The following is a 288,358-nucleotide window of genomic DNA, read 5'->3' as shown; positions in this document are numbered from 1 at the left end:
GCGATTACATCTGTGCCCTTTGGTGAGACTAACTAGGAGAGCTTCCGGGACAGAAGCTTAAATTAGAGGCTAGATTAAAAAAGGCCATTGTGCTCTCCGAGGGCACTCTGAGATCAAAGGGAGGTTTTGCTGAAATGGGCACAACTGCCAGGCCCCTCAGTAAACTCCTGGATGCAGCAGTGGAACAACGAAGGATTGAGGTTTCCTGGTGGAGCAGCATGAGCAAATTTACATAGCAGCTGGTGCCATTAGCCTTTCACATTAAAGGGTATAAAAACCAGCCATGATTATAGAGAGGGAAAATAAATCTGTGTCCAGGCTCACTCTGGTTAATGTTATGTATCACACTGTCATTGGCTTAGTGTAGTTCACATCTATAATTATGTAGTGCAGTAACATTGTAAATGGACTCTAGATCTGCACATGTAAACAAGGAGAGCTTTAATTATTATTCTCTCCCCCCACATATCACTACAGTTTAGGTTTAAATTTCCACATAGTGATGTTAAGGTTGCAGCCACACAACAGTACATTCTTTTTCCTGTGCTTCTTGAATATTCAGCTTTTTAAATCTCCAGATTTGCATGTCAATACTTCGGGAAGTATCAAGTTAGAATTTGGGCATAAAGAAAACTAATTTAGCAAGTAGCTCCCCTACCCTCTGCCCTGAAGTGGAAAACCAAAGCACATAGAGTGAAGGTGACCCCTTCCCATAATATCTTTGGATAACCTTAACTCTGCCCCTGTAGGGATGCCAATAACAGACTTGGTAAGTCTGTATCTAATAAAACATGAAAAATTGCTTACCGAAGTGAATCAGTGGGTTTGATCCTCCAGAATGGTTAGCCAGCAGTGACAGTTTCCTTCACCTGGCAGTTACACTTTGTGGGATATTTTTCTTCAGTATGATGTAGTTAATCATATAGAAATGGTGGCTAAGAAATGCAAGCACAGTCCCGTTTCTCATATAGTGGCTGTGTCTACACTAGCACCCCCACTTTTGAAAGGGGGATGCTAATGAGACTTCAGGATATGCTAATGAGGCACTGCAATGAATATGCAGCACCTTATTAGCATAATGACAGCCACAGCACTTCGGAAGTGCTGCTTTTGATTGTGCACAGCTCATCTACACAGGATCCTTTTTGAAAGGACCCCACACACTTCAAAATCCCCTCCAAATGCTTTGTCCATTGCTCCTTGTAAATAGTTCTCAATATCTTTTTTTTTGTAGGTTTGTAGTTAGTCAGGCTATCAGAGTTTGTTCCCTGTTACGGAGGTCTCAGGTCCTTGGGATTATGCCCTGCCATAATGGCTTCATGAACCATGCATTGTACCTGCACTTTTTTGTGAGCTGTAAGTTTCAGAAGGGTAGCTGAGTTAGTCTGTTTCAGCAAAAACAAGGAGTCCTGTGGCACCTTAAAGACTAACAAATTTATTTGGGCAGAAGCTTGTGTGGCCTGGAGCCCACTTCATCAGATGTACAAAGTGAAAACTACCAAAATGAAGTTTCCACTTCATGCAGCTGACTAAATGGGCTCCATCCTCCTGCCTTAGTCCCATGGCTTCAATCCGTGTACCTCCTGTTTAAAACCTATGCCCATAGGAGATCCACACAACTCCTGTCTAAAGGGCCTTGAAGAGTCACATCAAACTGAAAGATGTAGTATGTGAAAGGGCTTTAAACCAAGTACAAAGAGAGAAAGAGATCATTGGCTTTGGCTTCACCTCATTGAGGTTACATTGCAACCACATGTGGCACCAGAGTCATCACTGACGTGTGTGGTGTGCAACACACCGGCATCAATATGGGCGGTCTCGGCACCGAAGAACAAACCTTCTCAGTGCTGCCATTCTTCAAGACCCTTGTCTTTCCCCAAGGTGCTAGTCCCATTCATCTGCCCAGAAGAAAAGCAAAAGTGATTAAGGCTGCTTCCCAGTAAAGTCGGACGAGACACCATGAAGGCATCCTGACCACACTAAGACAGTCGACCCTAAGCCTATCACATCAGTACAGGGTCTCTCAGCACTGGAACATGGCTGCAGGGTTGAATTGAGTGTGCCTTGCACATCTTCCATAGCAGGGCCATCCTCCACACCGCCCCCAGCACCGACATCAGAAACTCTGGTGGTACTGTTTGGCGTTCTGGTGGAAGAGCCATTGAACCCTATCTCCCTTGGCTTCCCATCCAGAGGTAACCAGGTAGGAGACCTGTATTCTCATTCAACCTCGGAGACCTGCTGAGCAGCTCAAAACCTTATTGATCTTATGCCCACAGGAGATCCTTGCCGGCCTCCCAGACATCTGAACTGGCACCGCATCTGGTAGCATCCAGGCGAAACCAGCCATGCTCACCTCGGCACCAAGCATCCTGGCACTGATCCTTGTGGGATCAACACTCAAGAAACAGCTCCATCAGACATCCCTCTCCTCGACAGTGAGCCTTGGCACTGCCTGGGTCATCTCCATCCAGCTCCTCAACTGATTTTCATTGTTCCCCACACAGGTCATATAGTAGCCAAAACCATTCCCGGCAGCGATTCCACTGCAGTACACAATACTGTGTTGGGCATCAAACCAGTTGTACCTGCCACTTCCATTGTCACCATCACAACTCACCGGGTACCAACTCCTGTACTGCAGGGACACACACACACACACACACACACACCTCCTCAGCTGGTCTGATGGATGCTGCTGTGAATCATTCCAGTGCATGGTAGGCCTGCCCAGGTCCGGAATACAAATAGGAACCACATATCTTGAAGAACTCCCATTCCAGGTAAATAACCTCTTTTCAGATTGTGGATCCCCAGGGAGTCTGCAGTGATGCTTAAGATTTCTGAAGGGGTCCACCCCACCACTGGACAATTTTTAGGGGTCTAAATGAAAGAGGTTGAAAACCACTGAACTGGACTCCTCCCAGCCCATGTTTTTGTTTTGAACAACCACTGTAGAGCCTTAAACCTCCTGTAAGCCTGGCCTGGCCCAGACATGCCGACTGTAGGACCATCATCTTCATAAAACAACCAGAGGTGGAACAAGGGACAGGGAAGAGAATCCATTCACACACCTCTCCTTCCACCTGGCAGAGACCTACTGCCTACTCCTTGCAATCTGTAAGTGGGTGCCCAGCTGCAGCAACAGCTAGCAGGGAGCTATTGAAAGAGTTGGCAGGGACTCTGGTAAGACACCAGCTGAATGAAATTTTGTTATTTTCACCCCACCCCCACCTACACAGACACACACAAACAAGTGCCAACCCCCACACAAAACTCTGTCCAGTGCAACTCAGGAACACTATGCCAGGTCCCCCCCAACTATCAGCACACGGTGAGCCTGGGAGGGCCGAAGGGAGGCAGGCAGGAGTGGCCTGTCCCCGCTCTGCTGAATGGCTGGACTACGGTGCACTCTGCTCTTGACTTTGCGTGGGCGGGACCTGCAGTCCAGGAAGCAAACCCAGGCCCTGCTGCTGCACGTTGTGTACCCGGCAGGGCTGGCAGAGCCGAGGGGACGCCGCTGCCCGTTTGCGGAGCGCTCCGGGCGGTTTGCAGCGCTTGCGAGGTCGCCCCTGACTCGGCAGTGCTCTCGAGCACAAGATGCTGACCGGGGGGTGGGGAGGGGGTGAGCACTTCCCCAGGGTCACTGCACTGGGACCGCCAAGCCCCAGCCGGGGAAACCAGCGGCAGGATCCGGAGCCGGCCTGCCCGAGGCGCAAAGGCCCCGGCATAGGCGCGCAAGGCACAACACGCCCCCTCCCCCGGGAGCGGAGCGGCGCCCCACCTAGAGTACCCGCGGGACCCTCCCGCCACCCGGGGCGGGGCACCTGTCGGCCAGGCGCTGCTTCCGCCTCCTCTATTCCGCGCGCCCTGATCCTCTTATAGGCGGCCGGGTTGCGTGACGCACGGGTCGGGGCGCCCAATGGGAGCGGCGCGGGCCCCGCGACGGGAGCCGGACGCGGTATAAAGAGCAGGACAGCGCCGGGCCGGGCTCGTGGAGAGTTCGAGCTGTAGAGCGTTGGCCGGCGCCGGACGTGGGGGACCCCGGCTGGGCGCACGGACTCCCGCCCTCTGCCCGGGCACGCGCACCCTCCCCCCGGGGCGCGGGGCATCCCCACTCCTCTGGGACTCCCCCGGTCCCGGGCCCCCCTTCCCCTCTGGGGCGCAGGGTCTCCGCACGGGCTGCCCCGGTGCACCCTCCCCCGCGGCGCACAGGGGCCCCCCGCAGTCCCGCCACCCCACCGGCCCCCTCCCGCGGGGGGTCGCGCGATTCCCCCCCCCCACCCCCAAGTCCCGGCAGATGGAGAAGGGGAAGCTGGGGCCGCTGAGCTGCAATGGCTACGCGCCCGAGGAGAAACCGCAGCCGTCCGCGCCCGCTCCCAGCCGGCCCCCGGAGAAGCCCCGCTACGCGCCGGGCCCCAGCGCGCCCTCGCAGGAGAGCTGGAAGGAGGAGCGGACCCGCAGCGAGGAGGATAACGAGATGAACCTGCCCAGCCTGGCCGCCGCCTACACCTCCATCCTGCGCTCGCTGGGGGAGGACCCCGAGCGGCAGGGGCTGCTCAGGACCCCCTGGAGGGCAGCCACTGCCATGCAGTTCTTCACCAAGGGCTACCAGGAGACCATCTCAGGTAGGCGGGCACAGGGAGCCCACCCCCTCCCAGGTGTGGGGAGTACCGGGGTGCCTCTCATCAGCTTGCCGGGAGGATTCGGGTATCCCCCAAACCAGGACACCGGGTGGGTGCTGACGGTGGCTGGAGCCCGCGGAGGTGCAGGGCTCTGGTCCAGCAGCAGGAGGGCTTGAGAAGATGGGTGGGGCTGATCCACCCTACAGGACTGTTCTCGGAGGTTAGGGCAACAGAGTGCCCCTGGAAAGGCAGCATAAAACTTGTGTTGAATCCAGAAACTTTCCTTCACTTAAGCATTGATCGTCCATTGCTGCCTAAAGCAATCCAGCCTCTAGAGTCACCACTCCTCAGCCTGTCTAGAGGTGAGGACATTCAGCAGAGTTGCCTTCAGTGTTTGACCCATGATGGAATCAAATAGGATGTTCTCTGTCTGCACCTGCCCCACCCCCCACCAGCCATCCACTCCAGAGTTCACTGGGTATTACTAAAGAGAGTGAAATAACAGCCCTTTGCATCACTGAAGGAAACTCCACTCTTGAAACATATTCCCTGCAATAAACCTTCAAACAAAATCTCTGCTACTTCCTGCTGACTCAAACAGCTGGCAGAGCTCTGAACTACAGAGTGGGGAAACTCCTGGGGTTGGTCTGGGGAAGGATTGTCATTTTGGGCCTCTGATTTCCTGCATGCTCTTAGTCTGTGGGATGCTTTAAAAATGTCTCCTTCCTCTTATCCGATATACCTCAACTAGAAGAAAAAATTGTACAGCTCGCATGATGCCAGGAGGTGTTGGCGTAGGTAGTGAAAGCAGTGCCTACCCTGACTTGAATGAAATAGGGTATATTCTAGGGTTACCATATTTGACCTTTCAAAAGATAGGACATTCCTGAGAGAGTGTGTATCTGTATCAGTATCTACCCAGTTATCTTGTATTAATGTACAAGATATACTACAACACATTAATAAAATTTGATTTGGTGGATACTCATACAGATTTCCTCCCTCTCAGGGGTGTCCTCTTTTTTTAAAAAAAAATATATATAATATATGGTAAGCCTAGAATATTAACCAGGGTGGCAAGCAAGCCTTGAACACTTTCTGACACTTTCAGTTTCCAAGCCTTAGGTAGTGTGGGGGTTTTGTTTTGTGAACCCTTGTGCGCTTTGTAAAGCCTTTTTTGCTCAGTTGTTTGATCCTTGTGTGGATTTTCAGGCTTGCTTATCAAACTTGAGGGGTCAAACAAGTTGGAGTAAGCAACTTTGGTATAAAGCTTCCTTGATCTTATTTTCCTTAGAAACAGTTTACAAACTGAAATCTCTGATGTAATTTTAATTATGGTCTTATTACTGCTCCAATTTAGTGCTACTTTACATTGAATTCTCAAGGGTGTAGGCAAGAAACAGTGTTTACCCTTTAAGTCCCTAATTTTGTAAGCTATTTGTAGCTAAATTTTGCAGCTATCAACTTTAAACTCAAACAATGCTGGCTGAGCAATGCAAGGATGACTTCCCCCCCCCCCCCCAACTCACCCTCTAAACTCTGTTTCTAGAGGGAGTTTTACAGTGCTGATATCATGTCTAGATGTAGGGCCCTAACCTGACTGGGGACCCTGAATGCCACTTTAGCACAAACAATACAAGGGTTTTAAAACTCCCTTCTGCTCACCACTCCCAAGTGAGTACAGGGTAGACTAGCAATTTCTGTAGGATTCAAGCTTCGACTTTTAAAAACGCCTTGTGATTGTGTAGGACCAAATATAAGCAAATGCAGCTTTGTCTTCCTGAATCTCCGGTTCCACTGTATGCTTTTGTTCATAACACAATCAAGCAGCAGCACTGTGAAACTAACAAGTTTGTGGTCGGCTTCACGACTGCCATCCACAGTCCAATGGCATCAGTGACACAGCCGAGATTTGTGCCGGCGGCATGCTGTTGCTGAATGGAAATGCTGCGCTGCGGAGGCAGCAGGTACCGGTATTTTTTGCAAGGAAGGAGAAACCGCAAAAGAAGCTGGAGGAGAAAAAGGAAGTTTCCACCGCTCCTTTCTTCTCCCAGCCCCATTGCTGCTTTCGTGGCAGGGAGGGGACAAAAGCCATCTCCTCCCTTCCAGTAGACAGAGGCGCAGGGAGCCTTACAGTTTTCAGAGCAGAGAGAGGTAATTAGTGGTGCATTGAGGCATGTGTGGATGTGCAGCACCAATAGAAACATGCTGCCTGCGATGTGTGGCTGTGGGAGCTCTGCAAATCAGCGAGGTGGCATCTGAACCTCTTGTGGGCAGCTGCCCGAGGAAGACCAGGACTTTAACAGGGTTCGAAAAAAGAACTAGGTACGCTCATGGAAGATGGGCCCATCAATGGCTGTTGGCCCGGGTGGGTAGGGTGTCCCTAGCCTCTGTCAGAGGTTGGAAATGGGTGATAGGGGATGGATCACTTGATGATTACCTGTTCAGTCCCCCTGGGATACCTGGCATTGGTCCCTGATGGAAGACAGGACACTGAGTTAGATGGACCTTTGGTTTGACCCAGGATGGCTGTTCTTATGGACAGTAATTGCACTCAGTTAACTAGGTGAAAAGGAAGCCACACTAAAGGGTCAATACCTCCACACCCTCCTCTTGCCCACAGCCATGTGCTGCATTAGGCTACTGCCCTTGTTTTCACTAACAAAATATTTCACACTTGCCTTTCACCACTGCACTTAGACTTTCAACTTATTGTTGTCTGTTACACTTTTCAAACTTGCGTGTTGAAGGGTGACAGAGGTAGCCCAGTTAGCCTACATTCTAACAAAACCAAAATAGCAGTCATGGAGCACCTTAAAGACTAACAAAATACTTTAGTAGGTGATGAGTTTTTTGTGGGGCAGACTCACTTCTTCAGATCTGGAGATATGCCATTTCCAGTACAGCACTGATGGTTTTAAATGACCTATCGCAAAGTCTGAAACAGTGAGTCTGCCCCACAAAAGCTCATCACTTTAAAGATTAACAAAATAATTTTTGAGGTGCTACATGACTGCTTGTTTGTTTTTTTTCAGACTTAACTTTCTATCCATAAATTTACACAATGCCTCTGCACCTCTCCCTGGATGAGGGTTCAAAGAGTTAGCTAAGAAAATGTATAGATTTTAATTATACATGTATAATTTTCCTGACAGTCTTTCTTATTCTGTAAGAATACTGCTTAAGCAGAAAACAGAGGTTTTATTAATAGAAAGTGTGAAAGCCTCATATCTACAGCTATCTATAATTTCTTCTGTTAAAAAAAAAAAGGGGTGGGGTGGGGGTAGTAAAACTCTGTCACAAATAAACATTTATTGGTGTGCTAGTCCTGAATGTTGAGTCCCCAAGCAATATTCCCTCTAATCTTTTCCAGCCATGTGTGGAATAAATTTTTATTTGCACTGAGACTTGTGTAAATATAGTATGAAACACCAACAGAAACAAACCTAGCCGATCAACTGGACAGCATTTAATCTCTCCTGAGCTGCCACAGAAGCCCTCAGCTTATAGGGAACTCTGTTCCTGAAAGAGGTGTACAGATGTGGGTACTCGCTTACTGCAACTCAAAAGCAGCTCAAAAAGAGCTGGTTGTTAGGAGCAGCAAGGTGGAGAAAGAAAAGTCTGGTCTGCAGCTCACTTCAGCACTCCCCATCAACTCCTAATTTTCCTCTTCTCACCTTGCCTTGTCCTGGTTGAACCTCTCTAATCTGGAACATTCTCATCCAGCCACATCTCTAATGTGGCATGATTTTAGTTAACCAGATGACCACTTATCACAGGGGTGGCCAAGCTTCCTGCAGTCCCATGAAGTTTGTTTACAGCCACCAGTCCTGGCTCTTAGTGTTCTTTGCTGGTATTTAGCTCTATTTTACCCCTAAATGTGCTCTAAGAGCCTGATAAGCAGTGGAAGTCTTGGTAATGCTGGCAGATGGCATTGACCTCCCATGGTCCAGCAGATTCTCTCATCTGACACTGGTTAGGTCACGGGGTGACAGACTAGAGGGGTTCAACCTGTAGATGGTTCTCATTTGTCTGGTGATAGAGCCCCAGTCCCTGGCCACCATGTGCACTCAACTGAGATGTCCCATGGTAGCCATCTGCCTGCTTCTTCTCTGTGCCAATGTCTAACCCCCTTCCCGTGGGAGACATCCATGGGAAATGACCTGATCTGTAGCTCATTCCATAGTGTTTCAACCCTGCTGTGCCCCCTGCACCCTTGTGGCTGCTGTTAGGCCTCTTAGTGGGCTGTCCCCTACCTCCATCTAGCTAGCACCTTACAAGGCCGTAAAGTCCCAGCACTCTGCTCCTGAGCATGCTCTCCTGGGGAAGGTGGCGTGGCCAAAAGGAGTATAAAATATTAGTTCCCTGCTGCTGACTCTTGAGATCCAGGAACTTTCTCTATTACAAGACCCAACCACTTGCCTTTGGGCATCAGTAATAACAGGTAATGTTCCCTCTAAGCTTTTCCATCTGTGACTGCAATATGTTTTGTTATGTGCACTAACACGCGTGGATGTGCACACTGCATACAACTGTCCTTTTACAAAGCTCACATGTAAGTGTATTTGGATTGTTTAATGTCACCTACCATTAGTATTTTCAAAGCTTGACTCTTGCAAAGCAGAAAAAGGTTCTGTGATTTTTTTGGCCTCTTCTGTTTCTTTAGGGTGTGTAAGAAAGACCTGAAAGGCCTTAAGTATTTTTCTGCTTGGAAACTTTTTTTCTTTTTTGAAAGAGCAGACATATTTAATCAGAGATACACATCTCTTAGAGCTGGAAGGGACCTTGGGATGTCATCTTGCCCAGTCCTCTGCTCTCTTGGGAGGGCCAAGGCCCATCCCTAACATCTGTTTGCCCCAATCCCTGAGTAGCCTCCTCAAGGATTGAGCTTACAACCTTGGGCTTAGTAGGCCAATGCTCAAACCACCATGCTATTCCTCCTGCTGCTTTTGTTTGTTGTAACACAAATGTTGATAATTCTGGAGTGGCTTGGGAGCCATTTACCCTTAACAGAAAGCTTTGTGTGAAGAGCTTTCTCTCCCTCTCACTACTTGCTTTAGCAAACTGTTTAAAAAAATATTGGCACCCCCAGGATAAACCTATCCCACTCTCTAGAGTGGTTCATGACCGGGAGTGCCAGCCTCAGGGCAGACTTCCAAAAACCCGAACAGGTGCTCTGAACGGGTTGCATATTCTAGAACTAGATTTTGCAAATCCAGTCACAGATGTGAACTCCTGACTCCCTTTCCCAGTCTGACCATGGAAACATGGGCAGCCCTTTGGGCCATGCTGGTCTATCTTGCCTCCCAGGCCAGTGGGATTTAGTGATAGTTGTCTGCCATAAGTCAGGAAAGATTCAAGTTGCTTCCTGTCCCATGAGACCAGTCTGTTACTCCAAGCAGAGCCGTCCTGCTCGTAGGATGCGGTGGGCAGCTGCCCTCAGGCCCTGTGCTTTTGGGGGCCCAGCAGTGGCTGTTGCAACTGTCCTATGGCCAGGAGGGATTGGGGTTTACTTGGGAATGAAGGCTGGGCGCAGTGGAGGCAGGAGGGGTCACTGCCCCCCTAGTCATGTGGCCGGTGGGAGATCAGCAGCAAACTCCACTCCAGGCCACCCACCCTGCCTGCTGTATCCCACTTCTCTGCAGCGGTGGGAAACAGAGCGCTCGGCTTCCTGTTTCTGTGGAAAAGTGGGAGTCAGGAGCTGGCTGAAGAGGCAGCGGGGGTGCATTTCCCTGCTGCTGCAGCGCTAGACCCTGTAATCCCTCAGCACCATTGCTTGAGGGAGGGAGCCAGTGGCTCCAGGGTGGGGCAAGGGAAGGGGTGCGGCCCCTGGTGTGGCAGGGTGGTTGCCCAGATGCTCCACTTGGGGCAGTGAGAGGGTGAGCGGTTACCCCAAGTCCCACCTCCCCAGACAGCCCTGACTCCAGGTCAACCGGAACCTCCAATCTCATTTCAAATATGACGCCTGTAGCCAACCTGACAGTAAAATAACAAAGGATCTATTAGCCAAGAGAGAGAAATTAGTGGCATTCACAGGTTAAAGCAGGCAAACATCTATACGCCAATGAGCTACTGCCTATATTTTTAAAAGGTGACAACTGTAGTGGCCTTTCTGCACTGAATGTCTTCTGGGGCTAACCCACGCTTGTCCTGGAGCTCTCTGCTTCCATTTCCTAGCTCCAGCCCCGTTAGAGTCCAAACAGCAAAGAGAAAATGTACTCCTGTCCCTGTTTTATCTGCTTCGTCCAGCAGTCACAATGAGGGGATGGGCTTATTTGCAGGTGCCAACTGAACCTCTCTAGTCTGGCACTCTCAGGACCTGACTGGTGCTGAACAAGAAAATTTTCCAGACCATGGGAGGTCAATATTGTCTAGCGGCACGACCAACACTTCCACCGCTTACAGGACTCTTAGAAGACATTTAGGGGTAAATTACAGCTAAATAACAGCACAGAACACTGAATGGCAGGACTGCTAGCTGTAAACAAACTTTCTGGGACCACAGAAAACTTGGCCATCAAGCTAAGTGGTCATCAAGCTAATTAAAGTCATGACAGATTATGGATGATGCTGGAATTTGGAAAAGGGAATTTGGAAATGGCAGAGATGTTTAATGATTTCTTTGTTTCAGTCTTCACTGAGAAATCTGAAGGAATGCCTGACATAGAGAATGCTAGTGAAAAGGGGGTAGGTTTAGAAGTTGAAATAAGAGAAGAACAAATTAAAATTTACTGAGGAAAATTAGATGTCTGCAAATCACCAGGGCCTGATGAAATGCATCCTAGAATCCTCAAGGAGCTGATAGAAGAGGTATCTGAGCCTTTAGCAATCATTTTTGGAAAATCATGGGAGATGAGAGAGATTCCAGAAGACTGGAAAAGGGCAAATATAGTACCCATTTATAAGGGGAACAAGAATAACCTGGGAAACTACAGGCCAGTCAGCTTAACTTCTGTGCCAGGAAAGATATTGGAGCAGGTAATTAAAGAAATCATCTGCAAGCACTTGGAAGGTGGTAAGGTGATAGGGAACAGCCAGCATGGTTTTGTTAAAAACAGATCATGTCAAACCAATCTAATAGCTTTCTTTGATAGCATAACGAGCCTTGTGGATAAGGGAGAAGCGGTGGATGTGGTATACCTAGACTTCAGTAAAGCATTTGACACGGTCTCACATAATATACTTATCAATAAACTATGCAAATACAACTTAGATGGGGCTACTATAAGGTGGGTGAACAACTGGCTGGATAACCGTACCCAGAGAGTAGTTATTAATGGTTTTCAATCCTGCTGGAAAAGTATAACTAGTGGGGTTCTGCAGGGGTCTGTTTTAGGACCGGTTCTGTTCAATATCTTCATTAACGATTTAGATATTGACATAGAAAGTACACTTATTAAGTTTGCAGATGATACCAAGCTGGGAGGGGTTGCAACTTCTTTGGAGGATAGGGTCATAATTCAAAAGGATCTGGATAAACTGGAGAAATGGGCTGAGGTAAACAGGATGAAGTTTAATAAGGACAAATGCAAAGTGCTCCACTTAGGAAGGAACAATCAGTGTCACACATACAGAATGGGAAAGGACTGCCTCGGAATGAGTACAGCAGAAAGGGATCTAGGGGTTATAGTGGACCACAAGCGAAATATGAGTCAACAGTGTGATGCTGTTGCAAAAAAAGCAAACATGATTCTAGGCTGCATTAACAGGTGTGTTGTGAACAAGACACGAGAAGTCATTCTCCTGCTCTACTCTGCACTGGTTAGACCTCAGCTGGAGTATTGTGTCCAGTTCTGGGCACCGCAGTTCAGGAAGGATGTGGAGAAATTGGAGAGGGTCCAGAGGAGAGCAACGAGAATGATCAAAGGTCTAGAGAACATGACCTATGAAAAAAGGCTGAAAGAATTGGGCTTGTTTAGTTTGGAAAAGAGAAGATTGAGGGGGGACATGATAGCAGTTTTCAGGTATCTAAAAGGGTGTCATAAGGCAGAGGGAGGGAACTTGTTCTTCCTTGCCTCTGAGGATAGAACAAGAGGCAATGGACTGAAATTGCAGCAGGGGAGGTTCAGGTTGGACATTAGGAAAAAGTTCCTAACTGTCAGGGTGATCAAACACTGGAACAAATTGCCAAGGGAGGTGGTAGAATCTCCATCACTGGAGATATTTAAGAGGTTAGATAGGTGGCTTTCAGGGATGGTCTAGAAAGTGCTTGGCCCTGCCATGAGGGCAGGGGGCTGGACTCAATGGCCTCTCAAGGTCCCTTCCAGTCCTGCTCTTCTAAGATTCTATGGACGAGAGAGTGGCAGACGAGGAGGTTCAACCTGTACCACCCTCATGGGTGTGAGAGGGCCATTAATTCTGTACTGTGTTGTTCCCCAAGGCCTGTTTAGTTTTGACAGCACTCACTGGGTGGCAGACCATCCTTCCTCACTGGGGCCAGCTTTACACTACAGACCCATATCAGTGTAACTACGTTGTTTCGGATGTGGAAAAATCCCCAGACTCAGACTGACTATGCTGACGGCAGAAGCTCTCCTGTCGGCACAGGTGCATGTCCATTACAGAGTTATAGTCGGCCAGCTACAGCCTATTAAGCGTAGGGCTGCTCTGAGCCGACGGGTTCAGAACAGCCATTTTTACAATTATAAAGCAAAACTTACACGCTGCCTTAGAGCTGGGCTTCAGGCATCACACGTGAGATTGAGCATTCTGGAGAATCTAAACATTCTTGTAAATCTAACAGCTGTCGTGGATAATACTAACACACAGATGATGGTCTGGGTTTGGGTGATGCCAGCAGTCCTGGCAGGAGCTGGTCTGTCAGTGTCATGATTATTTCCCCTCAAGAAATCAGGTTTCACTTCCTTGGTACCAGTCATGCGTTAAACCTACTATTTGTCTTCATACATGACCTGTTCCAGGGAGATGAGGCGTGGCTTTGCAACAATGTAAGGAGGAGAAGAGAGCGCAAGAGCACAGTTGGCTGAATTCAAGCCTGTGTAAATCATAAGAGAAGAATAGAGCACAGGTCAATGTTTTTTGCCACATTATAGGTCACCTTAGGGCTGGTTTGCACTCCATGGTGGGATTGATCTAAGTCCGGGACTCCCAACCTATGTGTCGCAATTCGATTTGATAAAGGTTTCCAGCTGGGTGGCTCCGAGCTGCATGTGGCTCTTAAAGGAGCCATTTACAGCTCCTGACACTGCCACCTGACTCCTCCTCTGGCTCCCAGTCCCTGCCCTGCTGTGCTGAAATAGAACTCAATTTAATTGGTTTAACAGCCAGAAAGAGGGATCCCACCTAGAAGCCAATTAAATTGAGTCCCTTTTCAGGGTGGTAGGTGGGGGAAGGGAATAGGAGGGCAGGGGGGAGCTGGGCAGACAAGGAGGTGGTGGCAGCCAAGTGAAGGAGCAGCAGGGGGCAGCAGTAGCCGCATGGAACTCCTGTGTGAGGTAGGTGGGGGGCTGAGAGAGGTTTAAGCCTGGAGATGGAGGGCGGTGGAGAAGGGACTCAAAGCCAACCAGGGCTCTGTGCCCCAGCTGGCTCCCAGCTGTGGGGCTGCAGGGGTCCACCCTGCCCTGTCATCTGGCTGGAGAACCCATGGCTGGTGCTGCTGGCCAGGGCACCACACCCCAGCTGGCTCCAAGCTGCGTGTTGCAGGGGTTACCCTGTCCCCTGGCCAGGGATCCTGCAGCTGGCACTGCTGACCAGGCCTCCGTGCCCCAGCTGGTTCCCAGCCATGGGGCTGTCAGGATCCCTGCCCCAGTTTTTGGAGATCTTGTGGGACAGGCAGCCCTGGCTGGCTATCCCACGGATGGGGCTGCCTCTCCTGCATAAGTTTTCCAAAGATCTGGCAATCCTTGCTGAGAAGGATTTGATCCCAGGGGTGGGTGGTGGTAAGGGGACCGAGAGGGTTTTAAGCTGGGGGGCAGGAGGGGGTAGTTGTTTTGGAGTTGAGTGGGGTTTAAGTTGCGGGGGAGGGTGCATTTTTCCCAGAGGAGACCCTCCCCCGCCACATTTGAAATTGTCTTGAGTCGCAAAGTGTTCTTGGATTGTCAGAATGGGTCCCTGTCTCAAAAAGGTTGGGAACTGCTGCGTTAAGCAACTTTAGCTGCATGAATAGCATAGTTGAAATCAGCGTATTTAGATCCACTTACAGAGGGGTCTTGGCTGTGGTGTGTCAACAGGAGATGCCCCCCCATCAACTCCCCTTCTGCTTCTCATTGAGGTGAAGTACTGGAGTCAATGGGAGAGAAATCATCAGTCAATTTGCACATCTATAGAAGACTCAGTAAATCAGCTCCCTGGTGCATTGATCTCCTCTGCCCCATTGATCTAGCCACTAGTGAAGACAAGCTCTTAGAGCGGTGGTGTCCAAACGCCAGACACCTAATGGCCACATGCCCCTGCAGCCAGGTGTCCTATACCCCTCTTGCACCTGCAGCCAGGCACCCTACTCCCCTGCCCCCGTGACTCACCAGAGTTGCTGCCAGAGCTGCACAGCCCCGAGAGCCGTGCAGAGCCTGAGCCCCCAAGCCCATTGTTTGGTGCCAAGGAGCCGCCGCACCACCCCGCTGAGCCATATTCGCCACAATACGCTTCCCCGTTTGCCACAACTGTCTACATCCCATGGGCACTTTGGGAGTGATCGTAGATGTGTGTCCTGGCCTATTATATTACACTTGTGTTAGGTGTTTCTGTTCTGCCATCATATTATTAGACTTCGGTTGGCAAAAGAAGAATTATAACAAGGACCTAATTTTGATTCTGGTTTCTACATCTGCTCTTGGTTAAGAGTAAACGATTCTATACAACTCACCTGTCTTAACATGGTCTAGAAATGGGCTCATGTCTTATCTCTGACTTTTTTCCAATGGTGTGAAGTGAAATCCATGAAGAGCAAATACAGAGATATGAACACTCTGATCCACAGCTAGGGAAATTGCTGTCTGTAGAGAAATGTTTTCTTCAAACAGATGTCCTGTAGCAATCAGGATCAGATAGAAACTGAATTTTTTTAATGGTATCTTAAAGTTAATTCATTAAATAACGTTTCCCACAAGACTTAGTCCACTAAATGCTTCTTGGAATACATTTTATCTGGAAAATCGTACATTTAATTAGGTTTTCCATTGGGAAAAAAAAAAGTAAAGTTGGGTAATTTGTCAGTAGCTGATTGTCTTTAATTCAGTGGTTCATATACCTGTCAAAAATTCTTGTGTTTGTGGGAGAAGATGGAGTCTTTTTATTACTTAAACTTTCTAGGAGGCTAGTAACAGAGATGTAGCCATGTTACTCTGTATTCTAACAAAACAAACCAACAGTCTTGTAGCACTTTGAAGACTAATAAAATAATTTATTAAGTGATGAGCTTTCCTGGGACGGACCCACTTCTTCAGATCAAACTCAGGCAGGGCACTTAACGTCCCTCACCCTCCGTTCCCCCTTCAGTTACATGCATTTGATTTGTTAGTTTTTATTGCATTTTTTTTTTTACTTCTGTGCTATGTATCTGAGTCTGGATTGGAATTGCTATGCATCTGAAGAAGTGGGTCTATCCCAGGGAAGCTTATCACCTAATAAATTATTTTGTACTTTAAAGTGCTACATAATTGCTGGCTCGTTTTTCCGAGGAGGCTGTCTGTCAGGCTGTTAAATTATCAAACCTTACCAAACTATACAACAGTGCAAATGTATGAAAAAGCACACTATAAATGAACGAGAATAAATTAAAATTGTATATGGCTACCAGTAAATTCTAATTAGAATTTGGCAAATCTGAAGATTTAGAAATCAGTTTTGCTAATCTCTCTGAAACAGTGAGCGTTCTGAAATGGTGAACTTTAACCAAGCTAATTTTAAAAAATGAGCTGTGTGTGACTGGTTGGTTCTTGTCTGGCAATCCCACAGCAAGAGGGAAACCAGGCATTTGTAGAAGGGAAAACATTTGAGTGTTGTAGTGCTCTGAATAAAACACAGCAAAAAGCCTTGCACGCCAAAAGGTGGTGTATTCAGTTTGTGCCTCTGCTAATGGCAGTGTTTACATACTCTGCTGCCTCAAAGGTGGTCAATGAAGAATCTTTATTTGTAGTTAAAAATACTTTGACATACAGTTGCAAATGATTTTTAGGTTAAATTGTTCAATAGTCCTGCTTTCCTGCGCATCTGTTGATAGTTCAAATTGCAACACTTGTGTGTGTTTTTTTTTAATTTAATCCTAATTACTCACTGATTCTATGCTGTAGAATTCTCATTTTGAAGCAAAATCAATACCATCTGGGGTTATGTCCAGTACCAACAGACTAATGTCCGTCAAAGTGTGTACAGCTTGGATTTCTTGGACTTTTGGAGGAGAGTACTAAACAAATATCACCTGGCTGCTGTTTTCCTCAACCTTTGTCTGGGGATTTGGTATTGTAACTGGTGGCTGCCGAGGGGCCAAACAGAAATTCCTGGAGCTCAGCCGGTTTGCTGAGAAGCATGCCCCCTAAATGTCACCACGTAAAAATAGAGGCTCTGCAGCTTAAACAGACAGTTTGAGCAGCCAACCCCCGTTTTTTCTAAAAGATGGTGGGTTACTCATTCTTCTTCTGTTCCTGGAGACAAAAGATGTATTTCTAGGACTAGGCCCACAAACAATCCAGAATTAAACATCATTTGTAATGTACTAGGCAGATCGAATAATGCAGGTTTTCAAATGCTGGTTTTCACCCAGACTTACATTGTTTACAAAATCTGTAAATTTGCCAGGGTGCTATGATTTTATTTTGGAAGCCATTAATCTCCATTAACTTCTCTTGGGGGGACTCATTCCTCGTTGGGCATGGTTATATAGTAGAATCAAATTTCCTCCCCCAGGGACTATTGTGTTAAGATTCTAGGCTTTTTAAATTCTTTTTCCTCACTATTAATGATGCCTCAAACTAAACTTGCTTGGCAAAACTTCTTGGGATGTTAGAGATTTCTGTGTATGAGGATCCTTTCCTCTCATGCTGCCTTTAGTCCATTGTTTTAAACTAATCTCCCATCTCGAGCTCAACTTTTAATTGGTCCCATGATATTATGGTAACATTATGAAAACCTTAATGGAAATCTTGATACAGTTTAATGAGTGTCTATATAGTCCTGCTTTCCCTCCTGTTAATAAACGTATCAGTAAAAGATCAATTTAAGAATTTTGAAATCTTAGTTACACCTGAGAATCGGTAATAGCTGAGGTCTTCACGTGAAAAGACTCCATTCTCATACCACATGCAGAATACATTTCTAGGAAACCAAATATGTACAAATGCCATCCTATGTTCCCTTTTAATACATCAAATAGCTATACTATTATTCTGCAGGCTTTGCTTTTGTTAACTGGGGCAGGGTGCAGCCCTTATTCCTGAAACAATTCTATCTGGCATTGAGCAGACAACTTTCTAGTCCTTGCCAGAGGTGATGACAGAGAAACTTTGTGCACCTTGCACATATTTCTTCTGATAAGAATGCTACAGAGGTCTTTCAATCTGGGTTTGATGCCTGTTTTAATTCTTGTATTGCTTCCTTTTTAATTTTTTCTGTTTAGCTAGGAATGCTTTGTCAATGCTTCCTTTAAGTTGGAACCGCTTTCCTTAAAGGTTTCATGAAACTCTGCATCCTCTGGAATCCCTTCTTTCTGAAAATGTAGGCCATTAAAATGCCATAACAAAATTAATTGTATATGGCTGAGAATTATTACTGTTTAATCTGTTTCAGTAAATATAGATGTAGGACTCCTGACCTCTTACCTTTTTAAGTATTGAAAGCCACTAACGTTTGTGCCTTGCTTGTCAGTAATGTTTTCCTTAACTGCAGTCACTTCCTAACACTAATATGTGGTTGAAGTGAAGATTTCAATCTTGGAGGGGCTTTGTTTGCTACTTTCCCAACAGCAATTAATGTAATTTCAGGCTGCTTCCGAAACCCTAGTTTCAAATCAATATGGCTGGTATTTCTACCCACGCTCAGGACAGCTGCATCTTGTGCATATTTTTTTTTTTTTTAAAGTTTAACATTCCACATCATTGAACACCATCAAACCTTAACCCCTACAGTTTGGCCAGCATGCCTCAATGGCGACCTGTACAGACCACACCTCTTGGGATGAAGGTCTTTCACACTCCCCCCTTAGCCTCAAAGGGGGTGTCTGCACAGCAAAGATATTTTGAACTGGCAGCTGTTGTTTGGAAATAATTTCAAAATAGCAGTTGGCTTATTTTGGAATAGGTTAGAGAAATGTGCAGATACACATCTCATAGAGCTGGCAGGGACCTTGGGAGGTCAAGTCCAGTCCCCTCCCCTCTTGACAGGACGAAACACCACTCTTCTTATTTTTTAAAAATCTATTTGCCCCAGATCCCTAAGTGGCCCTCTTGAGGGTTGAGCTCACAATCCTGGGTTGAGGAGGCCAATGCCCAACCCACTGAGTTATCCTTCCCACCTAGTGATTGCACCCAGAAAAGCACTTATTTTGATATAGCTATTTCAAAATAGGGGCTGTTTCAAATAGGCTCTATTCCCTGTCTAAATAAGCCATAGTGTACCCACTGGTTCTATATCAAAGTAGGCTCTATTGTGTGTAGATGCTGTATTTCGAAATAGCTCAGTGCTATTTCGAAATGCATTTTCTGGTTAGTAGCATGAGTCCAAAATCAGCTATTCCAGAATCTCTCTTCCGGAATGTCTTATTTCGGAATAATGCTGCTGTGTAGACCTACCCTAAGATTGTTTAAACAGTGTCTATTGGATGTGGGCACCATCCTCAGTCCAGTTCCCGTGACCTGAAGGTGGCACCTTGCCAGGCTTTAATCCAGCCACCTGAAGAGGAGAGTGATTTGTCCATCTTATCTTATTTCCCCTGGAATATATTAAACTGACTCGATTAAAGATTCTTGTCTGAATCTCAGAATGCCTCCTAAACTCAAGTGGACTCTTCTGTGTGTGCTTCTTGCTTTCTCTTTTAGCTTCACTTTCGACCAAATGTGTGACTCACTTTGCCCGGGTCCCTTGTGAAAGAAAAATAGCACAGCCTTGCACCAAGTAAAAAATCATGCCTCTTTCTGAGCAGCCAGTTGAATGTGCTGCAGCCAGAGGCTGTCTGTTGCTTATTGTCATTTGGTAATCTGTCCCCTCCAAATACACTTCTTCTAATAGCCACAGCTTAGCAAATATTTCCCCTAGTACTGAAAACGCTTGTGAAAATGAAAGGGCCTTTTTGAAAGCGGCTTAGGTCAGAGGGAAAGCAGCCAATGAGCTTTTTCTATTTACACCATGCTAACAAACAGTCGAAGGAAACAAATCAAAGTGTCAAGTGTGTGTAAATGGGGCTGAATGCATGGCGTCGCTGTTCGCTACGCTGCTGTCATCTCTCATTCTCTCGACCTATCCAGCCAGCTGTCAGGAGATGCAGTCTGCCCCTGAGTTGCCAGAGGTGATTTTTTTGCTTTCCTGTGTCACATGAAAGCCCTGCAAATAGTTTCTATAGCAACAGGTCCTCTCTTTCCTCTGACGCAAAATCCCGAAAAGGTCTCTTGTTCCTTGTTTTCATCTGATTTTCATTTTGCTTTCATCCGCTGTTACACTGTAGATAAAGGTTTGCTTTCCCTTCTGCTCCGAGCTGCTTGTCAATGGACGCCCGTCATTAGTTTTATTACATGGCAAAGCCTCCGCAGCAGCACCTTCATTCTGGGTCAGAGGAGAAATTGCTGGGATACTTAAAAGATTACACCAAACTCTACTTCTTATGTTTGCTTAGCCCCTCCTCACCCCAGAAAGCATCTGTGTTTGAGCTGAACTGGAGCTGCTGTATTAATACAGAATGTTTGGGAAGGGTGTAAGTGTTCAATTCACTTAGCTCTTCTCTGAGTGATCCTAAGGAGCATGCTGTTTTCCTTCCCTTTGTGGCTCAGTCTGCCTTGTAGGACAGGCTGTTGAAGTAGTATGCAGCAAGCAGGTGTAGTTTGCAGCTGAGGCCCTGTAAAAAGATAGAGGACAAGTAGCTCTTTTCATCTCTCCACAGATCATGAGATGTATCTCTGTTCTCCTATCCACTACTAGAATAGATACAAAACAGAGAGGGGGGTCATACGAAAGGCTAGTGGCGTGGGTCACCAAAAGTCCTGGCGTGCAGAATTCCAGCGGAGGGGCAGAAGAGTTTTTTCCTTTGCATTTAAGAAAAGGAAGAACATGCTGCAGAAGGCAAGGAGTTGTAATCTGTATCCCTGCTGGACAGCACGTCTGCGCAATGCACTAGGGCAGCATTTCTAAAACTGTCCTGTGGAACACTGGTGTTCCACAAACAACTCGCGGTGTGCCGTGAGCATTTGGAAAAATACCCAATGGTCTGTATTTTCTGTTATTGAAACCAAATACATTGTTGCTGCTTCGCTGCTATCATATCTGATTAAATTGCCTCCTTTTGGATTTGCTGTATATGTTGCTGGTTTGTAGCGGTTTTTTTATTTTATTTATTTATTTTAAGAAAATTTTCACAGGTGTTCCTCATAAAATACTATTGTTTGGTCTTCCCTGACTTCAAAAAATTTAAGAAATGCTGCTCTAAAGAAACTGAAATTAACCCCATATTCTGGCCTTTGACAACTCTAGTGCTGTGAGCGCTTCAAGTTCATCCCATGTCCATACCTGAAACGTGTGTGAATTTTTGACCATTAATTCCATTTATGCTCCATGTTTTTGAGTAGCTGGGACTAATTTTTCTGTCTCCACGTGCTTAGTTTCAGAATAGACCTTTGATCAGTCTTACCTTTCTCCGTCCTTCCCTTCACCCTCTTTGGAACAGACAGGATAGAACTACATTAGATCTTCTAGTGCAGAATAGTGGAACGGAATAGAATGGTTACAGTTCTCTTCCAAGAGCAAGTCTGAGACCTGGCTGAATCCCTTAAGCTAGGAGGTGGGGGAGTCTACTTTTGGGTCAGGGCCAGTGCCCCCAAGAAAAATCAGTCAGGGGCCATGTGCAAGTGAGGAGAAGAAACCCCCAAAACCTCACTGACGTGGCCCCCAATTGAGAGGCGGGAAAAACGACACTCGGCATCAGGGTTCCATTCATACTCCAGCCCTTCAATGTGGGGAGGGGCGCCGAGGCTCAGGCCTTTACCCCCCTGCATGGGGTTATCTCTGAGGGGTTCAGTGTACAGAAGGGACTGCAGGAGAATGGGCTAAGGGTGCAGGGTGTGGGTGGGGTGCAGGGAGCAGGAGCGGGTTGTGAGGGAAGGGAGGGGATTGGGGGTCTGATTTGGTGTAGCTCCTTGGGGGAGCACACAGGCCTCTGTGCAGCCTTGTGCTTGCAAGCATCACCCCAACTGCTCCCATTGGCCCCTTTTCCTGACCAATGGAAGCAGTGGTGGTGGGGAAAGCTTGCAGCACTCTCCCCTGTGCTGCTGTTCCCCTAGACTGGCTGGTTGTACGTGTTGTGGTGTCAGCAGTGGGGCTCTCTCCCAAGCACTGCTGGCATCACAGTCACTGGGTGCTCATCTAGTAGGCTGGTCTCAGGAATATGCCAGGTAGCAAACTTGGCCCTCAGGCAGGTAGAGTGGCCTGCTGGTGCTGGGCTAAGCAGCATCCTAACCAGGGGTGGTGGGTATTAGAGGCAAAGCAATGCCTCCCCTGGGTCTTGGTGCTCAATCTCTCTCCTCTTCTTATCCTTATTCTGACCATTCATGCAGGCCCCCTGCAGCAGCTGCTGTGGCTTGGAGATATGTGACTCTTTCGCATGAAGCAGATCTGTTAACTTAAGTGAAAACCCTTCCAGCATGCCAGAGCTATTCGCCTAACATTGAACCTGTGAAAGTTTCATTACCACTTAATGGCTCTATTTAACAGGCATGTGCCAGCCCTATTTACTGACACAACCAGTTGTGCATTGCTGTGGCTACAGAACCTTATGTTAAAATTTGCTTTAAATACTTGATTTATGAAATCACATCTCTTAAAAAAAAAAAAAAAAAAAAAAAAAAAAAAATTCCTTGCTTGGATCTTTAGCGTATTCAGCTTTAGCCTTAAATACTTGGATCTTCAGATGTAGCTTTTTAAATAAATTCTTCAAAAGACGACCCTTACCTAAAATACACATATCTGGAAACATTTTATCAAACAACTAGTGAAATTTCTTAAACATGTCTTGTTATGAAAACCACACACAAATTAGTGTTCCCTTTTTTATAAGGCAATGAACTTTGTGGCGAGCATGCTAAACTGCTTGGTCTGATTAATTTAAAATAATGTCTTTTTTTGTTTCAATGAGTTTTATTTTGTACTAATCTGCAGCAATGGCTTCATGAAGGCTTAAGAGTATGTTTAAAACATAAAATCAACTTACAAATACCAATGAACCAAAAATAACACACAGAAGGGCTGCACCATGTATTCCATAACATTTAATGTTGTATTCAGCAGGACAACTGACTTGACCGTATGGCACAACTTTTGCAAATAAATCTCTGACAAACGTCAGGGTATATCGAAAAACAAACCCTAACTGACACTTTCTATTCCCCAATTTAGTGTTTTTAATTAAATACCTTCTGCATGTTCAGTCTTCACAACCTGGCACGCAGTGGAAAATGTGCTCCATTTGAAGTAAATTTTAGAAGAGTGTTTGTTTTATTTTCACAGTGCTTTTGCTACCGTTGGGTCTAGGAATGTAGTGGGTGAGAAGAGGGAGACTGTGTGGGGAGAGGGTGGGGCAGCAGGCAGGGGGTGGAGTCTGGGTGGAACGGATGGAGTATGGGCGCAGGCTGGGGAGCTTACCTCTCAAGCAGCAGCTTTACCTGCCACCCAGAGTCCTAAGTTACGTTCCCTGGCACCTGTTGCAGTCACTGCTCTTGGCCCAGGAGTGCTGCTCCCCCGAGCAGCATGCACCCCAACCAATCCTGCAGCTGGACTCTGAGCACTGTCCCCTCCCATCTTTGACCTCCGTCCCCTGCTCCTAATGGGGAATCCCTTATGCTGAGTCAGTGCTCCTTGCTTCACTGCTGTTGGGAGTATGGGAGGGGGGCATAGCTTAGAGGCAGAAACATCGCTGGCAAGAGCCTGCCCAGCTTTTCTGTGCCCCCGCTTTTGGCCCTGCCTGAGCATCCATGCCTCTCCCCAGTTCCAGCTCACTGCTTTGCAGGTCACGAGCCATTCTTGGGTGCAAACACAGATAAAGAGCGGAATGGCGCAAAGGCTGGTTTCCAGGGTTACCTGGGTACCACTGATAGCAGGCAGGAAATTAAAACAATCTGCGATGCAATATGTTCTCGGCACCAGCTGCTGGGGAGACGCGTGTCCGAGGAAGGCGTAAAGGCTAATGCGGCAGGCACAGCTGTTGAATTTGTACATTAACCACTGAGTCGCTTGGAGACAACAGCAAAGCTTTTAACAAAGGCCAGCAGGCGTTGGCCACCTTTAGTTCTCTCATTAGACCTGTTCTTTTCAGGGCGTGGTCTATAAGTGACATGGGCCTCACTCAGTGCTTAGTGTTAACCTGAACAGGACGGGCGTGTGAGTAGCAATTGATTGAGTTATTGCCATTAAAGGGGCCATGTGTCCTGCTTAATGACTAGCATTAGCCCCCTCCTTAGAAGCTGGACCTAGCTGCCCGAGTCTGCAGCGAAGTTCTCCCTGGCACAAGTGGAACAGATTAACTTCACCTCACTGATTTAGACAGCAGGGCACTGCTTCTCTCTGTTTGACAGGCATCACCTGGCTCTTGCTTTGGGGTCTTTTCCAATCAACATGGCTTTCCAGAGCTCTCCTAGATGCAGCGGTGCTCTGAAGCAGAGTGCGCTCCTGGCAACAGCTGGGGGAGCTGGTGTGAGATTACTTACACCAGGAACAGACTTGCCCTCCACTGCAAACAGCAGGGACATGGGCATAAAATTCTAAAGGCACCCCTTGGAATGCAAAGAGCCCAGGTATTTGACCTCTTGCTATGTGCTTTGATTTCCCCTTTCTTTTTAAAAAAAAGAAAAGCAACCATCCTCACCTTTGGGGGCAAACTTTGCAGCCCCATTGGGGTCACCATCTCTCTCCCCATTGGCTCTGCCCCATGCGATACACCAGATCATAAGAAACCAGATAGGCAAGACGGTCGGTTTCTCTTAGACCTCTAAAACCACTAGTGATCTTGCTCAGGCAGTGGCCTAACTGTGTTGCAGGGCACATAATGGGAGAATGGATGAACCTTGTCAGACTGTGAAAATTGATCTAGAAGAGGCAATTAAATACACCAAAGCATTTCTCTCCCAGCCCCCTCATCCTTTTGCTGCTGGCTTTCAAGTGTCTGGAGACCCTTTGCCTCTCCTGAACCCTAGACCCTTTAGGCCTTGCAAAGTGTGGCATGCAGGAACCTATACAATATGAGAGGATGCTTATAATTATGCCTTCTTCAGGCTGGGTTGCAATCGGCGTACAACAGGTTTCCATGACAGACAGAGGTGTGAATGTAACACACGATGTGGTTACTGATCTAGCTTTGATCAGGGTTGAAAGGCTCTATCAGCACAGGCTAGCAACTTGATTACCTCCCTGCCTTCTGGGGTGGACCACAGCTTCCCTGCTAGCCTTGGCACTTGCTGGATCAAAGCTAACTTAGGACATCTGCACTTGCTTCAGTCACTCACAGCTCTGGTTGCTGAGGAGAGATGCCCTGTTCTTTTCTTCCTAGGCTACTCCTCCCATTCCCACCAACCAGTGGATGTGTTTTGACCTCTGAACAAATTAATTGAACATTAATGACTCGTATTAAAAACAAATGGCCTCTGGTGGGTGTGATGTCTGATATTGCCCTGTTGCAGTCATAGGTCAAGGAAGCCTGTACCAATCAATCTGCCTTATGAGCCTGTGGTGTATGTGTAACTCACACACCTAGGTGTGGGTCACTGTCCCATGTAGTGGCATCTAGACCAATATACTGAGAGAATGAGCCTCTTGTACAACCTTAGCGGAGAGCCAGCTGTCTTTTAGCCCAAACTGTAGAGGCTCCTGCATTAAGCTCTAGAGATCCCAGGTTGGAGCCCACTTGTTGGTAGTTACATATAGGTTCAACTCTGGGCCTAGTTTCTGTAGTTGTCCTCATTTCCAAGAGCTTGGTTTGGCTAAGGTGTGCCTGGAGAAAGGGGTCAGAAACCAGAATTCCCCATGTGTTGTATGTAACTTATATATAATCTTCTGCAAACATTTAATTTCAGATATTCTGAACGATGCCATATTTGATGAAGACCATGATGAGATGGTAATTGTGAAGGACATAGACATGTTCTCACTGTGCGAACATCACCTGGTTCCGTTCGTTGGAAAGGTAACTACCTAACAGAACGGATACTGTAGTATAAACTAAAATTTCAATCTCTTGTTCATGTGTTTTTCTTTTTTAAAGATGTAACTAGTTGCAGCCTCTTACTCTCTAGAATCATAAAAATCTTCCAGATCCAAATTATGAAGACCGCCTTCCTGCAAATTTTACATGGATTTAAGATCCTAACATGCAGTGCTCAACCTTTATCAGTCTAATACTTGCTGGCATTTTATATCAAAGCTCTTCATGAAGCAGCAGCAAGCCTTCAGGGCAGGCATCTTGGTATTAAAACCAGCGCACCCCAGACTTCGGCTGTGATCCATTAGAGATTATGCTAACGATTTGAAAAGCCAGCCAGTGGAGATTTGTCACGGTAATCGCTGCAGAATGTGCACACCTCCATGTTAATGTGTTCTTTTAAAAGAATAGCAGGGCCTGGATTTCCAGGAGTGACTAGTGATTTTTCTTTTGGTGTCCAAGTGATAACAGCCTAAAACAGTGGTTCCCAATCTGGGGTCGGTTGACCCTTTGGAGTCCATAGGGGTATGACAGATGGACCATGGAAAAAAATAGAAGATAAATAAAAATGATCATCGCAAATAAGTTTTTTAAATTGCAAAGTTACAATCAATTATTATTTTTAAATTACTCTCTTCCAATCCCATTATTAATTGTGATCTGAAAATCTATGATGTGTTTTCCTCTCTCATTTAACAGCTAGACTTGGCTTTGATGGGAGTCCGTGAATGGATGGGGCAGTGATCAGGGTTCTGTACTAGTGCCAAGGTTGGAAATGACTGGCTTAAAAGGGTCTCGATTCCAGACACTGCTGAGGACCTGCTCTTTGAAAATCAGGCCTCTTTTAAAATGTTTCAAGTTGGATGCTAGAAAACAGCTGCTTTCCTGGATTAAGACCTTGGTCTCAACGCTGCTTTATTTTAAGTCTGGGCCAGCTCCAAAAGTACCAGACGATGGAGCATTTGCATGGCAATGCATCCCTGCAAAACACGCTTGCACTATGGTGACATGTTCCCAGTGCCTGTAAAATTCTATCAATGTCATTTGAGTTCCAAAATATAATCTCGTTAAAAATAAAATGTCTGAGAAACACAGTTAGGTATATCTCTGAGATAGCTTCATTTCGTTCTTGTGTTCGTTCCTCACTCTGCTGTATTGCTAATGTTTAAGGGCTTATCTACACTACGGGCTGGTTTGACAGGCAGTGATTGATCCAGCAGGGGGCAGTTATCACATCTAGTATAGACATGATAAATCAACTGCTAAGTGCTCTGCCGTTGACTCCAGTACCCTAGCAAAATGAGACAAGTAAGTAGAGTCGACAGGGGCTGGAGGGAGGGGATGTCAGCTGCCAATTTACCACTGTGAAGATACTGCCATAAACAGACATAAGTATGTCAACTTCAGATATGTTAGTCACATAACGGAAGTTGCTTAATTTAGATTGAGGTCCTGCAGTAGTGTAGACAAGGCCTAACTCTGGAAAACAAAGTCTCCTTTCCACTCTTGGCTTTCTATTTGCCTATTCTTGGTTTACTGTGCAGGATGTATGTACTTCTTTTTCACTGCTTTGTGGCAGTCAGTAAATTCTTGTTACATCTGGAAGTTTAACCTGTGTGGTTTGGAGAAATCCCAAGCACCGAGATGGTCCTTCTGTATGGTTTCTCCTCTTGTGCTCTCTGGACCTTGATTGTCGCAGGTGGTTAGCTGGATGACGTGGCGTCCTTCTCCGCATTGTTAGACTGGCCATGCTCCTGTTGGGTACATCAAACAGGCTCTTCAACAAATGATGGGTTTGTAGCTCAATCTAAAACTTAATGGTTAAGCTGTTTCCTTCAGGCAGCAAAGCCATTGCTTATTTCCAAATAACTGCTACAAACCCGTGCTTTGATCTGAAATGTTTCATGTCTTTCAGGTGTCAATTGGTTGACTTACCCAACAGAAAAGTGATAGAAGTGAGGAAATTAGCCAGGTAACTAGGCATATTATGATACCTATAGCCACAGGTACAGCAAAATAGGATTCTGAAAGACCAGTCTTCCAGAAAAAATGATATGAAATAACCCTGTACCAATCCTTTCCTGCTGCCATAGGTTGGCAAACATGTTCTTTGGGTTTGCCACCCACACCAATGGGTCACCTGTAATCTGCTCTAAGGATAAATCCACTTTGCTGCAGTAGCTTTTTTCACAACCCTGAACATGATTTTTTCTCATCACATATTTGAAAATTTATCACTGCTTTTAGGATCATCTTTAATAGTGAGAAGTCTATTGTTTCACTATTGTCTATTTAGTTATCAAATACGAATGCTCATACAGTAATAGCATATTTGAATGAGATGGAGGGTGGCTTTAATTTCAGTGTCCCAAGACTTTACCCTTAATTCTTTAATTCTCTGTTAAAGTGTATTTCCGTTTGCCCACTCAACACTTCTTGCCGTGTGAGCTTTCCAGTTACAGTAAAAAAGACAGTCTTTCTCCACAAATTTTTTAAGGCCTTGAAAGAATGCTCCACTTATTTTTAGCTTAATTTTGCTGTGCTGAGTAAGACTAAGCCAGTCTCTCTTGCATCTGATGTAAATTCTGCATGTACTTTGTAGCCATCTGGAGACTAGGTATATAAGCATAATCTTGAGTTTTTAAGGGCAGATCTACACTACCCTGGAAGATTGATCTGCTCGGTCAATCTTCTGGGGTTCGATTTTGCATGTCTAGAACGGACAAGCAAAATCAACCTTTCAGAGGTCGCAGTCAACCCCTGTACTTCTCACAAGACACAAGGAGTAAGGGAACCCAACTAGAGAACTCTCCCGTCGACCTGCTCCAGTATAAACAGCCAAGTTAGCTGAGCTCATGTATGTCAATTTTAGATACGCAATTGCCGTAGCTAGAATTGCATGTCTGCGACTGACTTTTTTATCCTAGTGTTGACATAGCCTAAGAGTTGTTGGGATCTGTTCCAAAACACTTGCCTACTTTAAACAAAGATGCTGAACTCACTGGGCATTCTCAGTCTCTGCTTGCTCTTTAATCTGTCAGACATGCATGGTGTCCTGTCCTTTCCACACGCCAAAACTTCTGGATTTGACCTGGGAGTGGGTCTAAAAGTACAAAATATGCATTTGCTTCACGTCTAAAAATATGCATGAGCATTAAAGATGTCTCAGAAAGTATTTTGATCCAGTGAATGTTTGTCACCCTTTCTCTAGGTACATATAGGTTATCTTCCTAACAAACAAGTCCTTGGTCTCAGCAAGCTCGCTAGGTAAGTGCTAATTTAATGTAAGCGATCCTAAATTGTAAGATGGATTCCAGGCTATGTTAAGTGTGCTAACTTGAAATCTGGTCCCCTTCTAAGCCCAGCAGTAGTAGCTCACATTCTGGACTGGGGTTTACAGCAATCCTTCTCAGTAAGTTACTGAAAAACTAAAGCTAAATTGCAGTTCCTTATTGCTTTAAGCTGATGGAGGGCAACCTGCAGCCCATTGGGATTCTGTGTTCAGACCACAAGGCGTTTCGTTTATTGGTGCCCGTGTGCAAGGTCACCAGATTCCACTGGTTTTCTTCTGTAACTTTTTCCTGCCAGTGTTACCAAAGTGACACGTATGTAAAGCAAGGGCCCGTGAAGGAGGTGCATGCTGATTGCACACAACGTTGATTGTGAGAGCCATCTGCATTCAACCAAAGTGCTGCAGTGGATTGGTCCACGTGCCTCACAAATTAAGTACATAGGTGCAGTTAGCAAAACTAACCTGTCCCCGTAGACCATCTTGGTTACAATCATCTTCTAGCCCACAGAGATGGAGAACCACACCTGTGGCCTGCTCACCAGGTTATGCATCACTGCTTTAAACCAAAACAGCTCAGGAAGGTACTGATCGGGGCAGATTCATAACTGTGCTGAAGGCTACTCAAAAACACTGGTGGACAGGATATACAGTAGCACCTCAGAGTTATGGACTGACTGATCAACCTCCCGTCTCATTTAGAACCATACTTATGCAATTAGGTAGCAGCAGAGGCACAAAATATGAAAACAGTACAGTGCTGTGTTAGACACAAACTACTACACAATAAGTGGAAAGCAGCATTTTTCTTTTGCATAGTAAAGTTTCAAAGATGTACTAAGTCAATGCTCAGCTGTAAACTTTAGAAAGAACAACCATAATGTTTCGTTCAGCGTTATGAACCTTTCAGTGTTACTAAAAGCCTCCATCCAGGAGGTTTCATAACTCGGAGACTCTAGAAACAACGAGAAGTCCTGTGGCACCTTATAGACTAACAGATATTTTGGAGCATTAGCTTTCGTGAGCAAAAAGCCATGTCAGATGCATGAGATGAAGCAGGCCTTAGCCCACGAAAGCTTATGCTCCAAAATATCTGTTAGTGTATGATGTGCCACAGGACTTCTTGTTGTTTTTGAAGATTCAGACTAACTTGGCTACCTCTCTGATATCTGAGACTCTACTGTCCCAAAGTGACTGCAAGGAGTTATTTTAAGGCACTCCAGTTTTTGGAAGGCAGGCAAACAAGCCCAGTAAAGAACCTCTGTTTGCTTGGACACTGCATTAGGAACTAAAGCTTAAACTTGTAAATGGTAAACAGTTTTAAAACTAACACTTTCTGGATTATGTTCATGATTTGACTCTAAGATTTTCTTATCTATGTTAGTTGACACTTCAATTAAATCTGATATTTTGGATTCCCAATAACCTGCAGTGAACAAGGCTAGAGATGGATTTTATGGATGAACTTCAGATTAGGAACCAAAGTCGTCGTGATGCACTTCAGAAACCTATTTATTGTCATGGGAAAAGCTTTTCCACAGCATACAACCTTATGTCAAGTGCTGTGCTGAATCTGTTGTAGCAAAAATGGCATTTGTGGAGTGATGATGCTGTGTAGTGGCGACAAGGATGGGAGGTTCTCTTCTGGGTGGAAAAAATCCTCTGAATAAATGAGCTTTCGGAAAGACTATGTAAGAGTTAATTTATTCTCTGTGTGCCAATCCTCTGTGGCTCCCAGTCCGACTAATGAGAGTTAAACTTGTAAATCCACAGACATGCTGGGTTTTCTTAGCAGGGAGGGAGGGAGTCAAATACGCCACTAAGACAGTTAAAGGCAGCTTCTCCCGTTCTGCACTCCGTGTAAGAACGATTGTGAAGGGCGAGAATCTTAGACCATGAACAAACAGTTGTTGTAAGACTAACCTCAGATTCCTTGGGTTCGTCAGTCCCCCCCCGTTCTATTGCACACGGCCTGGCAGCTGGAAAAGCTGAACTGTGGTTCCGAGTAATGGGCACAGGCAGACTATGTTCAAAAGGCTCTAGAAGCTGTGTTGTGTTTAATGGGCACGATGTGGTGCGTGGCTGTATGTACAGGCCTGCTGACAGGAATTCTGGGCCCTGTGGCAGCACAGTCAATGGGCCCCCGTCTCCTTCCTTGGACAGAGCCACAAGCCATCCGCCCAGGGAAACACCAAGCACCTCTCAGAGGATCTCCTGGACAGTGATAACCCTATGCCTCACCTGCCTGGAGGGCCCTTTTCACTCTGTGCCACAGTTCTTCCCCCCAGCAGTCCTGTGCCAAGCTTGGGTCCTTCCCCCTCAGCCCTTCTGTGTCCAGCTCAGCCCCTTCCCCTCTCTGCCCCCCAGGCCTAGTTTGCCTCCCTCCACTCAACTCTTTTCTCCCAGCTGTCCCTGCCTACCTCTGCCCCCACCTCTCTGATCTTTTTCCTTCCCAACTAGGTTCCTCCTCCCCTCTCAGCCATCACTCCCCACAGTCCTGTGCCCGACTCTGTCCCAGAGCCCAGTCCCCCCTCCTCGTCCCAGCCTGCTCCCCTCAGTTCCCAGCCTGACTCCCCCTCCCTGCTCACTCACACAGTGACAATCTCCAGGCCACCTCCTGCCCTGCAGCTCCTTGAACTTAAAAAGGGCCTACAGCAGCAGCAGCACTGGGCTCCCTTCAGTCCACAGGGCCCCGAAGCAATTACCTGTTTGCCCCACCCGGTCGGCAGGCCTGTGTACGTAGCATGTGTTGCAGTAACACAGGGTGAGAATCTGCTGAGCTATTTTCAGCACCTCAACTCTGTGTCGTTACACAGACCTGGCGAGAAGCTTGTGGCATCCTCTTTTGCTTTTCTTTCATTGTCAGTTAGCACTAGAAACCTTTCGATGGGTGGCATTTCAGGAGTCATCCCTTGTGACGATCTGCGCTCTCGTGGCTGGAACGTCAAGAACAACCTGTTCATTGCTATTTTGAAGTAGAATTGCTGAAGATGACTTTCCCTGTTCACTAACATTTTACTTGACCATATTTATCGACGGGCTTTATTTCTTGATGTTTTCAGACACTGCTGAGGATCGCACATGAAATATAAATCAATTGGTTTGGGTTTACAATTGTTGGTAGTTGTCTCTGAATTGCGGCAGTACAAAGGATCTCTCGATTTAAGAATCACTTGTCTAGGATGATTCTTTACAGAGGTTGCAATACAGTCTAAAAGTGTGTAATTTTCTTTACCTAGGGCCACACAATGGGGTCTGAAATATTGACCTGTTGTGGATTTCAGGATCTGATCCTGTCCTTAAGACGTTGGTGTGGAAGCCTCATAATTTTCAATAGCAAAAGATCAGGCTTTCAGATTACAAACTATTATTCACAGTCATAATTTGTTTTCAAAGGCTGATGTAAAAAGCAGACTGAATGACTATTTCCCTTCCTTGCCCTATTTAATACAACCTACAGCACAAATGAAGATTTGTGAGGCTGCTGGTGCCTTGGGTATAATCTATCCTAATAAGATTATTCTAATTAGTTTGTATAGTCGAGAATGACCTGTGTTCGGTGCACAAACACCTTTCTCTAGATTCTAAAAACATGGCTTGCAAATCTATTGCAAACAATCCTATTACCACTGTACTTTGAGCCTCTTCTGGAGGATCTGAGAGTATTGGTCAACATCCTTTTTTTTTTCCTTTGGTACATTTGTTTATCGTGACTTCTAATCTGTGTTGGTGTCATAGCCCTTGCTTGTCAGGGGAAAGACGTGCTTTGTGCAATCCTTCCTCTGTAAATGATGCTCTCCTGCTTTTTCACAAGTGGCTAATTATGGGCAATGCAGGTCTGGTTTCTGTCTCGACTGACAAAGCCCCAATGCAAAAGCTTTGTACAGAGGCTGCTTTACACAACCAACAGCCTGTCTTATTAAGCATGCAGGATTTGCATACATAACCACACCTATAGTTCACCAGGCTGAAATTGTTTGTTGTTAAACATATTGCTCACCGAACTATATTGAGGCACTACTCCACAGCCTGCATAATGCCGCTGTACCAGAAGTGATTTAAACCTGCAGTCCAATTAAAAATCGGTATTTTCTTAATTGAAAATTGGTGGTTTTCAGACTGTGCCCTTGGAGCATCTCCCTTGGATTAAAGCACCAAAACCAAATAGCTCCTGTGCTATTCCAGTCTCAGAAATCGGCTTCTTTGAAAAAACGAGGAGTCCTGTGGCACCTTAAAGCGCAACAGCTTTATTTAGGCATGAGCTTTTGTGGGTCAGAACCACTCATTAGATGCATGGAGTTGCCAACGAAAGCTTATGCCCAAATAAACACTAGGCTATAAGGTGTCACAGGACTCCTCGTTGTTTTTACAGGTACAGGCTAACACGGCTCCCCCGTGAGGCTTGGTTCTTTGATGTTGAGACCACTGTCTAGGCTTTAAGGTACTGTGTGTCTAGGCCCACCAACCGCAAGGGGGAGCAGGGAGTTGCCTCGGAGCCTGGCATTTCAAAGGGGCCCAGAGGGCCAGCTGCTGCGGTGGCTGCTGCTGCTACTTTGGCAGCAATGGCGGCTGGATCTCGGGCCCCTTTGAATTGCTGCCATGGCTCTGAGGAAGAGGAGAGGAAGGGCTAATTGCCCCTTTTGCTCTTAGCCTGCCCCTTTCAGAGGCACAGAGCTTGGCCCCCTTTCCCCATGGCCCGTGGTGGCTGTCAGCCCTGCTGAATGTGCCGTAGCTTTGAGAAGCAGCCTTCAGCAGCCTGACTCCATTGCAGAATCCCAAACTAAAGCTGTTGTAAGGGGTGCAACAGAACGAACGGGCCACAGAACAGGACCTGCACAAGCCAAACAGCCCCGACCAAAGCCCCCAGGGTACTGGGGGCTACAAGAGTTTGCGACACCAGTAAGGCTGGCGCAGCAGTTGCCCTGCCCTGTTGCAGGCGTGGAGAGTTGTGAACCCCCCTGTCGTTTAAGGAATGCAGCCCTGATGCAAGGCTGTGGTGAGGATTTTCTCTCTCAGCAGACCCGGGAGTAGCTCATTCTCCTGGCTTTCCTCAGGATTAAACGTTCACCAGGTGACCATTGTTGAATCCTTGCCTCTGAGTTGCAATAACCAACATTTTGTTTCCATCTAGGATTGTGGAGATATACAGTAGAAGACTACAAGGTAAATCGATTTTTCATTTTTATAGAGAACTGCCACCTACACCAACACTTGTCGGAAACAGAACAGGGTGTGTCCCATTAGCAGATCACTACAGCAGGCCTGTATCTGGGCAGACTTTTGTGGAAGTCATGAGGCAGGGCATTTCTAGTCAGGCCCTGTTTTCTTGCCTATTGCCGCTGTCCTGAAAAGCAGCATGTCCCCATGAAAACAGCCCGACTTTGGCCATGAGACTGACTCAAGTGAAAGATGGTACTTCAGGTAGAGCCACCAAGACCAAAGGAGGTCAATGCCAGTTGGGGTGAGGAAGGTCTTATGCTGGCCAGAGTGTCTCCAGGAGGTGGAATTCTCGGGCTGTGGTGGGCCTGAAGATGCTGTGTGTTGAATCTTAAAAGCAAAAGCCAAGCCAGGGTGAGAAGTGGGCACAGGACAATGACCATCCTCGGAAGCAGTGTTCCGTGTAAGATGAGTGCTTCAGTAACCACCAAGGACAGATTCAGCTGCCACCCCGCTGATTAGCAGAGCACCCACAGCCGGCAGTGTGTGTTTCTATTGGCAGTGCACGTCTGCACTTGCTTTGGTGCACATAACAAAATTCATTCTGTCCATAGAGGGAGCATTGCTCAGCAGTGAGCCATGTGGCAGTCAGAGGAAAAGAGGCACGAGGCACCACTAAGAACCACACAGCTAAACTCAAGGCTGCCCATAAGGCCTGTATTTTCAGCCTCTGTAACCCCCATTAGATGTTCCCTCCTTATCTCAGGTTGGTCCTTTTATCCCAATTGCACCACTGTGTTTGGTCCTAAAACCATTACAGGAGGAGATCCAGTCTGGATCCAGATTGGCTTGGGCTCAGCCTGACCTCCCCTGACACTCTGTTCCGTAGCAAGACGTGACATATTCTTGGCAACAGAATTCTCAAGATGGCTTTGTCGGCAGCAGAGACCAGCTTGTGTGTGGCAGCCTGAGAGCTGGGGTGAGCACAGGGCACAAGAGCTCTAGACTGCAGGAGATGGTGGGACTTCCGTATTTTGCAAAGCTTCAGCTTGCATGGTTCAAAAAAAAAAAAACATTCCTTAACGTGCACAAGGAAAACCAGGGATCTGTAGGCCTGTGTCAAAGAAACTAATGTGAAAACCATGATGCAAGGCAACCAAATGTGATGGAGCATGCAGATGTTGCATAAATTGTACACTGCATTCCATGTCCTGCATACACAGATGTAAGTAAAAAGTAAGGCTTCCAGTTACCCAGCTAGGTGTGAGAAGCCTGCATGTACCACTCCCGCAACATGATGTATCCAGGAATTACAGGATTCGGGGGCAGCTCCTCTTGGAGACCGTAATGGGCTATTTTAACCCACTTACCTACTGGGTGAGGTTCATTGCCCCATGTAGTTGCACCTAGACCCTTTAGACAGAGAAAGGAGTCTCCTCTGCAGCTTTAGCTGGGAGCCAGCTGGGTTTTTGCTCAAACTGTAGAGCCTCCTGCACTAAGCTCTAGAGGTCCCAGGTTCGAGTCTGCCTGGTGGTAGTTACACTGTTGAGTAGCATTCCCTGTCCTCTGAGACAAAGACAACGGCCGCACGTGGCTCTTTCTGCCTCTGACCTCCTTGTTGTTTCCACAGTTCAAGAGCGCCTTACTAAACAAATTGCAGTAGCCATCACAGAAGCCTTGCAGCCTACTGGAGTTGGAGTGGTTATTGAGGCAACGTAAGTGACCAGATATGCTGCTGTTCTCCATAGTGAGGTACTGGTGCTGTGTATATAACCTTGGCAAGGAGAACTGGCAACCTGCCAAAATGTGTTCCTTGTGTGTTGCCTATCTCACCCCTGTGGCCGGCATCTCCTGCATCACACATAAGTGGTGTAGACAATGGAGCCACGTGGGTAACATGAGAGAAGGAGAGAATACCTCCACCAGCACTTTGGAGTGTTGGGCTGTAGCTTGACTAGGCCATGTGCTGCGCCCATGGATTGGAGCTGCTTCAGTGTGAGGTCGGTCTTATCTACCTCATGGTGGCAGCTAATCACTTAACCAGCAATTCACACTAGAGCCTTAAACACAAGTCCATTGCAATGGCCCATTGTCTGTCATCGTGACTTCCAGTAGCAGTCTGCTCGTCACCAATCAATAAGCAAATATTTTGATGTGATCGACATAACACTTTTGGTGGGGATTCCAAAGGCGCCTAAGAATTAGGCCAGGTCTGCACCATGTCTTAGAGTAGATTGTAGATATGGTCGAGCCTCCGACTTGTGCGTACATTGCATTCCTGGGAAAATTGGCATAAGTTGAATTTCACGCATCTTGAGGAGGGGGTTGCTGCTCTTAGACCCAGTGCTTCTTTCGTGCCATACAGGCAATGTGCCACACCGGCATCTTGGCAGCCCCAGCTGGGTGGCAGCAGGGACTGCCAGTCGTGCCCCTGGGAGCCAAATGGGGCATGGAGGTCTGCTGGCAGTTCCAGCCTGGGGGATCCGGATGGGGACGGGGGAACCCTGGTAGCCACGGGACTGGGAGCCAGCTGGGATGTGGAACTCCGCCAGCAGCTCCAGCCCCGGGGTCCCAGCTGGGGCTGAGGAACACCAGCAGCCGTGGGGCTAGGAGTCAGCTGGCTCCACACCCTGGCCGGCTTCCAGCCCCGGAGACCCCGCTGGGGGGAGCTCATGTCCCTGGCAGCCTTGGCAGGGGGTGGGCAGGGAGCCAGCTGGGTCCCTAGGGCTGGAGCTGCTGGGGGTGGGGGGGTTCCCATCCCAGCTGACTCCCACCTGCGGGGCTGGTGTGCTCCCCCACCACCCAGCCAGGATGGCACAGAGACTAAGCAAGCCTCCAGAATTCTACTTGTCAACCCCAGGAGTACTTAACTCCACTTGGCAGGTGTTCGCGTACGTACGGGAGTGACACGCATCTCAGGGTGCACTGTTGAATTTGAGTGTTATTCACATTAATGCAAGATACGTGCAAGTTGAATACGCGTAAGTCAAGGGTCCACTGTATGCAATTCCAGCTACAGCAGGTGCATAGCTGGAATCGACTTACCTACAATCGTCTCGTCTTACCTGAACTCTCCCATCGACCTCCGTCTCCTTGCGAGCTTGAGCAGTACAGGGGTTGATTGTCGCCCCCTGTCATGGCTCCTTCCCCACTCTAGCAAGACACATGCAGAAGTAGGGGCCAGCAAAAGTACCTCCAAAACCTTATCTACCAGGTTTTGGTATAAACTTCCCCCCAAAAATCCTAAAAACCTTAGATTTTGGGGATAAAATTCGCTGCCACCACCCAAGTAATAATAAGGAAACCAGGGAGAGATTACTTGGGAAATCTCAGCCCCAAAAGTAAAAAAACCAGGGCACAAACATTAACCAATACCAGGTTAACAAAAAGAAAAAGAGAGAACTTTTATTATTACAACAATATTCATGTTGCAAGCCTCATGACTAGATGGAAGAGTCACAAAGTAAAACACATGGGGCGTCTCCACCATGGGCCTAGAACTTAGTTACAAGGAAAGTAAAAACATTTCTAAAAAGTGCACAGACATCAGATCCCACTTCCCAAGCCATAAAACAATAAAGCCTAATGGACTTACCTAAACTTCACCCTACTTACAGAAGATTGGAGGGCCTGTCCTTGGAAGGAGATATTCTGTGTCTGTCTCCTTCATGGCTGGAAAGAAAAAAAAGCAACCGAGAACAGAGAAAAGGAGGAGCCAAAAAATTCAATTCTTACCTACATTCCCATAGGCCAACCCCACCTGGCTGAGGAGGTTAACCCTTTTACTCCCAGGCTGCTAGCTAACCCTCATGATCGTGACACCCCCGATAGTTCGATTTCATGTATTCCCACTAGACGCGTGAAACCAGAACCTGGAAGTTCGACTGACTGGGTCCATCTTCCAGATAGTGAAGGCAAACCCTTAGGGACTTACGTCCCACTGACAGTGAACAGGAACTGGAAACCTGGCTCCTTTGAAAACTGCAGCCTTGGGGCTTTTCCCAGGCTCAGCTGCTTATGAGGGATATTGGAGGTGCTTGTGGTTTAGACCTAGCACTGCAGAATAATTGTCCCCTGCTTCTCACAGCCGTGCTCGATACTTTGTGAACCTGCCTCCTCTTTTCTTTCTTCTAGACACATGTGCATGGTAATGCGTGGGGTGCAGAAAATGAACAGTAAAACGGTCACTAGCACAATGTTGGGTGTGTTCCGGGAGGATCCAAAGACTCGTGAAGAATTCTTAACCCTCATCCGCAGCTGAAAATGTGCCATTCGCTGAACGCACTCTGCTGATCGCATCATCGTCCCGTGTCGCTATCTGTCCTTACTGTTTGTACATCTCATTTTTAACTAAGTTGTGAGTTTTATGTGCGGTGAAAGAATTTTGATGGTAAGTCAAAAATGTAACCGTGAGGTAGCCCTGTGGATATCTGTGCTGTCTCCTGTGTCGCAGGATAACCCAGCTACCGGTAGTTTTTTACATATACTTGTTCCATCTACAGCAGATAGGTGGAAGCAGAACGAGGTTCTTCATCAAAAATAGAACTTTATTTGGCAGGTTACATACAGCACAACACAGGAAATACTGAAAGGTTACAGATCTTTGCTAGGTAGTATACGTGTCACATGTCATAGAATAGTAGAACTGTAAGAGACCTCAAGAGGTCATCAAGTCCAGTTCCCAGTACTTTCGGCAGGACCAGGAACCATCTAGATCATCCCTGGTAGATGTTTATCTAACCTGATCTTAAATACAGATTGAACCTCACTAGTCTGGCATTTTCTGGTCCAACAACATCCATTGTTGGGCATGATTTGAGTTAGCTTGATGTCCACTTATCATGGGTGTGGCCAAGTTTTCCGAAGTCCCATAAAGCTTTTTTACAGCCACCAGTCCTGGCTCTCAGTGTTCTGTGCTTTTATCTCTAATTTACCCCTAAATATCTTCTAAGAACCCAATAAGCAGTGGAAATGGTGGTAATGCTACTAGACAATATTGACCTCCCATTGTTCAGCAAATTCTCTGGTTTGACGCTGGTCAGGTCCCAAGGGTGCCAGACTAGAGAAATTCATCCTGTCTCTCCAATGGTGGAGATTCCATAACTGCCCTAGGCAATTTTTATTAGTGTTTACTGCCTCACATACCTAACAGGAAGTCCTGAATGATAGCCACTGAAGTGTCAGGATTCATACTGTAGCTTTTGATTGCAAATCTGCTATGTCTGTTTCAGTTTTTGAACATGCAGGTCATGCCTTTTTATGTGACAATCAGGTGACGCTTGTATTTTGTTAGTATTCCCCTTTGCTCTTTTGTGGCATTAGCAGTGTTACAAAGGCACGTTGTTATCTGTCTGGTCTCAGCATACAGGAAATTTAATTTCAACATTTCAGGGGCACAAATGCCTCAAAAGGAGCTTATTATATTATTTTAACTGTAGCACTCACTGTTTTAAAAGGAATCTTTATATAAATTGCTGTTTGAATTTTCAAAGAGTTAATGAAACCAAACAAATTTTTTAACCATTTTAATCTCATTATGAGTTTGCTTTCCTGGATTTTTTCCAGGCATTAACTGGGCTAAGTAATTAAATTACAACTCGTACATTCTGAGTAGCGCTTTTCTGTGCTGCTGCTTGTTGGTACTGAGTACCAGCACCTCGGCAGTCCCAGCCACAGGATTGGTGGGCAGCCGGCTTTACAAAAAAAGGCACTGATTCTGAGTAAAGATTTCTCTTAGGAAAATTGCACATGGAAAATTGATCTGGAATAAAATAGGGTGTGAATTTAAAGTGAGTTAACTGTTCCTCATTAATTCCAGGTGTGGGTGCTTTTACTCAAGAATAAAGAGTGCCTTTTTCCAAATTATTTTAGTTCACATCTATGGCACTTCTTATTCTAGAATAAGAACATCTGCACATGGAGTCAGTGTAAGGACTTGTCTAGCCCTGTTTATTTCAAGCTCACAATCTTTTTCCAACTCAGTGGCTCAATGCCAGGGAACTGAAGTGAGTGCTGATCTTTGACCATGGGCCATGTGCTTTCTGACAGCATAATTCCATATCAAGGTAGCCTTGTGAATACCTCAATATGAATTCTTCAACAGTTGCTCTTCTTTTATGAGGGCAACTGACCGAGGCATTTCCAAGGAGACCCAAATGAGTTAAAAAATATTTTCTTAATCCTCTGCATGTGAAGAAGGCAGTTAGCAAGACTTGATGTAATGTATTCAGTTACAGGGAAAATGTAATGAGTGTTTTGTAACTCCTAATTGGGACAATATGGTGCATAAATCAAAATCCTTGCTTGCTTTGAAAACCTAGGACGCGCACAAGCCCGTGCAGCCATTCATGGGGCCAGAGTCCATATCCATGTAGAGCTGCATCTCTCTGGGTGTGAATGTACTGTTCTCCATGTGCTAAGCTAAAAGGTGAACGGTGATCATGACTCTGCAAATCACCTCTTGTGGATGCAGAGGTTGGTAGTGCTCCTTCTTGTCCCACATGGAAAGGAAAGTAAAAGGACGCCAGTTCGTGTTCCCATCAGGCTCGTAGCTCTACAACAGGGTCGACATGATTATCAAACGCAGCCGTTCCTTAACTGCTGCACTTTGATTGCCAGCTGCCAGCAAGCCCCAGAAGTGTGTGGATGGTGTGAGTAAAGACTCTAATTTAAAGCTCTTCATGGTACAGGTTGAAGGTATCTACCCCAGCACTCTCTTGTCGGGCAACATCCAGAATCCAGTGTTGGTAACGTGCTAGACAGTATCGATCTCCCGTGCTCTGGCACCGGTCAGGTCCCACAGCTGCCGGATGAGAGAGGTTCAACCTGTATTGATTGATTTTAAAAAAAGCCTGTACAATGTTCTTAACACACTAACCCTATTCTGACCGCATGGGGCACTTGAAAGGCCTTTCTCTAAAGGCAGGTGAACTTTTCTGAATCAATCAGTGTTGAACAGGATAAATCCAGAGTAACTCAGCAGATTTCCCTGTCTACCCTGCAGTGCTGCTGCCTCCAAGCTCCAGCAGTGCTTTTGAGAGCTGCTGTGTGCTGTTAGGGTCAGTGTGTTTTGAAGCATATACTCATGCAGAAGCCTTAAGTCACTTTCGTGTGGAATGCTGAGTCGGGTTTGTTCGCTCTCCTTACATAGCAGCCCTTGAGGCAGCGTGAGGACCAAAGGGTTTTACACACACACACATTTGCCTGTGAGTCTGCAACTGTCATGTCACTAAACACGATCTTAGACCAGGTCTCCGTTACAAAGTGATGAATACGCTTACATTAGCCCGAGGGGTGAAAAATCTGCACTCCCAGCCAGGGTTCTCTCTTCCTACTGTCCCTGGCCCCAATAAATTTTGTTATGCACACTAAGGTGTGTGTGGATGTGCACCACCAATAGAAACACAGGCTGCCCCCTGTGCGCGCTCTGCTGATCAGCTAGGCAACACCTGAATCTCTCCTGGGCAGCCACCCAACTGCTGAGCTTACAGGGAACGCTGCTCCCACCTAATGCAGGGGTGCTGGAACTAAGGGTGTGGGGAGAGGGCTGTTTCTGCAGCAACCCCAGACTTAAAGTGGTTTTCGTTATATCCCGGGTTTTCAGTATGGTTCAACACCCCCACTACTGACAACACCCTCAGCTCCACTGACAAATGTGTGGCCTTCAAATGATGGGAAAGCCACAATCAAGTAGTTCTATCAACAGAGCTAATGCCCTGGGGGAGGGGGTATTGCTAAACTGCTGGGAAAACTGTCTGCATGTACTGTGTTGCTGCTCAGGGGATAAACCAGTGTATCTGTAGCGGCAAAGCCTGTGCAGAATAGACTAGCCGAACTCTTCTGGAGGTAACAGAAAGGGCTGAGCTTTTAACAACTTATCTCTGTCCAGGATAAAGTCCATGTTACACCACCACACTTCCATATTCACGTCATCACCAGCTGTGAAACATACCTCTCTGTCCGTGGGGCCTTGGTTTTTGTTCAGGTTTTGTAGGATTTGGTGCGTTTTGGAACCCTTTGTATTTGAGTCCAATGAGCTTTAATGACATCCTGTGTATATATGTACACTACTCCGTGTGCTATTGTACCCATAAAAAGTCTATTGAGTTTGAAACATTGCGGTATTCTCTGTGGGCGTGTACCAGCATGACTTGCAATGGTGTGTGTTTACCCCAGGCTGGACTCAGAGCAGCGGCATGAACAGGAGCAAGGAACAGGGGCTGGAGAGTACTCTTGGGGCCTGCTAGCACTCACGTGCTCTGTGGAGGGAGAGCGGTGGTGGGGGAGGGAGACATTGAGCATGGGACCAGTGGGGAGGGAGAAAGGGCGAGAAAATGAGAGGCAAACGCTAAAAGCACGAAGGGAAGAAAGCAATGGAACCTGGGACGGACACAGACCTGCTTTGTAATTGTGGAACCTTCACTTCTCCGCCTGCGTTTTTATTGCACTTCCAGGTCTGATAGCAGGGCGGGGACCCTGCATGCTGTTCCTGTCTGGTTCAGGCCTTGTTTTCTTTTCCCACCACTGCCTCTATTACTACTACCCCTGCAAGCTACTTGGGATTCGTATCTCTAGTTGGGCTAGAGATCCCATCTCTGGCCTTCCACCCCCTTACGACACAGGCCAAGCTCTCTTCATGGTCCTATTTCTCCATGCCGCCAAGGAAATGCTGGAAGGCCCCAACAGGGTGTCTCTGCTGCTGCATTTTCCCTTCCTTGCAACCCAGACACCTGATCTCCAGGTGGTCTGAGCTTTCTTCAGCTGAATGCGAAGAGCCTGACAAAACCCCAGTCATGTCTGTCATGCTGGCTAGCCATGGGAACTACTTTCTCTGAGGTGGAGGAGGGATACGGAGGTAAAAAAGCAGCCCTGTCCCCATTTAGTGTGTCAATAACTGACGGCCCTACGAGCACAAAGGCAGCAGATGCACCAAATGGCCTTAGTCGCAGCTTCCCCTTTTTCAGGTGAGTTTGGACAAGTTCCACAGCAAGACTGAAATTCTGACCAGCTGTTGAACAGCCTGTTGTCAGCTGCTCGCTCTGAGTGCCTGCAGGTGGCTGGTGGATGGGCTTCCCTGCTGTGGCCACAGCCCCTCTCCTCCTCCCAGGTTCACGTCGACTTTCCTGGCATCGATTCTAGCACAAAAGCAGAGGTGGGCGGCCTTAGGAGAACCGTGGCAAAGGAGGCCAGGGGCTGGTAGCGCCTACCTGTCAGGGTTCCTTTTCCCAACAGAGAACCACTGCCACCGCATGGCCAGTGTGGGGATGGCCACAGCTGAGGATCAAGGGCAGCTATTCTGGCCCATTAAATCCTCCCCTGGATTGAAGGTGGACACCAGCACATCCCCAGAGCATAGGATACCCCTGCTTGCGTCATTCTGCACCCAGGCACCAGCCCCACTGCATCCACCTGCGTCCAGTCGTCTCCTCTCACTGGCACAGGACAAAGCCACTGGACAGGGATGGGCACCCTCCACAAAACTAGCTTTGAGCTGGCCAAATGGCTTCTGTACCATGATCAGCGAACATCCTTTGGACGCCAAGCCCAGCCCAGCCCATAGACTAGGATGGCTGTCAGACTAGAGGAGGACGCAGCTAATAACTCAGGGATGACTGGGAGCATACGCTCAGCAGACGGTGTTTGATGCCTGACTCTAGACTAGGAAGGAAGCCAGACGAGTGAGGTTACAAGGGACAGTCCAATTCCTCCTGGCCTGGTTCTCCTTTATTCACACAGAGATCCCTGTGCTGTGTTCTACCCCTGCCTTGAGGCTGAGGAGTGAGGCCAGAGTGTGCAAAGGAACCTGACTCTAAAAGACAGCCTGGCTGTGCCACATGCTCTGTGGAGGGAGAGCGGTGGTGGGGGAGGGAGACATTGAGAAAGGGACCACTGGGGAGAAAGGGCGAGAAAATGAGAGGCAAACACTAAAAGCATGAAGGGAAGAAAGCAATGGAACATGGGATGGACACAGACCTGCTTTGCAATTATGGAACCTTCACTTCTCCGCCTGCGTTTTTATTGCACTTCCAGGTGCGATAGCAGCTAGGTGCAGCAGAAGAGTGCCAATCCTGCAAGTAGGGGAGGAGAGACAGGTAGGAGCAAAAACACCCATCTGAGTGCAACTCTGGGGAACTGTCTTGTGCGTCGCATTTGCTGATTTGAGCCCAGGTCTGAGACTGAAGGAAAACAACTGGCGTCCTCCTGGCGTCAGTTAGAAGTTTTGTCCCGAGACAGAGTGAAGTGGAGGAGACTTGTGGATGACTTATGCTCCACACAGAGTACAAGGGTTTAAGTCAAGTAAGTCTGGTGCCTGGGGAAAAGGGGGGAGATTGGGAAAAATGTATTCACCAGTCCAGGCCACTGACCTTTTCAAATGGCCTGGCCCATCTGGAAATGATTGTAGCGGCAACCTTCAAAAGCATTTTTCCAAACACTGTGCTTGGTCATAATGATGCTGTCTTTAATACACAACCCTATTAAAGACATTTGTGGCTTGAGAAGAGACACTCTTTCAAAATACTTTAAATGGCAGAACAGAACATTCCATGGGAAAAAATGCCTGTTTTGAACAACTCGAGTGAGTGTCTGTGAAGCCCCCTCCTCCTGGACTTATGTACAAGCCGTCAGTGCTTTCATTGACAAGGTTTGTGCACTCCTGGGTGAAGTACAGCTTCACATGCTGCTTCCAGCAGGCTCAGAAGGCAAATAAAAACAAGCCTAGAACCTTTTTTTTTTTAATTTTTAAATCTCGGGATTTTGAAGCCAATCTTGTGATTTGTTTTGGTGTGGGGGTGCAGACAGATTTTGAATGGGCCAAGCTGGCAATGCTGTGATATTTCCTCCTCCAGCCTGATGACGCTAAGGGAAGAAAGAGCCCTGTTTAATAAACTAAGCTCCTACCGCACTTGCTGAGTCTGTGTCTACATTATGCTTTTCAATTTCTTAGTCGAGCACTTCCCACATAGGTGTGTGGCTTTTTTTTTTGGCCAAAGGTTCCTGCCAATGCTCAACATATGACATTTACTTAGAAAGCATTCAGCCGATCTGTCCCAGGAGCCCACCACCGACTTAGTGGCTCAATAAAATTTCAATGGCGTATTCTTTCTAGCAGGTGTTTTTTAATGACTCCTGTGCCAACCGCAGCCTCTTCTTGTGTGCCCCCCACTTTTTTTTTTTTGGCGGTTTTGACTGAGGTTTATGCAGTTGTTTACTGCTCTAGTGAGTGCTTGAAAGTGCAGTTAACCCAGGAGTAATCCTACTGCAAAAAGATCTGCTCTCCACCACTGGAGTTCAATTCTCATATGCAAACTGGATTTACAGGCAAGGTGGCGGCCTTGCAGAGAGCAGGGCCTGACTGTGCTAGGTCTTGCACAAACACAGTACGAGACTGTCCTTTGCCCTGAAGAATTTACAGGCTAAAAAAGATATGACTGAAGTGGTCACAAAACTGCCATTGCTAGTACAGTTTGTCCATGCACAGAAATAGCAACATGTACACCTGTAGGTGCAATCACCTGACCGTGTGAATGTAAGTCTGGAGCCCCCAGCCTTCAAAGGAGCTGCCTGTGTGCCAGCACTGGTGGCAGGAGATTGCTGGAGGTGAGAATGAGCTGCAGGCCCACAGATGGACGCCGTGCGACCAACACTAACCCTGGCCGGCCTGCAATTGAACGTTCCATTTGCCTTATGCATGCAAAGCAGCTGGAGCTCTTTTGTTCCCTGCTCCAAACCAAGTGCTTCAATTGGCCTTCCTCAGTGTTCCCTCACACAAGCAGCCCTGTGTGAACAAGCCCACGCTGCTGAGGAACTCAGTCCAACATACGTGATAGTTGCACACTTAGCCCCATGCTGCACAGATGGAAGTCAATGGGACAACATCCAGCCTAACATATCGAGGGGACGAGGGCCTTAGAAATACCGACATCAGAGTGGGACCCTGATAAATAAGATTTCACCTTCATAGATTCAAGGAGTTATTAAACCTTGACTGACAAATACCTTTTGAACAATTTTTGCGTTGCCTTATTTTGCTTTTTATACCTCCGAATCCAGTCATTTCATGTAGACCCATGTACAACTCTGGCAGGCAGAGCCGAACCTGGGGCCTCAGTGCCAGAGCCTCTGCTGCTTGAGCTAAGCACCAGTTGCCTCTTAGCTGAGGCTATAAAGGACACTCCTTCTCTTTCTGTGGCAGTGGCTGGTGTATCACTGCCTGGGACAAGTATCAGAGGGGGTGGGCATGTTACTCTGTAGCCGCAAAAACAATGAGAAGTCCTGAGACACTTTGTAGACTAACAGGTTTATTGGAGCATAACCTTTTGTGGGCAAAGACCCACTTCGTTTAATGCGTCGGGGTCTTTTCCCACCAAAGTTTATGCTCCAATAAATCTGTTAGTTTATAAGGTGTCACAGGACTTCCTGTGTTTACCTGGGACAGTGACCCACAGCCAGTATACTTGCTTAAACATCTGGCATTGCTTAACATGGCAGGTGACTCTTCCTCAGTGGCCCACTGGATTCTGAGCCTGCCCACCCCAAAAATGTGCCCTTAACAGGACCTTAAAAGATGGGGAGCTCTGGCATTCAATGGGTTGAGAACAAATGTTTCATCCAGGTGCTACATACACTGAATGGTGGGGAGGGAATCTTTCTGTCACAGTTTTGCCGTCTGTGTTTTAAGTTACTGGACCCCCCGCCCCAAGTCCAAGGTGCCCATGCTTCTGAAGCTGCTAAAACTCCCAAAGGGTTGTTAAGGCATCACACTTTTAGCTGGTCATGGTTTTGTAATTAGCTGGCACTGATGAGTAGCCAGCTCAAAGTCTACCAAATCCAGTGCCTTTTATCAAGTGTGCAGCATTAGGAAAGACTCTAATCAGCTGTGCCCTTTGAGCCTTGACTAAGGAAGAGGTAACCTTTGCAAAAGCATTGTTTGTGCTTGCTTTTTTCCACAGTGCGGGCCTGGTTTTGTAGTCAGGTATATGCAAAACGTTAGTCGCGCTGCAATGTTTTAGGTTGGGCTAGTTACCAAGCACTGAAATAATATTCATGGTGAATTGTACAAACAGTTTGTAGCCAGACTACAAGAAACCTTAGCACGTTACAGTGAAGAATTTCCCCAATAACCCTGTTATTGTTTGTTTGACAAAGTGCAATGTGGCGTAGTTGTTTGGTGCTGCATTAGCTCGATCACAAATGTGAAGTGCCTCTGCTATATGCAGCCTAAGGTAGCTGCTAACGTAGAACCTGACAAACACGCTGGTGCAGCTTTAAAAGCACTTAGACATCTCTCTGAAGAGTTCAGTTGTGTAAGCTGTACAAATGACACAAACCGGTGCTTGTTGACAGTGGTGGTTTACCACATAGACAGAGCCCAAGTTCCTGGGCAACATGGGGACCCTGGAAAACATTAATGGATAATATGGCCACTTCCTGCCTGGACAGTGTGCGCTCAGGGGGCCAAGCCAAAAACATTCAAGCATCTCTCTACATGAAAAATGAAATGTAGCGTTAGCCTTACTGGCTAAACAAGCTTATCAGCCTCCCGCAGTAGCAGTGTTGTTACAGGGCCGATTAGATGGGTAAGTGCCAGGAGGATTTTTAGCTTCAAGGGCACCGACTTGATTGCGTCATACATTCATCAACATGAGCACCAGAAAAACCCTGCTGGTTTTAGCTCAGTGAGGTCCTCGCAGGGACATTTTCTAGCCTAGCTGTAAATATCCCAATTATATGTCCCATGGGTACCTTAGTAATTTTTGAGACAAATTCTGCTTGCTTCACTCATCTGCCTAGTCCCCACTGATAAAACTGAAGGGCCAGCGAGCAAAATATAACAACAGCCATACTGGGTCAGCCCAAAGGTCCAGCTAGCTTAGTACCCTGTCTTCCGACAACGGCCAATGCCAGGTGCTCCAGAGGGAGTGACGAGATCAGGTACTCATCAAGTGATCCATCCCGGCTCCCCCTTCCCACTTACAGAGACTAGGGACGTCCTCCCCATACGGGCCTGTGTGAGGTGACCACATCTGCACGCAGGATTCACGATGTGGCCATATCATTGATTTAAATGAGCCAAGTGGTCCAGGGAGCGAATCTGGCTTGCATAACATAGCTGTGTGCCCTGCAGGGTACGTTCGGCGCGCCGCCGCCCCCCCCCCCCCCCCCCCCCGGCTCATGTTTAAAATACACAGGTGAGGTTCCACTTCCATGATCGTGAAAAAAATCATCCAGCTGAGACCCCAGGCTACACAGATGGTGCACTCTCTGCAGCGAGCCTGAAACACGGGCTCGCAGGAGTGTAAAAATGCCCTAACCTCCCACTAAGCCCCATTAACTCCAAAACCCGGTGACAGCAGTCTCCCATTGCTTTTCATTTTAGCCCTGGTGTAGGACTAGAGGTAGGAGTGACCAGCCAGAGCTTGGGAACTGGGACTTCCTGTGTAACCCATTACGGGAAAGCACCGCACTAATATTAACAGGGAAATAGCCGTGTTAGTCAGTAGGCTAACAAACCAACCCAGCAGTCACGGAGCAGTTTAAAGACTAACAAAATCATTTATTGGGGAGAAGTTTGCTTGGCTCGTCTTTAAAGTGCTCCGTGACTGCTGTTTAGTTTTGCTATGCTAGTATTAGGTATAGGTGTGTCGCAGACCCTACACCTTTTGTTACAGCTCTAATGCTCACCAGAGCAGCCCTCAGGGCTTTCCAGACTGTTGTTATACTGATATGTTATACCAAGAAAAACCTGTGAAAGAAAGACAACGGTGTGATCACTGCGGGAAAAAATAGTTACATGCCCACCATGTTCTTTATAACGCGGGAATCAACGCTGACTGACCCACCACCTTTTTAAAGCTTTCCTTTGTGTGTGTGTGTGTGTGTGTGTGTGTGTGTAAGCTTCACGTTATACAACGTTCCTTTTGCCAATGGGGATATAATCTCTCACACACACACACACACACACACACACTGCCTTGCAAGGCTGTTTTCTAGACGAACGTACTGGTGTCCAAAACTCTTTAGGCCATGCTACTGCTTTACAGCTCTTGTCCTGACCCTGCCAGTGGCCTGCTGGGCGATCACAGGCATTGGCAGCTATGTGCCTCAGTTTTCCCAGCTGTAAAATGGGGCTAATGCTAGTGCTGTCCTCTGAAAAAACACTGAGGTCGCCCAGCTAAAAAGAAATAGTCATTATTATAGTCCTTGTATTTATTTGTGTGTCTAGTGCTTTTTGTGGGCTCACTCGCGCCCCCCCCCCCCAACCCCCCGCCGAGCGAATTTTTAGCTGTGAGCTATGTAGGACTATTGGCCCTATATGCAAGTCGGTATACTCCTAAAGAAGCTGGCTCCAGATTATTGCACATGTTTAAGCTGCTCTGGTACCTTCTTGCTCTTGGCCTGCTTGGAAAAAAGCAGCTGCTGCATGTACTCAATCCTCCCCAAGGGCCCTAGTACTGCTTGGCGACACGTCACGTGGCACCTAAACCCAAACTGCTTGCGCGAGACCCTGCATTGTCACCCCTCCCCCTCCACCCAGCATATACCCCAGAAGGGTTGGGTGTGGAACCACCAAAACGCTGTCCTGGGCACTTTTTGGCAATGTCGCCGCATTCTGATAAGTCATTGACACTGTATGGGAGCATCACAGTGCCCAGGGCTATATGGCCTGGGGCAGGCTCTGCCGCAAGGGCATTGCCTTTGCTTGCTTAGTGGGGCACCAACTGCATTAAGGGGACTCCAAAAAAGTGACAGTGTTGCCTGGCTCTGTGGTATGTCTGGCAGTGTTTCCATTGAGTCACTGCAGCTTTTTTTGCTGGTACGTAGGCAGGGGCGAGCCAGGCAAGCAAGTGCTCTCTGCAGACAGGCTGGAGCACCCAAGCTCCACGCTGGGGTTGGCAGGAGCTGTAGAGGACACGGCTTGTGAGAGTGAGGAGCAACCAGGCCCAGGTTAGCGGCATGAAAGGAGCAGGGCTGCCAATGAGGGGGCTTTTGACCCTGAGCACCAGCAGGCAGGCGAGGGCCCAGTACCTGCGGTGGACACATGGGACAAGCTGGTGTGTACAGGCTCTTATGACCCCCCCCCCCCCGCCCCACCTGGAACGAGAGCAGTACTAGAGCATGCCAGTGGCATCCTGGCAGGAGGTGGCCAGGCAGGCTGTAGGGTGCAGTGAGCCCATGGTGGAGGCTTGAGCAGCCATGCAAGTGAGGCAGCGGGTTGCCGCTCGGTCGGAGGTGTGAGGGGCAGACAGTTGCACAGGGAATCACAATGGGGGCGAGAAGGTTCAGGGAAGCCAGACTGCAAAGCGGAGCAACTCCCACTCCTCAGCCGAAGCCAGAGGCTGCTCCAGCTGCCCTCTAGCCCCATGGGCCTCAGGCCAGGCCCAAGGCAAGGCACGGTGAGAGGGAGGTAAAGCACCTGGCCTGTCCCACTGGGCTCGGCTGTGGGTGCTCCGGAGCAAGGGATTCCCAGCAGGGCAGGCACAGCAGTGCCAGGTCCCCTCCACTCGAGGGGGGCACTCCAGCCCGCTACACCCCACCCACTCAGCAGAGAGGGCGGAGTCCCACATGACCAGGTCCCTGCCCCTGGCCTTACAGTTGCTTCCCTAGAAGGGCCCTGGCCCAGCCCTAGCCAGAGGTCTAGCTGGGAGCAGGCTGAGCCAACCCGGGCGCCCCGGCGGTTGGGCTCCTCCCTCAGCGAGCTGTGGCAGGGGCTGACCGATGTCTTTTCTTTCCAAGGCAGCCAGGGTGCAGCGCCTCCCTGGCGGCTGGGGGAAGGGGAGCAGCACAAGGGCGAGGTGGGGTGTCCAGGAAAGGCAGCCAGTGCCGCCCAGCCAGCTCCTGTGCACAGCGACGCCCACCCAGTGTGCTCGCCAGCAGGCCTGGCTTCTGCCCAGTCTGGCAGGGGTGGGCCTCTGCTGGGCCCAGCAGGCCTGAATCTGCAGCTAGGCAGGGCGCCAGTGAAGCTTTTATTTGACGCAGTTAATTGCGAGTCACTCACAGTATGTGTGTAACCCACGCACCTGGGTGTGGTTAACTGTCCCATGCAGCGGTACCTAGCCCATGTTACTAAGAAAGACGGTGTCAGCTCCAGCCCAAGCTGAGTGCCAGCTGGCCTTTAGCGGAAGCTGCACTGAGCGCAAGAGGGCCCAGGTTCAAGTCTGCCTGGGAGCAGCTAGATAAGTGCTTCCCTAACGACCATTACCAGCTGCGTCCAGGAGGTGCACGCCGGCCGGCCGGCCAGTGCCAGCATGCCAGGGCCAGGCAAGGAGCTGTTGGCCTGGCTGGCCTCTTGTGGGGTTAACACAGCCAAACAGATTTAGTGCTGTGGCAGGATTTGCTGTTCAGCGGTGGAAAGGGACAGCAAACAGACCATTCCTCCTGCCACCACGGCTTGAGTAATTTTTTGTTTGTTGTTCTCCTCCCCAAACCCACCCTCCCCACCCTGAATGAACTCTAGTCAGCTGGAACGGGCAAAACAGACACAATTTTGGGGGTTGGGGCGAGTCGGGGTGTCTCAGTTCGCCAACGAAGCAGCCTGGTTCTGGGCGGAATGCACCTGTTTTCTGCAAAGAAAGTGGTGGAAATGCAACCTCCACCGTCCCTCACAAACCCCTCCATAAGTGATGGAACATTTTTGGCCAGGTCCATCCAGCAGGTTATTGCTTAGTCAAGGGTCAAACTGAGGGTGGGGAAAAGGGAATCACAGGTCTCCATGTGCCCCTGTTGATTCCCCAGCCTCCCCGCCCCGCAGCCTCGACATGAGCTGTGCCCTGGTGACTTGCCAGAGCTGCCCCGGTATGTAGTGCGACTTAGTGACCGCCTCACTGGGTTTGAATGTGCACCTGTGGGTCTGCTGTTCACCTGAGGCTGACACCATCCCGAAAGGGTGGACCCCAACATGAGAACGGCTCCAAAATGCTCGCGTGGCAGTGGTGGTGTGTGCCTGGCTCTGGTGGGGTGAGTGGCTGGCTGCGGTGCGGGGGTGGGACGTTGAGGGCGGTACCTGGCTGCGCGGAGCCCCCTGTGGTGATTTTTGGATACCACTGAGCTACAACATAGCCAGAGCTCAGGTTGGCACATTCAAAGCATTAACGAAGCCATAGTTGTACCTCTGGGAACCCTCTGTGCTGGGCTCTCAACAACAACTGTTGCCCCTCTACAGGGGGGAAGTGTACCCAAAATGTTACTTGAGTAAACGTGTGGCTGCTTTCACTTCTGGCGAGCAGAGTACAATCAAGATGTGATGCGTATGCACACAGAGGCCATGTTTGTACTTTTACTCAAGTGGTTTACTGGCAGTAATTATGTACACCCCCCACAGCAGCAGTTCTACTTTCATTTAAGTAGCACAGAGATAGCTGTGTTAGTCTGTATCTTCGAGAACAGCATGAAGTCCTGTGGCACCTTATAGACTAACATATTCTGGAGCATAAGCTTTGGTGGGCTCAGATGAAGCAGGTCTTTGCCAACGAAAGCTTATGCTCCCAAATAGCTGTTAGTTTCTAAGGTGCCACAGGACCACTTTTACTGAAGTAACTGTTGGGGTACTTTTTCCATCTCTGTCTGTAGCTTCAAGGGGCTTGAAGTCTGCCTCTTGAGTCCTGATTCCACGCTGGCCTTCCCCGTCAGGGCAGTCAGTCAACAGCGCTCGGAGGCTCACACACTTTTGCTGCTCTTCAACTAGTGCTGCTGGAAACTGCTGCTCTGTCAATCAACCCGGAATATACGCTGGTTACAATTACTCTGTGTACCTTTCAACACCTTGCCGAGAAAGCCAATTTCCTACCTAGACAGATTGCAGCTTTCGGCTTCAGCAAATTGGGCACGTTTGGTCTCCCTCGTTAAGTCATTAGAAGTCTCTTGTGACAGGGCCAGTAACTAGAAATTGGTCTCTCTCAGGGAGGCTTTCAAAATGCAGTCTGAGAGAAAGCAGGGAGAAAAGGTCTCAGACACATTAACTGCCTGGCTGGGAAGTAAAGGGAGTCAGCTGGTGTTATCTGGGTTGTTTTAAGAAAGTTACGAACAATAAATCTCCCTTTGCTACACCACCTATTCCACAGTTACACATTTCATTGTGAATTTAGCTCTCTAGACCCGGGTGAGCAAACTTTTTAAGTCGGGCTCACTTTTTGTCCCTGCAAGTAGCTTCTCCCCCCTCCCACCTTCCTGAAGCTGTCTAATACAATCCAAACTGATGGAAATTTTGGTTATGTTCCTATGGGAAAAAAAAACAACTTTCAGCACATGTAAGAAAATAAGTTTGTAGAATGTAAAAACTTTAATTGGTGTAGAAACGTGAATGCGCACATGTAAAAAAAGGAACCGATGTCAACATCCATAATGAGATGGTTGAGCTGGCAGCCAATCATGTGGCGCCCCCACTTGTGAAATTTCACACACATGCACCCCGAGGGGGCCTGCCCCCTCTTTGAGCACCCCCTGCTCTAGACAGGTCGCAGCTTCCATCCCTGGACAGGGAGGTCTCCCGTTTCTGCACAGATCAGTTTCTACACAGGCAGGGGCGGGGAAGGTAGAGCAGAGGTGGGGATTGGTGGGACCTGAGATGGAGGGGGAGGATTCCCAGCCTTTTCCTGGGCTGGGGGTGGTCATGTGGCCGCCAAGGCCTCCTTCACTGATCACCCCTGCATAATCCTATGCAGGGCCCCATGCATCACCTCTAACTCTGCCTCGTGGGGAAGGATGATCCTGGGGTTTCAGACCCATGGTAGTGGGGTTGGGGGCGGGTGTTAGCAAGTGGGATCTTGGCACCTCCTGTGGGGCTGAAGCCCTGAGGCCCAGCAGACATGCCCGATGCTCAGGGGGTCACTAAGTTTGGCTGCCCCCCGCCTGGACTACACAGGTGTGAGAAAAACCTCAGCCTGAGAGCCGGGGTCACCGCTGCAGACCTGTGTGTGAGCCCTGCACAGAGCTGGGGGACAGGTGCTCAGAGCAGCAGGCCCAGCCCCTTTCAGCTGGGGGATGACTGCCAGGGTGCCAGGTGATCAGCAGGTTTTGATTCATGCTGGCAGGAAGGAGAGGGAATGGCCCAGAACTGTGCACTCTCCTGTCAGTGATGGCTCTGTTGGGGGCTGCTTTTGGAGCCATTCCCATTTTGGTGGGTTCCCTTTCGGAAAGGAGCCAACCTCAGGGCACACGGCAGAAGCCAGGAGCACATTCACCAAGCCCCAGGAGCCCAACAGAGCTCAGAGCAGCTTGGGCCTATTTTGACCAGCTGCCCCACTCACCTCAGCCTGGAGAGTCACTGGGGCTGGAGTGGGGAAGGGGTGGGGCAGCCCTGGGGGGATGCATTCAAACCCCTTGCACTCCTCCTGTGTACAGGCCTGGTGTGGTTGCCATGGTTAGCAATGCTTCCTGTGGCATGGTAATCCACTATGCCAGTGGGAGAAGATGGATTCAGAGTCCAAGGGCAGAAGGGACCTCTGTGACCATGTAGGCTGACCTCCTGTGAACTTGCTCGGAATAATCCCAAGAAAAGATCTGCCGGGAAAACAGCCCATCTTGATTCAACTTGTGAGGGCAAAAATACAGAAAAAACAACAGCGGGAGAGCCGTCTTGTGAGGTAGAACTGCTGACAGTGATGCAGAAGAGAGTTCACAGAAGTGCCGGATAGCTGGAGAATTCAGCTTCATAGAACCAGAACTTCCTGAGTTCTGAGCCTGGCTGTCAGAACCCTTCGCTTGTCATGTCTCCTTGAAAAAGAGGATTCTGATTTGTGCCTCAGTTTTACATTTGCAGAGGGGGTTAGTACTAACTTGGCACACCTACTTCACAAGGGACAGATAAACATTTGTGGGATGCTCTGGCATTTACACACACGAAAGCCCAGATCTTCGGCACCTAAATAACGAGATCAGTGGGGACTAGGTATCTCAATATCATAATCTGGGCCTAAATTGCAGCTGCAGGACTTCTACAGAAATATAACACCACTTTTCTACAAAACTGAGCAGCTGTTTTCCTTCATTCCTTTGGCATCACAACGCTGCCCTTGGGGAAGGGAAAAAATGGAAAAAGAAATGTCACCCTCCCCCGCAACAAATAAATAATAAGATAATACACCCCAGTGTTACAAAACGTTGTATTAATCGTCTCCCCTCACTTTCAATATAATGTTGATATGAAATATAACCATGGTTCCTAGTTACACGGGAGGAAATGAGTAATAAATACATGGTAGCAAGTTTAAATCACAAGGGTGTTTCACTGGTAACAACATTTGAAAACTGTACACTTGCAAAGAACAGCATCTTCAAACATTAGTATTTCTTTATATCAGGAAGCTTTTACATGTAACAAACATGCTGTTTCCATATATGACAAATTTAAAAAATATGCATTGCTTGGCAACATTAACTAGGCAAAAATATTTCTTTGTGCACTAGCTTTATACAGAAAACACAAGACTAAATGCATGCATGCATGTACAAGAAGGAGCTGCCAGAAGGTGGCATGCAACAAAAGAAAATTCAAAGCTTTTTAAAGTACGCTTACAGTGTGCATAAATACAGAAGGGTTATATATTAATAAGAGAGGAAGTATTCTGTTTAACATTATTAACATTCCTGGTTTCTTCCTATTCCTCCCAGAGGAATACACATTCACCTTTAAGTAAAGATAAAGGAATACAAAAAATAAAACTCACTTTGCAAACTCTGATGACTTGTATAAAATCAACTTTAGTGTTATCATAACTGTGTGCAAATTAGACTTCTGCAGGATCTACTTTTCATCAGGCACATTCAGAAAGCCTAAAATGGGTCATCCTTCTGCACCCCAAGATAGAGAAAGTTGACAACAGAAATATTTTTAAGTGCTGACTAAAATCTGAGCTCTGATTCCCAGTCCTACGTTCTTACATGTATGGAACAGGGGACTTCATGGTATTTGTTCATATGTCACCATGTATCACACATCACTTTGTTCAGGTACAAGGCCTGTTGGTGACTGGAGAAAAATCCCTGACTTTCCACCATCTCAGAAAAACAGACTGATCCCCAGCTCAGGTACCTGCATTGCTACTTAGACATCAGGCTTGTCCATGAAAGGGTTAGCTCATGGCACCTCAATGGAAAAGCATGGTTTCCTCAGTGTCATGAATACTTGTCCCTTACCAGGAAGGTGGGAGGAAAGAGATAATCGGAAGGCTGTGTCCACTGTCAAACACGGCTCGTTTTCACAACAGGGGGACATTGTCAGTATCCCGCTCAAAAGAGGCAAACGCTTGTGTCTGGCTGCACTGGTTGAAGTCAGCCCAGTTCAGCGCTCGGTGCACAAAACATCTGATTCCAGTGCCTATTCAGCAAAGTGTGTGCTTAACTTTAAACTCATGCGTAAGTCCCCTTGAACTCAGTGGAACTTAAGCACTTGTTTAAGAGATGTGCTTTGTGAGTAGGGGTGCCCTGCGATGAAATCTGCCAGCTGCCTTGTGCATTGCACTATGGTTTTAGACTCTGATGATCCCGTCCAGCTCAGCAGGGCAAGCTGACAGGGGAGGAGGGATAGCAAAGCTTGACCTGGCACAAAGCAGGTTCATTTGGCAGCGTGGACGCAGTCAAGGACACTTGGATACATGGAATTCATCAGCTTGTCAGTGCAGACAGCATCACCAAGTAGACACAAGCGATTTTATTCTTCTTGTCAGCTGTCATTCAGAAGTGAAACCCAAAGCAGCAAAAAAACCACCATCAGTGTTTCACTCTGCGTACATTTCAGCCTCTTGTATGTGTCTGCCCTCTACTGTTAATAAATGTAAGAAACCACTAAGGATAAAAGCACCAGTAAAACCTCATACATACATGATAATAGTGTAGCAAACTACTGTCTCTGGAAGAGATGCTTGCAGAGATGCCAAGTACACACTGCTTTACTTAGAAAACAAACAAAAAACCCACATTTCTATGTAGTGAAATATTTGTAACTCTGAGATTTGAAATCCTTTGATACTTGCTTATTATAAAACAGTTGCATTTGGGATAAATGGGTAAATACAAAAAAATAAAGGCACTGCCGCTTTATTACTAAATATTTGACTTCACAGCCTTATGCATGCAACTGGTTTTTATAAATAAATGTATTTTACTTTAGGATTTGATTTTTAAATTGAGCTCTATACCTGCACTCAACACAGGCCTGATAACAGAGCTAGGAAGGACTTCTAAAACTGAACTGAAGCCACTTCTTAATTAAAACAAAAAACAGCAAAACACAACGAAGTCTCTCATTAACCTATACATGGTCAATGGAAAAATAAGCTTCTTTTTTTTTTTTTCAAATGAAAAATTGAATTATGTGGTGGTTAATAACAGACATCATTATCATGGTTACCAGCCATAGCAAGTTAATAAGTATATATTCAAAATAATATATCTAATAATCAGATAACCTCTGTTTCTATATTCAGCAAAGGAATAAATAGAATTTCAGATTTGTAAATACTTTGTCTTCCTTTCAAAAGATTCATGCTAAGGTGATTGTGTTCACAATTCATTTTCTGATGCTGCATGTTGTATATAGCTACAAATACTCGAGATGCAACACAGATTTCCTATACAATTTGTATAATACTGCAGTTCATTATCCTCTTCATTTACTTTTCTTAAACTCCTTATAACACATTCCAAAACCCCCTCCTCCCTCTTCCTTTGTTACGCCACCAAATCATGCTCAGTTACATTGCATCATGCATTCTAGTAAACAGAACCAAAAAAAAAAAAAATCAACTTTCTGTTCATCAGCATGAAAAATTGCATTTTGGCACTTTTGTTTTTATAAAGTTAAGTAAAAATGCTGCATCTAAATTGGATTTACAAACCTTATTGCACACATAAGAACACCTCTGGGAAGCTGCAGGTTAGCCCTTATTCCCACCTTCAAACTAGCTGCATCGAATGTTTGGCACCGAAAATATTTGATTCTTTGAGCAGTTCCATAGCTCCTTGCAGAGAATGTCAACCACCCAACCAACATGAGCCGACCACACTGATTTTTGAAGCACTGTATAGATTCATATAACCATGGCATGTACTAAGGATTACTTTTCTTTATATAATAAAGAAAAATTGCATGCGCCAAAGCATTTCTTACTGACACCAATGTAAATATGGATTAACTTTACTAAAGAGAATGGAAATACACTGGGGTAAAACTGGTGTAAGGTTAAAAAAAAATAAAAAACCAGACTCTCTGTGTCTAATGGGGATTCAATAACCACGTGTTACTGAAATGTCAGGTGAAGCTTCTGTTCTTCTTTGGGTGTAAATATGGAGTTAACCCACTGAATTCAATGGAAAAGCTATGGATAGAGGCTGGTGCAAATGAGACTTGAGTCTGGGACCTGATCTCAGGTATACACTTGTTTGATGAAAATTATCTCAAATTCGCATGTGCAATGGACAAGGTCCATATTTAAATCTCAGTTATGAAAAACGTGGTATAGCTACAGGTCTGGGATGACAGCAGCAGAAAGATGTGCATCAAACTACTGTCTCTTAAATCTTTAATCCATCCACATGTTGCTCTTCCTTCCTTTCCGTGTAATACCCAGCTTAGCCTGCTGATTACCCAGCAGCCACATGCCTGCTTATTATTTTTTAAGGATCAAGAAAAAGGCAGCCGTGTTTGTGTGCCAGTGTAAACACTGAGCAGAGCGTACTCACTCACTATTCATACCGAGAGCTGCCGTCCAGCACTGCTTACACGTTGCTGCTCTCCTGCATGGTCCCTTCACACAGGAAGCTCGTGCTTTCCCCTCTAATCCTTCTCTACCTCTTCACATCCTCTTGTTACCCCCTGGCAAGAAAAAGCCCAGCCCCTTGCCCCTGTGATGTAGCTGCCAAACAGTAGCTAGTTCTGAAAATGGACCAGTCAGTCTGGGATGCAGTGGCAGGTCTGTAAAAGCCATGATGCAGCATCTTTTAGGTACTCACCCACACAAGATAAGAAACAAGAATCTGATCGCGCTAGCACTTCACGCCCAACCACACAAAACCCCGTTCACTTTGCAACATCCCTTGCTCCCTTCTCTCATGGCCTCTCCATTCTGGCTGATAGGATTAAAACCCAAGGCCTGCCCCTAGAAGCACAGCTTGGCTGCTATGTAAAATGCAAACCTGCTGCTCTTAACCGAAGTAAAACAAAACAAAACAAATTGCTCACAACAGGAATATGAGACAAAGGCCCACCTGACATTATTATACACTTATGTACCCTTAATATCTGCTCTTATGTAAACAGTACACAAACTGAAATTTAGTTGTTTTAAATTTCCTTGCGAGGACGTTTGGTTGTTGGTGTTTGGACTGCACTGCAGCTCCAGTAGACGTCTGAGCTCCAGTGAAATACAAGAGTCGTAAACGCTGAACAGTAAGTTCCCCCGTTGTTTTTTGGTCACATGCGTGATTTGTTAATTTCTGCATTCAGAAACAGGGCTTGCTTCTGGTGCTCCCCCTCCTCGGGGGGGTTGAACACCTCATTTACCAGCACTTTGCCTTTCCCCCCGGCTTTTCCTCGAGAGAGGATGTAATCATGGACCAAGCAAAGTCCAATTCTAATGATATGTTCACAAGGACAATCTACACATTCACAAAATTAAAACAAGAGACAGAGAGAGAGAGAGAACGCAAAATCTCTTGGAGAATCCTGTGTGAGTCTGGAGACTGCTGCCCCTGGACCTGCCGCAGTCACTCTCATGGCCAGAGCTGTCACTGTTACACGCTCCTCTTCTATATCGTAGAGGTTCTGTCAACACCATCTGAAAGATTTAAGTCACGGTTAGGAGCCACCGCACATCACGTCGAATTGCACTGCCACCAGGACCATGTTGCACATACCTGACTTACATAAACACAGCAGATTAGCCTGAATACATCTGGTGCGTCTGAATGTTGGGGCAATTCAAACCTGGATCCACCTAACTATCCTCCACATCTGTGTGCCAGTCATGAGGACATGGACACGCCCTCTCCCGGGCGGAATATAAAATCAGTGCTGGTTTGTGTATTGTTGCAATCTGTTCTGAGCAAGGGACATGGCCAATTCTGCTGTTCTGGGAGCAGCCCAAGGAATACATTGTGACTCAGGATATGTCAACACTAGGCAAACGAAAACAACCACAGATACACGATTCTAGCTATGGCAACTGTATAGCTAGAATCAAGCTATCTGCACTCGGCTTACTTGGCTGTCTCTACTGAGCAAGGTTGATGGGAGTTTCTCCCGTTGACCTCTCTTACTCCTCGTGTCTTGTGAGAGATACAGGGGTCGACTGTGACCCTTTAGAGGTCGATTTTATGAGACCCCACTAGATGCATGAAACCAAACCCCAGATCGACCCGCTACAGGTCAATCTTCTGAGCTTGGGTAGACATGGCCTTAGAGTCCCAGTGCGCGCCTGTGCTCCGGAATGGAAGTAATTTGCTGCAGGTCTATTGCCCACTTCTTGTTCTGTTTTCCCACTTTCCACCCCACCCCCCCGCCATGTGGGTCAGTGAACAGTCGCCATGCAGAGCTGAGCAGGGCCCTGCGGTGCAGAGGGCCTGTGCAAGTCCCTTGTGCCAGAACACAGCCAAAGAGACCGTCTTGTCCTAAATTAATACGTGGGTGTCAGAGTAGGAGATGCACAACTCTGTAAGCTGGTCAGATCTTGCTCTGTGCAACCCTAGCAGGTAGAACTCCCCTTTATGTCAGCCCGAGTGGGACTGTATGATAGGTCCCTGTTCCAGGAGCGTTTGGCAATGAGGTCCTGCCTAGTGGATTGCCGGCTATTGGGTGGATTTCTTCCAGTGGTGTGGGGTTTATTTTGTTTCGAAGATGCAGCAGAACTAGGTTAAGCAAGTGAAAGGAACAATTAGGGTACATCTACACTACAGGGAAGGTCGGCCCTGCTGCGGTTGAGCTTCCAGAGTTTGATTTAGCACACCAACTGGGGATGCACTAATTGAATTTACAGGTGCCCCCATCAACCACGGCACTCCTGTTCCCCCCCCCGGGGCAGGAGTAAGGGAAGTCGAGGGGAATGCAGGCTCCTGTCAAACCCCCTGAATAGAGACAGCGCAGGAGCCTGATTAAGGTACGTTGACTTTAGGTAGGTAATTAATGTAGCTGGAAGTGTGTAGCTCAATCCGACCTTTCCCTGTGGTGTAGACCTGACCTCAAAGAGCCAAGAGATGTCATGGAGGCAGCCTTCATGCTATGCCTGAAGCAAGGCCCCGCGATGGGATGAGCACTATCCACTCTACCTTATTTCCCTGGGAGCAGAGAGCGCTCCCTCAACACTTCAGAACAGCCATGATGGAGGCATCTGGAGCTAAATTCCCCTTAGTTAATTTCTGGCCTCCTCTCTTCCTGACAACCGCCTGGTAACGTACAGTTTCTGACCCTTTTCAAGCGGGACCCTATCCTGTTGCAGCTAGGAAGTCAGGATATCTGTGGACTTGGTGGTCGGGATGAGGGGTTTTGGTCAGTAAATGCCTCAGTTAAGTGTGGTTTCTCAGCGAGGCCGTAGTGAGCCAACTGACCAGTCAGATAGCGTTGAGAGGTGTGCGTGGGCGTATCACACCTGCTCCCGCCAATGAAATCCACAGTGCCTATGATGCTCCATGCACAGCTCTCTACAAGGGGAACAAGCATGGAAAGAAAGAACAACAATGAAAAGCTATGGTGAGGATTCATGCTGTGGAAAAGTTTTCAACCAGACAGGTGTTCTGACAAATGCATTCGGGCACAAGCTCTCAGTCTCACTGACTCGCTGTCTCGGAATAACTACTGGTTGACGTGACTCCTCTGCTCAGGCACGCTCAGATTTATGAAGGCACTGGGGTGGCTTTCCGAAATATCACAGCAGGCTTTGGGGTGCGGAGATCTTACCTGGAGAGAAAGCTCTTGTATATCCAGCCCCCTCTGGAATTACGGATGCCTGCCAAAGACGGGTATGGACTGAAACATCAGATCAACCTGATTTCACAGCCTGCGCCCTTTAGAGTTGGGTGCAGTGTGGATCCAAATTCAGTGCCTGGCTCATCTTGTGAATGGGCTGAACCAAAAGCTGGATCCCAACACCTGCAAGGCTCTGAGGAGTTCAGGTCCAGGTTACAGCATTGCCCCTAGCTCCTCCCTAGTACAGGCTCAATACAAGATAGGTACCCCAGCTTGGAGGTGCTCTTCTTCTGGGAGGAGAACATAGAGGGTAGACTGCGGGGTGGCTCCTGCAGCTATACTGTGCCCATTGCTGCCCTGAGCGTGAGGGGTGACCCCCGGTGACGCAAAGTGACTTCCAATGCGGCACTGGGAGTGCCCCCGGGGAGACCTCGGCTGAACACAGGCAGGGAATCGGGTTGCTACGGCAAGCAGCAGAGGCAGTCATCCCACACAATGCAGCCCATTGAGCCCATCCGTGAGACAGAGGAAATACCTAGGAGGGCTGCTGTAATGATCCGACTCATAGGAGACATGGCAGCTGGTGTCCAGACACTGGGTCGTTGTGTTACAAAGCCAGAGTGATGCATCAGGCCAGCAGCCCTGCATACCACGGCCTACCACATTACTGACTTTGGCAGTGGCCAAGGGAGCTACTCCTCAGGCAGGGCCGGACACACAGCATGCCCTGTTCCCCTGCTCGGCTCATCACAGAACTCCCTGAAGACTGAGGCAGCAGCTCACCCCGCTGGGATGTTCAGACTCAGAACAACCAGGTTCGGTTAAGCTCTGCTTCATTTGCTTATCTAAAGCTACTTATAGTGCTTTTCATGAAGAGAGGCCTGGGCCCAGGCAATGAGGGTCAAAGCCCTAACTGGTCTGGCTCCTCCCAGACTCTGCACCTCTCCTCACATAGTGGCAGGCAGTGGCTGCCAAGAGGGTGTTCTCTGCTCTGGAATTGGCCACCCACTCCCCTGGGCTGGTTCAACACAGGGCCTGGATTCCTGGGCATGCTGCACAAACCCTTTGTTTGAGGCAGGGCGGTTTGAGGGGTGGTTTTGCTGCGGGGACAGATGGGCTGACTTGGTCCATTCTCTGTCCACAGATGGGCTTTCTGCTGCTGGACAGCTGAGGTTTGGGAGTGTCAGGGCTAGTTCCTTGCTAACAGCACCTGGAGCAGCTGTGCAGGGGTGTTTCAGTTTGCTCTCTAAATCCAGGTTAAACCAGTCACAAAACCTTCATGTGCTGTGATGCAGTCAGGTCTTCCTCGGGCTTTCGCCAGGCCTGGGCCTCGCTGAGCCATTCACCTTTTTGCTAAGTCGTTGGCTCCATTACCCAATCCGCCCACCCACTTCCACCCCATATCTGTTTTGGGCACTGATGGTGTCCTGTCTGACAGCTACACGGTGGGCTCGGGGGCACAGGGACTCTTGTATTTGCTCTTCATGGTGTCTGGAGCAACAGCGCCTCGATCCCTGCCCGGGGCTTGTGGGCGTTACCAGGATACAGAGTAACCATAAATAGGGGTTTCTACAGGGAGATCAGGGACCTCACTTTTGCCAGAGCTCAGCCCAAGCCAGAATCCTTAAGAGCCCATGGGAAGATGCATCTGTTTCGGGTTAAGTTGACTAGGGTAGGCAGCTAATGCAGAGCTCCCAGAATTCAACTCCCAGCCTCCTATCTCTGAGAAATCTCCCTTGTACTGCCCAACTGGTGGCTGTTGGCCTGCAGAGCACCAGACACTCCAGCAACCGGCGCGTTAGAAAGGCACAGGACTGTCACTGCAGTCAGATTTACACTGGACTGAGCGGCACTAGGCTATAAGGGCCGTTTGGGAAGCCCCAGTTTCACTAACCTGGCCCTCCTCTTCAGTTTGCAGGCTGATGCAGTGGTACAGCAACAACCCACTCAGGCCCAGGGGCACTGGAACAGCCAAGGGGCAATGGCCCTCCCACTTTTTCCCATGGGCTCGGCCCCCTGGCCAGGCTGGAGAATGGCCTGGGTAAGACTGGCCCAGGGAGTGCGTGCAGCTGTTGGGAGCTGTGGACCCTCCATCAACCCGAGTAGGGTCATGGGCTGGGGGCTGCTCTTGGGACCCCCACCTCAGGCAGATGGAGGAGCCTGGGCTCTCTGCCCAGGCTCTGGTTTCTGACTTGGCCAGAAAGTGGGCCTCAGAGGAGGGGCAGGGTGGGGCCATAGAGGGGGCCTGGCCTTGAGCCCCTCATAGTTTTAGGCAGAATCTGTTGCCCCTGCCCAGACGCCCCAATCTATTCACAGGGCCGGCTCCTCAGCTGTGTAAATCTGCCTAGATCTACTGAGTTTTGAGCCAGTTTACCTCAACTAAGGGTCTGGCTCTTGTATTCCCTCTGCCAAAACTCCGACCACGTGCCCTGAACAATTTTCTCCTGATTTCCAGGGGTGCTCAGAAGTCCTTTCCCATTCACTTCAGTGGGAACTGCAGGCGCTCAGAAACCTTGAAAGGTTTCCTCGTGTCAGTGCCTAATCAAGTCAGCACTTTGGGTGGGGCAGCTGAACTCTCCTTTGCTCTTCAGCAGCTGGTTAGCGGTGGGCACGTTCCAGAGGATGCTGTGGCTTCCTTCCTTTCAGTTTCTTTGCTCCTTTTTTCAGCCCGGAACGTTGCCCCCGTTCCCTGATGGCAGACGTGCCCCTACCTGCTCCTCAGCAATTACTGGGGAGGGAATGCTGTCTTCTCCTCTCTCAGGCAAGAGGATGGTGGTTGTGACTGACAGCCTCAGGGAGACGAGGAAAGACTTAAAATGGGGAAGCCTCCCGGCACTGTGGAGGACAACAGAATGGAGGGAAGGGAAAAAGATGCACTGACCTCCCAGCGCATGCTCAGTCATACTCAGGCACAACGACTCCAGCCTGTTGTTGATGTCAGGTTCTGTCACTGGTACCTGGAACTCTGCAGAGGAAATGGAATAAATTGTTACTCTGGCAGAAGAGAAGTCGCAACGCACCCGATGGGGAAATACAACAGTTGGGCAGGTAGGAATCTGTTCTGCTTGACATACGCCCCGTGCAAACCCAGGAACTGGAGCTTTACTTTGCTTGTGTCCCTGTGACGCTGGAATTGAGCTTTTATTCACAAATAGATATCGGATGTTTTTATATTCATTTACATGTGCAAACATGCAACTTTCTTACACCCACACACACACAACTGTTTAATATTAGGTGGATTGTGCACACAAAATCCCAGCGGCTAACAAACACAACTGCTGAAGAGTCACATATTTGCATATTTGCACTTTGTGAGTGATGTCATATAGAATCATGAAACCCAAACCTTAGCCCTGTCTATAGCCTTATAACGAGATTGTGAGTTCTTCATGGCAGGGACTGTCTATTTGTTACGCGCTCATACAGTTACCAAGCATAACAATTAATAATGAATAGAGACTTGATTTCGGAGTAGTCATGGCAGGACAAGGCGATCAAAGTGCATGTTAGGACAGTTTAAAAGGAAATAACCCCAGTACAATTGTGGTGATTTGTTTTACTTGTATGAACTGAACAACAGGGCTAACTTCACCCTACGCCTGAAGATTTAGGGCTAAGCAGTCAGATAGGTTTAGAGTCTGAAGCGTATGTAGGTATCACCATTAAACTTCCATTCATTCTTCACGATCTGGGCCTTGGCCTACATCATGGCCCTATAAATGGTTTTACAGGACAGCTAAACCAAGACCGAACTTTCAAAACCTACTAACTTCCTGTTTGTCTTTAGCTGCACTTTTAACCTTAAGAACAACAGGTCTGAACCTCAGTTTGTGTAAACCAAGAGGATTTCAGTGGAGCCCCACCAGAGACAAAATGATGGAAGTGAATAGTTTAAAGGCTAAAACAAGGTCTGTATTAGCAAGATGGTCACACGGTTTGAAAGGAAAGTGAAGAAAGGAGCTTTGCAAGGCCAACAAAGAAAGAGATTTATTGTCTCTCTAATGAAGGTGCCACTCCTCAGTGAATAAAAGATGTCTGCTAAGGGAACTGTGAAACCACATAGTGGTGCGTTACTGACGGAACCCCAACGTCCACTAAGCTGTAGGTCTGCCAACAGCTGAACAGAACAGTACATGTGCCTTGCAAGGCCTTAGAGCTGCAGAGATCAAAACTCTCTCATTGGATCATCTGCAAACAGAGCACTCGAGCGTAAAACAAGCGCACTGAGGCACAGCTGATGTAGGACAGATTCTGTGTGATCCTTTCATCCCAAGGTCCCTGGAGTTTTGTGGACCAGCTCATCAGTGACGGTGCAGCTCTTGAAGGAAACTCTCCAGGCAACTGCCGAGCTTATTACTCTGGGAGAAATGCACGGCGTTGGGATTACAGGAACACAGCTTTTGCTATCAGCGGAGAATGAATGGTTTTGAGGTTAAGGCCCTGGAGCGGGACCCCAGGAGATCTGGGGTTCATCTCCATGAACAACAGTGAGCAAGTCACATAGCTTCAGCTCCACAAAGGTAGCTAGGCTCCTACCTTCTGCTGAACTCAATGGGAAAAGGAAGCCACATACCGCTGAGGATCAGCGTCCCCACTTCTCTGTGTTCCGTCTTTGCCTGCCTCGTCCAGTTCGATCGCACATGCTTTGCGGCAGGGACCCTGTCTTAGCATGCACTTTGACATTCCTTTAGCACCACAGCGTCCAACACACTGGCCCGGGGTGCACAAGATCTGGCCCACAGGGTGGATCTGGCCTGCCAAGCCTTTTAATCCAGCCCGTGGCTGGTCCCTACAGCTGTGGAGGGGAGAGAGCTTCGAGAGTTTTTCCTGCCCCCAGCAAATTCTCTCAGCTCCCACTGGCCCGTGGCAAGTGCTGCCCTGGCTCTCAGTAAAATCTCTCAGCACAATTTCTCAGCTCCAATTGGCCAATTTCCAGCCAACAGGAACCAAGAGATTTTGCAGGGGACTGTGGGGGGGGCACCCTGGGAAAATGGGCAATGGGATCTGAGAAATTTTGCTTGGGGTGGGGCAGTGCAGCACAATTTCTCAGCTCCCATTGGCTGGTTTCTGGACGATAGCAGCTGAGCGGTTTTGCAGGGGGCGGAGGCAGCACGGAAAACTGACCAATGAGATCTGAGAAATTTTGCTGGGGGTGGGGCAGAGCAGCACAGTTTCTCAGCTCCCATTGGCTGGTTTCACCTCAACTCCCTTCTAGACCCTACATTGCCTTTTATTCCCTCCCCCAGGCCAGAATCCTCTCTTGCTCCCATGCATCGTCCTGGAGGCTGCACCCCAACACCCTGCTCCAGGTCACAAACCCCTCCTCCACCCACACCCCACTCTGACCCCTACTTTTTCCTGCACCCCAGTGCTCTACCCAAGGCTGCCTTATGCACCCACACTCCACCCCCGGACCGCACATTCCCTCCATAGGAAAGTGTAGCCCTTGACCACTTACCAAAATATTTGAGTGGCCCCCGCCCCATCAAAAATTATTGCCCACCCCTGCACTACCACTAGCCACATGTGGCTATTTGGCTGGTTGAGTGTGGCTCTCTGGCTGGAGCAAAAAATGTATTTTCAGAATGTGTCTAGTTTACTATGGCAGTAGCCACTATGGTAGCAGTAGAAGCCAGACAGCAGCATGTTAGCCTCCCTGTGGTCTGGTGCTTGTCTCATTCTCGCAGTCCTGGCTGGGGGACTCTGCTCTATTTAAATCTCTACGTTCTCCACATCTTTTCCTTGTGCCCCAGCATAAGAAGCTAGAGGGACAAGGATGGGGTTGGGGTAGCGTGGAGGTTTGCATAATGGGGTTTCAGATAAAGAATACACCAGGGGGCAGCAACTCCCACCACGGGTGCCAGGAAAGCCAATTTTCATCGGCACATGAGGTGGGAGCTCAGCCTCACCTCCCTATCCCCATGTGGCTGGGAGCTTGCTCAAAGCCAGGCTGCCTGTGGATTAATAAAAGACCTGCTAATGCTACTGACCACACCCTAAATGGTAAAGCTCTGCAGCTTAATTTATTTATTAATGAAGTTGCTGTAAGTAGGACTACTAGTGACTTTAAATAGTATCATGGACAGTCGGATCACACAGAGGTCAAAAGGTCAAATTTTGGCACTTTGCCTCAGAAAGATTGCTGGCCCCTGGAACGCACTGCAATTGATAATGTTATTATGATTATGCTCTGCAGCAAAACTATTTTATGCCTAAAACAACAGTGATAGATAATATTGGTTACACCCTCTTCAGACACATTTTGTGTTGGGTTGATTGCATTTGCCATAGTTTCTGTAAAGACCAGGGCTTGATTTTGTTATGAACTTGAAAGTGGAGGGCAAACTCACAAACTCCTCTGTGCCAGAGACACGAGGGCTGTAAAATGTGTCTCTACAAATGACAGAAGTGAAACTAAAAATAAGCTCTATTGCTGGGGTCACTTGAAACATTGCTGGACAAAGCCCCAGAGAACAGACTGTGTAGGTGCCTTATGAGGAATCTTTTTCCCTTATGCTGACACATCCTGCGTTACAGCGGAGATCTGGGCTGGTTCCCAAGGGCTGACCGAGGGCTGACCTAAGAAGTCTTCTCCACCTTTGTCTCTGATTCATATGGTGATAAATATAACCAGCAGGAGAGATGCCCACAATGCAGTTTAAATGGAATGTGATCTTACCCCAGAGGTCTAAACAAACATACCTTGACTTCAGTGGACTGAGGATATCTAGCATTTTATGGGCATAATATCAAGCTTATTTTTTTTCCCACCCCTTCACTCAAAGCAGGTGGAAGGAAAGAGCTGGTTTATCTGAAACCATAATTTCTGCCATGCTGCAGTTGCATACCAAGCAAGGTTGTAGGCTACCTGGGAAGGCTTGTGTTTTAGGGTTCCAAATTAGCCATCAGATGAGCAGAAATTAGGGGCAGGTGGTGACCCCAAGAGCTGTGACAGTGAATTAGTCAAAAGGCCCAGTGATTTTGTATGATCTGCTTTCTTTCCTTCTTCCGGATACCCTTTTAATCTGGGCTTAATACACATCAGACTAAGATGCTGGAAGTATTTCCTTAGAACCTTCCTGGGCAATCACCTAAGTGCATTCCTTGTTCAGGTGATATTTCAGTCGCTGGTAGAAATAAAGTTTTGGTGCTAGTTTTAAACAGCACATAAATATAGAGCCAACATTCTGCTCACAGATGTTTGACCCTGGCTTGCAGGAGTTGGGGAGTGTGCTCGGCAAGAAATCGGCACCAACTTCTAAAAACTAAGTAGCAATTGTTATTAAATTTAGCATTTGAGGGTGGTTTTGGCTCATTCATTACGGCTGTATTCTTAATTTAAACAAGCCCATTAGATTCTTCTCCTCTGTCCTGCTTCCCAGTTTTGATCTCCCTGCTGGATTCTCTGCAGGAGGGCATTAGAGTAGCATAAAAACTCCCAGCAGGTCTCCTTTTTGAGTTCTCTGCAAACAGTCCCCCTCCAGGGAGAGAGGTGAGATGCCTCTGGAGTTTTCAGGCATCCCACAGATCCATGGGGAAGGGAACTTAGGCTGAATGCTACAAAACCAGCAGAGTTAGATCAGCTATTTTTTCACTGCATGCAGTATTCTGGTCTGACTGAAGAAATGTTAATATTAAATGGGATGTAAGAAATAAGGCCGACTGCATATTACTGTAGGTTTAATATTCAGAGCAGGGACAGAGTCAGGATTCCTAGGTTGCAGTTTAACAACACAATCATCTTGCTGTACGACTTTAGGCAACTTAGTGAATTTCTCTGCTCATTCTATCCTGTAACTGTCAGACTTTCCTACTTCACAGGATTATTGTGGAAATTAATTCATTAGAGTTTACAATGTGTTTTGAGATCCTCCGACAAAAAAGTGTTTTATAAATGCAATATCATAATAACAACAACAAATTCATAATTCTCTTGGCTATGTTATGCATATTTTTGGGAATACCACTTTCCAACCCTCTGGAATCCTCTTCACCTGGCAGGCTAACATGAAAGAAGAATGTGTTTATTCTGTAATATTTACCAAATGCTGTCATTCCCTGGGCCTTTGCATGATACCTAGATACTGAGGCTAGAGGCTTGAAATCTAGAATAGACGGCCTAAACAATGAGGAACCATAATACACAAGAAGGCTAGATGGAGGCCCAGGCCGAAACACCGGTGTGGTAAACTTCTTTTGAATGAAATTTGTTTCTGTGGTGAATTATTGCTGAATAATGTGGATTATTGACACTACCGTACATTAGCAAACAGGCTGCATTAAAAGGATAGTGGAGCAATATATGGAATTGAGATATACTAGAAAAAAATGCACTAAAGTCTCAGAGCATTTTCCTCTGGATTGAGATGGACATTTAGCAAACCAAAAAGAAACAGGATGTTCTTACACACGGAAGAGCATTTAAAGCACACACGGAAACAATTAAAATCTCCAACGTGTTGAAATTCTGCCTCAGACTTTGTATTTTAGAAGAATTTCCCTAAAATGCATGAAGCCATTTCTTTTCTGCACTGGATTTTCCAGTCCATGTAAAAGCAAAGGAGGTGATCCAAGAGTTACCACATTCCCTGTGTAACCCAAAGCTTCGCAGAAGGAAGCTATGTTGAGTGCTAGGACAGTCAGTCTGTTATATATAGGGTCAAAATCCCTCCAGTGATCTCTCTAGTTTAATCGAGCCAGTAATCTGACTAGCATCAAAAAATATCTTGGTCAGATTGCAAAAGACGCTGAGCTTGCATAGTTTGGCTTGTTGCCAGTCCACCATTGGTCATGCTCGCAATGCCCAGGTTAAAAAAAGAAAGCTTTCTATAAGCACCCAAGAATGTATTGTGACATTTGAGGCTAAGCACTTGGAGGCAAGGGTCACTGGTACAGCTATTTTAATATACTGTACTTGCATATGACAAGGGGATGAATAAGCAAAAGACAAATGGTTTCTTCCTACCTGGCTGCTGAAACATCAGCATGGTCTGTGGGGATGTGTGGACAGGCAAGGACCGTGTCCTCTGCACCGAGCTATGGGTCCGGCTTGGCATGCTGTTACTGCCCCCGGGGTTTGCGAACCAGAGATTCTATGGAAAACAAACAAACCAAGCGATACTGTAAAACAAATGCCAGTGCCATGCTGATGTGGGAAACAGCCCCGTGTGCTAAAAACCTTGGCACGCTCTGTAAGCGAACGCTTTTCTGTTTCTCCCCAGCCTTCCGCCTTCTAGTCACTGGGTCACTCTCCCCCTCCACCAAGGGCTTTTTCTGCCAGTGACACTTCGCCTTGGAGCGATGTATTTATACAAAACCCTCGGCTCATTTCTTTTCTTCAGACCCACTCTGAAGCCTGATTTGTCCCTCTCTCCCGGCTCAAGCTGTTCCTTTGCTGTACCTCTCTGCGCTGAGAACAGCAAAAACAGGAAATGCCTGCAGACTGTTCTCACTGGGTTTGCGTGTTAAAAAAAAGTACCCAGACGCATTAGTCAGAAGAGGAAAATCAGAAAAATGGTTCCACTCTAACTGTAGTTGACAGCTGATTAATTCTTTTCTTTAGTAGCACCTTTCTCTTTGGTTATTGGGGAGTAAACGGCCACCTTTGGACCTATCTCTTGTCGTGCATATGAGCCCGAATGTGCTAAATCCCACGGGCCCCCCACAGCTGACGAAAGGGTCAATCGGGGTACTCAGTGCCATGCAGCAGCTGCTCAGTATCTCGTCCGATCAAAGCCAAAGCATTTCTCACTATGTGTAACCCACACACCTAGGTCTGGATCACTGTCCCATGTAGTGGCACCTATACCAATTACACAGAGAAAGACTGAGTCTCCTCCACAATCTCATCTGAGGGGCAGTGGATTTTTAGCTCAAACCATAAAGGCTCATGCACTAAGCGCTGGAGGTCCCAGGTTTGAGTCTGCCTGCAGGCAGTTACACATGCACAAAAAATACGGACTCTCCCCTGCAGCTAACAACAGTGCTGGTGGCCCGTAGTGCAACCACACAGACAGACCGAGACACACCTGTCTTCCTTGTTTCAAGATGGTCGGGTTGGCAGCCACACTGCGTTGGGCAGCACCTAGGAGTCCACTGGGGCCCAGTAGACCCAGCCGGGTGGGCGGGAGATTCCGGGAAGGAATCTGAAACTGCCGTGGGTTCCGTCGGCCCATTCCTGCACTTACAGATCCAGCTGTTGGTAAGGAGTTTGACTGGCCAAAGCCGCGACTGGGAAGAGGAAAAAAAATAACAGGCCTGAAAATTCAGAATCTTATCCGTTTAAAATGTGAGCACGAGCGCCCCACTAAACGCTTCCAAGAGTAGAGTCAAATGACATGTGGTTAGTACTGATCAGAGAGGGGTTTAGAAATCAGCACGGCCTCACCAGCTTTAGTCATGAGCCTTCTCCCTGGAAAATCATTGGAAAAACTGGCACCTCAGTGACAAATTAGCCAAAGTGTCTTACCAAGGACCACCACAAGAGGGAACATCCTTGCTTTCACTGGGTTCAGAGGATAGCTGCACATGTGAGCCCTGTGGGTAGCACACTTGGGTTTATCCTGCCTATCCCACTCCTGCGAGTGAGTCAAGCAAAGCCAGTGAGCGGGATTTATTTTGATGATGGCTGGTGAGATTTAAATGACATCTTAATTGATCATAAACAGGGAGATATCGAGACACTGAGCCTGGAGAAGTGCAGGGATTCTGGTGGTGTCCCGGGGTTTTGTATGTTCTCCAGAATCTCAGCTTGCACCAGACATGGAAAGCTCATGCAGGTTGAAACTCCCTCATCCAGCAGGACAATGGATGTTACTGGACCAGAGAACTCCAGCTTCTGGGCTGCCAAGGAGCCCTGCTGGCGGCCCTGGAGAACCCCAGGAGCAGCCCCAGGGCAGGCAGCCCGGTTAGGGAGCCCCACTCATGGGATTTCGGTTGCAGTTGGGGAGCCCCACTGTAGGGAATACAGCCCAAGCTGGGAGCTGCGACAGGGAGCTGGCTGGGGCATAGAGCCCTGTGGGAACCTCCGCTGGGGCTGGGGAAGCCGTGGCAGCCCCATAGTGGGGAGCTGGTTGGGGCAAGGAGCTACCACAGGGACCCCAGATGGGAACTGGGGGAGCCTGTCAGCCCTGGAGAGGAGCCCTGCAGGAGTGGGTCCCCCTCTCCAAGCACCCTGCGGGCCTGACCTCCCCTCATCCGGCAAATCCCCTCATTCAGGACCACTCAGGTCCTAAGGGTGCCAGATGAGGGAGGTACAACCTGTACACCAGGGCTTGCCAATCCACAGCTTGCAAGTCCCATGCAGTCTTCTCAAGGTGTCCTGGCTGCTGCGCATTTCCCACAGTGACAAAGAATGGTCCTAAGCTGACTTGTGGTTCCTTTCTCAGCTGTGTTTTCTTCCTCGTTTTCTCTTCCCTTGTGGCTCTTTATCTACTGAGGAACTGACTCTGTGAGTAGCTGAGCACCTTTGCCTCACATGAAATGAGAACTGATGATGCTGAGCATGCTGTATGGAAAATTATAAATTATCATTTTAATTTGTAAGGCATTTCCTGGTCTGGCCTGCAGGCAAGGGACTCTGTAGGGAAGCACAAAGCACACAAAACTATCAGAATCAGTCTGCAGAAGCCAACATGGAGCAAAGTGAGAGGCACTCTGTGTTAGGGAGCAGCCTGCTTTGTCTCTCTCTGGTTTTGGTTCTTGTGTGTTACCACTCCAAATTCTAAGAAATAATGTAAGCATTCAGCACTTTATATTTTTAATCTAACTTCTTTGAATGCATGGTGTGAACATACCACACAGCATCTGAGATTTGGCCAGATGCGAGCATCTTTGAAATCCTTTGTGTCCCTGCTTATTTCTGATGTGAGCATGTTTTCCCTTTCTTTTGGTTATGTGAGCATTTAATTTCCTACATTTCTACATTTGGCTGTGTTTTAGGAATTTGAGGTTTATGTTTTTGGTTTATTTGGCTCACTTAAAATTTGCTCATTTTAAATGCAAACTTGAAAAAGAGAGAAAGGAAAAGATGAGTGAAGACAACTGCTGCACAGAATGAGACACAGGCATGAGATCGTGTATCAAATCATCCTGTGGACTGATTATGCTCGTGTGAGTGACAAGTGTTAGAAAAGGGCTTGCCAGACTCAAAGGCACCATCCACACTAAAACATGAAATCACATTTACACCTTCCTACCAAGAGCCAGATTTAAACACAGTTCTTTAAGACAGAACTCACACTGTTTGAAAACTCACACAAAACAGGGCTAAAAAGGTTATAGAACTAAGAGCACTTTCTCTGTACACCCCTACAATGCTGTGTTGGCGGGATTAGCAGCTTGATACTAATGGAAATGGGTACCTAAGAGATAAGTGTAGACAAGCCCTTAGGAAGATCAGAAGTAGGGAGTCAGAATCATGCCATGTGAGCTTTTATTCATGGGTCCTAAGGACCTCAGTGATCTATATGAAAGGCAGAGATGCATCATTGCATTCCTAGGCCTGGTCTGCATTAGGAAGTAAAGTCAAAACTGTTACACAACTCCAGCTTCATGAAGAGTGTAGCTGGAATCGACGTACCTTAGCTCAAATTTCTCTGCTGTTCCTAGAGAGGGAGGTCGACAGGAGAAACTCTCCTGTTGACTTCCCTTACTCTTTGCGACTGTGAGGAGTACTGTACCGGAGTCGACCGGGATAACCTGAAGGCTCAATTTAGCACATCCCTACCAGGCACACTAAATCAAACTTTAGAAGATGGATCTCTGCTGAGTTAAGTGTAGACATATCACCAGCCTGCAGCTTCACGCAGATTAAAAGAGCAAAGAAAGTACAAGAGAATGACACAGTGATCTAGATAGGCAAGGGTGAATTTCATGTCTAAAGAGGACTCCACATAGAGGAAGAACAGTCTTATTGGTAAGCCACCAAAATGACACAGCAGAGATTTGCACTGTCAGAGGCAGCTTTGCGCAAGTCACTGAATCTGACTCATGTCCGCCTCTGTAAAGTGGGTCAACAGCATTTTTTACTCACCCTTTGGCTTTATCTATTGATAGTGAAAGCTCATTGTGGGCAGGGACTGTCCCCTCTAGGTGTTAGTAAACTATCAATCAGAGCGAACAGCTAACACAAGAACTCTGGCTCTAAAGCGACTTTTGAGAGCTGGCTGTGACGTGCAGCATTGAAAGAGAACCAGGCGAAATGTTCCAGCCCTGTCTCCCTTCAGGTAACTGCTGTGACCGTTAGCGTAGTTTGCCCCTTTGACACAGTTTTGTCCGAGACGTCAACCCACAGAGTACAAGTGTTGCATCAGCGCAATGAAATCCCAACCTACCTTCTTTGCTGCCGATATCCTGGTATGTCTAGAAGGGATTTCCGAGGGAAAGACCTGAAGAGTTTTTGCACCTGCTGTTTCCATGACAACAATCTTTTCTTCTGTGTTTCTGTAAACGCCTGTCCCCCAGGAAAGGGAATTAAAAGAAAAAGGTAAATATCGTATAGCTGAGGCAGGTGGGTGTACAAATAAAGGCAACATCAGGCAGTTAACATACGCCCAAAGCAGACAGCTGACCCACCTGAGGTTCAGACTGCAAAGACACAGAAGCCCTGAAGTGCAGGTTTAACTCCTAGCAGACTTGGCCCATTACACCTTTGAGAAAGTCACACTGAGCACTAGGCAGTTTTCTCAAGATCTGGACCCTAATTTGTACGCCCCATATCCCTTTGTGGCATATTATACCATCACTGGGCTCCCCACAGCCCTTGCAATTTACTGTGCATGCGTAAAGTTTGCTATGGATCCACCAGGATATCAAATACATAGAAGTCCAATGCAATTTTAATTATCCTTCCCTCAGGACATATGCACAACACTCTGGTAATACTACAAAAAGGTCTAACCAATACAGCCAAACAAAACCAATTCTTTTTATTTCTTTTAGTAACTTTAACCAAAATTCAGGTTTATTTAAAAACCAAAATAATCAGCAAGGTTCTGAATGTCGCCAATGAAATGAAATTCAGTTATGCTGGGCCTGGGGGACAGATGATGGCCATTATTATTTCACGAGGGTTCCTTCTGACCTTCAAGCCTATGAATCAGATCAGAATATGCACATAAAATTCCACGAGTAATCAGTTTATTCATGACAAATGAACACTCTTGATTGTTTAATAGCTTGCACTCTAATAAGCATTTTCATCCCCCAGCGCAGTCCCTAAAAATTCACAAAATCTCCAAAAATAAACACTAATGTCTAAGTTCTCCCGTGGTGCAAATTTAGCGCTCCTGGAAGCCTGACAGCCCTGCAAACCAATGGCTTCTGGCTCTGCTACTCAGCAGGCGCAGCAGCATCTTGTAGTACAAGATTCTATAGGCTGCCCTGGGAGCATGCCTTGGGGGTACCTCCTCCCACGAGAACAAGAGAGCTCAATCTCCAATCCCAGCACCGACGGAAGCTGCCAGGCGGAACCAACGGCAATGGTTTCTGGGAGGTGGACACTTGTTTCTCAGGAAATTGATTGTATCCTTCAATTTATTTTTTGATCTAGTCAAGGGTTTTAGACCACAGTCTAGTTCATAGAGACCAAAGAGCCTTGAGATTGTAAGGGCAGTTGGATGTTACTGCTCCATGCTGGAGTTAGCCTGAGCCTAGCAGTAGAGGTCCCCTTACTCCACTACCAGTGGGGCTGACAGCAGCCATGGGCCCCAGGGTAAGGTAGGAGGGGGCCTGACTCTGTGCTCTGGAAAAGGCAGAGGCAAGAGCAGTCGGCCCTCAGCACTGGCAGAACTGCAGCACTGCCCCCCACCCCCCACAGCCACGTGGACCCTCAGCACTTCAAAGGGCCTGGAGCGCTGGCTGCCACTGCTGTTAAAATAGCAGCAGTGGAAGCTGGAGCTCTGGGCCCCTATGAAACACTGGGCCAGGGTTCTGGGTTGTTAGTAGCATGGTCTGTGCTGAGGCTGCAGTACTTGGTCCTGAGTGCACATGTGGCTCCAAAGCCAGTCTTAAGGCTGCCTTCATGAGGACCTTCAAATGTGCAGCATGGTCTGGTCCTCCTTATCCTGGGGCTTAAAATTCCTGAAAACTTGGGCAGCGGTAATTCCTATGATCTTCCCCCAAACACTTTGTACCCAAAGCGCAGAGCCGGAACCTCAGTGATGGAAGCATGTCCTGACACTGGGGAGGTGGACAACTCCACTAATAGCGGAGGCACCCAAGCCATCTACACTGACTTCTAAAACTACATGGACTGTTCACACAAAATGTGTTGGGCAACTGCTAAGAAAACAACTGCGTAAGAAGCAATGAGGCGTTCCAGCAGCCACGGTGCACGTTAGGAAGGAACTAAAGGAGAGCAGAGCAGGCAGGGCCCTTTATACTGGTACTACAAACACGTGACATCAGAGGCTACTGGAGCCAACCTAAAGGATAACAGTCAGGGTAAAAATTCCAGCGACTGTGCTGGTAGCATGCACAGATTTACATTGGAATGGACATGTGCAAGTAGATGGAGGAGGAGTGTGTGGAAGGGGGAAGGGGGAAGAGGAGAGAACCTTTTCTGTCATGCTCTCCAGCTGGAATTAGGTTTGTGACTGAAAACTGTCACTCATCTAATGGCTGTGAAGTAACAACCACAACATGAATGTGGGGCTCTCTAGCTTCCAGGGGCAAGTGCCCACCACAAAACCCACCCCGGTCGCAGCTGGCAGGCACTGGCACTCCAGGGGAAAGTCCCAGCAACACCACAAGGACTGAATGGAGATGGAGAGTGAACGGTCCTCTCACCCATATAAGGTGGCCTTTCCAGGGGAAGGGTTCGCCTCACAGATTGGGTGGTGAGGGAATTGTGCGCAGCCACTGCCTGTGCTGGGTGAGGTCTGAGAATAGAGAGGTCTGCGGTCTCTCTGCTGCACAATCCTGCAGCTTTCACAAGTATTACATTTACATGTTCAGTATAATATGCAAAGAAAAATCTGCGACTTCAGGGGCCATGGAGAATCCTTTTCCCTCCCGCCCCTACTTTGCCTGGAAGAAAATGTTACACTTTGTATCGAGCATGTCAACAAGCATTACACCGATGCAGCCAGAGCTGTGTAGCACTGTTTACATCCCCCAGAAAATGAGTTTGGAGTCGCACCATCCTACGAAGCTGGGATGTGCTGAGCCAGAATCACATTTCAAAGGTCTAATCGCATTCTAATAAAAGCCTAATCTTTCTTTCCTGGTAATTTGGTTAATGTCAGAAATATAAAGAAAATGGGGAGAACAGAATAGGCTAGGTTAGACGCAGTTTGTAATGCCGCATTACAACAACTCATGATGGAGCAATCAAAAAAGAAAATCTTGCTATGTCTGGAAACCCATGAAGAGCTAACAAGAACGGAGCTTGCATGGTCACGATGAACTTGGACTCTGGTGGAAGAGTTAGCTGTGTACCAGGATAATAGAAGCTTTGGTTATATTTGAACTATGAGCCTGGCTTAGACAGACTCACTGCTGAAGTGGGAGGCAAACTAACCACTCCATAGTAAAATGAAATTTCCTCAAGCAGCTGCTGTATATTTCAAGTGGCAAATGTATGTTGATAATGTATGCTGACAGTTCAATGCCAGTCACTGAAAAACACTTGGCAAACTTGTTACTACTGTTGACAGAAGCCCAGTGTTTGTTTTTTAAATCCAGAGTGTTAGTGACTTCCCTTCAGTGCTCAAAATCTCTGTGTTTGCCCCAGATTCCGGAAAACCCTTGAGAGATTCTAGGCCAGAACAGACCACTGTGATCATCTTATCTGACCTCTACCATGTCACAGGTCAGACCATTTCTTTGCAATAATTCCTTTGAACTAGAGAATATATTTCAATTAAGCCAGGCACTTAATTTAAAAATTAAGTGATGGACACTCCACTGTGACCCTTGATAAATGATTCCAAGGCTTACTTGCCCTAAGCACATAGTGGTTTACTAAATTGGACCCTTTGTGAGGATGGGAAAGGCCCAAACCCAGCTGAGAGCTCTATTTTTATTCAATAGTTTCTCACGCGGTCATAGTAAACTGGAGGATTTAGAACTCTGCAATTCAACCTTTTTAAAAATGGAATACTGTATATATCTGTATTTACAGCAGTGAGCATAGTTTTGCCAAAATGCTGCCACTCCTTTTCCTACAAGTAAGAGTTCAGATTTCTTAATGCTTCTCGATGCCACTTTTATATACTAGTGACCATGTAAAGACAATGTAAACTGTAGATCTTCTGACAAAGGAAAACTTTTAGAGATCCATTCAGATCTCAGAAGCATGGCCATTCAGCTTGTAAGATCAGGTGTAGCATATACGTACACAAGTTACTCCTAGGGGAATTCTGCATCACTGCACATGCGAAGAATTCATGTTCCCCGCAGATTTTTTTCAATGAAGCATATAGACTCTGCTGGAGAGGCACTGCAGTTATACCATGCACCCACCAGAGGTGGCTGTGGGACCAGAAGAGAGGGCAGTCAGCTCCAGAGGCTGCTCTACTCACAGTGGGGTTAGGTGAGGAGGCACTGGATGGAAACAGTGTGTCAAACAGGACTGCTAGGGGGATCACAGACCGCATTCAAAAGAGAGTTAAGGGGACAGACTTGGGTGCAGGCTTAGGAGCTAAAGGGGTGACAGCACTGATACAAAGGACTGAGTTGGGAGGTGGGCTGCCAGGCCACACAGGATTGGAGAACCAGGGGAAGGTGCAGGGCCACATGGGGTCAGAGGACTGGGGCGGGGGGAGGACTACACGGGGATGGGGGCCTGTAAGGACACATATGGATGGGGACAGTCAAAGGCCGTTTCGACACAGGCCACTTCTTGCTAATACACGGAGTGAAAGATGCTAATGAGGCGCGGAAGCAAACTCCCCGTGCCTCATCAGCATAATGTCACAGGATTTGGAGTCTGGAAGACCGTTCTTCTGGACTCCAAAACGCCGGGTAGAAGTGTGGCCCCTGGGGGGGGAGGGGGGCTTCCGGAAGGAAGTCCTTCTTCTGGAGGCCCCTTCTTCGGAACTGGCCTGTGTAGAAACGGCCAAAGCGTGTGTGGAGGAGGCTCCTCAACCCCCAAACACTCCCTCTCTCCACCCCAAACCTGCCCTCTACTTCACCCACCCGTATCTAATAACGCTCCAGATTCACTCTCTGGATCCTTCCCTCTCCCTCAGTTCCTCTGAAACCTCTGAACTACTCACATTTCTGTGTTTATAGGCCTAGGATAGAACCTGTCTGTAAAAAAAAAAATATAAAAAATCCTGACTTTTTTCAGTCTGCATTGTTACAGACGCATTTGGTGATCGCTATTTTGAAATAAATTACCGAAATAACTGAAATTGGTGTGATTATATCACGTCATTTTGACATAGAAAATATATTTAATTTTAAAATCTTGTGTAGAACATTTTTACTACTTTGGCACAAAATTTCCCGGGAGTACCAAGTGAAGCAGGAACTCAGAACAGGATAAATATACACGAGTGGGTGTTTTCTACCCTAAATCCGTGGCATACGGAGATCCAAACAGGTTTCAGTCATGCTGAAGGACAGATGGTAACACACACGTGGCTTCGTCTACGCTAGCCCAAATCTTCGAAATGGCCATGCAAATGGCCATTTCGAAGATTGCTAATGAAGCGCTGAAATGCATGAAATTGCCACTTTTCACCGCCGCATGGCTCATCCAGATGGGGGCCCTTTTTGAAAGGACCCTGCCAACTTAGAAATCCCCTTATTCCTATCTGCTGATGAGGAATAAGGGGGATTTCGAAGTTGGTGGGGTCCTTTCGAAAAGGATCCCCGTCTGGACAAGCTGCACAGCAGTGAGCCGCTGCAACTCTGAAGTGCTGCAGTCGTCCACATGCTAATGAGGCACTGAATATGTATTTCAGCACTTCATTAGTAATCTTCGAAATGGCCATTTGCATGGCCATTTCGAAGATTTGGGCTAGCGTAGACACAGCCATGTTAGAGAAAGTTCCAGCTCAAAACAAAAATGCATAAAGTAGCAGCTCTCATGAAGAGGCACTCAGAATACTAGTGCAAAAATCACATAATTTTTGCTGTAAAACAAGCTTGAACTGACAACTGATAGTTTGGTCTCTCTGTTAGGACTCCCATGAACATTCATCCTAGATTGTTCTGTCATCCAGATGTTGATCGTACTGTCACAAGCACGATGGATTTCTCAATTCCTGTTCTTTGCTACGGTATGGGGCCATAGTGACCCACACTTCTGTGCTCCACATTGCATTTACAGTCTGGCACACTCAGAATTACTATTAATACCCCCAAAATATTTGTGTTAGAAACCAAAACGTTGACATAAACAAAAAAACTTTGGAAACAGTTTCTAAGCAATGAGAACAACAGTTTTATAAGATCTGACACAGCTTACCTCGTGAATTAGACATTTGTCTATGAGCTGTAAATAGGAACTTATATTCTCTTCATCAGGTCTGGATACTAAAAGTTGTGTACAAACTGCAAACAAACAGACAAACCCACATAAAAAAGATAGCTAGCAAAACACACGATGACCAGAAACAGGACTGGAATTGATGTGGTGTTTTTAAGAATGGGCTTAGAACTCCATTGCAATTGTCTGTAAAGAGTTATCATCAATGGAGCACTCGGGTGAAAAGATACCCTTCTGCCATTCCAGCCATGCCAGTCTATATTTACAGCCAGATTTTGCTCTCGGTTACATTGCTGAAAATTCAGAGTAACTCCACTGGAGTTATACACGTGCAAATGAGCAGTAACAGAATAGAATCTGGTCCCCCGCCCCCGCAACTGCCGTCTTATACAATTCTCATATGTGAAATACACTGTTGCACAATGAGTGTGATGTTAAAATCTATTGCTCCTCTGGTCTGAGTGACCACAAGATTTTGAATAAATGCCAGAAATATGTGCGTGCAAATTAACTTACAGAACACCATGGCGTTTGCCCTGAGGAAATTTACTAAACACTCCCACACCTTTTAACTCTGACTTGAGTGAGCTAGTGTTAAAGTCTGTGGGAGCCATAAAACTGCTACGTTTGTTAAACTGTCTGGCAAGAAAGAGTAATCAAAACGACTGGTCACAGGGGCCTTCTCCACATCGTGCCTTCCACCAATTTTAACCCTGCTGTGCTACGTCTATACTAGCCCCAAACTTCGAAATGGCCACGCAAATGGCCATTTCGAAGTTTACTAATGAAGCGCTGAAGTGCACATTCAACGTTTCATTAGCATGTGGGCGGCCGTGGCGCTTCGAAATTGATGCGGCTCGCGGCTGCGCGGCTTGTCCCGACGGGGCTCCTTTTCGAAAGAACCCCGCCTACTTCAAAGTCCCCTTATTCCCATCTGCTCATGGGAATAAGAGGACTTCGAAGTAGGCGGGGTCCTTTCGAAAAGGAGCCCCGTTGGGACGAGCCGCGCGGCCGCGAGCCACATCAATTTCGAAGCACTGCGGCCGCCCCCGCATGCTAATGAAGCGCTGAATATGCATTTCAGCGCTTCATTAATAAACGTCAAAATGGCCATTTGCGTGGCCATTTCGAAGTTTGGGGCTAGTGTAGACATGACCCTGGTGACCAGTAAAGTTTTTCGGGGAGGTCTGGGAATGTGTCTGCTAACAAGGCAGTTTCCCCACCATCTGCTGAGAAATCTCCATGCCACTCAACGTCATACATTATGAAGGTGCATCAGAGTCAGCAGCGAAATCTGATACGGGCTTAAAATGGGGCACAAAGAACCACTTTTTTCAACTTAGGCAGCCAGTCTGTCTGAAGTTATACACCAGCTTGGATTTTCTGCCCTTTAAATTTGGTGTTTTATTTCCAGGCCCGAAGTTTGTTACCAAACTAACTCCTTTTGCCACACAGCAAGCTGCCACCCAGGACACCCCCACGCTCACTGTGTTCAGAGGGGGCAGCCTGAAATACCCAGAAGTAGCAAAGCTCTGAGTAAGTTTTGCAGGTCCTTCCAAAAGAGTGTGAAGGGAAGCTTCCCTAGTATCCCATCATGTGCTCTGTATCCAGAAAAGTTTAGAAATAATTTCGAGATGTTTGCCTGGTTCAAAACCGAGGCTTAATCCATAGTCTTTTAAATCATCAGTTCTAGAAATGATTTTGCTTTGTAGTGACCAGACTAGAATAAATTCTCTATTGGTGTAAAGGACAAAATGCTGTTGGAAGTCAATGAAGCAATGTACACCAGCAGCACAGGGCTTTGCCCAGAATGGTTGCTTCACCTGCACTTCATGGTGCTGGGCCAGAGACACAGAGAGACCCATCACCTCAGGCAGCACTACGACAGGGACTCAGTCTGCCTGGGCAATCTACTTTAAGGCCCCGGTTCAGCAAAGCACTTTGGCGTGTGCAGTCCAGGCCCACGACACTCAGGGAAGTGTTTTAAGAAACACAACGCTCCCACGACTTTCACATTGAACAAGTGCCAGTCTCGGCGCTCTTGCTCTGCCCATGTTACAGGATCATGGAGCTAAAGGAAGCAACTGCTTGGTACATTCCCTCATCCTGCAAGTCAGGGCTATAAAAAGCTCCCCAGGAGCACATGGGCCAGTGAGCAGCCGGGGACGAGGGCTGTCAGTAGCCAGATTGAAGGTAACCCCAGAGAAGACACTTGCTTCTAGGGCCATGCACCACAAAGAGGAAGATCCTTCCATGGGCTTTAAAAAAAATTGGTGTTCAAACACTAAAGGCCCCCTCTGATTGAAACTTCTTGCCTACCTATCTGTACATGGCTTAGCTGGACATGCTAGTGCCTGCCCTGGGGAGTTAAGGCGACCCTCTGCCTGAGGTGGGTTGGGGGCTGCTCTAGCCCGTACCAGTGAACTATAACTTGGTAAATTTCATGTGTTTAGGATGAGGCTCACTGGTTAGCAGATTAATCTTTAACTTCCCTGCACCATTCTGACTCACGTCCGCAGCTTGACCTGCATCCTCATTGCAAAGTGACAGGGCTTGGACCGATGTGGCAGTGGGACCTGGACTCTGACCCGTTCCCTGTCACAGTGTCCTCGGATCAAGGCCCTGGGAGCCTGCTGACCTGGGTCAGACTGATCTGTGTGGACGGAAGGAGGGTGTGGGCTCAAACCGGGGGCAGAGCCCAGGCTTAGTGGGCAGGGTAAACATGTCCCTCACATTGGCTGTGGTGCAGTAGGGCCAATGGGGCTTTGTGACCCAAACAGGTGTGACGCCTTCAGGTGGAGCTGTCCCATCCACTGGATGGACTGGGGTGGCCACCCCAGGCCCTGTGCTTCCGGGTGAGCCTATCCTCTGGATGGGAGTGACACAAGGGATTATGGGAGTCTGCTGGTTTCCTCTCTTTCCCCAGACTCACCACACAGGCAGTGGGAACTCACGTGGGGAGGGAGGCAACCACTGCTGCTGTGCCAGGCCCCCCAATAGTCCCCTGGGGCATGTTGCTCAGAGTGTGAGGGGGAAAGGGGATAGGGTAGGGTTAGGGCCTGTGGCGGGGGAGGGGGTTACCCTGGGCCCTGATCCTGGGGCACTTCAAGGTGGGGGGTTGGCTCAGTCCCTCTAAGGATGGTCTTGCCTTTGGGAGCTCCTCAGCACACAGGAGAAGGAAGAAACCCCCTGCTACGCAAGGGCGGAGCACACAGTGAGCTCACCTGTCTATGTGGCCAGCCAGTTCTCCAGGCTAGGGAAGACTCCATCCCCACCTCCTCCCTCGCCACAGCAGCACTAGCCTGAAGAGCGCAGGAACCCCCGTGAATGGTGACAACACAGTACAGTGGGACTCCAGAGAGCCGGGTTCAAGCCTCTCTGCCGTGTCATCCCATGTCTGTCATTGCACCTCTCTAGGTCTGCCCTGTGGGGCTGGGGGTGTCTCGTACTATGGGCTGGGCTGGGGGGCCCTGAGAATATGATCCTGAGCGGTGCTTGCATGGGGACATAAGGAGGGTGGACGGGGACAATAGTTGCTAGGAGCTAACCACTGTTCTCAGCCATGTGCTGCTGACAGAAGGAATGAGGCTGACCTTTTCCCATGACTCTTGTGAACTGCCCAGGGAGATCCCCTTCGGGCAAAGGTGCCCCTCCAGACTCGCCCTCGCAGCCAGGCAAGTGGTGCTGCTGCAGGCACCCCGAGGCAGAGTCCTTGCAGTCGGACCCTTGGCTGTCCGAGCCGATCAGAGACGGCGGGCGGTGGGAGTCCAGGTCCCGGCTATGCTCATCCAGGTTGGAGTTCTGGGAGCAGTAGGCTTTGATCGGGGTGAGGATCATCTGGTGCAGCTCCTGCAGTGGGATGCGCAGGTTGCCACCTTCCAGGATGTCCTGCAGATTCCAGACAACAAAAAGGATTAGTAGCTGGTATGTCTGCAATCTGACAGGCTGCTCGCTGCCCTGGGCTCAGCCACACTGCTTCAGCTCAGCCAGCAGCACCAGGGAAAGGAGAGCTGCAGAAGCCTCTGACATTGTTCCTGCTCCAGGACTTACTGGTGCTATTTGAACAGTAACAGAGAGATAGCTGTGTCAGTCTGTACTCTATCAAAACAAAAAAGCAGGCCAGTAGCACTGTAAGGACTAACAAAATAATTTATTAGGTGATCAGCTTTCGTGGGACAGACCCACTTCTTCAGCCCATGGCCATACCAGAACAGACTCAATATTTAAGGCACAGAGAACCAAAAATTGTTATCAAGGTGGACAAATCAGAAAAATAGTAACCAAGGTGGGCAAATCAGAAGAAGAGAGGGCTGGTAGGAGGGCGGGGAGAAGTCAAGAGTCAGATAAAACCAAGTATGTAAAAGAGTCCTTATAATGAGCTGGGTAATCGGCGTCCCGGTTCAAACCACGTCTTTATGTGTCGACCTTCAGTGGGCTGGTTCATGGCATGACCCAAGTCCTTCACTTACCTAACAGGCAAGAGCTAAAACCTCAAGTCTGAAGCCACCTGCAAAGCTCCTGCCCTATTTCAGGAGTGTGTGTTTAGATTCAGTCTCCTGAATCTGAAGCTGCCCTGTGGATCAGGTGGGATCCCCAGCTGGAGTGAGTCTGGCTTCAGAATAAGGACAGATGCAGGGCAAGAGAGATGAAGTCCCAGGAGAGCAGCAGCTGATCGGGTAAGAGTCCCACTGTTCCAGAAACCAGAGACTTTGCAATTTCCACAGCAATCACCTGAGAGCAGCACACAACATTTCCATGCTCTAATCTAACGTCCCTCACAGCAGCACAGCTCCTCAGCTAGCTCCACACCGATGCTGTGCAATTCAGATTGGTGGAGTCAGGAAAGCAGATGGCGATGAGTGAGGTTAAAATAAACCATCACCCCACCTCTTGCGTCACCACATGTGCTTTCTCATGGCTCTGTGCACTGCCTTCTTGGCCCATGTATAGCCTATCCACATATCTAAAAGCCTTGCCCAGGCTCCCACCAAATGCTGCAATGTGCTTCTCTTTGGACTTGACAGATGCAACCTTGCCCTGCTCACCTTTACTCAGAACGCTGCTAATGTCTCCTAACAAGTGGCTTTCACCATGCTGATCCTCCTCTGGCTCCTTCTCCTTTGTATCACACGTAAACTACATGTCCTCACTTGCAAGGCCCTTCCCGGGCCAATCCCAGCTGAACTCTTGTCTCTCAGCTGTAGAAAGGCTGAGTCTTGCCTGCCCATGAGCCCAACCTCCATCACCCACTGGTTCCATTTTCAAGCAAGCCCTTTCCTGCTTTCACCCATACTGCCCCTCCACGTAAACATCCACAAAATCACTTCTCCATTCTCCTGCAAACCTCTGCTGACTTGATAGTAGCTAAACTGCCCTGAGACCACTGCCTGTCCCTCTAACCAATACTATCTCTGCCCTTCCCCTCTGTTTCTGTCATGGAGTGCCTCTCGTCTTACACTTAGACTGTAAGCTCCTTGGGGCAGGGGCTGTCTTTTTGTTTTGTGTTTGTACAGCACTGAGCACAACAGGGTCATGGTCAATAGCCTGGGAGTTATGGTAACAAGAGCACTGCCAACACATAGCACTTCGCAGCTTTGAAGAGCCTGGGGCAGCCTGGAAGCCGCCCACGGGATCACTGCACTTTGGAAGTACGGCTGGTCTGTGCGTCATTTCTGGAGGATAAGGAGTGTTTGGAGAAGGAACTATGTCACTGGAAAACTTTTTGGGTGAAATTCTGACTCCACTAAAGTCAATGGGAGTTTTGCTAGTAGGGCCAGAATTTCACCCCATATTTCAAGAGTGATCTTAGAAACCCCAAACACTTGTATTTCTTCCAGTGGCTCAGAATGAAAAAGGTTGGCTCCTTCATTCTGGCCGGCTGTGTATCTGCGTGTGCCCCACAGCTGTTCTCCCCCACTTCAGTTTAATCCTGTCCCTGCCCCTAGGGAAGAAAGCGGGAAGCAGGCAACTTGTTCTTAATACGGGCCACATTCATCTCCAGTTCCTCAGGCTACTGGGTCTCACAGAAACAGTTCCCGAGGCTTCACTTCCAACACAAACCCGGAGCAGACCGCTCCTGGGGAAAGCACTATGGAGGTGCATGTGGAAGATACATTAAGAGAAAGCACATGTGGTGACGCAAGAGATGGGGTGATGGTTTATTTTTCCCTCACTCTTCGCCATCTGCTCTCCCGACTCCACCAATCTGAATTACACGGCATTGGTGTGGAGCTGGCTGAGGAGCTGTGCTGTTATGGTGGACATTTCCCATAGCGTTAACTTGGGTGGGGGACTGGCTCCCTCACAGAGAACAGGAAATGTACGCAGGAGGGGCTGGCCCAGAAGGTCAAGTCACACACATGCTCCTGGTTAGTTAAAATAAAGGGAAGGAGAACTTGAAAAACAAGGACATAAGCTCTGAAGTAACACAGCCTGCAGGCAACTTTTAGAGCAGGGCCCCACTCAAACCACCTTCTGACCCACTGCCTCAGAGGCCAGGCAGATCCCACCGCATCACTAGCTGTTAAGAGCACACGCTGCTATGCATCCCATCATATTGTGTCAGCCAAACTTGGGTTCCATTCCCCTAGGGGCAACAGGCAATCGACACCAGACTTCCAGCTCCATGCAAGGAGGGGGCAGAGAGGCTGTGAAATTTGCCATCTGCAAAGCAAAACTCGAGCCAGTCGGCTGTCTCTGAGATTTACCAGTTGTTGTTAAGGTACATGGCTTTTACCCGCTCCTACAGTTCCCCGGATAAAATCCCATAGTTTAAATATGCAGAACGAAGTGGCGAGCTAACCAAGTCACCAATAAAAGCAATGCAGGGTATAATTATTCAAGAGGCTCTAGTCGGGCGCTGTGCACAGACTGATTGATGTAGTATAATGTAACAGTGAAACAACACACAACGAGGTGGGTAGGTCTACACCACATCTGGAAAGAGGATTCCTATTGTAACTGCCCACAGGCAGACTCAAACCTGGGACTTCTAGAGCTTAGTGGCAGGAGCCTCTACAGTGTGAGCTAAAATCCAACTGGCGCTCCGCTAAGGCTGTGGAGGAGAGTCATTCTTTCTCTGTGTAAGTGGTCTAGATGCCACTACGTGGGCCAGTGAACCACACCTAGGTGTGGGGTTACCCCATCTTGGGTGGATATACATTGTGCAGTGTAAAAACAGCAATGGGGCTGTTTTTGGAGGGAGTTGATACTGGCGATTGTGCTACGGTGGTGCTTTTCTGGTGACTCACCGTGATAGGCAAGTCACGTTCCTCCTCTGCAGGGGGCCTCAGACATCATGGATCCACACCAGGTCCGCTGAGGAGGAGGAGGAGGAGGGCAGGGCTGTGGGATCCCACCCAGGGGTCCTGCACTGCATGTGTGCTGCTCACAGGGCTGGGAGGGAACAGAGCAGCAGAGGGATATGCGGGTGATTGTGTGGTGCGGCACTGCCTGGCTCACACGGGGTACATCGACCCGGCAGGCAGGAGGGCGAGCACACTAAAATAATCAGCGTGGCCATGGCAGGACAGGCAGTGGGTCAGGTTAGCTGCCCATGTACTTAAGTAGCGGGTTGAGCACTACTGTCCCTGGGTTGCTCACCTGAGCCAGCACCTGGGCTGCCACAGCCCCATTGCTGTTTCTACACTGTGCAATGTATATCCACCCAAGTTAGGGTAACCCCACACCTAGGTGTGGTTCACTTTCCCACGCAGTGGCACCTAGACCACTTACACAGAGAAAGAGTGAGTCTCCTCCACAGCCTTAGCAGAGAGCCAGCTGACTTTTAGCTCACACTGTAGAGGCTCCTGCCACTAAGCTCTAGAAGTCCCAGGTTTGAGTCTGCCTGTGGGCAGTTCCAATAGGAATCCTCTTTCCCGATGTTGTGTAGACCTACCCACCCAGGGTGTGTCTACACAGCAAAGTTATTTCAAATTAACTTTATGAGCACCTACACAATGCAACTGCTATTTTGAATAATTTAAAAATAGCGGACAGCTTCTGTCAAATTTGGTAAACTTCATTTCACAAGGAATACACCTATTCTGAAACATTGATTTCAGGCTAGGGGCTGAGTAGGAGCTCTTTCAAAATAAACTATTCTGGAATAGCTTATTCTGAAATAACACTGCTATGCAGACATAGCATTTTGGACACTGCTTGCTGGGGCTCTAATCTGAAATAGGCTCTATTGTGTGTGGACGCACTATTTCAGAATAAGTTTTGCTATTTTAGGGCTTTTTTGTAGTGCAGACACTTTATTTCAGAATAGCTTAGTTTGGAACAATAACTCTGTAATGTGGACACACCCCAGATTGGGTAGGCAGGGTCAGAGAACAGGTGGAGCACTGGCTTCTACTCCACTGGGCCAGGCAGTCCTGGGGCATGTATGCTATGTGAAATATAGTGCTGGTGCAAGTTACACCCTGCAATGGTTGGGAGAGAACCAGGAGCCAGCTCACAGCTGTACAAAAGCCAGCAGGCAGCCTGCTGATAAAATGCAGTGTTTGGTCAGTGCTGGGTTTGTGATACAACTAACCAGCTGGGACAAAACCAACACAGAAAATCCTCATTGAAAAAGATGTACTCGGTGGGAAATAGTCAGCAATAACCACTAAGTATTTCACCTGGAAAGACACAGAGAAGTCACCGTGTCAGTCTGAATCTTCACAAAACAGAAAAGCAGTCTTTTCTTTGTCTTTAAAGTGTTACAGGACTGCCTTTTGTTTCACCCGGGAGTTCATTCCTGGATATTATTTTCATTGAAAAAGAAGCAGAACTGACTTACCCTTTCTAATGACTTCAGAAGATTCTGCCTCTCTTTCAGCTTTTGGATACTGATGACTATTTTGTGCCTTGCGCCTTTGGTAACGTTCTGTGAAGATACAGCACAATGTGACATTAACACTTCCAGCAGCCCCCAAGGTGCATAAAAGTCCTATTTTTCATCTGTGAAAAGGCCTGTAGTAAGTTCAAGAAACCTTTGAATTCAGGGATTATCAAAGAAGCCTTAGGAAACACATTATAAATCCATTGAAGATATACATTTCTCACTAGCTTGTGTGCCCTCCTCTGGAGTGGCAATATTTATAAGGGGCAAAGGGTCTTCTCAGTGACTTAAGAAAAACAGTTTAAAATCTAATGTTTGGTCTGGGAGCAGAACTCCCATGCTCGCTGCCAGCACACAGATTTCTGTGATTCAAAGCAAACAAACACTTGGTCAAAAGTGAGAAAATTACTCTCCGCCACCTGCTGCCTTGGTCCACGGTTTGCTTGCAGTTGTTCACAGTTCTCTGGATGAGTAGAATGTGTTACACTGACCACTTGTGTCTCTAAGTGTACATATCACGCCTCACTTTCAAACTAGTCTGCACAAGCCACGGCAATGGTGAGAAAAGCAATTATCAAAAAAACATTCAGAGTTAGGAGCCAAAACAGCAGCTCCCAGCCCAATTCACCACTGTGGTACTCCAGTTTTATGCGGAGGTAACTCTACAGTTATCCCAGCTACACACTGCTGTATCTCCACTTGTATCCTGGCACAAAACTGGAGTAAGGGCAGGTGACTCAGACCCACTGGCTCTAAGGGCTTATTTACACCACATGGAAGATTGATCCGGTCAGGGTTGATCTTCCAAAGTTTGATTTTGTGCACCTGGCAAAAATGTGCAAAATTAGTCTGTCTGGGATCGGTAGTTGACCTCTCTACTCCTTGCTATCGTGAGGAATAAGGGAGGTCGAGGGGAGAAACACTCCCATCAACCTTCCTTAGTGAAGACAGGTAAGTCTATTTCTGATACATCAAGTCTACCTATGCAATAGTTGTAGCCAGAATTGTGTATCTGAAATTGACGTAGTCTCCTAGCGTAGGACTAGTCGAAGAGAGGTATGAGAAGCTTAGGCCTGGTCCACACTTAAAATGAGATTGACCTAGCTAGTTGCTCAGTGCTGTGAAAAGTTTCATTTCCCAAGTATCACAGTTAAGCAAACCTAACCCCCGCATAGGAGCTGCTAGGAGAGCTTGAGTCTTTTGGCATGATGGACCACAGGAACACTCTTACAGTAGCATAATTGTATCACTACTGGAAGTGTGGACGTGGCCTCAGTGAAAACTCTACAAAGCTTGGAAGGGGCTAAAGAAAATGGTAGTTTAAAAAAAACCCATAAAAATTAGCTGAGCAGCTACACAGGCCAGGCATCTGAAAAGGATCACAATGTCCTCTCCTGCAAAAATAGAGTCCATTAATTCCATTAAACTTATGGAATCGTCCCACAGAGGAAACTGGAATCTACTTGCAACATGGCAGCAGCATTTTTATATGTAATGGTGCTAATGAAATCTATTTATTCCAGGAGTCGCCTGGAAAGCAATCTATTAAGGAGATTTGTAAAGGAACAAATAAGTCAGCCACCAAACTCCTATCAATTTTCAGTGGGTGCTGGATGTCTGGATGCCATTTGGACCTCCGAAAGCATCCTCTTTAACATTCAGTGGTGAAAGCCAGTGTGCAGTTCTCATTGGCTTTGAGAAGTCAACCTATGTCTACACCGACAAGCTTTTGGCCAGGTCGTTCAGGGATATAATGTGTCGTTTGCCCCTCGCCCCTTTCCCTTAGGGTGTTTCTAGTGGGTTTTTTGCCATGTTAACAAACGATGCAGTTTTCAGAGAAGCCTATCAGCAAACTGAACAGAGTGTTTTCAATTGTGATGACTCCAGAAAAAATGCAATGTGACCAAGAGTTTTATAGCTAACTGGAGACATACTTGTGCCTCGAGCTGGCATTCAGTAAGCGCCATCATTTCTTCATATGTCATCTGGGAGAAAAGAGCTGCATACTTGTGCAGGCGGAGACTCTTCAGCCAGGCCGGAACATCTGCAGAACAAAGGCAAGGAGACAGAGTGCCTCATTATTTGATGATGCCATTTAACAATGTAACACAAAACCAACTATAACATGAGGAGTTTATTAGGCAATGGCTTCCTTGTGGCTCCCACAGTACTGTTGTAGCGATAGTGCCATGAGTTTCAGTGCACTTTAATGTTAGCAGTGAAGGGTTCCCACTGATTTCCATAGTGTTTCAGATGTATATTCAACGCCAGGATCAGTCCCTTGAGGTGGGGCATTTCCTAGGAGATATGATTGCAGTTTATGAGCCACAATGAATTACTTTGCTATCTTCTGAAGAGTCATCTTAATTCCCAGTTTACATTGTTTTAAAATCCTAGTGTGATGTCTTAGATAGACATGTATTCAACAGCACTGAGACAAGACAGAGGAGTTGGCTCTTTGAGCCATAATAGGTCACATAGTGCTGCAAACCTGACAAATAAGTAAGATGACTCAGGGCTGGCTTTAGGGGAAAGGCACCCAGGGCCAATCTGTATTTTGGGTCCTGCCCTTAACACCTCCCTCCATGCCCCAGTGCCCACCAGGCCTGGACAGCCAAGTAGATCACCTCTGTCACCCCATTACCGCTTGACCATGGCTGGAGAACTGCACGGAGAAGGAGAGCATTGACAGCCCCACACGCCAACCCCCTAATGACCTCAAAGAAACAGTGAATGAGGGAGGGGATCCTGACATGTAGCACGCGCCACTGCAAAACTTTATGCGTTCACTGTCTCCTCCCCACTGGGGCACTCACAGAAGCCTGGGGAAGCCCAGATCATCCTAAGGCTGGTGGGAGCAGGCAGACAGACAGCCCTGCAGGAAAGCAAAAGGAAATGAGTGCTCTCACCACGGGTGCCCATCCACTGCGCGCTGTCCTGACAGAAATTTTCACAACGCCTTTGGCTTGCTGCTGCTGCCACCTCGGCCTCTTCTGGGCTTAATGTGTAAAGAGGCAGCATATCCGCTCCCACCCACCCCGTGCTCCCCTTCTTCAGCTTCTTCCCTTGGTCTCATGGCACAGGGTGGCTCCTCTCCAGTCTCCTGCCCCACCTTCTCAGACACCAGCTTCTTTGTGTCTTTCTCTTGCTCAAGTCATCACTAGAACCCAAACAAAATCTTCTGCCTTGACCTGCCTGTTCAAGAGATCTATACCCCAGGGTCCTGTGAGGACCCCTCATCCTTAGCACAGTCCTGTCCCCGAGACTCATCTGCACCACAGTGCCCCCCCCTCAGGTGGTCGCCCACTTCTCAGGCCAGTTAGACTCCCAGGGTCGATTAACACTTCATCCAGTGCTCCTGGAAGTCAATGGAAGTCATTAGCAGGCTTTGAGCCAGGCCCCTTCCGGATGGGCATTAGCCACATATTTAAACAGCTGTCCAAGCCCTAAAAGAGGGTTAAGAATGTACAAAACTCCACTGTTGCACAACGAGAGATCAAGGCCTTGATGGGACCTCTATTTTATGTGAGCGCAGGATGCAGCTACATAGGAGCTTGGCTGGTGGAGCTACAACAGGGTAGCTACCACGCTGCTGCTATCTCCAGGAAAGGGGAGTGGGGGTTAATGTCCATATTTTCTGGAATCTGGAAATTTGAGACATTAGTGAGTGCGTGTTAATGAAAACGAGCAAAGGACTATTTCCACCAACACACACACACACACACACACACACACTTATGAAACGGGGAAAAATTGAGATAGCCATTTAAAGTGCTATAAGGAAATCTTAATGCTTTTACTTGCTTATGTTCTATTGTTATTGGGTATGTCTGTCAGTAGTTTGCTTAACAGGGATGAGTTTAAGCAAGCGCTTAGGGCTATCCATAAGCTTAACTGCTTTGCTGCCTAATATCAGAAGCTGATTTGACTGATTTTTGTTTTAGCATCATGTCTGTCCCTTTGAGCTACTGACACCCAATAAACGCCCATTTTACCTATTTTAGACAAAATGAAAGGTTACGGTGATTTCTTATTTGACTGTATTTTTTCAAGTTACTTAGAAATGGCATGGTTACAATGGGTGCCTGCTTAACTCCCAGCTCAAACAATAAATGAACATCCAAATAGGAGGTAAAAAGCCAGGAGGACACATGGAGCTTTGGGGCTTGTCTGTGGTATATCCCTTTCAAGCGAGAGTTTGGCTAGTCTTCTGGGTTTCCCCACCTGATACACACCCAAATGGCTCCAGAATCACAAAATCATAGGACTAGAAGGGACCTCGAGAGATCTAGAGCAGTTCCCTGCACTCGTGGCAGGACTAAGGATTATCTAGACTGCTGCTGACAGAGGTTTGTCTAACCTGATCTTGAATATCTCCAATGATGGAGATTCCACAACCACCCTAGGCAATTTATTTCAGTGGTTAACCACTCTCATGGCTAGGAAGTTTTTCCTGAAGTCCAACCTAAACCTCCCTTGCTGTAATTTAAGCCACTTGCTCCTTGTCCTGTCCTCAGAGGTTAAGGAGAACAATTTATCTCCCTCCTCCTTGTAACAAACTTTTAGGTATTTGAAAATGGTTATCACCCCTCTAAATCTTTTCTATTGCAGATTAAGCAAGCCCATCTTCACTCCTACATCATGTTTTCTAGACCTTTTATGAGTTTTGTTGCTCTTCTCTGACTTTCTTCACTTTAATCACATCTTCCCTGAAATGTGGCACGCAGACCGGGACACAATATTTCAGCTGGAGTCACCAGGACTTAACGGCCGGACAAATCTCACTCTGCAGATGTGTTTGCTATGTTGAGGGATTGAGCCACTACATTCTCCACCTGCATAAAACAAGGCACACATTCTGCTCACAGCAGCCTGGAAGCTGAACAAACTTTTGCCTGGATCCTTCACCTATTGACATCAGCGGCACCACACCTACTGATCTGCCCTGGAGTAGAGGAGCATTCCCACTGCTGCAGTGTCACTAGACTATCACGTCCTGTAGTCTGCTAGGGACAAGCCCTCCCCTGGCTGGAACTACTGCTGGGGCAGGATGGATGAGAGACGTCTGGGTGCTGCAGAGCCCTTTTCTAAGGGTGCACCTTCTCTGCTGCCACCCAGAGAGAGTTGGGTGATGGTCTGGGCAAGGGTGAGGGGCAGAACTGGTGGGCACATCAGCCTATTTCCCCTTTTGCAATGGCACAGAGGGGCAGGACTACCACAGCCCTGATGCTGCAGGAACAACTGTGTAGTGGGTCTGCAGCGTGTGGGGAAAGACTCCTCTTTACTCTGGTGGCATGGGCTGTTTGTTAGGGCGCACTCGCCCCTTCATGAAATATTTCTCAGGGGGTTATAAATTGCAAAGGCATGTTACAGCTGCAGAGAGTTCCAGCTTTAAGCAGGTCCCTCGACATCACAAGGGCATATGGACACAACCTCAGAATCTGAGCCGTAACTCTCTGGGCTGACGGTTACCTAGCGCAGGCTGTCACTGGGCTGGAAAGCTGTGAAGGATGCTCTTACAAAAACAGTTATGAGAAGCTCAGTTAACCTACTAGCCCAGAAGGGGTCAGCGGGGGGAGCTTTCAAATGCAGCCACCTAAATTAGGCCCACACATTTGATATCTATGTGCACAAGCACATGACAAGGCCCACAAAAACAAGGTGTTCAGGTGCACAGTGGACTGAAGAGCGACCTACACTCCTTCACTTGACAATTTAGCCCAGTATGTCTAACTCACTCACTGCCCCTACTGAAATAAACAGCTCCTAGCCAGGGTTATCCTTGTGAACTTGGGTACCCCACCCAGCCTGCACCCTGCATCCCCTGCCAGGGAGTCGGGCAGCAACTCTATCGGGGTGGGGTTGCTGTGCTCAGAGCTGTGGGGGCAGGAACAGGACAGAGAGGCGGCAGGGGAGCAGGTGGAAGGGGCACCAGGGTGGTAGTGGCAGAGGAATTCAGCTACTGGGGCTGGGAGGTGGAGCAAGGGCCAAGGGGCCAGGGGATTGGCTCGCTGCCGCTGGAAGGAGGACCGGGGGCTGAGGGGCCAGTGGAGTGGGCCGCCGGGGCCAGGAGGTAGAGCTAAGGTCAGGGGATTTGGGCTGCTGAAGGCAGAACTGTCCTCTGGCTGCATGAGGCATACGCAGGCACAGCCCAGGGCATCGTGGTGCCCCACGCAGCAGTGTACTCCGCAGATGCCTAAGGAGAACCCTGCTCACAGCACGTTCCTCAGCAAGTCATGCTGGGGCAGCTACTGCTCCGTGTCTGGGTGTACAGGGGAGTCTAAACGCACATACTGTGCGTCAGCCCCTTGGTGAGAACATCTCAGCATCTTCCTGCCTCACCGAGGGCCTTGCACGCACAGGGGCTGTTTGCTGAAGGTCTCACCGAACACCCAGTTGGAAAGGAAGAGAAGGAAACACCAAGTGGCCCAGAGAACAGTATTTTGCTCGCGTTCCTCAGTCTCAGCCACCATCCCAGGTCATAGAAATCAAGTGACTGATAGGCTAGATTTTGAGAAGCAACAAATGAAATGATAATTGCAGAGCAACTGTGGGAGGCAGGTATATAGCATGCCTGGAGGGCCTAAGTAAGTGCTATTCTAAAAGCTCTGACATGCAGCAGTCCTACAAATCTAGGCCCCACACAACAAAACTGCCAACTGAGGAATACAGTATCAGAAAGCTCTGGGTTGTAATGGCAATGGATATAAGCCCACCCAGCATGAGCCTGTGACTGAATTTTAACCTCGTTTGCACAGAAACATGGAGGTGCAGTAGTAGCGTTTTAAGTAGAGGTGGGGAAAATTCACCCAAAAGGTATTTGAGTAAAAGTACAGCTATTTGGGGAGGGGGATGTAATTAAGTAAAAGTCAAGGTACCCTGCTGGTAAGCTACTTGAATAAAAGTACCGAGGTCTCTCATCTTGGTTGTACTCAAGCATCCAGAAGTAAACTCCATTAATGCTTCTGGATGCTCAAGAACAAGTCAAGATACTTTTATACTTTTATTCAAGTAGTTTTCCAGAGGGACACTCTGATTTTACTTAATTACCCCCCAAAGCACATGTATGTTTACTCAAGTAACTTCTGGGGGTACTTTCCCCACTTCTGATTTCAAGTGGTGGAGTCACATCTGTCCCCATTTCTCCAGCAGGCATCTGACCTCAGCAAACACACACACAGTGCTGGTAAAGCGTGTTAGCAGATGTCGGGACAAAGGTACCAGCTCTTTATAAATGAGTATTGTCTACAAGAGATGGGCCGAACAACCCTCAACCTCTGCAGCCCAACAACTCATAGCTGGGGCCCACCTCTGTCGCCGATGGGGCCCTCAAACTCCTGATGCTTGCACACAAAGGCTGATGCGTAGCCTTGGGGAAAATGGAGTGGTAGGTGCCAGAATGTGCTGACAGCACAAAGCCCACCCCACGGAGGTGCAGCGCAGAGCCGCACGATCCCCAGGGGCTCACCAGAGCGCTTCCTCTCCCCCGTGTACGGAGACCGTGTGCAAACTGCTAGCCTGCAGCAGGTTCGTCATGCCACCCTAGCCTGCACCAGCTTCAATGTAATTGTGCTGTTACGGTTATGCCTTGGGGAGCCATCTTGTTTTTCCTGGAACTAGCTAGGGGGAATACTTAAGCTCCCCACAGTGCAGCATCCACAATTGTATGAGCTGGGGGCGAGAGGTGGAGGGAGGCTCCTTATTCCTCACCCTCTGTGCACCTGTAAAAGGGCCGGACAGACTCTAGCTCCGTGAAAGGAAACCAGAGTCCAAAGGGGGCGGAATTACAAGACGCTGAGGCCTTTAAGACGATTTAACGCTGGTACTTGGAAAGTCACCATGCTGGAGACAGTTATTACTCCCCGATGATCTGCAGCACTGCAAAGTGTTGAGCAAGTCTGCACACACACGGGGTTACTCTTTAATTACCAGTTACTAATAGTTCATTCCTCAGTCACCGGGTGATCGTTCTGAAACACTGTGCCCTGTGCTAATGGGGCTTTTTTCCATGCTGTGAGTTTCTACCAGTTACTTAGAAAACTCATCCTCTGCACATCAAACACAAGTCTGGAGCTGATCAGCCACATTCTGCTCTCAGACCTTGCCTGAATGCAGTGGGTGTCCTGGTGTAGCTATTGGAGTACAGTCACACCACAAAACCCTTCCAATGCAGGTGCAATTATACTGACAACAAGGTGCACAGGAGCAAAACCAGCTCTGGAGGGTTAAGCTCTCTTATGCCGGTATTCTGCATCTACACTAGGGGCTTGGCCATCAAAGTCACGTTACCAAATAATCACGCTCCTAACAGACTTACCTATCTGCACTATGAACACTCATATACATTCCCAAAGCTTTACCACCCTGGCTCCTCACACGCCACCCCAAATAAATCCCACCCCAATCAGAGTTCTGACTCTGAAAAAGGAGGCGTCAGAGACCAGCATTCCCTGTAAGCCCAGTACATGGGCAGCCACCCAGAAGAGATTCACTTGCTGCCCATCTGATTAGCAGAGCACCCACAGCCGGCAGCCTGTGTTTCTCCTGGTGGTGCATGTCCACACGTGCCTTGGTGCACATAACAGAATTTATTCCACCCATGGATGGAAAAAATTACAGGGAACACTGCCAAGACACCATAAAATCCACCTGAGACTTCACTTTTGCTTCTGGTACAGGATGAACCTCTCTAATCCAAAACTCTCTCGTATGACACCCGTAATCCAGCATGATTTTAGTTAGCAAATGACCACTTATCATAGGCATGGCCAAGTTCCCCAGGGTCCCATAAAGGTTGTTTACAGTCACCAGTCCTGGCTCTCAGTGTTCTGTGCTGTTATTTTGTTGTAATTTACCCCTAAATGTCTTCTCAGAGCCCAGTATGAAGTGGAAGTGTTGGCAATGTGCTAGGCAATTTTGACCTCCCTTGATCTGGCAAATTCTCCCATTTGACACCAATCGGGTCCTGAGGATGTTAGACTAGAGAGGTTCAACCTGTACTCAAATGGGTGTCAGTATAAAACCCTAAGACAGGCAGATAAGGTATGTCTGCATTGCCATTAAACCCCCATGGCTGACTTATGCCAGCTGGCTCAGGCTTGTAGGTCAGAGCAGTGGATTATACAGTTGTGTTACACACGTTTGGTGCCCCCGAAGTCTGAGCTCTGGCCCAAGCCTGAACGTCTATTCCACTACTCATCAGCCTGGCAGCCTGAGCCTGAGTCAGCAGTGGGTGTTTAATGGCTGTGTAGACAAACCCATTGACATGCTGGCAGAGATTTTAAGCATAGATTGAGCCTCACAGACATCAGTGTAAGTTCAGAGTACACTGACCACTACAGCAAAGGTAGGATCATGCAAACGTAGACCAGCAGTTCTCACCCTACGGTTCAGGACCACAAAGAGGGACACAACCCTGTTTTAATGGGCTTGCCAGGGCTGATGCTAGACTTGCTGGGGCCCAAGTTAAAGCCCAAAGGCATGAGTCTGGGGCGGCAGAACTCAGGTTGCAGGCCCTCCATCTAGGGCTGAAAGACCTTGATCTTTGCTCCCTCTCAGATGACAAGTGTTGGGTGGGCATAGGCTCCCCCTCCTGGGGTCATGCAGTAATTTTGGTTGTCAGCGGGAGGCTGCAGTGAAGTTTGAGAACCCCTGAACGATTCAGGGGAGACTCTGGATTTGCACCAATACACATATGTAAAGAGCAAAGTCTGACAATTAGAATATAGTTTCAGAACAGGTCACACCTTCCTTTAACAGGACGGCAATGTCCACAGCAGGGCTGGCCAATCCCCAGCTCTTAAGCCACATGTGGCTCTTTGAGCCATTAAATGTGGCTCCTCCTCAGAGCCGTGTGCTGGGAGTGCGTCAGCTGCTCTGAGCATGCGCCCCAGCTCTCGGTGGGAGAAGTGCGTGGCAGCGATGACGGTGGCTCCGGTGAGTTGCCGGCATCAAATTTGAGAGGGGGACTGCTGGTACCTGGCTCTGGGGGAGGGGGAAAACACTGGGTTAGAGAGGGGGTGGGGGGCGCCTGGTTCTGGGGGAGGGCACTGAGTTAGAGCGGGGGTGGTGCCTGGCTCTCAGGAAGGGGGACGTCATTGAGCCACATATTATATATTTATTTTATATATCTTTACTATATCAATATACAGAGATAGATATATCAAAATAAATATATAATACATGGCTCTTTGCACTCTATCCCTGTCTCTTTTTCCTTAACTGGTTGGCCACCCCCGGTCTACAGCAAAAGTAAGGGAACTGGGTGGAAGATATATTATCAGGCTAAATAAAGGATTCCTCGCTGCACTTCTGCTGCAGCTGAATTAACTGTTTGTGGCTTTCTTTTCTCAATTTCAAACCACCCACTAGGCACCATTTTTAGGATACTCCCATATGGAATGGATGTCTCTGCAACGTGCCAGCATCCTGTCCTGGAAGCCCGATGCACACAAGCAACCCTTGCTCAGGTGGTCAGTTCCACCAGTTTCACTGCTAGTTCCGGGAACAAAGCTCACTCACATGAGTTTTGGTTGCAAGACTGGGCTGTAATGGAAGACTAGAAACAGAAAACTCACAAACTGCATCTTTGAATAATGCGTCTTGATGTGCTGTTGACGCTAATCCGTTTCATTTCTCTAATTCTGATGGGATACATTTCATACTGCCACCCCAGTTACACATCTGAGCCAGTGCATAATCAGATAGTTTTGAGGACAGGATAACGGATTGTGCAGATCAATGGTTTGCATCAGCTGAGGATCCAGCCCAGGATTTTGTTCCACCAAAAACTAGGATCAAAAGGCGGGCGTTGTAACTCAGAATCTTGACTGCTCTTTTTGACGTCCATGTCAGACCATGTCCCGGATGCCCAGCAGAACTGGCAGTTATGTCCTTCCGCACTGAGACTACTTGTACACAAACTCAGAGACTGTGGAACGAGGGAGATAATACAAAATTATCTATGTCCTAGTGATGCCCATGGGAGCTGCTGCTTGGGGACAACATGATGAAAGCTGGGACCCAAACATGAGGATTTGAAAATGCAGAAAAATTACGGAACTTTTGAACAGCAGCTCTCAAATCACTGGAGTAGTTTTGAAGGATCCCGCTGTCTTCCTGGTGAGATTCTGGAAAGAATATCCAGACATGGAGCATCCTTCCTGCTTGCCGGTTCTCCGTAGTATCTTTTTATACATTTGCTGCAGCCTGATGATATTCTCTAGTGTCATGTAACAATTCAAAAGCATGAGGAAACCAGAATCTGATGTTTAAAACACCATCTCCCTGCTGCTGTAGATGAAGAAGCTGAGAGTCAACAGGTTGAAGCAAGGAAAATGCTAACGGCTATGTTTACTTTGCTGAGAAAGGATCACGAAAAAATGGAATCTGAATATCCTGGATGAATGCAAGAACAACTACTCATAAACTGTTCCAGTTGAGGACCCTGGAAGAACAAAAGAAGAATCAAGGAGTTGAAAGTGTATGTATTTAATCTGGCCAATGTGAAATCCAGTTCCTTTCCTTAAGCTTATTTCTTTTTGGAGCATGGAATTTCTTTATGCACAGCACTGGGCCCATTGTTGGTATAAAACAATGATTGTTATAGGTAGAAAAAGATCAAGCAATTTCTGCTGCTTTACCTTTCTGCCACACCACAAACACACACACATACACACACCAACTGAAATAGGGGAAGAACAAGTTAAGAATTACTTAAGACAAGCTACAGGTCTTCAAGTTGGCAAGGCTTGATAAAATACACTTCAGAAAACTTTCAGGAACTGGCTGAAGAGATCTCTGAGCTATCAGCAATAATCTTTGAGAGTAGGATGGAGAGATCCCAGAGGCCGGGATAAAGGCTAATATAGTGCCTATCTATGAAAGAAAAACTCAGGAAATTATAAACACCACAGCTTAACTTTGGCACCTGGCAACATAATGAAGCTAATAAGCGACTAGAAGATAATAAGGTGAGAACTAAAAGTCAACATGGATTTGCCAAGAATAAATCATGTGAAACCAACTTAGTATCCCTTTTTTTAGCAGGGCAACAAGCCTTGTGGCTAGGATAGAAGCAGATGATGAGATATATCTTGACTTTAGTAAGACTTCTGATATTTTCTCATATAACTTTCTCATAAACCAACTACGCAAGCTGAGAAGCTATGACCAATGAGTCATTATTAATGGTTCACAGTCAAGTTGGAAGTGTCCAGTGAGGCCCCACCAGGCTCTGTCCTGGGTCTGGTTCTAGCCAATATTTTCATATATGATTTGGACAGCGGCATATAGAGTGCGCATAAAAATGACACCCAGCTGGGAGCGGTTGCAAGCACTTTGGAGACCATGTTTAGAAGTGATCTCAACAAACGGAAGAACCGGTCTGAAATAAAGAGGGTGAAATTCAGTAAGGACAAATGGAAAGTACCAGACCAGTGCTCTGCAACTGGCGTACCACAAAGCAGCTCTTAATGTGCTGTCAAATTTCTGAGGAAAAAAAAATATTTAAAATTAATTAAATAAAGCAGGGGCGGCCAACCCGCGGCTCTCGAGCTGCATGTGGCTCTTTGAGCCATTAAATGTGGCTCCTCCTCAGAGCTGCGTGCTGGGAGGGCCATCACTTGATCTGCACACACGCCCCAGTGCTCAGTGGGACGAAGACCGTGGTGGCAGCAGAGGCAGTGGCGGCTCCAGTGAGTCTCTGCCATCGAGTTTGACAGGGGACTGGTGGTGCTTGGCTCTGGGGGAGGGGGAGGGCACTGAGTTAGAGTGGGGGAGGGTGCTGGGGGTGCCTGGCTCTGGGGATGGGAGGGGGACCGGGTTAGAGTAGGAGGCTGGGGTGCCTGGCTCTGGGGGAGGGGCGGGAGATTGGGTTATATATCCTGGGTGTGCCATGGAATTATAACAAGTGCTGAAGTGTGCCACAGGGTGATAAGGTGTTGTTGAGCCCTAATCTAGACCACTGTGTTTTGCTCGAGTGTTCTTGATTTGGCTAATGGCTGCACAGCCCTAGAGGAATCAGTGAAAGAAAACCGCTCTGCACTATTCCTCCAGGCTCCTTAGCACATGCCATATTCGATTTGATCATGACTTACACAGTGTTTATATGACAATAACAACTGCAAGTCTGAACTAAGATTAGAATCTTCTTTTGCTGGGGAGTCTGTGCATCACACCAGGCTTGTCTACAGGGGGAAATTTACTCACACAAACAAATGGGTGAATTCTTATTCCAGAATAAGTGTGTCCACATGGGGAGCTGCACTGGTAAAACCACACCAGTAGATCTCTCTGTGTAAATAAGCCCTAAGACTCATTTCCTGCCTCAAATAGCTCATCATGTAAACAGACAAGATCGATAAAGCATGCCCGAGAAACAGAGGCAGGAAGTGACTTGCCCCAGGTCACGCAGCAGGGAACAGAGCTCGCCAACCCAAAGCAACACTAGTGTACGGAGGCCCATGATGGAAAAAGGTGCACATCTGAACTAACGTGAAACTGAAATGGGACCAGGACGTGATATCTTAGCTGAGTTCATGAGACACTTCCAAACGTGTAGCTCAGTAAAGAACTGCCCTTCTCAAACACAGCATTAAAAACACATTCTCTGCGACAAAAACCCTTGACATTTGAGGGCCTGATCCTGCCGTCAGATCCACCCCACAGATCTTACTGCTGGAGAGGAGCCTTCGTTCATTGTTTAGAACACTGCATCATCCCTTAAAGGGCAGCTATTTTCACGGCTAAAAAGCTCTTAAAAATGCAAGCCTAGTGGAAAATTCAACGAAACTGCACATGCACAGAAGAAATTTGGTGCAAATAAATATTCCTTCTCAGTTACAACTGTTCCACAGACCCGGTGGTAGCCTCGTTACGTCAAACGCTGCAATGGTAAAACACACGTGGCAGGCTAAGCGTATGCTGCGCTACTTTAGACAATAATAAAAACCAAAACAATGCCACCCTGCACTCAGCCCAAGAGGCTCCATTCGGAGCACAAGGCTCAAAGCTAGAGAGAGACAACCTAGCTTTTCAAACAGCTGATGATGGTGTGAAGTGAATTACGGCAAGGTGGCACATTGGCACCTCAGAGCATTGTAGTGGTACATCTGAAGCAGTACGAACCATGGAACACACATTAGGTAGAGAAATGCCCACCTGCCACTCTACCCTATGGACTGGGTGACACTCATTTGCTTAGCTTGAAACTAACACTAAAATGAGAATGATCTTTTCAAGACAATGTTTATTTCTCCACTCCAATTAAGTTGCGTACAAAGATGTGGGCACTGAAACAACACCACTAGTACAAAGAGCAGATAAAAGTATTGTAAATATACCCTGGCTGGATTCTCAAGGAAAATGAAGAAAAGCTGTCATTTTATGGAAACAACAGACAGTCCTGTGGCACCTTAGAGACTAACAAATCCATTAGTTCATGAGCTTCCATAGGTGGTTTTACCCACAAAAGCTCATGACCTAATAAATTTGTTAGTCTCCAAGCTGCCACAGGACTGCTTGCTCTTTTTGAAGTTACAGACTAACACAGCTACCCCTCAGAGACATCTAACAGAAAGGCAGGGGAATACCTTTCCCTTCTCGCTCTCTCTTGCCATTCTTTTTCAAGCTGTGGAACCATTCATCATTGGAAAAGCACCTGTTGGGGGGGGGCAGGGGCAGCAGGGTGTCCCATTGTCACTCACCTTTCATACCACTCCCTTCTTCCTGGAATGTGTTACGAGCAGAAGGCTGATCTTCTAAATGTTCACTCCCACCACTTCCCGAAGAGGCTACACTGCTCTGTGGAGACAGGGGGGCGTGATCGGAGGGGATGCACTGGGGTCCTCTAGCTCGTAAGTCCTCATGAGACATCCATCCATGTCCTAGAGGCTGGTTTGGCACATTCATGGGTGGGGTAAGGGACACAGATCGTTTCAAAGGGCTGTGGTGTGTCTGGCCTGAGAGAACTGAAAAAAAATAAAATTAAACAGGTTATTCCCCCCTCATGTTCTGGGATGCAGCAGAATCCCCAGTGCAGCTAATTAGTTAATCATGGCATGTACTGCTTGCTCCCAGGACTACAATTTCATGACTAGCTCCTGATAACTGAATTCTTAGCCTCATCTTTCTTTTGCCTTCTCAGAAACAGAAAGAGGCAACACCTTGAGTGGTATGGGATCACACGGTCCAGACCTAATCGCTTAGGAAAAAAAATGTTGCTCAGATTTGATTTCCAAATTTAAAAAAATAATTTTCACTCTAAAATTACTTTTCCTGGCATCTAGAGCATAATTACAGGCAAGACAGAAAACACAGAGAGTAGGAGGCTACACATAGTCTGTTGCTACCATTTGTTGTCATTTCTGCACAGACTACTATCTCTCTTGCATAAAAGATGCAGTGATGTTTTAGATGGAGCAGGAATTTTCGGACAGCTGCACTTTGGACAACTGAACTTGACACACTGGATCAGGCCCAGGCTCCCCGTATCTTCTCTGGCGGCCCACACCAGATATTACTAGGGAAGGTGAAATAAATTGTCCATAATGGTAATTATGCAACTTCTCCCCCACAGCAGCATTCCTTGTAGGCTGTGCACTTCTGCGACTGCGCAGGAGGGATTCCAATGCTCCCAGCTGGTTAGCAGAGTACCCACGGCTAACTTTTTTGTTTCTATGGGTGGTACACATTCGCACATCTCAGTGCACATAAAAATATTCTCCACATGGATGGAAAAGATTAGGGGGAACAGTGGCCCACAGGGGAAGTTTCTTATTTCCTTTAGGACAGTGGTCAGCTTATGCCCCAAAGCATGAGCATTTACATCCCTTATAGTGGTACATATCTAATCTAAATGGATGGCTCCTTATCCACCTAAACGATTCTTCCTGAATCCTACTAAGCTCTTGGACTCAAAGGGTACATCTGTACTGCAAAGAATGGAACTGAGACTTTACAGCCCAGGTCAATTCATTTGGTTTCATAGGGTTCAGGCTGGGGGCAGGGGTCTAAAAATATCAGTGGAGATGTACCAACTTCTACCCTCCCTGCTCACTGGGTTTCAAATGGGCTCCAGCCTGAGCCTGACCATCTACCATGCTCTTAACCTGTCAGCTCAAGACACATGACCCTGTGCTGTGGCTCTTTCTTTCCCGTATAGTCCCACCCAATCAATCTACCATTAACAGCGTGAACATCGCAACAGAGAGGAGCCCAAAAGGTGGGCTATAAATTGCGCACCTCTCAACCTTCCAGAAAAAAAACAGACATCAAAGTTGGAGTATAAATATGTCCAGGTGAATGACAGATTAATCAGATTCCTAAGTTATCTCTCTTGGAAACTTCTGAGGTTTTTCTCTACAGTTATCTAAGTATTAGCATTTTTCCTGACTCATACTAATATGACCCAGTTCAATTTGTCTTTGGCAAATAATATTGACATGACAAGGGAAAAGAAGAACAATGCAAACTCCTGCGATTTGGGATTAGTTCTTGCAGAGTTTTAGCAACATCCGAGAGATTTCAAAATTGGGAGTGTTATTGCCTGGCTTGGAGTTTAAGTAAAAAATGCAGATGCTCTTGCTTAAGAAGTTGATGTAAAAAAAAAAAAGTCCTATGATTTCTGAGATTTTTCTGGAAGAGTGTTTAATTCTGAATACAGATTAAATGCAATTATTTTTATTGCAGAATCTGAGTTTCTGGCTAAACATTCCAACATTTTTCAGTGACCTTTCAAGGTACCATCTAATTAATTTTTAGATACCTGCCAGTGAGCCTCTCTTGTCAGTTCACTTTGATTGTAGGCATTTGAAGTGTTTGGGAGAGAGAATAAGGAAACTGAGAACTTTTCTCTGTTTTCCAAGGGTGAAATATACCTGAAAAGACTCCTCTCTTTGCTTCAGAAAATTCAAATTCAATTATTTGTATAGTCATTAATTGGACACACACTGACTGAACTACACAAGTCTTTAATGTATTTGTTTTCATTTACATAAGTAACATTTAATTTTTTTATTACAGTGTATGGAATGGAATTGGTCAGTCTTTGTGGGGCTTGTTAACACTAAATAAAAAATACTTTTTGATCCACTTGTTTGTGGTTCTAGTAATTGCTTTAACTGGTGACGTTTTAGTTCTGATAGAGTCTCTCAGCGGCACATCTGTTCATATGGAACATCAAAAAGTTCCAGCTGTGCTGGAAAGTCTGTTTGATGGACCTACTGACAAACTGGACAGCGGAGAGTTTGTTAACTTTCTTAATATTAAAGGGTTGGCAATTAGTCTTCTGTGTTCAGAACCTCAGGCACAAGTTTCTCAGTCAGTCTGAATGCAAACTGAAGCCAGCCTGGTACTGTCACGACGGCTAGTGAACATGTTTATTTATGTACTTCTAGTGGAAAGCTTAATTTCTGCAGGAAAAAGCAAATTCTACAGGAATAGGCAAGATCACGGGTCAGCAACCCCTGGCACAGGTGCCAAGAGCGGCACATAAGCGGATTTTCATTGGCATGGAAGGTGGGAGCTCAGTCCCACCCCTCCTTCCCCATGCAGCCAGGAGCTTGCTCAAAGCCAGGCTGCCTGTGGATTAACAAAAGACCAGCTAATGCCACCAACCACCACTCAAACGGTAAAGCTCCGCAGCTTAATTCATTTATCAATGAAGCAGTTTTAAGTAGGACTGTTAGTGACTTTAAAAAGTATCAAAGGCACTGGGACCGTACATAGAGGCCAAAAGGTCAAATTTTGGCACTCCGACTCCGAAAGGTTGCTAACCCCTGGGCTAGTGTCATAACATTCGCAGATTCCTTCACATCCCTGATTTCTGACTGCTTAGCTTTAAGTTTCATGCTCAGGAGGAGAAAAGGAACTGTGCAGTAAAAATCCCCCCGGGGTTTCAATTTCAGCTATTGCTCTGGTGAAAGCACGTCACCTAGACACTCCTGACTGCCCAGAAGCATAAAGACAGAAGAATCAAATAGTGGGAAAAGGGGAAGAAGTTAATGGAAAACTCAGTAACTTTATGTATTTCAAGGCTGGTCTTATTTACTAGGCATTCATTTAAAAGCAGATTGATGCTGTGAATAATCCAATAGGCAAAAACACAAGCACATAGATTCCTCCACCTTCTAAAGAGTTCTTAGGTCTCTGGGTCAGAGAATCTGGTGCCTCGTGAGTGTGCACAGGGTGAAAAAATTGGTTCTCTCTCGACTAAACAATTTGAAGAATAGTGACTCCCCCACCCCAAACTTTTTATGTCACAGGAAGAGCTGTGTCAGTGTTCCTCGGCATTACCTGAAGAGCAATGATAAATATGAAATCTTTATTTCCTGTTCCTGTGGTTCTTTGAGACAGGATGCAGACACATATTCCAGTTCAGTGTGTACGCACCTCGCACACTGGAGCTGATTTTCTCTAGCGGTATCTGGAGAGGGCTGGTGCTTATGGCTCATGGGTGAGTCCTCTCAATTGGCGCTGCTCTGACCGCTTAGCTCCTTTGCACAGAACACCCTGGAGGGGACTCGGGTGTTGAGGAGACACAGGGTGTGTTGTGCTACCCATGTCTACATCTACATCTCAAAAAATAAGTTACAGTAAGTAACTGTTTCTGCTCTGGGCCACTGCAAAGGTGTACTCAGGGGGCAGGCCTTGAAGTTTACCTAAATAAGGATCTCAGGACTGCCCTTCTGAAGTTTGCACCTGTTATGGAGGATGCAGTAATGGCATGATGGTCTGTAACCGGATGGATGGGAGGATGTCTATGCACAGGCCTTGCAAATATCCAACATGGAAACGTCACTGAGAAATGTTATTTTGATGGCGCTTGCACTCTTGTTGAACGAGCTCACAATAGCTGGAGAGGCGTAGCCTGTCATTTCTTATGCAGTCTTGATATAGGATGTTATCCATCTACACTTGGCTGGTGAAGAGACTGCTTGACCCAGATAGATGCTGCTCTACTGGAGATGCGTGCAGTTTAGGGACCAACGCAGGAAAACACACTACCTGGTGCAAATTAAACTTCAGACAAACATTTTGGGTGTCGTCATAGTGTCACCTTGTCTTTACAGAACTGTGTGTATGCAGAGCCTGCAACTCATACACCCTTGCTGAGGACATAATGGTTACCAGGAACATGGATTTCCGATACAAGAAGAGCAATAGAGAAGATGGTAGGGGTTCTCATGGAGGACTCATTAGAGCCATAAGAGCTGGTTTTAGGTCCCACAGGGAGAATGGCTCCTATCCTGGAGCAGAAGTCCTTTCAAGAATCTCATAACCATAGCATTGGAGACGACTGATTTTTCCTGAATGAAATGCAGGTACGGCTGCCATATGTGCCCTCAATGAACGAAGTGAAAGCCCCATCTTCTGAAGGTGCAGAAATCCATGTTGTCTGGATCACTTGGGCCAAAGACCCACAAATCCCCCCCAGCAAAAACCCCTTCCCCTTTGCTGAGTAAGCCAGCCTGGTAGAGGACTTCCCACTGCTGAAGACTTGTTGGACAGCCATTGACCACAGCTCTTCTCCATTCAACTATGCAGCAGCCATGCCATGAGATGCAGGCAGCAGAGATGTGGCCTTGATTCCGAGTGAGCAGGCTGGATGGACAGGAAGCAACATGGGGGATTGAATCAACAGTGTAAGAAGGTTGGAAAACAAGCACGAGCTCAGCCATGCTGACTGAGCTTGGCCTGATCTGCCTCGAGCTTGAGGATTTCCTAATAACTGGGATGGGGGTACGCATATAGGATAGTTCGTTGCCAACTGCAGCGGACAGAGGTGGTGAGGGAGTTTGGACTGGAGCCACCTGAGAGCAGAACAGGTGTTCTCCCTTATAGCAAACAGGACGACCGTGGGAATGTCCCACCATATGAAGACGACCCACAGCACACATCTTCAAGGCCCATAAGATGATTCTGTACCCTGGCAAGTGTTGAGTAATCTCCCCCTTTTCAGTGCAAAACTGCCACAGATGGATCACCTCTAGGCAAAGCACCTGGGAGCGTGTGCCCCTTTTTTTATTCACACAGTACATTACAGAGTCATAAAATCCTAGGCCTAGAAGGTACCTTGAGAGATCATGTAGTCCAGTCCCTTGCACTCAAGAGAGGACTAAGTATTGACTAGACCATCCCTGGCATCACAGCAGAAGGGATAATAAGTACCTGGCCTGCTGACTGTCTGATCCAGTCACAGAAGGCGCAACATGCTTTGGGTATGGCCTGAAGTTACTGTACATTGATACAGAGCGAGGTCTCCTGCTCAGGCCTTCAGTGACCCCCCTCATATGACCTGAAACCATCAGGGAGGTGTCAGTAACAAGTGATTTAGTTGATAATGGCCAGAATCCCTGGCAAACATTCTGTGGATAGATCTACCAGTGCAAGACATCGACGACTGGTGAAGGGAGACAAACAAATCTGTACCAAGTATGTGAGGCTAGTACAGTAGATTGTTTTGAGCCATATTTGAAGAGGGCGAAGGCACAGCCTTGCAAACCAGACCCATGGCATGCAAGGGGACATGTGGACCAACAGTCTCAGACACATTTGAGCTGCCAGGCAAGGTTGAGATTGCAGAAAGAGGCAAAGAGGTAGAATTTTCTGAACGCGGTCGGCAAGAACACACTTGACATCATGGAATCTAACAGGGCCCCAATTAACTTTATTTTTTGAGTAAGAGCCAGAGTTGACTTTCTGGTATTTAGAATGAGACCCCAAAAGACTAAAGCAATGTGTGGCTGATGTGAGTGAGAATTTCCCCTCTGAATTTGCTCCTCCATAACAAGTTGTCGAGGTACAAGAAGATGTGGATTCACTTTTTTCTGAGATATGCTGTAACCACAATTATACATTTGGCAAAAACTCAAGGAGTGGAAGAGAGGCTGAATGGGATGACTTTGTACTGGATATGGTGCTTTGCTCATATCAGTAGGTACTGGCATCTCCCTCACCCCTGCCAGACTCAAAGGACGTCTAAAGGCCAGAACTGAAGTCAATGGTAGAGGGAAGGGTCAAAAGTATCTATGCCATACTGCATGCTGGTGCTAGCTCTGTGCTGGTCCTTGCTACTCCTTTGAGAGGCAGAACAGTCAGCCCAAGACCTGGCAAGGCCTTGACTTGTCTTATATGAGCCCTTCTTTGGTATATTCAACAGGCAAACACCACCACCATTTCTTTTGAGAGGCACCTGCTCCAGAACACGAAGCAGCAGCACTCTCAGAGCCTGCGAGTCATGTTCCACCAGGTGAGGGCCTCAGAACTGGATCAGGCCATGTGTCCTGTCCAAGCAGGCAATAGTAGAGGAGCCAGCTCCGTGTCACTTGATTTCCTTTTTAGAACATTCTACAGAACATGCAATGCTGCTTGAGCTGTGCTGAGACAGAGCAAGTACTGCCTGTGGAGATTGCTCCTCAGTGCTAAGGATCTGATCTATACTAGACCGTAAAGTCGATCATAGATATGCAATTCCAGTTACAGCATTTGCGTAGCTGGAATTGATGTATCTATGATCAACTTATTTAGCCATTCTCACTGAGGGAGGTTGACAGGAGAAACTCTTCCATTGACCTCCCTTACCCCTGGCGAGAATGAGTAGTACAGGGGTCACCTGTCGAGCCCTGATAGTTCAATTTTGTGTGTCCCCACTAGAGGTGCAAAATTGAACCCCAGAAGATTGACCCTGACTGGGTCGATTTGCCAGATAGAGTAGCTGTACCCTAGAAGTAATTTTCCCTGATGGTGCCTCTAACTGCCAGATACTGCAACCATTCTCTCAGGCTTTAAACCAATTTGACTTAAAATTAGTAGGAAGTCCCTCCCACATATGACAAGTCCCAGGCCTATTCCACACATTGCTGAATGAAGAACTCTTCCTAGCAGGGCCAGGATACTGAATATCCTGTAGCAAAGAGAAGCTAATAACTTCTTCTCCGAACGGTTGAGATTATGGTTCACAACAGAGAAGCCATTTTCATCTGAACTGTGGAACCAGCGGCTGGAGAAAGACTCGAAATGTGGACTCCTCTGTTCAGGAAAACTCATGTGTGGTGTTTTGTGGCCAGCCAGGGCCAACTCCCCAGCTGGCATCAATCTACGTAGCCCCTTTGGCACGTGAGATAATACTAACTTCTTTACAGTTAAAAGAGTAAGGTGCAGGAAGATCCTGAAATTTATTGAGGAAAATCCTGAGGTGGGATGGTTTCTCCCTTTGATTGCTTTCCCTGCAAAACACACACCATTTACTTCTAAACTGAGTAGCTCTTTATCCCATTCTGTTGATCCCTGCAGGATGTGGGCCACGCAGACTGGGGTTTGTTTAGTCTCTCTCCTTTTTGGAGTGGGGTTGCCTATTTTTGTATACAAGGGCTAATTTCAGAAGCATTTTTCACTCCTGACCAAGAGGAACAGCAGAAGATGTTTATGCTGTGGCTTCTTGGGAGGGCAGACCAACTGCTCAGCCTGAGTCTCAGAAGGCAAAAAAATCAGCCCCTCCCATCATTTGAGCTCCACATCCATGCAACGCACAGCCCAGCAGCAGCTGCTTCACTTGTCTCCGCCTCCTTTCTCCCATCTCAAAACGTGGAGAGGAGTATTTTAAAGAGCTGTGAGAATCTCAGCACAGCACTGTTGTGGGGATGATAGTGACTCCACCGCTAGAGATTTCTCTCCCAAAAATTCCTCTAGGTATCACTGCAGTGGCTGAATTTGACGCAAGTGGCATGGCTTATGGTCCTCTTGGGCCCCACTGTGTCACCCCAGAACTAGCCTTTGGAGTAAATCCACCAGTGCAAGGAGTTTCACTGGATGGCACTGAGCTGTTGAAATGGCTCTTTGCTTCCTCCAGCCATAGGGCTTCCAAGGTGAGGGGCCTACCCTAGATATTGCTGGGGTCAGGAAACCTGGGCAGAATGCCCTGAGGTGTGACTATATTCAACTGCTGGATAGCCCCTGAGGGCCACTGAAACCAAGCGTAGTTTAGAGTAGTTCTGCAGCTGCTTTGTACTCTGCCGGCTCAACTACACAGACACAATGAGGAACACAGATCTTTAATTGACAGGGTAAGAAAACACGTTCCAAAGCACATATCTAGTCATACAGGCACCTGGTCAGGTTTTTTTGTTTTTAATTTAAGAAACTATGTACTATCTGAGGACACGGGCATAAACCCTGCTCCATTAGAGTGCATTACCAAATGATATTGTCCTGTCCTATTTTTTTATTCTGTAACTCTGTGGTTATAAGCTAAACACCGAGGCTATGGCTACATTGCAGCCTTATTTCGAAATATTCCTCCTGCACTGAGGGTTACCAATTTCAAAATAACATACCTGCTATTTCAATTTTATTTTAAAATAGCGCTCGTGTAATCTAGAGGCTAGAAAAGTTATTTTGAAGTAACGCTGTAGCGGTAGCCCAATAAAATAAATACATAACACAGCACTGAACCACACCCAGTAGGGCTATGTCTAGACTGTAGCCGTAAATTGAAATAATTAATGCAATTTGTGCAATGTAAATTGTGTAAATCCTTTCACATTAATTTCAAACTTGGTGCTGTCCAAACGGCAGCTAAGTTCAAAATAAGTGGCTATTTTGAGGCTTCCGCTACCCCTCATATGACAGATACATCTGTATCCCAAAACAGTAACAATAGTCTATATCAGTTTTTCCCAAACTGTGTTGCTTGGAACACTGGTGTTCCATGTGATGTGAATAGGTGTTCCATGAAAAAATTTCAATGCTACCAATATTTTTCCTTCTAAAATATTAAATAAGAAATTAGGTATGTGTCAAAACTAAGGTATTTGAACAGTATTTAGATTGTAGTAACACATACATAACAATAGGGTTGTTATTTTGCCACTTGTGCTGGAAGCAGAGATGTAAAAACACTCATCGCATTTAAAAAAAGTCAAATGTAACTTATTTTTATTTTCTGCTAGTTTTCTGTAAAAATAACAAATTTATAAAACCACAAAATTTAAAATATTTTCCATAACTAATTTGTTTTCCATTTCTTTTTCATAAAAATGTTTTTTAAGGCTTTAAAGAAGGGCTGACCTTTTTGAACGGTATTGTCCTTTCTAGTTTTGTACAAAAGACCAACACTACCAATCCGTCTTTTGGCTGTTATATTGGTGTTTTGTTTTGGGTTTGTACTCAGTTTTTATACTTAATTATAGGGCTGCTAACCTTTCTGTCAAGGCAAAAAACCAACAAGTAGCACTTTAAAAACTAACAAAACAATTTATTAGGTGATGAGCTTTCATGAGACAGTCCCCCTTTCCATCTCTCTGTCACTTCTATCAGGACATGAGTTGTTCACTCAGATTATTTTCTCTTATTTTTTTGTTTGCAAAATAAAAGACATCTACAAAAATCTAACTCCTTTAAATCAACTTTTCAGCATTATGTGCAGCAATTTTTCAGTGAGAACTACCCACTCCACTCTCCCATCCCAGACCAGCATGTGTGTGTTCCGTCAATATATTCCAAGCCTAAAAGTGTTCCATGGCCAAATTAGTTTGGGAAACACTGGTCTTGGTGTCAGATGGCAGAACAAGGAGTAATGGTCTGAAGTTGAAGATGGAGAGGAGTAGGTTAGGTATTAGGAAAAACTACCTCACCAGGCGGGTGGTGAAGCATTGGAATGCGTTGCCTAGAGAAGTGGTAGATTCTCCATCCCTCGAGGTTTTTAAGTCACGGCTGGACAAGGTCCTGGCTGGGATGACTTAGTGGGGGTTGATCCTGCTTGAAGCAGGGGGCTGGACTAGATGACTTCCTGAGGTCCCTTTCAGCCCTGTTATTCTGTGACAGCCTAAGGGTGTGGGTTACACACTCTCCCTTAGCTGAGGAAGAGCAGCCAAGCCCCTTCTTGTAACTACACACAGGCACACTTGAACCTGGGACCTCTGGAGCATAATGCAAGAGCCTCTACCGCTGCAGTGTCCAATACATTCACTACTTGCCACTCATGGTGAATAGGACGCTGCCTTGTGGTGAATGCATAGCTGTGTCTACACGTGCACGCTACTTCGAAGTAGCGGCACTAACTTCGAAATAGCGCCCGTCACGGCTACACGCGTCGGGCGCTATTTCGAAGTTAACTTCGAGGTTAGGCGGCGAGATGTCGAAGTCGCTAACCTCATGAGGGGATCGGAATAGCGCCCTACTTCGACGTTCAACGTCGAAGTAGGGACCGTGTAGACGATCCGCGTCCCGCAACGTCGAAATTGTGGGGTCCTCCATGGCAGCCATCAGCTGGGGGGTTGAGAGACGCTGTCTCTCCAGCCCGTGCGGGGCTCTATGGTCACCGTGTGCAGCAGCCCTTAGCCCAGGGCTTCTGGCTGCTGCTGCTGCAGCGGGGGATTCATGCTGCATGCACAGGGTCTGCAACTCGTTGTTGGCTCTGTGTATCTTGTGCTGTTTAGTGCAAGTGTGTCTGGGAGGGGCCCTTTAAGGGAGCAGCTGGCTGTTGAGTCCGCCCTGTGACCCTGTCTGCAGCTGTGCCTGGCACCCTTATTTCGATGTGTGCTACTGTGGCGTGTAGACGTTCCCTCGCAGTGCCTATTTTGATGTGGTGCTGCGCAACGTCGATGTTCAACATCGACGTTGCAGGCCCTGGAGGACGTGTAGACGCTATTCATCGAAATAGCCTATTTCGATGTCGCCACATCGAAATAGGCTACTTCGATGTAGGCTTCACGTGTAGACGTAGCCCATGTGTCCCTAACCCATAAGAAATAATCATTCTTTGAATTCACCACACGTGCTCAAGACTATTAGCACAGGTGCAATGCGGTGGGCCGCCTGCCAGCTGGTGGGGAACCCCTGAGCGCACGAATGCTGCCTGTGCTGAAAGTGGGCAGTGCAGTGCAGGGCATGGCAAGGATGGGGGTTTGGTATCACACCCTCTAACGCGTGGGGGCTGCACTGCCGGCTGCGCGCTACTTGCAGGGAACAGCGGAGCCGCGTCACTCTCAGCCACACCAGGGGGGTTGTTGTTACAGGTTACCTGGGGTTCAAAGTCACGTGACCATCCATCCCGTATTGGGTGGGATGGTCCCATATTTGGGACACCAAAGAGGAGTCTCGACTTTTTTTTTTTTTTTTCAAAGAGACAAATTGTCCTGTGTTTTTGCCCGCCCCCAGCCTCGGAGAAGCAGGGGGAGCGTGGGCAGCTGCCGCTTCCCCTGGGCTCCCAGGGATCACTGGTGGCTGTGGCTTTCTGGGGCTCCTAGGGAGCACTGGCATCTGCTGCCCCCTTCCCAGCTCCCCAGGGCTTGGAGCAGCTGCCCCTCCGCCCGTATCTCCCTATTCCGTATTTGGGACAGGGAGATATGGTTGCCCTAGTTCAAAGCCCTTCCCTAGGCAGCTTTTCCTCGCTGCACCGAGCCACGTCACCCTACTTGTGTCGGTGATTATTACGTCATCTCACAGTTTTGTGTGAGTGCAAAGGCCAGAAGGTATTTTTCTAATGTTATTTAATAAAGTTTGTATCATACAATGTGGCACATAGGAAAAGACGACAGCCACAAGTGTGGTGAGCTTTGAATTCCTATTGGACATCGCTGCTCTACAGGCTGAGCTACAAGCTAGTTAGCTTTACAGCTCTAGCTCAAACTGCAGAGGCTCCTGCATTAAGCTCCAGTGGCCCCAGGTTCAACTCTGCCTGTAGTGGTTACAAGAAGGTGGCCTCAGCTGTGCTCCCTCAGCTAGCGTACGTAACCCACACGCCTACTGGGTGTGGGTCACCGTCCAATGCAGTGGCACCCAGACCACTTACACAGGATAAGAATAAACATAACACTTTGGCCCCAAACAATTTCCCATTTGAAATCACTGGTTTTGGCCCATCCTGGTGCCACTGCACCTTGATGCTGAGGCACAAACTGAGCTCTGATTGGGACAGTACTGAATGGCTCCTTCTGTTCCTTTGCAAGGAAAGAGCAAGCTCAGAACAGGACAGGACCCTTTCCCCCCCCCGACTATTCAGATTATTCGGCAGAGTCTGTTCCAGGGAAAGCAACCTGTTAAGGCAAACAAAGTGCCTCTTTCACAGTGTCTCCCACTTTCTCCACTGAAGTAACCAGAAACAAAAGCCAGTGTGAATCGTACAGACTGTTCTGCTATTGGTCCCATTTCCTGCAGTGGCTCACTCTCCTGGCTAATGACATACAGACGAGCAGAAAAGCTCAGGCTTATACGAAGCAAATCTTAATGAAACTACTGTGCTGAAAAATGTATCCCTAAGCCTGGAGGCCTTCTCGTTACATTTCGTGCTTCAGCTTCTGTGGCTGTGATTGTAACTCCAGTTTTGCAACATCAAAGAAGCCAGCTCTGGTCTCTGAACTAGATGCCAACAGCTGAGGGGAATAAAATTACAACCCAAACCCCAAGTTATCATTCCGCAGCACTGCACATTGAGAGAGAGAGAGAGAGAGAGAGAGAGAGTGTGTGTGTGTGTGTGTGTGTGTGTGACAGAGACAGAGAGAGCACAGATCATAGTCTTGGGCTGAAAATAAGAGGAAACACTGACGACTAAAAGGATTTTTCAAGCACACGAAAATCTGACTCTTTTAAATGACCGCAGGAATACTGCACAGCCACCCATCCAAGATCAGGATTAGATACAGGAGCAATAACTCACTTGCTACTACTACTGTTGCTCTTTTGAAGTACAGCCTGTAGGGCCCAATCCAGCATGTACTGAAGTCAGTGGCAATCTTCCAAAATACAATAAGCAGTGATTTCTTACCTGGCAGTTTGATTTCACTTGCAACAAGATCATTATTATCTGCTCATTCCTATGGCGGCAGCAGCAGGCACAGACCCCAGTAAGGACTGAGGCCCTACTAGGCTAAGCACCAGACAAACACATACACGGACGCTGCACTGCCATTGTCCTGAAACAGGATGCAAATCCAGAACCACGGCTGCTAAGTCTTCTGCCCTAGCTGCTTCCAGAGGCATGGAAGCATCTGTTCCATAGAGCAGAAAACAAAACGTAGCAACCTCTGGAGAATGGTCCCGTAAATTCTACTGAATGGTAGAGGCCTTTTCATATTCTATTCTACCCAGAATCTCATATCACACATCAGTCTGTAACTGACTATCTTCCAGTCACACAGCAACATGACTACATCTGTCAGATTTAAATTCAGATGATTGTTTAACAACTGGGATAAAAGACAAGCGCAAGTCTTAAGATGAACACATGGCCCTGTTGAAGTCAATAACAAAACTCCCAGTGAAGTCGAGGGGGGGGAGAAATCACAGTGCTTTTAGCTCATGCAGTAGAGGTGTATGCCTTTAGCTCCAGAGGTCCCAGGTTCAATCCCACCTGGCATCTTATATGCAAATCCCTTTCAAATACAAACCACAGCTAAACACTGTGCAGAAGTGGGGAGTCCCAGTTCATTAATAGCAACATTTTACTGTTAACCCAACTCGCAATAATTGGTCCGTAACTTGCTGATTTTGTTGTTGGTTCCTAGGGAAGGTTCCTACAGCTTGCTGACCAAACTCTCCCAAATAAACTGTCTGGTGACCCAGCAAATCTCCTCTCTTCTTTTTCCCCTTAACAGGTGGAGACCTCTAGGCTGTGTCTACACTACAGTGATCTGTTGACAGCAGTTATTGTTGGAAGAGATCTTCCAGCAAAACTTCCATTGAGGATCACGTCCACACACAAAAGCAGATCGAAAGAGGAATCCACTCTCTTGACAGGCTGGCCAACCAGAAGTTTAGCAAACAGGGCTGCTTGGTGAACTGGAAGCCCTGTCTGTCAACAGGGGGCCCCCTGGAGTGTCTACACAGCTTTTTTGTCAACAGAAACTGTCAACAAAGGCATTCTTCCTCACTGTGGAGAGGGAGAAGTCTGGCAGTGTAAATTTGGCCTTCTGCATTCAGAAGTTCTGGAGCCACTGCTGGTCGTCCCACTGCCCAATGACCAGCTGGTCCCACCAGCTGGAACCGGTGCAGTGCCTCCAGAGCCACCTGTGCACTGGGGATGGGAGGAGTTCTGGGTCGCCACTTGGCCAGTAGAGCTGTCGGGTTGTCTGGCCGCTCTCTGTCAACAGAGTGAATCGCTCTTTCCATCCACCTTACAGTCTGGCCACGATCTATCAACAGGAGCTTTGTCGCAAGGTATCTTCCGACACAAACTTCCGCCGACAAATCCCTGTAGTCTACACATAGCTTGAGAAAGTTGGGCCACTAAAACTTAAAGTGTGAATTTAAATCGATACCTAAACAAATGCAAAAATCTTTCTGGAAGCTCTTATTTCAGTATAAGAGCTGCTTATTTTGGTTTAGCCAAAGTTGATTAGGAACTAAGAAGGAATAAACCACTCTTATCCCAAAATGAATGTCCACACAGTCTTCTATGGCAGTTTGAGTGTACAGGTTTATAATTATGATAATATTGGATAACATTACTAATAATACTTGCTCTTAGATAACAGTTTTCATGAGCTGATCTCAAAGCACATTACCATTCTTTATATTCAAGTTATAACACAACAGTTTTCCCACTAAGTTTAGTCCCGTTTTCACCAGGGCAAGGGCTACACTAACCCCCGCCTTTCAGAGGGGGAATGGTAATGAACCACTTTGGCAGATGCTAATGAGGCACTGCTATTTATATGTGGCGCCTCATTAGCATAATGGTGGCCATGCATATTTCACAGGTGCCACTTTCAAAATGCATGCCATCCGTGTAGATAGAGGCCTTTCGATAGGACCCCTCAGACTTCGAAAGTCCCTTTTTTCCAAAACCAAATGGGAAGAAGGGGCTTTCAAAGTCTGGAGGTCCTTTCGAAAAGCCCCTGTCTACATGGGTGGTATGTGTTTTGAAAGCGGCACTTTCGAAACACTTGCAGCTGGCATTATGCTAATGAGGCACTGCATATTCCTGGAAGCGCCTCATTAGCATCTGCCAAAGTTGTTCGTTACCATGCCCCTTCCGAAAGGAGGTGACTAGTGTAGTTGTGGCCCAGGGACCATATTTCCCAAGCTATCTTGGTGCTTAAAGATATACATAGATGGATTAAACGGAGACTGGGAGTGGCTCACAGGTTACAAAAACAGCTTCTCTGCCCTGGGTGTTAATAGCTCCCCAACAGACTCTGACAAAGGCTCACATCCCCCTGTCTGATCTAACTTGTTTTTTCCTCTTTTGATAAGTACTATTGATACTGGGCCATTTCCACCTTGCTGAATAACCTTGTCAGCTCTGGCCCTCCCTTCTACTGGGACCCCACTCTTTAAGTACCCCTCTGAAACCACTGCCTGACTCATGCATCTGATGAAGTGGGTCTTTGCCCACGAAAGCTTATGCTCCAAAAAATATCTGTTCGTCTATATTCGTCCACAAGACTTCTTGTTGTTCTCGAATCATGTGCTGGTTCATCAAAAGCTCTGTCTTTGAGAAAAGGTAGCCCTTTAGAAGAACTAGATTTCATAACACTAATTTCTATATCAGAATACATTTTAGATGGAAAGCCCTGCATCGTGCCTCTACCTGTCAAGCTACACAGTCATCCTGGAGAGCACACAGTAGGTGGATTTCAGAAATGTGCCTGTGCATCGCATTAAGGCAACCTTCAGTCCATTCCCGTAGTGCCTGAGATCATAAACAGTCATTAAAATTCATATAGAGGTGGATGTACTACTTGGAAAAGGCATGTTTGCACAGCAATAAACCACTGAAAAATGGATGTATACATAAATCACATCTTATGCAACTGTCCAGGAAATACCACAGCAGAAGTTACATGAATTTAAAAGAATTACTGCCTTTGCGGTTCATCTCACTAAATCATTCTGTCTCCCTTCCTTCTGGTCCACTTGTTAGTTTTTCTTCCTTATTTTTCTTTCCCTTTTTCATCTTCTTCATGTTCTGACTCTGCCCCTTTTCTCTCGTACGCACTATATGCACTGACCCAGCTCTGTCCTCTTTGTGATGTGTTCCCAGCATGGTTGTTATCTGTCTTTCCTGGCCTGCTGAGGCTTATTAGAATCCCATGTATATATATGTCTTGCTTCAACAGGGGCTCTGAACAGATCATGACATTATATAAGTTAGAAAGGGGAAAGCCCCGAGTCCCTGCCCCTGTGAAATGCAGGATACAGTCCCCTACTAGAGGATGTGAAAGATACTTAGCCAGTACTATACATCAGACCTTACCCAAAAAGCTATCATGACTCCATCTGTTGTCCCAGATACTGTCACAAACAGCACTGGTTGGTAATGCTTTTTGATAATTCCTGGCTGGATATAACAAGAATATTTGGTAGGTCCACTGGTTACTCCAGCTGTGTTGTCAGACTTACCCCAACACATATATTGGTGCTTACCCAGCAGAACCCTACCCAAACTCACCGACCATTCTTGTACCTTGATGAACATTTATAAGTATTAACAATTTCCCCTTATTTCCATCAGCACTGCACTTTTCCTCATGCCAGAAATTGATGCAAACATTTCTCTGCTGTGTAATAACACAAATTCTCAGACTACATTGCTCAGCCAATTGGAAAGTCAGAAGTCACAAGAGAAACCTGAACATCAACCCATGTCTCACAGAATTATGTAACAAATGAGAGCAACACATTTAAGACAAATAGTTGAACTCCATGACTGCCAAAAAAAGCCATTCATTGCTGTGCATTTTATCCATTTGCATTTGGAGAGCTCTGCTTTGTATCTGAGACAGACGCAAAGTCTTAAAATAGCTGGAAAGAAAACATCCTCGCTGCAGTGTCCCGAATGCATGTTGATAGGGAGCAGTCATGGAGCAGATGTTGCTTATACAGAGTATGGAAACAGCAAATCACTAGACCTATTATCCAACCCTCCTTTAGTAATTTGAAGGATGTGGTACCAGTTAGCACAACAGTAAATATTTTTTCCCAAAAATATCTGAAAAAGGGGAAGGAAGCTATAATTATGGGAGCTACTAAAAGTCTTAGCAAATGAAGCAAAATAGCTATTTTTGCGATTTCTTTAAGACAGATGTCAGAGGTTAATTTAGTTACTGAACCAGTGTAGCAGTTGTTTCAAAAGTTAGTGACAAGCAACATTTGATGGCCAAGATCCAATTCGACTAAGATCCAGGCTTGACCCAGTTCAGATAAAACGAGTGTCAGCCAATTCCCTGCCCCCCTCATGTTCAGCAAGGTGGTTTGTAGTAATGTTTATCGGTAGTCATTTCTATACAGTGTTTAGAGTGAAATGTTCAAAATAGGAACTTTTATGTTAAAAACTTCATGGAAAATTTTGACTCTTGTTGGTCAAAAATGTTTGAAATTTGAGCATTTTCAACCTGATCTAATATTTGTACGTTCTCCATGCCTTTCCCTCTGCCTGAGACTATAGCAAAATGCAACACTGGAGGGAGATTTCTAACCAGATGAAGGCCGTGTCTACACTAGCCAAAAACTTCAAAATGGCCATGCAAATGGCCATTTCGAAGTTTACTAATGAAGCGCTGAAACATATATTCAGCGCCTCATCAGCATGCGGGCAGCTGCTGCACTTCGAAATTGACGCGGCTTGCAGCTGTGCGGCTCGTCCAGACGGGGCTCCTTTTCGAAAGGACCCCACCTACTTCGAAGTCCCCTTATTCCCATCTGCTTATAGGAATAAGGGGACTTCGAAGTAGCCGGGGTCCTTTCGAAAAGGAGCCCCATTGGGACGAGCTGCGCGGCGGCGAGCCGCGTCAATTTCGAAGTGCTGCGGCCGCCCGCATGCTAATGAGGTGTTGAATATGTATTTCAGCACTTCATTAGTAAACTTCGAAATGGCCATTTGCATGGTAATTTCGAAGTTTTTGGCTAGTGTAGACGTAGCCGAAGTAGGACAAGCTGAGATCACAGAAAAAGCCAGGTCTCATGACGCTGCCAGCCGCTTGCTGCTGGAAGGAATGCTAGCAGGAGGGGAAAGGTAGCTTTCTGGGGACCAGACTATGAGCAGATGCTGCATGGGTATGCAAAAGGTGGGTGTGTGTTCACAAGCCTTAGTGCCCCTCATGTACCAGCCATGGATAATCCTAGTCTGCCTAATCTGATATCAAAGAGACCGCTCCCTCTGTGTGCCCGAGCATGTCAGCTATTCCATGGGCATCTCACAAGCAAAGCCAGTTAATCTGAATCAGGCCATGAGAGGCAAAACCAGAATCAGACCTACCTCCTACCACAGTAGCAGAGGGAGACAAAAGTTGTTTTTATTTATTGGTAGGTTTATTGGTCTCATCTGTCCAGGATTCTCTAGGGACATTTAAAGAGCTTAAAATAAAACATAACATGCTGACCAATGTCTGCTCTAAACAACCTCCCAAGATAAATGGAGCATATTCTTCATGCAGGCTAAAGCCTGGAAAAGAACAGTTGAGCTTCTTATCACCCCTTCTGGCTCTACTGAGTGCACATGGAAAGCAAATATCTATAGGCAATGGCCTTCCATAGAGAAGGCCCAGGTGCCATTCCCCAGATATTCAACTTTAATGCCATGTCTACACTAAAACCTATGTTCACAGAACTTATGTCACTCAGGGGTATGCATATGCCACACCACCTCCCCAGAGAGTGACATAAGATATGGTAACATAAATGTTTGTGTGCATGGCACCGTCAGCAGAAAAGTTTCTCCCACTGACGTAACTTATGCCCCTTGGGGAGGTAGATTTTTTTATGCTCTCGCCCATCAGCCTAGAGCAGGGGTCAGCAACCTTTCCGGGGCAGGGTGCCATAATTGGCCTTTTGACCTTTATGTACAGTCCAGGGGCCAGTGATACTTTTTAAAGTCACCATCTGGCCACATACCACCAGCAACCAAGACCAGTGGCAACTGACTCACCAACTTCCTGCAGAAGAAGAAATCAGGAAGAGATGGCGGCGATGGATTGAGGGAATTGGCAGAGGTCACAGGGAATTGGCAGAGGTCATTGCTGAACCTTTGGCCATTATCCTTGAAGACCCTTGGAGATCAGGGGAGATACCGGATGACTGGAAGAAGGCAAACGTAGTGCCCATCTTTAAAAAAGGAAAGGAGGACAACCCAGGGAACTATTGACCTGTCAGCCTTACCTCAATCCCTGGGAAAATAATGGAGGGAATCCTCAAGGAATCCATTTTGGAGCACTTGGAAGAGGGGAAAGTGATCAAAAGTAGCCAACATGGATTCACCAGGGGCAAGTCCTGCCTGACTAATCTGATTAGCTTCTATGATGACGTAACAAGCTCTGTGGACATGGGGAAGTCAGTGGATGTGATATACCTTGACTTCAGCAAGGCTTTTGAGACGGTCTCCCACAACATTCTTGTCCATAAGTTAAGGACATATGGATTGGACCCTTGGACTATTAGATGGACAGAAAGCTGGCTTGATGGTCGGGCCCAACGGGTAGTGGTCAATGGCTCAATATCTGGATGGCGGTCTGTTTCTAGCAGAGTGCCGCAAGGCTTGGTTCTGGGGCCGGTGTTATTCAACAACTTTATTAATGACCTGGATGAGGGACTGGACTGCACCCTCAGCAAGTTTGCAGATGACACAAAACTAGGGGAAGAGGTAGAGTCATTGGAAGGTAGAGAGAGAATCCAGAGGGACCTGGATAAATTGGAGGACTGGGCCAAAAGAAATCTGATGCGGTTCAATAAGGAAACGTGTAGAGTCCTGCACCTGGGGTGGGAGAATCCCAAGCATTGTTACAGGCTGGGGACCGACTGGCTCAACAGCAGTACGATGGAGAGGGACCTAGGGGTTATGGTGGATGAAAGGCTAGATATGAGTAAACAGTGTGCCCTTGTAGCCAAGAAGGCTAATGGCATACTGGGGAGCATTAGGAGGAGCATTTCGAGCAGATCTACAGAAGTAGTTACTCCTCTTTATTCGGCACTGGTGAGGTCACATCTGGAATATTGTGTCCAGGTTTGACACCCCCCAGTATAAAAAGGATTTGGATTTGCTGGAGCAGGCTCAGAGAAGGGCAACGAAAATGATAAAGGGTCTGGAGCACAAGACCTATGAGGATAGGCTGAGGGATTTGGGCTTGTTTAGTTTACAGAAGAGAAGACTTAGAGGTGATTTAACAGCAGCCTTCAACTTCCTGAAAGGGAGCTCTACAAAGGAGGGTGAGAAACTGTTCTCAGTGGTGTCAGATAGCAGAACAAGGAGTAATGGTCTGAAGTTGAAGAGGAAGAGGTGTAGGTTAGATATTAGGAAAAACTACTTCACCAGGTGGGTGGTGAAGCATTGGAATGTGTTGCCTAGAAAGGTGGTGGATTCTCCATCCCTGGAGGTTTTTAAGTCCCAGCCGGACAAGTCCTGGCTGGGATGACTTAGTGGGGGTTGATCCTGCTTGAAGCAGGGGGCTGGACTAGATGACCTCCTGAGGTCCCTTCCAGCCCTGTGATCCTGTGATTGGACACACCCTCAGAACACCAACCACCACCATCACAAGGCAGACCTTAAGTTGGAAGACACATGGAAAAAAGGAAACGAGGGCACCCAAGAACCACCTGGTGTAGAGACCTGAAGACAGGCACTAAAAAGATGGGATATCCTGGTCAGAACTAGAAAAGATCACCCAGGACAGAGGATGCTGGCAAATGGACATCAATGGCCCAGGCTCCAAGAAGTAGAAGTGGAAGAGGCTTACTACTATCACTAGTCCTACATACAACAGCTTCATTAATAAATAAATTAAGCTGCAGAGCTTTACCATTTAGGTTGTGGTTGGTAGCATTAGCTGGTCTTCTGTTAATCCAGAGGTGGCCTGGCTCTGAGCAATCTTCCGGCTGCATGGGGGAGGAGAGGTGGGGCTGAGCACCCGCCTCATGCGCTGATGAAAATCGGCTTGCATTCCACTCTTGGCACCCATGCTGGGTGTTGCTGACCCCTGGCCTAGAGTATCTTCACCACACATACTGCAGTGGCACACCACTGCTGCACTGTACGTATAGATGTAGTATAAGACTTGGCAGAACCTCCCCAGGCCAAAAGACAACTCATCTGATCTCAGCTGTCATGTTACAAAGCACTGCCATGCAGTGGTGCTTAGATAGCCAAACCTCAAACAGCATCAGGCATTAAAGATCAGTTCATATTGCACAGCAAAGCAAACTGGAAGTTAATTGGAGTAGCCTGAATGTGCTTCTTATGGCTAGCGGCACTAATTAAGTAGGTCCCTGAATTCTGCACCAAATTTAGCTTCAGAATGAAAGTTAAGGGTAGCTCATGCAGAAAACATTAAAATAATCCAATTGGTAAGGAGAACGTCAGCAATAGCTGCACTTTCTGAACCCAGTGCAGATGGATAAAGGCACTTTTGGAGCAAAGGATGACATAAAATTCCCCAGAATGCTCAGAAAAGCCAGGAAAGCACATCCATTCATTTGCCGGGGGCGACAACCTTCTCTGCAGGGAATCCCACTGAAGCTTACTGTCATGCAGGCCACAGTCTCTGCTGGGCACTGGAACAGCTGGGAAAAATGCACCATGGTTCTGAGAAAGAGCCACCATCTTGGCGCATCTCAAACATTCCCTCCTCCTTTTCCAGCAGCCTTAGGCTTGCACTAAGTAGTAATGAAAAAGAAACCTATGGAACCTTGTAAAAAGCAGGCTGCTCGGGCAGGCGAGCATGCTGAGGTCTAAGCTTTTTGGGGACTGCAGAAAAAGTCAACAAAACCTCCTGGCCAAAGGCACTGAAGGCTGCTGACCATGGATGTCTGAGGTCTTTAGATTGTTAGATAGTCATCCACCAACAAAACCAACCATGTTTGTATTATGCCCAGAGCAAAAAGCAGCTTGACAGGGCTCAACAAGCCAAGGACTCAGAAGCAACATATTTACCCCACTATTTTCCTCTTAAGAACTTTCCCCCATAAAACGGAAATTAAAGACTGACCTATTTGGTGGCAGCGCAAACAGGCAGTTTCTTGAGAATGAGCATAACAAACTCTCAAATGAGGGCAGATGGCACATTGTCCCACTGTGACAGGGTCCACTTGCAGTGGGCTGACTCAGCTACTGTTGTTATTAATTCTTATTGTTATTTCTGTATTGCGACAGTGCCCAGAGACCCACCCACCTGCACTAGGCAATACAACGTAAGTCACACAGACGGTCTTTGCCCTGAAGGGCTGACTGCCTAAGGGGATAGCGAGCTACGAAATCATATGGGAGTTGGGCACCTACTGTTATTAGGCCCTTTTGAAAACACCACCAGGCCTCTCTCTGCATCTTTAGGAGCCTAAATATCTTAGACTTTCTGGCCAAGTAACTGATACTAAATGACCACCTAACACTTTGCCCTTCCTGTGCTTCTTCAGTCTATTCTCCACATGCCAGTTGGGAGAGTGATCGGAATAAGAAAAAGCCATCTCTTCTGAAGTTATCTGTCCAAAGCCCAGGAAATTACCATGTCCCTTCTTCTGTCACTTGTCACTCATTGTTACTTGTCACTCATCATCAAAGGGCTGCAGTCATCAAAACTGAAGGCCTGAGTTGTAGCTCTCCAGAATCAATAAGGCAGGAGTTGGAAATCACTGCAGCATCCCTCCAAGGAACATGTTTTGTCTTCTCCATACGCCCTTCTTCCCTCCATAACAAGCCATCCCTCTTGACCTCTTGATTAGACAGTGCTTTTCATACAGCTAAATCCATGGAAATCCAGTTTATCCTGAACACCTCTCACATGATGAGCTCAAAGAAGGGACCCATTCTTGTGCCCATTTCTGGCCAATGAGACCATGAACTGGACAGGGTACAGAGAGACCCTGGATACAGTGGGACAAGTTGCTTCCTTGCAAACATCAACCTTCTCATAGAATCAGCAAGAATCACCCTGCACCCGAACCAGGGTGGATAATACTAGATTTAAATAAAAATCTATTAAACATTCAATTTTTAAATTTAATTTGGACCTTGGCCAATTTTTTAAAATTCAAACAAAATGCAGGTTTATTTCTTAATATATCCCCATATAAAATAAATTTGAAATTGACAACTTACCTTGAGCCCTAAACTTATTATAATAATTAAAACTACATACCAAGAATAATATTAAGTAGTATACAACTAGTCCCAACTTTAAGAAAGTCAGAAGTAGAAATCACTGGCTGAATCATTGTAACCCTAACCTGCTTTTGACAGCAGCAGCCTCCTCTGGAGGTGCAGAGAGAATATTTATTTTATTACAGTTTATTCAGCTCAATCAGTTCAGTGACTAGTTCATTTAAAGTTATGAAGCCCACTGGGAGTTTAAAATGCTGGAAAGTGTGTTTTTTCTCTTTCAACCTATGAATGAAAACTAGGTGTGAGAGGATGAGTTCTACTAGCCTTGAAGAACATAGTGACTAGAAACAAGCGGTTCAATTCACAAATGACAGATAATACTTCCTTTGTTTAAAGAATCACTTACGTTTAAAAGCAAAACGTGTTTAGACAAACTTTTTTTTGTAAATGTATCCAGCACATTTAACATAGTTGTATCAAATAATTTTTTAAAAATGCAAGTTATATGCATTTAATTTAATTTAAGTTTCCATTCAAAGAACTAGACACAAATCACAAGGAAAAACATCAGTCAAAAACTAGTAAAAATTAATCTACATGGCTGATTAAATAAACATATATAGAATGTAGTATATACTCCTAGGCAACAAAAAGATGCACCATATTTGGTGTTAAAACAATGTTTAGTCGCACTTCAATACTCTTCAATGGAAACTGACCAAGCAAACCCATTTTCTTTAGGAAAAGAACTTTTAAAAGTACAAAGACAAAACACGATTAGAAAGGATGGTTTAAATGGCAGTTTCTGGCCTGCAGGTGTGAACCAGTGATTTAGATCACTGTGTTTTAAGTCATTCCACCCCTAAACAGAACTGATCTGGGAGCAGGGAGAAGAAAGGTGCAGTGGACTCCCCCAAACCCTCTGGTGATGCCTAAATAAACATGAATGTGTTCCTCTTTAGGTTATGAACATTGCTCATTTAATACTATAGTGTGTATGGTGTGGCCAAATTACCACTCTACAAGGGGATTTTACCGGGTTCCATGTTTGATTTCTCAGCTTTGTTGCATGGAAGAGTCGTTTTTGTATCTACCCTCATATTTGTGCCTTCCTTAATAAACCAAGGGGACCCTTTGCACAGCCAGGTACTACACATTGAGAGTAAGGCTGGCTGACCCCTAGTTTAATTAGAGCATTTGGGTGTAAATTATTATTCACATTACAGTAACATCTCGTGGCCCCATAGTGCTTTCGGCTACACATACACAAGTGAGACAGTCCCTGGCCCTCTGAACTTTTGAATCTACTGGGATTTAACAGTGATTTCAACAGGAGGAAAGTGATATGAGGCCAACAATAAGCACTTGTGAAAATCCCCTGTTAAAACAACAAAGGAGGCGATATCGCTCCTATGTTTTTTGTAGGAACAAGGCACCCAGTGCCTGGAAGTGTCTGGTGGAGGTGGGAACAGAACCCCTCCCTCTTCAGCGTCACAGAATCATTTACCATCCTTTCTCCTAAACAGTGCAGTGTAAATTTGCTTCTTAATAGCGAATACAGAGTTAAACTGTATTGCATTTCCAGCCGACGAATGAAAACCTCATATGCAGCGTGATCATCTTCAGGTGGAACCAATTACTTTCATTTCTTTCCTCTCTGTCATACATCTTGTGAGAGGAGCCAAAGGCTTGTACTGGTTTTATGAAATTGAGTTTTTAAAAAGATTCTGCTCATTCTACTGCCAGCTGCACAGCAAAATATTTACTGGTGCGTTAATAACTTTGAGAGGGCTGGTATGTGTGTGGGTATCAGAATAGAGAGGGCAAAGTACAGACAGTTTGTCTTCGTGGAGGCTGGCACAGTAAGAATCACACTGAGAAAAGGCAGCACTTCACCACTGGCCCCTTGCTTTACTCAGAAAGGATCTTTTGTTTTCATTGTTTGATGTTGGCATTTTTTTAAAACAGCTCCACTTACACAGCAACTGCAGCTGTGATTTGGGAACCAGGTCATTTTGTAATTATCATCTGACTCAGCAGCACGTCCCTGGCTGGATCTGCACTGTCATTTTTTTCCATAATGCAACTGTGTGTCGAATGAGTTTGTAACCCACCTCAACCATCCTGCCTGCATTTTGAATCTGTGCATTCTACCTCATAATGCCTCTGCAGGGGCTAGGGAGGACATGCCCACAGAACAGCATCAGAGATACATGGGACAACGTACTCAGGGGTGTTTTAGAACATACCATTAGAACGTCCAGACTGCGTCAGGCCAAAGGTCCATCTAGCCCAGTATCCTGTCTTCTGACAGTGGCCAATGCCAGATGCCCCAGAGGGAGTGAACTGAACAGGCAATCATCAAGTGATCCCTCTCCTGTCATCCTTTTCCAGCCTCTGACAAACAGAGACTAGGGACGCCATTCCTACCCATCCTGGCCAATAGCCACTGATCGACCTAACCTCCATGAATTTATCTAATTCTTTTTTGTCAAAGTCTTGGTCTTCACAACATCCTCCAGCAAGGAGTTCCACAGGCCGACCATGCACTGTGTGAAGAAAAACTTCCTTTTGTTAGTTTTAAACCTACTACCCATTAATTTCATTTGGGGACCCCTAGTTTTGATGTTATGTTTTGGAACACAGAGAGCAGGGAGAGGAAGGGGAGTCAGTTAAAACAGTTTCAGAGATGTCAGGGGAAAGGGTACACTCCGGTCTACACTGCAAAAAGACAGGTTACTCACCGTAGTAACGGTGGTTCTTCGAGATGTGTCCCCGTGGGTGCTCCACAATAGGTGTCGGGCTAGCCCGGCGCCGCAGATCGGATCTTCCAAGCAGTTTCTGCTGGACCGCGCATGCGCCGGTGCGCACCGCTCCCTTGCGCACTCCTGGCCACGTGCGCGATCCGGTCCCCGCCAGTTCCTTGACCAACCGCCTCGAATGCTCCTGCAAAACACTAAACAGAGATCCGAAGCGGGGAGGATGGGTGGGTAGTGGAGCACCCACGGGGACACATCTCGAAGAACCACCGTTACTACGGTGAGTAACCTGTCTTTCTTCTTCGAGTGTCCCTATGGGTGCTCCACAATAGGTGACTACCCAGCAGTAACCCAAGATAGGAGGTGGGTAACCAGATTATGTGCAGCTTGTCCCCGAGAGGACCGCTGCAGAGAGAAGGGTATCCTCTTGGAATACCCTGTGAAGGGCATAATGTTTGGCGAAGGTGTCATAGGATGACCAGGTCGCCGCTCTGCAAATGTCTTTTAGCGCAATGCCCTTGAAAAAGGCTGTTGATGACGCCACCGCCCTAGTGGAATGAGCCCTGGGAGTGGCCAGTAAAGGAGTCTTTTTGAGTTCGTAGCACATTTTTATACAGGATACGATGTGCTTCGAGATTCTCTGCGAAGAGAGACCTTCTCCTTTCGATTTGGGAGCGAGAGAGACTAGGAGTCTATCCGTTTTCCGGAAGGACTTGGTCCTGTCTATATAGAAGGCTAGCGCCCTCCTCACGTCCAGGAGGTGTAGGCGCGCCTCTTTGTTAGAGTTATGAGGCTTTGGATAAAACGAGGGTAAAACAATAGGTTCGTTAATGTGAAACTCAGAAGAAACTTTGGGAACAAAGGCTGGATGCAGCTGTATGGTTACCGCCTCCTTGGAAAAAACAGTGCAGGGTGGCGTTGCCATAACTGCCGCAAGCTCGCTCACCCTGCGAGCTGACGTGATTGCGAGAAGAAAGGTCGTCTTTATTGTAAGGAGGCGGAGGGAAACCGTGGCCAGAGGCTCGAACAGTGGTCCCGTTAGCACATTAAGCACCAGGTCCAAGTTCCACGAAGGTGGAAGTGGTTTCCGAGGGGGGTATAGGTTTACCAACCCTTTGAGGAACCTGGTAACCATGGGATGGGCGAACACCGTGTGCCCTTCCTCTTCGTGTCTGAACGCCGAAATGGCGGCAAGGTGGACCTTTAACGAGGATAGTGAGAGTCCTCCTCTCTTGAGGTCCAGTAAATACTCTAATATCACAGGTATAGCCACCGAAAGGGGGGCTAGCCGTTTCGTAGAACACCATGCCATGAAGCGAGTCCATTTCTGCTTGTAGGTCTTCCTGGTGGAAGTCCTCCTGCTACTTTCTAGGACTTGCTGCACTTCCTTCGTACATGTGCTCTCTAGGGAGCTGAGCCATGGATTAACCACGCTTGTAGTCGCAGGCCTTGGGAGTGCAGATGCACTATGGACCCCTGGGCTTGCGTGAGCAGATGCGGCGCCACCAGAAGGGGCATCGGTGGACGGTCCGACATGTGCAGGAGTAGGGGGAACCATTGCTGTCGATCCCCCGTTGGGACTATCAGGATCATTCGGGCTCCTTCCCTCCTGGCTTTCTGCAAGACTTTGTGGATCAGCACCGTGGGAGGAAAAGCGTAAAGCAGGGGGCCCCTCCACGAGATCGAGAATGCGTCCCCCAGGGACCCCCGTCCCAGTCCTGCCCTGGAGCAGAATCGTGGGCACTTCTTGTTGTGTTGAGTGGCAAACAGGTCTATCTGGGGAAAACCCCATGCGTGGAAAATCGGTCGTAGCAGATCGGGACGGACCTGCCACTCGTGCGTGAGTGCAAAACGCCTGCTCAGCTGGTCTGCCTTCACATTGTGAGCGCCTGGTAAGTACGAGGCTTTCAAGATTATATTGTTGGTGATGCACCAGTTCCATAACCGGACTGCTTCCGCACATAAGGCACAGGACCGAGCTCCTCCTTGCCGATTTATATAAAACATGGTGGAGGTATTGTCTGTACTGATCCCGACAACTTTGCCTTGTATATGGTCTCGAAAATGTCTGCAGGCGTTGAACACTGCTCTGAGCTCCAGTATATTTATGTGCAGTGACTGCTCCGTGGAGGACCACAGCCCTTGAGTCACCTCTTCGCCCATGTGTGCTCCCCACCCTATGAGGGAGGCATCTGTAGTAAGAAAAACCGATATTTGTGGTTGGTGGAAGGGTACCCCTGTTAGCAAGTTCTTGGGGTTTACCCACCATTGCAGGGATTTGCGCACCTCTGCTGTGGGCGACACCACCCTGTGAACGGTGTGTGCTGCCGGTTTGTATACGCTCGCCAGCCAGTGCTGCATGCTGCGCATGTGTAACCTGGCGTTCTGTACTACGAACGTCGCCGCTGCCATGTGGCCCAGCAGCTGTAAGCACGTCAGGACCGGCACCGTAGGGCTGAAGGTGATGACCTGCATGAGGGAGCCGATGGCCCGAAAGCGAGTCTCTGGTAGATACACTCTCGCTGTAATAGAATTTATGCGTGCCCCTATGAACTCTATGTCCTGTGTGGGGTCTATCTTTGATTTTGCCAGATTGATAACCAGGCCAAGCGAAGAGAACGTGCCTGCTGTGACGCGTATCATGCGTAGTACCTCCTCCTTCGAGGCCCCTTTGAGTAGGCAGTTGTCCAGATACGGGAATATAAATACCCCCTGTCTGTGCAGGTAGGCTGACACCACTGCCAAGGTCTTGGTGAAGACTCTGGGGGCTGAGGAAAGGCCAAACGGTAGGACCTTGTATTGAAAATGTTCTTTGCCTACCATGAACCGGAGGAATCGCCGGTGAGCCGGATGGATAGTTATGTGAAAATACGCGTCTTGTAAATCGAGGGCTGCGAACCAATCTCCATCGTCCAGTGCCGTAAGGATGGAGGCGATTGTGATCATCCGAAAGCGTTGCTTGCGCAGGTACCGGTTGAGGCCTCGAAGATCTAAGATGGGCCTCCAGCCTCCTGTCTTTTTCTCCGTGAGGAAGTACCTCGAGTAGAACCCTTTTCCTTGCAGTTGCTCCGGCACTCTTTCCACTGCCCCTATGAGCATAAGATGGTCTACCTCCTGCTTGAGCCTCACTATGTGGGAGGCCTCCTGGAGGTGGGGCCTGGGTGGAGGTCGTGGCGGTGGGAGCGACTGGAAGGGGATGGCGTACCCCGTGGCTATGATCTCCAGCACCCATTTGTCTGTGGTGATCCTTTGCCACTGGTCGTAGAATGGTCGGAGGCGATGGTGGAATAGCCGCTTCGGATGACCTTGTGCGATGGTAGTGATGGCGCAGCCCTGGATCTGTGTGTCAAACTTGTGGCCTTTGGCCCTGCCCCAAGGACGCACGGCTCTGTTGGGAACGTCGCCTGGGAGTTCTGTACTGCTGGTGCTGTTGATGTCGCCCTTGCTCGTAACCCCTGTGGTACTGGGGACGCTGTTGCTGGTACTGGTACCGTCTTTGTTGAGGGTAGTACTTTTTCTTTCTGTATGGAGGGGTGTAAATCCCCAGGGTCCTAAGCGTGGCTCTTGAATCTTTACTGGAATGAAGGACCGAGTCAGTTGATTCAGCAAACAGCTTCTGCGAGTCGAAGGGAAGATTGACTATCTTTGCCTGCAGATCCCTCGGTATACCCGAAGTCTGGAGCCAGGACTCCCTTCGCATCACCACTGCCGTAGCTGTGGAACGTGCTGCTGTGTCCGCAACATCCAGGGCGATCTGAACTCCCGTCCTCAAGGCCGCGTAGCCTTCTTGCACGATGGCCTTGAGCACCGGTTTCTTGTCCTCTGGAAGCGAGTCCATGAGGGAGGTTAACCTAGTGTAGTTGTCGAAATTATGGTTTGCTAAATGTGCTGCGTAATTTGCCATTCGCAACAGTAGAGTGGAGGAGGAGGAGTAGACCTTTCTGCCGAACAGCTCTAGCTTCTTGGCATCTTTGTCTGTTCCCCCTGTCCTGAATTGAGATGTCTTTGATCTTTGTTGCGACGACTCCACTACCAAGGAATTTGGTTGTGGGTGGCTGAACAGGAACTCCATGCCCTTCGCCGGCACGAAGTATTTCTTATCCGCTCTCTTGTGGACAGGCGGAATAGTCGCAGGGGTCTGCCATATCATAGTGGCGGACTCCAAGGTTGCTTCATCAAGCGGTATTGCTATTTTGGAGGAGGCTGGAGGTCTCAGATTTTTGAGGAGCTTATGGTGTTTCTCTTGCACCTATGCTGTCTGGATGCCTTGCGTGAAGGCCACCCTCTTAAACAGCTCTTGAAACTGTTTGAGATCGTCTGGAGGATGGACGTCCCCCGGGGCCATAGCCTCGTCCGGGGAGGAGAGCGAGGAACCACTAGGGTACGCCTCTCTGGACCCTTCCGGTTCCTGTTGGTGATGGTACATCCTCTCGCTGGAAGCTTGCAAGGGAAAATCTCGGGGTTCCATAACCAGTTCCCCCTGAGATACTTGAGTCTCTGTCCCCGTTTGCGATTGCCCTCGGGGATACGGGACCGTCTGTGGGGATCTTTCCCTGGTAAATTGCCGGTGGTGTCTATGCCCCGCGTGATAGGGGCGACCATGGCAGTATAGGCACTGTTCTTGGGAAGGTGACCTAGACCACTCCCTTGGTGCATACCCTCTGCGTCTGGGGGAGCGAGATCGTCGAGAGATCTGGGACACTGGAGAGAGCGATTTGTGATAGTATTCCAGCGGCTCAAACCCCAGGAAGGGTGAAGGTGGTCCCAGCCAGGGTGAGGCTGGTTGTAAAAATGGAGACAGGGGCTCCGGGTAGGCTAGGGGGGACCCCTGCCTTCTGGTTGGAGTCTGCAGCATAAGCGGAGGGCTGAGAGAAAGCAACTCTGCAGCCCTCTCTGGAGAGGGGCTGCGGTGCCTCGTTTTGTGTGCAGCCTTCCCCGTCCCTTGAGGAGCTAACTCCGCCCCCTGATGTGTAGGGGATCTCGGCCCCGTCCGCGCCGTGCTCAGCACGCTCATGGGCGGTGCCGCACGGGCGGTGTCCTCCGGTGCCTGCAGGCTGCGTGCCTGCGCGCTCTGCACCGCCGGTTCCCCGGGGGTCGGTGCGCCGGTACCGGCGCTTGTTTAGCCGCCGCCCTGCCTGCGGTGCGGGGTGGCTGTTTGATTATCGGAGGCTGAGCCGCCTCCACATGGCTCTCCGTGCTGCCGCCGATCAGCTGTTGCTGTGGCTGGGGGCTGCGCGCTCCTCCCATCCCGTTTGCTGTTGCTGCCGGCAGGGATCGGGCTGGGGAGGCTTTCCTCCGTTTTTGCGCTGATGGGGTGAGGGAGGCGGCTTTCCTTTTATGGGCCCCGGAGGGTCCCTCCTACTGCGGCCGCTCCGGCACGTCTGGCTGGAGGGCCTTGTCGAAGGGCAGCATTTTAAGCCGCATCTCCCTGTCCTTCCTTGCTCTGGCTGTTAATTTTGCAGAGAAGGAGCATTTCTGCGTGACGTGGGACTCCCCCAGGCACCTTATGCAGAGACTGTGCCCATCAGACGCTGGCATCGCCTCTCGGCAGGACTCACATTTCTTAAATCCTGAAGAGGACATTGTTGGTGAGTCTTTCAGTTGTTAATGGGTACTTAGCACCTTCTCTGTGCTGTTTTTCCCCCTCTCCGATGGCCTGCCACGGCAGGAGGGCTAATGGCCCTAGGCTCCTGGCCTCCGGTGTTCCGCTTGTTACTAGGACTGGACTGAATGCCGTCCTGCTTGTTGTTTTTTTTTTTTTTTTTTTTTTTTGAAAATAACAACTGGCTAACTTAACAGTAGCCTAAGAACTTGAAAACTTTAAAGAAAAAACAGTTAAAACCATTGAATACGCTAACTTGGCCGTAGCCTAGTCGGATTCCGTCTGCAGCCGACGGCGGTTAAGATGAACTGGCGGGGACCGGATCGCGCATGTGGCCAGGAGCGCGCAAGGGAGCGGCGTGCACCGGCGCATGCACGGTCCGGCAGAAACTGCTTGGAAGATCCGATCTGCGGCACTGGGCGAGCCCGACACCTATTGTGGAGCACCCACGGGGACACTCGAAGAAGAATATCAGCATTGTGATCTGGATACAGGAAGTCAACCATGAACCAGCCTTGTAGGAATGACACCTGGCAAGGTGCCATGGTTATTAAATTGGAATTAAGATGTTATATGCAGACAAAAGCATGCCTGGACTCAAACATGTCCTTAATTGGTTATTTGCAAGCCCAGGTAAGAACTAAAGCATAATAGAAGACCTAAATGTCTTCCATGGTCTGGCATTCAACATGCAGGAACTGAAATTTTAAAACCAAGCCAGAATCTGCTCTCAAGTATGCTGGGGTCGGGTCAATCTGGAGTAATTCCCTGAAGTTAATAAGCTAGAGTCTGCTCCCCCTTACACCAATGTGAGACCACAATCAGACCCAGTGGGCCTGCAGTGGTGTAGCTGAAAGGGGTCCAGCTCATGATCTCTTTTCTTGGACTGTTGAGCAGAATACGCAGACTTCATAAGTGTCCTACTGTATTAGGACACAAAATCGATGATGTCAGTGACACAGAGAACACAGCAGTATCTTGATACATTGTACCTTTAAGAGCTTTGTATGGACTACCTCTTCTTACCCTTTGTTCTCTCTTCATCTGAATCTTCAGTCTCCCTCTCTAGGGGATCATTTTTCCCAAAAATTACTATTCAATCCCCAGGCAAGAACTTAGTGCTCTTAAATTTTATTCAGTATTTCCCGAGTGACCCTCTAGCTCAAGTCAATGGGAGTTTTTCCTGAGTAACTGTAGATCTCATATTTTTAGTCACTTTTATAAAGAGTATCAAAACAAAAAAGCAGTCAAGTAGTACTTTAAAGACTAACAAAATAATTTATTAGGTGAGCTTTCGTGGGTTTGTCCCACGAAAGCTCACCTAATAAATTATTTTGTCAGTCTATAAAGTGCTACTTGACTGCTTTTTTGTTTTGATAGTATAGAGACTAGCACGGCTTTCTCTCTGTTACTTTTTATAAGAGGTGGGCTTGCTGCTTGGCATTCTGAGGATAGTAGGGAATCTACGCAAACTGGGGGCAAGGTGGTTATAGACTGGTAGCCCGAAACAACAGAGACAACAGCAAATATATAAAGAGCTCCCCAAGTTCTACTGACAGTCGAGGACACTTTGCTTCTTCCTTCCCCAGGATCTATGGGAAGTTTTGTCTAAAGTCCACTTCTATTTATTGGCAACAGGCACAGATATGTTTATTAATCGGATATCGTAAATTAAGTGCAGAAGAAAAGCTCTGTCACCTGCTCTCCTTTCCACAGGCAGTGTGGACTGACCAGTCAGAATGTTGTGAGCAGCTGTTAACATTGGGTTGGATTCTCATAACGTTTTCACTGATGCAAACCATGAGTAACTCCATTAAATCCAGATCCAGACTAACACGGCTACCCCTCCGATACTTGACACCATGCAAGGCACTGCATTTAGCCGTATGGAATGGAAATCCATTAAATAGAGTTAATCTAGATTTACTCTTGTTGGAATGGAGAAGAGAATTTGGCCCACAGGGACTGTCCTCCTCCTCCTCATCAACCATGGGCTCAGCACCCATTGGTGTCCGATGCCTCCCTCACTATTTCATTCCATCCTTCCCTATCCAGTGCAGAGTGGCTTAGTTTCTGTAGACTAGCTCAGTACCAATCTACTATATCATCTATCCATTCTCTCTGGAGTCTGCCTCTCCTATTCGAACCGTCCATTATGCTGAATACCAAGGTCTTGATTTTTCACTCGTCATTCATTCTGCAGATATGCCCGAATAGCTGTAACTGCTGTTGCATAACCTTCTGCAGTAGATCCTCTTTTGGCTGTATCTTCCTATATAATTCCTCGTTGGTGACCTTCTGCATCCATCCTATTCTCAGGATCTTTCTATAACAACTCCTTTCTAATGCCAATATTCTTCTCTTTGAATCTTTTATCATCCATGTTTCACATCCATACAGAATGCTGCTGAATACACGTTTTCAAGTTGCTCAGCTTTGTTCCTAAGCTAATAGCTTTGCTTTTCCAGATCTTATCCATCACCTTCAAACTCACTCTTGCTTTTGATATTCTAGTCGCTATCTCCTTCTTACAATCGAGATCATACATCATGTTGTTCCCCAGATACATGAACTTCTCTGCGTTCTCTAATTTGATCCCATCTACACCGATCTTCCTTGTCTCCAAATACCATTGTCTTCATTTTATCGATAATCATAATCAGGCCATACTGCTTCCCTTCCTCATTTAACACCAGCACTGTTCTTGCCAATTCTTTTCATCTTCCTTGATGATAACTGTATCATCCGCGAACCTGAAGTTGTTAATTCTCATCCTGTGCACCAATATTCCTTCTACCTTTTCCTTGATCTTGTCCATCGCTCTCTCTAGATGCATGATGAAGATCATCAGCAATATCGGAGGGGTAGCTGAGTTACTCTGTATCTTCAAAAACAACAAGAAGTTTTGTGGCACCTTACTGACTAACAGATAATTTGGAACAAAGCTCCACATTAACTGCGGATAATGGGTCACATCCCCCTGTGACTGAACAGACCTTGTCAACTCTGGCCCTCCCCTTGACTGAGACTCCCTCTTTAAGCCCCCCTGTGGAACCTCCCACACATGCATCAGACAAAGTGGGTCTTTGCCCACAAAAGCTTATGCTCAAAAATATCTGTTAGTCTATAAAGGTGCCACAGGACTTCTTGTTTTTATTGCCTATATCGGATCTCCTTGCCTTGTACCTCTACTCATTCTAAACCAACTTCCCAACTCTCCGCAGATTCTCACCGCTGCCTCCGCATTGTCATTGATATCCCTCAGTATGGATATGCTATCCACTCTGTATAACTCACACACTGCCCAAGTCACCTTCTGATCTATTCTGTCAAATGTCTTCTGAAAATCGGCGAAGCAATTGTAGATGTTCTTGTTCTTTTGTTAAGCTTTCCCTGCTATCAATCTTAGTGCAAATATCTGCTGTATGGTAATTCTATTTTTCCTGAATCTCGCTTGCTCATCTGCTAGATGTTCTTCTAACTGTGATCTTAGTCTCTCTGTCATTATCATCTTCAGCACCTTGCACAGATGACTTGTTAAGGCAATTGTTCTGTAGGTCTTGCACTCTAACATAGTGTATTGTCACTAGCATGGATCTTGTCCATTCCTTAAGTGCCTTCCCTTCTTTCCATGCTATATTACATAGTTGGTGTATTTCCTGAATTATACTTTCTCCACCATATTTGATCATCTCTCCAGTGATCTTATCATTTCCAGGGCTCTAGGGGTGTGTCTACACTTGCATTCCTCTTTGGAAGGAGGTATGCAAATGAGGTATATTGAAAAGGCAAATGAGGCATAAATTTGCATATTTGGCACCTCATTTGCATGTTTTAATTTCGAAAGAAAGCCAGTGTAGATGCTGCTCTTTTGAAAGTAAACCCATCTTTGAAAGACTCCTTCTTCCCTTTATTTAATGGAACGAAGGATTCTTTCGAAGATGGGGTTTCCTTTCAAAAGAGCAGCATCTACACTGGCTTTCTTCTTTTGAAAGAAGCTCTTTCAAAATTAGAACATGCAAATGAGGTGCCAAATATGCAATTTTATACCTCATTTGCATTTTCAATTTACCTCATTTGCTTACCTCTTTCGAAAGAGGAATGCAAGTGTAGACGCACCCTTGCTGTTCTTTAGTCATTTCACTGCTCTTTCTACTTCCTCTTTCAAAATATTAGTCTCACTCTCAATGCTCGGTGGTGATATTTCTTTCAGTTCTTTGTTCAGTCTCTTTGAGATACTTGAGTCCAACTATGCTTTGTACAAATCAGTGCAATCTCTTGTCCATCACTGCACAACCTTCTCCTTGTTCACGAGCACCCCATTGCTTTCATCTTTGATCGCCATCTGCTTCAGCTGCCACTTTCTATTAATATTTCTGATCATCTTATACATCTGCCTGGTCTTACACTCACCGTAATACCTCTCTACATCTTCACACTGCTCCTCTAACCATTCCATCTTATCCTTTCTGGCCACTTTTCTTACCTCGTTGCATGTCACTCTATATTGCTGTTCTGCTCTCTCAGAAACATCTCTTCTGATCTTCAATGTTCTCTTCCCTTGGACCAACTTCACTGTCTCCTGCATAATCCACTTCTTATTGATCTTCTCCTCCTTCAGAACCATCTGCTCAACTGCCTCTTCTATCGCCATGGCTATCCCTTTGGCTCTCTTATCTAGGTCCTTCTCTGTGCCCGCACTCCTGATCTCCTCTTTGAGTGCTGCTCTACATGCATTCCCTATTTCTTCCTCACCTAGCTTTGCCACGTTTCTTTGTTTCTTGAACTGTTTTATATTTTCTCTTGAGTTTCATCTTGATGTTCGCAACCACTAGACTGTGGTCTGAGTCCACATCCACTCCTTGGAAAGTGTGGCACTGCTATACCAATGTTGTCCATCTTCTTATCAAAATGATATCTATAATGTTCTTGGACTTCTCATAGTTTGAGTGCCATGTCCACCTTCTACAGTCCTTTTGTTGGAATCTCGTATTGCAGATCACCATCTCGTGCTCTATAGTCAACTCTTAACAGTTTCTCATCTCGTTCGTTTCTTTCTCTGGATCCAGACCACCTATGACTCTCTCCCAAACTTGGTTATCTCCTCCGATGATCAACACAGTATCTTCTCCAGCATCTTTGTCAAGTCTTTACAGAATAGCTTGATCTCTTCCCTCAGTGCTATCTGACATGGGTCCACGCACCTGAATGACCGAAATATTGAACAGTTTCACTTCGAATCTTGCTACCATAATTCTTGCACTCACCAGTTTGTAACCTAACAATGCTCCTCTAGCTCTTTTGCTAAGAAGGAGTCTGACTCCTGCCTCATGCTTCATTTCATTCCCTGACCAAATGACTTTGCACCTGCACTTCTCTCCTGATGCTGTCCACTGCATCTCCACCAGTCCAAGTACATTTCATCAGCATCTCTCCATTTCCTTTCAAAGCAGTTCTAACTTTCCAGTTGCCCAGTGTTCAGACTTTCCATGTTCTGATTGATAGCATATGCGTTAATTGTCATTTTCTTTTGGTAGACAACTTATTGATCCAGCCCTGTTCGCTCAATTGTTATCATGGACCTCATTTATCTTGGAGACATCCGAGCCAGCATCTTCTATCAGTTAGTCATATTGGCATCAGATTTTACTTGTATTATTGTTTTACAATCAGCACATTGACATTCATCTGCCCAACCCTTCGCCTTTATCCAGGCTTCGGAGTGGCATGGAACCCCTACAACAATATATGGGATTGTTTACGCTTACTCGGTAATTAGCACTGTGCTGATTGATCCCCCACAGGATGATTTGGCAGGTTGACTGAAGACACACTATATTGACCATTGATCACTCTCTCATAGACTCTGATACTCCAGTGGAACAAGAAGCATAAGGGAAATCAATGGGACAGTTTCTCCCATCAACCCCCAAACAGTGGAGACTCAGCAGTAACTCTACCGAAGGTACATAGACTCCAGATAGGATATTCACATAACTGCAGTTGCATAAATTAGGTCAACTTCGCCCCACAGCGTAGACCCACACTGCATTATCGTTTACTTGATTGAGAAAATGGCCGGTAACACAGTGACCATAGAACAAACTAGCAATGAAGGAAGAGAGTGATGTGATGTTCCAAAAACACTGCTAAGCCTGCTGAGCTCACTCATTGGGACGGAATCTGATCTTAGGCCAGGTCTACACTAGACCCCAAAGTCGATTTCAGAGACGCAATTTTAGCTAAGGCAATTGTGTAGCTAGAATTGACATATCGGAAATCGACTTTTATAACTGTCTTCACTTAGGAAGGTCAACAGGAGAGTTACTCCCATCAACCTCCCATAATCCTCATGATAATGAGGAGTACAAGGGTCATCTGCTACTCCAGACAGATTGATTCTGTGTGTTTACACCAGACGCTTGAAATTGAATTCTGGAAGATCGACCCTGACTGGTCAACCTTCACAGAAGTATAGACAAGCTCTCAGTCTGTCTCTCTGGATTCTGACTGAATCATGGGGAAGTAAAGAACATTGGAACATCTCTCAAAATGCACTATTTAATGGACATCAATTGATTGTATTTAAAACCTGAAGCATAACAGTGTTTAATAAATACTACTCCTACCAATATTAATACCAGTAAGCCAAGGCACCAGAAAAACTGTTCATAGAGCGAGATCACCAATCCTCAGAGAATGGCTTTGCCCAGATTTGACATCGGACTCTTTGTAGAAACAGCATGATGAACTGAGCCCTGGAACACACCGATGGTTTAGACCACTGGCTGGACAGAAGCTACTATGGGTAAAAGAGGAGCCTTCTTTTTTTTTTTTTTTTTGAACTAAACACACACGAAGTATTTGAGGGATTTGCTGTGGAATAGAAGATTAATGGGTGTATTGACTGAATCAAGGGTCTGGGACAAAGGCTGACTGGCCATGTTTATTTTTCAGTCTCTGTTTGTGGACTTACTGTGCTTCATGTCCAAGCAAATATTGTGTTAAGGAAGGTTATGGACCAGTGTATGAAGTGCAATTGGGTGCTCTCCAGCTGCGCCTGCAGGCTGTCAGAACAGGCTGCTCTCAGAAAACTTCAGCAGGCTTTGCCACCTCAGATCAGTTTGACTCTCAGCACCTTGTAAGACTGCACTTCCCATGTGTGACCCAGTGCCATATGTTAGGGGGAAGTGACTGGCTGACACTTCTGTCGCGGTTCCCCACACAGAATACAATGTGCTTCCCTCAACGGAACATGTGGTTATATAAATACACCAGAATAAAAACACAGGGCCAGAAGCTAAACCTCAGTGTTTTTCAGGATATTAGTGAACCACTGTGCCCATTACTTTGAATGTTTATCAGAGTTACAGTGTGAAATAAAAGGTTGGGGCTGGGCTGAAGGAAAATTTAGGTACTTTGCAAACCCATTCGGGTTCATAAACTTGTTTGCTTGCCCCTGGTTCCATGAATACAGACTCTATACAACTTTCAGTGGAATCAGAGCAGTCAGAGGGCAGAAGTGAGGGCTCTGGAGACACAAAAAGAAGTCATTGTAAGGTGCCAGGAAGTAGCTGGCCTGGCAGAGGAACGTTTGTGCAGGAATGTTACGTGAGGCAGTGTTGATGTAAGGGAAGGGTCCCATACAGCAAGTCCCCTCCGTGGAGAAGAGAACTAGGAGGAGGGAGCAGAGGTAAATGGAACTGGTGACAGTAGCAAAGAAAAAAGTATGGGGGCTCGCCAGCCAAACACCCAGGATGAAGAGCAATTCTGAGGAATCCAACCTGGTGAGCTCCCTCCAACAAAACAGAGGGCTGCTACTCTTGGATGCTTCTGCTGAATCATCAGGGATGGCCTTCTGAGTTTTAGATGCTTTTTTTGCATTCTATGTGAATTCAAAAAAAAAAGTCTCAGCATTTCAGAAAACGGAGGAGTTATGGATTATTGTCTCCTTGTTTGTTTCTATGCATTGTACCAATGCTTCAAGGTTCTGAGCTAAGCTCTGTGCAAACGTAACAGAAGGGACAAGTCTTTGCATAACAGCGTTTAATGGTTTCTTCTAAAAAGAGTGAAGAGAACTTTAGAACTTAAAACTTCTTGCAAGGTGTCTCCATCAGCAATGATTCACCTGCTGCAAACAAAGCGGTGCAACTGTCTCCTAAAAAGCTGTTTTCCCCCAGCCTGGTTGTTCCCTTAGGTATGTGTCCTGACCATACTCCTGTCCCTGGTCTCTTCTTCCTTAGGAGAGTTTGATGCAACTGCCTTTCACACAGGATGGTCAGTGCCCACCCTCCCCAGTTTTTCTGTTTCCCTTCAGCTACTCAGAAAGGGCATCTACAACAAGCTCTTCTCCTCTTTCTTCCAGAGACTAAACTCATACCCTGTTGTGATACCAGCCACATTTTCACCCCATCACAAAAGAGACCAAAGCACTGCTTGTATATACTTCTTAAAATTTCATCATTAAAGAATCACGAGTCAGGGCATCCTAAAATGATGAGATTGGGTTAAAATCACAAGATTTTAAAAAAAACAGGAATAAATGTAGGACTCCTTTTATTTGCCTTCCTGTCCTGAGTCTTTACAACACACATCTGCACCACCAGGAAAGCTAAAAACTTTCTTGTATTTAATAAAAGCTGAGATCTTCCCTTGGTCCCCATATTTAAGGAGCTGGGGCTTTAAGAAAAATGGCAAATATTGTGAGATTAGCAAGCAAATAGTGAGTCCTGGCAACGCTGTAGTTTACAGAGCAATTTTACCTAGCGTCATTCCAAATCTGGGCCATCCTGGGTCTGCTAAGCACTGACCTAGGCAGGCGCCATTCCAGCAGATGCGTTATCTTTATGGAGCTTGTCCACAGAGGAGAGCATGACCGCTGTGTCGCACCTACAGAGGCTGCAGAAGGCACGTCCTGTTGGTCAGTCCTGGGGAGGTATGACCACACAGTTCTTCTCTCCCTGGGGAGGGGAGGGGCGTCTTGTACCCTGGTGGGAGCTTGCAGGGTGCAGTCCCTGGAATCAGAAACTGCTGGGACTGAAACTGTGCCTGGCCCGTGGGATATGCCTCATGGAGAAAAGCTCCCCCTTATGCCCTTTCATGCAGCTCGGCAGGGTACAAGCACAATACCCCCATCCTTTTGCTAACGAGAGACTAAAATGCCCATCTGCCTGTCAACACAGACACTTTCTATCTGCAAATTGTAGTCACTCCCCTCCCCTTCACATCTCCCATAGTTTAAAAAACTTACACGGCCACCTTCATCACAGAGACTGGTTAGGCACCTCAGTGTAACACTGTGGACACTGGGGGTGGGGGTGGGGAATGGGGTGCGCCCATTGCATGCTAGCTCAGTGCAGACACGCACTGAAAATACATGCTGAAGGGGCCGAGTTCACTCTTTCACTCGATATAGGCTCCAGTGCAGAGGATGTTACCTGAGAGAAGGTTTTGCAGTAGCACTCAGGACCATTAGGAAGCTTGTGCGGCAAAAATGAAGTGATCACCTTTAACTGAGGAAGCAATGGTAAAGCAACTGCATCCTTCGCGTGGCTATTTGCACAGTCAGTTTCTCACTCACCCTCCTACCAGGGCCTAATGAAACGATCCCCTCTTGGGTGACTAGTCTGTGAAACAACCTAATTGAATTTTCTACCTAGCGGGTACTTGCAGCAAGAGTCATTTAATTTCTGTACCAGCTGCAGATCCCACAAAGGGGGCAAGTGGGACAGGAATCACCACATGCCTGGAGCATTCAAGAGTCTAGCTCTTCAGCAGAGAATCTGTGCAGCAGAAGAGAGCTGTGTTCCTGCCATGTGGGAGGCTGTGCCCTAGCCAAATATATACAGAAGCTCCTACAGGCCATGGGGATGATCAGTTTAGCAATACAAAAGCTAATGATAATGCATAACAATAACCGGGGACGCTAGTTCCAAGAATTCTTCACATTGTTCTGGAACTATGACAGGATCTTCTCTCTTATCCCATAACAGCTGAGTTTGCTTAAGCACCATTGGGGAGGGATCTTGTCCAAGGTTTTCTGAAAATCTAAGTACACTTAATCTACTGGATCTCCCTTGTCCACATACTTCACTGCCTCACCTCAAAGAACTTTCAGGCTAAGGCTACACTATTGTTTCTATTTCAGGACACTCATGTACTTCAAGCGCAGTGTTGTGTTCCAAGTAACCCTAGTAGTACAAGGGTTACTGGGAAGCCCGAAATAAACACTTATTTCAAACTCTGGGACAGTGTAGCCTCACCAGATTCCAAATAAGATGGGCTCAGAATAAGTTACACAATTTGCATAATGCAAACTGCATAACTTATTTCAAGCTAGAGTTACAGCGTAGCCCTAGCCTTAGGGTATTTCTACACTGCAGAATTATTCCAGAATAGGTTACTCTGGCGTTATTATTTCAAAATCAGCTATTCCGGAATAAAATGTCTACACTACAGAGAAGTCCCAAAATAAACAAAACTAATTCCAAAACTGTTTGCGCCCACACAATACAGCCTATTTCAGATCAGAGTATTTCTGGGGGCTCTAATCCAAAATAGGCTATGTCTACACAGTACTGTTATTTTGGAATAAGCTATTCTGGAATAGTTCATTTCAAAATAGCCCCTGTCCATACAGCCCTTATTCCGAAATATCTATTCTATATCTATTTTGGAATAGAATCATAGAATCACAGAATACTAGGACTGGAAGGGACCTCAAGAGGCCATCGAGTCCAGCCCCCTGCCCCAATGGCAGGACCAAGTGCTGTCTAAACCGCCCTGATAGACATCTATCTAACCTGTTCTTAAATATCTCCAGCGATATCAGGCACTATTACTTGTACAATGAGGTTTATGGAATTTTAAATCAGATGACTGCTATTTCAAATTATTACAAAATAGTGGTTCTGCTGTGTAGATTCTCAAAATTATTTTGGAATAGCTGCCGTTATTCCAAAATAACTTGGCTGCATACACACAACCTAACAGATAAGTGAAGCATGGCTTTCTTTTGCAAAAGCTGTGCTGACTCTTCCCCTACATATTCTGTGTATTTATGTGTCTGACAATTCTGTTCTTTACTATTGGTTTCAACCCCACCTGCCTGGTTCTGAAATTAGTAGAATCATCTTTGGAGCTTTTAAAAATAGGTGTTACTTTAGCCGCACTCGCGCCATCTGGTTCAGAGGCCGATTTAAGCGGTACTGTTAGTAGTTCTGCAATTTCGTATTTAATTTGTTCAGAACTTTTGGGTGAATAACATCTGATTCTGGTGACTTATTACCATTTAATTTAACAATTTGTTCCACAACTTCCTCTGGTGGCACTTCAGTTTGTGACCGTTTTTCATGCATCACCTAAAACGAATGACTTGAGCGTATGGATCTCCCCCATAGCCCCTGCACAGAAAACCAATGAGCATAATAGTTAGCTTCTCTGCAATAGTGTCATCTTCCTTGAGCACCTTGATTGTTCAGTGGCCCCACTCACTGTTTGGTAGGTGTCCTGCTTTTGATGGACTTTTAAAAATTGCTCTTAGTTTTTTGTGTCTTTTGCTAGGTGCTCAGCAAACGTTTTCTTGGCCTGCCCTGTTAGACTTTTACTCTTGACTTGACAGACTTTATTCTCATTTCTCTTCACTGGGATTTGACTTCCGATTTTGAAACCTTTTTGTTGTGAGCTGCTTCTTTTATTCTGCTGATTAGTCATGGTAGCATTTTTTGGTCCCCTTAATTTCTCTCTCTTTTTTTTTTTTTTTTTTTTTTAAATCTAGGGTATATTTTTAGTTTGAATCTCTATTATGGCTTCAAAAATACATATATGCGGTTTGCAGGCTTTTCACCTTTGTTGACTGTCCCTTTTAATTTCTCTTTAACTAGCTTCCTCATTTTTCTGTAGCTCCCTTTTCTCAAGTTAAACATGAATGATGGGTTTCTTTGGCATTTTCTCCTTTCAAGGACGTTAAATGTTAAATTACACTGTGGTTGTGATTACCAAGCAACTTAACCATATTCACCTTTTGGATCAGATCCTCTGTTCCACTTGGGACTAAATCAAGAAGTGCCCCTCTCTTGTAGGTTCCAGCACAAAGTGCTCCAAGAAGCATTTACTTAATGTGCCTGGAAATTTCCTCCACAGTGACCTACACCCAGACAATATGAGGACAGTTGAACTCTCATAATATTATTTAGTTGTCTGCCTTTGCAGCCTCCTTAATCTCCTTGAGCATTTCACAATGACCGTCATTGTTCTGGTCAGGTCTTGATGGCATATACCTACTGCTATACTCTTAGGCTGCGTCTACACTACAGGTATCAGAGAGGTAGCTGTGTTAGTCTGTATCTGCAAAAACAACAATAAATCCAGTGGCACTTTACAGACTAACAGATTTTTTGAAGCATAATCTTTCATGGGCAAAGACCCACGTCATCAGATGCATTGATCGAAAAAGCACATTTTGGTCACGTCCACACCAGCAAGTTCTTTCAGAAAATGTGACTCTTTTTTGGAAGAACATGCAGAACCTCCACACACAAAACAAGCTCTTTCAACCTGAAATCAAAAGAATGCAGATCTTCTTCCAGAAGCCCTCTTCCACTCCCAGATCAGGAAGCACGTCTCCTTTCGAAAGTTTCTTTTGAGAAAAAGCATGCGCAGATGCTCCGCAGGCCCTTTAGTGGTCCTCATAGTGCCAGATTTTTTGATCCCTGGCCCGTTTTTTCAAAACGGCGGGGGCTGTGTGGACGTTCTCTATTGAAAGAGTGGATCGATCTTTCGATCTGCTTTTTTATGCATGGACGTGGCTCTTTCAAAAGAAGATTTGCTGGAAGAGATCTTCCGGAAGATCACCTTTCCAAAGAACGCCGTAGTGTGGACACTCCGTGTGTTCTTTCGAAAAAGTGATTGATTTTTCCGGAGGAACTTGGTAGTACAGACATGGCTTTACTGGTCAAGCATGGACTTTCTCCGCCCAGAGACCATGAATCTTTAATAGCCATTCTAATGCTTTCTAAACCTTTCATTCTGGGTTTTACACACATTGCCAGACAAATAAGTTTCTTTACTGCAAGCAGCTTTCCCTCCAGACAACTCTCTCCACACGCTGTACAATTTGTGTCACCTGAGTCATCAGAAGCAATGATCTTTCTAAATCTGTTCTCCAGAGAAGGCCTGGAGATTTGTGTGTGAGATACTTGTGCAACCCAAGGGTGAGAGAGGGTGCACTTGTGCCAACACATGTGGAGATGGATGGGCTAACGGTGCCTGCTGTGAGGGACAAGGATGATGGAGGGGAAAGGAAAGGTTGAGGCTTCCTCTTATGGGAACAGGGGAGTATGGGGAAAGACGTCAGCTTCTTCATTAACAACAGAGGCACCTGGGTTCATGTTATAATAGAGAACGCAGCTCTGCACATGAAGACCAGCACCCACTTGAGCACAAGGCTCATTCTGAGGCATGGAGAGGGAGTGTCTGCCAGTGCTAGAAAGCAAAAACACAATAAGCAGGAGGTTGGAAATACTAAAGGCAGGCAGAGAAGCAAGGAAAAGGTATAGCAGTAGACATGAAGGAGAGAGCAGGTGTCTGATTTGCAGACCCTACTAAAATTGATATAGAAACCTAGTTTTGTGGCATGAGGGGAGAGAGAACCAACCTGGCTGGACTGTCTCTGGATAGTTAATAAATGAAGACACTACAATTCCTTGTAATATATCTCTAAGGAAGGTCTCTGTGTACAGTCTGCCCTTCATTGAGCTAAGGGACATGCCAGTCCCTGTAACATCCTCCGACACAGAGCAAATGCGAGTCAGGAAAACTGTCTCCAATCATATGGTGAAAATGCTACACTTGTTCTACACCCAAGATGTAAGCAGGAATAAAAATTTCTTGGAGGGGCGAAAGCCTTATTAAATCTCCACACAAAGGACACATAAAATCTCTGTTAAAAAATGCCAGCCATGAACCCTTAATTCCACTATCCAATTCTGGGGCCCAGGCCTCCTTTACTGCAGCCAATGTAGTTCCCAGGGAAGTCGTGAGAGTTTTGCATGGAGAAAGACGGCAGAATTTTGCATAATTAGAAATAAAGAGCACTGAAGACTGCACAGCTCACCTCCACAGGTTACCAAGGAGAGTCTCATCCCCGCCTAATAGAGACCAAGGCTCCCGTTTGAAAAAAACGCTCTTCTGACTTAGGAGCCATGTCCCACTTTCAAAATGACTTCAGCATTTGGGGGTCTCATTCCTCTTACTTCCAATGAAACTTGGGCTTCTCAGTCACTTTTGAAAATGGAACTTAGGCTTCTAAATCTCTTAGGCACGTCTGAAAGTTTTACCCAAAATCTGTGCTGATAGCATGAAAGGAACGTGACGGTCTTTGACAATGGCTATTATAGCTCTTACAGCCTCTTAGCTGTCCAATCTTTGTTCCTACATGATGTGTTTAAAGTCCTACATGATGCAAAACAGCAACGACTCTTCTGAGAAATCAGATATAAAGATGGCTTTTGCTAGGGCCAAGCAAAAACTGACCCCTCTGCTAATATGGTAAGTACTGCAAAGACGTTTGCCTGTGGGGTGAACATGCTACAGACACTTGCCAGACATGACTCGCCTCAGTGGTTTACGTGGGTGGTACTTACTTGTGCTTGTATTAGTTCCGATAGTATTGATAGTAGTGGGGACAGAAGAAGAAGAGTAAAGCGGCAAATGGCCGTTCTCGCACGCCAGGTTTTTGTCTTGCCAGTTGGAAGCGCTGACGCATATCCCAGAATCTCGAGAGTTCTGCCACCCATTGAGCTTGTCGTCAGAGTTCTGTCTTTGGTGATAGTAATGTGTCTGTCCATAATCCACAGAATCGGAGCGACCTCTGTTTTGGCTGCCAAAACTACCTGATGTGCGATCCTCTAAGTGATTGAGCCACATAGCCAGAGCACTCCGGTCCTCCAGGGAAGTGGCAGGGTGAATCAAAGCATAGGACAAAAGCTGCCTGCTCTCTTCTATGTGTTGGTTGTGTTCAATCGAATGAGCCAGGATTTTAGGCAACAGTTTCATATATTCCACTTTTGCTTCAATGTTTCCCGGTTTCAGCAAAGGCAGGTGGGTTAACAATAGGGAGATCACTTTATCCTTGGATTCTTGTTGCCATTGGTTAATGATTCCTGTGAGGGGGTAAAAAAAAAAAGTTGTGAAATCAGCAAACAAATATAATAAATAAATAAATAAATAGATTCCTACAAGCTAAATATAACGTTACAAAGAGATTCCTGCCTGTGATGCCCTGTGCTATGCAAAATTTTCTTTCATAGCACATATTTAACTATAAAGTAGCTGTGGTTTTGGGTGTCTAATTTTAAATCCCTTACAGAGGTCTGATTTTTGCAGTGGGCTCAGTACTCCTTGAAAATTAGGCTCCTTTTAAGATATCTCAAAAGCTTTAAGAGTTATATTTAAGTTTAGGATAACTTACCACCATCCTTCATTTCTGAAAATCTTAATATAATAACGTAACATAAGACAGGCTATAGTGGGTCAGACCTATGGCCCATCTATTCTTGTATCCCGTCTTCTCACAATAGTCAGGACTGCACGTTTCAGAGGGAATGAACAAAACAGGGCAATTATTGAGTGACCCATCTCCTATCCTCCAGTTCCAACTTCCAGCAGTCAGAGATTTAGGGACATCTAGAAAATGTGATTGTATCCCTGACCATCTTGGCTAACAGCCACTGACGGACCTATCCTTTATCAACTTAACTAAATCCTTTCTGAACCCAGTTCAAAATCCAGCTTTGGCCTTCACAATATCCCCTGGCAACAAGTTCCCCTGGTCGACTGTGTGTTGTGTGAACAAGTACTTCCTTATGATTGCTTTAAACATGCTGCCTATTAAAGCCATTGATAAACCCTGATTCTTGTGCTACACCACAGGGTAAATATCACTTCACTTTCTCCACATCATTCATGGTTTTAGAGACCTCTACCCTACCCTCCCTAGTCTATTTTCTTTGTTGAACAGCCCCAGTCTTTTTCATCTCTGTTCATGTGGAGAATTTGAGTAACAGCCCAAGCCTGCCCTTGGTTATTCCACTGAATTCAATGAGGCTCCACTGATGTAACCAGTGATAGAATTTGTCCCAACTGTTTTTAACATTACATTTATATAGAAAATAGCTTCATGTGCTAACAACCCTGCCCAGGGTCAATCTTCCGGGGTCCAATTTAGCAGATCTGGTAGGGACACGTGAAATCGACCTATTGGGGTCAGCAGTCAACCCCTGTACTCCTGTTCACCTACTTCAGTGAGGACGGCCAAGTAAGTCGACTGCAGATATGGCAATCACATAGCTAGAATCGACCTAGCTAGAATTGCATATCTGCAATCAACTTACTTTCCCTAGCGTAGACATAGCCTATGTGTGCCAGATATCCAGCCTGTCAGTGGAGCTCCACCAATCTACGGCAGATGAAGATTTGGCCCTATGTCAGTAAGGATGTCCACACACCAAAGAAATTCTTCAGAAAAGACAAGTGTCTTCAGTAATTTAAATATTTCTGGTTGGCATAATACAATTATTAACCTGAAGAAGAGCTCTGTGTAGCTTGAAAGCTTGTCTCCTTCATCACCAAGAAACGATAGTCCTCTCTCGCCATGTCTCTCCAATAGTCAGTTAACAACATACTCTGAAAGGCTCCAATTCTGCTACAGGATCTACGCAAAACTGGACCAAAATTAGCGCTCCTTGTATGAACATTGACAGTTTCTCAGAACAGAATACATGCACTTCCCAGCTTCAGATTCCTGTTTAAATGCAAGCCACTGTTTTAGCACAAAACCACTAGATGGCTTTCTGGAAACATTGATCATTCCAGCTCAAACGTCGTACAGAGAGATTCCCTCCTCTCATTCCAGTGTAACTCTACACTTTTTATGTCTGGGGTATCACTTCCATATTGCCTTACTTCTCTTTGCCTATCAAATTGACAGATGTGTGGATTGCATTTCATGACAAAAGCTCTATTCACGGGAGCAAAAAGGAAAAATGTTTAATTGGGTAATAGAGCCTTGAGCTGAGCATGTTGCCATGGGTGTTTAGGCACTTCTGCACCGCATCCCGGTGGGGCTCTCATCACTCAGAGGTAGTGACTATGAGCATGCAAGATTGTATCAGCACAAAAACCTGGGGATGAGGGGTGGGGAGAGGTTGATGGGACAGGGCTGTCGACGGAGAGGAAGAAGCGCAATTTTCTTTGCTTCTCCCCGTGGAGGAGCATTCTCTGAATCTGCGATGACCCACTCCAGTTCCATAATCTGTAACTGACATGGCTCAGGCCAGGTCTATACTAGATATTAAAGTTGATTGTCGATATGCAATTCTAGCTACGGTAATTGCGTAGCTAGAATAGACTTACCTACAATCGAATGGCCTGGCTGTCCTCACAGAGACTCTCCTGGTGACTTCCCTTACCCCTTGCGAGATTGAGGAAATGCTTCAGCAAGCCAAAAAGTGGCCTGGCATTGCACTGTGATAGGTCTGAGAGGGGGATAATGCCGTGATTTTGCAACCTCACATCACAGCACCTAAATTACGGAAAGAGGGGTTTATTTCATAGAATCATAGAGCTGTAAGGGACCTCAGGAGGTCATCTAGTCCAGCCCTCTACCTAAATCAGGATCAACTTCAACTAACTCATCCCAGACAGGACTTTGTCAAGTCAGGATTTAAAAACCTCTAGGGACGGAGATTCCACCACCTCTCTAGGTAAAGTATTCCAATGTGTCACCACCTTCCTGGTGAAATATTTTTTCTTAATATCCAACCTACACTTCTCCTTCTGTAACTTCAGACCATTGCTCCTTGGTCTGCCATCCATCACTACTGAGAACAGTCTCTCTCCATCCTCTTTAGAGGCGCCCTTCCACAAACTAAATAAGCCCAAGTCCCTCAGCCATGTGCTCCAGCCCCCTAATCATTTTCATTACCCTCTGCTGGACCTGCTCCAGCGCATCCACATTCTTTCAATACTGGGGGGGCCCCAGAACTGGACGCAATCCTTCAGATGAGGCCTCACCAGCGCTGAAGAGATGGGAATAATAATTTCTCTAGATCTTCTCGAAATACTTCTTCTAATGCATCCCAATACATTGTTAGCCTTCTTGGCTACAAGGGCACACTGTTGACTCATATCCAGCCTTTCATCCATTGTAATTCCTAGGTCCTTTTCTGTGCCACTGATACTTAGGCAGTCAGTACCAAGACTGTAACAATGTTTGAGATTTTTCTATCCCAAGTGCAGGACTCTGCACTTGTCCTTGTTGTACCTTATCAAATTTCTTTTGGCCCAATCCTCCAATTTATCTAGGTCACTCTGGAGCCCATCCCTACTCCCCAACATATCTACCTCTCCCCCTACCTTCGTGTCATCTGCAAATTTGCTGAGGTTGCAATCCACTCCTCATCCAGGTCATTAATAAAGATATTGAACACTATCAGCCTTAGAACCCGATCATTGACACACTCCACTAGAAACCGGCCGCCAATCAGACATTGGGCCATTGATCGCTACCCATTGTGCCAGCTTTCTATCCATCTTACAGTCCAGGTATCCAATCCATACTTCCTTAACTTATGGGTAAGAACATTGTGGGAGACTGTATCAAAAGCTTTGCTAAAACCAAGGTATATCACATTCACTGACTTCCCCATGTCCACAGAGCCAGTTACCTCATCATAGAAGCTAATCACATTGGTCAGGCATGACTTGACCTTGGTGAATCCATGTTGACTACTCTTGATCACTTTCCCCTCTTCCAAGTGCTTCAAAATGGACTCCTTGAGGATCCCATCCATGATTTTTCTGGGGACTGAGGTAAGGCTGACTGGTCTAGAGTTCCCTGGACTATCATTCTTTCCTTTTTTAAAGATGGGCATTACATTTGCCTTTTTCCAATCGTCCAGGACCTCCCCGATCACCATGAGTTTTCAAAGATAATAGCCAAAGGCTCTGCAATGACATCTGCCAATTCCCTCAGTACCCTTGGATGCATTAAATCCAGACCCATGGATTTGTGTGTGTCTAGCTTTTCTAAATAGCTCTTAACTTGTTCCTTCTCCACTGAGGACTGCCCACTTCCTTCCCATACTTCATTACCTAGTGCCATAGTCTGGAAGCTGACCTTGTCCAGGAAAACTGAGGCATTAAAAAACACTGAGTACTTCAGCCTTTCCCACTTTATCTGTCACCAGGTTACCTCCCTCATCCAGTAACAGCCCCACACCCTTCCCGATAACCCTCTTACTGTTAACATGCCTGTAGAAACCCTTCTTGTTTCCCTTCACATTCCTTGCTAGCTGCAGTTCCAATTGTGCTTTTGCTTTCCAGATTACACCCCAGCATCCTCCAGCCATATATTTATACTCCTCCTTAGTCATCTGTCCAAGTTTCCACTTTTTATATGCACACTTTTTAAGTTTAAGCTCACCAAGGATTTCCCTGGTAAGCCAAGCAGGTTGCTTTTCTTATTGCGCGTTGAGATGGTTTGTTCCTGTGCCTTCACTAAGACTTTGCTAAAATACTGCCATTTCTCCTGAACTCCTTTCCCCTTCATATTAGCTTCCCAGGGAATCCTGCCCATCAGTTCTCTTGGAGAGTTGAAGTCTGCTCTTCTGAAATCAAGGGTCTGTATTTTACTGCTCACCTTTCTTTTGTCAGAATCCTGAAATCCACTATCTCATGATTGCTGCAGCCCACGTTACCACCCACTTCTATTCCTTCTACTAGCTCTTCCCTGTTTGTGAGCAGCAGGTCAAGCTGTGCATGGCCCCGGTCAGTTCCTTCAGCACTTGAACCAGGAAGTTATCCCCAACATTCTCCAAAAACTTCCTGGATTGTCTGATTGTCTCCCAACAGATGTCTGGGTGATTAAAGTCTCCCATGAGAACCAGGGCCTGTGATCTGGAAGCTTCTCTAAATTGTCTGAAGAAATCCTCCTCTACCTCATCCCCCTGACCTGGTGGTCTATAGCAGACACCAATCACAACACCACCTCTGTTACTTCTGCCTCTAAGCTTAACCCAAAGACTCTCAGTTGACTTTTCTCTCTCCATATATCGGCACTCTGAGCAATAATACTGCTCTCTCACATACATCACAGCTCCTTCTCCTATTTCTCTTTTATCTTTGTGGTCATGAGAAGTGTGAATTAAAAATCACTAAATGAAATGTAAACTATTCCAGTGAATTTTGGTGCACGGGTTTGCCTTAAGGTCCTGTGTAGACTAGGAACATAAGGTGGTGTTGTAAAAGAGTCAGCTAATGAATTAATTATCATGCTTTCAAACACCATTTAGCACCGACAGGACACCAGGATAGTGGCTTGACTTTGGCCAACTATCGTGTTTTTAAACACGATTCTCTCTGGGCACATGTGCATTGCAACCGTGGACGTGACAGCAGCTCAGGCAGGCACATCTGAGATAACTTAACTCTAACTAGAGTGCCAAAAAGTAGCAGTGAAGATGCGCTGACAGCAGCTGCCCTGGGCTACCAATGTACATATGTGCACAGGTCCAGCCAGCGCTGAAAGCTCCTGTTTGCTTCATCTCCCCTGCTTGTTTTCAGCTGTGCTAGCCGTAGTAAAACTAGGATGGGTATGCCTGTCAGATCTGCTAGTACGCTTCTGGCTGCTGTGAAAACATTTCTTTTGTCTACAGCAGGTGTGAAATGTTTAAAAATGCATCATTTAAAATGCGTGAACCTCTATATTAGCTAAACATGCCTCTCGTTTTTGCTCATCTACACAGAGCCTGCAAGCTTGCACCCATAACAATTTTAGTAATTTAGTAATTTTCCCACATTCATCGGAACTGCAGGTGCCCAGGCAGCCGTAACTACTTGATTGTGGTCAAGGTGTACTTCAGTGTGTACCCAGACAGAATTGCAGGCAGCCCAACTAAAGGCTGGGCTCCCACCTGTTTGGATACGGAGAGCTGTCTCGGAATTTTGATATTCTCAAAACTAGCCTTAAGGTGGGAGAAAGGAAGGCGAAAACCAGAGACAATTCAGATTCTCTGAGACATTGAGCTAGTTCAAGTTATTTCAGGGGCAGGCTACTGTCAGAAGAAGCTACTGGAGCTCACACACACACCCTCACACACTCCCGATAGAAATGTATCATAGAAACTTAGAAACAAGACGAACCTCAAGAGGTCACCCAGTCCAGTCCTCTGCACTCGTGGAAGGACCAAGCACCACCTAGAATATTCCTGACAGATGTTTGTCTAACCTGCTCTCCAAAATTTCCAAAAACAGGGATTCCACGACCTCCCTCGGCAATTTATTCCAGTGCTTAAGCACCCTGACAATTATGAAGTTTTTCCTAATGTCCACCTTAAATCTCCATTGCTGCATTTTAAGCCCCTTACTTCTTGTCTTAGTAACAGAGGTAAAGGTCCCTTCTCCTTGTAACATCCTTTTAGGTACTTGAAAGCTGTTATATCCCCTCTCGGTCTTCACTTTACCATGCTACACAAACCCAGTTCTTTCCATCTTCCCTCATAGGTCATATTTTCTTGACCTTTAATCATTCTTGTTGCTCTTCTTTGGACCTTCGCCAATTTCTCCACATCTTTCCTGAAACATGGTGCCCAGAACTGGACACAATACTCCAATTTCGGCTTAATCAGCGCAGAGTGCAGGAGAAGAATGACTTCCCGTGTCTTGCTCACTACACTCCTGTTAATGCATGGCAGAATCACGTTTGCTTTTCTTGCACCAGTGTCACACTGTTGATTCGTATATACCTTGTAGTCCACTGTGATGCCAAGATCCCATTCTGCACTACTCCTTTCTAGACCCTCATATACTATTTAGTATGTGTGAAACTGATTGCTCCTCTGAGTGGAGTACTATGCATTTGTCCTTATTGAACCTCCTCCAATTTGCTTCAGACCATTTCTCCAGTTTGTCCTGATCATTTTAAATTCTGACCCTACCCTGCAAAGCACTTGCAACCCTCCCAGCTTGGTATCATCTGCAGTCTTCATAAGCATACTCCCTATGCCATTATCTAAAGATATTGAAGAGAACCAGTCACAAACCTGATCCTTATAGAAGCCCGCTTGTTATGCCCTTCCTGCGTGACTGCCAACATTGGGGTTAAATGGCACAATTTTACTTTACCCTCATTTTACAGACTGTTTTCTATTATTTCTTGCCCATAATAGCTTAGCATTGTAGTATGGAAAATTCAGCAGCGAGCCCGTCTGTCTGTTGGGGCATTCCCGGCAGCCCACCAACGACTTGCTCTCAATTTCCATACATCATTGGTGTGCTGTCTGACTGATGCCTCCCCAATTGTTTACCACCTACTTGCTTCTTTCCAGCTCTGTTCAGACTGCCGGCCCAGCTGCACTGCCTCTCAGCTGCCCACCTCCATGCTATATTCTGAGTGTGCTCAACGGGATGTCCTGGATTATGTTCCATGCTCCCTTGTGGTAGCATGCTGAGAATGCAGCAGGGTGGCAGCTGCATGTAAGGCCAGGGCTAAGATGGGCCAGGGCACTGGAGATAGCAACAACAGAAGGACGGAAGCTAGAAGGCTGGTGTGGAGGAGGAGAATCCTGAGCACCCCCTCTGACATGTGTCTCCCTTCTAGCTCTCCCCCATGGGACTTGTGCCTCCAACCTCAACCATCTCCCAACAGATGCTCCAACTTACACAGCATATGTATTCCCCATTCTCTCCCTAAAACACTCAGTCCCCTGCACTTTACTCTTCCTCTTGAGACAGTCTAAAGGAAGACAGACTGGTTTTCTGAACCAGGGAACAGAGCCCCAGGCACGCCTAAATAAACTGGCATTAAAAATCCCCACAAAATTGCAGACACCACTGACAAATAAAATGCACACACTGATAAGCATAAGGGAAACAAAGGGGGCCTTGGCCAGACATAGCCCAGGGACTACAGGAGGTACTCAGTATGTGGTTAGAAAGGCTCCATGGCAGCCTTACATATGTACAGTTCAACAGGGAGCAACACAGGACAAAGGAAAACTCAATGGCACCTGCACCCAGAGATCCCCTCCATGGTGTGGAAGAAGGGCTGATGCCGAGAAGCTGAGGCAGGAGAGGGACAGGCCTCTAAGAGGCCCAGAGGGTTGCTCCAATGTTCCAAAATGGCATGACGCAGCTCTGAACCTCTCTAAGCTGCAAAACCGGATCATAAATCTAATGGGAAAAGGCTCCCTGTTCTTCACGGGCCCAGAGAACTACACAATCCTTTTTGCTTCTTGGCCAGAGCCAGGAAGTGCCAAATTTAACTGAAATGACAGACAGCTAGCTCGGAAAAGGATTTGGTCCTCTCTGAGTTCAGGGCAAGATTCAGGCCTGTTCATCTGCCCATTACTAGCAAGGGCATTTGGCTAGGGAACACGATGGGCACAAGAGTGAAGGGCAGTGACTGACCAGGGAGACAGGAGAAGCTCACAAGCATGCAACCTTACCAAGGAACGTTCTTGCATCCCCTCTCCTGGTGACATGCTCCCACTTCTACCCAGTCGGTCCAGCAGCAAGCCCAACTGATACCAACTCCCCCCCAACCAGACTCACTCTCACCTCCCACAGGAGCCCCACAATTCAACTCCTGACCAATTATGAACCTTTCCCAAATATCAACATCCTGATCTGTCCTTTCCCCTCAGCTCCCAAACCCCTCTTCCCCATCTGCCAAACTCCCTCTCAGAGCTCGCCATCGGCAGACTTGACAAAGCAGGGTGAAGAAAGGTACCTCCACCTCCTTGTTTTGGAGATCTAGACACTCTACCCAAGCAACAAGAAGTCCCGTGGCACCTTATAGACTAACAGATATTTTGGAGCATAAGCTTTCATGGGCAAAGACCCGCTTTGTCAGATGTCGAAGCGGGTCTTTGCCCACAAAAGCTTGTGCTCCAAAATATCTGTTAGTCTATAAGGGCCACAGGACTTCCTGTTGTTCTTGAAGACACAGACTAACATGACTACCTCTCTGATACTTGTCTACCCAAGCAGTATGTCCAAAGAGGCACTACTCGGGATGCAGTATCTCACTCACGACTGGAGGTGCTGGTAGACGTTTGGCTGCCCAACTTCCATTGTAAGATTCTTGCTATTTATTTTGGGAAACTGTACCCACTGTTTCAGTGGAGTTTTGAACTTTGGCAGGGACAAAATCCCAAGGCTCGAAATGTGCCTTTCACTTGTTCCATGGAACTGCATTTAGGTTTGGCTGAGAAATGAGCTTCTGAAAATAATGTTTCCCCTTCTGTTTTAATTGTTCAGGAACATCAGTAACCACACATGACCTTCTAAAGAGCCGGGCTCAGCCCACAGCCAGAACCACAGATACAGCCAGTGGAGCAGAACATGCGTGTAAAGAGCTGCCGCTTTTGTTTGCAAAGTCAAGTGCTCAAATGTTAGGAATGCCACATTTATGGTGGTCAGTGCAACCTTAATTTAGCCTCTGTGGATACCTGTATCATGAAACACATGTTAATTACGTGATCACTTGCTATCATTTCCTTATGACCCCTGTCACATTCAGTGCTCAGCATGGATGTACAAGCAGGCAAAATTAAGGTTACCTGCACAGCTAGTTCCTACCTTTTGAGAGCTTTTGTGCTTTTTGGTCACTTTGCAACCTAAATGAAATTCTTTTAATGTATTTTTGTATGTAATATACCTGTGTAACTGGAGAACAATACGGGTAGAGGAACTGAACTGTTTAGATTGTCACTGTTCAATAGGGTCAAGTATTAGAGGGGTAGCCGTGTCAGTCTGGATCTGTAACAACAACGAAGGGTCCTGTGGCACCTTATAGACTAACAGAAAAGTTTTGAGCATGAGGTTTCGTGAGCACAGACTCACTTCATCAGATGCTGACCATGGAAATCTGCAGGGCCAGGTATAAATAAGCCAGAGCAAGCCTTGGCTTATTTATACCTGGCCCTGCAGATTTCCAAGACCAGCATCTGATGAAGTGAGTCTGTGCTCATGAAACCTCATGCTCAAAACTTTTCTGTTAGTCTATAAGGTGCCACAGAACCCTTCATTGCTGTTCAATGGGGTGACCATCCATCCCATATTGGCCAGGACAGCTCCGTAGTCTGGGCTCCAGAAAGCGTTCCAATTTATTTCTAAGAAGGAGCTAATTGCCCCATATTTGCTGGTTCCTGGCTCCCCACACCATAGAGAGCTGGAGCCCGACCAGCACGGCTTCTGCCAGGTTCCCAGTTCCCCGCACCCGGGGGGCAGCCAGGAAGATCACCAGCACGGCTGGCCTGGATCCTGCTCCCTGTGGCTTGGGGAAGCTGGAGCTAGAGCCATATGGCTGCTGCCTCACTCCCCGCTGCTTGCAGGAGCTGGAGCCTGAGCGGCGCAGCTGCCATCTGGCTCCCTGCTGCTCGAGGGAGCTGGAGCCCAAGTGGTGTGGCTGCTGCCTGGCTCATGGCTCCCAAACTGCGGGGATCCGGGAGCGCACTGGCAATGCTGGCCCGGATCTGGCTTCCCGTGGCTCGGGGAAGCCGGAGCTGGACCTGCACAGCTGCCACCTGGCTCCCGATTCCCCAGTGAGTGGGGGAGCTGGAGCCTGAGTGGCGGGGCTGCTGCCTGACTCCTGGCACCCCACAGCTTGGCACCTCTCCCCAGCCATGTGGCAGCCCCCAGAGGGCAGCCCCCACCTGACTGGGAGGGTGACCATCTGTCTCATTTTGGCCGGGACACCAGCTCATCACCCTGTTCCGTATGCGGCCTGGGGAGGTCTGGTCACCCTATTGTTCAGCTCCAGCAATACCCTGCTTACTATCTTCTCTCCCCAGGGCTAGCCAACAAGTACAACAGTGCCTCTCTTCTTGAACCTTCTGAATCAGAATATCGTCCATGTCTGGAAACCATGAGACTATAAACATTTACAGACTATTAGAAATCAATTCCAAAAGGTCATCCCAAATCGGGCTGCAATGTGGTCACTCAAGCCCCACATCAGACATGTGAATTTTCTAATGCTCCCAGCGAAAAAAGACAAATCACACCAGGCCTATCCTTTTCAAAAGGTAAAGGGCCACCTGAATGCATGATAAATGTTGATATCCACACGAGCTTACAACTGGCTGAACCGTTCCTGCAAAGGTTCAATGAAATCAAGCTAATATACCTGCAAGTTTGGTTCTACATAGAGATTTCAGCTTAAACTCCATCAGTTTGAAGATGCAGATGCACTAAATGGTGACTGCATGGGGGCACAAGCATTTTTTTTTTCTTTTGCCTGGAAGCCTCTGGCTTCCATTTTTAAAATATCAGCCCTGCACAGAAGAAAGGAAAGAACAGCTAACAGCATGCATGATGCGAACAAAGAGATTCATCTCATTAGATGAGTCACCTGAAAGGGTAATTCCAAAACATGAGACCACTAAGTGTTTTTAAAGAATCATTCAAGACTAATCTTGTCAAGTTCAAAACAGAAGTGAAAACTTTGCAGCTAACAGGACACTATCCTCAAACTGTCATGTATGATTTATCAGATTTCACAAGGAAGGCAGACAAATGGGGGCATTGACAGAGAGATAAAATACTAATGATGTGCAATTTATAACCTAGGTGAGCGCTTATAATAAGTAACAGGACTATAATTAAAGGCTAAGATGATTTTAAAAACTACACAAAGATTTCTCAGAATGACAGAGAGCGCTTTTAAATACAAAGTCTGGTATCGTTACTGCACAGTGCAAAGTCAATGCATTTAAGGGCTTTGGTTCTTAGTAAATTACACTTAAATTGCTGTTTTAATTATAATCTTGCTTTCAGTTTAACAACATTTACTGTAAAAGAAGTCTCCCCAGTGCATTCAGATAATTTGTTCAGGTGAGAAATGTCAAAGAATTAGATGTGTGCATCCCAAAGTTATTGGTTAAATGGAATAACTGAACAACATTGCTAAATGGTGACAATACTCCAAGTGGGGTGCAGTGTAGGAGAAAAATTAGAAATTGGATTAAACTCTAAATTAAACTCTAAAAGATATTCATCTTGGTAAGGAGTCCAAAACCCCTCAGGAATGATTCAATAACATCCAGAGCTCGTCTTTCCCTCTATTTGCATAATCACTTCAGGCTGTGATCACTTCATCGCTTGTAAGATAAGCAGTACCAAACCTGGCTAATAGCTAGTTGGAATCTTACATGAGTGTGGAACTGGTGAAATAATACTTAGCACTATTAGGACTGGTTTATGCCAGGATTTTAGCCAATGATGTAGCTGCAATGATGCAAACTACTAGCATGGATACTATTTGTGCTGGTGCCGTTTACTCCAATATCAATCTGGTGCTGCACTGGTGTAAATTGGATTTCTACCATCAGCTGGATACAGCACTCTTCATTGCTTGTCCTCAATTCCTATGTATATTGTTGAGCACTGTTATACAGCTGCCACATTCCACCCCAGAAGTGGCTGCATTTTGACGGTGCATGAAGAGATCCTTATACAGCATTTGTCTAGGGAAAAATGGCATCGATTCAGATTAAAATATCTGATGTATTAGTTGCTATTAATTGTTACCACCTGTACCTTGAGCATTTAAAGTTTTATCATTTGTATGGGTGAAACTATATCTTAGCTTTTCTTCCTGAGTGAATTTGACATCGAGGGACCAATGGCAAAGAACATGGAATAAAACAACACAACTAAATCTTAAACTCCTTCCATATATATCCATCCCCAACATCTCTTCTCTCTGCTACTGAAAACTGGCAATCCTCCAGCTCCTCAGAATAAAAATGGCCATTAGTGCCTTCTCCTGTACTGTAACTAACACCATGTAAAACAACCTTCATGGTACTCACCAGCCACACAGTACTGAGAGAAAGCAGAATTAGATGCACTTAATGAAACTGATTTGTCAATGTCTGTTCCAGAAACGCTGGGGGCTGCTTCTGCTCCATCAAAGTCAATGCAAAATTGCCACCGAGGGCGAAGGGAACAACATCCAGACCCAATGCACGGTGAGTATGTCTAAGGAAGTCTATGTATTGCGGCCACACCATGTAGCAGTGATGCATCAGATGGAGTAAATCAAACTCCACTACCAGTTGAACCCCTCTAGTCCGGCATGCTCCCTTCCTTCAACATCCACAATCTGGCATGATTTTAGTCAGCTGGACGACCACTTATCTTGGGTGTGGCCAAGTTTCCCGCAGTCCCATAAAGTTTGTTTCCAGACGCCAGCTCTGGCTCTCAGAGTTCTATGCTGTTATTTAGCTGTAATTGTCCCTAAATGTCTTTTAAGAGCCCAGTAAGCAGTGGAAGTGTTGGCAATGCTACTAGGCAATACTGACCTTCCATGGTCTGGCAAATTCTCTCACCCAGCACTGGTCAGGTCCCAAAGGTGCCAGATTAGAGAGGTTCAACCTGTTCTCTCTTTAGGGTTGCTCATCCTTGCATTGCAGCTAATCTGAGCACAGGGCCTGGGGATCTGGATCTTTTAGCACCAAATTTGTGCCATTAATTTAAACAAATACAAGTTGAAGCATTGGAGGCCGGGGCTCTGTGTCACCTTTGGTACTACTCTATCCTGGGGGCCAAGTCAATCCCCATCTCAGGTTTAGAGCACGGGCTCAGGGGCTGCTCTAATTTGTGCCTGCCCAAAAAAAACCCAGGGTCATTCCTGTCCTAGACCAATGACATGGCCAGTCCCAACACTCGTCAAAGGATCTGCCAGAGGCCAGGGATATCTGATAGAGGTCTCTTTCCCCAGCAGGTCTCCTACCTACCCACAGACACAGAAATACTGAGGCCTAGATGGGAAGAAGAGGCCAAGATCCCGTACCGGAATAAGCTTCGAGCCACACTAAAAACTAGTAGAGGCCAGCAGGACTCAGTAAAGCATATCAAAGAGCAGAAATGTTCATGGAATGTTAAAGAAGGTAATTAGTGCTCTACTGTTTACCTCCCAAAGCTCCCATATCTAGATTTACAACCTATGAAAGAATTCACATGGGCCCCAGCTAGCCATTTATGTGGCTGTCTTTCTGTATCTCATTACAGGAGTGACTCCGTTCTTTTCCTAGCCCGTCTGTTTTTGGCCATGTTAAGCATTTAAAGAATAGGTATCATCTTTGAAACATCAGTGAGAACTGAATTATCAATACCCCAATGAGTGGCAACACAGATCAATAATACTGTGCAAGCTGCAACATGAAAACACACCCACAAGAACTGGAATCTGCATTCTCCAACAGCAATGCTGGCAAATAGAGGCCAGTAACTCTTAAAACTGTGTCCAAGGCCCACAAGCGATCCACTGAAAGCTATCGGGTCACATGGCTCTGGCCCTCCTCCTTGTTTCCAGCTGCTCCATCACATTAAAGGAAGCTAAAAATACATTAAATACTTTCCTAGTGTTCCTTTTCCACAGAAGCAGTTGCTGCAAAGAAGATTCGTGACTGCAAATGGGAGGAGAGGTGATTACACTATGGGGAATAGACGTGGTCCCGGCTAAGGAGGAGTTTGAGAGCTCCCTGCTTTCGCCTGCACAGATAGTAAAACAAAGACAGGAGCTGGAAGCAAACAAAGTGCTAGAAAAACCTACAGTATGGAACACTCCTCAAATGAGAGGAGCACAGATTAGATCATTTACTAAAGTAGGTCTTTTCTGTCTTTAACTTCCACGATGAGTCTATGACTGAAAAGTTACATATGCATTAACGACCAGAGCGAACGCTGATATTCCTATGACTGTTAAACAGACGGGACCTAATTCATCCACTGAAATCAATGGAGTTATATCAAGGATGAATTCAGCTCATAGACCAGGTGTGGGGAACTCCCGCCCTGCAGTCTGGATTCAGACTATGGCTTGTCTGGATCTCGACCCCAAGGCTCAGGGTTCCCCTCCACAGAATCCAGATCATGGTGGGGTAGAGGGTTGGGTGCCCCAAGCCTCACGGGCTGCATCAGGCAAGCTGATGTCTGGATCCTGACCATGAGCTCTGCCGGGGACAGGAAACGGCTCCAGGCTCCGCTGTTGTTTTCCAAAGGAGGGGAAGGGAGGGAGAGCCCCGCCTGCTCGGAGCCTTCATACTGCTGTTCTGATTGGCCAGCAGAGAGCAGTATCTGGGAGCGGGTGGAGGGGGCACAGAGCCATGTGCATCCTGGGATGTTGTAAAGGTAAACTGCACCCCCATCGCCAGCTCCTGTGCCCCCTCCCACCCTGCTTCGGCCCCCTCCCTCCCTGGCCCTACACCCAAACCCTCCTGTACCCTTCCTCCCACCCAGAGCCTATAGCTCATAGCTGGGGACCACAGTGGTGAGGGATTTTTGCCCCTTCTCACTTCTGTTTCCCCTGACAGATTTGTCTATGGGTCGGTGGCCCCGACCTGAGAAAGCTTCCTCAGCCCGTGACAGACACTGTGAAAGAGAAACATCAACAGTCTCCCTGCTGCCAGCAGCAGGTGGTTACACACGCACTGAACATGTGCAGCCGACATACAGTGGTGCCCTGGGAATGTCCATTTAAAGACAGAAACACAGAGAATTGGATTCAGTGACAAATGGGCAGAGGGTCATAAACGGGTATATGTCCCCTAGCTCACATCAACCTCCCAGGACACACATTCAGAGCTGCCCCATCCATAGGCCATGGGGGGGCCCGCAGCGGCCGCCCCAGCCATCCTATAGACGGGCCGGGGGAGGATTACCTGGGGTAGGGTGCACTGGGGGCAGCCGGCAGTAGCAGCAGCAAGAGGTCGGCTCCCGTTGCCTCCCATTACATGCTCACCACGGTGGCAGGGCCGGTGGCAGTCTGCTCTGTTCCCCTGTGCTCCAGCCTCCCTGCCTGCCGAGCCCTGCTCCCCTGCAGGGAAGTGGGACTCAGTGAGCTGGCAGGGCCTGGTGGAGTGGGCCAAGAGTGCCGCTCACGCCATGTGGTGAGTGCAGAGGGGAGAAGAGCTAGAGCGGATGTGACCTCCCTGCTGCTGCTCGACGCCAGGCCCTGCCCCAGGGAATCCCTGGCTGGTCGGGAAGGCGTAAAGGGGGCAGGGTGTGGGGTGGAGCAGAGGAGGGGTGGGGCCTGTGGTGCAGGGGGAGGTGTTGCCCAGGGCCCAGCACCTGGGTACTGGGGGGCTGTCCCAGACCCCGCCTCCCTCGGGATGGCCCCACACACAGTTTCTGACTTGCAAGTTTCCTTTCTTGGGCAAAAACACTTCAAAAGCAGACTGCAAGGAGAAACTGCTGAGCTGGGATTCATATGCAAATCTGACACTCTGAAACGAGGTTTAAACAGAAACATGGAGTGGTTCTGGCATTACAATAGGTAATTTCCCATTCAGGTACTCTCACCTTCTCACCACTGCTGGAGAGGAGCCACATCCACCCTGATTTAATTAGCACTGCTGTCACACTCCCCTCTCTGCAGCCGGTCTTTCTGTCCTTTCTTTTCTCTTCAGCAGCTGAGGAAGTGAGTTGTAGCTCACAAAAGCTTGTGCCCCAGTCCCCTAATAAATTCATTAGTCTTTAAAGGGCCACCAGAATCATTGCTTTGGCCAAAACAGATGAACACCGCTACCCTCTGAAATCCGTACACATACTACGCATTATATGGTGCATACCTAGGACGTCCGCTTAGAGATTATATGTGAGAATGGAGGTATGAGTTATGGAACGTAGAGGCTAGCAGCAGTGTCTGAGGCTAGCATTGCATAAGCAAGCTTGCTGTTGCAGCTCTGAGGTTAATGCACCTCACTTTTATTGACAACAATCCGGCTCATCCCCTCCTGAAACTAGGAGAAGGTGTATCAGGTTGAGTAGTGGTTTCATGGTGTATAGAAAGATCTACTGGGGACTAGAGAAGAGCAGGAAATTGACTCTTGTTTTTGAAGCCAGATCTGGGGAGGTCAAAAACTTGGTTCTGTGCTGCTGGGAACTCAACTTTCCACTAAATTCTCTGGGGCAATCACAGGGCAAGCCTGGAGGAAGAGACCTTTCACTTATTGTTTTCAGCTTGCACAAAGTTTTTTGGGATGTTTTAGCCAGAAAACAGCAAGTCTGGAGGTGGTAAAGACAAAGGGTAAGTGTGGTGGCATCTCCTGTCCTGCACCATCTCTTAGGACTCTCACGCTGCTCTCAGGGCCCTGCCTCCTAGTCAGACCTCAGCAGCTTAGTCAATGTTCACAGGCCCAATGGTCCCTTCGGTATTCGCAGGCCCAATGGCCTAGTCAATAAATGCAGGCCCGGCGGCCTAGTTACAGTTTGCAGACCCCACGGCCTGGCCACAGTTTGCAGGTCTCAGCGGCCCAGTCAATATAAGCCAGCCCGGTGGCCTGATCAATATACCCAGGCCAAGCAGCCTAGACACAGTTTCCCCTTTCCTCGGGGTCCCAGAGGTGGGAGTAAGGGAACTCGCCACCCCTTCCACTGAGCTCCAGCCCAGGTCCCTGTCGATGGGGTCTGTGCCTCCCCCAGCCACCAGCTCAGCAGAGATCCCCGCCGCAACACCCTGAGTTCCTGGGTTTCCTCCCGGTTCCCTTTCCTGGGCTGCTTCCTACCCCATCTCCGACTAGGCACCCTGCTCCAGCTTGGGTTGCACCTCCCCGGAGTACTGCTGCTGCTACTGTCACCACTGCTCCTGCTAGTGCCCCTTGGGCGGCTGCTGCGGCTTCTTCCAGACCCTGGCAGGAGCTCCTTCCCCCGGGCTGGCCAGCCCCAACTGACTGGCTGCCCTGGCTTTTATACTTGGGTAGCAGTTGGAGCATGCCCAGCAGGGCCATGGGGGAGGGGCCTTTTCCACCCAGCACGCCTGGCTCCCACCCGTCTGGTTAGTGCAGGGTTGCTACACCCTGTCACAGTAACTCACTGAGAGGAGATTGAGAATAAACAGCCATGAGGCCTCTTCATAAAACCAGGTCCCAACTAGCCAGATAAACAGCAAATGCTTAACCAGCTCAGACCAAACCAAAATGCTCAAAAGACTTAGACTTTCCTTGCCTTGCCTCTGGTGGGAAGTTTTATGGTTTTGTTTTCTAGGCCAGAGTTGTTGCACACTTTTGCGTCAGAGCACAATACCCAATACCATGAAAAGGGGGAGAGTTGCTTAGAAACTGTACTCTAAACTTGGCATGAAAGAACTCTTGGATGTGACCCAAGATAGCACCTCAGGGTGTTGGGCTTACTTAGAAGACAGCAAAGACATGCTGGTAAAATTTTGTAAAGCACCCAAGTAATGAACTTTGAAACGGGAGTAGATCCAAGTGGACTAGTGAATAACTGGGGCATGGCACCAAGATCCAGACAGACATTTAGGGAGTGGTATGTTAGTGTTATGCAGATTTACACCTGATCTTGCTGCAGACTAAAGGTATATCTATAATGCTTATCGGATTGATAGGCAGGGAGTGATCCAGTGGGGGGCTGATTTCTCATGTCTAGTATAGATGTGATAAATCAACCGCCGACTGCTCTCCCGTCGACTTCCATAAGCCACCAGAATAAGAAGTGTAGGTGGAGTCAATGGGAGAGCACAAGTTGACAACTTACTGGGGTGAGTAGATCTGAGCATGTTATTCACACAGCTTAAGATGTGTAACTTAGATCGATGGCTCACAGCACTGGAGACTGGGCCAACCTGATAAAACCTCAGTTGCTTTTCCACATTTTGCCTATTATTTCTCCATTGACCCCAAGCACATCACAGAGGAGATAATCCTCTGCACTTATTTCACAAGATGCTGCTCAGCAGACCAGGTCCCAAGGAGCAGTGGATGTGAGAGGAAAAGTGCTGCTAATATCTGGGGAGGCAGGAGAGCACAGAAACCTGAGCAATAGATGCAGTGTATATAACAAGGAGTCCCGTGGCACCTGAGAGATTAACAAATTTATGAGGTCATGAGCTTTTGTGGGTAAAACTCACTTTTTGAGACGAAAATAGAGTGGGGGGAAAAAAAAGCATCCACAGTTTATACAGCAAGAAGTGGTGGGAGGGGAAAGAAAGTTACCTGTCACTAGTAAGACCAATTAATGAGACAAATTAAGTAGGGTGTGTCTGACTCCTCAGAATATCAAAGTTGGAGAAACTGCCCTTGCAAAGCCTAAACCAATTAAGATCTCTCTTCAGGCTGTGGTTAAATGTGTTAAACTTGCAAACAAATCTCAGCTCAGAGGTTTCCCTCTGTAATCTTGTGGTGAAAACCTTTGCTAGAGGAATGGCTCCTTTTAAATCCATTACTGAAGGTCCAGAGAGGTTAAAACGATCGCTTACAGGTCTGTGTGTGTAACCATTACATCTCGAGCCACAGCAAGGTGCAAGTCCAATCCAGGGGCTCTGAAGAATGCTGCAGTTGCCAAGGGGCTAGAATGACTGGCTGGAAACAGCTCAGGAGCAGAAATGAATGTTCTATATTAGACAGGCCTGGCATCTCGGGGGTGATCCAAAGGTCACAAGCTGCCTCTCTCAAACGCCTATGCTAGAAACTGGAGGCAGAGTGGATTACACACAGGCAAAACCAAACCTGGTAAACCTGGATGGGCTGAGATCCCCAGTTACTCGCAAAGCACGGGTACAAAACAGAAACATGGTGGTCATCACCGAGAAAGTGGCATTCCTGTATAGACTACACAGAAACAAGGACCATCCTGCAGGACAGGTGACCAGGAAGAACTAACCACAGAATTCAGGACAACTGGACACAAGGCAGTGACAAACAGCAGGAATACCGGCTCTCTAGACAAACGTAACTTGTCCAACCTTACTCGCCTCCCAACCAACATCATCCTTTCCAGGACAGGCATATGTCCATCCAATGAGAAACAAGCAGCCTCACTCTGAGCATCTCTCCGCCCCCAACAGCAGGAAGAGACCAACAGCAGTCTGGTGAACATAGGAGCCGGTGTGGGTGTGTGAGCTTTGCTGGACCGGCAGCCTACGGAATGAACTCACTTTTACTCACAACTCCTTGTGCCCCAGGGCCATCCTGTTTCTACCCTCAACTGGCTGAGAAGGATTCCTTTCAAACCATAACGTGTTTAGCATGGTCCTCTCCACTCAAGGCAAAGGGAAGCTCAAGAATGACATGTGGGCCAGTTGCACTCTGGGCAGCAGCTGTGGAATCACACAAGATGGACACGTTCTTCTGTGTCAGGTCATCGGCATAGGAGAGAGTCACTGGGACACTGTATCAGAGCGGTCGTCGTGTTAGTCTATCTTCAGAAACAAGAAGTCCTGTGGCACCTTATAGACTAACATATTTTGGAGCAACGAAGGGTCCTGTGGCACCTTATAGACTAACAGAAAAGTTTAGAGCATGAGCTTTCGTGAGTAAACTCACTTCTTCAGATGCTGGTATTCTGATATTTTGGAGCATAAACTTTCATGGGCAAAGACCTGCTTTGTCAGACGCATGAGTGGGGAGGTTTCAGAGGAGGACTTAAAGAGGGGGGTCTCAGTAAAGGGGCGGGCCAGGGCTGACAAGGTCTATTCAGTCAGGGTGGATATGGCCCATTATTGGCAGTTAATGTGGAGCTGTGAACATCGAGAGAGGAGAAAACAAGTCAGTTCAGTCGGGGGCATGTGGCCCATTGTCAGATGCTAAAGTGCAGGTGTGAACATCAAGAGCAGAGAAGCTGCTTTTGTAATTGGCCAATCACTCCCAGTCGCTGTTCAATCCTTGGCTGATGGAGTCAGATTTGCAAATGAATTGCAGCGCAGAAATTTCTCTTTCCGTTTTATTTTTGAAGGTTTTTTTTGTTGTAGGACTGCTACTTTTAGATCTGTTACTGAGTGTCCAGAGAGACTGAAGTGCTCTCCTACAGGTTTTTGTATGTTACCGTTCCTGGTGTCTAATTTATGTCCATTTAGTCTTTTACGTAGAGACTGTCCAGTTTGGCCAATCTAAACTGCAGTGGGGCATTGCTGGCAGAGGATGCATATATTATATTAGTAGACGTGCAGGTGAAAGGGCCCCTGAGGGTGTGGCTGATGTTAGGAACTGTGATGATATCGCTGGTGTAGATATGTGACATTGAAAACTGGAGCATCAGTGCTACAAGGGTCCTTCCTGGAGAGGGGGGAAGGAAAGATGTCATAGCACAGAGTAGGTTGCCAAACCTCCTACTTTCCCAGGGAGTCTCCTGGAATCACGCCCTAGCTCCCCACAGCTACCTCAGCCACACCAGGAGATTTTGGCAGCTAACAATCCAGCACGGCAGCAGAGCCACTTCCAGAAGTGGCCGACACTGTCCCTTAGCCCCTTGGAGGGAGGCAAGGGGTGTCCACATGCTGCCTCTGCCTGGAGCACCAACTCCACAGCTCACACAGGTCAGGAAATGTGGCCAATGGGAGCAGGGCCTGTGGGCAGCAGCACATGGAGACCCCATGATCCCCCCATAGGAGAAGCTGCTGCCAGAGGGATATTCCTTTGGGCACTGCACTACCTGAGGTACATGCCGACCTCTGCCATCCTCCTGACTCCAAACCACTGTCCCACCTCAGATCCCATACTGCACACCCAAAACTCCCTACTGCACCTGAATGCCCTCCTAGAGCCTGCACGCCTTAGCCCTCCTCTGAGAGCAAGTGATGGAGGCAGGGGGGATGGAGTGAGCCTGGGCGTGACCTCAGGAAGGGACAGGACAGGGGGCAGGGGAAGGGTGTTTGGGTTTGCACAATTAGATAGTCAGCAACCCTGAAGTAGGACAGGCATCTAGAAACAGCCCCAAACTTTACTGCGTGTGCGCTTCTGCCCCCTGACCATTAGAGGAGGACAAAGCATTTATCAGTTTCCAGTGAATATAGCGGGGGATTATCAAATGTGACGTTAAGCCTAGGGAACTAGATCCCACTAGCCTAAAAGACATCCATCCTAGTTCCTGTGCCAAACACCTTCCCTTGGCTGGTGTGCACAGTGCTACCAAGTTACCTTACCTTCAACAGCATTCGGCTTAAAGACACCACACTCTTCTGCCAAGTCCAGAATACAGGGCCATCTGTAGAAGTGCTGATGTCCTACCCTGCTGTGTATTTTGTCCATTGGTAGGGGTGGCCTTAATATAGAACAACAGACCAGGTAAACGCCTAACCGAACAGCTGTTTTTACAGAAAGCTCCATGACTTCTTGGACTCAGCGCACCTGTGCAACTTCACAGATGTTGTTCGCTTTGTTGTTTTGAGGATCCTAGAACAGGGGTCAGCAACCCTGGCACGGGTGCCAAGAGTGACGCATGAGCTGATCTGCACTGGCACCTGAGGCGGGAGCTCAGCCCCACACCTCCTCCCCCATGCAGCCAGGAGCTTGCTCAAAGCCAGGCTGCCTGTGGAGCAACAAAAGTCTAGCTAATGCTACCAACCACCACCCAAATGGTAGAGCTCCGCAACTTCATTTATTTATCAATGAAGTTGTTGTAAGTAGGACTATCAGGCTAGGCCTACATGGCAAAGTTATCTCACAATGGCTGCGTCTACACGTGCACGCTACTTCGAAGTAGCGGCAGTAACTTCGAAATAGCGCCCGTCACGTCTACACGTGTTGGGCGCTATTTCGAAGTTGAAATCGACGTTAGGCGGCGAGACGTCGAAGTCGCTAACCCCATGAGCGGATGGGAATAGCACCCTACTTCGACGTTCAACATCGAAGTAGGGACGTGTAGACGATCCGCGTCCCGCAACATCGAAATAGCGGGGTCCTCCATGGCGGCCATCAGCTGGGGGGTTGAGAGATACTCTCTCTCCAGCCCTTGCGGGGCTCTGTGGTCACCGTGGGCAGCAGCCCTTAGCCCAGGGCTTCTGGCTGCTGCTGCTGCAGCTGGGGGTCCGTGCTGCATATACAGGGTCTGCAACTAGTTGTTGGCTCTGTGTATCTTGCACTGTTTAATGAAAGTGTGTCTGGGAGGGGCCCTTTAAGGGAGCGACTTGCTGTTGAGTCCGCCCCGTGACCCTGTCTGCAGCTGTGCCTGGCTCCCTTATTTCGATGTGTGCTACTTTGCCGTGTAGACGTTCCCTCGCTGTGCCTATTTCGATGTTGGGCTGAGCAACGTCGAAGTTGAACATCGACGTTGCCAGCCCTGGAGGACGTGTAGACGTTATTCATCGAAATAGCCTATTTCGATGTCTCAACATCGAAATAAGCTATTTCGAAGTTGGGTGCACGTGTAGACGTAGCCAATAACAGCAGTGATTTCGAAAGAACTTTGGCGGGTCTAAATGACGCACACACTATTTTGAAATAAATTCAAAGTAGTTTGTGGGGTATTTCGATTCTGGTAAACCTCATTTCCTGAGGAATAACACCTACTTCGAAATAGGCCATAATGGGCTCCAGTGGCATGATTTCAAAATAACATTTCCAGGTCCATAGTGCGATTTTGAAATAGCTGGGTGCTATTTCCAAATGCATTTTCTGTGCGGCTGTGTTCTTTTGAAATAGGGCTGTCGTGTAGACTTAGCCTTAATGACCTTAAAAAGTAACACGGGCACTCGGACCATACGTAAAGGTCAAAAGGCAAAATTTCAGCACTCCACCTCAGAAAGGTTGCTGACCCCTGTTCAAGAAGAACCAGATGTATGTGAATTCCTTCTCCACTTTTCCTCACATCAGAATTCTGCTGTCCAGTATGCCAATATATGTCCGATATTTTAGTGGGACTTGGCAAGAACCTGAACTACATATAGAGAAATGATGGGGATTCCAGATCCCTCATGTATAGACAACCCACAAGAACTCAAAAAACCTTTGTTGTTTTCAGTGGATGCAAACACATGTCAGACAGGAAATATTGCTCTGGCATTTTTATTTTCTGAGCAAACTGTTTAGTAAAAAGCTCCGGTGAAATGCAGACACATTTTCATCAAAGGCTAAAAAAATTATCTGAATGTCAGAAGTGCATTACCTAACATGGATAAAGGATTTAGAAGGGGAAAAAATCATACTAAAAATAAGATATGAAGGGTATGTGAGGTATTGATACACAGCACATGGTTTAAACAGCTAATCATTGAACAGATTCCAGTATAAAAATAAAGAGACTGAAGTTGCACATAATACAAGAGCGGATCTATTTATAAACCCTTCAGTGTAAAGGGCAGGCAAATGTTGGCGACTGAGCCGGGTGGGTGGAGGGGAACAACCAATATCTATTCTATATTTTGAAGTAAAATAAGTAGACTTTTTAGTGTTGTAAGCAAAATAAAAGTGAGTTGTAAAAGAGACTCTGTAGTACAATCATGTGACCAGCATTTACAGATCTTGCATGTGACTGTCCTCTCAGTTTAGCTAGTAACTGACTCTATTTGACCTGTAATAACACCACTCCCAAATTAGAGTCCTCAATTTGACTTGGCCTCAGTCCCTCCGCAAAGCAAAATACAGCATCCGTTTTTGTTGTTGGGCTTCCCCCCACAACTTTTTTTTTTTTTTTTTTTTGTGCATATTCTTAATACTCTCCTTGTCACTTGCTAATTCAAAGCCCTGCTGCTGGAGTCAGATTTAGCTTTTCCTATACTGTTCCCCCTCCGCCTCACCCTGGGTAGTGAAAGAGCAGTGGAAAAACAGCAAGAGATGAAAACAAAAACACAATCAGACAAAAATTCCAAGTCAGTGACATTCAGCTGGAAAAGCTCAATGACTCATATGCAAATAAAATCTGCCTGCATTCAATACTGCTGGATGACGCAAACCGCTGGCTGCCACACACAAAAGGGCAGAGTGAAATCATCCACAATTAAATGCATCTTGGAAGACTGGAAAAGCAACAACATCCACTAGACTCCCCCGGTTAACAGGAAACACAAAAGGGGGGAGTTAATTGGGGTGAGAGCATCCCAGGCCCTCCCCCGGCTTTCTCCAACCCATTCTCCATGCTACCACTCATCACTCAGAAGGATCTGCATAACTCACTGAGTCACAGGCAAACCTCTGAAGCCGCTCTAAAGCACAGGGACACAGAGGTAACCTTGGGCCACCAGATCTCAATGGGTTTTCCTAGCAAAATATTTCACAAATAAATAAAAAGGCCTATGTACATGTATAAAGGGAGGAGGAAATAGTCTGGCTTAACCTCAAACCCACAGTACAAATCCTGGCTCCGGTTAAGGCAACAGCAAGACTCCCTTTGATGTCAGCGCAGCCACTGTGGATTCTTTAGTCCCATCATACATCACAGGCTCAAACCCTGGGCCAAACCCAACTCCCCACTGACTTCAGTGGGACCATGCACATGAGCCAGGCAAGATGGATTTCAGATCGGAATTGAGCCCTTGCCTATCCCACTGGGGTGTTTTCAATAGCACTTTTCTTCTCATCCTCCTACAGACCATGGGCCAAGTCGAGGTCATCGTCCTCGCTGTCAGCCCCACCGGCATCAGTGCGACTGCCTGTGAGGGTAACAAGCAGAATTCAGCACACAGAGAAATAGAATGACTTGGCCACACCCACCTAACAAGTCAGTTTAGCACAGGTCATGCTTATATTATGAGTGAAAGCGCGCTTGTATCATGGGTAGATTTACTCATGTTTGCATTAATGCAGCCATCCTGGGTAGCAATTGCAATTCAGCATAGGGCTAACCACCAGAGTACAAGCCTGCCAGGCCGGGGACCCTGGGCACGAATTCTGGTTTGCCAGGCCACCCTGAAATCTGTGCCATCACACCCACATTGCTGTTGTTACCTGCACCAGCTAAATTAACACCAGCAGCAATATGCAACCCATGCTAAGATCACACCCTCACTTGCAGGGCAGCCTAGCTGTGTGGCAGAACTGGAAGCAGAACCAAGAGGTTCCCATATCCACTACTAGGGTGTGCTGCCTTAGGAGAGATCATCTAGATTGGGATGGACAAAAAGTAGCCCGCAGGCCGGATATGGATTGCCAGAGTTAGCCCCTAGCAGGGCATCAGCGCTTCACTTACGAACACGTCCGCTGGTACAGCTGCTCACAGCTCCCACTGGTCCGCTCTTGGCCAATGGGAATGGCAGAAAGTGATGCGGCTTGAGAGACTGCTTCCCACAGCTCCTATTGGCTGGGAACAGGGATCCATGGCCAACAGGAACTGTGAGCAGCTGCACCTGCAGACATGTGCCAGAGGTACACGAGGGGCTAGCCCTGGCAAACTGCAATCAGCCCATGAGCTGCTGATTGCCCACCCCTGACGTAGATAGTCCTGTATGGAACAGCCCAGGAAAGGCTTCACTGTTTTTAATAGTATGATTTACCATCCATTTACCAATCTGCAAGCTAGTTCTCCTAAGGTGTATCCCCAGACATGTTCAGTAGCCCTTGGAAATGGTGCAGATGAGATGTGGATATTTTCTAACAAAGCCAGGTTGCAGCAACACAGCAAACCCACTTCACTGGGGAACCCAGAGACAGGAGATGACAACAAGCTGAGCCCTCCAGGGTATCACAAGTGACCTGCTTTAGGGGTTAGGATTTACGTGATGGAAACGGCTGAAAAAGACAACCTCATCCAAGCTTCACTGTTTCCACTTAGACTTTTAGTGGATGAAACGACATTCAGGATATATTAGGGCATGTGAGAACTCAGGCTCCCAAGGCACACACAACTTTCTGCAGTCAGCAACACACTGTGAAGAGTAGCATACAGGCAACTTAGGCTGGGATTCACAAAGCAGCTGCTAGAAGTCAGGTACCCAGCTGCAGCTTATGATCAGTGGGAGCTAGGTGCTTAAATCCCTCAGGGTCTTTGAAAACCCTTGGGGCCTTCGTCCACTAAAGGTAAACTAAACACATCAGATTAACCCAGCCAATCCAAACTAAGTTTGAATAATATCACATTAGCAATTATCTCACGCCCCAGAGTTACTATTATACAATACACGTCAGGCAATAGGAGTCATGAATTAAACAGAGCTCTGAACTTAGAACTTTTTCCCACCAGGCCAGTGGATTTTCACTCCTATCTAATGCAATGGGCAGTTCTGGGAGACCATCTTCTGCAATTTGAAGAATGTATGGAGTTTTAAGCCATTGGAAGACCTCTCTTACCTTAGATTGTTACACTGAATGGCCCCATAATGGTACAGCAGCAGATGTTTGTCTGCATCGTCAGTCAAAGAAAACAAGAGACCACCACTGACCATCACATACAGCCCCCACCTAAGGCCTCTCCAGCACATCATCAGTGATCTGCAACCCATCGTGAACAATGATCCTTCACTCTCACAGACCTTGGGAGGCAGGCCTGTCCTCGCCTACAGACAGCCTGTCAACAAACAAATCCTCACCAGCCACTACAAATCACAAACCAGTCACTCTAGGCCTGGAACCAGCCCCTGCAACAGTCCTCGCTGCCAACTCTGCTCACATATCTATACCAGTGACATCATCACAGGACCTAACACCAACCATACCATCAGGGGCTCCTTTACCAACACATCTACTAATATAATACACGCCATCATGTGCCAGCATTGTCCCACTGCAATTTACACTGGACAAACTGGACAGTCTCTCGGTAAAAGAATAAATGGACATAAATCAGACATCAGGAACAGTAATGTACAGAAGCCTGTGGGGGGACCCGTCAATCTCCCTGGACACTCAGTGGCAGATTCAAGGGTGACAGTTATGCAACAAAAAAATTTCAGAAATCAAATGGAGAGCGAAATCTCTGAGCTGCAATTTATTTGCAAATTTGACTCCATTAACCATGGATTAAACAGAGACTGGGAGTGGCTCGCAGCTTACAAAGACAGTTTCTCTGCTCTGGGTGTTGATAGGTCCCCATTAGATGCTGACAATGGCTCGCATCCCCCTGTCTGATTTGACTTGTTTTTTCCTCTTTTGATAAGTACTGTTGATACTGGGCCATTTCCACCTTGCTGAATAGACCTTGTCAGCTCTGGCCCTCCCCCTTTACTGGGACCCCACTCTTTAAATACCCCTCTGAAACCACCCCCCCCACTCATGCATCTGATGAAGCGGGTCTTTGCCCACGAAAGCTGATGCTCCAAAATATCTGTTAGCCTGCAAGGTGCCACAGGACTTTTTGTTGTTTTTGAAGATACAGACTAACTCGGCTACCCCTCTGATACTTGTCACCATGCAACAGCATCTTGGGAAAGTCATGGCCCAGGAGGAGTTGCTCGACCTGAGTTTTATATCAGCCACATCTGGGCAGTTACTCAATCATTTGTTAAAAGTAACATGACTCATTCAAGCCACCAGTGGATGGATTCATTTCTGGGTCTACTCCAGCGTTCCTGATTTGCAATGCTGTAGCATCAGCAGGCTTCAACCAAGATCACACCCCCATTGCACTCGATGCTGTACATTTTCATAGTCAGGGACAGGCCCTGTCCCAGAGAGCTTGCAGTCTACATGGACAAGAGGTGAGAAGGGAAGCAGAGAGATGAAGTGCTGTGTCCAGGATTACACATCAGGCCGATGGCAGAGCTATGGAAAGGACTCTGGTTGTCTATGTCCCAGCCCAGTCCACCACCCACCGGACTCTGAGGGAAAGCCAACACAGGCTCTGGGGTAGGGTTCCTGACAGTAGGAAATCCACTTGGAGGTGGGCAGTCACCTTCCTTCCATCAAGGAATTCCACAGGAAGCTGCTGTAACTCAGAAAGGGATGGGAGTGGGTTGGTCACAGCTGTGCCAGTCTTTCCATGGGGCAGATCCCCAGGCTTTGGTACTCCTCCCCACTACAGGCAGGTGTTAGATCTACTTTCCCAGGTCATCCGGGCTGTTTCAGGCCCAAGGTGCCCAAATGGTCTGCTCCCTTCCACCAAATAAAGCCTCACAAGCCACTCACTACATGAAAACCAGGCTGACTGGGTCTCCTTCCAGAGAAGCAGCGCTGTGCTGCATCTCCTACCTGCCGCTAATTCCTTTGACCCTCCCTGGTTCTCAGCTCCTGTAATCTCAGGACTGTGTATTGGTACTTCCTAGTCACTTCTCTCTGGTCACCTTGCCCTTATTAAATGTGCCCCTGCAGTAGCTCTTGCCCTGTTCTCCAGTCATGGATTGTTTACTGGCTACCTGGAGCGCATTCTACAATAAAGACACTCGGCATTCACCCAGCTCTCTTTGTCTTCACAGTGCTTTGCACACATCTCTGAACTCCTCTGCACGGCAGCTATTGTTAAAGGTCTAATAACTTGTGTCAAGTCCAAGGCACAGACAAGACTAGAACTCAGGACTACCTGGCATTAATACCACAATCTGTTCACTAGATTGGTCTGTAGCTCAAGATAGGTGTCCATCTGTCATCACAGGAGGTTCAGTTACGAATTCACTCCCATTTGCTGAAATGTCAAGTAGTGTCTGTACTGGGTGGAAAAAATACTGCAAAAAACAGACCCCTTATTCTTGTTCGACTTCTTGTCCAAACCAGGGAGGGCAAAAATTAAAGTGCTCTCCAAGCTTTTTTAAACACTGAAAAAGACAGTGGCTCAGTTTGCAGCCTGACCTGGTTTTTAGTTCCTCACAACCCATTTGTCTATCCTTGCAAACCACAGGGTCCTGGAGTCTATTGCTACATGACACCGCCACAGCGCTATAACATGCACTGTGGACACATGCTGAACTCAGGAGAACTCTGAAATGTAGGAACAGACCTCTCCAGCCTGATTCTGCACACAATGAACAGTGCAGATCACCACTACAGGGCAGACAGTATGCTGTCAGGGGACATGGCATCTCCACACCTCCGTGAAAATGTCCCTGCCGATTATCAAGCACTTCTGTAGAATAGTGACTGAGCTGCAAACTCAAACCCCAGCTCATTGGCCTGCTGTGACGATTCTGCCCTCTGCCAGCGATGCCAATGCTCTTGATTTTATTGTAAATTTTGCCGTATCTGCCATTTTTCTTAAAGCCCCAGCTCCCTAAGTCAGCCTCAGGAGGCGCTACGCCTTAATTTTCTTAGAAAAGGGAATTTATCTCCATCATGGTTGGAAAGAAAAGCTCGACCATACGCAACGAAAAGCTCAAAACCCAGAAGGCAAATAAAATGAAGCAAAATGAATTCTTGGCAAGTCTCATGATTTTTACGATTTGGAGGGAGCTGACTCCTGATTTTTGAGCATATGGGGTTAAAGACAGTGTTCTAGTAAGGAAGGATTCACAGTGATCAGGTGAGTCTATAATGTCCCATCTACTCTTGTAGGCCATCGGTTTTCTTTTTCCACCAAGGCCCGCACTGTCCCATCCCAATACCATCAGCACAATAGTCTCCTTTGGCTCATCAAATGGAAAATTTTCACATAACACCCTCAGCCTGAGGCAGAGATGCCGGAAACAAAAACACTAAAGCTGCTTTTAAAACATGGCAGGGTCTTTTCTGCAGTGCACTATGTAGAAAAATTAAAGAGCCAGGGGACAAGGCTCACAACAAAAAGTGACGCTATTACTGGGCACCTCACAACACAAAATCAAACGGCACAAAGAACTTTTCATTCCGCTGCCCTACACACAGGTACATAGGCATCTGCGCTTCTCAAGCCTGGGAATTCTTGAAACCTATTTCCTGTCTGCTGGGCACTGCATCCTCCCCACTGGCCTTGGCAGCTCTGCACAGCAAATACTCTCCTGCTTCAAGAACACTCAAGTTGTTGGATATGTGGGCTCCACTGGAAGAGGAGGTTCTGCATTCCCAGTTCCGCTCCAGCCATAGGAACTTTGATAGCTACGGTCAAATTTCTCTTGGCATGTTGGATTATAGACATTCGTGGGACACGCACCAATGCTGCACAAAAACAAAGGAGCCAAGGAAGGCGTTATCACAAGGCAAGCGAGGCAAACTGTTGCTCTGGAGCTGCGCCGAAGACCTGCCACTTCTGTAAGGCTATCCTAGGTAGTAATCCCTCCTACAGGAGCCTGGTGGATACTTCGGATACCTGGAGAAAGTGGACAGCAGACTCAACCCTGAGGACAAAGCGGTGGAGGAGGAAGCGTAGTTGGAGGATGAGGTGGGACAGGTGACATAGTAGTCCAACACTGTGGTGATGAATCCTTGACTCAGGAGGGTCTGAGCTAGCACTCCATCACTGGTGCGCACAATGCAGGAGAGGGGAGCTCAGAAGAGTGATCTTTTTGAGTTGATGCTGCAGATTATCAGAGGCAGAGCTGCCCTTTGCTTTGTTACAAACTGCCTGCAGGACAAGGAACTGAAATATACAAAACTGCTTGTGCTTGCACCTGCTTCAAATTTCCCTATGCCGCTGCACAGTGGGGTGAAACAATGGGTTAATACACATCAAGATTTCAAGGGAACTTTCCAGAGAGATGTCTAGGAAACTTTCCTTGAGGTAATCGCCGATTCTCTTCTGCAGATTCCTTGGCAGAGCAGCTTTATTCCTTCCCCCCATTGTGGGAAACTTTCCCACACCTATTGGCAGTCACTTGTGCAGGGAACAAAGTAACACACAGGTTAGCAGCATAGGGACCTGGTCTGAAGTCACTTATTGTTTCTTGTGCTGCTCTAGACATGATCTTCAGGGGAACTCCCAACACACCAGCAGAGCCGTCCTGCAAAAAAGGGTGCGACTAAACAGCAAAGTTATTTTGAAATAGTGTCTGCTATTTCAAAATAACTTTGCGAGAATCTATGCAATGCATCCGCTATTTTGAAATAATTTTGAAATAGTGGTTGGCTTATTTTGAAATTGGTGAACATCATTCCACAAGGAATAGCACCCATTTTGAAATAGGTATATCAAAATAGGGGCTGTGTAGCTAAGGAATAGTGGCGATTTTGAAAATAAGCTATTCTAGAATAGTTTATTTCAAACTAAAGCTGCTGTGTAGACATAATATTTTCGATTAGAGCACTGAATAAGTTTTGTTTATTTTGGGGCTTTCCTGTTGTGTAGATGCATTATGCTGGAATATTCTACTTTGGAATAACAACTCCAGAATAAGCTGTTCTGGAATAACTTTGTAGTTTAGCCACCCAAGAGAAGCAAGGAAGACACATTTTGAGAGGTGGTCTGATCCTCCACACAGGACATGGAGAGAGACAGTTAATTAAAATGATAGAATAGACCGGAAGTAGAGGAAAGCAAGTGAATTTTAGCAGACCAGTAACAGATAATAAAAGTGACAGAGGAGAGGAGCAGATGGAAATGGTGAAGTCCCTAATCACACTGCAGGCAGAATACATGGATGGTCACCCCTTTACAGACCACACAGAACTGCTACCCACGCCCTGCCCAAACTTCCCACACACTCCTTCAACTTCCTGATCTACCACAATACCCTGCTCATGCTGCCCCTTCAGACAGCTTCCAGAATGACAGCTGGAGTTGCACACAGCTCTGGGAGCCTACACAGGAGACCACCCTTCACTGTAATCTCCCTTTCCAACAAGCTTTGTCTGTGTGTCGCTGCTTGGTTTTCAATAAAAACATACACTCTGAAAGATAACCTTTATTTGCCTCCCACACCCAGTGGCTGCTGCTGGAATTAATACACAGTGGGAACTGGAACATTTGCAGGCTACAAATCACAGTCATGAAGCAATCATCAAAATTTTCATGCAACCAGGCAAGCTAACTAAGCATGTCAGAATGCTGTTATAGAAAGACGCATAACTGTTGCTCTTTGTCCAAATGGTGCCTCGAAGTCTCCTTGATTTGAATAACCCCCTTCCACGCCCTCCCTCACTGTGCCACTCTTAAGAGCTCTCAAAATCAGCTGCCAGGCAATCCGCCTCCTCACTCCTCTGCAGGGGAAATTTTCACCATGAGCCTCACAAATATTAGGTAGCATAGCATGCTGCTATGACCATGGGACTATTTTTCTCATTGAGGTCTAACCTGCCATAAAGACAGTGCTAGTAAGCTTTTAACCTGCCACAGACGCATTCAGTAGTCATCCTGCACCCGCTTAGCTTATTGTAACACTCCTTACTGCTGTCCATGTTTCCCGTGATAGCTTTCATGAGCCACAGGAGTAAGAGGTATGCTGGGTTTCCCAGGATCACAATGAGCATTTTCAACATCGTCTACTGGAATCTTCTGGTCTGGAAAGAAAGTCCCTTCTCACAGCTGTCGATACAGGCCAGTGTTCCTGAAGATGTGAGCATCATGCTCCTTCTCTGACCATCTCCCACTGATGTCCATGCGACAGCCACAGTAATCCACATGTACCTGCAATACTGCGGAGATGCGTCTCTTCCCATTGATGTACTCTGTCACAAGACAGTCCGGGGCCAAGATTGGGTTATACGCACCATCTATTACTCTGCTGCCGGTAAGTAATCCCATTGCCACAATGTCATCCATTATTTCACGCCCATTTCTAAGAGTCACGCTCCTTTGTTGGAGGATGTGATTAAGGACCTCGCACACTTGCATCCATGCAAACCCAACAGTGGACTTCCCAACTCCAAAGGAAGTAACAACTGACCGGTGGCAGTCTGGAGTTGCTAGCTTCTGACTACTGATCACCGCATGCTTCTCCACTGAGAATGCCGCTCTCATTTGGATGACCTTGCACTGCTGTGCTGGAGCTCTGCACACAGGAAGGTGGCTTTCCACACAGGGAAGTTCTGCAGCCCCTGCCAGACCTGCATTACAGTGCCCTCTCTCCATTCAGTGCTTGTTTCCTGGGCCCGAAAGTGACAGCCCACTGTGTGCAGTGCTGTCCGGTCCATAGGTCGAGGTGGAGCGGCTGCCCCAGGCCCTGCAGAGGCCATGCGAGCCATCCTATGCATTGGAGATGGAGGATTACCCAGGGCAGGGGCCTGCGGTGTGGGAAGGTGATGGCAGCAGCAGCAGACACGGGGGATCATCTCCCCTTGGCCTCCCCCTTCCCCACCACACACCATGTGGTGCACCGCCGTGTCATCCCAGCCTGCTGAGCGCTGCTTCTCTGTGGGCAGCTGGGCATGGCAGAGTGCTGCATGGTGAATGCGGGGAGGGAGGCCACCAGGAGGCAACCTCCTGAGCTGTTGCTGCTGTCCACTGCCTGCCCCGTGCCCCAGGTAATCCCTGGCCAGGCTGGTCAAGGAGGGGACAGGGGTCAGGGTGGGGGTGGACCAGGGAAGGAGCAGTGCCTGCAGAATAAGGGGGAGGTTTCCCAGGGCACTGGGTGAGTTGCCCCTGGCCCTGCTCCCCCCTTGGGATGGCCCTGGCTGTGTGCAGCCGCTCTGTGAATGACAAAAGTAACCTGGAGCCATTTCTTTCTCCGGCAGACAGCAGGTCAGGCAGCTCTCATTCCTCTCCCGACTGGGAGCGCGTGACAAACCTCACCACCATCTGCGATGTGCTCATGACAGCCACCACCCCAGCAGAGAGAAGAGAAGGGTCCATCCTTTCAGGCAGCGGTGGCAAACACACAGTAAAGAGGCCCCCTTGACAAACAGTGCAAAACCTCATTGGAAACCGATGGAACAACGGAGAAGAACACGGCATTGCGGGAGACGGAGCCCACGCCCCGGAGAGCTGTGACCCACTCCTCTTCCCCCCCCCCACCTCGCTGCAGGAGGCGGGGAGATGCAGAGGGGGCTAATTACCCAGCATTCACTGCTCTGACTGTCAGTGCCAGAGCACCCACTGCGTACGTGCTCCACCAAGAGGTGTGTAACATGGGCATGCGACGTAATTACAGCAGGTCTGGATCATTGGTGTAACTTGCACTGATAAAATGCAGTGCCGGGGCCTCCTTACACCTTATGGGGCCTTATACAGAGGAAGCCCCTGCAAGCCCCCGTGCAGCTTGTGCTGGGGGGGCCCTGGGGCTTCTCTTCCTCCTCCCTCCTCATCACAGCTTGTGCTAGAGCCTGGCACTCAGGGCTTCCTTCTAGCCCTTCTCCCATGCACAGATTCTGCTGCGGGCCAGGAGGCAGGGGCTCAGAGCTTTCCCCTCTCCCCACACAGGTGACAGGGCTCTACTTAGGCATACAAGTACGTACAGCTGCACCTGCATGTTTGGTGTCCTACGCAGCTGCGTTTTTCAGGTATGCCTAGAGACAGCCCTGGGCAGTGTAGACAAGGTCCTGGAGTACAGTAGCCATTTCACGCAACTGCTGCTCTTACACTGTTGAGAAGGAACCAGTTGACCAAGGTGTTCTCCACCCCGGGGGCTATGGTTAAAATAACATCATGAAAGAGAACAACAAGAAGTCTTGTGGCACCTTATAGACTAACAGATGAAGTGGGTCTTTGCCCACGAAAGCTTGTGCTCCAAAATATCTGTTAGTCTATAAGGTGCACAAGACTTCTCGTTGTTCTCGAAGCTACAGACTAACACGGGCACCTCTCTGATACTTGTCATCATGAAAGAGAACTGCCTCCAAATTCCTCCCGCCTGCCAACTGGAATCCAGGAACTCGAGCTGGCTCTGCAACATGAAACTACGGACAGCTACTAGGCCTGATCATCATCATTTACAAATCTCTATAATAGTAACAGAACAAATGCTAAAGACAAAATGTCCTTTGAGTGATCTGATCTAAGATTCAACAGGATTTCCCCTCCGGATAAGAAGCTAAATATTTTGCTATAGCTGTAAAGTGTGATTAAAACAATACTGTGGTGCTCTGGCAGACCGAAATGGATCATCTACCACACAAGCAGCAACATTTTATACCCCAGATGCAGAAAATCCAGGAGTGCAATAGTCTATACAACTTCTTACACCATTGTTTATTCACACAGCCACTCTGCCAGAGGCTTGTCTGAATACATTTCTCATTACAAAACACGCTAAAAAGCTAGTAGTGACTCATCATAATGTGCAACGTGGAGAGAGTACTAATTTCTCCTATTTTTGTCACACACAAAAATGGCAACTTCCAGGCGGGGAAAACGCTGTGTCAGCTATTGCATGGAACATGCTTTATTAACATATGACATCTTTGTGTAGTGGGGAAGGACTTAGAAGCACTTGTAAAAGAAATGTTTTAACTTTTTTCCTTAGGATAGCAAAAACATTGATCGATTTATCTAAAAGTCTACCAAAATATCCAAGAGCTGTCTAAAACTCATTAACAGTTTGCAGAGGTGGAAAATGTACCCAAACAGTAGCTGCTTTGCAGGGTGGGGCCGGAGGGGAATGTACTTAAGTACAAGTTGCCGGTGCCGCCGCCCCCCCACTCCGGAAAACTACTTGAGTAAAAGTACATGCCACCTCTTTGTTGTACTCGAGTATCCAGAAGTCAAGGCAGCTGCACTTTTATTCAAGTAACTTTTTGGGTACTTTTTCCACCTCTGACAGTTTGCAGCAGAGCAACTTGTGAAAGCACCACACCTGGTTTTACCTCTTCCAGCTGTGGCACATTGCTACTTTTGGGCCTCTGATACTAAAGTGACTTTGCACAGCAGATGCCTGAGTCCACGAAGAGACAGCAGCAGGACTGACTGGAGACTGTAAGCTCTTGGAGGCCATGACTATCTTTTTATGGATATGTCTGCACTTCCGCAGGGACCATGTTCCCAACCTGAGTACGCAAACTCACCATAGCGCCGTTTGAGTCACCACACTAAAAATAGCAGTACGGTCATTGCAGCACGGGCAGTGCCTTGTGTTAGTCACCTGAGCTTGGACCAGAGGGTCGGGTGGGTGTGGACTCTGGTGGGTCACTCAGGTGGATAACAACTGCTACTACTGTAACATCTATGCTGCAATTAGTGGTGTGCTAGCTGAGTGGAGCTAGTGTGGATCTGTGTATCCAGGCCGGCAGGGTCAGCCCCAGCAGCCGTGTAGACCTACCTTAGTTGCGCAGTGCTTGACAAAATGGGAACTTGGCCCTTGATTGCTGCGGATAGATGTTATTGTAAAGATAATTCTCAAGGCAAACACCGTATGTGACATTAAAACTCATCCTTCACTGCTCCTCCTCCTACCTTTTAGCAATGCATTCAGAAGGGAGCATGACAGGCAAGGTCACTTTCATTTCTGTTTACAGTCAGTTTCACTTTCTGATTCTGAGATAGCAGCGGGAATCCTCGGGGCCTGGGTTGCAAATCAAAGGGGAACGTGATTCCTTTACAACTGACTTTTTTAAAATATTGTGTTTCGTGGCACCACTTATTGATGCCTCTGATCCTGGGTTTGGGCCTTGGTGAACCTGGCAACGTCCCTTTAAGAGCAATAACTATTTTTTATTAGGAACATTTCCTAGTGATCTTAGAATTTGAAACATTAAGCTACACAAGGTCTGGGAAGAAATGTGATTAAAAAACATAGGCAAGTTACTACACCGATGGAATTAAATGTTCCTGATGTTCTGCTGTTTGTTTTTGCACTGAAGGTGTGAGTTAATTTCCTTGTGTACTCACTACCACCACCGAAACATCCCAAATATAAAATTAATTGTTTTTTTAATAGGAAAATACATTGCCTGAACTCCCTTAGTCATCAGTTTCTCATACGTAAGGAGATGCAGATATAACTGAGGGAAAGATGCACTACCTTCACATACCACAGAACAGACATGTGCAACTAGCCACAAGATTTTGGAAGGTGTCTTGACACCTTCTCCCTCTTTCAGGTTATTGGAGGAAACTCACTGAATTAGGGGGTCTGTCAGAAGGCTCCGTGAGGTAGTCTGGAATTCACATGGATATGTTCTGTGCTATCAGTCTAGAGTGACCTTTCAGTGGGAATGGTGTAATCATTTCAGGGAGGCCTGAAGTTCCATTAATCTCCCATAAAATTGTGCCCAGGGGAATGTACCAGCACTGGCCAGCACCTAAGGGTGACTGCATCCTTAGTTAACACAGGTGCAAAGAACTGTTGGCATTTTCTGCTTTCCATATGAAGGAAAAACTTTGGTCTGTCCCTTTGTTTCATATTTGTCTTATCGACAAGGCCATGTCTCCACTATTCCTCCCTTTTGAAAGGGGTATGGAAATGCCGTGGATCAGAAATGCTAATGAAGCATGGGTATGACTATTCAGTGCCTCATTTGCATAATGACAGCGACCCAGAGCATCAAAAGTGCTGCTTTCGAACTGAGAACTAGCTGTGAAGACAGGATTCCCTTGAAAGGAAACCCCGATTTCAAAAGCATTCTTCTTCCCCCGAACTATAACAGGCTTATTTGGAAGCATCAAGTAGAAAGTATGCCAGAAAGGAGCAAAGAACAAAGCCACGACAACATACACCTACATACGAACGGACTGTGCCCCCTGCTCGCTATGTTCACCAATTCCCCTCTCTTCATGGGGGTCAGGGATAGCCCCAGCAGAAGCCTCTTCCCTAACCCTGGCCCCTCTCCCCATCTTCACCCCCCACCAGGTCTGTTTGCTGCCTGGGAAGGCCTGCAGGAGCTTGCTGTGGGTGGCTCCGGCGGGGCAGTAAGGGAGGTGGGGTGTAACTGGGCCACCTCCAGCTGTGGAGAGGAGCTTGGGGCAGCTGCCATCACCAGGCCATGGCGGAGAGGGACGGTGCCATTCAGAGCCAAGCTCCGGCTGCCGCTACTGATTCCCCCTGCCCTTAGGTCAGGCGGCAGGAAGTGGCTCCTGTCCGAGTGGCGACTAACCTCCCCAGCAGAGAAGACGGGAGGTCCCGATGGTGGTGGTGGTGGTGGCTGCTCCCAGGGCCAGTGGGGGAGCAAAGGAGGAAGAGGGGCAGCCCAGAGAAGGCAGGATACTGTGTAGAAAGCCAGCTCGGCCCTTCCTGGATTGCTGGGGAGTCAAGCAGCCAGCCCCGGGCTCTTGCCTGGGCTTCCCTCCCTCCCTCCCACTCATCCTGACCCCACTCTCCGCCTCCGCCCCCGGGGCGGCAGATAGACATAATATACAATTCTGTCGTCTGGCTCTGGGGGAGGGTAGGGGGATGGGGTTAGAGCAGGGGAACAGGGGGTGTCTTGCTCTGGAGGAGGGGGACGGGGTTATAGCAGGGGAGCTAGGGGTGCCTGGCTCTGGGGGAAGGGAGGAAGATGGGATTAGAGCAGGGGGCTGGGGGTGCCTGGCTCTGGGGGAAGCGGGGAGGATGGGATTAGAGCAAGGGGCTGGGGGTGCCTGGCTCTGGAGGAGGGGAGGAAGATGGGGTTACAGCAGGGAGCTGGGGGTGCCTGGCTCTGGAGGAGGGGAGGAAGATGGGGTTACAGCAGGGAGCTGGGGGTGCCTGGCTCTGGAGGAGGGGAGGGAAGGGGGATTGGGTTCTAACTATAGGGTGTGCCACAAAATCAAAACAAGTGCTGAAATGTGCCACGAGGCGATAAAGGTTGGTTGCTGAGCACTAGTTTAAAGGCCTGACTCTCCACACTCTGAGTCCCTCTACACTGCAGTTACAGGTGCAGCCAAGCCCATGTCAGTGGGTGCAGGCTCATGGGGCTCAGGCAGTACAGACATTTGGGCTAAGGCTGGTGCACAGACACTGGGAGCCTCCCCCTTCTGGAATCCCAAACCCAGACTCCTGACTGAGCCCAAACAGCTCCACCACATTTAAACAGCCCCGCATCCTAAGCCCTGCAAACCTGGTCAGCTGACATGGGCCCGTAACGGAGTGTAGGCCTGATCCTCCCATGTGGGCGTGCTAGTTCCATCAGTACCTGGTACAAAGCCAAATCAGTCAATAACAAGACTCGCGTCAATCCTGGTGAGCTTTGGCTCAGGCCTTTTATCAGTCAAGGTCGCAGGACTGGGTCCCTGAGTCTAAGCAAGGCTGCTGCTACGTACACTGAAAACTAACCCCATGCCAGGCATAAAGCACTGCCTCTGAATTGAAACAAAAAGCAGTCAGCAGCACTTTAAAGACGAGCAAAATAATTTATTAGGTGAGCTTTTGTGGGACAGACCCACTTCTTCAGACCATAGCCATACCAGAACAGACTCCCTGGAAGAACACTACAACAGTCCAACACACTGGTATTTAATTTCAAAAAGGGGAATTAAACAGAAATTAGAAGGTAGAGTAACTGGAGTAAAATCCCTGCAAGCGGCATGGAAACTTTTCGAAGACACCATATTAGAGGCCCAACTTAAATGTATACCCCAAATTAAAAAACACAGTAAGAGACCTAAAAAAGAGCCATCATGGTTTAACAGCCATGTAAAAGAGGCAGTGAGAGATAAAAAGGCATCTTTTAAAAAGTGGAAGTCAAATCCAAGTGACGAAAATAGAAAGGAACATAAACACTGCCAAAAAAAACGTAAAAATGTAATAAGAAAAGCCAAAAAAGATTTTGAGGAACCGTTAGCCATAAATTCAAAAAACAATAGTAAAATTTTTTTAAGTACATTAGAAGCAGGAAGCCTACTAAAAAAGCAGTGGGGGCCCCTGGACGATAGAGACATAAAAGGAGCAATCAAGGAAGATAATGCCATTGCGGAAAAACTAAATGATTTCTTTGCTTCAGTCTTCATGGCTGAGGACGTTAGAGAGATTCCCAAATCTGAGCCGTCCTTTATAGCTGACAAATCTGAGGAACCGTCTCAGATTGAAGTGTCATTAGAGGAGGTTTTGGAACTAATTGATAAGCTAAACAGTCACAAGCCTCCAGGACCGGATGGTATTCACCCAAGGGTTCTGAAAGAACTCAAATGTGAAATTGCAGAACTATTAACGGTGGTTTGTAACCTATCCTTTAAATCAGCTTCGGTACCCAATGATTGGAAGACAGCTAATACAACACCAATCTTTAAAAAGGGCTCTAAAGGAGACCCTAGCAATTATAGACCGGTAAGTCTAACGTCAGTACCGGGCAAATTAGTAGAAACAATAGTAAAGAATAAAATTGTCAGACACGTACAAGAACATGATTTGTTGAGCAAAAGTCAACATGGCTATGCCTACACGTGCCCCAAACTTCGAAATGGCCATGCAAATGGCCATTTCGAAGTTTACTAATGAAGCGCTGAAATGGGAATAAGAGGACTTCGAAGTAGGCAGGGTCCTTTCGAAAAGGAGCCCCGTCTGGACGAGACGCGCGGCGGCAAGCCGCGTCAATTTTGAAGCACCGCTGCCGCCCGCATGCTAATGAAGCGCTGAATATGCATTTCAGCGCTTCATTAGTAAACTTCGAAATGGCCATTTGCGTGGCCATTTGAAGTTTGGGGCACGTGTAGACACGGCCCATGGTTTCTGTAAAGGGAAGTCGTGTCTTACTAACCTATTAGAGTTCTTTGAAGGGGTTAACAAGCATGTGGACAGGGGGGATCCAGTAGACACATTATACTTAGACTTCCAGAAAGCCTTTGACACGGTCCCTCACCAAAGGCTCTTATGTAAATTAGGTGGTCATGGGATAGGAGGAAAGATCCTTCCATGGATTGGGAACTGGTTAAAAGACAGGAAACAAAGGGTAGGAACAAATGGTAAATTTTCACAATGGAAGGGGGTAACTAGTGGCGTTCCCGAAGGGTCAATCCTGGGACCAGTCTTGTTCAACTTATTCGTCAATGATCTGGAGAAAGGGGTAAGCACTGAGGTGGCAAAGTTTGCAGGTGACACCAAACTGTTCAGGATAGTCAAAACCAAAACAGACTGTGAAGAACTTCAAAAAGATTTCAGCAAACTGAGTGATTGGGCAGCAAAATGGAAAATGAAATTTAATGTGGGTAAGTGTAAGGTAATGCACATTGGGAAAAATAACCCCAATTATACATACAATACAATGGGGGCAAATTTAGCTACAACAGATCAGGAAAGGGATCTTGGAATTATAGTGGATAGTTCTCTGAAAACATCCACGCAGTGTGCAGCGGCAGTCAGTAAAGCAAATAGGATGTTAGGAATAATTAAAAAAGGGATAGAAAATAAGACGAAGAATATCTTACTACCCCTATATAAAACTATGGTATGCCCACATCTTGAGTACTGCGTGCAGATGTGGTCTCCTCACCTCAGAAAAGATATATTGGCATTAGAAAAGGTCCAAAAAAGGGCAACTAAAATGATTAAGGGTTTGGAACGGGTCCCATATGAGGAGAGGCTAGAGACTGGAACTTTTCAGTCTAGAAAAGAGGAGACTGAGGGGCGATATGATAGAGGTATATAAAATCATGAATGGTGTGGAGAAAGTGAATACAGAAAAGTTATTTACTTGTTCCCATAATATAAGAACTAGAGGACACCAAATGAAATTAATGGGTAGCAGGTTCAAAACTAATGACAGTTTTTCTTCACACAGAGCACAGTCAACCTGTGGAACTCATTACTAGAGGATGCTGTGAAGGCCAGGACTCTAACAGAGTTTAAAAAAGAGCTCAATAAATATTTGGAGGTTAGGTCCATAGATGGCTATTAGCAAGGGGTAAGGTATGGTGACTAGCCTTTTGTCAAAGGCGGGAGATGGATGGCAGGAGACAAATCACTTGATCATTGTCTTCAGTTCACCTCCTCCGGGGCACCTGGTATTGGCTACTGTTGGCAGACAGGATACTGGGCTAGATGGACCTTTGGTCTGACTCAGTATGGCTGTTCTTATGTTCACATGGGACAGCCGGTGGGCTGGGGCCACTAGCAGGCAGGGAAGCCTACCTGTGAGTGCTGCTGGAGGGGTGCTGCTCAGGTAATCACCCTCTGGCCAAAGGTTGGTTTTGGCACCGCACCCATACACCCCCTCCTACAACCCTTCCCCAGGCCAGAATCCTCTCCTGCACCCATCCCCGCTCCCAGACTCAGCACCCTAATACCTGCCTCAGGTCACAACCCCCTCCTCCACCCAAAGCCCATCTCAAATCCAACCCCCCCCCCAACCAAATTCCCTTCTGCATCCATCCTTCACCCCGGACCCCCACACCCCCACCATAGAAAAGTGCAGTGGTTGACCATTACTAAACTCTTGGAGTGCCCCCCATCAAATATTATTGCCCACCCCTGACATGGTCTTTCCTTAGTGCTGCCTTGAGTGCATGGTCCTGAACTAGGTGACCTACTGAGGTTCTTTCCAGTCCTGCACGTCTATGAGCCTCTGACAGCTGTGTGCAGAAGAGCTGTCTTCAGGGAAGGAACTGGTTCTGTTGTTCTCTAGGGCACTGGAGACTGAACTTGCTGAAGTGGATGTGCTGCTCTGTCTGGCAGGGATGGCAGACTCAATTTGTTCGCACTCTTCACCCAGAGAAATCTGCCAGTGGACTCACAGTCTGTCTTAGACAATTATACTCTCTCATATCCCTTTCAACCTGAATAAAAGCTGCCAGACCAGAGGAACAGGCATTAGAAGGGACAAAATAACATGTTTATATCTATCTGCAATCCTGCCTAATGTACACTGCAAGAAACTTGCTGTTGGTCACAAGGTTGCGTGTCTTCAATGACCCAAGTTGAAATCTGTCTGTCACCAATAAAATCTAGCCCAAGTGAAAAGAAGAGAATAATCCAAAATGTCACTTTGCTCCTGACTTTCTTTAAATAAAATGCATTTTTTATGCTATATATGATTACGCTCTAGCCAGCTACTCACATCCAGCCAGCGGAATACTGTCATTTTCCAGACTGCCCCAAAACAGAACCAAGACTGAGAATTTGTTTTAATTGACCCTCGCTTGAGATAGAACATGCAATGATGTGATGTAAAGGTTTTTCAGCATGAATTTGGGATGGACACACCACTCACGAGCAGTACAAGGAAAGATGCAGGGGAACAAGTTCAGATCAAGGCAGAAAACCAACAGGATTTATGGTCCAATACCACTGATGATTTTCAAAAAATCCCCCTTAGAATATTTGTCCCACACAATTCCAGCATCCTCATTATTAATGTCAATTATTATTTGTTGGGCGAGAGCAGTTTCAGTGGAGTGCAAGGAGTAGAAGCAAGAATAAAGAGTGTTTAGGATGAAAAAGGAGACGAGGAATTCCAGACACAGGCCATAGATGGGTGATCAAGGAGATCAGAGGTGAAAGGGGGAAACGAGGAAATGAGATGGTGGTGGGAGAGACAAGTGGAGGGGATTTGAGATGGAAGAGTCGAAGGGTACATCCACACTACTCAGGAGATGGACCTGGTCAGGGTCAGTCTTCTCGGGGGTCTGATTTCACGTGCCTAGTAGGGATTCATGAAATCGAACTATCAGGGGTTGACAGTCAGTCAATATCTGTGCTCCTCAGTCTCACAAAGAGTAAGGGAGACCAGCAGGAGAGCTTTTCCCATCAACCTCCCTCAGTGAGGACGGCCAAATAAGTCGATCATAGATACGTCAATTCCAGTTACGTGACTGCCGCTGCTAGAATTGCGTACCTATGATTGACTTTAAGGGCTAGTGTAGACCTGCCCTAAAGATGTTTACATTGTGAGCGAAAGGAACCAGAGGAGAGTGAAGGTTCAAGGAGAAGAGTCTAGGAGGTGATGAGAACAAACTCCAGAGACAGCAGGAGAGGAGATGGGATACATATCAAAGATGTTACAGAAAATCTTATTTAAAAAAATATCTGGGTATTCTCCCTCTCAGTCTTCCTCTGTAAGTGGGCAGGTGCTTAGTTACTGCTAACTTAGCCCCACGGAACAAGTAGGTGATGAAAATTGGAGGCAATTGAGAAGTCTTTTTTGCTCTGACCTAAAATGTCACCACTGCAACTACTTGGCTCCTATGTTAAGCCCTAATGGTGGGCGGGGGGAAGTTCACATCTCTGAGAGCTTTTTCAGATTCTGAAAACAGGCAAAAGTCACTGAGCAATGGGTTGCATAATCAAGGCCTTCAGCAAACATGAGTGCTAGAGACTTACTTTTTCTTTTTAAATGCAAGCTTAGCTTCTGCAGAACAAAATGGCTGCAAGAAGAGGAGCCAGTGGAGTGTGCTGCTTGACTCTGAGCCCTGACATCAGTGCTTAGGATGGTGAAGGATTAACAGCGTTCTGGCTTAAACCAACCACCGTCTGACCAAACAATGTGGGAAATGCTTTTCAGTTTTACATTGCAACCCTCCTGCTGTTCCAGCCCTGGAACTGTCCTTAAGAAAACATTGCTAATTGTCTTCCTGTGGAGAGGAGAAAGAACAAAAGGTACAGACAAATATGAGGCAAGAATTATGCAGATGGAGTTGATTCAAGATTTCATCTCAGTGAGATTAGCCAATTGATCTCGGCCAGATTTTAATTCCAGTTCTCTAAAGCTGAAAGGGATAGCACATCTCTCTTATATGTTCATGCATTGGAAAGAACTTACAAGAATGTCTATAAATATGAATCAAAACTTCCCCCCTTACTCTTTAGAACAGTTCACAGAAATGCAATCATTTACACTGACACAACAGCAGTTTTAGATTTTTATAATCTGATTGCAAGGAAAGCATCATGGTGCAGGTTGAACCTCTGTAATCTGGAACTCTCTCCTCCAGCAAACTCCACAATCCAGCATAATTTTACTTAGATAGATGACCACTTACCATGGATGTGGCCAAGTCTCCTGTGGTCCCATAAAGTTTGCCTGCGGACACCAGTTCTGGCTCTCAGTGTCCTGCGCTGTTATTTAGCTGTAATTTACCCCTAATGTCTTCTAAGAGCCCAGTAGGCGGTGGAAGTGTTGGTAACATGCCAGACAACATTGACCTCCTGTGGTCTGGCAAATTCTCTCACCTGGGACTGATCAGGTCTCAAGAGTGCCGGATGAGAGAGCTTCAACCTGTAATGCACTAAATGGCTTATGCATGACAAAGAACTTGAAGAAAGATTTCTCCCATAGAGTCTGTGGGTGATAGACAGTTATGTTTTCCCATAGATCTGCAGGTATGTCTACGCTACAGAATAAAGTGGACGTACGTTATGCTGACCTACAACAGCGGCAGTAAAGTCCACACTAAGCTCCTGATGTTGGTTGCACCCATCCTTGCCAGAAGCACAGGCGCCAATTGAACTGTCAGCATGGGAGAGGTTCTCAAAGGCCGCAACAGATACAAATACAACAACAAAAGCAATGCAGTGCCACTGCATGGATCTAAGTACTTTTGCCTAAGAGCTATATCTCGCATGGAGATGGAGTTATTAAGTTGGTGTAGTGAGTTACATCGGTGGGAGCTGCGTTTTAGTGCAGACACAAGGCTAGACGGATGCAAACTGCCTTGCGTCAAACTAATTCAGTAATATAGAACAGTCCACTCTGGTCCCAGTCCTGAGGTGGGAGTAACTAATTCAAGCACTAACATCTGCTGAAAAGTCCCATTATCTTCAACAGTGCATCTTGCTGGTGTGACTCACATGCTGGCAGAGACCTTCACAGGATCAGGGTCATTCATCTATATGATTTCAAGCTTCAAAACATGTTTGTGGTGGTGGTGGTCATGGCCTTGTCCCACAATAGTCTCATCTAGCGTTGAAATCAGAGAATGAATTTGGTCACCCTTACAGAGCCCTTTGCAAAGGCTTACTCCCAGGGATCAAATATGAAGAGCAAAACTTCTCGTAACAAAATTACATTCTGATGTGTGGGCAGATGTTAAAGCCCCTCCAGACACAAGTTAGAAGTTTTATCTTCTTTTCCTTTATGCTTATATATTATCCTTCATCATCTTCATAAGAAAAATATCAATCCAGCATTTGGTCAACAGGAAAAAAAATAGCTTCGTTCCTGTCCACAATGATTAAAGGAACACCAATAACATGGAAATTATTGTATTTCTGTCTGAAAAGTTTGTTGTGGCCAGAGTTAATTAACAGCTAAGATCTTTGTCACTAAAAGACATTGCTGAAAAAGTATGTTTACTTTCTGCACCTCATTAATTTCACCGTTTTCCATTGTATACTCAGTCTGTAAAGCAGTTTCTGCATAGAATAAAATGACTTTGTAAATATCAACAGAGGAGTAGAAAATGCTCTCCCCACCTGCCCACAAAATCTAAAGGACTTTTTGTGCTTGTTTTATGATGCATTATTTAAAGTGTGCACAATCAGAAACTGGATTTTTTTAAAGTCAATTATAAACATTCAAGTTCACAGTATCTCATTAAGATTTGGTTTTCAGGGTTTTTTTTTTTTAATAAAGCTTATGCATATGGAAAAAATCCCTCAGAATGGCAATCTGAAAGGAAAGACCACTTCTGTTTGATTGGAAGAGGGAAAAGGCACCACAGCACGCTAGGTATAGCAAACACATGACACAGTTCTAAAAATATGCTCTTGGTAACATCAAATAGCTAAGAATAGACCTAGTCTGGGATGGGTCTTTTGTAACTGTGCTTCTTTGTTTTCTCTTTACAGACCTCCCAGGCCTGTAACTTCTAAACACTGCTCTTGGAAGACCAATCTAAAAACTGAGCTCTGACTCCCCATGCAGGTGAAAGGAAAGGCACGTCATCTGTGACGGGGCACATCCGAGCAAAGCGTGATTACACAACACTAATTGCATCAAATGCCCCTACTGCTTCACAGGCCAGGAACACTTTACCAGTCATTTGGAGACTGCCTGCTGATAACCTGGACAGATTCCCTGTGCACATAAATAATTTGCCTCTCCTGCGCTCACACTGGTACCCTTCTGTGGCACTGCTGCTGAGGAAAATAACAGCTTCCTTAATGCTCTGGCCTGTTCCAAGGGTTCCCTCTAATTTTTTTTCCATCCATGTGTGGAATAAATTTTGTTATGTACACCCAGGAATAAGAGATGAGCACCACCATAGAAACCCATGCTGCCAGCCATAGGTGGCTGTGGGGGTTCCGCTAACCATCTGGGCAGCACCTGAATTTTTTTGTGGGTGGCTGCCCAAGAGCTCTGCTTACTGGGTACACTGGCAGGTACCCAGGTTGTCCCATTCCCAGTTGTCTGTCCCCTTGGAAGACAGAATACAGTGTCTGCAGCGTCCTATAACAGCATCAGCCAATGCCTCCTGCAGACGAAACAGTCAAAGTCTGCTTGCAAGCAAAGACGTACTGAGCTGGGTTTCACAGAGTAGAAAGTAAAAACATAATAGATAAGCTGGTGAGAATACACACGCTTGAGCACAGAATATACAGCAAGAGTCTGAAAGATGCAGTCAAATAACAACACTCCAGAGGAAAAAGTTCGAAGAGATAAAAGTCACCTGAGTTCCAGATCAGCTTATGGTCATACCATCATGGTTCAGCTCCTCTGTCCTGCTTTCCAGGGAACAGGGGCTTAGAAACACAATTACAGGACCTTCTGCCCTTGATGTGAAGCTGCCTGTATTTGCAGACATGATTACTGTCTAGGCCCCAGGATGGGTCACAATACATGCAGGCTATGAAGCAAGACATCCCTTTTATTGAGGATAGAGAGAATACTCATAGATTCCAAGTTTCCTTAAAGATAAGGCCAAAAGTGGCCATTATGATCTCCAGGTCTGACTCCCTGCATCAGACGTGCTGACTTCCCCAGTTCCCAGCAGGTGCCTGACCCCCACCCTAATCCTGTCTGCCTCTACCTAGCCCCTGCCTCTTCCTAATCCCTGCTCCTCCCTCTCTCGCCATGCACCTCCCGCACATTGCTGATCACAGTGGACAGGAGACCCTGGGAGGGAGAGACGGGGCAGAACTGATCCACAGGACTGCCAGGGTCAGATGAGCATCCCAATTTTCTTCCCATGGGGGCTCCAGCCTTGAAGCACCCTCTGAATCAGTGCCTGTGTCCTGCACAATGTGGTGCACAGGATTGCACCATGACTCCTGCACTGAATATGTAACTGCTATGAGAGCTCCAGGGAATCTTTTAGACAGACAGGCTGTCTTGGTTTACATGCATCCAGCGATGGAGGACCATAGCTCCACTTAAGTCGCTCCAGCGGTTACTTGCTCTCACTGTTAAAAACTGGCATCTTATTTTTAATTTGAACTTGTTTAGCTTCCTCCTCCAAGCCCTGGATTTCACTGTGTCTTGTTCCACAAAATCAGAGCCATCTAGTGTCAGAAATCATCTCCCCATGTAGGTTCCTTCTGGCGTTCCCTGTAAGCTGAGTGCTTGGGCAGCTCCCCCCGCCCCCCAATGAGAGATTCCAATGTGCCAGTTGATTAGCAGAACGCGCTCATAGCACCCACAGCCGGCACCCTGCATTTCTACTGGTGGTGCACATCTGGACATACCTTGGCGCACATAACAAAATTTATTCTGCACATGGACGGAAAAAATTAGAGAGAACATTGGTTCCTACAGACTTCAACCAAGTCATCTCTTAACCTAGCCTCTGATAAACAGTAGCTTGAGCATCTTTATTCTCCCACTCTAAGGCATGCTTCCATGTACACAAAAATGTCCTTCCTCCAGGTGCACCACCACGGAGTGTCACGTGACTATATTCCATCCTCCCCAGTGACTTACTCTCCAGCTGACACAGTTCTTTTATTCATTTGCCCTAAACCTGCTGGCCTCTTGTATCATTAATGACCGCACTGAAGACTCTTCCTGCAGGCTGGTTCCACTAAAGTGCAAAACGGACAAGCCAACTTTTCTTAGGACTTCCTTTGCCCTTCAATGAGGTCATGTCACCTGCACACAGCACTGCTCCCCTTGGGAGCCAGGAGTAAGGAGGACCCAGGAAGGATTATAAATATGCACAGCAAATGGATCCCAAATTGAACAATCCCACCTGACTCAGCCACCTGCTTGAGCACCAGTGCTTCAAATAGTTTGTTCTCTCTAGGTTAGCAGGCAACACATTAAGTCAAGACCCTTTCACAAAGCCTGGTTTGGTGCAGGAGAACTTATTGTGGGGCTCCAAGGGAAACAGAAGCCACCCTGTCCCCCACCTGAAAGCAAAGCACAGAGACACTGTGCATCCCACTAAACCCCAGCTCAACTGCCTATGGTGGAGCAGGTTTCTTTAGCTCCTAGACTAGGAGCCAGTCCCACCTACAACAGATATATAGGGCTGAAGGTGAAGGGGAACAGTCCCAGCTGTGAGCAAAAGGAACAACAGGGAGCTCTGCTCCCACTTGGGAGTCTCTGGCATCTATTGGCCAGCTGGTGTGGAAAGACACAGGTTACCCAGCATTCCCAGCTCCCAGGACTTAACATGGAGCAGGGGCCACGTGGCTTTTTGAGCTCCACTGACAAGAGCCTCCTCCCAGTTGTGGGTGATGTGGTAAGAGCCTTGTAACGCCTGCACTGGAACCAATTAAATGGCTGGTTAGCAGAGCATGGGTGACAAGCAGGTCAAGCCCCTCTCATGTTAAAGTTTGACATAAACTAAAACATTCTACTTAATCCATCCACCCGTCTCCCCTCACTTCACAGCTCCACCCACAGCCGTTGTCTGTAGAGCTTCCTGGCTCCCAAGAAACTGATTCCTGCTCCAGGCAAAGAATTAACCTGTCACACAAAGGAAGGGCCCAAAACCTGACCTCGGGCCTCCGCCTGCCCTGAGCTTGGCCACAGAGCTGGGCTCTCCAGATGCAGAGTAATAGGTGGAGAGGGAGGGAATGAAAATTCAGGAATGGATTTTAAAAAAGCCTTCGTGTTCTAGAGTTAAGCCAACCTCTAGAATGCCCCTTTGCCCAGGGCAGATTACCTGCTCTGTAGTATCTACCTCCTCAGGAGCAGTCACAACTTCCTTCGAAGCAGCTGGTCCTGGCTGCTGCCAGACAGGAGCGTGGGCTAGCTGGACCTTGCCCAGGTCCACCAGGACAGCGCCTGTGCTCCTATGCCAAACACGGGAGTGGGCTTGCACAGCAGTGGGGGGGGTGAAGGACATGCCTTGTCTGATGAGCAGACTTTTAGCTGTGCAGCCCGCGAAAGCTCTGCACAGCCCCTCTCCTCCAGGAAGCAGCGCCAGCTGAGAGCATCACAACTCTCAGGCAGCCCCTTGCCACAGGCATTCACGGGACTGGATGGGAACATAACGTACCGCATCGGCACCCTCCCTGCTTTCCTGACTGCTCCTCACCCGACAGCTAGCCTCCCTGGGCCCTAGCCCCTCTCTCCTCTCTGCTTCACGGAGAGGAGTGCCAACTGCCCCACACCGGCACTAGTCTTTGTGGTCTTTCAGCAGTGGGGAGATGCAGGGTAGGATCAGCGCTGGCTCAGTGGAAGGGGTAAATAACGCAATGTAATTAGCTGCTTCCTCTTCCTCCGGGGCCTCTCCAGAACCTAACTGCAGAGTAGCACCCACTATCACCACCGGCTCAGCCACTGCCACTGGCTCAGGTCAGCAATAACCCTGGGCATCAGGCAAGCGAGTGCAGTGCTCCCTCCCCCACCACAAAATGCTAGTGGGAAGGGGGTGGGTTTAGAGGATAAAATACATAAAGAACAAGCTAAATATTTCTTAGAAAAATTAGGTGTCTTCAAGTCACCAGGGCCTGATGAAATCCATCCTAGGATACTCAAGGAGTTGATAAAGGAGGTATCTGAGCCTTTAGCTGTCATCTTTGCAAAGTCCTGGAAGTTGGGAGAGATTCTAGAAGACTGGAAAAGGGCAACTACAGTGCCCATCTATAAAAGGTAAAAAAGAACAACCCAGGAAACTACAGACCAGTCAGTTTAACTTGTGTGCTGGGAAAGATAATGGAACAAATAATTAAGGAATTCATCTGCAAACATCTGGATGAAAATAAGGTGATAGGTAACAGCCAGCATCAATTTGTAAAGAGCAAGTCATGCCAGATCAATCTGATAGCATTTTTTTTTTTTGACAGGATAACAAGTCTTGTGGATAAGGGAGAGGCGGTGGATGTGGTGTGCCTAGACTTTAGTAAGGCATTTGACACGGTCTTGCATGATCTTCTTATCAATAAACTAGGCAAATACAACTCAGATGGGGCCACTACAAGATGGGTGCATAACTGACTGGATAACCGTTCTCAGAGTGTAGTTAATGGTTCAGTCACGCTGGAAGGGCATAACACGTGGGGTTCCACACGGATCTGTTTTGGGACCAGTTCTATTCAATATCTTCATCAACAATTTAGATATTGGCATGAAGAGTGCGCTTATTAAGTTTGCAGACGATACCAAGCTGGGAGGGGTTGCAGCTGCTTTGAAGGATAGACTCACAATTCGGAATGATCTGGACAAAATGAACAAATGGTCTGAGGTAAACAGGATGAAGTTTAATAAGGACAAATGCAAAGTGCTTCACTTAGGAAAAACCAATCAGCTTCATACATATAGCATGGGAAGTGACTGTCTAGGAAGGAGTACTGAGGAAAGGGACTTAGGGGTCATAGTGGACAACAAGCTAAATATCGGTCAACGGCGTGATGCTGTTGCCAAAAAAGCAAACATGATTCTGGGATGTATTAACAGGAGTGTTGTGAGCAAGACATGGGAAGTCGTTCTTCCACTCTACTCAGCGCTAGTTAGGCCTCAATTGGAGAACTGTGTCCAGTTCTGAGCACCACATTTCAAGAAAGATGGAGAAATTGGAAAAGGTCCAGAGAAGAGCAACAAGATTGATTAAATGTCTAGAGAACATGAGCTATGAGGGAAGACTGAAAGAACAGTTTAGAAAAGAAAAGATTTAGAGGGAACATGATAGTGGTTCCCAAGTACCTCAAAGAGGGTTACAAGGAGGAGGGAGAAAAATTGTTCTCCTTGGCCTCTGAGGATAGGACGAGCACCAATTGGCTTTAACTGAAGCCAGGGAGGTTTAGATTAAACATGAGGAAAAACTTCCTAACTATCAGGGTGGTTAAACACTGGAATAAGTTACCTAGGGAGGTTGTGGAATCTCCTTCGCTGGAGATATTTAAGAGCAGGTTAGATAGACGCCTGTCGGGGGTGATCTAGAAAATGGTGTTTGATCCTGCCAAGGGGGAAGGGAACTGGACTCAATGACCTCTTGAGGTCCCTTCCAGTTCTAGGGTTCTATGATTCTAAGAGCACCTTTGTGTTTCTTAGAGTCTGGCTCAAGGTGTATGAAGAGGCCAGCTTGTAGCATAACCCCTTGGCTAGGTGCTCCTGAGAGACCAATATAACAGAGCAAAGCAGCAGAAATGCAGCACTTTAGAGACTAACAAAATGATTTATTCGGTGCTGAGCTTTCGTGGGACAGATCCACTTCTTCAGAACAATATCATGGCGAGCAGCAAGGGCTGCTCAGAGCTTTGTGGCCAGAGGACATTAGAGGCACACAAAACCAGCTACAAACAGGGTGACACTGCACACAACTTTCACTGCCTCTGCGCTTCCAGACTCCGAGCTAAACACTGCAATCGGCAGCAGAGCAAGGAGCTGAATGCAAAACGGCTATAAAGCCTCTGAAAATAGAACATTTCAATGGCAAAAAATAAAAACTAGGTCAATAAGATAATGGGCTCCATTTAAGCGAAAATCATAGCATCTGTAATGGGCTAAAAATGGCATCAGTGCGTTACTGAGAAAGAATATAATTAAAAGTATTTTTAAAGCAGCGTTTCCCCACCCCAGTCATACAAATCACAGCACACACTACCAGTATTCCTTCCACTTCATGGCGTTGGAATGTGCTGGCATACCACAAGCTGGCCTTAAGAATCTGGAGTTTCCGTAGTGCTTGAGAAGATCCCAAATGACAGTGGTTAGCCACATTCTTTAACTTTTAGATCACTGTTCTCAATTTGTATTGCAAGGCAACGGAAACAGGTTAGGGATCTGAGACTTTAATTCTTTTAGCAGTCAACGAAGTGGTACAAAAACAGGTGTAATCAACGGGCTAAAAATCACTCCACCGAAGGAGAGGTCATCTAACCAGTGCCCTCCGAAAGCATCCCCGAGAGGGTCTGGAGGAACACGTTAAATTCATCCTTCAACAGTGTTTATCCAACAATAAGCTTCTTACAGTGAAATTCTGGCATAACTAGGTGCACAGTACAATTATACACACCAGACACATGATTCTGCAGTTACTGAGTGGACCTCTGTGACCTGTATCAGGCAGGTCAGACTTGCCACTTTAAAACTTCAATTCCTCAGTTCACTGCATTAGAAATCTATTAATTCTACAATGCAGAGACAGGGTGAGGAAGTAAAGGTAGCCTGGTCAACCCCATATTCTGGGGTTGGAAAAGGATCCACGCAGTTACCAGTGTGAATCAGAGCAACTTTGGGGCTGTTATAACTTAAATTATCCTTTAGCTCATGGGCGGACAATAATTTTTGATGGGGAGGAGGAGCACTCTAAGAATATGTTAAGACATGAAGGCAACACTTTTTTACAATATAGTAAACTCTTTCATATCCGGCATTCTATCATCCGGAACTCTCAAATAACCAGCAAGTTAACCATCAGTAAATTTGAGTTACTTTTTCCCTAAGTCCAGTACACTGAAAGTAAATACTAATAAACACCGCAAATACAGTACAAGTTTACTGTGCACATTACTACGGTTGGTGGTCAATAAAGTGCTCTGCAGATGTTTTTGTTTGTTTCTTAATATCTAATCTTGTTTTTCCCTTAGCGGTATGCATTGCTAGGTATACCTCTCTATTAATCAGAATATCTGAACGGCCGGCGACCTCCCGGTCCCAGGGTGGCCGGAGACGAAAGAGTTTCCTGTATTGATGGAAGAGGTGTGGGGTCTGGATCGGAGTTTGGGTACAAGAGGGAGCTCTGGGTAGGAACCTGGCCTGCAGGAGGGGTTGTGGGTTCTGGGAGGCGGTTTAAGCTGGCAAGGGGTTCTCACCTGGGGGAAGGGTGCAGGATGAAGGGCAGGATCAGGGAGGGAGTATGCTGCAGGAGGGGGTTGTGATCCGCAGCAAGGGCTGGGGCTGGTTTCCAGTGCATGGGAGGCTGCGAGGGTGGAGCAGGGGGTGGGGGTAGTGCACCCCTCCTCTCAAAAGGGCATGAGCCACACAGAGCCACACACCGGCCCCTGAAGGTGGTTGCTTTGGGAGGCATGTGGGGCACAGCTGGCAGGGCGCTTGTCTGAGGGTCCGGCTCAGCCACAGCCTTCTGGCTACAAATGTTTGGCGGGTGGCATCTAGGCCCGTGAGCTGTATTTTGGCTGCCCCTGTTCTAGCTGAAGCACGGAGCATGCTGGCACTCCTAGTCTGTCTCATAGGCCAAGGACTGGGCCTAATGGTGTGGCTGATCCCTGGGGTCAGCTCCGCATTAGACAAATACTCTATCTACACTGCACTGTGAGCTAAAGGATAGTAGAACTTGACTTTGCAGGCCCTGGCTATCTAAGGCTGGAGGGTCCATACTCATTTGAAACCACGGTTAGGAACTGCTGGACCCTAGATCCCAATGGCACATAGGCACTGACTTCCCCTTCAGTGAGGAGTGCCTGACCCCTCCCATTCTTTTCCCCAAGCCCTGTCCCCACCCTACCCCTTCCTCCAAGCCCCCACCCATGCTCTGCCCTCATTCCATCCCTTCCTGCAACCTTCCATCACTGCTTCACTGCTTCCCACCTTCACTCCCACTCCGTCTCCTTCCCCGAGCATGCCCTGCTGACCTACTCCTTTCTGGGGTTCCTGGGGCTTCCTGAATGCCACATATCAGCTGTTCAGGGGAGGAACAGGTCAGTGGGGCCACTGGCATGAGAGAGGTACGGGGGGGGCAGCAGAATTCAGTGCTGGTGAGTGCTCCCTGAAAGTTCTCCAAGCCCCAGAACACTCATGGAGTTGGCACCTGTGCAACCTGGGTTCAGGTGTCTACACCATACAGTGCAACCACCCAGACGCCAGACTCCATCCCCAGCTGTGGCTATTTTAGCCCTCTGTTTGTGGTGCAGTGTGGTAAAATCAACTCTCCAAAAGACAAAGAAACTCAGCCCATGGGATTAATGCAATTTGCGTGTAGCTAAAAGGGGGTTTAGCCTTTTGCCAGAGTTCAAATGCTGGGCTTACACTGCAGCAGAGACATACCCAAAGAGGTCTGTGCTCATGAAATATTTTCAGGGGGCCATTTCCACATACATTACAGCCTGTGAACTTGAGCCAGGACAGGTGTGTAGGGGCTTTTGTGTGGCCCAGAAGGTTTATTATTCTTCCTGTTCCACTTCATGTGGGCATTGCAGGGTTAGTGGTTTTCCCGCTCAATAGCTCTGACACTGCAGATGCTAGAGCACAGCTCCAAGCATTCACAGTGTTAGAGCCAGATTATGCCCATCCCATCCCCAGTGCTTAAATCTCCTGCTGTGACCCTGCCCAAGGGCACAGTGTGACACCTGTCTCTGGGCCCTTAGTATCTTCTACTTGTGGTGGGCCAACGCCAACTATATATACGGCCCCTTTTTGTCTCGAGAGAGGGTGGTTAGCAGCAGTGGTGAGGATCTAGGGGCAGTGCTTGAGTCTTCACCTTCTCCCATGGCTTATCCGGCCAATATTGGATTTGCACGGTCGGTTGCAATAACCACACGTCATTCTACCTCCCAACTCTTGACTCAGAGTTTTTCCTTCTAAGATGAAGTTCTTTCGCGTGGCTTGCACATATTCTATTGAAGGGTGATGTGCCCTGTCATAGCAATCATCGCCAGGTTTTCGATCTGATGACGTAGATTCCCAGGAGTTTGGATCAATGTTGAATTTTTTCATGGCGTTTTTGCATGTATCCTCGATTCTTAGCTTTGGTCTTTCTCTTGTTCTCAACCCACATGACAGTTCACCAAAGAGGATTTCTTTGGGAAGACATTCATCACTCATTCTTCTTGCATGACCAAGCCATGGTAGTCTTCTGCTGTTGAGGATCACTGTGAGGTTAGGTATGACAGATCTTGACAGACATCTGTATTTGAAACTTTATCTTGCCAGTTGATATTCATAATTCTGCGGAGGCAGTGAAGATGGAAGCTGTTCAATTTTTTCTCCTGGTTCAACTAGGTGGTCCATGCATCACAACCATATAGGAGGATACTCAATACAAATGCCTAGTAGATTAGTATCTTTGTTTTCACTGTCAGCTTAGAATTGTTCTATGTTTGTTTCGTAAGTCTGACAAAAATCACAGCTGCCTTCCTGATTCTGATGTTCAGTTCTTCGTCCATGGAGAGGTTTGTGGTGACAGTAGATTCAAGGTAACAGAATTGTTGAACCGCATCTAATGCGCTGTTATCCAGAATGGCATTGGGTCACTGAGGTATACCTTGAGTGAATACAACAGTTTTCTTCCTGCTTATGTCAAGGGAAAACAACTTGCAGGCTCTGGACAGAGAATCTGTCAGTGACTGTAGCGTGTCTTCATCATGAGCAACGAGAGCTGCATCATCTGCAAAGAGGCGTTCCCTAATGAGGACTTTCATGACCTTAGTTTTGGCCTTGAGTCTTGCCAGGCTGTAGAGAGAGCTGTCTAATCTTGTGTGGAGAAATACATAGCTGTGTGAGTTTTGAAATGCACAATTAGTAGAACTAAACAGTGGTAGTGAAAGCCAGATGTGTGAAGGGGCTATCAGTGAGGTACAACATACAGGGCATCAATGCTGAGAGCACCATTCCAGTGATTGGGCAAGTCTCCAGTGAGGTCTCCTCTGCACCCTCCACACCAGCAGCAGCTCTCTGCCAAGGCTAAGCCCTGAACAGGCGCCTGCAAACCACATAAAAGCAGCTCCCCGAAATGTACCCCTCTCCAGCAGGGCAGTCACTCAGTCACAAGGTACGTTGAACAGAAACACAGCAGGGTTATTTTCATGGTGGAGAGAAGAAGCCATGAGTGAGTTATATGGCTCATCCCAACTTCATGTGCTCTGAATATGCCACAGATATTACAGGTTAACCTATTTTAGAGAGGTTTAAAATTTTATTTGATTGGGACATCCCATACACACAATAAGACCCTCACTCTGTGCCTCTGTCCATAATGCTTCTTACAAGCCATCAAAACTATTTAAAGACCCTTAGCCCTCTGGAAAAGTTATCCATTCAAAAAATAAGACCCAACCCAGCTGTGTCTTTGTGCTCTGATCAGTAGCTATCTCCGACACTCACAAAACTGGAAGGGGAACCCTGGTTTGTCTAGAAATAAAGGTACAGCACAAAAAGGGAAATACATTCCCATTAAATTCCACGTGCTCATGAACCAATTTCCTCGAGGAAAACAGAGAAAATACTGTAAACAGCTGCTTCTTATTTGACATGAGCCCAACTCTTCTCCCGCTGCTAATGTAAAATCAGGAATCAGTTCCATTGAAGTCTATTGCATTATTTCAATATAAGTGAAATAATAATTGGGGAAAACAGGTTTTTAAAGGTATTTTCATTTGCACTGGGCTGGGTATGTGAAATGAGGAAAGTGCTATTTTAAAACTTTCAGGATCAGCATGCATTGAGCCAGGCAGTTTAAAGAAAAGGCAGGATGCATGATGAATGCTCTAGAAAAAGCCCACAACACAGCCACAGTATCTGTAATTAGACATGACTTCTTCCTTTTATCTTGTTCTGATCGACATGCAGATGCTCCTGTTCATCTTGAAGAAAAGGTCTTTTTACACTAGTAACTTCTAGTTAAAGTGAGATTTTTTTTTCCAACTGACTTCATTAAACCAGTGCAAAAGGCTGTGTGGACATTTATTATGGTTTAAACCAGGTTTATTTCACTGTCTCTTTGATCAGCAACAGATGTAAACTCAACTGAAATAAGTCACTCTCAGGGTATGTACGCTTTGAGATGGAAATATAAATTCCAGCTCAAAGAGACGTACTTGTTCCCACACTCCTCCTCAGATACTTTAAGAAAATTGGCTTATGGGTATGAATGTGCATAATTCAAAGATGCTGTATACAAAACAAGTCAGGTAACAGTTCAATTTTACACTTAACCTGCTGAATTTATATATCCTCTTTCTGTGCATGTATCTTTCTTGCATATGAAGTCAGAAATATGAAGTGTGGATCTGTTTATAGTTCTAGATGCATGAATGAGGGCCATTATTGGTGTTCTAGTACTTAATGACTCAGTATTCAAACCAACAACTTGTGAATGGTCACACTTGTCCTATAAGCCCAAACTGTGGTTGGTCCTAGAAAGACATGTGACCATGCCATCTGGTACTGGAATCTTTCTTGATCCTGGTATTTTCCACGGGAATGGGTAGTGTAGAACAGGCACCTTAGGAAGGACTCGGATTTTCAGAGGTGATGAGCAGCTGCAGTTCCATGCCAGCAACTTTGTGGCTTCTTTCTCTCACACACATACACTCAAATGAAAAATCACAAGCAAATATTTTGATGTATTATTTTTCCCCACAAGGCATTTTAACTGAAACTCAAGTTGCATTTCAAAAACTGTTTTTTCTACAGATTGCTGTAGATATCACTGCACCATCCACATGAGATGGTTTGTAGCTCCATGAAGTTCTGTGTAAGTGTAAATACTTCACCACTAGAATTTAAATGAACTGGAAAAAAATTAATTTAAACATTATTGGCAAACAGGCCTATTTTTATATGGAAAAACCATGGTATGTGATATACACTGGGACACCTCCAAGTCTCTGACCTTTAAATAAGCAGTCAGGACAGTCAAACTACTATGCTTGACGATTACATATACTTGTAGTGAAAAGGAACTTTAGATGTTTTTCAAACCCTGTACAAACAAACCACACACATTTTTTCTCTGTCTCCTGTTTTTTTGATTCTCACATTTGGGAAAACAGCAGCTAAAGTCAGCAGTGAACACTGCATTACTCAACCATATAACATACTTAAGATGAAAGTGATACGAAAGGCTATCTTACATCATAGGGACTTTGACTTGGATACATGAAAAATCTTATTGTCTCACTTCATTTAAGGGAGGGGCTGATGCTCATTTATGTTAAGATCTCTTTACACCACTCTGACAGTGGAAAAGGGTCTTAGAATGGGTGCAAATGGAATTCGCTTGCATTTGAAGGCCAGTTACTTGGCAGATTAGAGTGAGGTTTGCCTGCACTGTGGGACGTGTTCTACAGTGGCGGGGATGACGGGGATTGTTTCTAAAGCTTGCTAATGTATTGCTATAACTGGGCCAGGCAGACGCAGTTGGTGAGCACTAAGACGATTCCCTAGTGCACTTGAACGTTAAAAACACACCAGCAGGGTCTATAAGGGCCAATAAATGCTTAACACATCAATTCACTCTAGAAATCAACCCACCGTGTAGACAAGCAAAAAATGTGAATGATAATCGTGCCATTTGCCTTTATCCCAAAAAGGAAAGTACATGTATTAAGTTGCAACATGATGCGTGGGACTTAAATAGTTATCTCTGGAAAATCTGTATCAGAGGTAACATAAATTTGAACATTTCCATTCTCCTTCACATATAGTAGCTGCCTAGTGTTTCCAGACCTTTGGAAAAACAGTTGCAATGGCAGGAGAACCTCGCTTGGCAACTAAAACAAATTTCCATTAGTTAAATGCCCAGGGATGATTTCATTTCAAAAGTGAAATGTGGAAACCAGTGAAAAGAGCAAGGTACAGCCAAACATGCACATATTAGTGTCTATTTTTAAGCCGGATTTTTTAAAGGCTTTCTATCAGCTCCCGGAACAAGTTTATCTGCTCTGTAGTGGGAGAGTCCGCTACGGAGAATTCTTGAGCTGTGCTGCGTTACGTGAACACTGATCAAGCTATTTTTCAGAGTCTTTCGAACATGATTCTCCGCTCTTTTTGGCGCACCCCAGGGAAGCTGCCCACAACAATCTCTCGCTCAGATTGTGCAATTTACGGGGCCCTCCAGTAGCCTCGTCAAGCGCAGAAGAGGCAGCTGAGTTGGTCGGTTGGGACCATAAAGATGACCCTGGCTGTCTGGCTAGACCCTTGAGGAAGAAGATTGGCTAGGACAGGCAAGTGCAATGCAAGGGGAAACACCTCGGCCGGCCACGACCTCCTTCCAAATGTCCTGCAAGAAGCCAACGCAGGTGCCTGTCTGCTATGGGATCTGGCTCCCAACATGCAGACTCCACAGAGAGAGGGCTTGTCCCTAGCAGGGAGCCAATGGGAGCACGGCTTCCTCCCAGGGCTTGTTGTAGGCATTTTGCCAGCCAGAGAGAAAAACATTTTTAGTGCCCTCTAGATCAGCAAAGGAAAAGAAACGGACAACCAGCACAATTGTGGGACGCTGGCTCACCTGTGCCGAGAGCCAGCTCCGCTTACTACCAAGGAGGAAGTGGGGCAGGAAGTAATGCTGAGGCAACAGGGCCCTCTGCAAGTGGGCCAGCCCTCAGCCAGCGCCACCACAGGCAGGGATTACTGCAGGGCGATGCTATTGTGGCCAGCGTCCCCCAAAGCGGTACAGGAGCTGACATGCTCTCCCTCCTTCACCTGCCAATAAACGAGGCAGTGTGTTAGGTCTCCACTGTCATCTCCCTACGAGGGCACACCCTGCGGCTGCCATGGGCAGCTCTGCCTGAATTACAGCTGAGGGAGAATGCAGGATGTAAAGCATCTGGACCAGATAGTGGGCAGAAGGGGGTGGGGAAAAGTGCTCATGAGGCTTCTGCACCTTGGATCCCCCCCTCCTCTGGGCACGAAGACTTGCCATCAGTGCCAGCTACCCCAAAGGAAGCAGACAAGGGTGGGGGTAGAGCTGGCCTGAGGTCCCTTTCCATACCAGCTTCCGGAGATGCCTAGGGACACACCACCCTCATTGCAAGGCCAGAGAAGCTTTCCGCACAGCACGCACTTCCCACAAACAGTCCCAGGCTGGAGACAGAATCCTGCCCAAACTACAGCCTGGTCTCCCCAGCATGCCTCTGGCTCCACGGAGTATAATCTACCTCTGCAGCTGTCAGAAGCAAGTGTAGCCTTTGTTGCTACGAAGCACAGCTGAAGTCTATCTAAAATGCCTGTGTTACAAAGCCACGCCAGTGACATGCACAAAGAGGCTATAATGCAAAGTCGTAAAACCAAGCAACGGTCAGCTGTGGAAAAGCAGAGACAGTACAACCATGTTTAACTGAGCCTCCCTTAAACAGCTCTCCATATTTACCAAGCCACCAGCTGTGCAGGGCTGACAGCAGGAAGGCTTGGGCTTTAGCTCCAGGTAGGCATGGCTAAGGCTCCCAGTTTCAGCCCGGGTGGGTAGGGCTGACGGTGGAAGCCACAGACTCCTATTCTCTAGTTTATTCTGATTTTTGGTTATCTGATCTGGCCCCATCAGCCCCAGTTTGAAGGGAACACTGGGACTCCACAGTGTGCACTACAATACACAAATCTAACGGACCAGAAAAGTGACCCAAGAGCTGAGTCTCTCCAGCTTTCTCTAGCTGGCAGAGATACAAGGCACATACCACAGCGGTTCATATGTAACTCACACACCTCAGGGTGCAGTTCACCGTCCCACCCAGTGGCACTTAGACCACTTACACAGAGAAAGAACGAGTCACCTCTACCAGTTTAGCTGAAAGCCAGCTGGCTTTTAGCTCAAACCGTAGACCAAGGGTCAGCAACCTTTCCAAGGCAGAGTGCTGAAACTTGACCTTTTGACCTCTATGTAAAGTTTGAGCACCAGTGATAATTTCCAAAGTCACTAAAGGTATGTCTGCACAGAAGCCTTATTACGAAATTAGTTTCTCTGGAATACCTATTATGAAACAGTTTATTTCAAAATAACACTGCTATACACGAAGCTGCATTTAGCTATTTCAAAATGCAGCATCTACACAATTACAGACTGTTGCTAAACAGGGCCATGGGATGCACTATGGCTTATTTTGAATTAGGCTCTATTCCCTGTCTTAACAGCACATATTTAAAAATAGGTGCTATTCCTTGTGCAATGAGGTTTACGAATTTTTAAATAAGAGGGCCACTATTTCAAGTTTACTTCAAAATAGTGGTTGGATCATGTAGATGCTAACAGTTATTTCAGACTATCGCCTGTTATTTCAAAATAACTTTGCTGCATACGCCAACCCTAATAGTCCTACTTACAACAGCTTCATTAATAAATAAGCTGCAGAGCGTTACCGTGTAGGTGGTGGTTGGTAGCATTAGCTCATCTTTTGTTAATCCACAGGCAGCTTTGAACAAGAGCTTCTGGAGCTGCATGGGGGAAGAAGGGTGAGGATGAGCTTCCCCCCCTCACGTGCCAATGCAAATTGGCTCACATGCCACTCTTGGCATGAGCTGGAGGTTGCTGACCCCTACGACAGAGGCTCCTGCAATAATTTCCAGAAGTCCCAGGTTTGAGGCTGCCTGATGACAGCTATAGGTATTGTGGATGCAAATGCCAAAGCTTTTCCCTTCCAATCACAAATATTCTCCCATAAACAACACAGCTACTCACACTTCCTGACCAAAAAGCATCCCTTCTTGCACAGAGACAAGATCTGATGCCGAGACCAAGAGTTAGGCAGCAGCTCCTGAACACTGAAACCTTCTTTCCCTTCAATGTAAATGGAAGCAAAAGCCTGCTTAGAAAAGCGACTGCGTAAAATAACTTTCATGCTATTGGTGCACACACGTCCTTGAACAAAATGTGCACTGCAGCTGTGGGAAAGGTGAGAAAAACGAGACACTGTTTTCCTTCATCCTGTTGTAGAAATAAAATTCTTTGGTGGTCAAGTCATTCAGGGAGAGATTTTCGCTTCCAGTAAGGTCTCCCGAAGATCCCTCTCTACTTCCAGAATGGCATAACGGGGGCCTGACAGGAACATTCTGAATAATTAAGGCAACTCTCACGACCTGCTTCCATGGGCAAAGGAGACTCTGAACCGTCAGAGTGGGGGCAACGGGGAGACTAGGACAGCAATTTCCATTTTCAGAGTATATTCCAGAGCTGTGGAGGTTCATTCCATTTCCTCACCCTGTACGTGTGTGTACCACTGTCTTCCTGACTTTCACCCTTGAAATGTCTCTCTCTCTGGAGGATGCTGGGGGACTTACCCAACATTTTGGGATCACACTATTTGCTATTTAGATACAAGTTGTTCATTTTCGGGCTTCTAGATGTTCACCGTTTCTCAAAAATAATTGGGGTAAGCCTTTTTTTTTTTTTTTTTTTTTAAAACTTTGCAATTGTAGCATTGGGAGCCACAAAGAGGTCCTTAAAAGGCCGCATGAAGTCTGGAGCTGCAAGTTGCAGACCCCTGTCCTAGACTCGGAACACTTCTCACTCCATCCCACTTACTCTCACGCTCCGCATGCAGAATTCTTGGCCAGCTCCTCCAAGGCGAGGAGACGTTGAACGGCATTCTTCCCAGAAAAGGCAAAAACACTAGAACCAAACAAAAGGCAGGAAGACGCTGACGCCAGAGGCTTTTGCTAGACAAGGGGCTCTGAGTCACAAAGGTAGAAAATGGCCTCATCTTTTCCTCAGCTCCACCTATCCAGTCTGAGAGCTTCTGACACTCTTATGGAAATTCATGGGATAGGAAAATGACTCAGGGATCTGCTATGGTGCAGAGATAGCACCACAGAAATGCAGCACATGATGAGAGTCTTCTGTGGGAGACTTCAGTAAAACCTGTCACAGAATTACAGAACACTAGAACTGGAAGGGACCTCAAAAGATCATCAAGTCCTGTTTGATGCCTTCATGACAGGACCAAACACTATGTCAATTATTCCCGTTAGATATTTATCTAACTATCTTGTTCTTAAATATCTCCAACAATGGAGATTCTACAGCCACTCTAGGCAGTTTATTCCAGTGTTTAACCACCCTGACAGTTAGGAATTTTTTCCTAATGTCCAACCTCAACCTCCCTGTCTAGACTACCAAGAGGCTCAGACAGCTCTTGTTGGGTGCAACTCAAGCACACAAAGGCAAAAGACGTGTTCTGCATCATTACACAGGCTTCAATTACCCGTGTGGTTAGATGCCTTTTGCTGCTTATTCCCTGCTCTCCAAGGGCAAAATGGGACTCATCTTTGCAGAACACCAGGTTTGCTAAGGGAAAGCACTTATGATATTCTGAACATAAGTCTGGGCTTTGCCTACTTTTCCTAAGCCATGGAGACAAACAAAACTGGCCAAAAGGACTAGCACTATCTCTTCTGCAGACACAATGAGAAAGCCTACCTTGACAAGCAGCATCAGCAATTAGGGATGGAACCAAACGAGAATTCTTTTGACAGCCCCACCATACCACAAAAATGGGCACACTGAAGGCACACAGAGGATAGACTGACGTGATAAATTCTGTGTTTACACCCAATCCAGACTAATGAATTCAACAGCCTTGCAATGAAAGCAAAATTCAGCCCAATGTACAAAAGCGCTCTTTACGCCTGCTCTCGGGGCCCAAAGTTAGGTGACATTGAAGAAAGTATCCGGAGGTATTTGCCAGGCATTACTGGAGGGAAACAAGCGCAACAGATACGACAGAAGGAAAAATCATTCCTCCAAAGGCTGAAATCACATTGATAATCTGAAAGAGATTAATATGCCTTTGGAGTCACAGTTACAAAAATGCAGTGAGAACCAGTCAAAGGCAACACCAATGGTTTCCTTGAGTTGCAAGACCTCTTGAAAGGCTGATTAAATTTAGTATGCTACAAACATATCTTTTTTTTTTTTTTTTGCAAAAAGAATTTCAGAATGAAGCAATTCAGTCTTGTGTAAAAGCAGAATTAAAACACGTGGATGAAATACAGCTCTATTCAGCTAATTAAAACAAAGGCTGTGACAATAGCAAGAGAGAAATTTGCTGTGTGCACAAGACGTTTCACAAAAAGTTTTGTAGCAGACAGATTCCTTGCATTTTGCGATCTGGAATAATTTTTTTGCTGAAAGCATCAATGATAGATAGTGTGTTTTTCTCTGCTCTCTTTTTTAAAAAAATCTACAGAGCTGTCTTGTTTAGATCAGGGCTCTGCTGGCTTATCATGAATGGTCATTTCTTGGTCATTTTTCAAAAGATCTCTCCTCTCTTCGTCCCCAAAGAGTCTTATGTTTATCATTGAACTCATTGTTTGAATTCAGACACTGGTGTAGTGATGGGCACAGTACAAGATTCGCTAGCCAGGCAGAATTAACTGAGGAAACATGTTGAGCAATACAGCAAAATGACTCTTCTCCTGGGTCAAAGTCTGATCTCAGTTGCAGTGGGTGTCAATCTGGCAAAACTCCACTGATGCTGATGGAGTTAAGCCAGATTTATACTGGTGTAGAGCAGAGCAGAATTTGAGCCAGTAGCTGTTAGAAGTCTTCAGTTAGTTACTTACTAGGGGGCATTCAGAAGGGGGTACAGCTGAAAACAATTTTAGTACCTGTCTGATGCAAGACGGGCATAACAGGTGCACTCCCTTTAATTAGTGTTGGAAAAGCATGCCAGCATTGGAAGAAACTAGTAAAGTCAGATCAAGCGATCTCAGGAGATCTTCCGACAATACCCTGTATTTCATGCTTGCTAGCACTTTTTATATGCCAAAAAAGTCTGCACCATAAAGAATGGACATAGTGACCAAAAGGACTTCACAAAGGAAGAAAGCGTCTGCATTTGCACAACATACAGTCAGCAGAAAAGCCTTTGGCAGCTGTGAATCTCTCAGCTTAGTGGGGGAAATGTTCACCAAGGCCCCTGAGTGGGACTGTCTATCATACTTGATGATGATGTCATGGCATCTAGTCTGTTCCCTCGCAACTGCTTAATCCCATCAGCAAAGAGCAAAGTCGTAAACAAATGTCATATAATAAACATGGGCTCTCACGGAAAACTCTGCATGAAGCTAGGTCCCTTTTTCAACCAGTTTCTTACATCTGTCCTTCTTAAAGTGTTTACAGCCTTCATCGATTATTGCACTCCATTCAGATCTGGCCTAGGCTGTGGCTTTGAAATGATCACTATTTAGGCAGCATGGGTTGCAATTCTACTTAAAGGTGTCTCTGAAACATTTAGGTTGGAGGAGCCTGTCACCTTCACGAGCCCGTCACCCTCCACTCTGGTGGCATGACACATGCATCCAAGATGAGCTTTGCCAATCATTCCCTCAATACCGTTTGTTTCTGCTTTTTCAAGGATGTTAACGGGTGACATTTGTTCTTGCCAGTGGACCTTCAGAATAGACCAAAAACAGCGTATGCGAAATTTTTGAAGTTTCCAGAAGTAAAATCTGACTACTTTTTGTGTCCATGTAAAAGGGATGCTTTCCCCATTGCGCAATACACCATCAGTTTTGTTGACAGTTTGATGGCATGGTGGTTAAGAATCCTATGGAAAAGTATGTCCGCAAAAGCCTAGTTTTTATTTGATATTTCCTGACCCAGGGATCCCTCACTAGAGATGGTCCTGCCAAGGTATGTAACATGAGCTCCATTCTTCAGTTTTGTACCATCAGTGGTGATGACTGGCTCAGAGGAAGCGGCTGATGGGGCTGGTTGGAAGATGACTTCAGTTTTCCCCCAGGCTGTTCGTGCAGCCAATCGCATCAGGATGGTAACACTCAGGAAGTGAAAACTGTTGTCTGGCATATCTGCGCCAATGAAAATCATGCCTGAGTCCTCTCCACAGGCTTCCCTTGTCACCAGCAGTGCTGGGAGGATGTTAAGCAGAAATTTTGAAGCAAGGTTTACTCAAGTATTTGGCATGGGCCTAACTCTGCACCCACTGAAGTCTGCACTGAAGGTATGTCTATACTTACACAGGGGTCAGTGTGCCGCGACTGATCTTCCGTGGATCGATTTTGCTACATGTGTGAAGACACGGCAAAATCTCTTTCTCTGGGCTCAGCTGTCAACCCTGTACTCCACACTGACGTGCAGAGTAAGGGATGTTGGCACAAGCCTGAAGATCCTTGACTTATATCAGGGAACAAAGTCGATCCTGATGGGTGGATTCTAGCTACACTAATAGCATGGCTAGAATTGAGCATCTGGGACCAATTTTGAACCCTAGTGTAGACCAGGCCTGAGTGTTTTATGGGTGAACATGGAGCATAAAAGCTACCGACACTTAGGCAAGCCCATCCCAACTTTGGAATTTCCTGTGGCGCTGGAGGGAAAAGGAAGAAGTGCTGCCTAATTGTATCCTACCCCAGACGCAACTGGGAGCAGTTCAGCAGGTTTCCCGTTTTCGTGCTCTCGGTGCTTCTGAAGAAATGGGCTCATTCAGCCTTAAACCATTGATCTATACAAGTACAACTGGCACGTGTGTCTGGTGCTCAGAAATTAAGAGAACTAATGGCACTGGAAGACTTCTGACAAGCACTATGCGAGTGTCCCACTGCAAATTCACTTCATGCCTAACTTCTAGTGCCCCCAGCTATCCCGTTCTGGCATCTTAACATCCAGACTCACCTTCCACACCCTGATCTAGGACAGGCATTATCCCAGGGGTATGCCAAGGCGGGGCAAGCCCCTCAGGGGTGTGAAACTTCATAAAGGGGGTGCAGTGCTTGGTCTCGGGCTCATCCACCTCCTTAAAAATGTGGAAATCTGTTCCTGTTTTCATGTCTGTGTTTCACATTTATCTGCTAGTCTGTAAATTGCCACAGGACTTCTTGTTTTCACATTTCTATACCAATTAATAAAAGTTTTTACATTCTACAGACCTATTTTCTTACACTGCCAAAAGGTTTTGGGTTTTTTTTTTCCATAATGAACATAACCAACATTTCCATTGGTTTCAATTATATTAGACAGTTGCAGGGGTGGAGACTGCTAATCGCAGGGCTGAAAAGTGGGGCCTGATGTAAAGGGGAATTTGCTCATCCCTGCATTGCCCTATATTCGTTGTAACTGGAAAAGTTGGTGCTGTAATGTCCCATCACAGAACGACCTTTCAAGTGGCCATGACTTGAGCCCCAGGAAATTCTTTTTATTTTTTTTTAAATAATTTTTTCGTATTTTTTAAATTTTTCATTTCATTCCATTCAGAGGGAAGCAGCCCTGGCCCTTGGGTGGGAGGTCTGGGGGCTGGGCGGGGTTGGAAAATGAGCCCACTCTGCATTTAACCCACAGCAGCAGCTTCTGCAGTTCCTGTTCCAGGTGGAGTGTTGCCAGGCAATAGCTCTCGACCAGAAGGCCCGGTTGAAAAAAGAGACATGCCAGTGGTTCTGGTCAGCCATGCTGACTGGACCATTAAAAGGGTGATCAGCCAGGGCAGCATGGCTAAGACGGTCGCTGCGCACGCTCTGGCTGTGGGGGGCTCCCCAAAGCAGCCAGCATGTCTCTGTGGTCTCTAGAGGCAGCTGCACTCAAGTAATTGCTGCATGCTGCCCCCGCCTTTAGTGCTGGCTGCACAGCTCCCATTGGCTAGGAACTGCACCTAGGAGCTGGACGTGCCGGCTGCTTCCAGGAGCTGTGCGGAACCAGGACAGGCAGGGAGCCTGCTGTAGCCCCGCTGTGCCATAGAGCTACCTTAAATAGAAGCCTCCTAGCTGGAAACCAAACCCACCTCAGCCCTCAGCCCCAGATCACAACCCGGTCCCTTGCCCCAGCCTTGAACCCCCTCCTGCACTCCAAATGCCACGGCTCCGACCCCCTGTATCCCAGACTCCTTGCTGCTGGCCCCACCCTAAAGTCTGCATACTCAGCCAGGACCCTCAGCCCTCCCGCAACTCAACACACTGCCCCAGCTTGGAGCCCCCTTCTGCACTCTGAACCCTCATTTCTGGCCCACCAGGGAGCCCCCACGCCAGCCCAGGGAAAGTGAGGATGGAGTAAGTGCAAGGGACGGAGTGAGGGAGAGGAAGGGCCTCAGAGAAAGGGCAGGACCTTGGGGAAGGGGGAGAGAAGTGGGCAGGGCAAAGGTGTTCAGTTTTGTGCAATTAAAAAGTTGGCAAGCTCATCCAGGTGCTCTGAGCTGGTGGGGGGCTGCAGTACCAGCCAACCCCACACTCACCTCACAGCAGCAGCTCCCGTCCTGCTGGGCCCAGTTCCCCGCTCCAGGTGTCATGATGTGGCATCCAGCCTTGCAGTGGTGCTTAGGTTTGGCCCAGGGGCCTCATCTCAGGATGGGAGGTAGGGCCAAACCCGAGCAAGTAGAGCTGCACCCCCACGGACCAGGCAGCAATGCCTGAAGCAGGGAGCTGGGCCCAGTCACACAGGGGTTGGGACAAGACAGGAGCCGTATAAGCTGCACCTGTGCGGTGAGTTTTTAATTTTGTTTCACATTTGTGAGAAATGGGGCGGGCAAGGGGGCTCTAGCCACAAACCTCCCAGACAGCAACGAAGGGTCCTGTGGCACCTTATAGACTAACAGAAAAGTTTTGAGCATGAGCTTTCGTGAGCACAGACTCACTTCATCAGATACAGTCAGGGATGTCTACGCTGGATATTAGGAAAAGCTATTTCACCAGGAGGATGGTGAAGCACTGGAATGTGTTACCTGGAGAGGTGATGGAATCTCCATCCCAATAAGTTTTAAGTCCCAGATTGACGAAGCCCTGGCTGGGATGATTTAGTTGGGGTTGATCCTGCTTTAGACAGGGGGCTGGACTCGATGACCTCCTGAGGTCCCCTCCAGCCCTAGGATTCAATGACCTGCAGGACACTTGAATGGAAACAAGTCCCCCATGTCCATCTATGAACTAATCTACAGCCAGACTCTCAACTCACACCAGTGTAAATCTGATCTGAAGAAGTGGGTCTGTCCCACGAAAGCTCATCACCTAACAAATTATTTTGTTAGTTTTTAAAGTGCTCCTGGACTGCTTTTTTGCTTGGATAGTGCAAATCAGGAGAGACTCCAATGAAACCAATGGAGTTTTGCTCTGGTGTCAACAGGAAGAAGAGACTCAGCCCTGGGGTCTTGAAGTGAATATCTCATAGCAGTTTGGAGATGAGGGCATCGATTTTCCACTCTCCACTGCTGCTCTTTCATTTTGAACTACATTTGAGAGAGAGAGAAAAGCAGGAACAGAAACAGACACCTCTACCCACTCCTCTGGAAACGACAGCACCGGAACATAAGGGAATTCTAAGGAATTACACTGGTTTTGCATCATTAAATCACCGCCTGGTAAATGATGCCACTAAATCATAAAAACAGCAAAACAAATGTTACTGTTAAAAAAAAAATTGAAGACTAAAGAAAGTTGTGCAAACAGATCAAGAATTTTGTTGCTGAAAATCCAGCCCTTTACTTGTTCTGTTTTCACTTAGAAAGCAGCAACAGTTTGAACCGCTTCTCCCACCAAGGAAAAGATTTGTGATGTTCCTTCCCTAAAATAAAAACTTTGCTCATAATTACTTCAGCAGCAACAAACAAAGAAAATAATCTCTGTTATCTCACTCTGTCTCCCCAGAGATCTGTTTCATTCTAGATGCTCTGGCACATGAAAAGCTCTTGGAGTCTGTTTCTATCTTCCTCCAAACTTCAAGGATTTTTTTTCTGCCAAAATATGCAGTAAAAAGCAACATAAACCCTGCAGCTTTGGGGAGGAGGGCTAGGCCTATAGCCTTTATTGTCTTTGGATAAAAAGTGCAGAAGGGGAAAGACACAGCTAACGCCTTGGGTACTTTGAGATCCTAGCTCTGTCCTTTCATTTCAAAGTCAAATATGAAACAAAAATGCTTTTTGAAACACCACAAGGAGCTGTTTTTAAAAACACAGACATCTAATAGGCTTCATTATCTGCATTCGTGGCCTCTCCGTGGCAGGCAGCATAAAGACTATCCTGTGATTAGGCAACTCAAGTGTTACTATTTAAAAATTCAAACAGGAAATCTGGGAGTTGAAAAGCACCAAACCTTTGCCTGGAGGTCATGCCTTCCAAACAACTCTCAAATGTCAAACATTTTATGGACTTGAACAGTTCCTTCCTTTTATCAGCTGACGTTACATTCAGCCTCACTGCACATCAGGCCGGGAGAAGGAAAAGGCTCAGTTCAGATCTGCTGAAGGAGCAGCTCTGAGGACTTTGCAAATGGGGACGCACACCTCTATGGCTACATCTACACTGCAGCAACCTGGACTGCCCGGCCCAATCTCAAAAGAGCAGCCGACTGGAAGCACAGCAGACAGGGCTGCTCAGTGACCCAGAAGCACTGTCTGTTGACAGAGTCCCCGGGAGCGTCCACACGGCTTTTTTGTCAACAGATTCTGTCACAAAAGACATTCTGCCTCGGGGCAGAGAGGCAGAAGGCTGTCGGCAAAACCGCCGAGTTTTCTCCATATACTGTCAACAAAACGCATTGTGTGTGTGGGTGCTCCGTGAGTTTTGTCGGCAAAACTCTCTAGTGTAGAGATAAGCCAAGTGTTTAACTCAGAAACTACTAAGTAACATCAGCAGCCAACTGAAAGAACAGCTCCACCCTGCTCAGTTTCATCTTCCTTGTTACACATAAGACAAGCAGAGCTACTGTAGGGCCAGAGTGAGGCTCTCCGAAGGATCTGTCTGCACGCGGGGTATGTCTACACTACAGTGAGAAGGTATGACTGTGCACCTGTAGAGTTAGCCAACCTCACTCAAGTAATAAAAGCAGTGCAGCACAGAGAGCTGTACTGGCTACCACTTCCCACTTCGCCCAGGAAGTTGGATGCATGCACGGGCACCCACTACCTGAGCTGTCACAAACGTAATTGCTATTGTTACTCAAGCTAGCTGAATGTTGCAGTCACACCCCTGAATGCAGTGTAGACATGTCCACTGAGCTGCTCCTGATCAACTCCATGGGTGCATCTACACTTGCATTCCTCTTTCGAAAGAGGTATGCAAATGAGGCGAATGGAAAATGCAAATCAGGCATAAATTTGCGTATCTGCCACCTCATTTGCATATTCTAATTTCAAAAGAGCTTCTTTTGAAAGAAGAAAGCCAGTGTAGACGCTGCTCTTTCGAAAGCAAACCCCATCTTCGAAAGAAACCTTCTTCCCTTTATTTAATGGGAAGAAGGATTCTTTCGAATATGGGGGTTACTTTTGAAAGAACAGCATCCATGCTGGCTTTCTTCTTTCAAAAGACGCTCTTTTGAAATTAGAATATGCAAATAAGGTGCCATATATGCAAATTTATGTCTCATTTGCATACCTCCTTCAAAAGAGGAATGCAAGTGTACGCGCACCCCATGTGTGGACACACACTTACCCCAGAAAAACAGTCTGGGGGTTAGGCAAACATAGATTCTGTCAAATACAGGCCACCTCCTGACACATTAGCAGTGGGCAAAAGAACATGTACTTTTAACAGAAAATAAACTAAAAAAAGAATGCTGTAAGTTATAATTCTCAGAGTGTTTGACTAAAAACTAAAGACCGACCAACCAAAAACAAAGAAAAAAAATCTAAGTCGCCTTTTCTTCAGGATGACACCCAAACACAGGTAACCTTTAAAAAAAAGCATCTCAAACAGCTTCTTACTGGATTTTTGTTTTGTGCTCTTGGACTCCCAAACACAGTTCCCATGTCTAGGTCCGGTAATCTTACAGGTAAAAGTGCAGAGAAAGCAAGAGTAACATGAAGTTGGGCACAACAAAAACAAAAGTGGGTAGTTTTACTGGATCATACTTTTCATGGTTCACCCGTTAGTCTGTGCATAGTGCTCCAGCTGCAGGGAGGATGGTATGTGCCAACGTGTACCACTGAACTATGCGGGAATAACATTCACTTACACTCCTGCTGTCCCCCAAGCAAATTTCAAAAACTGTTAGCATGGAAGCAAAACCTCTGTAATCAGCTTTATCATCAACAACAAAACCACCTCCATTGCAGAAAGCTCTTTCTTAACAGTTTATCAATATGTTTTCTACATGGAAAAAAGGATGAAGGAGCACTTCTTCACAGGGGGAGGGATAGCTCAGTGGTTTGAGCATTGGCCTACTAAACCCAGGGTTGTGACATTGAGGAAGCCATTTAGGGATTGGGGCAAATAGATGTCAGGGATGGTGCTTGGTCCTACCAAGAGGGCAGGGGCGTGGACTAGATGACCTCCTGAGGTCCCTTCCAGTTCTAGGAGATGTATATCTCCAATTATTTCTATTTTTTTCTATTTCACTTTCCACAAAAGCTCATAAATAAAACTGTTAGTCTTGAAGGTGCTACAGGACTGCTTGTTTTTTCCTCAAGTCCATTAACAACTAAGAATATTAAACAATAAATAATATTCTTAGGGTTTGAGAGTATTTATAGAGCCAAAACCTTATAAACATTTTAAAATTAGCAGGCACAGATAACTTATGCTGAAAAAAGACTCCTAAAAGAGTAGGCTGAGGAGGTCTCTGGCCTTCTGATATCAGTTTTTAAATAGATCTTGGAATACTGGGAAAATTCCAGAAGACTAGAAGAATGCTAATATCATACCTGTGTTCAAAAAAGGACAAGCGAGATGACCTGAGTAACATCAATCTGTGCCAAAAATAATGTAAAAGCTAATATAACATTGAACTGATGAGGAATTAAAGGAGAAGACTGTAACTAACCCCAGCCACCACAATATTATGACTAATGGATATTATTAAACAAAAACCTGAAATACCTGAAATCATTCTCTGATTGGATTACAAGTTTTGTTTTTAAAGCTATCTGTACAGATGTAATAACCTTAGACTTTGCATGGTGTTTGATTTAGCACTGCACAACATTCTGACTAGAAAATGAGCATTGCTCAATAATAATAAAGCACATGTTAAATGAATAACAAGTGACTGACAAGTCTCAAAGTGGCCATCAGGGAGGAATCACTGAATGGAGCCGTTTCTACTGCAGTTCCTAGGGACCTCTCACACGATTTAGTGTTTTCACCACAGATTTGGAAGGAAAATATAAAACTGTTGTGGATCAAATCTGAGAATGACACAAAGTCCAACAGTGAAGTCATACTAAGTAATCTAGATAGTGTGGTAATCTGGACCTATTCAAACAAAATGCATTTAAATACAGTCAGAGGTTGTGATATATATCTAGGAACAAGGAATTCAGGCCATGCCTACAACATGGGGGACAGTCCTGGAAAGCCTCTCCTCTGAAAAAAGATTTAAGGATCACAGTGAACAGGCAACTCAACATGGTCTCCTAGTGCAACGCCAGGACAAGAAAGGCTAATGCAATCTTTCAATGTACAGATCAGAATAACGAATAGAAGTGGGGCAGAAACTGCATCTCTGCGTATGGCACAGGGATAGCAGTACAGTAGGGTTCCAACATTCGCGAGGGTTCCATGTGGAGAACCCCCGTGAATGTTGAACTTTGCGAATATGGCAGCCCCTGGCTACTGGCGCTCTTGCCCAGAGCCCCAGGGGAAGCAGAGCAGCTGCCAGAGCTCCCTGTCCACAGGCCCAGGGGAAGCAGCAGCCACCAGTGCTCTCCGTCCCGGGGGGAAATGGCAGCTGCCAGAGCTCTGTGCCCCAGGGAAACAGCCGCTCACCAGTAACTGGATTTACAAACCTAAGGTTCGCAAATGTTGAGACCCTACTGTACTAGATTACTAGTTAAGGATGGCCATACAGGGTCAGACCAAAGGTCCATCTAGCCTAGTGTCCTGTGTTCCAACAGTGACCAATGCCAGGGCCCCAGAGGGAATGAGCAGAACAATCACCAAGTGATCCATTCCCTGCCACCCACTTCCAACCTCTGGCAAACAGAGGCCAGGGACACTGTCACTGCCCATCTTGGGTAACAGCCATTGATGGACCTGTTCTCCATTAATTTATCTTAAGTTTTTTGAACGCTGTTAAAGACTTTGAATTCACATCATCCTCTGGTAAAGTCTCCTACAGGTTGATTGTGTTGCATAAAGAAATACAGGTTGAACGTCTCTAGTCTGGCACCCTTGGGACCAAGGGAGGTCAATATTGTCTAGCAGCATTACCAACACTTCCACTGCTTTCTGGGCTCTTAGAAGACATTTACGGGTAAATTACAGCTAAACAACAGCACAGAACACTGAGAGCCAGGACTGGCAGCTGTAAACAGTTTTTAGGACTATGTGAAACTTGGCTACACCTATGATAAGTGGTCATCCAGCTAACTAGAATCATGCCAGATTACGGATGTCGCTGGACAAGAACGTGCTAGACTAGAGAAGTTCAACCTGTACGCCCTTTTGTTTGTTTTAAACCTGATGCTTATTAGTTTCATTTGGTAACTCCTGGTTCTTGCGTTATAAGGAGGAGCAAACAACACTTCCTTATTTACTTTCTCAACACCAGCCGTGGTTTTATCAATCTCTTACTTCCCACTTATTTGTCTCTTCTCCTAGCTGAAAAGTCCCAGTCTTACTGATTTCTCCCCATCTAGAAGTTGTTCCATACCCCTAATCATTTGTTGCCCTTTGCTTTACCTTTTGCAATTCTGATACATCTTTTTTGAGATGAGTCACCACATCTACACGCAGTATTCAAGATGAAACATATCTCACAGGACTGGAAGGGACCTTGAAAAGGTCATCAAATCCTGTCACTCACAGCAACACCTACCACCATCCCTGATAGGTTTTTTTTTTAAATCTAGCTTACCCCAGAACCTTGAAAAGCGCACACACCCCCCAAGGATTGGGCTCACAACCCTAGGTTTATAAGACCAATGCTCTACACACTGAGCTGTTAGGCAAGAGGAGCAGCAATGGTGTCCCTAGCCTCTGCTTCTCAGAGGCTGGAAGTGGGTCATAAGGAATGGATCACTTGGTGATTGTTCTGTTCATGCCCTCTGGGGGCCCTGGCATTGGTCACTGTTGGAACACAGGGTACTAGGCTAGATGGACCTTTGCTCTGACCCTATATGGCCATTCTTATATAGTAATCTAATACAGTAGGGTCTCAACATGCGTGAACCTAAGTATCGCAAATTCAGTTATTGGTGAGCGGCCGCTTCCCCAGGACACAGAGCACTAACACCTGCTGCTTCTCCCGGAGTAGGGAGTGTTGGTGGCTGCCACTTCCCCCAGGGCTCCAAGCAGGAGCCCCAGCTGCCAGGGGCTGCTGTATTTGCGAAATTCAACATTCACGAGGGTTCTCCAAAAGGAACCCTCGCGAATATTGAAACCCTACTGTATTGCTATCCCCACATCCCCAGATTTATTATGTTGTAGATGTACTATGGATTTATATAGAAGCAGTATGATATTTTCCACCTTATTATCTGTGTCTTTCCTAATGTTTCCCAGTATTGTAGTTTGTTTGATTGCTGATGCACGCTGAATGGATGTTTTCAGAGAACTATACACAATAACTCCCCAAGCTCTGTCTTGAATGATAACAAACTAATTTAGATCCCATAATTTTAAAGGTATAGTTGGGATTATGATTTTCTAGTGTGTATTACATTGCATTTGTCAATAATGGATTTCATGTGCCATTTTGTTGCCCAATCGTCCAGTTTTGCAAAATCCCTTTGTAACGCTTTGCAGTCGGTCTGCAGTTCTGCTGTCCCCATTTTAAAAATGATTTTGAAAAACTGTAGAAGGTACAGAGAAGAGCCCAGAAATTATCTGAGGACTGCAGAAAGTGCTTCAGTAGTAAGAGACTTAAACACCTTGATCTGTTTAGATTATCAAAAAGACAACTGAGAAATTATGTGGTTACCATTTGTAGGTAATGCCACGGAAGAAGATTCTAACTACAGAAGAGCTCCTTTACCTATCAGAGAAAGGTTGAAGAAGCTGAAGCCAGATACATTCAAATTAGAAACTTAAACACATTAATTTAACAGCAAGGATGATTAGCTATCGGAAATGGTGGGATCCTCCAGCTCTTGCTGTCTTCAATTCAAGCCCATAAGACTTTCTGGAAGTATGCTGTAGCTAAATATAAGTTACCAAGTTCTCTAATGGGGTAATTAGTGAAATGTAAATGGCCTGTAATATACAGGTCAGACTAAATATTTAATAGACTCTTCTGATCTTAATCTCCCTTTTATATCAATGTCCTCATTTAATGCCAAGATGAGTGAACTTGCATACCTGGTATTAAATGATGACAGGAATATAAAAAACTATTCCAGAAACTTCGTGAAACAGAGACAATCAAAGGGACCCTATAAAACCAGAGAACAAAACATACAAGACTGAGAGAGTGAAACAAACTGGCAGGTGAGTAAAACTATATGCAAAGAAAACAAAGTCGAATGCAGTAAAAATCTTACGTGAATCAAACTGTTTCACAGAATCTCTATAGACAGAAATTCCCCTCTGTAGGGGGAAAATACCAAAGAACCTCACCATAGAAGCATTAATCTCAAAGAGAGGAAATGCACCCAAGTGAAGAAGCAACGAAGGGTCCTGTGGCACCAAGTGAAGAAGTGAGTTAAAGGAAAATTAAAAGGAACAGTCATAAGAGTGAAAGGCTTCCAAGTGACATTTTAAGAACACCTATAGAGATTCAAACTAAATATATATCCCCAAATAAAAAGAACAGCAAGAGGATTAAAAACATGCCACCCTGGCTAAACTACAGAGTAACAGCAGCAGCTGAAGGTTAAAAGATATCGATTAAAAATTAGAAGTCCACTCCAATTGAGAAAAACAGAAAGCAGCCAAAACTCTGGCAAGCCAAGCACAGAAGTACGAGACAGGCCAAAAGTAATACGAGGGCAACTATCAGAAGACACAGAAACTAAGACCAAAAAGTTTGGGGTCGAGAAGCACAGGACCAGAGTGATCCAGAAGATATCACGTACTTGGACTTTTAGAAAAACTTTCACAGGGTCCCTCTCCGAAGGCTCTTAAGCCAAGTAAGCAGTCATGCAAGTCACAGATTCAATGACTTTCCAGAACATCTGTGACTTCCACAGCTAAATTAGCTGGTGCAGTTGATCCCAGAGCTGGCTGAGCAGTTGGGGCAGCGCCTGGGCCAGCCTCACCAGCTGCTGCTTGGATCCCAAGCACAGCCAAACGCAGCAGTCCAGGAGCAGCAGCAGAACGGCCCTGGGCCACCTTCCCCCAACAGCAGCAGTACAGGAGCCCCAAGGCATCCATGCCCAGAGCAGGAGCTATAGGGCCATGGACAGTCCCATCCCCGGAGCAGCAGTGATACTGGAGCACCCCCCTCCCCAGCATCTAAGATACAATTTGGGATATTTTCAGTAAAAATCATGGACAGATCTGCACACCCAGCCAGAGCCCCTGAACACCCCCTCACCTAATCCCATTCCCCAGCCCAAGTCCCTGTCATGCACCTTAAACCCCTCACTTCTGGCCTCACCCCACAGCCCGCATCCCCAGCCCAGAGCCTGAATCCCCCTCTCACACCCCATCCCCTTGCCTCAGCCTGCAGCCCTGTCCCACACTCCAAACTCAGAGTGAACCAGAATGCCTGACTAACCAGCACCCCCCTTTCCCTCAACACGACAGTTAACAAAGCTTTTAGTGTACATTTATGCTGTGTTTGCTGAACTGGCTTCCTGCCTTTGCTGAGTAGAATGCGAAATTTTGATTCCCGTGGCCAATGCCCTTCTGGTGCTGGCACCTCGGGTTTTTCCTCGCATCCCACAGATGTCTCGGTTTTGAAGATCCAACTTCAATCTCCTAGGAACCAAACTTAAAGCTCTCAGACTTTGAGGAGCTGCCCCCAGCTATGTTAGTACAACCATCAGACAAGCTAATAAGTCTCTGTTTAAACATGTGGCTGGATTTGTACTGATGTTACCAACATTTAATGTAAGTTATTCCAACAAGCTGCCCCAGTAGTTTTATAACATATCATTGAAGATCTCTTGCAAAAAGCATGACCCCTTTTAATGGGAACCGTACACTCTTTAAGGGTTCGGTTCTATTAAGTGCTGTAGTCCCAGTGCAGAACCTAAGTTTTTGCTTCACTTTAAGCACAAGTTCTCTCACTGACTCCAATAGTACTATGTATATTTGTGTTTGTTTACATGAACCCCAGAGTCAGAGTGCTTAGCGCCCAGCAGCATCAAGCCCTGAGAAAGCTGTTCATTAAATATATGGAATTCACCTTTCAGGAGGATCTCTTTCTCTTGCATACTTAGCTGGCTGCCAAAGGTTAAGGAGAGCACTTGTGCAGTACCACATGCAGATTAATTCTGAATCCTCACAATAGTTCTCACTTTTCTCAGTTACACACAGCTTTCCCTGGACTTTGCAGCCACTCTCTTCTTTTTCACTGGTGGTGTCAAGGCTAGCCCTCCTTTGAGGATAAATGGCTGAAGTGAAAGTTAAAGAGAGGGGATGGGAGCAAAAGTAAACTTCACAGTGTAGCAGCATCACCATCGCACACAATACAGTGCGACTACGAAACACACTGTGAATGCACATATATTAAATGCCTAAATATGCTTTGCCTTCTTCCAAAGGGCCTCTGGGTGTGTTATACATGCACTTGGCTCGTGTGCTTTAAACAGCTTTTAAGTCTGTCATAATCTAAATGGTGTTCAACAGCTCTGCCCCCAACTCTCATTCATTAATGAGTTACCTCAGGAGAGGAGCCTCGGTCACAGACCACAACCCCATTGTGCTAGGCCTGGTACAAACACTGAGCAAAAAAGACAGTCCCTTCCTGAAAGAGCTTACAATCCATGTCTCAGCCAAGAGACAACGTCCTTGGTTAGTTTAACTGTTGCCGGATTAAGGGGTGAGTAAAAACTCCATAAAGAACTCAGGATTTGGCCACAAAGAATGTTTTTAGTTATTTACCCAAAAAAGAAACTGAGTTATCATACTGTCATCCACACCGACTGATTTTACTGCTTAACCTGATGAACACACAAAAACAATTTCAAGCGGCTCGTCTGAAGAAGCTAACGTTTAGAGTCAGGCTTACATTATTCCAGTGTAATACATGCATTCAGCTTCTGAAACAGCATTTAGATGGATTAATGGGGGAGGAGGCATTTTAATGTGTGAAAAAAATGGCAGACAGGACCAGGGGAAGAATGCTATTGAGGGATAAAATAACCAAAAAAGTCCGAAATATTGAAATTGGAAGATTCCACATCTGATGTTCTGCTGAAAGGGTACGATGGGTCAACAGTCCCCCATGCACCCCTTCCAGTTAAAGGGTTGTGGGACAGTCCCAAGGTCACAGAGATGGAAATGACAGTGATTTGTAAAAAAAGGAAATGAGATTAAGACAAGGAAAAAGCAGGTGCGAACCCCTATTAAAATAAACAGATTCAGTGCTTTTTTTTTTTTTTTTAAAATGCTCTGGGCCCAGCATTCCTTGACCTGAGCAATGGAACACAAATAATCCAGTCTTCTCAGTAACTAGCCAAAGCTTGCAGAATTATGGGTTTGAATAGTCTCTGTAAATAAACCAAAAGCTATGGAAATGGAGCTTAAGCCATAAACTGAAACAAGGCGGCCATTCTCATTTAACTTTGCTCTCCTGGGCAAAAGCAAGTGCAGTTACATTTAACAAGAAAGTAGTTTACCTCATATTCTGTTCTACACTGGCTAGGAATTTGGCAACAGCACTTTATATGACATCTACTCCTGGTGGTGATGACCAGCACTGGCTGGGGACACTGAGTCACCAGACTTTAATGTTCGTTTCCCTCTTTCTTGGGTCAGGCACAGAGAGAGAGAGAGAGAGAGAGAGAGAGAAAGAGCATGCACAAAGCTCTTACCAGGGACCAGGGGAAACTTTCCCAGTCTGTCACGGACGTGAGAAGCTACTAGCGTCTCATGATAAATCCAACTACCTACACCTGACTTCTATCATCAGCAATATTAATCATCAAACATGCCCCAGAGGAGGGGAAAAAAAAAAGGCAAAATTTAACTCATTTTGCAGATTCTACAGAAAACACTGAAATAAGATTTAAGCCTTCTACAAGGCATGGGTTTGATGAAGGAATTACTTACTAGGTAAAACACTCTGACAAGTGTTATGCAGGTCAGTCCAGATGATCAAATTTGTCCCTTCTCACTTCTGAAAGCTATGAATCTAAGTGCTTTCTGTGCAGAAAAATAAAATTAAATGAAATTTTTAAAGCTCATATTAAGCTGGGCCTCGCTCAACCAGGGTGAAATTCACCCTTGTCCAAAATGCCAGAGATGGGTCTCTGCACCAGGAAAGTCCCAAAATAAGAGGGGCTTCAGTTATTTCTTGCAGGCACAGGAGGAATTTGATCCATTCTGTATTAGGCAGTCAAGATTCTATGATGAAAGCACATCTGTTCCCGCCTTAGTCTAGAGAAGTATCACATTAAGAACTGCCAAAGTCTATACAAGTCTGTTGTTTCATCCCTACTTCCACAGTACGCTCAAAATAGCTGTTAAACTGAATCCAGACACCTCCGCATTCATTTGTTTACAGCCAAGAACATTCCAAGCCATTCTGACATTAAAACAGGAAATTTGTTTTTTCCATCCGGAGAAACTTTAAATCCCATCACCCAATGAGAGGAGGAGGCCAAGCCCACTGAGGATTTGTACATTTTTGTAACTGTCAGATAGGAAAAAATAAACAATATTTCAAATCTATGCTGTGATTAAAGAAACGTGAAATTAGGAAGTCAGAATACAAAGGGGGATAAAAAGCCACACTTCACAAGGTAAAAGTGAACAGAGCAGCACTTGACGGGATTATTCTTCCCATATTCACGCTTTCAACTTTACAAATAGTTTTTATAAACTGTGTTAAAAAACTAACTGAGGTGTTAGCACATTTTATGTACACATATGCACACTAAATATGAGTACTCTATAGTACTGTGTATATACCAAAACTTTGTACTTATGACAGTGCTGGCTGTAAAACCTAGCATGCTTTAATAAACATTTATTCGAATTATTAAATAAGCCTCACAACAACTTTGTCAAGCAAATTATCCCCATTACACAGAGAAGGAAACAGAGGCAGACTGTGTTCTGATTCACGTAACATGCTGGGTACAGCCAATGATACAACCCAGCTCTCTATTTTATAATGAGCTCAGTGGACCCCCACACACATACAAAGACTCATGGTCTCAGATCCCACACCAGAGCCTTGGTTACTACAAGTGGGTAATAACTGGCATTTCTATAATGCATCTTTAACTAAATTCTACTGTTGACATCACATGAGATTAAATGGTTGCTTAATAAGCTTTTATGTAAAGAACTGTGGAGACCATTGGTAGATGTTTTGAAAGTGGGGAAGTCCCAGAGTTTGTCTTTGTCTTACAACTTTATGTATATATTTATTTATTAAAAGTTCAACTCCTGATATGAAGACTGCACCCAGAAGGCAAGGAACAATAATTCCAGTGTATCCATATCCCCAAAATACAATGAGATGTTGATATTCTGACCCAAGCTCTGTAAAAGATGCAACAGACTACATCAACATACACAACATGGATTAGTCAAGTCTCACCTGACATCATTTTAGATGTGGAAGGAATTCATTTTCTTGTAGAAGATGAGACTGCGCAGTAACAGTTCAAACAAATAAACTCAGGGACTCAGGTGCACAGCTCCTGATGACATTAAAGGCATCAGATTCCTAACACTTCCATGAACCACTTTTAAAATTTTCCGGTTTGTGTCATCACATGCTCTAAACACAGGCAAAGAAAATTCCTGATGACTTCCCTTAATGTAGAGCTGATCATGTAATAAGTAACATGGAAATGAATATTTGCAAAGTCATTGAGATTTTTAACATCTTGATGGGTTCAAATGTAATAGCAATCACAACACCTGTTATTAACAAAAACCTGTTCTGGTCTTACTCCCAGGCAGGCACTTACAACAGAATGCGACTTGAGATGTCTACTAAATTTAAAACCGCTAACAGACAGATGCTTTGAAACACAAGCCAAACCTCAAAGATATTTGCATGTTGGAAGAAGAAATACATATATCCCTACACTTTCCTTCACTTTCTCTTAAATTCTTGAAAGAAAAGTCAGATAACGGGGGGGAAAGACCCTTCCTTCTTTCCTTCCAACAGTCACTATTCCTCCCAGTAACATTACTGGACAGCAAACCAGTCTAAAATGCTTGACACATGAAAACCGATCACGTTTGTAACTGCATTTAGCATTCGCCTATCGTATTCTTACTGCACGTTTACGTACAGCTTCAACTTACAAATCACACTTCTGTCACAGACTTGCTTTCCTCCTATTTTTAAAAATACATTAAGAGATTACAATGTAACAAAAAGAGACCAGGGAAAACAGCTCCTTGTCTATTGTCTCTGCTTATTTAGTTCATAAATCTGACAGCCCTTGTGTGTGTCATGAGGGTCACTTTCCCCCTTCCACTGTCAGTTAGGTCTTTAATACTACAGGGGTGAGAAAAAAAAAACTCCATAACAGTAATGTGCGACTAACTCATTAGATGCTGTTTTGTTAGTTGTGTAGCAGGCGGCCAAAGCTGTAGGAAACAGATCTTCTCGGAGTTTGCAAACAGACCAAGTCTACACACTGGGGTCTGTATTTATTCATTAGCGGCCTGGACCCAGCTTGTATGCCTGGGCCCTGGTGGCAACTCCTGAAACAGCCTTCTTTCTCCAGTCCCACTCCCAATACTACAGGGGGTTCAAGGGATAGCACAGGGATGACCTTTGGCATATGCAACATATACAGCTGCTTAGGGCACCACTAAATTTGTAGCACTATATTCCAAATTTAGTGGTGCTCTATGCTGCCTATGCCTAGGGATGGCTGCCCCCACCCAGGGGCTCAGCCCTGGGGCTCTGGCAGGCCTCGGTCCCATCCCCCAGCCCGTTCACCCTGTGGACTCAGGGCTCCAGCAGCCCTCAGCCCCATCAACAGACCACCACCCCTCCCCTGGGCTGTGCCTCGTTCCTGCGCACCAGGCAACACAGAGCAGCACAAGCACTCGCCAGAGGACCCCAGAGGAGCAGGGGGTGGTCCCACAGCCAACGGCTGGAGAGAAGCCAGTTCCTTGACCAGTCCAACCAGACACCAGTACAGCAAAGAGCATCTGACCTGTCCCGTCAACCCCTGCCCCCACACAGCTTCTGCACTGCAGCCCACCTCGTCCCACAAAGCCACCCGCCCACAAAGAGGAATGCCAGCGCTAACTTGCATAGGGCACCAGCACTGGCAGGGACAGTCCTGGGCAAGTGCTATATCTGTAAACACCTTTAAGCTCTTTTTTCAAAAAGGTTTCAATGTAACCCAACAGAACAGAAAGGTAATAAGGTGGGAGAGGTTTTGCTGTAGATTCATCTGCTCAGAGCAATGCCTGTGGCACTCAGATTTACAACTGCTGAAGTAATGAGGCTACATATGCAAATCATGCATACACATTTCTGTGCAATGAGACAGCCATGGGTTTAGCACTTTGGCAACATAAGTCACCCTCTCACGGTCATCCTTCCCCCGAAGAGAGCGCCTCTGGCTGGAGCTGATAGTGCTTGATGATTTATGCACACTTACAAAAGGTTTTTAATTGCCATTCCTAAGACTAGGCAATCTACCAAGCCAAGTTTCAGAAGGTGAATATCTTCTCCACGGGACAAGTGTGAATTCCCATCTGCCCACCCCACAGGCTTGGAGGGTGGCTGCTGGGGCTACATCTACACTTATGGGAAGATTGATGCACTGGTGATAGACCTTCTGGGGTCCAATTTAGCATGCCTAGAAGGGATACGCTAATCGAAACTGTCAGGGCAACATCGCCGACTACAGTACTCCTGGAAGTTGCAGGGAGTAAGGAAAGTCGGCGGGAGGACCTGCTGTGTGGAACGCATCGAAAATTGATTTTAGATAGGTCGACTCTGGCATCACAATTCTCACAGATGGATTTGCATATCTGAAATCGATTTTACCTCCTAAGCGTATACCTGGCCTGATACTGTCTGTAAATCTGCTACGCGTCTGCTGAAGGTTTCCTTAATAATGTTTTCCTTGGAAAGGCTCCAAACCAAAAAGAGTGAAGAGCTGGAGGTATCTCTATCAACACAGTTCTCCTCTGGAAATTTCTGACTGCCCAGGACAGACGGAGATGGAATGAACAGTGTTTGTGCAAGATGCTCTCTGCTCCAGGAGCTATGAACACCAACAGTCTGGGTGGGGTCCTCTAGAGGCTACAGTAACACATAATAATTGTAACCTCCCTTGTAACTCAATCAGGACCAAGTTGAGATCACGGGGCTGATCCTAGAGTGGGAATATTTGCTTTTATTTGAAAAGAAATTGGAAATGGCCCCACTGTAGAATAGATGGTTTTGTCAGTCACCTCCTGAGAGCCCCTTCCATGTTCAGAGTTCTCTTTTCTATGGCTTTCATGCATCCCCTTCTCCGGTGCCCTTTCAGAACTCCGCAGTCCCCTAGTGATTCAAACAATCCCCTCGAGGGAACAAGTTAGTTTAGTCCTGTGGCTACACACTTACCCTGCAAGGCCACTCCCTTGCAGTAGCCCAAAATAACACATTTTTGAAAACAGAACCCAAACTCTTCTGCCCACTTCCAGCTGGACACAGTGTCACATTCCCGAGGGTCCGTCTGCCTACATCTACATGCCTACTGCCTGGAGTCTGCCCTTCTCCACAGGCTCTCTCGGCTGGTGGCTTCCGACTTCTGACTCTTGACCCTCCTTAGTACTGCCTACAGCATCTGTGGGCATAGCTGTGTTTCCGAAACTTCACTACAACATCCTGTTCTTTTTACATTGCAGTCATCTGACTCCTCTCATGTGGGGCTTATTCTGTAATCCAGGCTGTCTGAGCCCCAGACTCTGCTCCCCAGCCAGCGTATTATACTCCGTTCTATTTGATTGGTTTTACATGCAATGATTTCAAGCTAATAAGCATTAAAACATGTGCACGGACACACACAAAGAAAGGTGGCGGAAAGCAAAGCTACAAAACAGCAATGCCCATACACTGAATAGGGAAAAAAAAGTCCCCCAAGCTATGTAGGGGGGAAATGAAAAACAAGCAGTGCTTCAGCACCTTCAGTACAATCCAGATACCCAATAAAGCACTAAACATTATTCTTAGTGACATAAGAATCCATAAGAAACAAACATTAAGGTATCCAAAGAACCATTATTCAACTCAGGTCAGATGATTCAACACCAGAAGCATCTTCACATCACTCTAGGAATCCTATTGTTTGTTATTTCAGACAAAAGGAAAGCTTCCCTCATGATGATGATAATGATAAAAAAAATACATTGTTCCTGATCTCTGCATGGCCTTTAGCTGTGAGGGAAAGAGGACTGATGATGAGAAACATATAGCTATAAATTGAACTCTGAACAAGCACTCATTATGGCTGACTGTGTGGCCCTAGAAACATCTGGGATAATAAGAGTTTTTTATTATTAAACAAAATTTTCCCTTCCATCTTTCCTCCCACAGAGCCTATATTACACCTTCCGGTCCAAGGTGGATATAAAAGTCACAACAGTAATGCAGAAGGAAATTGATTTGTCAGAAAACGTACATGCAGTACTTCTCCCTTTCCTGACCTTTGATCTGCAAGGGAAGAATTGAAATACTTTCAAGAATGTAATAATAAAGTGGCAGTCCCAGCTGACCTTACCACTCTAGATCTGAACACTCAGGATAAGCCTACACTAGGAAGTTCCTTCTTTCTGCACATTGCAAAACAGCTGATCTTGGTTGGCAGGAGGTGCTGATCTGTGGAGCTGACAGTGGGCTGGAGGCAGAGGAACGGAACTGATGCAGGGCTGCTGATGTATTACTGTGGCTCTTTGGCCATGTACATTGGTAAATTCTGGCTCCTTCTTAGGCTGGCCACAGCCACTCCTGAGGCTGGACCGCCTTTAGTGCCAGGCTAGAGGACTCTACCCAGGCAAACAGTTCAACACAAGCTTACTTTAATGCCTGTTCTAAAGTCATGCTGGTGAATATGATTCACAATTTCACTTCCAGGAGGATTTCAATTGGATTTAAGCACAATCTGGGCTCAAACTAGACTGAGTCCAATGGGACCACTCATGCAAGTCACCACTCACCAATGAGAGTATGAATTCAAGAACCTAGCAGAGGAGAGAGGAAACTTTTGAGTCAGGGCCCAATGACCAACAGAAAAGTCAGTCCAGGGCCACACATAAATGAGAACCAAAAGCCACATGCCCTCACTGGTCTGGCCCCCCAGTGAGAGGGAGAAAACAAAATCTTCACAGATTGGGGTCTTCAACTGAGAAGCAAGAAAAAAAAAATACATTCCTCACTCCCCTTGAGCTCCACTCCAGATGTGCTGTGACTCAGGACTTATCTCAGGGCTGAATTAACTCTGCTCAGCATCCCAGGTCCGGGTGTGGGTCTGGGAAGGAGGGAAGGTGATCCCTGAGGAATGTGACCTGTGCAAGGAAATCAAACCCAGGAACTAATACCTTGCACCCAAACCTCTCTCTCCAGCTAAAGAATTCTCTTTCAAACAGGGATGGAAAAACCCAGAAGCTATCAAATGTGAATCTAAAACTGGGGGAAACTCATCAGCATAAACTAAAAATACTCCAGCAACTTAGGGCTAAAAATAAAATCAGCCCAAGGCAGCCGGCAGACCAGCTCCCACCAGCAGGAGACAAGAACAAAGGGAGCCTCAGACAGCAAGCACCATAGAAGGAACAGTGCCTTATCACCGTTCTCATCCCGTCTCCTCCGGATGGGGGGAGGTGTAAAATCAATATTGTGGAGACTCACAAGACAGACTGAACCTCTCTAATCCGGAACACTCTTGTCCAGCAACATCCTCAGTCCAGCATGATTTTAATTAACTGACGACCACTTATCATTAGTGTGGCCAAGCTTCCCGTGGTCCCATAAAGTTTGTTTGCAGCCACCAGTCCTGGCTCTCAGTGTTCTGTGCTGTTCCTTAGCTGTAATTTACTTGTAAATGTCTTCTAAGAGCCCCATAATCAGTGAAAGTGTTGGGAATGCTGCTAGACAATGGTGACCTCACATGGTCCAGCAAATTGTCTCAACCCACACCAGTCAGGTCCTGAGAGTGCCGGATTAGAGAGGTTCATGCTACAGTGTGATCAGAAACATTTGAGTTCGATTGCTTTCTGGATGACTAAATGTACGGTACCAGTAAAGCCAACTTCATGGCAATACAAAAGAAGTTAGCAAACATAGGCCTTCTAAAATTAGCACTGTGCAACCGGTGGGGGGGGGAAAAACAGCATTATATGCGTTGTAGAGATGGGTTAAATTTTCTGATTATTTAAAAAAGAAAATGTCCAGCAATGTGCCCTTAACAAATACAACAAAATGTGTCAACCATTATTTTGTGCAACAACCCTGTCATATGTGTTCTCCTCAGTAAGAGAGAACTCAATTTTTGGAACCTTCTCCTGTAAAACCGTTAGCGTTGATAAAACTCATTTTTATTTCTAACAATAAAGAACACACTTACGTGCATTCTGAAGATAAAGGAAATAAAAAAGAACTCTTTTTAGACAGTACAAAATGGTAAGCATCTGCGTCATTCTCTGTCTGAGTATCACTATGTGCTAAATGTCAAATTCTCTGTTAAAGAAAACAATCTGCCAAGGTCACTGATTATGTGACAGTAAAGGGGGTCTTATGCAAAGTACTCATTCGCTGTACTGTATTAACAATTACCTTTAATATAAAGTATATCATCAAAAGACAAAGACACTATAGTGCCTGCAGGTGAACCTTTTTCCGCAGTGATCATTCTGCATCTCAGGGGTGCACAAAGTGAGGGGAGGGCCCCTGAGGGAGACATGAAATTTCTTAAGGGGGAATGCAGCATTATCAGCTGTTGGGGCTCAGGCTCATCCATCTCATTAAAAATGTTGAAATATGTTAATATTTTTAGCGTCGGTGTATTCACATTTATATACTGATTAAAGCTTTTACATTATACACACTTATTTGCTTACACGTGCCAAAAGGGTTTTTTTTATTCACATAAACATAACCGACATTTCCGTTGGTTTGGATTCCATTAGACAGGTTGGGCAGCCCTGCTCGTCGCCGGGAAGAAAAGTGGGGCCCGACATAAGAAGTCTGCTCACTCCTGCTGTATCTGATCTCTCATCCTCACCCTCAAAGGACACCTGCACCACACCTTCAAAAGACGAGCCTGGGAGCTTCAGTTCACCACCTTCCCAGATACTAAACACCAGGGACTGTAATAGAGATACTGGATTTATGGCTTATTACAGTCACTTGTAACCCACTTAACTTCCCCTCCAGCTTTCCCTCCCTCCCTTTCCCCTCAGCCTGTGACAGGAGAGGTGACAATGGCCCATTTTACCATGAATGGTCCCTTGAAATAGGTATTAAGCACTTCACTGCGGCCAGGTCTGCACTACAGTCTCAGAATTTGACTACACCTCAAAAATTAAAGCACAGCTGGGGCAGCACAGCTCTTTAACGTGGTACCGAGACCACAGCCGGCGCGCTGAGAGAGAGAGAGAACGCTCCCAGCACACTAGGTAACCTGCTTCCACAAAGGGAGTCGCTAACAGTGCTGGGAGCTTGTCTGCAGGGACACGACAGTCCTGTAACTTGCTGTGCTTCGGAAGGGGGTGTTTTTTCACAGCCCTGAGTGAGAAAGTTGTGGTGTGGTAAAGCACCAGTGTAGACTTAGCCTGAAGTTGACTTAATGTGATCACTGAGTGGTGTGAAAATATTCAAACCCAGAGCAATATAATTATACCAAATGAATTCTCCTGCCCACCCTCCTCTCCGATATCGCGAGTGTTACGTCATCAGGAGAGCTCAGTCCACCTCTCCTGCTACATCAACAGGAGGGCTGCTAACTCGGCAAAGTCAGTCAACTGCAGATATACAATTCTAGCACAGCAACTGCATAGCTAGAATCAACACGTGCACGCTTGGCTTACTTGGTCGTCCTTACTAAAGAAGGTGGACGGGAGAGTTTCTCCTCACTTCTCGTGACAAGTACAAAGGTCGACTGCAACCGCTGAGAGGCCAATTTCACATGTCCCTCCCTGAGCAGGTCTATCTTCTGGGACAGTGTAGACGTGGCCTCCGGAAAGTGGATTAATTGTGCTGACTGGAGAAGCTCTCCCCTCAGCATCTGAGCATCTTCATGTAAGCGCTAGAGTAGTGCGGCGGCTGCTGTAGCGATGCCGCCTCTGAAATGTAGACCTGCCCTGTGACACCAGGCGTACATTTGTACCTCTCAGATCCAGCACTCTCTCACCCGGCAACATCCGTGATCCAGAATGTTTCCAGGTGAGAGAATAGCCAGCAGGTGCAGGAGCCACAGCCGGACTGGGAGCTGGAGCCCCGGCCTGCCTCAGAGCTGTTGGGTAGGAGGCTGCTGCGGGTTGGGAACCAGAGCTCCCTGGCAACGGGGGCCAGGAGTTGGAGCCCTGCCTGCACCAGCGAGCTGGGACCCTGAGCCCTGGCTTGCCCCACAGCACCAGGGGCCAGAATGCTGCCACAGGGCTGGGAACTGCAGCCTCTTGGTGGCAGGGACCAGGAGTTGGAGTCTCTGCCTACCCCACAGCAGCACAGGGCTGGAGCCTGAGTGCCTGCTTTCCCAGCAGTAGCAGTGGCTGGGAGGCTGCCAGGGGTCCAGGAGCTGGCACACAGGGCTGAGAGGGTGCTGTGGGGCTGAGCTGGAGTTATTCTTTGCCCCATAATAGCACAGGGCTGGGAGCCTGAGTGTTTGCTTGTCTCACAGCAGCTAGATGCTGCTGTGGGGCTGAGAACTGGAGCCCTCTGGCAGCACAGGGCCAGAAGCTGGAGCTGCCGGGTGCCCCACAGTAGTGGAAGGCAGAAGGCTGACATGGGTGGGAGTTGGAGACCACACCTGCCCTGTGGAGGGGGGCAAGAGCTGGCTGGAGGCCTGTGGCAGCCCCTGGGAATCTAGGTTGGGGCCAGGGCCCCCGGGGAGGGAGGCTGAAGGCTGGTGCCCGAGCACAGCCCTGCACTTTCCCTTATCCGACAAATTCTCTTGTTCGGGACCCGTCGCGTCCTGAGCGTACTGGATAAGGGAGGTACAACCTGTACCACATCTGAGTTGTATTGCATGTATTCAAAATGATGTAGCTTATAAAGAGCAGTCAATCACATAAGGGAGTAAATGAACAATATGCAGGAAAATGCTGAAGTTTAAGCTCTAAGCAACATTTCTTAGCAACTGAAAACATTAATGCCATCTGAACCTCTGGTGGAAAATCAGAAAGCAGGCTGACTTGGACAGCATAGTTTCTCTGCCAATCTGAAACACAGAACCTTTTATTTCTTTCTGCAACCAGTAATGGTTACTAAAACATACTGAAGAGTCAGTTATTTATTCAACAGAGCTAATGCAATTAATTGTAATTGGATAATGGTGTGTGACCTAAAGAGCTATTTTAGGAACACCAAAATATTGGCAAAAAAATACAGAATCAGAGATGCTGCTTTCTGGCCTCAATACCTATTTTCTTGATGTGATAAACTGCATAGCCAAGCTAAAAAACATATATATATCGTATACCTAAGATATAAAGAAAAGATCATGCAATGTGGTGTGCTATGCAGTATTATCAGCATGAGTTTGAACCAGGCTCTTCATTCTCAACTAGAAAAGCCAGGGATGAGTTTTCTGGAGGTCACCTGCAATGAGTACAAATAAAACATCATAATATCACATATTGTGTGTACATCACATCATTTACAAAAAAATTATCTATTTTTGGAGCAAATTAGTTCGAAAATAATTGTGATATTGTTTTTCACACAGGTTCCCTTAGTACCAGACCTCCCTGGAAACGGAATTAAAACTGATTTTGAAAACCTCTAAAAATACCTGTCTGACATACACAGTAATGTAGAATTAACTGTAATAAAGCAGAAAAGGCAGACACGTTCAAAAATATTCATTTTCTGTATTTGGGGGAAAAACAGACGACAGAGTGTCATTATCCGGTGATTATAGTAGTCTTTTCATTCCATTAGATCTCCTGGAGGATGTTAAACAGAAGCCAGTAAAAATGAGGTATTTTTAAAACAGCAGGTTCGTATAACTTCAATCCAAGAGTTTTAAAGGAACCGGCTGATGAGCTGGTTGGATGAATTGTTAATGTTGCTTTGTAATAAGCCTCAGAGCACTGGGGAAATCCCCAAAGATTAGAAGAAAGACAACGTTTGGAAGGCTTTTAGAAAGTGTAAACAGGATGAGCCGGGTAATTACAGGCCTGTCAGCCTGACATTGATCCCTGTCAAGATAATGAAGCAAGATGATATGAGACTTGATTTAATAAAGAATTAAAAGAAGCTAATGTCGTTAATGAAAATCAACGTGGGTTTATGGAAAACAGATCTTATGAGACAAACTCGATCTCTTTTTGAATGTGATTGTAAGCTTCGTTGATAAAGGCAATAGCATCAATGGAACATACTTACACTTCCTTAAGGTGATCAAGTTCTTACCAGATTGCATTTTGATTTTAAAAAGCTAGAACCATATAAAATTACCATGGCACACATAAAATAGATTAAAAACTACCGGACAGCCTCAAAACAGAATCCTAAATGGGGACTCTCCACTGAGCAAGTGTGTTTCCTATGGGATCACACAGGGGCCCATTTTTGGCCCTATGCGACTTAACATTTTTATCTGCAACCTGGAAAAAGACATCAAATCAACACTGAGAAAGTTTGCAGAGGACACAAAAAAATGAAAGAGTGGAGATATACCTATCTCATAGAGCTGGAAGGGACCTTTAGAGGTTGTTGAGTTCAGTCCCCTGCACTCACAGCAGGAATTATAACCATCCCCGACAGTTTTGTTTCTTTTTTTTTTTAAACTCTATTTGCTTATATCCCTAGATGCCCCCTCAAGGATTGCACTCACATCCCCAGGTTTAGCAGGGCAATGCTCAAACCACTGACTATCACTCCCACCTACAAAACCAAAAACAGGTCACAGATTCACAGTGATCTGAACCACTTGTTAAACTGGGCACAAGCAAACAGTATGCATTTTAATACAGCTAAATGGAAAGTTATACATATAGGAACTGTGACCATAAGCCATACTTTCAGGATGGGGGACTAGCCTAGGAATCAATGACTGTAATAGATTTAGGGGTCATGGTGGATGAAACATTCTTCCAGTGTGACACTGTGGCCAGAGAAGCAAATGTGACACTGAGATGCATGAAGAGGAGAAATTCAAGTAGGAACAGAGAGGTTATTTTGCCTCTATATTTGGCACTAGTGCAACAGTTGCTGTAATACTCTGTCCACTTCTGGTGCCTACAACTCAAGAAGGGTGTTTGAAAATTGGACAGCGTTCAGAGAAAAGCCACAAAAATGTTTAGGGGATTAGAAACCATGAGTTACGCTGAGAGGCTCAGAGAGCTCAACCTATTTATTTTAACGAAGAGAATGCTTACGGGCGATTTGATTAGAGACTAAAAATATCTACATGGAGACCAAAAAAAACTAATAATGGTCTCTTCCATCTACAGAGACATATGTAACACCAGGGCCGGGGGAACTCTTTGGCCTGCAGACCGTATCGGGGTTCAAAAATTGTAGAGAGGGCCAGGTAAGGAAAGCTAGGGAAGGCTGTGGCTCCCCAAAGAGCCAGGCATGGCTTTACTGTTTGAAATACTATACTGTGTGTGTGATAGTTGGCTTGGTCAACTCCACCTTTGAGACGGGTCTTTTTATCATATGAAGTGATAGCTGTCAGGTTTATGCTACAGACTCTAGTCACCTCACCCACCTTATTTTGTAAACCCAAGGGAGAGCCGTATTCCACTAGAATGACTGCAGCAATGTTTAGCCTATTAGCTCCACAGCCACAAATAAGCGGTAAGTAAAGTGTTCGCTATCTACCTCATGCAAGACAGCTGGGGAAGTACCAAATATGCCATTTCAAAATAGTGTACATAGTCATTGCAATGGGATGGAGACTAAAGCCCATCGAGACAGACTATAACCAACCTCTGGGAGTGGGTAAAATGCCATCTCACACCCCCACACTGGCTAACTACATTGCAAAACACAGAGGGCAACCTCCTCCATAGAGCAGCTACTCTCCTCTTCCCATACACGTGGGTGGGGTAAGGAATGGGTGGAGCCTAGCTCTGCAAATGGTTGGAGCCTGGTTGTACCCAGCTGCACACTATGGCCCATTTTTGTCTTGTGAGATGCTGGTTAGCAGTGGTGGTGAGGATCTGTGGGCAGCGTCTGAGTCTGAAGCTTCTCTCGTGGCTTATCCGTCCAATATTGGATTTGCACGGTCGACTGCAATAAACGTATGTCAGTCTATTTCCAAATACTGGAGTGTGAGAGTTTTTCCTTCTAAGATGAAGTTCTTTCGCGTGGCTTGCACATATTCTATTGAAGGGTGATGTGTCCTGTCACAGCAATCATCATCAGGTATTTTGATCTGATGATGTAGATTCCCAGGAGTTTGGATCAATGTTGAATTTTTTCATGGCGTTCTTGCATGTATCCTCGAATCTCAGCTTTGTTCTTCCTCTTGTTCTCAACCCACAGGACAGTTCATCGAAGAGGATTTCTTTGGGAAGACGTTCGTCACTCATCCTTCTCACATGACCAAGCCATGGTAGTCTCCTACTGTTGAGGATCACTGTGAGGTTAGGTATGCCAGATCTTGACAGGACATCTGTATTTGAAACTTTATCTTGCCAGTTCATGTGCATAATTCTGCGGAGGCAGAAAAGATGGAAGCTGTTCAATTTTTTTCTCCTGGTTCGAGTAGGTGGTCCATGCCTCACAACTGTATAGCAGGATACTGAACACATATGCCTAATAGATTAGTATTTTTGTTTTCACTGTCAGTTTAGGATTGTTCCATGCTCGTTTTGTAAGTCTGCCAAAAATCATAGCTGCCTTCCTGATTCTGATGTTCAGTTCTTTGTCCATGGATTGGTTTGTGGTCACAGTAGATTCAAGGTAACAGAATTGTTGAACCACATCTAATGCGCTGTTAGCCAGAATGGCATTGGGTCACTGAGGTATACCCTGAGTGAATACAACAGTTTTCTTCACGCTTATGTCACGGGAAAACAACTTGCAGGCTGTGGATAGAGAATCCGTCAGTGACTGTAGCGTATCTTCATCATGAGTGATAAGAGCTGCATCATCTGCGAAGAGGAATTCCCTGATGAGGACCTTCATGACCTTAGGTTTGGCCTGGAGTCTTGCCAGGCTGTAGAGAGAGCCGTCTAATCTTGTGCAGAGAAATACATCACTGCGTGAGGTTTGAAATGCACAATTAGTAGAACTGAGAAGAATATGCCTAAGAGGGTAGGGGCAAGAACGCACCATTGTTTGTCCGGCAGAATACTGACACACAAAATGCTTGGATATTCTGCCAGGCACAATAGCGGTCAGAGTATCCCCTCATCAGAGCAAAGGGGAACGCACAGAATGGGACTCTCTGACTCTCAACCTGCTCTGGGGCTGCTCCTGGGACAGCGCAACAAAGCACTGCCCCATAAGCTAGGCTTGTGCCAGAGCCACAATTTAGCCCCCTGGGAGCAGGTGTCACTGCATCTGCTACGTGCAACTCCTCCAGGGCATTCCCCTCCCTTGCAGAACAGCACTGGGCATTCTCTTTACAGCACAGCATTGTTTACACTTGCATAAGCATTTGCTATGGTTATCATCAACTCAAAAACCCATATTCATAGTCTAAATTTTACATATGCTGCAACTAAGCCAAAAAGCAGATCTGCAGGCCAATGAAGGGAATGAAAGAGAGTGCAAGTAAACTGAAGTGCTGGATTTGCACAGTCAATTGCAACAACCAAATGTCAGTTTTACTTCTACTAATTATTGTCAGATAGATCACTAGATGCTTTGCTGGGAAGACTTGGCCTGTGCATGATTGTCCCCAGCTTTTCAGTCTCTGTGCCACAGGGAAAGGAAAGGAGCATGATGTTAACTAATGCTAACTTTTTGGAGAGAAGTCACACCGCAGTAAGAACGTGTGGGAAACTGTTCCTTGATTACCACACTACTGCAGTCTAGGAACTTCTGAAATGTTCAGATGTTACACAACAGACACAAACATTCCTTTGCTGCTGTTAACATTGGCCAAAAGAGCAATCTTCATGGCCTGGGCAGACCCAGCAGGACTGCATGGCTCAATCAAGTCACCGGCTCAAGGGGGAAATAAATGGGTAGAAATCTCTGGCCTGCGTGATGCGGCAGGGCAGCCCTGAAGACGGGAGTGGTGCTGTCTGGCTTTAACGTCTTGGCATTAACCTGATCAGAGCAAACTTTGTAATGCAGCAATGAAAAGAAGTTGAAAAAGAACAGAGAAACCCAGTGCTACTGGCCTTAAGGGATGACCAAAGCTTCTAGGCACTACAAACCTTAATACAAACAATAACCATGACATAATGACAGGGCTTGTAATCCAAGGGACTGATGCTACAGCCACAGCCACTGGGATCCTGGGTAAGGGCATACAGTGTCCCTGAGACAGTGTGAAGGATGAGACCCAGAAAATACAACACAAAGAAACAAACCCTGCTCCTCATGGCTGGGTGTAGGAGACAGCCCAGGTCTCCTGGCACTAACAGCTATTAGAACAGTGTGAAACTGCATAGGGGGTGTTATATGATCGATTCAGCAAGTATCCAATTCCTAAGCAAATAAATATTGTGCTCTCGCTTCCACAGGTGCACATCTGGACCGAGAGCAGAGTGAGACAAGACTCAGCCCTCACATTTTGGTTCCAATCACAGAATGACAACAGCTCTGCGCATGAGCTCCCTGTTCCGAAGCCTGTCTTGGGCCTTCTCATTCCCTGCCTCCCTTGGTACGCCATTTATCTCTGCTACTGAGCTCTGGTTTCTGGGATGGCTTTTTCCACTGCATTTCTCTGATATAAATGTGTACTTCTCAGGAGCTTCTAGAAATACAATGCCACCAAGTGGATTTCCTCTCTCTCATACTGGTCACCCACCACCATAGCATCTGAGAACCTACCAGCTCCGACCCATCAGGCTCCTGTGCCACAACCCTCCCCATTCACAGCTGAGGATGAGAACGTGTGGTCAGGATGCCCTGACCATCTTCCACCATTCCCTGACTTCTCTCCTGGCCCCTTAGGCGGCTCTAAAATAATCTAGGGATCCAGGCTGGTCTATGGTTTCCCACAATCACTGGAGCACTAAGGCTATCTTTGCATGTCACAAACAGACAGAAGGAGCAGGGCTTTGCGAACACAAAGTACAGCTGAGGATAAAAGGCCTTTGTGTCTAATTATTTTCACTGATTTCTCTTTTTGAGTCAATCAGGTCCCCAGCCTGTGTCGGTTTTTCAAACAGCAACAGGGGAGAAAAATAGTGTTTAAAGACAGGAAAATGTGATAACTGTCAAATCATAAATACTGATAGCTGGTGGAAAGGGCAGGTGAAGCACATGAAACTTATCACCTCATTTGTTGAAACTGACAAGATTTCAAATTAGGAGTATCCCTTTAAGTACTTTTGAGTGAGAGCTACATGAGAAACTATGCACAATGAAATGAAAACCAGCACGTAAAAGGACTCTCTCTCCCCGACAAACAAAACAAGTGTGTATTTTAACTGCAAAGATTCCAGTGGTCTCATTTCCTGTTAAGTTCTTCTTGAAAGCAGAAGTATTGTTTCACTAATTGCAAATGTATTGAGCAATGGAAAATACGGTGCATTTAAACAACAATTAACTGTGCTTAGTGTGCTGCAACATTAAGAAAATTAAAGAGTGACTTCTTAAATCCTAAAAAAAAAGATAGTGCAACATTATTACTCTGATTCCATGTGTGAAAATAAAACTCCTTCAAATCACCACTAGCATTTTAATGCTGTTGGATTGATTTCATACAGTAAACTCTTTCATATCTGATATTCTATTATGCAGAACTCTCAAATACCAACATTTTAACCATAAGTAAATTTTATTTATGTTTTCCATAAAGTACTCTCACTATAGGGTAAAGACAAATAAGGCAAATACAATATAAGTGTACAGTGTACAGTACTACTGTTGTTAGTCAATAAAGTACTCTGCATACATTTTTGTTTGTTTGTTAATACCCAATTTTGTTTTTCTTTAGTGTTATGCATTGCTAGATATACCTCACTATTATCTGGAATAGTTGAACATCTGGCAACCTCCCAGTCCCATGGCTGCCAGATATGAAAGAGTTTACTGTATTTGAAATTCATTCATCTCGATTTTATTTTGTGCTATCAACATGTAAACTTTAATATGATCTCACAGGGAAAACTGCAACAACACATACAGATTTTCTTACCCTGCAGAACTATGAATGCTAATAAAATACTAAACCTAAAGTGATGTTTCTTAGCATCTAGATTACCAGCTTTTAATCCTCACAGCCAGAGACAGAATTTTAAATTTCTCACATGCAATATTAACAAAACAAACCGTGGCATGTTGCAACGATAAATTAAACCAAAAATATGTATCATCTTAATTATGTTTTGTAGAACCCACAGTTAAGTACACTTAGAGTCAACCAGTTATTCCTAATTTACTATGTTCTGACAGTTTAAACTGAAATACTTATTTGGGCCCCATCACTGACAAACACTAATGGATTTTATCCTCCCAACTCTTCTCTGAGATAGGGAAGTATTATCTCATAATAAGGCACATAGGAAGTCTGTGGCTGAGTTAGAAATTGGACTGAATCTCATTCAGCGTCCTATCTACAAGAGAGACCATCCTTCCTCCATTAAAGTCAGTGGAGCTACACTGATTTACATCTGCTGAGAAACTGGTCCACTGAATTCACATTACACCAGTATAAATGAAAGTGGAATTCTTCACAAACAGAGATTGTACTCCAGAAAATTGCAAAAAAAAGGTCTCAATCAACAGTTCTCCGGTTTTGCCCAGAATCTTACTTTAATGACAGAAATAACTTACTATCTTTCACTTCTGTTAGCAATTCAGAGACAACCCAGCAAAGGGGTGCAGTGTTTGGGCTTTTTGCAATACTGTAACATTGTTTTTGCAGCAGGTGGGGGTTTGCAGTACCGAATGTTCAGTCTAAGCTGCAATGGGACTAGCCCCTTTTTGCACTATCGGAGCGTGTCTGCACTAAGAATTTGCACTGATGCAGATACAGTCAGATCCTGGCCTATGATTGGCACTCCTAGAAGCTATGACAATGTTCTAAATAACAGTAATACATCCCTGCAGTTACACCACTGCAAAAAAGTCCAGTGGAGATAAGGGTCCACATGCACAGCCAATCACTGCTCTTCGAAATACGCTGGTGGTTTCACTCCTATCCAACATGGCCAGCACAAAAGTCAGCAGCAAACTGCCCTCAGTTCTATCCTGGCCTCGCCTGGGAGAGGGGACCTGCATTCTGCCAAAGAAGAAGAGAGCTCCGGCTTTGCAATGCCCCAGTTCCTTGCTCCAAAAAGGCTGGCCCTCCAGAAAGTTACACAAGGAGGAAAGTCAACCAATTACTGTTATTTCATTAATCCATTTTATCTATAAAGTCAGGCGCCCTGCACTCCCACCCCTTTATGTGTGAGATGTGCGCCTGCCGCCACAGACCCCTTCCCCTGCAGGCTTATGGAAGAAAAATCCTGACAAGACCATAGCCAGGGTATCCTACTGAATCAGTGTCTGTTGTGAACAACTTCAGTGAAGTCAGTGGATCTGTTCAGATATAAAAACCCAGAATGAGTCCATCAAAGCCCATGTACAGCTGCACAAAGGAGAGTACAGTTTGGCCCAGTGGGGTAACCCCAGTGCTAACCTGGAGTAAATGAGACCAGAATCAGGCCCCACGTGAGCTTAGGACAACACTCAGAACCCTTACATCAAATAATATCGCACCCCACAAAGTAGTATTATCAGCGTCAGTGGGATTGCGTGTGGTGTAAAATGTTACTAAACCCTCACCAGGGCATAGTATCATAGAAGATTAGAGTTTGAAGAGGCTTCAACGGGCCATCAAGTCCAGCCTTCTTGTTCACTGCAGGACCAACCCCAACTAAATCATTCTAGCCAGGGCTTTGTCAAGCCTGGCCTCGAACATCTCTAAGGATGGAGTTTCTATCACCTCCCTGGATAACCCATTCCACTGCTTCAACACCATGCGGGTATCCAACCTAGGACTCCCCCACTGCAACCTGAGACCACTGTTCCTCGTTTTGTTACCTGTCACTACTGAGAAAAGCCTGGTTCCCTCCTCTTTGGAGCCTCCTTCCTTTTCAGGTAGTCAAAGGCTGCCATCAAATCCCCCCTCACTCTTCTCTTCGGCAGACTAAATAAGCCCTGTTTCTTCAACCTCTGCTCACAAATCATGTGCTGTAGCCCTTAATCATTTTTGCTGCCCTTCGCTTGATTATCTCCAATTTGCCCACAAACTTTATGTGGGGGGGGGGGGAAACTGGACACAATACTCCAGATGTGACCTCAGCAGTGTTGAACAGATGGGAAAAATCACTTCCCTTGATCTGCTGGCAATGCTGCGATTAATGCAGCCCAACACACCGTCAGACATCTTGGCAACAAGGGCACACCATTGATTCATAGCCAACTTCTTGTCCACTGTAATCCCCATGTCCTTGTCTGCAGAACTGCTGTCTAGTCAGTTGGTCCCAGGCCTGTGACTGTGCTTGGGAGTCTTCCATCCTGAGCGCAGGACTCTGCACTTCTCCTTGTTGAGCCTCACCAGATTTCTTTTGGCCCAAACCCCCACGGTACCAGAGTATGCCCCCACTATTTTCATGCTCCTCATGGAGGACCAGGTTTTGCTACCCTTGCTCACATTGTGTAAGATCTTACCCCAGAAACGATCCCACTGAAACCACAAGGGGCACACACAGTGAAGCCATACCCAGCATGAGTGAAAGCAGTAAGTCGGGCCCCAGGTGAGGCTGCCTCTGTCACAATAGTAAAGTACAGGGGCAATAAGACCGGGGTCAGGGGACACCTACTAGCACCTATCACCCAGAGACAAAGCTAAGGATATTTTGGTGATGTGGGAAGGGAGGAGGAAATGGAAATCGAGCACAGGAAAAATGGCAGCACACGGCAATTACTTAAAACCCAGTTTCCTGCCTCGGCTAGATGCGCGAGAAAGACAACAGCCCTTGTGTGCCGCAGAGTGAAAAAAGAAGATGAAAACGGTCTGGGTCAAAGGTGATGTCCAGAGGGAGATGCTTTACAAGCTACTCCCTACTGCAGTGGGGCTGAATTCTCCCACAATGCCACTAGCCTAGGAGAGGCCCAGCAAAGCCCTTCTCTCCCAGGATGCTACGGAGCAGCCTCCTCCACACCCCAGCACACCCGCACTGCCTGCCACAGGAGGGACCTCTCATCTTGTCCCAAACAGGGAGGCACAGGAGAGGGTGGATGGCAGGCAACGAGAAAGTCCCTGCCCCCTGGGAACTGTGACTTCCCAGACACCACACCTCCACCATGCACAGTAACTACCAGGCCCCAGTAGAGTTTTTCTCGGGCCCAGGGCAAAATCTGAAACTGAGCCCCCTCCCCAGCCGTCCTTCCCCTCTCTGACCTGAGGCCAGAGGGAGCGCGGCTCGCTGGAGAGTGAACCTGCCCCACACTCGTCCCATGCAGTGGTAGCGCCTGTCTCACAGGGCTGGGCCCAGCTCCCAGCTCCTTGCACACGGTGTTGCAACACAGCATCACAACACAGCTCAGGCAAGCAGAACAGATTTGAGGCCCTCTCAAAAGGAGGACCTGGGGCAAACTACCACCCTCCCACCACATACCAGGCAACCCCGAGAGCTACCTCCAGTCGCTACACAGCTCATCCCACCCACCCACCCACACACCACTGAACCTGACCAGGCGCTCAGGCCTAGGGGCTGAAACAAGAGTTTCGTAAAATCCAGGCTCCAGGGGAAACAGTCTTGGAATGAGCCAAAAGATCAGTGAGCTGAATGCCACAGTAAACTAGAAGGGAGCCAGGAAGCAAAGCCAGGAGCAGGAGGGAACAGGGGCTGGAGCCAAAGCAGGTGGTAGGGAGAGCAGAGGCAGGTCTGGAAACAAGACCGAAGTAGGACATGAACCAGGCAGGAGCAGGAACCAGAGGCAGGGCAAGTGCAGCTGCGGGCACGGCATCCATTGAGCAGCCTCTGATCTCCTGTGGGAGCCACACTAACCAGCAAGTACAGTCGAGCTCACTGGTTGCCTAGCGGCAAAGTTAGGCAGAGAGATGGCCAACGGCTGGCCACAGCTGGTCTCACCCCAACATGTACTGGGGGGAGGGATAAGGGTGTGTGTGTGTGTGTGTGAGTGTATGTGTGTGTGTGTGTGTGTGTGCACGTGTATGGGGGGGGAACATACCCCCATCACCCTGCCCCACTTTGTGCACACTACCCAAGGAGTTTCAGCCACACCATGGGAGGCTTCTAGGAATGGAGACACAGCCAGAATTGCTACGCTCTTCATTTTTTGAAAACGGCACACAGCTTGGCTCTTTCCCCTTCCCGTCACCTTGGCGGTTTCATTACAGCCTCGGCTGGTGATGGAGATAATGGGAGAAGTCAGACAGTAACGCTAATCTTCTCTGCCAAGGCATTCTCGTGGCCTCTCTCGCGTGCGGCAGGAGACGCTCCCAGGAAGAGATGTGCTCAAGTGCTTATTGCAGGAGATGCAAACACTGCAGTGAGGGGTGCATCTCTTTAACAGATACCGCAACACAAACAGTTCTGTCCAATTCAAACAGAAGATGGGGGGGAAGGAGTGGGACCTACACTAAAGCAGATAAGCAATAAGTATTTCAAACCTAACTGACTGTCATCAAAGCCTCTCTCCTCCCTGCACAGGCCAGAAAGGAGACATTTTGATGACTGCTCTCACACTGACACCTTTATTCATAATGCAGGAGCCACTGGGCCTGGTAAAATGGATTACTTACTAGCAATTGGTCTTGTGTGTGTGAATTTCTGTGCTATTTCATTCAGCGGGAATCTGCTAATTGATAAAGCCCTCCCGGTTGCAACTCCCTGCAGTCCCTTGTGTGTAACGGCACTGGCTGAGCAAGCCATACATCGGGTCTTGCATAGCCCTTACACTCTGAATACATTCAGATTCCACGGCGAGAAGGGGCCATTGCGATATCTTGGAGGATCATCCTGTTCCCCCTCAGACCCTAACAATGACCACAGGTCTTTGATGGATTAACTGCTGTTTGGCTGATCTTCTCAAAAGTCTGGTGCAGCTCAATCTTGATTTGAAAATTGATACCGAATGCACTATGACCCTGTATCAGAGAGGTAGCCATGTTAGTCTGTACTTCGAGAACAACAAGAAGTCTTGTGGCGCCTTATAGACTAACAGATATTTTGGAGCATAAGCTTTCGTGGGCAAAGACCCGCTTCATCAGATGCATCTGATAAAGTGGGTCTTTGCCCACAAAAGCTAATGCTCCAAAATATCTGTTAGTCTATAAGGTGCCACAAGACTATGACCCTGGGCAGTTTTTCCAACAGTCAAAAATGTGTACCTTATTTCCAGTCTCAATGTGACAAGCTTCAGCTTCCAACCACTGAATCTTTCTGTACCTTTGTCTGCTTGATTGAAGAGCCCATTCTCAATTTTTTCTTCCCCATTTTCATTCTTATAAACTGTGATCCACTTACCTCTGAATCTTCTCCTTGGCTACGTCTACACTTGCATGTAATTGACAACACTTTTGTCATTCACAGGTGCTTTAAAGAAAGAAGCCCCCCGAATGACAAAATTTTGCCATGATTAGTGCAAGTGTGAATGTCAAAACCCCCCCTCACTGGGTTTCAGTAGTATCAACAAACAGCATTCACATGAGCTGACTTTTAACAAGAGGGCTGTGCCATACACAGCCTTGTCACTAAAAGCTGCATAGTACAGACACACCTTTAAATACATTGTGCTCCCTGACTCTGTCACTATGAAGCATGTTTTCTAATCCTTTTATCATGTTCGTGGATCTTCTCAGAACCTCCTTCAAATTATCAACATCCTTCCTGAAGCAGGGACACCAGAACAAGATACGGCATTCCAGTGGGGGTCACGCCAGTATTGCCTCAAATGCATTTGACTTTATGGGTGTAAGTGAAGTTGCATGTGCATTCCCGAAGTCTTGGATACTCTGATCTGAAGAGTGACACTCCGTGGGCCATGCTTCCTGGCCCCTAAATTGGAAGTTCCCTTTGATACTGTGTTTGCTTAGGAAAAGCAGAAAAATTGTTTTATTTTAAAAATCAGAAAAATAACTGAACAGCGATAACACTGACTTTGGCTTTAAGAGGGATTTAAAAGTGTGACTTCACACTCCTTAACCTCTCTTCCCCAACACATGGTCAAAGTACCGTGTCGGGGCCAGGGCGGAGGGCCTCCTCAGAGGGACCCCAAACAAGCAGAAGGGCCTGCGGAGCACCAGCAGGGCAATCGCAGGCAGCTGGGCACGAGATGGCTCAACCTAATTGGGACCAGCAGATTCCATGACTGGGCTAGTAAGAGGCCTTTAAAAGCCCTTCACAGTGGGAAGGGTGGGGAGAGAGTGCGAGGGGCAAGTGGAGAGAGGTGAGGAGACCGGAATCGTGGGAGAGAGCAGGTTTTAAAGGAGCAGAGGAGAGGCAGGAACACCAGAAACCGCAGAGGGAGGCGAGGAGCTTCAGCAGACCAAGTGGGGGGACTCGCTACTCCTGCAGCCTGGAGGAGGTACCGGGGGAATTGTCGGGGGAAGTGGCCCAGGGAGAAGAGCTGCTGCGCCAAGGGCTAAGGGAGTCAGCCCTTCCCACTAGCAGCCGCACAGGGTCCCTGGGCCGGAACCTGGCACAAGTGGGTTGGGGCCGGGTTCCCCCCAGACCACCCCTCACCCCAGCGAGGGTGAATGGGCCTTAAGTGGGACCAGTGGACTGAATAGGGACCAGAAGCCCAGGAACAAGACTGACTTCGTCACAGTACATTTACTTGTAACAATGGGAAAACATCTGATTGTATGTTTGCAACTATTTGCGCAGAGCAAAGGGTTAATCTGAACAACAGCTGTTAAAAGGCTGAGAACACAGACAATAGCTTCTCTGAAGAAATTCCTTCACTCCACCGAGACACCCGTACCCTCCAGCTGTTGTGACTTGTCCAGAAAGATTTCTTAGTGTTTACCTACTCCCATAAAAAAGGGACAAACTAAAGTTTCAAGTGCAATCTGCAGAAAATTAATGTAGAGCCTTGCACTTTAATCACAATACAAGAGTCATATTAATGCAACATTTGCTGTGAATGAAATATAAAACCAGGACCTTAACCAAAACATGTCGGTATGGGCCACCTGTTACTTACTATTAGAGAGGTTTACTAATATAAATATGGCTTTTGGCAGCTCCACTGTGCTAAATATTCATTCTTTGTGGAATCTCCGATAGGTCATAAAAAGGCTGGGCAGTTTAGCTGGACAACTGCTATTATCACAGCTATTACTCTTATATATATGAATGAAGCATCCATCTTTATAGGGGCACTCAGCAATTGAGGTTTGAGATGTGCTATACAAAGGATTCAGTACCAAGTGGACTATTTCACAATTCTTTTATGATGAAAGGTTACTAAATATGTCATCCAAAACGTGTTCTTTGTTCAATCACCTGAGAGTTGCAAAGCCGTACACTGCTAACGGGGCATTGTAAACTGAAGTATAGCTGACAAATTACAAACAATTGATTCAATTCAATTGATAATTGACATAGTATGACTTGAATTTTAAAAAAATCCTTTACAATTTTTATATGGCTATTTCTGCCTTCCTCCCACCTCCAGCTACGTTTAGAAGACTCTTTGAGGAAGATGAAGAACAATATACCTAATTAGGGCCTCACCTTCTCTTCCCACTCTCAGTCTCTCTGTCCAAGCCCTGCTTGGTATCTGTTCAATTTCCACGTCCAGTTCTGCTGCTAACCCTATTGCTAAATACCCTCTCTTGCAGAGTGCTGCCAAGAGTGTGCACCATCAGCAATGAAACTGACTACACTCCAGGAGCTGTCAAATATCTAAAGTAAACTGGGAAACATAAAAAAAAAAAAAAAAAAAAAAAAAATCAGTCGCTCACTGTGGCAGCAGAACATTTTTCGCAGTGAGGGTGCTGAAAGCCACCAAATAAAGCTGTAAACCCTTTGTATGATGGAGGCCACTTCAAGCCATACCACCAGTACTGCTAATTCCAGCAGCCATGCTCACTCATCTCTTTTAGCTCCAGTAACTTCACCAGCTGTCTGTAAAAAGAGCAGGTGCAGTCTGTGGATGAAAGTGTGATTTTTGTTTTAAGGTGGCAGTGGCCCCTGAATCTGCATGTAAAAATTCTGCAAACGCCACTGAACTGGGGGATGTATGGAGATAAAAGACTTTGAAACTGCCCATAGCAGCAGCCTAAACTTCCTGTAGTGATCTGCACAGAATGGATACAAATATCCATCCTAGTACCCACAGTTAATTCATGCCTTCCAGCCCAAAAGCCACACTAAAAGATAGGAGTGAAGTAGCTTCAGAGCTCACACACACAACACACACACACACACCTTATTCGACAAACCCTTGTACTCCGCACACACACACACACACACACACACACACACACACACACACACACACACACACCCCTACCTTATTCGACAAACCCTTGTACTCCACATGGAACACAGGTCATCTACACGCCTCCTCCACTTCACCCTCTCTTGTGACAAAACTTCTAGCTGCCCCCAGGAGTACCCCATTTGCTGTCCTTCAATCTTGGTAGGTCTTCTCCATGTTGTCCGAGGTCTTCCTCTTTTGCATTTTCCTTGGGGGTTCCATGTGAGAGCTTGACGGACTATGGATGATGGTTCTCCAAGAGGGTGGCCTATCCATCCTCAATTTCTTCTCTTGATTTCAACATCAAGTGGTTCTCTTCAGGCTCTGTTCCAAAGCTCCTCATCCACACACCCAGCGTACTGCATATCTGTGTACCGCTATGAGCTGGCTGGACACACCCCTTGGCCATGCTAGCCAGTCCACCTTTGTGCTGGGGGAGTTCCAACACCCAGATGGTGCCAGGCCCAGTGCTGATGTTCGTGGTCCGGGGGAGAGGAAAAAACAGCTCCCTGTACACTTTGCTCATTCACCACCCAATGAAGCCAATGGGAAGACTGTCATGGACATCGGGGCACTACAGGGATACCACCAGTGCTCCCTGCAAGCTGAGCGCTTGGGCACCCACCCAGAAGAGATTCAGGTGCCAGCCAGCTGATTGGCAGAGTGCTCACAGCCACCCACAGCAGGCAGCATGTGGTACACATTCAGCACATGCCGTGGTGCACAAAGTTCATTCCACCCATGGATGTCAAAAAACAGAGGGAATGTTGGATACCACCCTGCGTCTGAGCCTGCAGTACTGAAGTCACCGGACTCACTACAATGGGCTCAGGATCAAACCCCAAGAAGCTACAATCTGGACAGCTGGGGTGAACTTGGACCCTCACTGAAGTCAATGGCAATTTTGTCACTGAAATCAGCAGGGCCAGGATTTCACTCTTACATTCAGCTTCAGAAGCTCTTACATGTATCAAGCTATTCACATTAGGCTAGTATAAAATTCTTAAGGGTGCAATCCTGAGCCAAGCATTTCTCACCAGAACTTTAGGGCTCTCAGCACTTTGCTGGGTCAGACTCTTGCAGACAAAAGCATTGAGGCGGAAGACAGCTATGGGCTATGAGCTGAGCAGATTGTTATACAAAGAATTTTTTTCTAGTCCTCTTTAAAGAATTCTTATCAATTTAACATAATACTGCAAGTCAATAACAATTCTTATCAAAAGGGTCAAGTACGTAGTTAAAACTCAACATCTCATCATCATTCGCATTATCTAGAAGGAAACAGCCTAAGGTTTCTATTTTTAAAATCCACTTCTCTGGCTCTGAAAGGTGTGGTGTTTTTTAAGTTAAAAAACCATCTTTTCAGAGCTGTATTATCACATATCCAATGCACAAACAGATTAGTAGGCAAAAGAAAAAAAAAAAAAACACCACATGCTAACTTTTGCTCCATGAGTAGCATGTAGGGATATCCCAATAATAAAGACAAAATCTATAAAGAAAAATGTTTAACTGTACATGACTGATGTTTGAGAAATGGGAAGTATGCTTTAAAAATAAACCAAAAATGTTTTTTCAACAAAGAACCCTGACTTTTTGGCTTTTTCTGATTCCCTGCCCTTTTTTCCTTTTTCCATTTTGCCACTGGAAAATAAAAAAAGACAATGGTGGAAAGAAGCAAGAGACAAAACAAAACAAGAGGGGGAACACATTGTTTTTTCAGGTTCATTACAATGAGAAATAAAAAGAAAATTTTCATTTTCATTTTCACAAATAGGCTGGTTTTCTTCAGGAAAAAAAGAAGCTTCAAAGGAGAAATTTTAACCAGATGTACTTTGCACACACCGTTACTTTTTACAACAATAAAAACAATTACTAAACACAACACAGAAGCATACTGAAGTACAGAGCAAGTAACACAACATGGCAAACATCAGGAAAATGAACATGCCACAAGCAAGGCCAGTTTAATTGTCTTACTGAACTAAAGTTTAGAGGAAAAATCTGGAACCAATTATGTGCAAAGAGTAATAACGAGACAGAGCTAGGATTCTGCAGAGTGACTTGGATTTGCTTCCGCACTACCCTACAGTGATCTATTGCTTTAGAGCAGTGTTTCCCAAACTTAAAAAAAAAAAAATATGTAGCCATTTCAGGATTTCGGCCTTCTCAACGAACCTCCCCTCCCTCCCAGTGCCATCTCAGTGCTTAGCTCCTGATTTGTAATAATTTATTCTTTTTTGCATACCCCTTGATATCCTTTCACATACAACCGGTGGCACATGCACCACACTTTGGGAAAAACTGCTTAGAGGAAAGAGTTGAGTGAATCAGAGATGGATTCTGCAGATGATATCTAAAAATTTTCATGGAGCAAAACAAAAAACAAAACACACTTTTTCAGGCAGGACAGCTCAACGCACTAGAGCGGATCCAGCTGCCGTTAAAGTCAAGGGGACCCTTTTGACTCAGACCTGCAGGGCAAGAGCACTATTGTGAGGAAAAAACCCAACATTCTGACCTAGAGAGTCCTGTATCCATATCTCAAGCTGACCCCACGTCTGAGGATGCCTGTCATTTGCCATCCAGCTGCAAAGAGAAAAGGCCTCATCCATCCCAGAGGGAATTATTGCCTATAGTAACAGTAACAGCTAGTGCTTCCAGTTATGGTATCACGTAAACCTCACGAAATGCTTGAAAGGAAGAACAATTAGGAAAACTCAGCCATCCGTTCTGCTAAGGTACTGGATGCAGACAACAGTAAAGAAAACAATTCTTCCTCCAGAAGAAATTGCTGAGAGCTCATACACCTTAATGCCACCATATCTGGTTGGCCCAATCCACCTAAACCAGACTGTATCAGCTCTCACAAGCCCGGTGGCCGAAACTTAAGAAATACTGACAACCCACAGCTTCTGCTGACTTCAACAGGAGATGAAATCACTCAACACCCTGCAGGATTCAGGGACAAAATCAACAACTGCACCAGAATACATCACCATCTGGGGTCGGACCTGACTTAGGCCTGTAAAAAGGGCACTGACTTGCTACGAATTAGGGACCCGAGCCTGCAGTGAATTAACAAATTGCTTAACTTTAAGCACATGACTCCTTCCCTCTTATGCATGTAAAATAGTCTCCTCAGGATCAGAGCCAAGAAAAACGCTGGTACTTATAAAGCCCCTGGCAAAATCTTTGACACAACTACATCATGAAAAAAGCCACTAGCTGCAGTATAAATAAATATATTACAACTGACCCATCAGATTCCTGATTAACAATCTCTTCATAAGGAAAACTCTGCATCTCTATTTGCTCTTGAGACAAACACATCTGCCCTCTCTTTGGTAGGGCCAATACATGACTCTGTACTGCACTCAAATTTTAAATCCATCCAGGTAAACAGGGGACTGTATCCCTAAATCCCAGACCCATTTCTTCACATCCTCCCTCTCCACTATAAGGGTCTCCTTACCACCACCACCATCCTTTGCAAAGGGTCTGTTAGGTACCAAACCATAACAATACCACCCATGCTGTAATGAGCAGTTTTGTCTACAAAACTCCTATAAAAGAAACCTGCCTTCATACTCTCATCTCCAAAGGAAAAATAATTTAAATAATATTTTGGTTGTCCTGCTTAAAACCCACTTTAAAGGGAGCCAACAAGGATGGAATTGTCTCTTGAACTCCCACAGCCAGGGCAAATTCACGGCTGGGTTGGGAGCCACTGGCGAAACCACCACCACACTCCTGCTGGATGCTGATTTCTGCTGTCACCCTGGGGAGACTCACAGTGCAAAAGCAACCACTGTGGTGGTCCCACTATGCTTTTGTGGACCAACCACAGATGCAAAAAGCCCAGGTGGATTTGGGTCTACTGTCCCTTACTCCTATGCCACTCCGATTCTCTCAAACCTACTACAGCAAGCCCACGGAGACGGTGATCCTGCCTCCTCCGAACCATGGAAAAACATGGTTAGCTGAGGCTCAGAATGGAACTTCAAGCCTAAGTAGCACGTGGTCAGAGTAAGTAATGAATATCCCTGTTCTGACTTTCCATGCTACCGCCTGTGGGAAGGTCTGAAGAGTGGCCACCATGGCCAATCCTACTGGCATTTTGATACCCCTCTGCCCTGAGGTAGCCCATGCACCATGGCATGGTCACAGCTGTATCCCTCAATGATTCAGGAGCACGCCTGCTCCACACCCCTTAGGCAGCTGATATTGCCATACACTCTATATAGACAGGCCTCGTTTTCTTGCAGTTTGGGAGCATAAGGACAGCCATCCAGTGTCCCCTTTTGCACTAGCACCACACTGTCCGTCGCATCACCGTCATGTATGGGCACCACAAGAGAATTTAAGGCCCCAATGAGCTAGTCATTGTACACATACATGGCAGAAGACAGTCATGTACTTACAGCCAAGGGACAGAGAGGGGAAATAATTCACACAAGGTCACATGGCAGGTCGGCGACAGTGCTGGGAACAGAGCCTGAGGTTTTCTAGCTCCTTGTCTAGGTCTCCATCCACCAGACAATGCCTCCTTCCTCCTGCCACCGTGTATCTACAGGCAGACAACCATGGCCTGGCCCAGAGCTGGGAAGGTAAAGGTGGGGCAAACACTTCTTTCACCCAAACACAGGAGCGTACACATAAACACCCAGACAGCGGCTTCCAGGGGTGTCTAGGATAATATTCAGTCTTGCCCATTTTCTGATCACACAAAACCGAACATACTTACTGGGCCTGTGGGAGGAGGTGAGGGCTCCAGTTGGGGGTCAGGCTTTGGAATGAGGAGAACAGGGTCTGGGAGAGGTCTCCCACCTCTGGCAGAGGACTGGGGTGCAGACTCCAGCCAGGTGGCACTTATCTCAGGCGACTCCCATTCCACAGCACCGCAGGGCTAAGGTAGGCTCTCTGCCTGCCCTGCCCTCACACAGCTCCTGGAAGCAGACGACATGTCCCTGCAGCCCCGAGGCACAGGAGCAATCAGGGAAGCACAGCACGCTAACTAACCACGCCCACAGGTGCCTCCCCCATCACTCCCATTGGCTGTGGTTCCTGGCCCATGGGAGCTGCGGAGCCAGCGCTCAGGGCAGTGGCAGCATGCGGCACTCCCCTGATGACTTCTGTGCCGGGAGGCCGCAGGAACTTGCCAGCTGCTTCCAGCAGCAGCATAAAGCCAGGGCAAGCAGCCCCACTGCACCGCTAAGCAGGCTCTTAATGACCTGGCCAACAGCACTGACTGAAGCCATCAGGTCCCTGTTCAATGGGGCATTCTGGTCAAAGCCTGGATGCTAGCAACCCTCCTCTAAACCCTCCTTCCAATCCTACAGTTCTGTGATTCGCTCCCTGTGCAAAGCTGCCTCGACTATTAAGGCCTCATGGAAGCCTCCATGCAATGCAGCTTGCTTTTACCAAGCAACTGTGCAAGCACTGGAGCGTTGGGGCTGAAATCTCAGCAGGTTACATCCTCCAGGGCAGGGTTCCCGCTATTTTTTCCCACCCGTAGGCAGCATACGTCTTTTGATGCGCATCAAGGCATGTGCAGCTGTACACCGCCGACAGAACCACGATGCTGCTCCTGGTTGTGGGCTCTCTTCTAATCAGCTGGGCAGCACCTGAATCGCTCCTGGGCACGTGCTCAAGCACTCAGCTTAACGGGAACACTGCTCCCCAGCTGACCCCAAGGCCTTTGGTCTGTCCCACCAACCCAATCAATTAAATGCAGGAAACAAGCATGTTAAAAATTTCTAACGCTCCCGAGAGGAGACCAAGCCCAGTGGTCCAGGGTCAGGTCTGTGCACTGCCATACAGCCTCCATACACCCCATGCAGCCTCCACGTAGCCACCCAGTGTCCTGTCTCCCAACAGAGGCCAATGCCAGGTGCTTCGGGGGGCAACGAACAGACCTAGCACTCATCAAGCGAGCCACCTCCAGTCACTCTCTCCTAGCTTCTGTCACACAGAGTCTAAGGACACGTCGGCGCACGCTTTTGCGTCTCTGGCTATGCTACTAGCCATTGGTGGAGCTATCCTTCGTGAATGTACCCGTTTTTTGCTGAGCCCCACCCTCCCCACCAGAGCAAACCTTAACCACTCATAAGCCATTCAAAGCTTAAATACAATGGGTCCCAAAGATACAGCCTGGGACTGCAATATCTGTCACGTCTACACTCAGTGGAGAGAATGGACTTCCAGCAGGGAGAGGAGGAAAAGGAGGAGGAGGCCCAGAAAGGGGCAGCTCGGGAGGGGTAATCGCTGTCTGCGTCCTGTGTAGAGACCAAGGCATAAGTTAATGCTGTCCCTACCCGCACTGGCTTACACGGGTCCCTCACTGAGAGGCTTCTCCGACCTCGAGAGGCAGTGGCCAATCGGAGTGTCTAGGGCAGCTCTGCTTCTTCCAGGGGAGCTAGGAGACTGTATGAACTCAGGGGCACGGGTGGACCCTCTGGCAGGTCTTACTCGGATCTGCACATTTCGTGGAGATGAATCCCCTTTTCATTCCGTGAGGGACAAACCCAGCTCCCCACCCCCTCCATGGCAATCAGACAGTCCATGGCCCAGATCCTCGGCTCTTCCCAGCAATATAAATTCTCTGAACATAGAGGGCACTGTGCTGATTTACACACCTGAGAATCGAGGGCATATATGTATCCAACTCACAGAGTTCTCAGTCCCTGCAGAAGAATAAACCATGTATGGAGAGACCCGGACCCAAGGCTTTAAATTGCCAGTACGGTAAGCAGCGTCCCTACTCTCTAAGCAGTTGTCTACAGTAACATTAGATGCAAGAAGTGTGAAGTACGAAAGCTAAAGTACTGACTAATGCATCTTAAAATAAAGCAAGTATATTCACACTAATTACTACTGCAGTTACTCACTCGATTGCAAACAGAGCTCCTGGCTTGAAATAATTCATGTTTATGGACCACAAAAACAACTGAGATTACGTTGCGGAGGGAGGAGACAGGCCAGTGTTGAAAGCTAGTAGGAACACACGAATTACCACCGTGATTCAGGCCAATAGTTCATCTAAACCAGGACGCTATTTCCAGCAGAAGCCAGTACCAGGATATTGGAATAAATGAGCCAGAAGCAAATCCTAGAGTGGGATCTGCTAGGATCGTTTGGAACACAGAAAGCCATTTGCCTGAACGCAAATGGTGTCCAATACAGGGACCAACTTGGTGGACAATTTTGTTCAGCTACTCACCTCTATCAGGCCCAACATGCTATGTAAGCTGTGCAGCATATGTACAAAGTGTCATATACTAACAAGAATTTTGACCACACTTATGGACAAGCTATTCCATTTTCCTATTTAATATTATTTTACAATAACTCCGTTTATACCATAAGCACACTTATTTTAACTTATGGAACTAAAGCATGCCCTTTTTCAACTAAATCTAGAAAGAGGCCTGACCAAGCCCATCAATCTGTTGCTTATCGAATTCAAGACTGCCATAAGCTACTGAGCGCCTATTGTCGCTTCCTCTTCTTTACATTTAACTTCCTCATCCATTCTTTGCCTATTTATGCAGGGAAGGAAGTAGATTTAGTTTTTTCCATTTTCCAAATGAAATCCATAACAGAAATATCTCAGAATAGAAATATCTCACTTGGAAAGAAGCCAAGTTAAAGGAAACTGAGTCATTTATAGAATAATACTTTGCACTTTTTCTTTATGGATCCCAAAGCACTTTATAAACATTTCAAGTGGGATTTCAAAAGTGTTCGACATTAACTTAATTCTGCTCCCACTTAGGCTACATTTACACTAGCAAGTTCTTTGGAAAGATTTTTCAAAAGAAGGGGGTTCTTTTGAAAGATCCTGTGGAGGGTCTACAGGCAAAAAGTGTTCTTTCGAAAGTAAACTGAAAGATTGCAGCGCTCCTTTCGAAATCACTCTTCCTCTCCCATTTCAGGAAGAGCTCCCCCTTCCGAAAGCTTCTTTCGAAAGCAAATGTGTAGATGCTCCACAGGCTTTTTCTGAAAAAGCCGTTCTCATGGGGCCTGACTTTTTGATTCCTGGCCTTTTTTTTTCAAAAGGGGGGGCGGGGCTGTGTGGACACTCTCTTTCAAAAGAGCAGATCACTCTTTTGAGAAGCTTTTTTGTGTGTGGATGCTCTCTTTCGAAATAAGTTCTTTCAGAAGAGATCTTCTGGAAGGGTTTCTTTTGAAAGATCTCTGTAGTGTAGACATAGCCTTAGTGTCCACACACACCTGTGAAATAACTCACTATCTTATCTGCTCTCTACGTGGGGAAGCTGAGGCAGGAAAGAGTGTGAGTGACTTGACCAGCATCATCTTGTGAACTTACAGCAAAACAGAAGACAGAACACCACTCTCTAGAGTCACAGGCTTGTGCTTCTCTAACCACATACAGTTATTCCCCCCCACAAGATAAGCGCATTTCGAATGCGTGTGTCTCACGTTCACGTGACGGGGGACAGTGCTGCAGGGGCGTGACCCCATAGCCCCATGGCTAGAAGCCGGCTAGGCAATGCCCAGCGAGCAGAACCAGCCACGGGGTCCACAGATGGGGAGTGGGGGTCCCCCACCGCCCCACAGCTGGTAAGCGGCTGGGCTCCCACAGCTGCTTGCAGGACCCAGGAAACTGACCACCCATGAGCTGGTCAGCTTCCTGGGTCCCGCCAGTGCAGGGGAACCAGGAACCAGGCTGCCACTTGGTTCCCATCTCCTCTGGGCTTGTGGGACCCAGGAAACTGACCAGCTATGTCACAGAGAGGAAAAAAAAAAGAAAAGAAATGAAAACTGATAAGTCAGCTACATAGCACAGAAGGCAGAGGGGTGAAGGGTGAGAAAGAGAGGGAAGAAAATTACTTTCTGCAAGTGTCTATTAAGTTAAGTGACTTGCCTGAGATCACTATGAACATCAAAGGTGGGGAAGCTGTCTTTGTAATGGGTAAGGTAATTGCTATTTCTATTAAGACCAAGCTGCAAAGTATCGAATTTGAGAATAAACTCCAGTTCAGATTTCCCCCTTTGTAATCTGATGTTAAAGTCTCTGTTTTAGGACACAGACTTTCAGGTCTTTAGTACTGGTCAGAAGCCTGTGATCTCCTCCAGAACAACCACCTAACCTCAGGAAAATTCCCACTAGCAACCACATGCCACACCACAGAAATACTAATCCTGGAACTTTTCCCTGCAACAAACCCCACTGCCAGCTCTATCCACATATTTACACTAGAGACACCATCGTTGGACCTAACCACATCAGTTATACAATCAGGGGCCCATACACCTGCACTTCCACTAATGTGATCTATGCTATCATGTGCCAGCACTGCCCCTCTGCCATGTATATTGGACAGACTGGACAATCACTTCGCTAAAGAAGAAATGGACACAGCTCAGGCACTGGGAATCTGAATATACATAACCCTGTCAATGAGCATTTCAATGGAGCAGCCCATAGTATTAAAGACCTGAAAATCTGCACCTCAAAACAAAGAGACTTTAACACCAGATTACAAAGGGAGACATCTGAACTGGAATTTATTCTCACAGCCGGAGCAGTCCTCATCTATGGCAAGCTCAGGAATGCCGAAGGCCAGGAGGCATTCAAGCCAGGCTGGAGTATTCCTGGTCTGCAGCAGCCCTAGGAACAATGTGGGCTGGTAGGCTCTTCCAGCTTGGCTGGAGCAGCCTCACGTCAGCAGCAGCCTTGGGAGCACCGCAGCTGAGGGTCTCTAGCCAGGCCAGAGCAGTCCCCACCCGTGGCAAGCTGGGAAGGTGCACTCCAGCCCCAAAGATATTTTGCATTCCATGTCTATTTAGCCCCTGGCCCTTCTGTTGAATCCAGTTCACTATAGTGATATTTGTGAGATGAGCATCTATCCAACATGAAACACAATGAGCCTACACACTTACGGTGGTCAGATCGAGTCACTATCCATTTCAGTCAGACTTCATCAAGCACCATGATGTCTGTGTCCACAGAATAAGTCTTTTCCCAGAAGAGGCCAACTTTAAAGTCAATTCAAATATTCACACTGGCTCTGTAGGCTCACTTATTGCTTTCACACTAGCTTCACAGAGAAAAACTTGACCCCTGGTTGTGTCATCCTCACTATTTTTGTCTCTTTTGCGGTACCAAGGAAGATAGAGACAACACAGACTCAACAGGGACGCTGATTTCATGGCTCATTATAACACCACGCATCAAGATCTATGGCTCTATCCTGTTCCCAAGTTAAAGCTCTAATCCCAGAGCCTCTTGCCCTTGGGCAGACTTCTGCACTCAACTGCAGAGTCATTAATTCAAACAGAGGTACAATGGTCGGCTTGACTGCAAGAAACTGCCGAACCAGGTGAGGCTTGTGTCAAAATTCCTACCAAGGAGAAGGGGAAAAAAAAAAAAACAAGCCAAAAAGCAGAGGACAAACTGATATTTTTAGGTACACTGTCATCACCACCAGCTGCTGAAGAAACAAGCCCACATTTGTGGTGTATGTGGAATCCAAGTAGTAAGAGTAATAAAAAGTTAACTGTTGTTGTTAGGCATAAGGTAGGTGAGATAACTCTACTACACCAAATTCTGTGGGTGGAAGGTACAAGCCCTTGAACCACACAGAGTTCTTCTCCAGGTCTGGAGAAAGAAATCAGAGTGCACAAGCTAAATACAACTCAGGACAGACAGTCAAACATGAAGAGCAATGCATGTCAGAGGAGGTTGTCTGAGATGGGGTAAGGGTTAGATTGTCATGACAAAGTGTGCTTCTCAGGTTAGCAGGCCAGTGTGCATTACAGAATGTTGTAATGAGCCATGAAATCAGTGTCCCTATCGAGTCCCCATTTTTGGGCACCTAGCAGAAATAAAAAAGCAGTCCAGTCGCACTTTAAAGACTAACAGAGCTACTGGACTGCTTTTTTGGTTTGATAGTATCTAGACTAATACAGCTATCTCTGTTACTAGCAGAAATAAGTTGCAGTGGTTGCTTTAAGAGAACCTGGTGTGATTTCATATCTAGTCAAGAGACAAATGCCACAGTATGAAATGTGCCATGAATCAGGGCTATGTAGTATTATGTCAACAGGAGATCTCAAAACTCAAAGTACATAACATCAATACCAAATTAAAAGTCACTTCCAATCATTTCTGAATTGCTAATACCGAGACTGGGTATTCCTCTGTAACAGGAAGATCACCCTGATCACCTTACTTTTCTGTTGCAAACAGATGTGTCTTGTATTTATGAAACATCAAAGACACAAGAGGACAAAATATTTAGTGGTAACAGAAATTTAACAAAGATTCTCAAGTCTTGCTATTGAGCCTACAAAAGCCATAAAAGAACAGTTGATTATTTGAAGAAACATCTGAGCAAGTGCTATCAGCATCACAAATGTAATCATTAATAGTCAAACCAAGAGCTTTATTCCCGGGAGTCATCTTTATTCCCACTGAGGTCAATGGGATTAGTCACATGAGTAAGTACTAGAGGGATATGGACCTTCGTTTCTACTACTGTTTTGGCAAGAGACTGGCATTATGCAGAAATCCCTATTGTTCATACATACCCTAGTATCTGTATGGGTTTTACAGGAAACGTTTCCATCATAATTTGAACAGGTACACTACTACTGTACTCTGCAAATAAATCATTCATCTGTAATCTTTGGACAAATCAGTGTAATGGAACTATTCTATAAGACCCTGGTAAGATTAAAAACCAGAAGTTTATACCATTGTACACAGCCACATACAGCAGGAACCAAAGACAAACCGCGCTAATGCAAGCAAGAGAAGAGGCGATGCTCTTCTGTGGAAGATCAGTTTAAGAGAGTGTGCTCTTCTCCCCAGTTTATTCTTAGTTAGGCCTCCTCCCACAAAAATGTACAAGGTTAAACTGTTCAGCTGTTTATAAAATGCAGTGTTGCACTGAAATGCACACTGCAACATTCCTCCCCGGCATGCGTAAGAACTATAAAAGGAAATATCCAGTTCCAGTGCGTTCACCATTGTGATGCTAGAGCTCTGTGCACTGAGACAGTCCCTGAGTTGGTTTCTTAAAAGCGTACTGAAATATATCCTAAGCCTAACAACATTGTACTGGACGTTGTCATCCAATAGCAGCACAGACAGCTGCCAAATCTTGCAGGCTCAGTGCTCTAATATGGAACAGCTGGAAGAAGACCCTGCATTCTTTTCCCTCAGTAAACACTGGGGGCTCTGTTCAGTATCCTACTGCAATAAAGCCTAAAGAATTTCACCTATCAACTGGCAGACTTCCCCCCCCTCCACAGACTAGGTTTTGTGTGTTCTTTTTACCATGTGCAGAAGGCCAAGGTGTACTTAACTAATCTGAAAAGCTGCATTGAAATATCTGAGATGGGAATAGGAGGCATATTTGTTGAGGGGTGGGGGAAATTTTTGCAAATGAATAGAATAGAGTTAGATAATTTAGGTATGTGTTTAGCCTCATCTCTGGAAAGAAGAGTTTGGGATTTTATTATGGAAGGTTTCTTTGCACTTCTGTGCACACACAAAGCATAAGTCTCATTTCACTTATACTGTTTTAGTTCTACTAACTTTCACCAATGTTTAAATGAGCTCTAAATCAGGCATCTATACATTAAATGTACATCTCTGAGCAAGTACATGCACAGTATTCACTACCTGAATTTTGCACAGCAGCCTAAACAGCCTACTAGTATCTCCCCAGAGCTTCTGGGGAATATACAGACCGCTTAGAACTGCAGAGAAAAAAACTGTTTTCATACAGGACATGATGACACAAATTACCATTTAACAAAAGATTGAGATACCTCAGCCAGCTACAGCTCAGCTAAATACTCGTTTGAGCAAGATAATGAGGAGATTCTTTTGCATGTTGCTTAAAGCAAAGCAAGCCACGTTGTCCAAAAGAAGCCTAGAAAATCCAGACTCTACGTGACCTGACTTCCTTATTTCACAGGAAACTGCATGAGAGAAAAATCAATCATTCATGCTACCGTAGTTACGCCACTGAATAGACTGTACAGTAGTAGTTTGCTGTGAAAAATCAAACTGAAACAAGTCATCACTAGCCTGAAACACAGAATGTACCAGGGAAAGCTGTTAACAATGAGGCTGGTTCATTGGAGCCACTGCTCCCTGACCTCCCCTTTTTTGCCATCACTAGGGTATCTCCATAAGGGAACAATGTAGCATTCAAAATGGATTGGTTGCACCAAAACTTACCAGGATTGTTGGCTTCCCCTTCAAGAATGTGCAGCTCAGTGCAATCTGCCAGAGAATGCTCCAGGCAGAGCTGGAGGAAACGGGCTTGTGTTCGACTCACCCTCTTCAAAAAGGAAAGCAAAGCAACAGTCTGCTCACATTCGTTCCAGCCTTTAAACCAACCAGCCAGCACTCCAACCTGATCTCGAAACATCATGTTTAGGTTGAGGTGGGGAATGAAGCAGGGGAGGGAAAGCCCTCGACGAGGGCGAAAAAAATCCTTTTAAGTTTTTCCCTGGGTCTGTCTCACAATTGTATTTACTAATCAAATGGATTTTTTGGACACAGCCGTCAGCTCAGATGTGCATCTGGTTTCTCTTCTCCTCTTTCCGTCTTCAGTTCAGTGTTCTGGTGGCTTCTTGTTAAATTCCCCAAAGACGATGACACAAAGTGGCACAAGGAAACAGGCAGGGGGAGTTGTGTATTAATTATGCATACACACACACACATACACACACACACACATATATATATAAATCTCAACAAGGCACAGGAGTGGGCTTCTTCTTCTTTCCCCGGGGGGTTATTTTAGCCTAGCGTCTCCAGCTCTCTCCTCCCCTGGGTTGCAATCTGGACCATCCACACCCGCATTCCTCCCAAAGCAAATCTTCACAACTGGAAAGAGAAAAGAATTGCTGTGATGATGACACCCTTTGCCAAGGGAACACTATGATTCAGCATGACAGCAGCAGAGCCCACTTTCTAATGCGCCCAAAGAGATTTCAGGTCAACAAGTGAGGGGAGGACAACGGGAGTGAGTGGTAGGTGGGGAGAAAGACACCCAATGGATAAAAAATTCAGCGCCCGGCCACGGTGACCGAGAGACGCAGGCTTTGCAGCAACCTCCCTCCTCTACAGAAAGTGGAGGAGGGAGCTCCCTGTTGCTGCCACGAATATCCCAGGCCCGCCTACCTGCTTTAAGCCGCAATGGCTGCACCAGCCCATTCATCCCCCAGCAAACTTCCCCTGCGGCTAGAGAGCTCTAACGCCCGGCAGGAGCAGCCCCGGGTGCCTGCCTCTGCACCTCCGCCTCCCCGGGAAGCGGCCGAGCTGCTGCAGCTCCATCTACAGCCATCCAGCATCGCAAGCCGGCCCCTTTGGACGGAGGCCCTTAAGCAGCAGCAGCGTGAAACAAAAATAAACTCTGCCCACCCCCGACTCCAGCACGCCGCCCGGCCAGGGCGCCCTGGGGTCCCCCGCTGCCGCCGTCCCCCCTCTCTCCCGGCGACCTTCCCCGCCTCCCCCTGCGCACCGGCCCCCCTCACCGCACCGCCTCGCGCGCCCTCAGCACCCCGGGAGCTCTGCGCCCCGCACAGACTGCACCCCCCAGCGGGGCTCCCGCGGCTGCGGCTCGCGCTGCCCCCAGCCCCCGGGGGGCGGCTCAGGGCCGCGGCCGGCGGGAAGGGGGCACCCCTGGGCTGGCTGCAGCTGCGGCGGCGGCGGCCGGCTCCGCGCTGCGCCCCGCACCCACCTGACTGAGCCCCACGCTGCCCCCGGCGGGCTGAGGCAGGTGCCTCGCGGCGGTGGCGGCGGCGCGCCGCGGCCGGGCCATGGCGGGGCAGCGGGCAGGGGGATCCCGCCGGGCGCCGGGCTGGGCGAGACTGAGCCGCGCCGAGCCCCGCGCCCCGGCTCCCCACATGCTCCTCATTAGCATAAGCCATTACGTCATGGGCTCGCGGCGCAAGGCCCCCGCCCCCCGGGCCGGCAGCGCCGGGGGAGCCCGGAGCGCCGCCTCCGGCCGGCCCGGCCAGCCCCGCTGTGGACCCCAGCGCCCCGGGGAGCGCGCGCGGGTGTCCTGGGCACCCGGCCGGCTCACGCTCGCTGCGTGTGCGCTGCGCACTCGGCCGGTTCACACTCACTGCGTGTGTGCTGCACACCCTGCCGGCTCACACTCACTGTGTGCGTGCTGCGCAGTCGGCCGGTTCACACTCACTGCGTGTGCCCTGCACACTCGGCCGGTTCACACTCACTGCGTGTGTGCTGCACACCCGGCCGGCTCACACTCACTGTGTGCGTGCTGTGCAGTCGGCCAGGTCACGCTCTTGTGTACTGTGCACTCGGCCGGGTCACGCTTACTGCGTGTCTTGCGCACCCAGCCAGCTCACATTCACGGTGTGTGTTCTGCACACCCAGCCAGCTCACGCTCACTTTGTGTGTGCTGCACACCCGGCCAGGTCACACTCAGCATGTGTGCTGTGCATTCAGCCAGGTCACACTCACTGCATGTGTCCCGCACACCTGGCCAGTTTCCACTCTGTGTGTGTACTGCACACCCAACCAGCTCACACTGTGTGCATGCTGCACACTTGGCTGGTTCATGCTCACTCTGTGTTCTGCACAGTCGGCCGGCTCACGCTGACTGTATGTGTCCTGCACACCTGGCTGGTTAACACTTACTGAATGTGTCCTACCCTCCCAGCCAGTTCACACTCACTGTGTGCTGTGCAATTGGCCAAGTCACACTCAGTGCATGTCCTGCACACCCAGCCAGCTCACACTCACCATGTGTGTCCAGGACACCCATCCAGTTCACACTCACTGCATGTGTCCTGCACACCTGGCTGGTTTCCACTCAGTGTGCATGTGCTGCGCACCCAACCGGCTCAGACACTGCATGTGTACTGCACACCCAGCCAGCTCACACTCACTGTGTGTGGGTTGTGCATTCAGCTAGGTCACACTCACTGCATGTCCTGCACTTGGCTGGTTCATGCTCATTTTGTGTTCTGCACAGCCAGCTAGCTCACACTCACAGCGTGTGTCCTGTACACCTGGCTGGCTCACATGCACTGCATATGTCCTGCATACTCAGTCAGTTCACACTCTGAGTGTGTCCTGCTCACTCAGCCAGATCACACTCACTGTGTGGGGGCTGTGCATTCAGCTAGGTCACACTCAATGCATGTCATGCACACCTGGCCAGCTGACACTGTGTGTACGTTGCTCACTCAGTGAGTTCACATTCACTGAGTGTGACTTACACACCCAGCCAATTTGCACTCACTACATGTGTGCTGCATACTCAGCCAGATCACACTCATTGCATGTCCTGGACACCCAACTGGCTCACACTCGCTGCATATGTCCTGCACTCCCAGCCTGCTCACATTCACAGCATCTACTGCACACTCAGCCAATTCACACTCATTGCCTGTGTGCTGCCTGCCCCTGGCCAGTTCACATTCATTGTGTGTATCCTGCACACCACCAGAGTTCACACTCACTGCATGTGTCCTGTGCACCCCAGGCTGGTTCACATTCACTGTGTGTGTACTGCACACCCCCAGTTGGTTCACCCTCACTGTGTCTGTCCTGCACTGCCCTGGGCAATTCACACTCACCGCATCTGTGCTGTGCCCACCTAGCTGGTTCATACTCACTGTATGTCCTGTGCTCCCCAGCCAGTTCACACTGCGTGCGTATCCACACCCCAGCCAGTTCACACTCACTGCATGTGTCTCTACCCCTCCCAGCCAGTTCACAGTCAAGTGTTTGTGCCCACACTCCCAGCTGGTTCACATTCACCATGTCTGTCCTGCAATACCCTGGCCAGTTCACACTCACTGCATGTGTGCTGCACACCCCTACCTGGTTCACACTTAGTGTCTCCTGTGCACCCTCACCCAGTTCACACTCACTGTGTCCACACCCCCAGCCAATTCACACTTAGTGTGTGTCCTGCACGTACCTGGCTGGTTCACACTCAGTGGCTACGTCTACACGTGCACGCTACATCAAAATAGCTTATTTCGATGTAGCGACATCGAAATAGTCTATTTTGATGAATAACGTCTACACGTCCTCCAGGGCTGACAACGTTGACGTTCAACTTCGACGTTGGGCAGCACCACATCGAAATAGGCGCTGCGAGGGAACGTCTACATGCCAAAGTAGCACACATCGAAATAAGGGTGCCAGGAACAGCTGCAGACAGGGTCACAGGGCAGACTCAACAGCAAGCCGCTCCCTTAAAGGGCCCCTCCCAGACACCGTTGCACTATACAACACAAGATCCACACAGCCGACAACTGGTTGCAGACCCTGTGCATGCAGCATGGATCCCCAGCTGCAGCAGCAGCAGCCAGAAGCCCTGGGCTAAGGGCTGCTGCACACGGTGACCATAGAGCCCCGCAGGGGCTGGAGAGAGAGCGTCTCTCAACCCCTCAGCTGATGGCCGCCATGGCGGACCCTGCTATTTCGATGTTGCGGGACGCGGATCGTCTACACTTGCCCTACTTCGACGTTCAACTTCGAAATAGGGCGCTATTCCCATCCCCTCATGGGGTTAGCGACTTCGACATCTCGCCGCCTAACGTCGATTTCAACTTCGAAATAGCGCCCAACACGCGTAGCCGTGACAGGCACTATTTCGAAGTTGGTGCTGCTACTTCGAAGTAGCGTGCACGTGTAGACACGGCCAGTGTGTCCTGCATACCCCTGACCAGTTCACACTTACCGTGTATGCCCGCCACCTAGCTGGTTCACAGTCATTGCATCTGTCCTGTACTGCCCTGGCTGGTTCACACTCACTGCATGTGTGCTGTGAACACCTGGCTGGTTCACACTCAGTGTGTATTCTGTGCATCCCCACTGGTTCACACTCAGTGCATGCATGTCCTGCACACACCCAGCTGGTTTACACTCATTCTGTGTTCATGCTGCACACACTTGGCCAGTTCACACTGTTTGCCTGCTGCACACACCTGGCCTGTTCATGCTCACTGCATGTGTCCTGCACTCAGTGTGTGGGTGCTCCACACTCCCAGCCAGTTCACACCCAGCATGTGTCCTGCACACACCCAACCAGTTCACACACTGTGTGCACCCTGCACTTACCCTGACAGTTCACACTCACTTTGTGTGTGTCCTGCACACACCCAGCTGGGCTGCTTTCACACTCACTGCTTGTGTGCTGCAAAGACACCCAGCCAGCTTCACACTCTTCATATATGCTGCAACAACCCCCAGACGGCTTCACACTTGCTGTGCATGTACTGCAAATACACACCAGTCAGGTTCACATTCTCTGTGTGTGAGCTGTTTGTACACCCCAACAGGGCTTCACATTCACTGTTTTTTTCTTGCAAATACTTCCTAGCCAGCTTCTTAGTCTCTGTGAGTGTGTATGCATGCACATGGTGCAATTACACCACACCAGCTTAACATTGTGTGTATACAAATATACCACACTGAGTTTTCTCTTTACACTCTGGTGTGTGTTTACTGCAGATGAACCTCATTGGCACACTCCACCCAATGTATGTGTATGTGCTGTAAACACTCCCAATCATCTGATTGTTCCTTGCACAGCAGATGTATATTTTCCAAATATTGCAAATGGCAAAGCTTTCCCTTCCACAGTTCTGCATCTGTATTTGCAAGTGTCTGTAAACGAGGCAAAAACCCACCATGGGCTAGTGATTCCCCGTTGCACCAGTGGATGAGACAGAGCGCAAATGTTGCTGTATGCTAAACACCTTCCCTTGTGCACCACAATCTTCCTGTTGATCGTATGTCGTGTATGTGCGTGCACGTGGCAGTGCAGTACACCAGTTATCGACATGCCTCAGAACCCTGCAGTTGGGTGACAGAAAGCCCATTTTGGACCATTACTGCAGCTATTCTGAGACTCTTTTAATAAAGGTGTACTGCAAATATCCACCAGGCATAAGCTCTTCCTTTGTTGCCTCTGGATGTGTTGCACAGGGCCGCAATTCTCAATGGGCCACTGACCAGGGATGGGAGGAGAAACATTCTTTCCTCCTTCTGCGTGACAAAAGCTGGTCCATAAATATCACCCTTTAAACAAAAGTGACTAGAGGAAGTTTTGTGTGTGGCTGGGGGAGCAAGCGTCACCTCTCTCCCTAAAGGGAGAGGGTGAAACACACCCACACCGCTTTATTGCAGTGGTTCTCCACTGACTCAGAAAGCAGGCCAGCCCGGCTGTGGCTGGAACAACCAGGGTTCCACGCTGTTTGCTGCCGCAGGTCTAGTTGGACAGCTAGTCACATAGTACAATGAGACATTGGATACTCACTCAAAAACAAAAACAAGCAATGCCTAGCTTGGCGGCTTGAGAAACAATGTACCAAGTGTAAGCAGGAGCTTTGCATGAGAGTCACACAGAGTGTATTCTCTGGAGGACAGTACCATCAATCAGCAGGGAAAAGGGAATATCACTGACACTCACCGTTATCAGCAAATACAAGGGCAGAGGGGAAGGAGCATGGAAAATGCTCATATAAGGCTGTCCCAAAGCACTGCAATGCAAGCACATTGGCCTGGAGCATCTCTGTCATATAAGCCACTTGAATGAAGCAAGGAAAACTTGCGACCGACTATCTGATATTTCACCAGATTAGGATCCAATCTGGGAGCTGGGTGGAAACCGTCCTGCAAAGGGCACATTCTCCACGGCCTGGGATGACTCCTCAGTGCTGTGATGCTTCCCAAGGTGCGCAATGAGCTGCGGATGATGACACAAATCCAGTAATCTGTGTGGCGCTGTGTGAATGTAAATGCGATCAGAATATCGTGGCGTAGATCAGCAATGAGAGGGAGGGTGGAAATTAACCCATCCCATGCTGTGCTGCTCTTTGTAGATGAGTATTAAAATAATTTTGAAATTTCACAAAATGTGCTTGTTTCAGTCTAAGGGTCAGGCTACACTAGTGTAAATGCAAAGTAACTCCACTGACAGCAGTGGTTCTCCTCTAACCAAGAGCTAGACTCTAGGATAATACAAATAAACAATAGTGAGCCACTATATTTCAATCATATTCAAATATTTTAAAAAATGAAATGGGAAATCAGTGTTTTGTACACACAGATGATTTATATCATTATTTCTAACAGAACTGAGTGACTCCAATCCCCATGGCAGGTTTCCTTGTGCTGGGCAGTGGGTGAAAAGGAAGCAAACACACAGTCTCTGACCCAGACAGTTCATGATCCTGGTTAAGCACAAGAAATCCCAGAGAATAAAACAAGCAGGTGGGTAGGGATGGGAGAGAGGGAAGACAAGGTGTGATGATCAAATGAACATTTTCGCAGAGATTAGCTGTACACACACGTAACAGGCCACCTGAACTCAGCTTAGGAGGCAAAAATCACAACTGAGCAAGCAATTTCAGCCTCATTTGGCTCTGAGCTAGGTGTCAGAGTATCAGCCGAGTGTTTGAGACTAAGGGTATGTCTATACGATGCACCACGATTGATCTTTCTGGGCTCAGCAATAAACCCTGGCACTTCATGGTGTTGGGTGCCATAAACATGAGTGTAAGCCCAAAGAGTCCCAGTCTGCACCAGATAACAAAGTTGATCCTGATATGTTGATTCTAGTTATGGTAATGATGTGGCTAGAACTGTGTATCTGGGATCAACTTTGATCCCTAGTATAGACCAGGATTAACTGTAAAACTGGTTACAATACACTTTAAACGAAAATAAACATTGGAAAAGGAATGTGCAAGTTTCCCCAGACAGTGTTACGATAATGGCACAAAATAAGGTGGTTGGCAAAGCCAAGAAGATGGGGTAGTTTACAGCCATGGTAATCGGTTCTGCAGGTTTTAGCTGTATGGGTTAGTTCAAGAGCAGACAAAACAAGGCCTGCCTAGTGTGGGTGCAATTTACACCAGCAAAAAAAGCTTTTTCTGGTATAGCAGATGCCAGTTGTGCTAACCCTGGGCTTTTGCTAGCATAGAAATATCACAGGGATCCCACCCCTAACAGGCACAGCTCTCCTGCCAAACGTTGCTAGTGTACACATGGACTTTGTCTGGTCCCCAACCACCGGTTTCCCCATCAGGCACAGACTGATGGGAGAATTTGCTTTGGTGTGCCTGTGGCTAAATGGAGGATTTCCACCTCCACCAACGTCAGTCCAGCATCTTTGATGAGCAGCAAATGCGCACACACACTTAACAGTGTGCTTAAAAAAACAACCCAAAATATAATCCCCAAATCAACTCCCCGAGTGCTGTTAGAGGACAGCACCATCTAGTGATCCACAGTAGTAATCACACCACTGATTGTTAGGGCAACAGATTCCCAACTTCTGTACATGGAGGGGAAACAATGCAAGCTCCCCTGATCTATATTAGTAATAACCAGACATCTCTGAACAGGGAGGGTTTTGCATTTTGCACGGGTTTCTGGTCTCTGCTTTCTCCCATCTGAGATCAGTTTCAGGGTCAGACTTACAAACCAGGTGTATCAGGAGCTGTAAGCGTGCAGTTTCGTTGCAGAAGCATGGCTGCCAAAATCCCCATGCGCTTTGTGCCCTTGGCCTCGGATGACGTTGGGCTGGTCGGACCCTTCCATAGACCTTAGTACCAGGCAGGTCCCGGGGTGAAGATGTTTGGAGCCGTTAGAGGAAATGATGCCTATTGGAAGGATCAGATATGGGGCTGATGTAGGATAATGCAAAGTTGGCTTCTAGACATCATAGCACTGTACACGGGGGAATCTTTTCTAGCCCCCCAGCCAGTGTTTCCTGTAAGCTGAGCACTCTGGCGGCCAGCCAGGAGAGAGTTAAACGCTGCCCAGCTGATGAGCAGAACATCCAGATGGCAGTATGAGATTCAACAGGTGGAACATAGCTGCATGTGCCTCAGGGCACATAAAATTTATTCTGCACATGGATGGAAAAATTAGAGGGAATGTTGCCAACAGCTTGTGTTTTCTTGTCATGCTCCCCAAGGAGGGGCTCTGGAGTGGCAGCTGGGGTGTTAGGCAGTGGTGGATAGTGGAGGGACAACCTGGGAGCCAAAGGAGTGGGTGTAATTGTGCAAACCTGTAGTCGGCAAGTGGAGTAGGTAGGAAGTAGCAGCAGCAACCTCAGATCAGGCAGCAAATGAACCCCAGCGCCCCAGCGCAGCAACTGCAAAACGAGACTTGCGCTGACAGTAGACAAGCGAGAGGCAGTGGCACCATGGAACTTTTCAGTGCTGGATTGCAGCAGGAAGTAATTAGGGAGTTAAAAAGTCCACTCTGAGGCTGTTGTCATGCCAATGTGCAGGGCCATAAATCAACTCCTGCTATGAATTCTCAGCACTGTGCAGGACTGCAGCAGTGGTGCTCCCAAGCTGTAGTGTGGGCGATAGGCGGCATGACGGAATGAATAAACCCCGCACTGGGCTGTCAGGGGTTACAGAATAGTGCTTGGTGCAGGTAGCCACTCTCCACCAGCCCAGCAGAGCCTGCTCCCACTGGAAAAAGGGTTGCTAGAGAAGCAAGCCAGCTCAGAAGTGGGAAGGAAGACAGACGTACCGTGAAGGTCCCTTTGCCCTGAGGGTACGTGACTGTTGAGCCTGGTGGGAGTTAGCAGTTTGGTTGCCATTTCTTCATCTTGGACTGGAAGCTGGGAGAGGAAAACAAGAGGAAGAAGGGACCCAGGGAGGGTAACTCAGAGCACCTTTGGGGGTCAGGGGCTGCTGACTCTCCTAGCGGCATGAGTCAAAGCATAGTGGAGTGGGTGAGCCCAGGCCCCCTTCCCACTGCCCCCGCCCTGGAGGGACCCGCCTCTAAAAGAAGCCCTGGATTGCAAGATCTACCCACTGGGAGGCGGTGCTAAGTACCACCTTGCCAGAGAGTACATCCACAGAAAGGGCTTCTCCTCTGCAGTTCTGCAAGCCCTGTTGGCTGGTCAGGGGAAGTGCATGACACCTCTTTAGAGAGACAAAGTGGGTGAGGTAATATCCTTTATTGGGCAAACCTTTGTAGGTGAGAGGGACAAGCTTTCCATCGTACACTGCTCTTCTTTGGGAGTGGGAAAGGAACTCCACATGTCACAGCTAAATTCAAGGTGGGAACAGATTGCTAAGCATATTCTATGTGTTAATTACTTGGGCTAACCAATCTGCTCCCACCTTGCATTCAGCTGTGATGCTCAAAGGATCTTTCCCAGACTTGACAAAGAGCTCTCTGTAGTTTGAAAGCTGGTCTCTCTCACTGTTTGAAGGCAGTCCAATAAAAGGTATGACATCACCCAACTTGTCTCTAAGATCCTGGGACTGACATGGGTACAACCACGGTGCCTATTCTCATCTTATTCTGAAAGCTACAAGCAGGGACTTTCCTTTCTGATTACTGAATTACCACTGATGATATTGAAATACCCATAATGATCCTGAGAGACCCAGCCTACAGCTTGCTCCCCAGCCTCTTTAAACTGTACACCTGCCGCCTCAACAGCCCCCGCAAAATGAATCCGCTACCAGCTCAATAAGGGCAGAATGGCAGCTGAATGCACTTTTGGTAGAATGAAGGGACACTGGCATTTACTCAGAAGATTGGAGCTCAATGGAAAAAACATCCCAATGGTAATAGCTGCCCCTCAAGGACACAATGGCTACGTCTACACGTGCACGCTACATCGAAATAGCTAATTTCGAAGTAGCAACATCGAAATAGGCTATTTCGATGAATAACATCTACACGTCCTCCAGGGCCGGCAACGTCGATGTTCAACTTCGACGTTGCTCAGCCCAACATCGAAATAGGCGCAGCGAGGGAACGTCTACACGCCAAAGTAGCACACATCGAAATAAGGGAGCCAGGCACAGCTGCAGACAGGGTCACGGGGCGGACTCAACAGCAAGTCGCTCCCTTAAAGGGCCCCTCCCAGACACACTTTCATTAAACAGTGCAAGATACACAGAGCCAACAACTAGTTGCAGACCCTGTATATGCAGCACGGACCCCCAGCTGCAGCAGCAGCAGCCAGAAGCCCTGGGCTAAGGGCTGCTGCACACGGTGACCACAGAGCCCCGCAAGGGCTGGAGAGAGAGTATCTCTCAACCCCCCAGCTGATGGCCGCCATGGAGGACTCTGCTATTTCGATGTTGCGGGACGCGGATCGTCTACACGTCCCTACTTCGATGTTGAACGTCGAAGTAGGGCGCTATTCCCATCCCCTCATGGGGTTAGCGACTTCGACGTCTGGCCGCCTAACGTCGATTTCAACTTCGAAATAGCGCCCGACGCGTGTAGACATGACGGGCGCTATTTCGAAGTTGGTGCCGCTACTTCGAAGTAGCGTGCACGTGTAGACGCAGCCAATGGCAGCAGCTAGATAAAACACATGGCAGTATCGTATTTGCTGTCACAGCAGCAAGCAAAAGTTAGGTTTCAGAACTCCTCTCTCTTGTTCCCCTAAAGTTTTCAACAAGATGTGTTTATTGACACTTCAGCATGCTCTGCAGTCCGAGGGTGAGTATGACCCACTGGGGAAGTTTCGGAGGGAATAGTGCAGCTGCATGACACAATAACATTTTACCTGCTATTTCCCTGCGGGATGCAGGCCTGCTGATGGCAGAGCGGGAGGTGAAATGGGACAATTGCCCCATAACTCAGCAACTCAAAGTGGCTGGGGGCTCTCAGCTGTCATCACTGCTACTGGAGCAGTGCCTGTTTCCAGAGCTGCAGGTCCTTTTAAATCTCAGCTGGACAGCCACACCATGTGCTTTGCGGAGCTCTGAAGAGTGAGGGATGGAGGCTGTGCCACTCTCTGCGTGGTTATGAGAGTGGTTACCCCGGCCCTGCCCCTTCTGGGGATGCAGTGTGGGGCCCCCACACATTGCCCCTGGGCCAATGGTGGCTGTCAGCCCTGCTGTGGCAATGGCACTGATTACTGGCAGTTTTCCATAGCCAGTGGTGACAACTGATTCCTGAGGGCGCTCAGTGGCTACCGGTGCTTTGAAGCTGCCCAGGCTTGGAGGCTGCTCGCCTGTTTACTGCAATGCTGCCTGCCCGTGTCATTGCAGACAGGCATGAGAAAGTGCTCCACTGCTGAGGAAGAAATAACTCTGCGTGATGGAGTGCACCCCTTGGAAGATCTGGAGGTGGCATAGGTGACACATGGGGGATGCATAGGGGGTCACAGCGCCCACAGTGCCAACCCCATACTCACCATCAGCGCCACGCTGCTTCTGATGAGTGTGGGGGTGGTCCCGACGCACCCCCAGCGCGGCACAGCTCAGCCCAAGGGTGGTGCGTTTGCACTACACTCAGGCTACACTGCTCCATGGAGGGGGGTGGGACTGCTCCGCACTCACCGGCCGCTGTGCAGCACTACCACAGAACAGGGAGGGGGTGGGCCATGGGTGGAGCAAGGCCAGGAGGGGAGGGGCTTGGTTAGGGAAGGGGGTGGGGCACGGGTGGAGCAAGGGCAGGAGCAGGGGGCTGGGGCAGGAGCACCAGGCTTTTACGGCCTCCATTTTATATGGTTTCCATTTTGTTTTGCCTCCCCAAGATGGCTGCCAGTTCTCGGTCACCATCTCCGCTCCAGGAGGAAAGGCGGGAAAATGGAACGTGGGCAAGATGGGTCACATGGCTCTAATCTGCCCAACAACAGGAGAGTACATAAGGGGTGGGCGGGCACCCGCCCCGCAGGGCTCACGCTCTCTGTACGGTGCAGGGCAGCGGCAGGCTGCTAGGCCTTGTAGGCCGCCTGGGGAGAGAAGCCAGTGGCTCGCTGGGTGCGTGCCGCCAGCACGGTGGGCGGTGCGAGGCGACAGCCACAGGCTGCTAGGCCTTGTAGGCCATCTCAGCAGAGAAGCCAGAGCAGCCGGTCGGTGCTCCCCACACCTAGGAGCCAGAGGCACGTGTCGGCCATTTCCTGCGAGCTGCACAGAGCTGGGTGGGGAACCTGCCAGCCCCGTGCCAAGTGAGTTTTTAACGACCCAGTCAGTGGTGCTGACTGGAGCCACCAGAGTCCCTTTGCGACCTGCAACTCTAAGGTGTGCGTGTGCTTCTGGCAACTCCTCTGTAGGTGTGCCAGTACAGCCTCTTCTCCCCACAGCCCTGGAGATCCCACCCCTCCTGTCTAATCCAGCCACACACACACACACACCCCAGGGCAAGCCCAGCCCCCCCACACCCCAGAGGGAAGGGAGGATCCCAGCCCCCCTTCCCACACACACACCTGAGGGAAGTGGGGAGCCCAGCCACACATACACACACACACACACAGGTAAGACGGGTGTCCAGACGTGCGCGCGCACACACACACACACACACACACACTGGGGGGGAGCACAGACGCGCGCGCACGCGCACACACACACATACACACACGCACACGCCCCAGAGGGAAAGGAGGAACCCAGAGCCCAGTCAACCCCCACACGAGGGAAGGGGGGAGCCCAGCCACACACACACCCCCGAGGGAAGGGGGAAGCCCAGCCACACACCCCCAAGGGACAGGGGGGAGCCCAGCCACACACATACATCTGAGGGGGGGCCACAAATACAAACACACCCCCAAGGGAAGGGGGGCCCCAGCCCCCCCACACACACACAAGGGAAGAGGGGAGCCCAGCTGCACACATGACAGCAGAGGTCAAGAGGGGGAACTGCCCCCAGCCTGCCTTTCAAGAGTGGCTGGGATCTCCTGGCCCCTACCTGCCCCGCAGAGCAGTTCACAGGGGCTGGAGCAGCATTGTGCCCCTCTGCCACTCCACCGGCTTGGGAGGGGCCCTGAAGACTGCCATCAGTCCTGCCCCTTCCACCCTCAGCCTCGCCCCTTCCGGAGGCACGAAGCCAGGCGTCCTCCCACCTCGCCCTGGGGCCCGGCTGTCAGCCACACTGCCCCCGCAAATCTGAAATTACACCCCTGCCACATAGCCCCCAGGAGCAATCCTACAGAGAAGATGAGGAGACCTAGATTTTCTCAGAGGCCAACAGCTTCCCACAGAGCCATTCTGGAGTTTCAGAGAGCAGAACAATTGGGGTAATAATGCTGTGCCCTGACACAGCATTTCCATGTGAAGTGCTCAGAGTGCCTTACAGACAGGCACAGTTTCTCATACTGCAGGTGGGGAACACTGAGGCAAAGAGGTGAAGCAGCTTGCTGAACCAGGACCAGAATCCAGGTTGCTGGATTCTCAGCTCTAACCCAAGCCACTAGGTCAGCACTGCCTCCTGACAATGCCATACACTGATGATTCTCTATACAGAATCAATAACCTTTTATCAGTACGTGTTTGGGGTATGAACACTGGGGGAAGTCATTTTGATTCTGATGTTTATGTTCCAAACTCTCACAGTCAACTTTTCCTCTCACTTACGCCATTGCAAAAGCATTGACTCATTAGCGACAGAGGTCTTAATTCAGCACGGAGTATATTGGGGCTGCTGGGTTCAACCAAGGGCAAGATTTGACTTCCAGGATATTGATTTACTCAACAGGTTTTTAATACGCCTAGTATTGGGCTGCTGGACAGAATAAATAAACCTCAGCAAAAGAAGTCTGAGCACTGAGCTGTGTGTACAGGAAAGAATTCAGCAAACATTTCCAAGGCAGGAGCAGAAATCCAAGGAGAAATCTGTACAAATAAAACATAGTGTTGAAATTGCCATTATTTGTCTCCAAGGGGACACAGCAGGAAAAAGATGAACCATGGAATACATGCACCGCTTGTGCTTTGCCATCACACTACCATGGGAACCTTGACAGACTTTTCCAACGCAGGGTCGCCCCGAGCGCAGGGAACCCCGCAGCAGGAGGCAAATGAAGCTTGGCTGTCCTCCCCTCCAGGTGGTAGGGAAGTAAATAGGGAAAGTGAAAATATGTCTATACTAGGCTAAGAACGGTGACTGAAGATACACAATTCTAGCTATGACAACTGCATAGCTAAAAACAACACATCTGTGCTTGGCTAACTTGGCTGTCTATACAGGGGAAAGGAGACCAGAGAGCAAGAAAGATCTTGACTTCACACATATCTACTAATCTTCCAGAGTAGCGCAGTCCTGCCCTGAGGCATGGATAGGTGAAGTGACTTATTCAAAACACTGGCTGTAGCTGAACTGGGACTGAACCTAGCACGGTACTTTATCAACATCTAGTTTCTTACTACTTAGTATTGTAAGGGAAATCCAGGACATTGTCTATGCCCTGATTTAAGGTAACAGAAATATATGCAGCCATCCCTTAAAGGGAGAAGATGATTGCCGTGCGGCCCACCATGGTCAGTGAGAGAAGGGGCTCTCATCTGCATGAGATCCTTACTTTTCAGGAGGTGTGTATTTGGGGCTATGAAATCCGATCAGGATCTCAGTTACATGAAAAGCGGTTTCTAAGAGTGATGGATACATCCCGCACAAAAGACATGCTTATGTATCTCCATGCACCATGCTTTCATTTTCAGTGTAACTTGCAACTAATGAAGCAAACATGAAATGTTTCCTGCCAACAAACTGCAGCCATCTGTTACCTTTACAACTCAGTCTAAGTAATGGTCAAATAATCTTCCATTTCCTTACTTTGGTGCTGACAGAACTCACACAGCTCTCACGTTTCACAAGAAAGAACTGGAGTTAAGAGGATACACTACCTGCTGGGTTTGTGTGCGCATCTTGCATATTACATGGAATAATACATTATATTAATCAATAGGACAATCAGCTCAAGACAGAATACCTAACACAAAGAGTTTGTTCATATTTGCACAGCACTGTAAATTTACATGGCTGACCTCGGTTTGGGAGCTACTCCGGCCAAGTTTTATATGTTATCACATTTCTGCAAACACTAATTCATTGGTCTTTGATAGCACAAATAAATTAAATAATTGTTATTATTGTTATTAAACGAACCATTGTGGCTATCACCTGAGGAGCTCAGGACACTTCACAAACCTTAATTAATTAGCCCTCACAATGCCCTGGTGAGATACGTATGTTTATAAAATAAACATGGTGCTGAGCCACAGTAGAAATCCAAAGCATTGCAGTGCTACTGCTATAACTACATGGTTTTTAACCATGACTGTAGGTGTCTATGGCAATTTATAAAACACAGGTATTATTGTCATACGCAAAAGAATGCCTTGGTACATACTGTTTGGAAACCATCAGCTCAAGTAGTGAATCACCAAGGGCCAGATTTTAAAAGGTATTGAGGTCCCTAACTCCCAATGATTCCTAGATCATAGGAAAAACTTTGAGTTAAAGAGAAACCATCACTCATCTCCGATGACAGTATATCGTAGCATATCTATGAATGTAGACATGTACCATGTTATCAGTCACATCAGGATCCACAGTCTGATGATACTAAAACCTAACAATAAAAATGTTAGCATCTGCATAACAAAATAATGAACTACAGAACCTCTTGTACAGGGAATTGTCAATTCTCATTTAAAACACCTGGTATTCT

The 288,358-nt window shown here is 47.0% G+C and overlaps 2 protein-coding genes across 5 annotated transcripts; one reads left to right on the top strand and one right to left on the bottom strand.

Moving 5' to 3' along the window:
* The first annotated feature begins 3,500 nt into the window (after nt 1-3,500).
* Nucleotides 3,501-42,516, top strand: GCH1 (GTP cyclohydrolase 1). The gene is made up of 6 exons (XM_074998640.1): nt 3,501-4,628; nt 25,841-25,950; nt 29,177-29,232; nt 34,386-34,417; nt 36,042-36,126; nt 38,546-42,516. The coding sequence occupies exons 1-6, from the start codon at nt 4,301-4,303 to the stop codon at nt 38,670-38,672; spliced, it is 738 nt and encodes a 245-aa protein (XP_074854741.1). The 5' UTR covers nt 3,501-4,300; the 3' UTR covers nt 38,673-42,516.
* Nucleotides 42,517-55,495: 12,979 nt separating this feature from the next.
* Nucleotides 55,496-273,798, bottom strand: SAMD4A (sterile alpha motif domain containing 4A). 4 transcript variants are annotated; one of them, XM_074996232.1, is made up of 14 exons: nt 273,662-273,798; nt 272,152-272,805; nt 151,604-152,122; nt 105,283-105,546; nt 92,512-92,621; nt 90,536-90,622; nt 85,341-85,635; nt 81,727-81,812; nt 75,641-75,759; nt 72,335-72,536; nt 71,272-71,398; nt 65,185-65,268; nt 61,946-62,038; nt 55,496-60,180 (listed from the first exon to the last, which is right to left on the bottom strand). In XM_074996232.1, the coding sequence occupies exons 2-14, from the start codon at nt 272,345-272,347 to the stop codon at nt 60,152-60,154; spliced, it is 2,211 nt and encodes a 736-aa protein (XP_074852333.1). In that variant the 5' UTR covers nt 272,348-272,805; nt 273,662-273,798; the 3' UTR covers nt 55,496-60,151. The 4 variants fall into 4 exon arrangements, with proteins under 4 accessions (XP_074852333.1, XP_074852334.1, XP_074852335.1 ...); XM_074996233.1 differs by lacking the exon at nt 61,946-62,038; XM_074996234.1 differs by lacking the exon at nt 105,283-105,546.
* Between the last annotated feature and the right edge of the window lie 14,560 nt (nt 273,799-288,358).

The sequence above is a fragment of the Carettochelys insculpta genome, chromosome 6 (assembly GCF_033958435.1).
Source record: "Carettochelys insculpta isolate YL-2023 chromosome 6, ASM3395843v1, whole genome shotgun sequence".
NCBI lineage: Eukaryota > Metazoa > Chordata > Testudines > Carettochelyidae > Carettochelys > Carettochelys insculpta.
This window is presented reverse-complemented; position numbering and strand designations above follow the sequence as displayed.

Coding starts and splice junctions, on each gene's coding strand:
- GCH1 (XM_074998640.1), top strand. CDS start 4,301: ATGGAGAAGGGGAAGCTGGGGCCGCTGAGCTGCAATGGCTACGCGCCC. Junction 25,951..29,176: donor TGGTTCCGTTCGTTGGAAAG/GTAACTACCTAA, acceptor CCCTTTCTCTAG/GTACATATAGGTTATCTTCC. Junction 36,127..38,545: donor GGAGTGGTTATTGAGGCAAC/GTAAGTGACCAG, acceptor TCTTTCTTCTAG/ACACATGTGCATGGTAATGC.
- SAMD4A (XM_074996232.1), bottom strand. CDS start 272,347: ATGATGTTTCGAGATCAGGTTGGAGTGCTGGCTGGTTGGTTTAAAGGC. Junction 81,813..85,340: donor CACAAGAGTCATGGGAAAAG/GTCAGCCTCATT, acceptor GTTTGTTTGCAG/TTTGTACACAACTTTTAGTA. Junction 72,537..75,640: donor GGATATCGGCAGCAAAGAAG/GTAGGTTGGGAT, acceptor TCCTCTTCCCAG/TCGCGGCTTTGGCCAGTCAA.